This window comes from Mauremys mutica, chromosome 4 (assembly GCF_020497125.1).
Source record: "Mauremys mutica isolate MM-2020 ecotype Southern chromosome 4, ASM2049712v1, whole genome shotgun sequence".
Lineage (NCBI taxonomy): Eukaryota > Metazoa > Chordata > Testudines > Geoemydidae > Mauremys > Mauremys mutica.
This window is the reverse complement of record NC_059075.1, coordinates 10539289-10827646: the sequence shown is the minus strand read 5'-3', so window position 1 is coordinate 10827646 and position 288358 is coordinate 10539289. Positions and strand designations below refer to the sequence as shown.

The following is a 288358-nucleotide window of genomic DNA, read 5'->3' as shown; positions in this document are numbered from 1 at the left end:
GTGACATAGTTGAGGGTGTGGGGCATTACTGGGGGGTGGCTGGCCACTAGAGCGGTAACAAAGCATTGGGAAAAGGTGGAAAAAGGGAAACTTGTCATGGGAAATAGTTACTTTTTTTCTAAATGTTTTGGGACTTTTGTTTTTCAATATTTTGGGGGTTTCAAAGCCAAAAAATTGCCAGATTTTCCAATTGCAGAACCAGAACGTTTCATTTCAGGGGGTGGGAAGACCATTTTTTAAACAACGGAAAATGTTGACCAGCTCTACAAAGCATGATGCCACGTGGGTAGGTCATTCGGGAGAGAAACTGATGCCAGCCAAATACACTATAACACAGAGGTGGTGATGTACGGATTCTTAAGCAGGGCAGCGTGGGACAAAATTGTCCTTTAGTAGCATCGTTTCTTTACTCCTTTTCCCCACCTCTCCCCAGCCCGTCCCACCCTCCCCTCACAGTTTGGCCTTCAGAAAAACATTGGCAGATGTCTCTGAGCTGGGCTGGGTGCCAGTCTTTCGCCCAGAGGAGCGATGCTACAGCTGTGTTGGCAGGGATGGCTGGGAGTGGGAGAAGCCAGGATAGATGCAGTTAAGTCTTGGGTCTTGGAGGCATGGACCTCACACAGTTACAGGACACTTAGTGTGCGGGGGCAACGACCAGATGGAACAGCCAGTGCTGGCACGGAGACAGACAACCTGCAGCTGACAGCCAGATGAAACTGGGATGGGAAGATAAAAGGAATAAAACTATAGCCAATAAAATACTTTAAAAATGTGGTTTGGGTCAGAACAAAATCTTTTCACAGAGAGATTCATGAATGAACCACTAATAAGGGGAAAACCCCCTGCGGTATTAAAAGCAAGCAACCAGCATGTTCTCATGATAGATGCAATAATGATACGTAGCACCCAGAGATTACATAATCCCCACAGCATCCGTATGAAGTAAGAAAGCATTATCCCCATTGGACAGGTCGGAAAACTGAGGCAGATGGGTGATGTGACATGCTCGAGGCCACTCAATGAGTCAGTGTTACACCCAGGTTTACATCATCACCTCCCAGTGCTCTGCTCAAACCACTAAACCTTAGCTCCAGCTAGTATGACACAATGCAATTTCTTCTCCCCCAACTAAAAGGCTGTAAGGACTTTCATTTTCTTCCCTATTCCTCCATTAGTCTCACCGATCTCCCTTCTTACTTCCATCTACTCTACAGTCCAATGACGTGGTATTCACAAATGTTACAGATACCCCATTCAATGCATCCTTCAGGTTGATTAACTCTCAGCCAAACAGTAGGAAGGAGTCGAGTTTTTCATGTAAAGAGCAGAACTAAACCTGAGCTTTTTTCTGAGGAGGACCAACAAAAACAGGACAGGCTATAAAAGCAAGACGGGCCCGGCAGAGCCCTCACAGGAATCCTGACATCAGCCCCCTTGCTTTACCAGACGCCAACGGAGAGCCAGGGAGCAGGATTGAAGATGTGAGCAGCCCTGCCCCATTCAGTTTAGAGAAGAGGGACGGAGGCGAACAAACCGAAATTGACACCTGATAGAACAAACACACAGAAGAACCCATGTCCCTCAACGAGACAGGATCGCCCTCAAGCCAGAGATGTTCCTAATCCCAACCCGGCAATATGGAGTTCAATTCCTATTGGCATATGCATTTAAAACGCTTGCACATAAATCATTCCCACTGATATATCTGCTAAAGCCAAAAACCTCGCAGCACAAACATCCCTAAGCTTTGGGGTGCGGAAAGCCTCACACAGAGCCACGTGTTGCAGGCAGCCTTTACCTCGCCAGTGCTGATCCCAGTGAAAGCCCAGAGATGAACATGCCCGAACTGTGGGACCTAGTTTGGTTGCTCGGGTCCTAATCTAGTTCTAAACAAAACACAAAGCCATGGGCGGCGTGTAGAATAGCCCTGCCTGGCCACGCCCAGGCTCCACCCTGAGGCCCCCTCCTGCTGCTGCTAGCTGGCCCCAGCCCAGGCAGACGGCTCCTCTGCCGGGAAGCCTGCTGGGGCTGAGGCTGGGGTGGCAGGGACAGGGGGTGGCTGGGGGGCCCCCCAGTACCGGGGCCCTGCCTCCCGGCACTCTGGGACTGGGAGTGGGAAGGGTGGGCCAGACACCCACCGCCCACGCACAAAGCCTTGAACATTGTTCAACAATTCTAAGATTTCTCTACGTCGGTGCTCTGGCCAAAATTGCAACTTTCCCTGAGGATTATTGGAACAGATCCTTACTTGTAGGTAGACATGTGCCCTGGCTGAGAAAATCAGACGCCCTTAGAACACTAACAATCGGAGCCACATACATGTTCCCTCACAGGGCCGTGGTTTGATGCAACATGTTATGAAGAGCTACAGCCCTGAGACAATCTTCAGGTCTTTTCCACTACGAAATCAATGAGACAAAACTCCCCATCCTTCTGCCAGCTGCCCTTAATATTAAGGCTACATCACTCACATGAACAGCTGTTTACTTGTTCTCGAATGGGTCCTCACAGTTAGGCCTGCACTGTTTTGTCAGTTGCAGGTTGTGTAGGTGCCCAGGGCTTCAGAGACAGCAGGACGTCAGCTTCATCTAGCGCCTGTCTTTCACTGGCAAGCCGTCAGTCACCAGGCCACACCCCCAGTACCTGAGAGAAAGTCATTTGCAAGGGAGGTGCTTGATTGGTTCCAGTTTCATAAGGACCAGGGATCGCCTCTCTGGTCCCGCCGCCGGGGAAGAATGAGGCTATGCAGCTAAGTCAGCACTTCCTTACCCCAAGTCAAAGTCCAGATGCATGAAAACCTGGGATCTGGAGGGACTAAGAATCCGAAAAGAGCAAAGAACCATTTATTTCCCCCTGGGCACTAGGAAATGGGGGTAGTCACCACCATTCTCCCCTCCCTCCATTCCTACCTTGGCTCCAAGTAAGACTCTCAGAGGCTCGGGTCCAAGAGGGAGGCCGCTCCGACAGGACTCTTGGAAGTGGGAGAGGCAGGTGCAAGTGAACCTTCAGGGCTGAACCCTTTGTGATGACTTAGCCAGCTCTTTGGTAGGAGTTGCATTTTTGGACACAGGTGCCAGAACAAATCTCACGTCGAGCTCTGGGTGTGCTGACCGGAGCCACCAGGGTCCCTTTTCAACTGGGCATTACAGTCAAAAACTGGATGCCTGGCAAATCTACCCCACACCATATTTCATAAGAACATAAGAATGGGCCATCACTGGTTTGATCCAGTGGTCCATCTAGCCCAGTATCTTTTCTTCTGACAGTGGCCCACACCAGATGCTTCAGAGGGAATGATGCTTCAGGTGATCCGTCCCTGGGTGGTCGCCCATTCCCAGCTTCTGGCAAACAGAGGCTAGAGATACTGACTTCAGAGCGTGGTTTTAAGAACATAAGAAAGGCCATACTGGGTCAGACCAAAGGTCCATCCAGCCCAGTATCCTGTTTACTGACAATGGCCAATGCCAGGTGCCCCAGAGGGTGTGAACCTAATAGGTAATGATCTAGTGATCTCTCTCCTGCCATCCATCACCACCCTCTGACAAACAGAGGCTAGGGACACCATTCCTTACCCATCCTGGCTAATAGCCATTCATGGACTTAACCTCCATGAATTTATCCAGTTCTCTTTTAAACCCTGTTACAGTCCTAGCCTTCCCAACCTCCTCAGGCAAGGAGTTCCACAAGTTGACTATGCACTGCATGAAGAAGAACTTCCTTTTATTTGTTTTAAACCTGCTGCCCATTAATTTCATTTGGTGGCCCCTAGTTCTTATATTATGGGAACAAGTAAATAACTTTTCCTTGTTCACTTTCTCCACACCACTCATGATTTTGTAGACCTCTGTCATATCCTCCCTTAGTCTCCTTTTTTCCAAGCAGAAAAGTCCTAGCCTAGTTAATCTCTCCTCACATGGGACCCCTTCCAAACCCCTAATCATTTTAGCTGCTCTTCTCTGAAACTTTTCTAACGCCAGTATCTCTTTTTTGAGATGAGGACACCACATCAGTATTCAAGATGTGGGCGTACCATGGATTTATATAAGGGCAATAAGATATTCTCTGTCTTATTCTCTATCCCCTTTTTAATGATTCCTAACATTCTGTTTGCTTTTTTAACTGTCACTGCACACTGTGTGGACGTCTTCAGAGAACTATCCACGATGATTCCAAGATCTTTTTCCTGACTTCTTGTAGCTAAATTAGCCCCCATCATATTGTATGTATAGTTGGGGTTATTTTTCCCAATGTGCATTACTTTACATTCATCCACATTACATTTCATTTGCCATTTTGTTGCCCCATCACTTAGTTTTGTGAGATCTTTTTGAAGTTCTTCGCAGTCTGCTTTGGTCTTAACTATCTTGAGCAGTTTAGTATCATCTGCAAACTTTGCCACCTCACTGTTTACCCCTTTCTCCAGATCATTTATGAGTGAGTTGAATAGGATTGGCCCTGACCCTTGGGGAACACCACTAGTTACCCCTCTCCATTCTGAAAATTTACCATTATTGCTCCCTGTCTTTTAACCACTTCTCAATCCATGAAAGGATGTTCCCTCTTATCCCATGACAGCTTAATTTACGTAAGAGCCTTTGGTGAGGGACCTTGTCAAAGGCTTTCTGGATATCTAAGTACATGTGTCCACTGGATCCCCCTTGTCCACATGTTTGTTGACCCCTTCAAAGAACTCTAATAGATTAGTAAGACACGATTCCCCTTTACAGAAACCATGTTGACTTTTGCCCAACAATTTATGTTCTTCTAGGTGTCTGACGATTTTACTTCCTTTTGTTTGTTTTAAACCTGCTGTCTGTTAATTTCATTTGGTGACCCCTAGTTCTTGTGTTATTTCACATTTGCAAACCCCAAGCCAAAACCACAGGGCATTTTCCACTGAACAGGAGTCAGTTCCTTGAACAATACTAGATGTAAACATCTTGGTTGTTAACATGGGCCTCTTGTCTTGTCTTGCACGAGCAGGGCTACATATGGTATAAAACATCTAAATATATAAGCTGCACATCTCAAATGGATTATTCCCAGGCTATGTTGATTTATAGCAGCTAGGAATCTGGCCCCAAATCTCTGTTGTTAATGAACATTGGAAAAAAAACCAGCCTTCTATATATAGGAGACAAATTGTCCATAAATTGTGTGAGCCACAGAGGTTGTTTCAGTTACTAAATGATTAAAGCATCTAATCTCTAGAGCAGCAAGGAAGAACACGGTAAAAGGGATTTTTGATGTGGGGGTGGGGGAAGGGCATTTCTCTGGGGACTGTGCCATAGAAAGCCCTATAAAAGAGGCACAGATAAGTAAGACATCATTAATAAATCAATGACAGGAAAATGAAAATGGAAGTAGACGAATCAGCTAGCTGATCAGGTCACAGATGAAAAATAGCACATCTGCTGCTGCTTTCAGTGCATTAACAAATAGGCCGCTGGATCAGACACTCTAATGCTTGGAATAATGAAGCTTCGAGACCGATTAAAGCATAAAATAATTTTTAAAATGCATCTGGTCCCACCCAAAACACAAGGAGACGTATTTGCTTTATTCCGCATCCTTGCCAGCAGCTGCAGCGGGTAAAACAGCCCCACTTTTTATTTTGTTATTTTATTGCTCTAAGGAGAACACCACAAACACAGCTAATTTCATGTTTAGCCCAGTGCTTTGATTCCTACCAGCTAAATGCACTGAACTGTGCTTAATCGATATGTTAAATCCAAGCCAATGAATATCTGCCTGAGCTGTAGCAACCAGCTCCCCTGCTGGAGAGAATCCAAGTCTTTCCCCATTTCCCTCTAATATTCAAATTGCTGTTGCTGTTTTGTTTTGATTGAAGAGCACCGCAGAATTAACAGTCGCAAAAATGCTTCATTTCCCCAGTGTCCCGTTTGCTTGCTTGGCTACAAAAGATTAGATGTTGGCTAGTGTTAGAGCTTTAGGTGCCCGTCAGGCAAACGGAAGAGTAGCCTCCGAAAAGCGTGCTCCCTGTGGGTCTCCCAAGCACTCTGCAATACGAGACAGAAGCCCAGATAACCTCTGGCCCTGGAAAGCGGGCATCTGCTCATATTCTGTAGCTACAGATGCTGTTCTCCACTCCCATCCAAGAGCCAAAATGAAGCATGCGTTTATTAGCGCAAACCCCATATAGTTCCTTGTCTGGCAGGCTTTTCTGCATAAGCCTCTCTTCTTAGGGACTTCTGTTATTATTATTTGAATGACAGGAACTTTTAGAGGCCCCAACTGAGAACAGCCCTATTGCACTGGGTGCTGTACATATATCTAGGGAGAGACAGCCCTGGGCTTGGAGATCTTACAGTGAAAACAGTCAAGGCAGAAAAGGGGTGCGAGAGAAAACAGAGGCACTGAAAGGGGAAGCAAGTTGCCTGAGGGCACGCAGACAGAATCCAGGTTTCTTGCCTCCTTGCCTGATATCCCAGCACTGACAATGTCAGCCCGTGAGAGTTCTGCCCTGGGTTTCAATGAGGCTGAAATCCTCGTCCCAGCCCAGTAAGCCAGGCTGCCTCCCAGGCCTTTGCAAGAAGCACGCGGAGTGGAGTCTGTGCTGATTTGTCGCCTCAAGTGATAAGGATATTAACCACAGACACCCCACCGCCCAAACCCAACTGTGCTTCACGGGCAGCTGTTCGTGCGTTGACGCTCCCATGACTCGGACACGGCGGCGTGTTCCACACGGACATTTTACAGCTACAACACAGACTACGGCGCTGTCTTAAAAAAAAAATAATTCTCACAATCAGTCATCTCCCCGCTAGGGCCCAGGCCCAGCATGACACAGGAGTGTGGGTGGCCCCCCTCTACTCCATCCGTTCCTTGGTCAGTCTCTCCGTCACCTCCATGCAGGGTTTGATCTCTCTACAATCCCCTGCAGAGCCCCTACCCATTTGCCTTTAAAGGGCTCTTTAAACCCTACTTCTGCCAGGCTGCCTGTACACTATCCCTTTCGTTGTTTGTTGCCTTCCCCCAACGTCTGGCTACCCGTCTGTCCATCCTGACGCCACCCGCACCAAGGATGAGGGATTATCTCAGCGTGTATGTCTGGAGAGCACGTAGCACATCAGAGGCATTGCTACAGATGCGGCATGAACGACAGTTGCCTCCTCAAAACCCACTGAAGTAAAGACTTATGGGACAGAGCACTAGTATGAGGACTGCAAATGGTACTGCTTAAGTGCTGCTACGTTTGGTCGCAGTGGGGCGATCTAGGGACAGATTCTGAGTCCGACCTCTGAATTTCATTTATGCTGTGAGTTAAAATTGGACCCCTTGACGTATTATTTTAGTGGCAAACTGCTGCCAGGTGCTTTTGCAGCGGGTGCTGCTGTGAACCAACGGCTGAATTGGGACATCGCAGCACCCCAAATTCAGAACTTGAACTGCAGCATCTGCTGCTTTACGTCAAACATAGACAGCACCACCTCCCAGCCCCCTCACTGCCTGGCTAACGTCAGCACCCGGGTGAAGAGCGGCTGCTACAGCCGAACAGAGGCTAGGCTCCTCCGGCAATGCTGCTAGGAAGAGGGAAGTGCTTCTAAAGACTTGCCTTCCTCTCAACATCCCCTTACTGAGGGCACGTGCCATCCGAGGGCTAGGCTGGTCTGCAGCTGTCAGAGACTGGGAGGTAGGCAGTCATGCCCAATGGGTGGAGCAGGAGTCAGGCCTAGTGGTTGGAGCAAGCGTCGGACCTGAGGGTCAGAACCAGAGTCAGAGGCCAGATGCCAGAGCAAAGGTCAGAGCTGAAGTCAGGCATCGGAGCCAAGGGTCAGAACCAGATTACCTGGAGTGAAGCAAGGCAGAACCCAGGCAGGAGCAAGTCCCAGGAGCTATCAGGCCGTGGGTAAATGCTTTGAACAGCCCCCTGACTTGCTGCTGGGCTTAAGGGCTGGCCTGCTGACACTTCCCACCAATCAGGCAGCTGCTCCGGGCCAGCTGTGCTCGTTCGGTTGCTAGATGACTAGCTCTGCTGCAGACCCTGCTTCCTGACAGCGATCTCGGGGCACCATTAGAGTCCCGAATGCTACTGGATGCCCAAATACCCATTGCTGAACTCCAGCCTGATTGGACAGACCGTGGCCTCCTTCTTTTACCAGGCTGTGGTGAGCCACATGCATCAATGATCTTGGCTTGATGCGTGAGACTCACGATATATAGCAATGGAGCCGCATGCCCTGATAAAACACCAGACAGTACAAAGCACAGCTGCCCCTCTGCTTAGCTCCCCAGGTCACTGTGAACACCCCCCCGGTGAGTCTGTGCTCTGCACTGGCCTCCCATTGTGCACAGCATCCAATCCAGGTCTCTGCCCTGATACACAAAGCCCTCCATTGAACTGTTCCTTGCTGCCCGAGAGATCACCTCTTCGTTCCTGAGCAGGACAGCTACCTTCCACTGGGAACAGGAAGCTGTCAGCCAGCAGGGGATGCTTGTGAGCACGGAAAGAACTTTCACATGAACTGGATCTATGGAACTCCCTGCCACAAGAAAGAAGGATGGCCACAGGCCTCTTTTTCAGAACTAAATGCATTGCTTCAGCTTGGTTGTCCCACAGTAATTTCTTCATAGACGCAACACAGCCTCCTGCCCCTCCCCACACAACACAGCCACTCACACACAAACAAGATCCATAAACTAATCAAACTATTTCCCTGCCAGGCTAGGAAGAGAAAGAGAGAGAGACACACACACTGTTATTATTTCTATTTTTGAATACTTGGGAAGCGCTCAGAAAGCATGGTGATGGGGCTCTCTAAGAACCTCGCTCGATAAAACACCATGCACTGACAAGATAATTTCTGTGGTTAGTAAAAAATGTGCAATATATGTATAAAAATTCAGCCTACTAAAGATATTCATATGAAGAGCCTGATTTTTGGTAAATGCATGTGCATGATTAAGTCATCAAATATGCATGCACAAGGGTGCACCTGATTTGTGTATGCAATCACCATGATTGCACATGTAAATTGGGTATTTGCATATAGATAATTAGATGTCTGCTTGCCCTTGTAAATATCTGATTTGCACACACACTTGTGGTAATTGCACAGGCAAGTTAGGCACTCAACTGCTCTGCACTGGTGTTTTCCACTTGGAAAAACAGGCCCTACTTGTCCATGTTTAGAAATACCCAAGAGTCAGAGTTCTTGTAAGGCGAAGAAATGATATTTCATCACATGAGATCCTTTTCCTCTGATCTCATTGTAACTAACTCCACAGGAGCAGAAACAAAATTGGATCACACAGTCTGTGATGGACCGGTCCCCTCCCTGGCATTATCTTTGGGGAGCTGAGGGGCATAGGTAGGTAGGGTGGGTTCATAGAGAAAGTATGTCCAGCTCAGGGACTGCGACTCTGCGGGGCCTGACACAGAAGGGAAGCCTGATTGCACCCTCTGCTGCATCTGTGCAACACAGATAATGGGCACTTACTGATGTTATTTAAACAGGGAGCCCAATCCATGGGAGAAAATGAAGGCCTGAACGATATCTCCCATAAGGCAATGCTCCACAATAGGGAAATGCAGTTTAATGGCGAACTGACTTGAAACAAAGTGTTTTGGGTTAGTTCAACAAACTAAAACATTTTTATTTGACCTGAAATGAAATATTTTGTTTCAATTTTCTGTTAGACAAAACCCACAGAAAATTTCGATTTTGCAGAAACTGCATGTTCCCTCGGAAAGCCATTCCAATGGAAAAATTCCTGACCAGCTCTACTCTTTACGACTTGAGCAACAGGAGCAACTCCATCAGCTAGTAGCAGTAGTAGGCTGTTATCTATTGCAGACTAGCCACACAAGAGAACATGGACTGCAAACATGTTACAGAAACAGCAAGGCTAAGAGGATTTGCGGGGGGGGGGGAAATGGTCCCTCACTTTATGTTTTGACTTCAGTGATGGACTGTTGTACTGGAGCTAATTGGAAAAGCCATTCCCTGCTTGTTAGAGCCGGGAGCAGCCGTAGAACTGTAGGAATAAGGCTTGGGCCCTCCAAAGATGAGAAGGCTCATTCAGCATCTCTCTTAATGACTCACCAGGCTCAAAGAGCTTCTGGGCTAAGCAGGTTTTTCCAGGTTATCACAGCTTTGCATAAAATACCACGTAATTAGGCTACACTCAACCATGTTGAACATCAGGAGCAAAGAGCAGCAGGCAGGGCTGTCTACACACTGGAGATGAGGGGAGACACACAAGGCACAGCGTGCACACCCATTGAAACCAAACTCTTAGTCTGCGCATTCAGGGCTTCATGAATATAGAATGCTAGATCTATTGATGTGTGTATGTATGTGTCTGTAATAATTAGGCATTAATAGCTACTGTAGTCTGATCTGTAGATTGAGTATTAATTCTATTGATAACCTAAGAATTCCCAGTGATCACTGTGAGGGTTGACAGGTTCTTGTCCCAAGATCAGGCCCCGTATTGTTAAAGTTACTATATTGTTGGGAACCCCGATGTGCACAGTCACAACACTCAGACTATAGGAACTCTTCTATATTTCCAAACATCGTTTATTAATACATTTAGCACAGTCACAAACACCCTAGCTCAGTAAGCTAAAGAGACGACATCATGCACAGCTGCACATCCACCAGCTCCCACCAGCCCTTGCAGGACGACCTGAAATGTTAGCCATCACCTTCCCCATCACCACCAGTGGCCATTACTCTTGCCCCTTTCAAGGGCTACATCTCTGTCTCCTCTACTGCCCACAGCCTGCGATGCAACTTTTATAATACGACACGCTGGCACCACTATAACTAATGCATATTCAGTGGGGGGGGGTTCCCCTGTCCCTCTTTGTATTTCCTCATCTTACTAATGTTGAGGTGCCCTTCTCCTACTGGTTAGCATATTGATATGTGTAACAACCAGTTCAGCTCATGAGCATATCCGTCACCCCTTGCTTAAGCGGATTTGCGGTTATTACTTCCATGTTCCTTGCAGTGGTACTGCCTGGACTATTCTAACTCCTACTACAGAGCAAACTCTCCTTAGTTTCTAAAATCTAAAGGGAACCATTGATCTATGCCAAGGGTTACGGTCTATTTAACCACACGTATGCTAGCTTATGCTCCAGCTAATGTCTTACAGGACACTGTAGGTTTCGTGCGTTACAACTGGATGCAATGAAAGCAGCTACAGCTAATTAAAAGCAAGGCAGTGACGATAGCGAAGGCAAGCCTATGGGCTGCACTGCTGGAGTTAATAATTGCTCCCATTGCTGCACAAGGAGAGAATCACTTTTTATTGACTCTGTCTAAGGCATGTCTATGGCCCCTCACAATCTTTAAGGTATTTGCCGTCAACACCCCTGAGCTGGGACGTGCTGGTGTCCCATTGTACAGATGGGGAATTGAGGCATCCAGGTCACACAGGGCGTCGGTGGCAGATTAAGGTCTTGAACTCAGGTCGCCTCATGCCCTTGCCCTGGGACCAGACTTCCTCTTTAACAAGTGTTGCTCCTTCACTGTCGCTACCTGTCCTCTCTTCTGTCCTCCATCGTGACACCCTCTTCCCTCGCATTGTCTTTCCCCTCCTAGCCAGCAATGACTACGCTTCCCTCCCCCACATCACCATCGCCACCCTTCTCCAGCTACAGATCATTTATAAACCAAACAACTCATTTATATATTTTAAGAGTGGGGCACTGTCCTGATGTTTGCCCCTCACCACTGACACATACCAGGGTACAGTCCAGACGAATGAGCAGCCGGGTCACCCCTGCCCTGCAATCCCAGGTGCCTTACAATGCCTCGCTGTGGTAGCTCCCCCATGGATTGCTCCCAGACAGCCTTCCAGCCTGCAAGCTGCACCGTGAGTGTGTGTGTGTGTGTAACTGCAGCCTGCCAGCCACGTCTGGGTTACGTGTTGGATCTCACCAGCCTGGGTTATACTGCAGGGTGAAATGTGTGTCCTGTACTGCCAAGCCCTCTCCTAGACAGTACAAACATTTTAAGTCCATTAAGGGAATAACATGGCAGCTGATTACCTCAAATAGTTATTTCAGACATTTCAATTTACACACATTGGATTAGATAAAACCGTCAAACAAGTTTATTAACTACAAAGAGAAAGATTTGAAGTGATACAAGTAATGAGGCATAAAAGTCAGAAATGGTTACAAGGTAATAAAGATAAAACATTTACTAACTTAAACTATGTTAGATTCAAGCAAAGTGTCTCACCACACGCTCCAGCAGATTACAGACCAAACTCTCAGGTGTCTCCCTTCCTCCAGAATCCAACACTTGCTCCCTTTTTCTCTTCAGATGCAGTGAATGCAATAGGTGGAGAGCCGGGGGGGGGGGGGGCGGAGGAATCCATTGTGGGTATTTGTCCCTCCTTTTTATAGTTTCAATCCCCCTCTTGAAAAACATTTCCAGATGGGTATTAGGAGACAAAGAGTCTACACGGAAGGATGTTCCCTGCTGGTTTTCTCACCTGTTTGAATTTCCTTTGTCTTCCCTTCCTGCTTGATGACTGTTTACTGCTCAAATGCTAATTAAGCAGAGCACCCATTCCTTTGTCAGATCTGTTTGCCAACTTCTATTTGGGCAGGGTTATGGAACATGTGTTAATAACACCATGAAGAGAAATCTTAGAACTTCACATACATTGTTGCCACACATATTTTAGCGGGACAATACTGATCAGCAAATTATGAGTTTTCAAATGATACCTTACCAGGCATACTTCATACAAAGATTCTTACAATAGTGTGTAGGTGTGAATACAGGGGTGTATTCTGTCACAATCACCCTGATGGCTGCTTGAATGTTATATCTGTTTTCGCCTGACCGTTGGTCCAGCTTGTCTATTTAGATTGTAAGGTCTTTGGAGCAGGGACAGTTTTGTGTGGATGTTCAGCACCTGGTATAATGGTCTCCAATCTTGACTGGGTTCTTTAGGCATTACTAGACATTACAAATAGCTCAGTAATAATATTGAGGTTTAATGAAGTGGACAGAATTGTATCTCATTCACATACTGATATAAAAAACTTCTTAACTGTCAGGGTGGTTAAGCACTGGAATAAATTGCCCAGGGAGGTTGTGAACTCTCCATCATGGGAGATTTTTAAGAACAAGTCAAACACCTGTCAGGGATGGTTTAGATAATAAGTGCTTCTGCCTTGAGTGCAGAAGACTGGACTAGATGACCTCTCGAGGTCCCTTCCAGTCCTACAATTCTATGATTCTATAACACTGTCCAACCCACCTCTCTCCTCCAGTGGTCTCATACCTACAGCTCAAGAAGGATGACCAGATAGACCTCAGCAGGAGATGTTGGAGAAGATCAGCGATCAGCCAAGCTGCTTCTTTAGGATCCTTCTGAGAGGAAGGACCAGACCCACTTAAATGCAATCTACACTATCCCTACTAGAGTCTGCCGTAAATCAACAAGGCCTTGGGGCAGCATCAATGGCATTAAAAGCCAATTTAGAAAAGAAAAAGCGTATTTCATTATATGCAGCCCAGGTAGCACAACGTATAGGTTAAAGTTGCCCAGCACTTTCCATTATAAGACCTTGTTTTCAGTTGCTGATTACTTTGCCAAACTTTAATGGTTGGGGGGTGAAGTTTTCCATGCCTGGTGCCTGCCCAAGGCTCAATTTTTTGCGGGGTGGGGAGGGTGGGGATGAACTTTCAGCTAAAATGGCTCATTCATTTCCAAGAATGAGATAAGGGGAAATAACCTCTGTGTTGTTTCCACAGTTTGTAAGTCCATTAATGGCTATTAGCCAGGATGGGTAAGGAATGGTGTCCCTAGCCTCTGTTTGTCAGAGGGTGGAGATGGATGGCAGGAGAGTGATCACTTGATCAGTACCTGTTAGGAGCCCCAGAGGGAGTGAACCTGGCATTGGTCACTGTTGGTAGACAGGATACTGGGCTGGATGGACCTTTGCTCTGACCCAGTACAGCCATTCTTAATCTGCGCTCATGTAATCAAATACAGCATCACACTGTATATGCACAAGGGACTGAATTAAGGTTGCATGGGCAGCCTTAACTCTGGCATTGCCCAACTTTGAGCACTTTACTTTGCAACAGTAACGTTCTTTTAACATATTTCCTTTTGGGTAATAGGATATAAAATCCCACTACGTGACACACTGCTCAGAATTGTCCGGTCATTACCTTCTGTTTCCCTCTCGCGCCATGTGCTGCATCCCCCTTTTGTCCAATCTGTCCTCAAATGGTAACGGCTCCAGGGCAGGTTCTGTCTTTGTGTTGTGTACGTATGTACAGCACCTTGCACAGTGACGCCCCTCTAGGCACTACCTCAATACAAATGAATAATCACCTGTTCTAAGGGAGAAAGCATATCGTTTTCTCTTAAATGTGATTGGTGTGAGATAATGGCAAGGTTCTGTCTGGAATACAGGGACAGCAGCAGTTCACAAGCATGCCAAGGATTATTGTATGTCAAGATTACAGACCCATTAAGATTTCATATTCACATGTGATCCGATTACTTAACTATGAATGTCTCTCTTGCTTGCCATGGTGGATAGAAAGCCAATAAAATTCCTCAAGCTTATTGCCGAGTGCTGAAAGCAAATTGGACGGCTCCGTTGGTGAAGAAAGCAAGAAGGGCCGGGGTTACCCCGGCGTGTCAGAGGCAGCAGGCGATAGTTGGGCTGTATCTTTGTAAACATACTGGAATTACCAGGACAGGGTTTAAGATCATGCGACATCGAACAGCTCCCAGCAGCATCACAGCGTTTCAGCTCCCCAAACCGAGAGGCGTTCTTTCCACGCAAGGGGCCTCATTTATCCCAGAGGCAGCGGTGAACATTTATATTAATATTAAAAGGGAACGAGCCGCCTGCCACATTCATTCCTTAGACGTGCGGCAAAGAAGCCTGTTCCGGCAGAGATTACCTGTTTGTGAGTTATATTAATCACTGAACCAAAAACTAATTATGTGGTTGACTTGCTGTGTCTTTCCCAGAGACAATTACGCCCTGAAATCCAAGGACCCAACGTACGCAGAGAGAGAGGCTTGTTCCGCTGCAGCGACAGTGTTAAATGCTTCTGAAGAGCCTGCTGTTCCCTTCCTTTTTATAGCCAGCAGATTAAAGGAGAACCTGAAGCCGCAAAAGCAGTGGCAGGAGGTTGCTGCTGCAAATCCATTGTATTCGATGCAATAGTGGAATGGATAAACTTGTGTGATAAGTAATGGCAAGCCCTGAGTCCAATAAAGAAGCGTCCCTATGTACAGTACTAGGGCGTAGGAGAACTGGAACAAGTTTTCATAAGCAGATGGCGAAAATTAAGCTCCTACATCCATATTCAGACATTGAGCAGAAGGGTGGTCCAGTGGTTAAGAGCGATTGCCGATGACTTGAGAAAGCTGGGGTCAAGTCCCTGCTCGACCACAGGCTTCCTGGGCAAGTCATTTGGCCTCCTCTGATAATAGAACTGGGGAGATTAAAACTTCACTCCCTCGCAGGGGGGCTGAGGATAAATACATTGAAGCTTGTAAGGGGTTTAGGTACTACGGGAATGGGAGCCCGAGAAGTATTGTAGAGAGATAAACAAGTGGCCTGATTTGCAAAAGCTTTTGGGGCTCCCCACCTGTGAAAACAAACCAACCAGCCTTATTTAGGATGAAATCCCGGCGTGAAAACGACAATGGAAGTTACAGAGAGAGATGATTGTATGTGGTGCCTTCTGCGATCCCAGGGATGGAAGGCAAGCCACGTGAGCAAAGGCTGAAGGACCTGGTATGTTTAGTTTGGAAAAGAGGAGATTAAGGGGGGGTATGATAGCGATCTTCAGATACTTGAAAGGCTGCCATAAAAAGATGGAGAAAAGTTGTTTTCTTTTGCCACAGACAGCAGGACAAGAGGCAATGGGTTCAAACTACACTACAGCATAGCAGGTTTAGATTAAATCTCAGGAAAAACTTCCTAGCTGTAAGAACAGTAGGACAATGGCACAGACGCCTCAGGAAGTTGTGGAATCTCCTTCACTGGGGGTTTTCAAAAGGAGGCTGGAGCCGCGTGTCTTGGATGGTTTAGACAACAAATTCTGCATTGTGGCAGGGGGTTAGAGTAGATAACCCCTGCGGTCCCTTCTAGCCCTGCGGTTCTGCGCTTCCAGAGAAGAATGTGGTGCAAATATGCAAGGCCCTCAGAATGAGAAACTAGCTGATCTGAACCAGCAGATTACTTGTCAAAGAAAATCAAAGGAAGAACATGACATCTGATCACGGTATCTCGGCTATTATTACCGAGGGCGGAGAATACCAGCCAGGCTAGAGGCAGTGTGGACCAGGGGCTAGGACAGTGGACTGGGAGCCAGAAGATCTGTCTGACCTTGGAGTTCTGTTCTCTGCATCAGTTCACCCTCCCAGCCTTAGTCTGGCTCGTGCATTTGGACTGTAAGCAGCAGGTTTGTTTGGTACAGGGCAAGGGCAGCAGGTTTTTCTTGTGTCTAGATGCTCCATTATGTCTCCCACTGTTGGCCCCCTCCAGGTTACGCAGGATATAATACAATCACATACAATAGCTCTATCTGCCGACACGACGTTGCTCCCTCCTCCCCCCGATGTTTCTGAAAAGGTTGCCTTGACCATAAGCTCTTCCAAGCAAGGAGCGTCTCTCACTCAGTGCCCAGGACAATGGGGTTCTAATGTCAGCTGGGCTCTCAGGGAGATATTAGGAAAAAATGAGGAAAAAAAAGGTGGTTTCGTAAAGAAAAAGTGGGGGAAAAAAAGGGAAACGGACGGATGGAAGAGACAAAAATCATCACTGCCAGCTGTCAGCTTGGCTCGAATGGATGCAACTGTACTGAGCTGGCAGAGCCAATCAAACTGAAAGCATCACTAGAGCAGCCAATAGCTGCAAAAATGTCAGCGTGGGGAGATTCCCCTGAGCTCGAAGAGCCTGGGAGGCCAGCCAGCGAGCTCGAGAAGGTGCTGGAGTTAAAAACCTCAGAGAGTTAAAGGCCTTGGAAGTTGTTAGGATGCCGCTCAGCAAAGAGTCTCCACCAACAATTGGGGAAACTCAATGCCTAGACTTTTGAAGCAACGACCCCCGTGGCAGTCAGTCAATCCAGGCCATTGATTATCATCATTATCCCACTTGGAAGACAAACACGAAGAGGCATCAGTGCTCAAATGGACGAGAATCATGGAGGAGAGCCCTGATGCTGCAACGCAGGGCTGTGTTGCGAAGCTGAGCCCTCAGGGCTGTCGTACAAAGTAGGTGCACTCATTGTAGATTACGGCTGCCCAGAACCATGAACTCCTCTTTGCTTCCTGCTCCTTGTTCACAAGCTTCTCCTCACTCAAGTTTCATTTTGTTTTTTATATCAAGGTTTCAGTTTCCTGCTCTGGCATTTACATGGGCAGAAGAAATGCTGCTATTTGACACTGTACGGTTATCAAGTCGACAGATCAAAAGGCTGAGGGACATTTTTCTACCCCCGTTTCACCCAGTAGGGGTCACATTAAATCAAGCCTGGTGCTCACTTCTGGGATTACCAAACCAATGAAAGGGGAACAAGAGGTAAAGTCTATCAATCATAACTCGTGTTTGGCGTTGACCTTTGAACACCCTGCATCTGAACCAGTGTCTGTCCCCGACCCTCTGTTCTGATTGCTTTTTTGAAATATGAGCTGCCACTAATGAATGAATTCAGGTGATAAAATGAAATGAAAGGACCAGGACAAAAATAAAAGCCAGGAGACTGGTTGCTGATTTCTGGGCTGCTCAGCGAGGATAGCGTGTGTTGCTTTCAGGAAAGTGTGCTAGAATGTAAATGCTGGAATACGTCCACTGGATAAACAGACTTCCAATTCTCCTGCGCTGTGTGCTCACTTATTAGGCATTTTGCAGATCTAGCTGTCATGGTATGATAGTTATTCGGTTTTAAAGCTGCCTAGCAGTACCATTAACTATTGATCTGCTAATTTACTGGGGTGTACAACAAGACTTTGATGGACGCTGCAACAGCCTTGCCCAGAAAGTCAATAATTTATCAGATAATCTGATCAACGAGACTAGAGTCTCATCATTTGCAAGTTCACATCCACTGCCTTTCAAATTCATGCCTGACTATGCCCTGTGCACCTTTTATTAAGGGCAGTCAATTTCCCCTTCCAAATTATTTAGTTCATTATTTTCCCTCAGTACCGTTGACTACTTAGCTTTGATTATCCAGATATGCCAATAAAATGAGGAGTTGAATCACTACACAGCTGCCTGTTTCTGGGGATGATTCAGAGGCTGCTGGCTTTGTTCAAACCCAGCACCCATACCTTGTTCCTACTACCAGCTGTTAAATTGCACAGTGCTTTGTTAAGGGGAAACATGGAAACGTTCAAGCAAGCTGGAAAAGTCACAAGGTTTAAAACCTCTGACTCATCCAGACAGAGCCATGGAACTGAAGATAAAGTTTCCTCCAAGCTATTTTTGTAGTGCTGTTAAAAGGAGCAAAGTTTTTTGGGGAAAAAACTATCCCCTTCCCCAACTCCCACCCCGCCGCTTCCTGCATGATCAAGACATTTGAAGACACTCCCACAAATCCATTATCTTCTTAAGCTTGATTCCTAGGGAAATGGCTGATATTCCTCCCTCTCAAAAGATACAGTGTTATTCATCTGTATTACAGGGGCATGGTACGAGTCCAATGGCTGTGCAAGGACTGCATTGATCCAACTGCATCACTTGGACCTATGTTCGTTTGATGCATCTGTTTTGGCCAATCTATTTTATTTTTCCGTGTCAGAGTAAAATTAGAGATGGTTGAATAGATTGGGCAAAGTTCAAGTAGCCAAAATCATGGTGCAACTTGCCTAGCTACATACTGGCATCTAGCCGGAGGGTTACTAAATACACATCAGCTAAGGTATTGATCCTACACGTCTTACTCACATGCTTAACTCAAGGCTACTCACATAATCAAAGTTAAGCACATGCTTAAGTCTTTGCAGGATCGGAGCCTAAATCTATTTAAAGATCGCCAAAAGTGTCATTCTAGAGGACCGTTTTGTGGAGAGGCAATCACGCTTCTAAATACTTTTCACTGCTCCAGCTGAATTTCTTTTTACTTCCCCCGGTAAAGAGTTCATTATGGAGATTTTGAATTTAAAAAGGGGCAGAGGTCAGACTTCTCAACTGCACTGTGTTCTCAAGGATGTCACTCATTCTAGTCCCAAAGTTACCTACAGCCCACTCAAATCTCTCCCTCCCCCGACTTTCAGCCGTGAAGACTATTTACATCAGCAACCAACATTTATAAAAGGTACAGAAAGTTATTGGCACTGCAGGAATGAAGGCCACTGCTTTGGAGTTTCCTGCATGAATTATTGTTGGGTCTTTGCCATGGACGACATCATCATCATCATCCTTAGCTCTTATATAATGTTTTTCATCAGTGGATCTCAAAGTGCTGCACAAATTTTAATGTATTCATCTGCCTGAGAGGCACCGAGAGAGAGACCACAAAATCAAACAGCAGGAGAAATGGGTTTGGGAAATTTCATTTCTGAAATTTGAGTGAAAAGCCGTTTTGAACCTAAACATTTTCCTTGCACTGCTGGGAACAAGGCCCAGCACTAGTGCAAGCTGAAGGGGCACGGGAGTGAATGTGAACAAACACGTCACGGTCTGAGCTGAGCGAAATGCGAGAAGCAAAAGGAGAGAATCAGTCGTGAAGGGAATGATGCTGGCTACAGTAACAGTTGGAGGCGCCCGTCAAAGCTCAGAATCCTATTGCACTGGGCAGTCTAGAAACAGCCCCTCCCCTACAGAATTTACACTCTTGGTTGAATTCAAGAGTTCATTATCTTTCACTATTCAGTTCTCTAAGGTGCTGCTAGTGACACATATAAGGTTCTCGCTTTGCTCCAGTCCATTATTTTGACGCTGATGGCGATGTTTAGAAATAAGAAAGATACCCAGTGTTGCTGGCTTCTCAGCCTCAGAACAACAATCTGGCCTGTTCATATAGGAAATACGTTTCAAGAGGCGCTATTCAGCATTGTGCCATACGGCTGCGTTTTTATGGCTGCTCAGGCAAAACCCCAGAGTTTTCTCCATGCCTCAACTGCTTATTTGGAGTGTGGATTGATTTTTCTTCCCCCCCGCAGATGCCACTAAGGAAATCCTGCTGAAGGTTTAATTGATATAACACAGGGCCAACTTTGCTTTGTTTCTTTTAACAGTTGCGCTGATACATTACAAAGCAATTGGCAATGAGCTGTATTGTCCCATCCATTTGTAAGCCGAGGTGCCCATTAAATCCAACGGGGCCGTCTGCTTTAAACATAAAAATCAATGGCATGATAGGGCCTAATATTAGATGCCTTATTACTTACAGCATCATGGGAGCAGAGGGATTGTTTGTGTGCGTTACTACAGGATTGAGCCAGGCTCGGGGGTTGAAATCGATAGTGGAGTCCTGCTGAGGCACCAGCTCTGTTAGGATGTGCGTGTCATTGTTTAACTATTGGGGTAACAGACGTCCGATTGGCTTGCTGCACCCGTTGCAGGGGAAGCTGTCCTCCCCTCGGCGCGCCGTGGCACGTTTTAAACATGCAGTTACGCCGCTGGATGATCCCGTGATCGTTGCCCAGTAAGGAACAGAGGTCAGGACCCAGCCGCTGAAGTTCTGCTGGAGATGGTTATGATCTGCCGCCACGGCCGGGAAAAACAAATGGGCCTTATTGACCCCCAGGGCTACTTCAGATCAGGACCGGGAGGGGAAGCGCGATCCAAAGCCAAGCAGCCCCTGTGGAGAACGCCCTGCCAGCTGCTCTCTACAGTCTCAGGTGGGCACCGCGGAGGTTTCATTGCAGTCCCCGAAGCAAAGTCATTACTCACCCTACACGTCCTTGCGGGGCCGTGACGGGCTGCACCCTTACTCCCGACCTGCAGCGCTGGCCTGGCAGCAGACCCCATAGCGTCGCTACGCCCTTCCCAGGGCAGGGATGGGAAATTAGCAGAGTCTTGTCTCCACCCCCCGCAACACCCCACCCTGGGCAACTGAACTAGCACCAGGGGGACAGCATCTGCTACTGGGGCAGGCCTACATCAGGCTGGTTCTGCCCTTGCTCAGGGAGGAGGGGAAGTGGGTTGAAATCTCTTCCCCTTGCTAGAAGGTAAGGCCCAGCCCAGTTCCCGTGGCGGGAGATCAGTGACTAGCCCAGAGCGACTAATGCACCTCAGCAGGCTGGCAAGCTCCTGACAGACAGGCTGAAAGAGTTACCTGGCGGGGTGGGGAGGTGGAGGACAACCATCTTGTGGGCTGGGCCTCTGGGAGCCAGGAAAACGGCACAGTGAAAGAGACCTGTTTTCCCTGCCACGGCCCAACCCAGCGCCTGCTGAAGTCAGTGGCAGCTTAGCCGTCGACGTCGGTGGAAGAGGGGTCAGAGTCTTGGCTTCGTTCTGGGAGGAGGGTTTTTTTGCTCCAAGGGTTAGGTCTCTCTGAAGTGCTCCCTGATGTGTCAGGCAGAGAAGAGAGACTCACTCCGTCCAGGGGCAAAGGGGTTCGGGTGGGTATACCCGTCCGTGGGAAGGGATTCCTTTGGTCAGTGCCCACCGGGGCAGAGGGAAGGATGTAATAATAGCACCTAGGAGGGCAGTAACAGGGCTGAGGAGAGAACTCAGGTCTCCTTAGCCCCAGCCCAGTGCTCTGTCCACTAGGCCATACTACCTCTCAGAGAAGGTCTCTAAATTTGGAGATACTCACCACAAGCACTATTCAAACAAGCTTCCCTCACGCTTCCTGCTGAAATGTGCTCTCTGGGGGCTAGATTAAGCTGCATCACCCCAAGAACACCCCAGGGAACCATGGCGACTCTGAGCCAGTCAGCCGAGTCCCCGATCTCCCCAGCAGAGCAAATATGCATAAGTGCTACATACAGCCAGCGCAAGGCCTCAGCGTGAATTAAGTCCTCAAAACTCAGCTTTAAGTGGAACTTAGGCAGTGCAGGTGTGACTGGGTGGGTCACACAGAGAATGCAACACTCAGGGCAGACTGCAAGGAATCGGGCAGATGACTCCCAACACTGGTGGGTTATTCTATAATTAGATTCACCAAGCCATAACAAACCAGCTTCTGTAATACCACACCGGTCACCAAGGAGGCAAATACGGTCCCCTTTAAGCATTCCAGCTCTTGCCTCCCATCTAGCCAGCCAAGTCGAATATAGCGAGGGGTTACTGAAAACCAGGCTCATCATAACGTGAGGTTCGCCAAACCCAAAGGACCAGACACTGACCGCCAGGTTAACGAGAGTCTCGAATCTTACCCAATAATCAGGCAGATGCCAATCCTTTAGTCGCTACAAGGTTTCAGAGGAAAAGGAAACAGAAAAAAAGAGAGGTGCGAGAGTTAAAAGATCAATATACATACCAATGTGTGTAAAGTCCTGAGGTCAGTTTCACAGCAGACGTGGCGAGGCTGCTGATCTGTAAGAGTCTTTCCAGAATCAGTTTAAAAGGTTATAGTCCAATAGGCAGCCCAGGCGTAGAGTTTGTTCAAGTTCTTCTGTGAGAATTCCAGGGCACACCTGGAGACCTCAGTCTTCTGGCTTAGACCTCCCCAGTCGACGTTTAAGCAGATCTGAGATGAAAAGGATCAGGCCCAAAGCTTTCTTTGTTGTTCTCTAGCAAGCTGATACGCCTCCTCACAGCAATCGTCACAGCAGGGCCTTCCCACAATGAACAGGCGCGGCAGATTTTTGCTTTGAAGCTAATCTTCTATTTCCGAAGCATACACAGGTAAACTATCAGAGGGGTAGCCGTGTTAGTCTGGTTCTGTAGAAGCAGCAAAGAATCCTGTGGCACCTTATAGACTAACAGACGTTTTGCAGCATGAGCTTTCGTGGGTGAATACCCACTTCTTCAGATGCAAGTCGCTTGCATCTGAAGAAGTGGGTATTCACCCACGAAAGCTCATGCTGCAAAACGTCTGTTAGTCTACAGGTAAACTAGCTGCATTCGTTCACATAAGGCAATTAGCCGGTAGTTCGTTCTAGCACAGCTAGTTTAGCGGAAGACAATATAAATAATATTAATTTCCTGCATTATCTTACATCTTTGATCTTAAGGTTAAGTGAACCATTCACATGCATAATATAATGCAATTAAGACATGAAAGGGGACTTAGCCGCTACAAGCTAATGAGAGCACATTGTTAAACTTCTAACGAGATACACGTAAACACAGACAAATACACTTAGCATCTTCCCTTGATTTCTATTACTAGAAATAAGTGGGTTAATGATTGCTGGTCCTGTACATCTCTCTGAGTTTCCCATACAAGTAGCGTGTCTTGGTTACATTTCAGTGTCTCGTTAAGTTGTCCTGGGTCACATACAAACTGGCCCGTCTGTCAGTGTCACTGCAGGCCTGGCATATCACATCACCCTAGTTCAGCCAATGGACTTCAGGCATCCAAATCCAGCACCTAAACGAAGGGGTCTGAGCCATTTTGCATCTTTATCCTTTGTCCCAACCTAGACTAAGCTGCCGTCTCTTAGAACAAGTAGAAGATCCACCTTCGGAGTTGGATGGGACTGCGAGTCCCTGCACTAGGCTATTCCAGCAACGGTTCTGAGTAAAGCCAGAGGCAGCAGCTATCCACGAGCGAACCTATTTGTCTTGTTTGCCTTCCCGGGGGCTTCTTGTGAAATTCGTAGGACCAGAGTGTCTCCTTTGTGCAGCCAGGGAGGCAGCGTGCTGCCCCACTGCCCTTGAAGGAGCTCAGAGAGCTGCCTCCGTAGACACCGTCCCTCCCTTCCCAGCTGCCTCCCATAGCTTAGCTCCTGCTCCCAGTAGGGCACGAGGGAGGAGCAGCCCCAGGCCTGCAGAGGAGCACTCGCTGCAATGCTCTTCACCATGGACATGACCACAAGAAGCGCTGGAGAGCGCGAGGCCCACTCCCAGGGAGGGAGGGGAAGGAATCTTTCCCCTCCAAGTAGATACACACAGGAGGGAAATGCAGCAGATCAGAAAAGCGGTGTAGACCTCCACCACCACAGCCTGAGCTAGCCGGGTACGTACACCGGAGGCCCCTCAGCTCTCACTAACAGATGGAGTATTATACCCATTCCGTGGAGGAGGAAGTAAGGCTCCAGAGAGTTTAAGTGACATGCCCATGGGCTGTGGTCGCACCAGGAACTGAAGCCAGGACTCTCAAAACCCAGTGCAGTGTCTTCTCCCCTCGACCATCTTCACTACCCCGCACTGGGGCTTAGCCATGTCTGCGGCCAGCACAGCAGTCATCCTGGTGCCCAGCAGGGCCCAGTATGTTTTATAACAGTTGCAAAAGCCCAGACATCCAGGCTTTCCACAGCAAACCAACCCCAGGCCGATCGAGTATGTGTTAGGTGCTACCTGGAGAAAGCTGCTCCTGCCCAGAAGAACGTTCATCTTGTTTTCATCCTTTTGATTTACGGAGCTGATAGGCTAAGCCATGTTCTCCTCTGGATTGAGGGGATACGGACAGCTCCACCGATCACACAGGGACCCAGAGCTTCAAACGAGCGATTCAACCAAGATCTAGCTGGTTAACAGTCCTAACACATGAGAAACTCCCGCTGTGCTGCTCTTGTGCATCTTCTTAAGAGCCTCCTGCTGTATTGCGTCTGGCATTGTAGGCGGCCCAGCAGTCCTGGCCGTCGACTGGCTTGATGCGCAGCACACTCCGCTGCCGGATGCGGGGCGGCATGTTTGGGAGACCGTTAGACTTTAACAGCAATGACGAAGATGGATTCAAGCTGCAGCATGACTGTACAGGGATGATTATTTCCAAACGATACTTAGAACAGCTCCAGGATCAGAGTGATCTTTCCCTCCACTTCCAACCCACTGAAGGGAAATTCATGTCACTGGACACTGAGGTCAGGAAACTCGGATTTTACCCAATTATGATAGTGGCGCGGCAGATGATTGTCCAGAAATGCATTTAAGGATTGGGAGGGACACCCACAAGGTCTGGCTGGACTGACATGCTCACGCACTGGATTTTTAGAGCAGTCAGATTTTATTCCTTGCTTAGGGTGATCAGATGTCCCTATTTTATAGGGACAGTCCCGATATTTGGGACTTTTTCTTCTATAGGCACCTATTACCCCCCACCCCCATCCCGATTTTTCACACTTGCTGTCTGGTCACCCTACCCTTGCTCCCACTAAGCCAGTATGTTCAGTCACTTTGCTTATATTTTTCTGATGCTAATGCCGCATACGCACCCCGACCTCACTTCATCGGCTGGTTATGCACGTACCTCATTGTTGGGACGTACAATCCATCAATCACCTTCCAACTCCACCCCCCCCCCAACACACTGGGCTCTTCCACCTTCAATAGATTTGTAATGAAAACATTTCACTTTATAAGTGATGTTATTTATGAAGGGCTTTACTCTGAGTTCAGTTACGTGAGACGCTCCAGCAATTCATCGTGGGATATTGACGGCTGCATTTGCACAGTTGGTATAATTGACTTGTGTGCAGAGGATCAGCACGAACCCTACGGACCACATATGTCTCATTTCATTGAAGCCCTCAGAATGGGGTGCAGGCCTTGTGCCAGTGGGAAATTTCTTCCCGTCAGAGCCCAGTCAATGAAACACACTCGTGGGCGTTGCTCTCAATCCATAAGGCAATTTCAGCTGCATCGAGTATCCTGCATCACTGCACTGCACCCTCACCTCATCCTGAGAAACCTCCATCATGTTTAAACAGCGACTGACACAGGCGACAGTGAGGCGTGTTCGTCCGCATTTCGCCCTGCTCTGAACTCCCCTGAGGAAGCCGCGGCAGCATGTAACACTTCATGTAATGCTCTCAGCTTGGTGTCCTTGTCATCTTTTCCCTTTCGATTTTCACTAGCCGTTTTGCCCATCCCAAGTTGGTCATCCATCTCTTCCACCCTTTTCTTTAATCCAATTTCACTGCTTAGGTCACACGTCATCTCGTCTCGTGTTGATGTCTTTCGAACAGCAGACATTGCACGGTGGGCATGTGAAATGTATCTAGTTTCTTTTCCTACCTATCAAACATTCAGGGTGCCAAGAAATTGCTCAGATTTGATCTTGCAGCATGTCAATGACACAATGTGTTTCTGTGGATGGCCCCCGTCTGTTCAGCTGAAATAGCCGCCTTTGCCCTGCCCTGGAATTCAATAAACTTGAGTGGGACTAAGAGCTTTGGAATTAATGGCATCAGGGCTTGTACAGAATTGTTTGCCTTATGGAGGTTGTTGAATGATATTTCACTGGGGCTCTGGACTAGTCTCATGAAACAAACCAGGCCCGGTGAAGAGGATAAAAATGGGTCAACAAATGGAGCTATGATCATAATTTAAACCAGGTGCTGTACTATGGGTATTACTAATTTGTTGCCAACCCTCCCGATTTTGCCAGGAGTCTCCTGGAATTGGGCTCTATCTCCCGGAGGCGACTGAAGCCAAACGGGGAGATTTTAGGCCACTAAAAGGCACCTGCAGGCACCGCTCCTGCAGTTCCTGGCCAATGGGAGCTGCAGTCAGTGCTCGGGGCGGGGCAATACGTGGAGAACCTCCCCCCCAGGATGCGCTGGCCACTTCTGGGAGCAGCACGAGGCCAGGGCGGGCAGGGAGCCTGCCTTAGCCCCGCTGCTCCGATGACCAGGAGCCGCCCGAGGTAAGCGTTGCCTGGCTGGAGCCTGCATCCCTCACCCCTCCCACGCCACAACCCACTGCCCCAGTCCTGAGCCGCCTCCTGCACCCAAACCCCCTCCCAGAGCTTGCACCCTGCACCCCCTTCTGAACCCCAACCCCCTGCCCCAGACTCAGCCCCTCGCCCCCTTCCACACCCCAACCCCCTATCCCAGTGCTGAGCCTCCTCCCAGAGCCCACACCCTAACCCCGTGCCCGTCCTGAGCCTCCTCCAGCACCCAAACTCCCTCCCAGAGCTTGCACCCTGCACCCCCTCCTGTACCCCAACCCCGTGCCCTAGCCTGTTGAAAGTGAGCGAGGGCGGGGGAGAGCGAGTGAAGGATGGGGGCGATGGAGTGAGCAGAGGGGGACTCGGAGAAGGGGTGGGGCCTCAGGGAAGGGGCGGGGCAAAGGTGTTTGGGGTTGTGTGATTAGACAGTTGGCAACCCTACTAATTTGTGCCTCTAGAGCGCCTGTACCTCCGAATTCTGATCCCTTGTGCAGAAAATAACAGAGGGGCTGCTGGGTGTCTGGAAAACAATTCCGTTTGGCAAGGTTTCGAACGTTGTGTTTGTTCAGATGTGGAATGGCAACAAGACACTTCAAAAGCGGTCATGGAAAAGCACGCAAGGGAGACACCCCTGAATAGCCAGGTGGCCTAGGATAGGAGACCCCCATTCAGATCCCTTCTCCACCTGATTCAGAGTAGGAACTTGAACCTGACTCCCCCAGCTGAGTGCCCTAATCCCCAGGCTATTGGGATCGCTCTCCTATCACAAACCTTCCCAACGAAATGTTCATCAGAACTGATGCATCTCCGCACAGCTCGTCCCATAGTGAGCACTATGCCAGTGAAGCAGATGGCACCGATTCACCACCTCCTTGGCACCTTGTGTTGGCCATTCTGATCTGGTACCAGTTTGCACACGTGTAAGTGATTGCTCAAGGTAGCGATGACAAGTCATTGCAGTAGCACTTGGGGGTAGGGTCAACGGGAGGCTTTCTGGGGGCCTGGGATTAGCCAGGAGAGAAGTGTTTGCAGGATCTATGGAGGTATTGGCACAGCCCCTGTGGCCAGAGTATCTGAGCATCTCACAGTCCGAAGGGTGTCCATCCCCACAACAAGGAAGTACGATGACTGTTACGTCAGAGACAGGAAGGCAAGGCACAGAGCCGCTTGCTCCAGGTGGCAGAGGAAGGCTGTGTGTGGCGGAGCAAAAATTCAAAACTGGATCTCCCAAGCCCCAGCACAGCCTCCTAACTATCAGACCATCCTTCCTCCCTTCTCTTGTCTTTATATCACACCACAGAAATAACTGGCTCATGATCCTCTGAACCCATAGCCCGCACCTTCCGGTAGGTATCCTGCATGGTAAGAAATGCCCTGCCTGCTTGCCCGCCCTTGGGGCTACACGTGAGGGAGGCAACCCTTCTCCTGAAGCTGATTTAGTAGTTTCTGAACATCCCACGACCGTGGAAGCAGAGCACAGAACAATTTATTATGCTCCAAAGTGGTTATTTTAGGAAACCTATTCCAAAGCTGCATTATCTTCCGGTCCCCACATTTGCATTGTCATTATGATGCATCCGCCCGCCTGCGGTTTTTCAATTCGCGTACGCTGCTTAACGGGCTGGAACAACAAAGGGGCCATAACGGTGACACATCAGAACAGTGACAGGAAAAGCCTTTGAAAGGACACACCGAAGGCTGTGGGGACAGGCTGTTTTCTGGGTGCTCTTTTTCTGCCTGCAGTGTTTGCCACTGCGCTGTTTGAGGCAAGAAGGGCCAAATGGAATAAAATGATTAAAAACATGTCGAGATTTTATAAAACCCATCTGTGAACCCCCTGTAACTCCGAGCTCCAGTCTGCTCTAGGGGTGGGATTTCCAAATGTTGGCCTAACTCTGATGATAGTGCCTAGCTCTTTTCATCAGTCGATCTCAAACCACTTTACAAAGGGGATCATTTTACTCCCCCATCGGCCTGTATCTATCTTCTGTCTCTTGTCTCATACATGGATTGTAAGCTCATTGGGGCAGCGGCCGTCTGTTGGTTCTGTGTTCGTACAGCACCAAGCACAACAGGGTCCTAGTCTTGACTAGGGCTCCTAGGCCCAACGGGAATACAAATAATGATTTTATAGATGGGGAAACTGAGGCACAGAGAGATGAAGTAATTTGTCCAAGGTCACCCATGAGGCCGGGGCAGAACCAGGAACAGGCACCTGCTCTCCTGAGTCTCACTCCCATGCTTTATCCACTAGTCCACACTGCCTTCCCATTTGGAAATTTTACCATTGACTTCAGGGGGAGCACAATTAGTCCAGCTCTGAGCACTTTTGAAATTCCCACCCGTAATAACATTTGCTATCTGACCAGTAGCCATTTACATTTTTAACAAAAGAGTGATAAAAAAATAATCCCTTCTTGATAGTTTATGCAGCACCTAGCCAGGATCAGCCTGGGAGTTAGGGCTACAGAAATCCCTGTCATATATACAAGGTGAAATATAATAATCCACATCAAAAAACTTTTTAAAAAAGAGAGAGAAAGCTAGATTAAAGAGAACACTAAAGCTGTGCAGTGAAGAACATATATTAGGAAATGGCCACACTAAGGTTGGCTGGATAACCTTAACTGTGCCCTTTTAACATGCATTCTGATACAAATCATACCGACACTAATGTAAAGACTGCCTCTGACTAAAATGTGCTTTGGATCAAGCTGTTAGTGTTTTATTAATCAGTCACGTTTCTCAAAATGAGACAAAGTAATATCATTCATTTAAAAAAAATAAAAAACAACCTTATAAACACACATTTGGACATCTTGTAGTGATGGATAGTGTTGTGCATATGAGACCACATGCTACTCAAACTAGGGAATTTAGTATCAGACCCTTTCATTTGCAAAGCCAGGCAGCCATTTTGTGTTAATTACAATGCAGGCTATTATGTGCTCTTCCGAGACTTTATTTTTGTTCCTTCTTGCTTTGCTGTTTTCCAAAGCTAAAATAAAGGCCATTCTGATGACAAAGCATAGGGAAAAGCACTACCAGGAGTAGACAGACTGGCTAGCTGCTGTAGCCAACCAGAGGAGAAGCTGGATTTGAAGATGATTAATGGGCAGTGCAATAACAAGATAGTAATATATATTCTAGAATTCCAGAATATCAGCATTGGAAGGGACCTCAGGAGGTCATCTAGTCCAACCCCCTGCTCCAAGCAGGACCAATCCCCAGATAGATCCTCGATATATATTATCCTCGATCACTTATGGCAGAAGAACATTAATAATACAAATCAATATTAATAATCAATATTTATTCATTGGAGATTTCATCCATTTTTAGCAATTTGCTGGAGCAGAGTAGATTGGCTTCCTATGGGGCGTTTCTTGCCACTATAGGCAAGATATGATCAGATCTGAGCCCCTGTGTCTACACTGCAATAGACTGGCACACCTTTATTGGCCTTTCAGAAATCCAATTTTACGGTGTCCGATGTGGGGAGTTGATTAAACCTGATTTGAATCGACAAGTGTCCAGGAAGAAAGTCTACTGGGGAGGAAAAAAGAGTGAGAGTTTAATAAACAGACCTGAGAGATAAATATCTACTTTCACTCCAATAAAGTTCACGTGTCAAAAAGCTGACAGTAGTGCTAAGGGTAAAAGAGAGCAATATCTCCAATGTAGTAACAGTTTCAAATAAATAGGCCAAGCCACTAACTACAATAGAAAAGCAAACCTGAAGCCAGCGTCCAAGCACTGCTCACCTAAGCAATATTTTATTACGTCTACGTGAAGAGCAGGACATTAATACTTGAGGAAAAGTTTGACCCTGTTAAAAAGCCACAGTGCACCCTGGTGCTGCTTCAGAGCCAGGCGAAAGCAGCTCTTCCTGAACACCAGGCAAGTCTAACCCTCTGTTCTCTTTGAAAATCGCATTTGACCATCTCCATTTAGGGGACTTGTGATTTTCAGTTGTGCTGTAAAACTGGCTGCACTGCGGGTTCACTTCCTGGGTCGTTGCACTCAGTACGCTGAGGCCAAAAGGCAGGAGACCCAGACCACGGGATAAAGGAAGCAGCAGTGTAAGTACCGGGAACCTGCATGGGACTCATTCCTTTTGGATCCATAGAGCCGAAGCGGGGCTATGAAGCCAGCAGCGCTGCCAGGGGGCAGTGGGAGGCACCCTGCCGGGTGAAGGCACGGAGCAGGGGGGCAAGGACCATGCTTCTGGCGGGGCAGCCGATGTTCTACCCTTTGAAAGGCTGCCCCACCGGGTGCCAGGTCTGCCGGCTGGTGCCAGGAGAAGGGGGCATGGTCCAGCCATTCCCTGCGCAGTGGACTCATGAGACCTGTTACCCTGGGGCTGGGTGCTCTCTGGCCAACAGCATTTTCCATGGCCCTGTCCTAGGGTTCAGGTTTGTGGGAAATACCATGGTGCGGGTTGGGCGGATCCACACAGGGGCCTGGGAGAGGTCTGCCCCCCTTCCTGGGCCAGAGGATGATATCTCATCCCCTGCACTCGTGTGATGCTCCAGTCCTGCTTCTCCGCTGCCCCGCCCAGAAAGCTACAGTTCAGACACCATTCTGCTCCTCTAGGCAGGCATCCCTCCTGGGCTCCCTGGATGGTATCCCTGTCCCTATTCGCTCTCCCAGACGCCACTTACCTGCCAGGCGCCTGGCTCAAACCCCCACCCTGCCCCACCTGCTGCTGCCCTTCTGGCCCCAGAGAACCATGATCTCCTCCACCCTGCTGGCACGACCCAGCATAAACCCCTGGAGGATCAGATCCTGGCCTGGAAAAGCTTCCTCCCACCAATGCGGTTCCAGAGGAGCCAAGAAATCCTTCAGCTCTTGGCGTCTCTCTTGCATATTCATTGGGAACAGCATGAGAGCAGGCATGCACTATAAATTCCCCCCATCTTTCTCCCGCGCAGCAGTTCTGCAGTGTCAGAGCCATACATAAAACATTTCCCTATCTCCCACATTACCAGCCGCGAAGATTTATCCCCAGGCGCCATGTTAAATACAAACAGAAGCACTCGGGAATATAGCCCACTTCAATCCCTGTCTGAAAGCTGCAGGGTCCACACACAAACCTTGGTCATTAATCAGGCACTTCTCGAACACTCCCTGCCTATCAGGCACTGTGATGAAACAAATAATAATAATAAAGGAATAACCTACCCAGAGAGGAATTTTCTTCCTCCCCTGTCAGTTAGCAGTTGCTTAATATCCTGAAGTATGAGGGGTTTATATCCCTTTAAAATATACATCTCAGCTAATGTACCAGTGGATATCCTTATTATCCAATGTCACATCCGTGTTGATGACAATTCTTCCAAGTCAGATAAAGGTCATGACAGTCACAGGACAATCGCAGATGGAGGCTGGCTCCACCCCTCCAGCTGGCCACATGCGTGAGCTAGTATTTGGGTTGGAACTGGCGGAGGGGCACTTAGATATTTTACTCGTGTGTGATATTGTTCTGTGTAAGTTGAGAAATGGTACGTGACTAAGTCTTCCCTATGTACAGTAGTAGCCTTTAGTACAGGATGCCACAAATATCTGTCCAAGGCTCTATTGTTCAAAACGTTTGACTAAGAGAGAGTATGTCACCATGTTAGAATATTCACCACTTCCCCATGGCTGGGCTCTTCACTTTGCAACATCAGCATTCTTTTCATGTAAAGCATTCTTTTCATGCTGGCTGCTGAATGTCTTCGGACTCGACTTTAATTTACCTTATCCTGCTGACAAACCTAACTCTTATGTCATTGTTGTAATAGACAAACTGACTTCAGGGCCCTAAGATGTGCACAGGGCCATAATGTCTAGGAGCTGATCTGTGTGTGCACAAGTGCATGCTTATTTTGCATTTGCACAAACATGCATGCATGCAACTGTCCAGTTTGCATGTGCCCGTGAGTAAACAGACATGTATGCAAGCCAATTCAGGACGTGTGCACATGCTTAAGGTTTTGCATACACAAAATAGATGTGGCCTCAGTGGGGCACTGAAAATTGGATTCTGGAAATGCTTAAGATGTACTGTACAGAACCACACACTAAACTCCTCGGGCTCTGCTCTCCTGTGACATACACAGAACTCCTACGAATGATACCAGGAGTTCTGTAGCAAGGGACCAGAAGCCAGCAGTGCTGACTGGAATTTATTAGAAGATGTCGTCCTCAAAGACCACGCAGTCAGTACAGAGCAGTACATATAGGACAGCTCAGACATGTGCCGGTGCTGCGTAAGATATGGTGGCTGAGGATCACTGGCGAATGTAGAGTTTGACTGTAAGAAGCTGGGTAACTTCTGGGAAAAGGGGTTGTAATACGGCAGGCTGTCCTGTGCAACAATGGGGATTGTTTACACAAGCAGAGCGGGGTGAGATTCTCTCAACAATATTTGTATTTGTACAATATCTGTATTTTCATTGAAAAACGGAACCCCCCCCCCAAACAGAACATTTTTCAATTTAAAATCTGAACGTTTTCAGTTGCCAAAAACGGGACGTTTCTCGTGGAAAATTTTAGACAAAAACTTTTTGGTTTGTTGGGAATGGGGGTGAGGGCTGGAGGGGAGGGGGAAGGGGCAATATAAAATGTTTTAACTAGCTTTAATCCCAAGATTTTTGTTATTAGTTTTATTTTTTATGGCCACACATGGCCTCAGGTTTACATCTCATCTGGAAGACAGCACATCCCCAGACATGCAGATTTCTCCTGGGAAAACTGTATGTTGTTAGACATTGGAAAGTCAATCTGACAAGTTACAAACCCAGATTCCCACTGTCCCGTTTCACTCACACACTCTCTTTAAATTAATCTACAATGCTACTAAAACCGACCATTTCTATTTATAATGTTCACTGCTGCATCATCACAGAGGACTGATAAGAAACTGTCTATACCCAAAAGAAAAAAAAACAAGGAAACCACACAACTAGTAAGTCTTCCAGACAGTCCAGACACCATAAACACAAATATTTAAGAAATGAAAACAGGGGCTATGAAGCACCAACGGCTCAACAAATAAACCAACCATGGCCCATAATAAATATGTTCATATTTAGGTACCATTGAACCAGCTATTGAGCCAGTCTGAGCCACTAGAGATTTCACAAATCAGATTATCCAGTTCATCTAGTATATGATTCCTTTGTCCCATTTTCCTATCCAAAAACCCCATAGCAGCTTCATAAACAACTCACACACGTTTTTTTAAAAAAAATCAGCATTAGTCACGCGAATCTCGTCAGGGAAACCCACAGAAACAGTCATTCTCTCACAGGCAGGAATTTCAGCTACGAATTTCCTCTTGGACCTTGAGTCCCAAATATGTCCGAAAAAATGTGTAATCTCTTTAACAGATCAAATACTTCCTTGAGAATTCCAAGCAGACAGAACCCTCTCACCGACCCATGGGAACTCAAACACAGTAAGACGTCTATAAACTCTTTAAGCTGTGCTGTGCTGTTTTAATTTCCAGGTTTCTTCCACTGTCACGAAACTCATGGAGATCAACCTTCATTCTTCCCCAAAAGTCACAGGGAAAAAACCCCTCCCTCCAGCCTGTTTTTACTGTATTGATTTGTAGGAGACAGTAGCAGCTTTTCCAATACCAGCACTGGAAAGTACTTAGTACCAGCAGAGTAGCGGTTGAAAGCTCATCCATTCTGGCTTTGGTTCCCTCTTTCCAATTGCCTCAGTAGCTTTGCAAACACAGAGTGGCAATCTTTGGGAGAGCAAAGTGGGCTTGGTTATAGAAGGAAAGCATGACATATACAATGAAAATGCCTGACACAGACTTGACACTTCTCAGCTGTCAGAGTTGACACTTACTCATGCCATGATTCAAGCTAGCTTTATTGGGACCTTCCAACCTTTCAGGTGACTTCAGCACTTATGAGAGACGCCTGCTTGCCTGCCTGTGGGGGCGTCTATGCTGAGATAAAAGGCCCACGGCACAGCCATGGCTGGCCCGGGTCAGCTGACTCAGGTTCACAGAACATGGGCTGTTGGGCTGAAAATTGCAGCGTAGATGTTCAAGCTCTGAAACTCTGCAAGGTGGGAGGATTTCAGAGCTCCAGAGCCCAAACGTCTACATTGCGTTTTAGCCCTGTGAGCCCAAGTTAGCTGGTCATAATTGCAGTGTAGATGTACCCTTAGGAACTGGTCTCACCTGTGCACAGAAATGGTGCCAGGGCAGCAGCTGTGCAAGCTTCCCATGGTGCTCCACTATGGCCAACACTTCCCTGGGAGCACCACATCACGCTACAGGCCTTATCAGTGGCAGATTACCACACAAGCTAACAGGGCCCATACCAGGGGTCCTGGCCAATTTGGGGCCCCTGAAAAAATCTCCCCCATTTGCAGCCTCAGGGCTGGAGGAGCTTTCGATCCCTGCCTTGGCCCCAGGCCAAGGCTGGGGGCACAGAGCTTTTCCGGTCTCGGTGCTGCAGCGGGCAGGGAGCCTGGCAAGGAGTGAACAGGGGGCAGGGCTGCAGGGGAAGGGGCAGAACAGGGTGGGGACAAAGGCAGAAGGGGTGGGGCAGGGCCCACCTCACTTGCAATAAAGAGCCATGCTCTATTCTGGGCCTTGTCTACACATACAACCCGTTTAGTTAAAGCAGAACAACCTCCCGCCCAAGTGTGGACACAACTGTATTGGAATAAATGTGCTTATGGCAATACAGGATAGGGGAAATAGGGGGAACAGACTATACCAGTATAAGGCACCTCCAGACGAGTATAACTGCATCTACCCGGGGGGTGGGGAGGTTGTACTGCTCTACCTATTTCAGTTAAAAATCACACTCCAAACTGACCTGCTGCTATTGGTAAAATCAGTGTAACGTCTTGGGGAAAGTCACCATTAATACAGCGCGTGTGGGCTAAGGGTGTGTGTATAGAGCTGGGAGCCAGGCATGGGCAGCATGTGACTCCTGCATTTGGGGAGGCTGGGCCTGAGTGCCAGAAGCTCCCTAGAAGTGGGGGTGCCACCAGAGCCCAGACCATGGTCCCCCGCCCCGAGGCCTGCCCCTGCTCGGCCTCCTCCCCTTGAGGGGTTTTTACCAACAATCGCAAGATTTGTGATACAACTGCAAGAGTTGGCAATGCCTGCTTGTAGTGGTAGGTATTGTATCCTCTACCCCTAGGTCTGGGGGGTAACATCACTCCCTCAAACACACAAAGCCGCTACATAAACCCCTGCCTTCTGCTCGCTTTGCGTCGATTTTGTTCTATGGCTTATTGCGTCACATCCTCTTTTCCTGCTCCACTTGCGAAAGGCATTTCTTCACCTCCTCATGCTGGGACTCGGCCAGCCAGGCCATTTCCCCCTTCTTTGAGATAAAGAACTGAATGTGTGTGCGCACAACTGAAGAGGAGCTGTATCTGCACCAGACAACCGGCATAGCCAGTGAAACTGCAGCCCGCTAGCGAGAGATGTGAACAGCAGAGCAGGAAGGAAACGAATTACCCCATCTAAACCTGCCTCAGAGTTCACCAGTCAGTAAGGGATTTCATCAGCTGAGGGCATCACAGATTCCTCTCTCTTACCCAGGGGCTGGCACTCCGCTCTCATTTCTTAGGAGCTGGCTCTTCTTATAGAGAACTGGCCAGTCAGGGTACGTCTACACTGCAATTAAAAACCCACGGCTGCCCCATGCCAGCTGACTCAAGCTCGCGGGGCTAAGGGGCTGTTTAATCGCAGTCTAGACATTCAGGCTTCAGCCTGAGCTCTGGGACTCTGCCACCTCACAGGGTCTTAGAGTCCAGGCTCCGGCCCAAACCCACCCCAGATGTCTAGACTGCAATTAAACAGACCCTTAGCCCAAGCCCCACACGGGCCAGCTGCAGGTTTTTAATCACAGTGTAGACATACCCCGATTACCCCTCAGTGCTGCCCTAACCCTGCTCCCACTGAAGTCAACAGTGAGCACTCTTGTGAATCTTATCCCGGCTATCTAAACCGGTTTGTACAATCAGTAAGGGAAGCTGCAGTAGAGCTGAGCAACGTATCAGTGGCAAACCATCGTCCTGATGGATTTCGTCTCTCTTCCCGTTTGGCTTTAACTAAAATCATTCACCAGGTCATTTCTCCATGCAGTCCCTGCACTGTAGATGGTTCTATCACAATTCCTTCTGAACCTTTCACACGCAAAACACTGAGCGAGGGGGGTGGGTTTGCGCTGTACACCCAGCTAATGCGGCATTGTCTCCATCGCAGGAATAGAAAACAGTAACTTTTCGAATCAGGTTTCTGGTGACACTAAATTATCTGCTGGTCCCTTCTGGCCTTAAACTCTCTGAGTCTAGGAGAAACCTCAAGTTCAGACTTCACATTCCATCGCCATCTCTAATAACTCACAGGGCGTGCTCTATCCCCTGTAGCAACTCGGCTGCACAAAGGTACAATCTGCTGCAGCCTTTGAGCTAACAGAGCAGGGTATTTTAGCTCAGGCAGGAGAGTTTCAGATGTAGATGCAGAGGTCGCATGTTTCCTCTCAGCTCCTGAGAACCCACTCAGGGCACTGCATTACAGGGGCTTAAAAACGGGCTTCCGTGACTATGGAAGTGAACTGAAATCAGAGTCAAGCCCAGTGAAAGAATTCAGGCTTTTATTCAAATGAGGATTCATGGGACTATTGCTGAGGTATTTTCCCAACTACAGTAGTGTCAACATATAGACTAGAGTTGGGCAGAAAATAAGGGTTTTTTCCCTGAGTAAAATTTTGCTGGTGAAAAACCAAAGTTCTCCAAGAGAAATTTTGATGTTTCATCAAAAACAAAAGCAAACAACCCCTCTCCCCCTAAAACGCTACCATTTTATGGCCAAAATTTTTCAGTATCCAGGCAAAAAGTTTTCAAACTAAAACCTTTTTTTTTTCTCCTGCTGAAAGCAAGCATTTTTTGTGAAAAAAATAGTTTTTGTCAAAAACAACTTTTTATCTGAAGATAGTTTGGATGGCAAATGTTTGAGGAGCTCGGATAAGACGGTTACTCACCGTAGTAACTGTTGTTCTTCGAGATGTGTTGCTCCTATCCATTCCAGTTAGGTTAGGTGTGCGCGCCGCGCGTACACGGCTCTTCGGAACATTTTTACCCTAGCAACTCCGGCGGGCCGGCTGGGCGCCCCCTGGGGTGGCGCCGCTATGGTGCCGAATATATACCCCAGCCGGCCCGTCCGCTCCTCAGTTCCTTCTTGCCGGCTACTCCGACAGTGGGGAAGGAGGGCGGGTCTGGAATGGATAGGAGCAACACATCTCAAAGAACAACAGTTACTACGGTGAGTAACCATCTTTTCTTCTTTGAGTGATTGCTCCTACGCATTCCAGTTAGGTGATTCCCAAGCCTTACCTAGGCGGTGGGGTCGGAGTGAGACGTGGCAGAGTGCAAGACTGCGGAGCCGAAGGCTGCATCGTCTCTGGATTGCTGCACTAACGCGTAGTGGGAAGCGAAGGTGTGGACAGAAGACCAGGTGGCCGCTCTACAGATGTCCTGGACGGGGACATGGGCCAGGAAGGCGGCCGACGAGGCTTGCGCCCTCATCGAGTGAGCGGTGAGGCGGCATGGTGGCACGCGAGCAAGCTTGTAGCATGTCCGGATACACGCCGTTACCCAGGAGGAAATCCACTGCGAGGAGACCGGCTCGCCTCTCATGCGATCGGCAACCGCTACAAACAGCTGGGTCGAATGCCGGAAGGGCTTCGTCCGCTCGATATAAAAAGCGAGGGCCCTGTGGACGTCCAGGGTGTGAAGCTGTTGCTCCCGAGGTGAGGCGTGCGGTTTCGGGCAGAAGACCGGGAGGAAGATCTCTTGATTGACATGGAAGGCCGAGACTACTTTTGGGAGGAAGGCCGGGTGCGGGCGAAGCTGTACCTTGTCTGCATGGAAGACGGTGTAAGGTGGACCAACCGTTAGGGCACGAAGCTCGGACACTCGTCTCGCTGAAGTTATAGCAACGAGGAAGGCCGTCTTCCATGACAGGTAGAGGAGGGAGCACGTGGCCAAAGGTTTGAAGGGGGCTCCCATAAGCTTGGCCAGAACCAGGTTTAAATCCCAGGCCGGGGTAGGACGCCATATGGGCGGGTACAACCGGTCCAGGCCCTTCAGGAAGCGCGAAACAATCTGGCTGGAGAAGATGGATCGGCCGTCTATTGATGGGAGAAAGGCGGATATGGCCGCCAGGTGTACCTTTAAGGAGGAGACCGCGAGACCCTGCTCCTTAAGGTACCAGAGGTAGTCCAGGATTGTAGAAAGAGGGACTACAAAGGGATTGAGGCCTCGTTGATCACACCAGAGGGCAAAGCGCTTCCACTTCGCGAGGTAAGTGGAGCGGGTGGAAGGCTTTCTGCTTTCAAGCAGGACTCGCTGTACTGCCGCGGAACAGCCTCTCTCCGCCTGGATCAGCCACGTAGGTACCAAGCTGTGAGATGGAGGGACTGCAGGTCCGGGTGGCGGAGTCTGCCGAAGTCCTGTGTGATGAGGTCCGGCCACACTGGGAGGGGAATGGGCTCCCGAACGGAGAGCTCAAGCAGCAGGGTGTACCAATGCTGCCTCGGCCAGGCCGGAGCGACGAGTATTAGGCGGGCTTGGTCCCTCCGAAGTTTGAGCAGCACTCAGTGGACGAGCGGGAACGGAGGGAAGGCGTAAAGGAGGTGATCTGTCCAGGAGTACAGGAAGGCGTCCGACAGGGAGCCCGGAGAGCGACCCTGGTAGGAACAGAACTGGTGGCACTTCCTGTTCTCCTTGGAGGCAAACAGGTCGACCTGGGGAAAGCCCCACTGTTGGAAAATCGTGTGTACCACGTCCGGTCGAAGGGACCACTCGTGGGCGAGGAAAGACCTGCTGAGGTGGTCCGCGAGCGTGTTCTGCACTCCTGGGAGAAAGGACGCTTCTAGGTGAATCGAGTGGGTCACGCAGAAGTCCCACAGGAGCATCGCTTCCTTGCAGAGGAGGGAGGAGCGGACTCCGCCCTGCTTGTTCATGTAGAACAGTGCCGTCATGTTGTCCGTGAACACCGCGACGCAGCGGCCTTGCAGGCGGGTGCGGAAGGTTTGACATGCCAGACGGATCGCTCTTAGCTCCCGGATGTTGATGTGAAGAGCGAGCTCTTGGGGTGACCAAAGACCTTGGGTGTGAAGGTCGCCCAGATGAGCCCCCCACCCCAGCGCTGAGGCATCTGTGGTCAGCGTGACAGATGGGCGAGGAGGGTGGAACGGGACTCCTGCACACACCACCTCTGGGTCCAGCCACCAGCTGAGTGACTCGAGGGTGGGCTTCGTGACCATGACCACCATGTCGATGGGGTCGCGATGTGGGCGGTACACCGACGCCAGCCAGGACTGGAACGGGCGAAGGTGGAGTCTCGCGTACGCGGTGACAAACGTACAGGACGCCATATGGCCCAGGAGGCGGAGGCAGGACCGAACCGTTGTCATGGGAAAGGGAGGAGGTCTCGGATGATGGAGACCATCGTCTGGTGCCGCGATCGCGGGAGGCAGGCCCTGGCCAAATTGGAGTCGAAAACTGCTCCAATGAACTCCACCCGCTGAGACGGAGTTAAGGTGGACTTCTCGGCGTTGATGAGAAGACCGAGGTGTCGAAATAGAGACAGGATTACTGTCATCTGGTCCGTTACCAGCCGCTGGGACGTTCCGCGAACCAGCCAATCGTCGAGATACGGATAAACATGTATATGACAACGGCGGAGGGCTGCGGCAACCACTGCCATGCACTTGGTAAAATCTCTCGGCGCGGTAGATAGGCTGAATGGCAGCACTGCAAACTGGTAGTGCGCGTTGTTGACTACAAAACGCAGGTAGCGTCGATGGGGAGGATAAATCGCGACGTGGAAGTACGCGTCCTTCATGTCGAGGGCGGCAAACCAGTCTCCCGGATCCAGGGAGGGAATAATGGTCCCCAGGGTGACCATGCGAAACTTGAGCTTGAGCAGGTACTTGTTGAGCTCGCGGAGGTCCAGTATTGGACGTAGACCTCCTTTCGCTTTGGGGATGAGAAAGTATCGGGAATAAAATCTCCTGCCCCGCATGTCGTGAGGCACCTCCTCTATGGCACCCAAGCTCAACAGAGTCTCGACCTCTTGTAAGAGGAATTGCTCGTGAGAGGGGTCCCTGAAGAGGGACAGGGAAGGCGGGTGGGAAGGAGGGGGCGAAACAAATTGAAGGCGGTAACCAGACTGGATTGTTTGAAGCACCCAGTTGTCCATTGTTATTCAGGACCACGCCGAAAAGAAATGGGAAAGGCAGTTGTAAAATAAAAGGGGAGGATCCGGTACAGAGACTGATGGGCCGTCCTCGGGCATCCCATCAAAACGCCTGCTTGGGGCCCTGGGGGGCCTTGGAAGACGGATGGGTTTGGTTGCGCCGGTTGCCCGATGGTCTACGGCGATTCAGGCCTGGCCGTCGGCTGTTATAGGGACGGGACCTGGGCTGATTAAACCGGTAGGGTTGCTGCCTGAACGACCTGCGCTTGGTTGCAGGTGTATGCATCCCCAGAGTGCGGATGGCTATGCGATCGTCCTTCAGGGTCTGGATTCTGGAATCAGTCTTTTCAGAAAACAGACCCTGGGTATCGAAGGGCAGGTCCTGCAGGGTGTACTGCACCTCGGGCGGCAGTGTGGAAGATTGTAACCAGGAGATGCGCCTCATGGTCACTCCTGAGGCCAGGGTTCTTGCACCCGAGTCCGCCGAGTCGAGAGCGGCCTGGATGGAGGACCTGGAAGACTTTTTCCCTTCTTCCAACAGCACCGAGAACTCCTGGCGGGAGGCTGTTGGTACCAGCTCTGCGAATTTCGCCAGGGACACCATGATGTCAAAGGTGAACCTGGCGAGGAGGGCCATCTGGTTGGCGATCCGGAGCTGGAGACCGCCTGCAGAATAGACCTTGCGGCCCAACAAATCCATATGCCTCGCCTCCCTGGACTTTGGCGCTGGGGCGGGCTGGGCATGCCTCTCCCTGTCGTTGACCGACTGGACAACCAACGAGTCTGGGGCAGGATGAGTATACAAGTACTCATACCCCATGGGGGGGACGGAGTACTTCCTCTCGACCCCGCGGGCGGTGGGAGGAACGGACGCCGGTGACTGCCAGATGGTAGCGGCGTTTTTCTGAATGGTGCGGATGAACGGCAAGGCCACCCGCACTGGAGCCTCCGCTCCAATCACATTTGTCACCGGGTCTTCGTTTTCCGTGACCTCCGCCACGGGGAGGTCGATAGCCTTCGCCACTCGGCGAAGAAGGTCCTGATGGGCCCGCAAGTCAATTGGTGGAGGGTCTGTTGTAGCAGCCCCGGCCACCGCCTCGTCCGGTGAAGACGACGAGGATAGGCCTTGAACCACTGCCTCCGCGGGTGGTTCTTCTAAGGCGTGGGCGGCTGACTCGGGCCGAGGATGTCTCTGGGGATCAGGTGGCAACTGAGCCGAACCTGGTGGAGAAGGGGGTGGTCTGCTTATCGTGGCCTCCGGTACCCTGTGTTTGGAGGCGGGGGCCCTCGGAGGGAAAGACATCCCTTGAGTTTCGTTTTGGGCCCAGGGGACCCAGAAGCCCCACTGCTGTGCACCCTGGGCTTGACCTTGCGGGGCAGCCGGAAGATGAGCATCGCTGCCAGTCCCCGAAGCGACCGACGAGTGTCGAGATGGCCACGGGGGTGCGGAGGCGCTGATGGACTGCGCCGTCGAGGTCAGCCATTTGTCTCCGGACGGTGCCGAGGATTGGTGCCGGTCGTCGCGGTGCCGAGATGGCGAACGAGACCATTGACCGCCACGGTGCCGGGCGCTCGACCGGGATCTCGACCGGCGGTGCCAGGAGCGGCTGCGGGAGTCACGGTGCCAGGAACGGTGCCGGGAATCGGACCTTCATTGGTGCCGACGGGAAGGCGATCGGGACCGGGAGCATCTCCGGGAGCGCGACCGGTACCGCGATGTTGAGCGGTACCGGGACTGCGACCGGCGTCGAGAAGGCGACCGGTACCGCGATGGTGAGCGGTGCCGGGATCTCGAGCGGTGCGACGGTGACCGGCGTCGGGACCGGGAGCGAGACCGGGACCTGGAGCGCTGTCTACTTCGTCCGTCCAGTGCAGGGGGCCGCATCATAGCCGGCTTACCCGCTGACACGACAGCCCGCACCGGCGGTGCCGGGGGCCGGAGGCTCGGTGCCTCTGTGAGCTCGATGAGCTCCCTCGCCGTCGAGAAAGTCTCGGGCGTGGATGGCAGCTGCAGCTCAACCGCGGTCGGTGCCGGGAAGCAGGGTGGTACCGGACTCGACGGCCCTTGCGGTGCCGGAGTCAACGGCACGGTGCACGGCCTGTGCACGGCCACAGCCGATACCGGAAGTGGTGGAGGTGGCTGGGCGATAGGACCCTCAGCATCCTCGATGGTGAGAGGGAGCGGTGCCGGGTCGTCGGTGCCGCTTGCGGAGGACGAGGAGCCTCGGTGCCGGAGCGGCTCGGGGCTGCCGGTGCGCTGCGCGCCGATGAAGACTTCGGCGCCGGCGCGGTCGGTGCCGGGGGCTGGAGCGTTGCCTCCATGAGGAGCTGTTTTAGGCGACCGTCCCGCTCCTTTCGTGTCCTGGGCTTAAAGGCTGCACAGATAGGGCACTTATCCGTACGGTGAGTCTCCCCGAGGCAGCGCAGGCAGGAGTCGTGCGGATCCCCGACAGGCATGTGCCGCTGGCAAGACGCGCAGGGCTTAAAGCCCGGTGCCTTGGGCATGAGCCCGCACCGGTTGCGGAAAAAGGGGGGTAAACCCTCCTTATTCCCTTATACCTAAACTATACTAACTAACTAGATCAACTATCTAACAGTAACTACTGAAACAACTATATACAGACAAAAGTAGCGAATGCTAGGGTTGTGGAGGACAGAGAGCACTCCACTGTTCCAACTGGCCGTCATGGGCGGTAAGAAGGAACTGAGGAGCGGACGGGCCGGTTGGGGTATATATTCGGCGCCATAGCGGCGCCACTCCAGGTGGCGCCCAGCCGGCCCGCCGGAGTTGCTAGGGTAAAAATGTTCCGAAGAGCCGTGCACGCACGGCGCGCACACCTAACCTAATTGGAATGCATAGGAGCAATCACTCGAAGAAGAACCAGACAATTCTCAAATATACTGTAGCTCAACCAGCAGCTGTTGGGCCTAAGGCATTTTTGAAAATGGGATTTAGGCACTGAAGTCTCTTAGGTGCATTGGAAAAGTTTACCTGGGATGATCACAATGCTCTCTTCATGCCTTAAGAGCCATCTCTACAGCTAGAACATATTCCCTGACTGTCAAAGTTGTGTTAACCCTGAAACAACCTTTTTAGCAGCTCTGAAAAGCTGCCCCCCCCCCATTTAGTTTGTTTGTTAAATTCATTTTGGAACATCTTGAAAAATACCGAGAAGGATTCCAGCCAACTGCTGCTGCTTCAGTCGTTCTTTGATGGGGCTTCTGAAATTAAAATTACTATGAAAATAATTATATCATCTCTGGCCGATTTCTGTTTGATCTCTTTGTAGCATATTAAATGCTTTGCGTAATCTGATTAATAAAATTGATATGGAACTTGAAACAGCGAGAGGTCACTAGCATCAAGAATCTAGGATCGGTATTTAAATCTCAACCCTTCATTGAGATTCATGGGGGCAATTCACACCTCTGAGAGCTGTAGCTGTGTCTGAAGACTTGAGAACACCCCAATTGTGTTTGGAAGAATATCTTTGCAAACACAAGGGCTAGAAACTGTTGTTTCTGTGATGGGATGTTAGATGGGGTGGGATCTGAGTTACTACAGAGAATTCTTTCCTGGGTGCTGGCTGGTGAGTCTTGCCCACATGCTCAGGGTTTAACTGATCACCATATTTGGGGTCGGGAAGGAATTTTCCTCCAGGGCAGATTGGCAGAGGCCCTGGAGGTTTTTCGCTTTTCTCTGCAGCATGGGGCACGGGTCACTTGCTGGAGGATTCTCTGCAGCTTGAGGTCTTCAAACCACGATTTGAGGACTTCAGTAACTCAAACATAGGTTAGGGGTTTGTTACAGGAGTGAGTGGGTGAGATTCTGTGGCCTGCATTGTGCAGGAGGTCAGACTAGATGATCATAATGGTTCCTTCTGACCTTAAAGTCTATGAGTCAAAATGCCACTGGACAGTCTGCAGGAACTGGGGACTACCAGAGAAGTGTGGTAGTAGAAGCACTGACCAGTACTGCCTCACTTGGTCCAGGACTATGGCATCAATCCATTCTCTTCATTTTCAGCTCAATTTGTTTGCTTTAGAGCAGTGGTTCTAAAACTTATTTGATTGCGCGCCCACCTTCTCTGTGTCCGTAATAGGTTACCCCCCCACACCATACAAGTACATATACGATATGTGGTGGCGGTCCTTCACTTGAATCAGTTTCGGCTTCTTTGCTTTTCACTTGAGTTGTTTTTTTCCCTGTTGCATGAATGAACCAACGATCCACTGTCATAAAAGCAAAAGCAAAACTGAAATTGTGGTCCATGCTTACAGTTAAATGTGCACACCGTGTTGTAGCAAACAGATTAAGGTATAGATGGCAAGGACTTTGTATCATGCTATGGAAGATGACCAGAAATCCATCAAAATGCACAGCACTATCGAGAGTCAAATGCACAGCGCCATCGTAGCACCTGATATGTTGGGATGCAGGGCCCGGGACATATGCCCAAAGTTTCTATCTGCCGGGGGTGCTCCCGCCGGCTCCCCCCAGGCCCCACCCCCTCTCCACTCCTTCCCCAGAGGCCCCGCCTCTTCCCTGCCCAGTTCTGCAAGCACACTGCACCCTCGCGCCTCCCTCCTCCCCCCCAGTGCTTCCAGATGAAACAGCTGATTGGTGGTAGGGTGAGGCGTGGATCGGCGGGGCCCGCCGGCGGGCAGGAGGCACTGAGGGGAGGCGTTGGTAGGAGGATTCCTCCTCACTCCCCCTCCTCACCACCCCACCTGCCAATTCCAGAAGCGTGGGGCCCCCCAAAGCCTGGGGACCCCCAAAGCCTGGGACACCTCTGACAGCACTTAACACAATAGGGTCCTAGCCAATGACTCTTGGAGGTGCTACTGCAGTACAAATAATAATTAAAACACTAATTTCTCATTCTCCTCATTTAAAGATCTTTGTGTTTCACAGCAGTTTTGTCGGAATTCTAGGAGTTGTTTCTTAACACTAAACATAGCTGGCGTAATTGCATTGAATTCAACAGAGCTGCATTGATGTGCACCAGCTGAAAATCTGTCCCTTGAACCATTTGATCACTTGTGTTCTTCATTTAATAAATGCATACACATCATCATCTATATTCAGTTCCTAGCTGGTTTCCATTTGCCATCATTAAGCTTTTGTCAATAACACGAGCCCTTAGTAGAAATTCCCAGCATGATTTGCTGGTGACAAACACAGTATCTCCATAGGTCAGTTCAAGCTCTTTGAAACTGATGACGCTATCATGGAATCACATTACTTGAACCTTTGACAATTCTACAGTTGGTTGGAAAACAGAAATTCTGATATTTTTCTCCCAGCCTGGGACAAAAACGTTGAAATATCAAAAGCATTCATGGAATGGGACGTTCCAAACATTTTTGCTTTGGAAATGTCAAAACAAAAATGTCACCAAGTCGAAATGTTCATTCAAAAGAAAAACGTTTTGGATTTTCCCCACAGGAGTTTATCAAAATTGGACACTTCCCCACAAAAATGTTGAATTCCATGACACTGTATTTTGTCAGAGGAAAAAAAAAAGGTGGTTCAAAAATTTCAACCAGCTCTACACTGTACAACATGTGGATAAGCAGCACAAATGCAGCCTGTCTACAGAGCTTGGACGTTTTACCCTCTGCAACCTGCCTAAGCTCAACAGCTTTCTCCAATGACAAGTGTCCTCCTTAAGATTTCATCTTTTCGCCAGTTCATGAATCTGTAAAGCTACTGGCAAGACACCAAAATAAAGAGGGTCCATTCAAATGCAATGGAGGACTAAGAAGTTATGACAGTCTTAGGCCTGTATGCATCAAAGCATGAAGTACATGCTCAAATTCCACTGAAGTCAGCTAAGCTGCACTGGGAAATTGCCTAACGCTCATTGATTTTTTTTTTTTTACAGTAGCAATATTTCTAATAAAATATAAAGTTGAAGCGAACACAAGAAGATAAAAGCCATGCCGCTCACTCAGATACCATGGCGAGGGGCACAACATAAAAACCCAGATAGAGATCCAGCCATACGCACTTCAGAGTAGCAGCCGGGTTAGTCTGTATCCGCAAAAAGAACAGGAGCACTTGTGGCACCTTAGAGACTAACACATTTATTTCAGCATAAGTTTTCGTGGGCTACAGCCCACTTCTTCGGATGCACAGAGTGGAACACACAGACAGGAGATATTTATACATACAGAGAACATGAAAAGGTGGAAGCACCCATACCAACTGTAAGAGTCCAATCAGCTGAGATGAGCTATCATAAGCAGGAGAAAAAAAAAAACCTTTGATGTGATAATCGAGATGACCCATAGAAGGTGTGAGGAGAACTTAAGATAGGGAAATAGATTCAATTAGTGTATTGAATTAATTAATTGTATAGTTCAATTGTATCTAATTTGCATATTAATTCGAGTTCAGCAGTCTCTCTTTGGAGTCTGTTTTTGAAGTTTTTTTGTTGCAAAATTGCCACCTTCAAGTCTGTCACTGAGTGGTTAGAGAGGTTGAAGTGTTCTCCCACTGGTTTTTGAATGTTATGATTCCTGATGTCAGATGGTATTTCTAGAGCGCCAAACCCTGTAATATCAAGGTGCTGTCTCTTGGCAGCTAGAGGTGGACACACCAGAGACCTTCAGCTAATGAGGACGGGTAGAGTCATTGCACACGGGGATTTGTTAAATGAAGATAACCCTTCACTGGACATTTCTTTTCTTAGGGTTTGTCTACACTGGTACGTCGTTGGCAAAACTTTTGTCGTTCAAGGGTGTCTCTAAAAGCCTCGTAGTGTAGCCATTGCCTTAGTTACCTTCCTGAATCCTGAAGTCCAACAGCAGCGACTGTTTTACCTCAATTAATATTTGGTCACACACTGCTCTGCCTGCATGTTTGATGGAGAAGTGCACAGGTGAGCTGTTGAGCAGATAAAGCTTATTTCTCCCCTAGGACTAATCATGCACCCAACATTTTTAATGCGAGTTTTGCCACTGGCTTCCCTGGATGCAGGATCAGACCCTTCTGGAGATTAAAGGAAGCAGGTCTGCCTACTTGTCTGGAAAACGTGGTGTTTCCAACCTTGCTCTGAAATTGCTCCCTGCCCATGCAGACTGTGGATCATGCAGAGAGGCACAATCAGAATGAAGGCAGAGATAGAACATCTGGATTACACTTGTCTGGAGGTGGAAGGATGTTTTTCCAAGTGCAGAAGGCAATTCCTGTAAATTTTGCAATTCTTGCCCTCTGGAGGCTCCTGGATCCCTTCAGATCCATGTACTCAAAACCCCAGCTGCTACTAATCCAACACCTAATGCCCTTCCTCCCGCTTCCCTTTCAATGGACAGCACAACTCCTATCCACTCTACAATGATCTTCCTCAACCAAGGAGCACTAGACCAGGAATGCTGCTCCTAACCTGGTCAAAGGATAGCGAGTGACAGCACCAAGCATTGCCTCCTTCCACAATGCTCCCGGTCTCTGCTGGCCCGAGTGAGCCATCAAACCCAAGTCACCACACAGTGTGCTAGCCTGCAGCCCGGCCTGTTAGCCATTGGTGAAAATTGGCAGAGCAAAGCAGCGATCAGAGCCAGAGCACCATGCATATGGAATAAACAACCTACCGAACAATGAGGGGGCCCTGGAATTTAACCCTTTGCACTCCATATGATCCAAGCACCATGTTGTACAGTCATTGACAAACCTCAAAACATTCCAGGGAGAGACAGGTGTTAATATATAGCTAATTGGAAAATGGGTTCCCCCTCAGAACATTTCAATGAAAATAGGGGGGGGGGGGAAGGTTTTTTTTTTTGTCAAAACATGGAAAGCCCACACTTGGTGTGAAAGTGTTAGTTGAAAAGCTGATTTCCCATCAAACAGTTTCAACAGAAAGTTTCTGCCAGTCATAGGTAAATATTATCCCCATTACACAGATGAGGAAACAGACAGAAAGGGTAAGTACTTGCCTAACGCTAGGTCAGCAGCAGAGCAGCATTCGAACTCAGGTCCTCTTGCCTCTCATGCTTGTGGCACTTTCCTTCAGACTTCTCTCTCGTTTAGCTTTATGGCTTATATTGCGCTTACCTCATAGGGCGGATGTATCATTTCAATACAAAGCCACGAGCTACATCACATTCTTACTATTACTCTTTTCCGTACTGGGGGCTGTGAGCTCCAACGGAGATCAAGGTCCTATGGTGCTAGGCACCATAAGAGACAGTGCCTGCTCCGAAGAGCTTACCACCCGAAGTGTAGGAGGGGACAGAGGAGTGAGTTGCCCAGGATCACACAGCAGGGGAGTGGAGGAGCAGGGAACAGAACTCGGGTCTGCACTTGTCAGAGAGATGAGATTCAGAAGCAGGTTGGGATCCTGGCAGATTTAATTAAATAGTCACTCACAAAGCACCAGATTTCAGTTTGCCTTTACCAAGGATTCGATTAACCCAGCCCAGCACCCCACCCTCTGGACTCTCTCATAAGAAAAAAACGTAACCATTTAATCCTTTCCCTTTCTGCATAGTGGGGGTGTGGCTGGGGGGGATAAGGGAAAGGAGGGGGGACTCGAGCTACAGAGCTAGCTCAGAGGTGACAGATGTTCTCCGTAGCTTTGACCAGCCAGCTGAGCTGAATCTGTAACTTTAGTTTTGCAATTTGGCCCACATCCTTCTCCAGTCTCAGAGCCTGAACCCTTCCCACTGCCCCGCCATGCACACGCCTCGCTGGGCTGCTGCTCGGCAGCCCTTACACCTCAGGACCTGAGTAATCTCTGTGCTGCTCATGTCACACCCTGGTGGGCTGAGGATGATAAGGAGCAGCAGCAGCACATGAGGGGATCCCAGGCCTGCAATTCCCCCAGCGATCCCGGTTGGGAGTCGCTCCATTAGCAGAGCTGGGCTCCCTGTTCAACTCTTCACATCCCCTCGCACAGAGACTCTTACTGGCACGAGGGACCTTCACCGTTCTGCAGCAGAGGCCTGGGTTTGGCCTTCAGTGCCAAGTGCTCTGGTGAAAGGCCAGCCATGGCCAGCCCACGTGCTCGGGTTTCCAGCTGCCTGCTCCTGTCAACCTGCTGCACCCCACGATAAGAGTGGAGACTAATACAAGGGGCACTTTAAACAACTTGCCTTTAGAAGAAAGGTGGGTGCTGCCCCCATCTCATTACAAGAATAACTATTAGCCCTGGCACCCTAGTGAAATGCCCAGTGGATAACTGCATCCTACCGATCTCCCCCCCAGGCTCGCAATCCGACCCAGCATTCACTCTTAGCTCTTACACAGCTGCTAAGGTCTACCCCGGCGGCAGCTGCGTGTCTCTAGAGGGCAAGTTTTGCCTGGAGGTTGGGGAGGGGGGGAAGAGAGAGGGCAAGAGGGGAAGATGCATGTGCTGTCAGAGGACTGAGGGCATAATCTGGGTCGGTCTATGGGCACTTCTCCCACAGTGAGGGATCCCAGGGCTATACCCATGACATGGAAGACCATGGTAAAAATAGATAGCAACATGCTGTAGAGGCGACTTCCCATCCCCACCCTGGGTTCCAACCAGCACTGTGCTGCTGTCCAGATCACACTTTGGGTGCGTCTGCACTCAGCGTTTTCCCCAGAGGAAGGGGCCGCTCGTGCTCCAAACAACATTTGTTCACCCAACCTCCACTTTTGAAGTTTCCTCTCTTCCCTTTAAAGGGCTGCAGATTCACAGCCACTGGGGGATTTCATGCTGTGAAGCAAAGACAACTAGAAAAGTGCCACTGTCAAAAGGGCAATTTCACACCAAATGAGGTGATCGTTGGTCAGCTGGAGGGCATGGCTGGGGGACACCAGCTGTTTGCTGCACCATTGTTGAACAGCTGCATTCCTGCTACCCGAAGAAAGAGTTGCCCTTAGTTTCACCCCAAGGAGTAAGGGCAACATGCTTCTATAGATTATCTGCTCTCGGTGTTGAGCAGTACATAGTAGCAACCCCACCTACCACTGGTATCCAGGCCACTCATTAGTCAAAGAGCACCCTAGGCAAGCCAGAGTTTGCACCGTCCCAAGGTAAGGAGGTGGGAACACACACTTATCGCATAATGCTCGCGTGACTCACTTTTTCTGGAAGCTTGAAGAGTTGTCCAGTTGCCCATCCATGTACAAAATGCATATTCTCAGCTTGACCAATGAGACACCTCACACACAGGTACCTCAATGCTGTCGCACTGGCACAGCCAGTCTCATCACTGCAGGCCTGCTTACTAGGCTTACTTCTGTCGTCTGCTTCCCCACCTTGGACCTCACCTTGCCATCGGGGGCATCTGGCATGGGTGAGGAATGCAGGATTAGAGCCTCATTTTATCTACCATGGAAACCTCTTCATAACATCGCTCTAAAATACTTTGCATGCAGGGGATTGTCTCTCCTCATAAAGAACTTCAGCCCTCTTCAAGATTACAATGCCACAAAAACATGACACAAAGGGCACATAAATAAGAGAGAACCGGAACTGTGGGGATTGAGAACAAAAGCAGTGTGGTGATAGCTGCCAAATCAGTTTTCCTTCCACCAGAGCACCAGGGAGAGCTGTGGTTTAGCACCACTTAACTCTGAAGAGCGGGGTTCAATGGTGGGACTTCAGTTTGAGAGGAAGCACCATCTTATATTAGCATAGTGATACCCTTAGGGAACATCAAGTAACTGTTGGTCTCAACACACTGTAGAAACTATGTGCAGAGAAATAATTTCATCACTGTTGAAATGCAGCCACCTACCAGGTGAAATGCTACAGCTATATAACTCAATGGCAGGAATGACAGTTTATGATTGGAATTGAAGGATACTATTTGCAAATCAAAACGAGGAATGTAAGGAGCAGGAAGACTATAACTGCCCACACCGAGATTTGGGCAGGCCAGCGCTAAGCCTAAAATAACAGTCTCTATCCCTCTAAATGCGTTAGGTAGCAAGATGGATGCGGCAATACCTTTTATTGGACCAACTTCTGCTGGTGAAACAAGCTTTTGAGCTCCACAGAGCTGTTCTTCAGGTCAGTATTTTTAATCACATTCCATTATACAGCCGAGAGTGAATTCACATTGCTTTTGCAAATAAGTTCCTTTTCCATCTGAAATTACTCATGTGTGATCTCTAGCCAGAAAGGAACTTTGTGTAAGTGTGAGATTAATTGGAGGGTTTTTTGAAATATTCAGTTTTGGAAAAAAGTGTGTTCTCTTATAAAGTCCCTCTCAAAACTTTAAGTCTTGACTGGAAGACTTTTAGAAACAGTCACAGTCAGCAACCCAGTGTATGCAACTTCCTGCACCTAAATATAACAGTCTCCTCTATACTGCAATCAACAGCTGTGGTGCTTTGTTTTATACCAAATGAAACTTGAGCGTAAAGCATTCACCTCTGCACCAGTACCTCTTTGATTCTATAAAAAACATCAAACAACCCTACAATGCCTCAGAATCTGAATTAAGATCCATATAATTTGCACCCCCCTCAACGTTACCCACATGGCAAAGTATGCTTCCATCAGAGGCTGTCAGTGTGGTCCTAAAAATGCACAGCAGGATCTGCAAGACAACTAAGTATCCAATTCACATGCAACTCTTCAGAGGCCTGCAGTAGCAGATGTTTTCTGTTCATTCTGATTTGCCCTAGAGCTTCCCTTTTTTCCTTCCCCACTTCAGTCCTGGCTCCTAGCATCACCTCCCCCCGCCTCCTCCCCCATAGCACAGAACCACCACCAAAAAATTCCTCCTCACCCAGTACCAGACTGACACCACCACTACTCCTTAATCAATCAGGCCCAGCACAGCTATTTTTCACCTCTGGTGGATTCCTTCCTCCTGCAATTTTAAGGCAAGTAGTGCTACTATCGGTACATTGAGCTACTGCCTGATCAGGCTTGGGTTGCTAATGTTTAATGTGTGTTGCACAGTTATCGTTTTCAAGACACTTTATGGATAGACAGACGTCCCAATTCAGGAAAATATCATTATTTTGACCAGAAATTAAGCATGTACTTAACTTTAGGCCTGTGTTTAAATTCCACTGATGTCAATGAGACTTACACACATGTAACTTTAAACATATACTTATGTGTTATCCTGAAAACGACTAAACCTAAGCATGTCCTTAAGTGCTTTCCTGAATCCTGGCCTAAAAATGCCTCAAATTTTTGAAGGCCACAATCCTTCCTATTCTTATACACATAAGTAACTTTAAGCACCCAAGTATGTGACTGTGCATGCACTTAAGGTTACTCACATGCATAAACATCTGCAAGATCAGGGCTTAAGAAGAAGAAACAAGACACAGGGCAGATCAGGCATGGCTGTGGAGAAGGAAGATGGCTAGGAGTGGGGTTTTAAGGAAGCATTCGAAAGAGAAAAGTACAAATGAAACAGCTACCTACACATGACTAGTTTAAAGGCAGAAGACTGAGAAAGCTATTTTCCCATGTGTACTGGTGTTAGCCATAAGTTACAGATAGAACCATTTATATACAGATAATTCAAACTTCTGGTTTTCCTAAAGGATCAGACCTCCTGGAAAATTATTTAAAATAATTCCCCATTAAAAAAAGCCTGGTAGAAAACATCGTACTGCCATGCTGAGAAAAAGTTGCAGGTTTTCTTGTTTCCCCTTTCCATGCTTGTGCCAATATTGTCTTTAACACTCTCACTCCCCCTCAAACAAAAACAAACACACACAGACAACCATTCTTAGGTCATTTTAAAAAAATGAAGCTTATGTATTCTGTGTGTGCGTACAAAAAAGAGACAAATACAGAGATGCAAACAAAATATCAAAATTGCCATTAAGGGAATTAATTTTAAAAGTCACAAAGCATGTTATTCCTGGAAATTGCTTTTATTTAGCAATGATGTTAACACCACAAGAAGGCAGCTGGCATTGAAAGCACAAGAAAAGTTCAATTTAAACAAGGGACAAAACGTAGATTAACTGAAATTTTAGAGCATTCACACTGAATACACCCCATTAACTTGTCTGCACAGAAGTTCTCAGCCAGGGTGTTTTGGTTTCTTATGTTGACTTTGGGTAACTTTTTTTGGAACTGAAAGTTACATTTCACTGACAACCTGGAGGAAAAAAAATAATTAAAGGACTCAAAGTCAATATTGAGATAACATTTTAATATTTTTGAAGTTTTCCCTGTAAAATGGCTTGTACTTCCACAGGTACAACAGTGAAGAAATAATTTTTGAATCCATTTCACATGGCATATAAAAGATTGGTTTTACAAATATATCCTGAAAATTAACAACTGGTAACACTGTATAAGGTAAACATAGCCACTTCCCCTTGATACTGGGCTTGCTGTTCAAATGAGAGACTTTTCCTACAGCTGTGTTAGGACGCCTATTTAGCAATATGTCTGATGAAAGTGAAACACAATGCACATCTTTATCCATCAGTTACCCATGATGCAAAGGAACACAAGGTACTTGGTGAAGGTTAACTGCCCATCTGGAAAGTATAAATATGCCCCATTAAAAATAAAGTGATTTGAGAGCTACTGCTTTCTTCAAAGTAACTTCTGTTTGGTGTCCCAGCAATTTATACTTTTGCTCTGCTGCTAACAAAAACAAAGATGGCTTGTCTTTCTCTAACTAGCGCTGAAAGTAATATTATACACCCCAGCCCCCATCTATAAGAACAAAAGGCCAGATACTGTGGTCTTTTCAAGAACAAAAGTAATGCTGAAATCAATGCAAATTTGCTTGCATAAGGGCCACAGAATCTGGGTACGAGTTTTGTTTGTGTAAGGAAGTCAGAAATCGATCCTGAGACGTTACCCTTCACTTTTCCTAGTACCAGCTTTGGGGACTACTTACAATGCAAACCATTATAAATGGGAATTAAAGATAATTGCCAAAAGAGAGAAGTCTGTGCCCCTCTTTGCTTCTTTGTGATCAAGCAATCCGGAAAGGGTTTTTTTTTTTTTTTAAAACATCACCCCTCCACAAAACACACTGGTTTTCTTGCACTGTCTACCCTATAACTATCTGAATGGAGAACAAGAGGAATTAAAATACCACAAGAAGCTGTAAACTGAGCATCAGAGAGAGGAACAGATTTTAGCCAGAATATTTCAAACTATTTGGCTTTTTTAATATCTCAAACTCAAGTGCTTAAAGACAACTTTCTTTCCCTTACGTGTTTTAGGTTCAACACTTCTGTACTTCAATTAATGGGTGAGAGCACCCACCTGGCATCTGAGTCATCCACAAAATTGGGGAAGACCAGACTTGACATTGCTCATATGGAGTAAATCCTCTCAATCTTTTGTAACGATCAGAGAGCATCAAAAAGGAGCACAAATCTTGTTTTAAAATGCCATTTGCAGCTCTCACCTTTAATATAAGTTGGAGACGTGGCAAAGCTGTTCTGTATCAGAGACAGCTTTGTTACCAAGCTGGAATGCATTTCAGTGCCTTCCATTAGCAATGATGATGGCCAGATGATGAATTCTTTTTGGCTGGTCTTCTGCACTAGAATTTAATGTCAAGGCTTATCAACATCGGAGGTAAAAGTGGATTTCTCTTTTAGGGCTCTATTTTGAAGACGTTCCATTTCCCGTAGTATGCTGAAGCCTTTACAAAATTGTGGGCAAGGAAGTAACTTAGCTGCTGCAGCAGCCCCAAACAAAGAGCTATCAAAGCTCAAACCAACAGTCATGTTTTGGCTATTTTAGTATGTTTGTGTGTGTAAATATATAAAATAATTATATAAAGACTTTGTAGTCTCTCAAAAATAGTGAGTTATTTAAGTACGAAGATTAGGCAGCATCCCACTCCCACCCCCTCTGCTTTCTGGCCATATTCTAAAACAGGATTCTCAAATTCCAGAGTCAGAAACAAAGAGTACAAAAAAATCCCTCCCCCAACCCATAAAGCAGCAACAAGAGTGTCAAGGTTTTTTTCTTAATGAAGTGAAGACGAACCTTTGTTGGACTTATCTACAAAAAGGATTCTCTTCAATTTTTGACTATGTAATAAGTTAAACAAGTTTGGAAAATCAACCAAGAGATGCATGAAAATCAAAATGGCTATAAACATGTTTATGTCCTGTTTTGCGTCAGAATCGGTTTGATGCTCTTAAGAGAGCCAGTCTATTCTTAATGGCTTTCTCCTTCTTTCCACCCATGTCCCAAAGAATTTCTCCTCTAACCATCTATGCCAGGCTACTCTGAGGCACAAAGGTACCATACTTCATAATTAAATACTGAGGCATGATTAATATGAATTACTGTACTAAAAGATTTTGCTTAATTTGGACCACAATTCAAGAACAGACAACTTAATACTGAGTCTTCAGTGTAGACTTTAGCCCTCCTTCCAAAAAACTGCCTGAAAAAAGGAGAATGGGAGAGCTGCAGCATACAAGAACTGAGAAGCAGAGACTAAAAAAAAAAAAAATACTTTAAGTAGAGCTGTGCTTCAAACAGCTTTGACTCATTCAAATGAAACTGATGGAGTAACTGGTAAACTATTACTTATGGAATACTATTATTATTGCTGACTTTTGTTGAGGGATATGCAAAAGCACTGACAGGTCTGATGGGATGGTCATTTAAATCATGAAATAAAAGAACATTTGTTTTCTGTCTAAAGATGAACTTTCTGCAGATTCCTTTGTATGTATGTATCAGAGATACAGAACAATTTCATTAATTCAGAAAACCTGATTTCCCCTCTCCCCCAATTTAATTCCAAAGCAATGAAAGGGGATGGGGAGGGGCGGAAGGGGGGGAGAGAGAGAGAGAAGAGAAAGAGACTCCCTCTGATTCCAACTACTGGTCAGTGGGAGAGTACCTGGATTTATACAAATGAACTTCTAGAAGTTGGTATCACTGGTAAGACACTAGTTCCCTTCTTGCAGCATTTCTTGCGCTAATCCAAGCCTGATGGGAATAAGAGTTTGGACATATTCTTTCAAGTGATACCTCCACAGCTGAAAATCACAGGCCTGAAACTCCACAGTCCTGCACCCTAAGAAGTCATTTACACCACGGCAAGGTGAGTGTGCAAAACTGTAGCATTTTACACTCACTTTGTACAGGTGTACGTGATTGGGCAAGGTGTGGGGACATCAGCTCCAATATCTAGATTATAATGGCGAAGGAGGAACGTAAAGAGTCTTGGTATGGAGGTGCCTGGGAACTTTTATGACTACATGGGGAGACTACACTTGCCACTTGCCAAAACAGTTACTATCTCAGGGATGCGAAGCATATTGTAGTCCTGTGAGTGCAAAAGGTCTCAAAATCTAGGGCTCTGACTACCACTGTTAATCTCTACTGCCAAGCGTTAAATCTTGTGACCTTGAGACAACAATGTACATTTCCTGAAAGTTTGATTTCGTGGCCTCTCTCATGACAAAAGCTCTCTAGCTAACAGACAGTTCAACATAACAGGGTGTAGTCTGCTTCTCACAGATGAGGTATATGCTAAGTAGAACAAATGCTGCAGAATGCAAGTGGAACCTGAGGAATTTATACTGAAGACAGCTAGGGAAGGGAAGAGACAGTTATAGCCTTATGTTTATGCCACAAACCATGGCAGAGAAATGAAGGCTAATGGCATTTTTTTTCTGTCTGGTTGGGCTGTCCTTCTTGGTGGAACATTAACCACAAGGCTGCCTTGTGGAAGGCCTTGGAACACAGAATCACAAAAGGATCTCACTGAAAAGGCACTAGGAAGAAGTATATAGTTCTATACTAACAAGTTTTGTCCCCTTTCCAACCAGTGAGTGAGACAAGCAAACTGTACAATTTGGGATTTGTACAGGGAATGCTGCAGAATGAACACTACCTTTTACGGCAAAACGAAAATAAAGTTTAAAAATAGAAGTAAAGCTATTTTCAAATTATTAAAATGCCAAACTTTTTTACACAGCAAAATTATATTAAACAGCAGCAGACAAAATAATATGTCCCACCACCATAGGCAAGGGACATTTTAAATGTTTATAAGGTTAACTATAAAACAATTTGACAACCAAAATATGAACAGGCCAATTCAAGTATATACACAATATATTAAAATCATATAAATTATCTATTTATACAAAGGGCACAAATATAGCAAATTTCAAGTGATATAGCAATCACTTTAACAGAACTGAGTTTTGAATAATCAGTTTCACCTTTTGACGATTATCTCCCAAAGTTTTTCAACTTGGATAGACTGATACCTCAGATACCTAGATTACAGAGAGCAAGGATCAAGAATTATTATTATTCTCAACCAAATGAAGCTGGCAGAGTAGGATGGTAGATCTCTCATGAAATTCTGATTTAATTATTTCCCTAGTAAACACCTATTTCTTCTCTTAACAATCAGGAATTTCAGATTATCTACTGCAAATGAACAACCTATTCTATTGTGTGTATTTAATGATTACATTTGAATTCTGTTTGATTTGCAAACATTTTAAATAAAAATAGATTCCAGCACTTCTCAAAAATGCAAGAAAAGATGGTAATAAGTCAAACAAAAACTACAGTTAAGTTATGGAAGGATGCTCTCCTCATAGCATTTTGGCTAGTATCATGTAAGTGATCTTAAAAAAACCAGTAGCTTATTTTTAATCACTTTTTGATTTCTAAAGAAGACAGCATGGCCCCAATCCGGTCAAGCACTTAAGCCCCACTGAAGTCAAAAGGGCTAATGATGTGCTTAAAGTTAAGCATGTGCTTAGAATGCCTTGCTGGATTTAGGTTTATGTGCATAAATTCTGTATAACAGCACCTAAACCTATTTTCTATTGCTGCAGTGCTACCCCTTCATTAATGCAATTCTTAAAGGGTTGCTACATCTTAATTAACCCAGTAGTTCCAGGCATGCAAGGTGAGCAGCAAGGGCAAGCCACATTAAGCAGAAAGAAAGCAAAGGCAGGACTACAAACATACAGAAACTCTCTCTTTAAAAGGTATAAACAACTTTACATGTGTAAAAGTAATTCAATTTCACAAAATGCAGGTTAAAAAAAATCAACCATATACTGTATTTCATGAACACTGGATATATTCTACACTGAAAGGAAATCAAAGCAAACAGGAATTCCCCAGTTTCAAGTAATCCTTGATGCCTTTTTGGCCAACTGTATTATACCATAACAGGTCATTTAATAGCATTTATATGCTACAATTTATGCAGCTAACCTTTCATGTATGATCCAAATTGACAGTTGTGTCTAGTTAACATTCACCTATGTTTGCCCACACATTCCATATTAGCTCTTTGAGAAACTATTCAAGTTAATTATATTGCAAATTAAAGACAAATTACATTCTGTATGTTCCTTCTAGATTTGAAAAAATAGGTTTTTAAAGGCTTGTCAAAGTTTAGAAGAAAAAAATTTCCATTAAAAAATCCAAGATTAAAAAAAAATTGACTTTTTTTTCTGATCGAGGGTACTAATAGAAAGATTATTACAAACATACTACAATTTGATCAAGACGACTTCATGAATATGCCGCTGATGAGCATGCAACACCACTGATATCTGTCAAGTTCCAGGTATCAATGTATCCCCATTTCATCCCCCATCAGGCCTCTTACCCCCCGACACACCTCCCCAGTAATAACAGTATTATAAAAAGGTAAAATCTAGAGTTAGTGGCAAAATCTTCACAGTAAATTGTTAAAGAAAATGTTATTGTGGTCATTTGTAAAATGGCATCAGTCAATTGGACCCTGAAAAATTAGTTTGACGCAGTTGTGCTCCCCGGTCAGCTGCGCTGCACAAAAAGGGCAGGAAGCATGAAATGCATGAGTACCATGAGGCAGTGGGATTTGAGACCAGTATTTTGCAGATTTCTCAGAGCACACATGTCCACAAGGGGTGAAAGCATAAGTTGGTGGACCAGCATCCACATAAAACCCTGCCTCGCAACCAAGCCAAAGAGGCACATAGGGACCAACGGTTCTGCACATAGGACACTCCCGCTCATTGGCTTCTGTGTCACTGCGATGTCCCCAGTTGTGATAGCCATGAACGTGACCACAGCTAAGGTAAGCCCAAGGCTGTTTCTCTTCTACCACATCTTTACGGTTAATGCTGGGAAATGCTAAAGTATTCAGCCCAACAGGACACTGTGGCCTAGCGGCATTTATCTCCTGTCGCAAAGCTTCAATGTGTTTCTGAGTCGGTGTGTGAAACAGACCATCTGCTGTTCTCCACAGAAGAGTGGCTCCACACAGGTCAATGAGAGAGCCATCTTGTAGGATGTTGGTCTCATTTTCTACCTAGAGGTACAACACAGACATAAATTTGAGACGGATCTTTTACAGACAATTTAGCTAATTCTGTGAATGACTCCTTTTCCTCAACATATACTATTCACTACCACAATTCTCTGGTAAAATTCTCAGACTGTTTACAAATAACCTCTCTGGAAATTATCCTCCCCTCCCCCAGTACCCCTTTGATGTGGGGGTCTCTTTCCTACCTACCATGTCTCTTTCTTTCTCATCTTCTAGTATGGATCTTCCCTGGGTCTCTCTAGCATGGATTTTCTCTGTGGTTGTCTCTGTTTTACTTACAGACAGTTCTGACAGGATTTAGAGAAAGTTCCCACTCCTTCATTCTAAGTTGTGTGCCAGATAGTCAGCTGTATCACTCCTTTAGAGCTTGCTGTTGCATTTTGCTTCCTTTGTTTGGGTGGGCAAGTGACATTTTATATTGCAGATATCAATGCTAACCAAATTCACAAATACTTTTGTAAGTTTAATACTAGGGCATAAAAGTAACTGACAGCTAAATCTTGTCCCCAATTTTCAGAAGTGAGGAGCACCTATTACTCATTTTGAAGTCTATGGAAGCTGAAGGCACTCCACTCTTCTGAAAAATCAGGGTCTTAGTGTATAAACAGTCATTGTGTACAAACCACAGCATAAGATTTACTGTCTAAAAATTCTCATTTTCTCTTCTGAATGAAAGCAGGTGATTATGCAACATTTTGAGAGAATATACTAAACAAAACAGCTTTGGTGCAGCTTTCTTTAATTTGTTTTAATGTCAGAAACACATAGGCAACGTGCGCTGTTGGTACCACCCTTGAAATGCAGAATGCACATTAAAATGTGTGTGACACATTAACTGAGAACAGACTGCTTCTCAGGAGCGAGAAGTGTATAATTTACCAGCATCAGCTTTACATATTGCTAAGGGGTGGAACATCCAGTACTGTCATATCAAATAAATATCCTGGATATTAAACAGAACACTTCAATAAGTGTGGCTGGCAGGAGGAGTGACCACACTTGATATATTAATTTAGCCCAAATTTGTAGATTAAGAACAGTAAATCATCCCTATAAAAACCCTAGATAATGATACAATAATCTATTGATAAAAGGTAATTTACAGCAAGCGCTACAGGTATGAAGTTCAGTGATCAGAACAGAAGCTCATCAAATGAGGAGTCAGAGAATTCTTTACAAACAGAAAAGGGAAAGGTTTCTTGGTATCATGGACTGAACACATTGCAAACTTGGTGGATTCATTTTTACGAAGCCACTCAAAGCATATTGCTCACAGCAGTCCTAACCAGTATGCCATGTAATTTTATTTACAATAAGAAGGCAAATTGTCTTATCTGTGCAAGAGGAGACGTATTTATTCTAGAGCCGCTTTTCCTCAGCAGCACTAAAAGGTGTTTTGCTAACAGTGTACAATTCTATTCTGTCATTGTATTTTTTAATATAGCAAAGGCACCTATAGCCCAGGATATGGTGCTCTCCCTTTTTATATCAGTTACAACCAAACTAGAATTAATAAGTCAATGCATCATTGCAAGAGGTAGGAATACTGGGGGGAACAACAAGTGCCTACTCAGAAGGGGGGGACTTCTGCTTCTAAGAACTGCAGTCCTAAGCAACCCAGACAGGGAGCATCAGTCGTCTCCCCCAGATATCTGTAACAGTCAGGGATGGAGGGAGGGGAGGGAAAGGGTGCAAAAAAAGAATCTCTTGAGCCCCAGAGTTGGAAGACGCAGTACGAGTGTGGCCATACAGTGGGGAGGAGGGGAAGAATGGGTTGCCCAGTAAGAAAAAATGTAAGGCTGAAAATGGATGAGTGGGGGATGGAAAATTATTACCGTATTTTTCCGTGTATAAGACGCCACCATGTATAAGACGCCCCCCACTTTTCTAACCAAAATTCAGAAATCAATATTTTAAACATAAAACAGAACACATTTTTATTTAGTAATTAGGCAACATTTACGTACCAGTACTATGATATTATGCATCACACTTAGCTTGATTGGAAGAAGCCTGTTTGCAGAGACAAGATATGGGAAGTTTCGCAACCGCGCACAGGGCCGGCTCCAGGGACCAGCCGAGCAAGCTGGTGCTTGGGGTGGCAGATTCCAAGGGGCGGCATCCCACCCAATCCTTTTATTTTATTTATTTTATTTTTTTTGCGCTTCGCCGCTTCCGCTGCCCCTGCAGGTTTTTTTTCTTTTTGGTTTGCTGCTCCTGCTGCCCTGTAGGGGGCGGCAGCGCGGAGGAGGGGAGCTGCTGGGAGTGGTGCCAGGTCTGCAGCAAGCCCGGCACGGCAGCCCACATCCCTCCCTGCCCGCCCACCTGAGCTGCACGGAGCCCTCCCAGCAGGCGGCGCGGTGGGAGGGGCCGCAGGGCGAACACCCCCTTAAGGAAGCCCTGGCCGGCCCCCTTCTGTCTCCCCCCCCCGCCCCAGTAGCCGGGATGCACACTCCGCTGCCCGGGGTCTGCAGGGCTGGGAGTCCCCCTGCACCCGCTGCCCTGCAGGTATTTTTTTTCTTTTTTGTTTTTTCTTCCCTTCGCTGCTCCGGCCGGCCGGGCGGTTTGTTTCACACGCCCCACCCGTCGCTCCGACCGACCAGCAGGTTTCACGGCCCCCCCTTCACTGCTCCAGCTGGCAGGTTTGTTTCACGCCCTCCTCTCCTTCGCTGCTCCAGCCAGCAGGTTTGTTCCCCCTCGCCCCTTCCCTGCTCCGGCCAAGCGGCAGGTTTGTTTCCCCCGCCTCTTTGCTGCTCTGGCCTCCGCGCAGGTTTTTTGTTTTTTTTTTGCTTGGGGCGGCAAAAAAGCCAGAGCCGGCCCTGACCGCGTGGTTCTCTCCTCGGCTTACTTCCGTGTATAAGACGACCCTCAATTTTTAGTCTAACGTTTTAGGAAAAAGTAGTGTCTTATACACGGAAAAATACAGTACCTACACTTCCCCCAATCCTCAGAGTCTAACAGCTTGATGGCTGAATAGTTACATCTGGCCCCTCCTTAGAAAAAAGGAAGGAAGAGACAGATGAGGAGCTGGGAAGGAGAGCACAGTAGCAAAAAAAACCAGAATAGACATTGAGATGTGCAAACCCCTCCCCTCAAAGGCCTGGTGGTAGTATGGGGACCCTGCTTTCTTTCCCTCTCCCTGCTAGTGGCAGATCAAAGGGCAGCCAGGCCTCTTGGGGGTCTTTCGGAAGCTGGAGGAGGAGCAGTAGAGCTGAGCTTCTCAGGAGATATATATAGGGGGGTGTGTGTGTGTGTGTGTGTGTGTGTGTGTGTGTGTGTGTGTGTGTGTGTGTGTGTTCTTTCAGTGATCCCCTGCCCTAGTGCTAGGTGTGACAATGCTCAGACACAATACTGTACTTCATGTACCTCACACCTCTACTATCACAGTTCTCAGTACCAGAAAACAGAGGTTTTCCTATGTTAGTAGTACTTTGGTTTTGAATAACTGTGCACTTTCAACTTACTAGCTTCCCCCTTTGTTGAGCAGATCTGGTTTCTCGCAGAGTATATACATCACCACAGACAGAGATTTCCCGCCACACTCCAGGTTTAGACTCTTCGGTAAACCCTCCTTTTGGATGCATGACCAGAACACCATTGGTTGTTAATCCATCCATGTGCCCATCAGGATTTTTCCATTTTGCTGCTTTTTCCTAGATGTAACACCACAACAATGGGAAAGAAAGCAGCCTTTTACTTTCAAAGCCTCAAGAGGATCAGCACTCAAGAGTATTTCACCAGCACAGTTAGTGTTTATAAGGGTGAAAAACACTCTTGGTGAATTCTAAGGCTGGTGGGGGATATTTTCAAAGCAGCAAGAGATTTAGCTGCACATTTTAAACCAGTATTTAAACTTTTGCAGAAAATTGTTACTTCTAACTCAATAAACCAAATGTCATACATGAGATGCTTGTGCAATCACTATGTTGGCTTTACAGACATATCAGCTAACACTTAAATCATGAAGATGCTGTTAACCACTATAGTTTATATAAATAACAGGGTTCACTGTGGCTTGTACTGGGTGGCTGTTATATCTTTTCTTGGTAGCTAGCACTCATATAGCCAAAACAATCCCACTGTAAGTCTAATTAATGGTGAATACCGGGTACCTCATCAGAACTCATGTTGCGCCCTGAAGAGCTGTTGCGAGTCTTTTCAACAAACAAACAAAAAAAAGAGGCCACTTAATTTAAACTCTGATATTAAAGATAGGTAGAAGCCACCGTGAAGAGTTCACAGAGTGGCGATAAATTTGGCTAATAAATTTGAAGTTTCCATACATTTTTCAAATAGAATTACTGAGGTTTTAATAAACCTTGGCACCAAAGTCAATGGCAATATACACAATTTGTAATAAGCAAATTCTTGTGCTTTGTTTTTTTTTTAAATCAGTCATACGGCATGGTGGCTATTTTTGCTCATAGATAACATAGCAATCAGTAGTACTTACTCCAAGAAATATGTTTTTAGAAGAATCAAATCCTGCTGCAAAAATCCTCGCTGTATACGGTGCATTCCTATCGCAGACAATCCTGCATGCAAACCTGGATATGGTGCTTTGTGTGATCTGAGTTTCATCATTGTTTTGACTGCCAGAAATTGTATCTGTTACTACAAAGTCTATAGGGCTTTCTGTTGATCTCCCAACCTGCAAAAATTCAAAATGTACTTGATATACAGCTCTCTAAATATACCTCACAGAAACATCAATGCTACCATTTTCACAAAGTTAATTTTGATCACATCAATTATCCACACTCTGCCAACCTCCTGTCTGGAAGGTGAAACTCCTCCTCTGGACTGTCATATTTTACATATTTGCCCCTTGGCAAAAATTCACCATTTTCATAGCAAGACAGCTTTTCATTTGATAAAACTGCTGTGGCTGTATATGTACTGGCAAATCTGAAACATAAAACTTTTGGATAGGGGAGATTTTGTCTAACAGTGTGAAAATGTTGGTTACTGCTGTATTTCATACCCCCCCCCCCCGCAAATAAATACTATACTCCTACATTCAGATAAATAAAAAGTTAAAGAACTTTCTACTGTCATTTTAAAATTGCCATGAAATTAAAACATGTTTTTAGACCAAAACAGCAGTTTAAAAATATATCTTCACAGAAAATGAGAGTCTAATTCATAATTTAGATATCATTGCATTTTGTAAGTCTTATACATAAGATTCTCAAGACAGGATACTCATTTGGCCAGATGTATTAGACTAGGGGTCGGTAACCTTTCAGAAGTGGTGTGCCGAGTCTTCATTTATTCACTCTCATTTAAGGTTTCGCGTGCCAGTAATACATTTTAACGTTTTTAGAAGGTCTCTTTCTATAAGTCTATAATATATAACTAAACTATTGTTGTATGTAAAGCAAATAAGGTTTTTAAAATGTTTAAAAAGCTTCATTTAAAATTAAATTAAAATGCAGAGCCCCCTGGACCAGTGGCCAGGACCCGGGCAGTGTGAGTGCCACTGAAAATCAGCTCACGTGCTGTCTTTGGCACGCGTGCCATAGCTTGCCTACACCTGTACTAGAGCCACCCATGTATTTATGCAAGACATTTTAAACAACACTTTCTGTATTAAACACTTACTCTGAGAAAAATAAAGCAGCTGAGATAAAGAAGGAATCTCTCATAAGTAGTCCTAAGCATTTAAACCTTTCTCCCCACGTCTATAAAACAATTATAAAACAAGGAACAACTGTGCATTTGGAATTGCAAATTATAAAATGAACAAAGGGATCTGACTATCGAACAAAGGTGCAGACACAACACTGAGCTGGGACTAGTACTTCTATATGCAAGTAATGTTACACCACTCAGGACAGTAATCAGGTAGTTACAGGTTAGAAACAAAAAAAGGAATTTAAAATACTTCTGAACAGATGCCTTGTGACCTGCTGCTAAGCAGAAGAAAATTATAAATATTTTGTATGCCAATGTTTCAGAGTAGTAGCCGTTTTAGTCTGTATCCGTAAAAAGAACAGGAATACTTGTGGTACCTTAGAGACTAAGATTTATTTGAGCATAAGCTTTCGTGGGCTGCAGCTCACTTCATCAGATGCACAGAATGTAACATATAGTAACATAGTTAATTAATTCTCATTTAATTTGAAGCTTTTCTGAAGCTTCAAAAACAGACTAACGAGAAACTGCTGAACTAGAATTAATTTGCAAACTAGATGCCATTAACTTGGGCTTGAATAGAGACTGGGAATGGCTGGGTCATTACACATATTGAATATATTTCCCCATGTTAAGTAGCCTCACACCTTGTCAATTGTCTGGAATGGGCCATCTTGATTATCACTACAAAAGTTTTTTTTTCCTCCTGCTGATAATAGCTCATCTTAATTAATTAGCTTCTAAGAGTTGGTATGGCAACTTCCACTTTTTCATGTTCTCTGTATGTGTATATATATCTTCTTACTATATGTTCCAGTCTATGCATCTGATGAAGTGGGCTGTAGCCCATGAAAGCTTATGCTCAAATAAATTTATTAGTCTCTAAGGTGCCACAGTACTCCTCCTTATTTATATGTAAGCTAATAACTTCTCAATGAAGATCTTTAAAAAGTTTTGTGAGGAGGTTACAATCTGTGTAGCTTACTTGCCCTTCAAAGGCAAGCAATGGGAACAGATATATGGATCCATCATGTGCATAAACATCTCTGCGGGTAAAAAAGCCAATCTCTAAAACATCCCCCCTATAAATCCACTTTGTCTATACAAATAGAGAAGAAAAGCTCTCCAAGAATTAAGCAAATATATGACACTGTTAATATTCACCCTATCAAATGAACCTGTAGCAACATCAAACTATGCAGCAAACCCACCAATACATGCTGAGCCTGACATTTGAACATATTAATATAAAAGCAAGCGAGGATATTCCCCTGCCCCAGCTCCAGATTGCTTTTAGAATTTAGTAAATCTGCTAAAGCAAAACCACATAGAAATAATGAAAGTACTAATCGGTCTAACCAAAACTATTCACTTCAACTTTTCAGAGAAAGTAAGATTTGTAATAGAATATACAAAACAGATCAGTAAAAATTAGGTACACAAAGTTGGATGTGTCACAGTTTGTGCTGCTTAAAAAAAAGTCAAACTAAAAGTATTATAGAATGCTCCATTAACTGTACCTCCCTTGAAATCCTATTTCCAATGGACTTGTATTTGCCTCCCTATGGAATTCCTGTTAAAAAGGTACCATTGTTGCACAGTAGCAACAGATTGGTCAAATTCCCACCTGACTTCAGAAAGTGTTACAGACTTAGAATCTGTTCCACCTTAATTCAAACCATAACAATATGAGGGTCACCTCAGCCATGCTGAAGCTAATTAGCTTCATTTTGCTTTAATATGAAAAAAATTCAGCTGTCTCAGTAACCTGCATATAAAGGTTAAACTTGGTCCTGATTCGGTGATAGCCTTTGACAGATTTCCCAATAAACTTTTAGCACATGTTGAAGGCTCAGAAGTTATCTTAGGGCTTGGCTACACTGGAGAGTTGCAGTGCTGGTGGAGGCTTTCCAGCGCTGCAACTTAGTAACTGTCCACATCTGCAAGGCACATCCAGCGCTGCAACTCCCTGGCTGCAGCGCTGGCTGTACACCTGGTCTGCTTGGGGTATAACGAGTGCAGCGCTGGTGATGCAGCGCTGCTCATCAAGTGTGGCCACACACCAGCACTGTTATTGGCCTCCAAGGTACTAGGAGATATCCCAGAATGCTTTTAACTAAATTACTCTCTTTGTTTTGTTATGATGCCTCTCTGTTTTGTTGTGAACTCGGGGCTCCGGGAGCTGCTTATCTAAAAACAAACACAGCTCTTGTTTGCTGTGAATGAGGCAGGCAGGGGGATGAATGTCTACAGCTAGTGTTTGCTTGAGGAGAGAAACAGCAGGGGGGAGAAGGGGGAGAAAGGGAGTCCATTGGAGCAGCTGCTTATCTGGTCTGCAGGCTATTTGCAGTTAATAGTGAATGAGGGGTCGAGGAAATAGTCAAATTTTGCAAGGCAGGGAGCTGACACAGAATTTGCAAGGCAGGTTTGCAAGGCAGGGAGCTGACACACATCTTCGGCTCCAAAAATCCACTCTCTCTCTCTCTCTCTGTCACACTCCACCCCACCCCCCTCTTTTGAAAAGCATGTTGCTGCCACTTGAACGCTGGGATAGCTGCCCATAATGCACCACTCCCAACAGCGCTGCAAATGCTGCAAATGTGGCCACACTGCAGCGCTGGTAGCTGTGAGTGTGGCCACACACCAGCGCTTTCCCTACTCAGCTGTTCGAACACAGCTGTAACTCCCAGCGCTGCACGTCTGCAAGTGTAGCCATGGCCTTAGATTGTGCCTTTTCTTATCCATTGCACATGAATATTGAAGTCATCAAGACACTCTAGTCTATGATTTTGCATAGTGATGCAGAGATCAGTCAAATGCTATAAAATGTAAAAACACACTTATAGATCTACTAAAAGGGACATCAGACACTACTATGTAAGTTGTTTGCTTACTACAAGTGTTTCCCACTGTATTTCTTCCAGCTGTTAAACCTCTAACTCTGGATTGCTATTAGAGCTTTCAAGGTAGTTACAACAACAGAAGAATGGTCCTATTGGCCTTGAAAGCATGACATCAATCCAAGTGTTAACTCTTGGCTTTCTGCATAGCCATATCAAATCACCTGGCAACAGGGAATCTCAACTGTTTTAGACACTAGCAGTAAGACCTATAGGCTTGAAGCTTTTATTTCTTGTATCAATCGGGCTTAGTGGCACAGGATAAAGATAATCCTGAGATTAACACATTTGTGTTGATAAACATATTTGTACTACATTTATATTCTGATATTCCATTCTCTTTGTAAAATGACATGCAGTGTTCTGTTACACAGAAGTAATTCTACATATTAAATGCAGTAAAGCCATTTAAAAAAATCTCTCAACATTTTAAAAAGTAAATTCAGCATTTGCTAGAGGCACTAAATTCACTCAGGACTATGATACTTTAAAACAGCAGTATACTGTCCTTATGGATGTGGCAGGAACTACCTTCACTATCCAGTCTCCATGCCAATTCAAATCTTTTGCCTTTGAGACTATCAAAAAAAAAAAGTTAATTGTAATGATTTTGGCCACATGGGCAATTATCCATTAGGAGATAAGTTGACCATTAAGTCATTTGACAGAGTCAGAGGACAATTATTCTGTATCTACACTAGATTTGATCTACCAATTTAGAGGTGAAAGGTTCTGGATTTCATTACCATTTCTCTGAAAGATTTAGTTCCCCCACCCAGTGTCTTTCTTTTGGAAGGTCATGCTACTAAGTATCAGTTTGCAGATTAAAAAAACCAGGAGTACTTGTGGCACCTTAAAGACTAACAAATTTATTTTAGCATGAGCTTTCGTGAGCTAAAGCTCACTTCTTCGGATGCATAGAATGGAACACACAGACAGGAGATATTTATACATACAGAGAACATGAAAAGGTGGAAGTATGCATACCAACAGGCAGAGTCTAATCAATTGAGATGAGCTATCGTTAGCAGGAGGCAAAAAAACTTTTTGAAGTGATAATTAAGATGGCAACCTATCCTTAAAGATGATCCCTCACTCTCACAGATCTTGGGAGACAAGCCAGTCCTCGCTTATAGACAGCCTCCCAACCTGAAGCAAATACTCACCAGCAACCGCACACCATACAACATAGAACCTATCCTTGCAATAAAGCCCGATGCCAGCTCTGTCCACATATCCATTCAAGTGACACCATCACAGGACCTAATCACATCAGACACACCATCAGGGGCTTGTACACCTGCACATCTACCAACGTGATATATGCCATCATGTGCCAGCAATGCCCCTCTGCCATGTACATTGGCCAAACCGGACAGTCTCTACGCAAAAGAATAAATGGACACAAATCTGACATCAGGAATCATAACATTCAAAAACCAGTGGGAGAACACTTCAACCTTTCTAACCACTCAGTGACAGACTTGAAGGTGGCAATTTTGCAACAAAAAAACTTCAAAAACAGACTCCAAAGAGAGACTGCTGAACTTGAATTAATATGCAAACTAGATACCATTAACTGTGGTCTAAATAAAGACTGGGAATGGTTGGGTCATTACACCAATTGAATCTATTTCCCTATGTTAAGTTCTCCTCACACCTTCTATGGGCCATCTTAATTATCACTTCAAAAAGTTTTTTTGCCTCCTGCTAACGATAGCTCATCTCAATTGATTAGACTCTGCCTGTTGGTATGCATACTTCCACCTTTTCATGTTCTCTGTATGTATAAATATCTCCTGTCTGTGTGTTCCATTCTATGCATCCGAAGAAGTGAGCTTTAGCTCACGAAAGCTCATGCTAAAATAAATTTGTTAGTCTTTAAGGTGCCACAAGTACTCCTGGTTTTTTTTGCGGATACAGACTAACACGGCTGCTACTCTGAAGTTTGCAGATTGTTGCTTCCATTTTGTTTTAATACTTTATGAGCTCTGATTTAGAGAGCTATAGGATATAGTTTGGGACACATACATGAAACATGCTAGTGGCTACAAACACTGCTGTACTGTAATGCTGAAGTACTCCTGAAAGTCAATCATAACTTTTCCTGCTGATAACCTGTCAGACAGCCTCACTGCCCACGATTTGTTATTAAAAGCTATAAGTCACCCATTCATTGATCCACTAGTGTCTACTTAAGATCACTTTGAAGATTCAAAAAGCTTCAAAAACAGACTCCAACAAGAAACAGATGAACTTGAATTAATATGCAAACTAGATACCATTAATTTAGAATTGAGAGACTGGGAATGGCTGAGTCATTACACAGATTGAATCTATTTCCCCATGCTAAGTATTCTCACACCTCTTGTCAACTGTCTGAAATGGGCCATCTCGATTATCACTACAAAAGTTTTTTTTTCTCCTGCTGATAAATTGCTCATCTTAATTAAATTAGTCTCTTAAGAGTTGATATGGCTACTTCCACCTTTTCATGTTCTGTATGTATATATCTCTCCTTACTATATGTTCCATTCTATGCATCTGAAGAAGTGGGCTGTAGCCCACGAAAGCTTATGCTCAAATAAATTTGTTAGTCTCTAAGGTGCCACAAGTACTCCTGTTCTTTTTGCAGATACAGACTAACACGGCTGCTACTCTGAAACCTGTCTTTAAAGATGGTGGGCCAAATTCTCTGATGATGTAAACAAGCGTAGACCCATTGACTTTAATGGAATTTTACTCAATGACAACGGAAGAGAATTTGACCCTACTACTTTAAACAGAACATCGGAAGTTCTGCTCTACTCTGAAAAATAAAGCCTTCATACTCAATAAATACATTCAGGGTCATCATTGCTTTATAGTACGTGTGACGTTATTGACATGAACTATGACCATATAGATCATTGTTGCAACCAGGGTCCTATGTTTGCACCAGGTCTTTTATAGAGGAGGTCAAATGGGTTGTCTATGGAAAGGTTGTAATTTGCTGGTTATGATTATGCTGTCTGTATGTGTGTATCATTTTTGTATTTGAAGTTATGAATATTGGCTATGTACTTGTATCTCAATGTGTTTGATTCTAAGTAGCCTCAGTGAAGCATTTGGTCAGCTTCTTGAGAAAGGACTATTCTCAGTAAGTGCCCAGTCAAGAAACTGACAATGGACTTTGGGAGACGCCAATCTACATCTGAGATTTTCTAGGAACGTTTAAACACTAATGTAAACAATGGCGTCGGCCTGCAAGAAGCTGAATCATTCAAGGGCATGAGACTTGCCCAGGTGGCTACAAACTCCATCTTGTTGCTGTGACTTTGCACAGAAGAACAAAGAGGTTTCTGCCCATAAGAAAGAATATAAAAGGCCCTGGGAGCCTCTCCATTTTGTCTTCAGCTGGCTCAAGAGATGGCCTCTCCACCCAAAGAGATGCCTGAAAGAAACTGGAACAAAGGACAGTAACTACGGGGGTATGAGTGATTGCTGGACCCAGACTAGGAAGGAGTCCAGTCTGTGAAAGAAGCTTATTGGAACATCTCTGGGGGTGAGATTTCATCTGTAATCAGTTTCTTAATGTACTAGGCTTAGACTTGCATGTTTTGTTTTGTTTTGCTTGGTAACTTACTTTGTTCTGTCTGTTATTACTTGGAACCACTTAAATCCTACTTTTTATATTTAATACAATCACTTTTTGCTTATTAATTAACCCAGAGTAAGTAATTAATACCTGGGCAAGCAAAGAGCTGTGCATCTCTCTCTATCAGTGTTATAGAGGGCGGACAATTTATGAATTTACCCTTTATAAGCTTTATACAGAATAAAATGGATTTATTTGGGGTTTGGATCCCATTGGGAGTTGGGTGTCTGGATGCTGGAGACAGGAGCACTTCTTAAGCTGTTTTCAGTTAAGCCTGCAGCTTTGGGGCATGTGGTTCAGACCCTGGGTCTGTGTTGGGGCAGACTGGTGTGTCTGGCTCAACAAGGCAGGGTTCTGGAGGCCCAAACTGGCAGAGAAAACAGGCTCAGAGGTAGTCTCAGCACATCAGGTGACAGTCCCAAGGGGATCTCTGTGACTGAACTCGTCACAGAGGGGACAGCAGGCTCTGCAAGATTGCCACTGTGAGGGAAATCCTCAGCCAAAGTAGGGCTGTGTGCTCAGCTGCCTCTCCAATGGATCAGGACCTCAACATTGGGCCCCTGCCCCACGAGCCTCCCCAGCTGCACCTTCCACACCAGCTGAGTCGGCTGCGTAACCTGCAGCCGGTCTGCCTCTGAACTGTGCCTAGGAAACAGCTGTACATGCTCATGCTCCATACCCTTCACTTCAGAACCCTCGTGTCCTGCTCCGACACCAAGTAGCAGGACCTCTTACCACCCGTGGAGAGTGATAAAAACAAACCTACTTAATGATGATACCCCATTTACAATTACATTTTGAGACTGATCAGTTATCCAGCATTTAATCCATTTAATGAATTCCAGGTTAATTTTTTCTCTCTCTAGTGTTTTGATCAAAATGTTGTGTGGTACCAAGTCAAATGCCCTACAGAAGACTAAGTATATTACGTCAACACTATTACATTTATCAACCAAACTTGTAATCTCATCCAAAAAAAGATACCAGGTTCGTTTGACAGGATCTATTTTCCATAAATCCATATTGATGGCATTAACTGTATGAAACTCCTTTAGAGAGACAAGGTGGGTGAGGTAATATCTTTTATTGACCAACTTTTGTTTGTGAGAGAGACAAGCTTGTTCAAGCACTCTGTGTAAGATCAAAAACGTGTCTCTTTCACCAACAGAAAACCTTTTCTTGGATATTAGGAAAAACTTTTTCACTAGAAGGGTGGTGAAGCACTGGAATGGGTTACCTAGGGAGGTGGTGGAATCTCCTTCCTTAGAGGTTATTAAGGTCAGGCTTGACAAAGCCCTGGCTGGGATGATTTAGTTGGGGATTGGTCCTGCTTTGAGCAGAGGATTGGACTAGATGACTCCTGAGGTCCCTTGCAACCCTGATATTCTATGAAAAGATATTACCTCACCTAGCTTCTCTCTCAAATATCCTGGGACCAACACAGCTACAGCTTAACCTCCTTTAATTCTTTATTAATCAAGTCCCATATAAGCAGCTCCATTATCTTGCCCAGGGTCAACATCAGGCTTACAGGCCTGTAATTACCCAGGTCATCCCGTTTACCCTTTCATTAGCTTTCTTCCAGTCTTCTGGTTCTGCAACTTCCGCAGTGTTCCAAGACTTTGGCCATGTCTACACTTACGGTGCAGTATGGGGTATGTGTAGCTACACAATGCAGTGAAACACAGCCTGTGTCCACACTTGTCACTGCAGTGTTTAGCTACATGCAGCAGTGAAAGGCTTCGGCAGCTCCCCACTGTGGCAACGAAAGGTTCCAGCAGTGGGGAGTAAATGGGGAAAGGCTTCCGCAGTGGGGAAGCAGCAGAACACTACACTGCTATAAACAGAAGGGTAGATGTGGGAGGTGTATAGAAAGGGTAGATGTGCTTGGGTGTATAGAAAGCTGTGTAGGGCATACAGTCAAGAATTCAGGCACACAGGGCATTCTTTTCTACGCTATTCGCCCAAGCTGTCTCTCACCATCCACACTGCTATTTATACCTATGCTAGCTGGGTGCACAGTGTCTGCACTCTACACACTGCCTTAGTGCAGATGTACTCTTTACTGAAAATCAACATTAACAGTCCAATGCACACTTGAGCTAGATCTTGGAAAACTCCTGGATGTAAGTTATTCTGACCTGCTGATTTTAAAAGGTCTAACTTTAGGAGCTGCTGTTTAACATCCTACTGTGATCCTAGTACAGTGGAAAGAGTGGTATATGATATGTTTTTTCCAAACATAGAACAGAAATATTGAACATTTCTGCCTTTTCTGCATTATTATTGAAAGTGGGGAAATTCCAGCTCCAGCTGTCAAGAAAGGCCTGATTTTGTTTATAAAAAAATTCACTGTTGAGATTCACCAAAGTGAGAGAAAATAAAAATGGAAAAACTTGTATGGCACTGTAACTTATAGCTGGATCTGTGGACAAAAACCCAGAACAGTACATCTCCTTAATATTTTCCTGTTTTATTAGTTTTCGTGGAAAAGCCCATTCTTCCATTTCAATTTATTCATAATGGGCAGTGCTAATTTGCTATGGCACAAAAGTACATTAATAGCAAAAACTACACTTCTCGTTAATCACTAAATGGAAGTAATAAGAATTCATGCATCACTAGATTCCCCTGGGAGAACTTTAGATGGAGCAAGAATAGAAAATGATTGGAGCAGAGGGTATTTACATTTGGATAGTTAGGCCATTTCCTCTCCTCATTGTGTCAACAGAAAGAAAACCAAGTGCTGAACACTTTTAAGTGCTACAGACTGAACAAAGGCATTTAATAACTCAAAGTAGGATGATTTAATTACTGTTAAGATAAACGTGCGTGGCCTTGACAAGAAAAGATTGTGCAAGTTTTTTTTCCTCAGCCTAGTGACCCTATGTACAGAAATTCTTTATTTTTTATATAATTACTAGGGCTGTCAAGCGATTAAAAAAAGTAATTAATCACACTGTTAATAATAGAATACTATTTATATAAGTATTTTTGGATGTTTTCCACATTTTCAAATATGTTGATTTCAATTATAACACAGAATACAAAGTGTACAGTGCTAACTGTATATTTTTATCATAAATATTTGCACTGTAAAAACAAAAGAAATAGTATTTTTAAATTCACCTCATACAAGTACTGTAGTGCAATCTCTATCATGAAAGTTGAACTTACAAATATAGAATTATGTACAAAAAATAACTGCATTCAAAAATAAAACAAAGCCCACTCATCCCTACTTGTTGGTTCAGCCAATCGCTCAGATAAACAAGTTTGTTTACATTTGCAGGAGATAATGCTGCCTGCTTCTTGTTTACAATGTCACCTGAAAGCGACAACAGGCGTCCGCATGGCACTGTTGTAGCCAGCATTGCAAGATATTTTCATGCCAGACGCATTAAAGATTCATATGTCCCTTCATGCTTCAACCACCATTCTGGAGGACATGTGTCCATGCTGATGATGGGTTCTGCTTGATAACGATGCAAAGTAGTGCAGACCAATGGATGTTCATTTTCGGCATCTGACTCAGATGCCACCAGCAGAAGGTTGATTTTCTTTTTTGGTGATTCGGGTTCTGTAGTTTCTGCATCGGAGTGTTGCTCTTTAAGACTTCTGAAAGCATGCCCCAAACCCCGTCCTGATCAGATTTTGGAAGGCACTTCAGATACTTAAATCTTCGGTCGAGTGCTGTAGCTATGTTTAGAAAGCTCACATTTGACAAAACGCAAAGTAGGTACCAATCTGCAGTGAAAGTGTTCTTAAAACGAACAACATGCTGGGTCATCATCCGAGACCGCTATAACATGAAATATATGGCAGAATGCAGGTAAAACACAGAGCAGGAGACGTACAATTCTCCCACAAGAAGTTCAGTCACAAATTTAATAAACACATTTTTTTACTGAGCGTCATCAGCATGGAAGAATATCCTCTGGAATGGTGGCTGAAGCATGAAGGGGCATACAAATGTTTAGCAGATATGGCATGTAAATACCTTGCAATGCTGGCTACTAAAGTGTCATGTGAATATCTGTTCTCACTTTCAGGTGACACTGTAAATAAGAAGCGGACAGCATTATCTCCCGTAAATGTAAACAAACTTGTTTGTCTGAGCAATTGGCTGAACAAGAAGTAGGGCTGAGTGGACTTGTAGGCTCTAAAGCTTTACATTGTTTTGTTTTTGAGTGTAGTTATGTAACAAAACAAAAAAATCTATGTTTGTAAATTGCACTTTCACGATAAAGAGATTGCACTACAGTACTTGCATGAGGCAAACTGAAAAATACTATTTCTTTTGTTTATCATTTTTACAGTGCAAATATTTGTAATAAAAATAATATAAAGTGAGCAGTGTACACTCTGTATTCTGTGATGTAACTGAAATCAATATATTTGAAAATTTAGAAAAACATCCAAAATATTTAATAAATTTCAATTGGCATTCTATTATTTAACAGTGTGATTAAATCTGCGATTAAAAAAACTTAATTGTGATTAATTTTTGAGTTAATCACATGAGTTAACTGCGATTAGTCGACAGCCCTAAAAATGACATTAAAAAATAACCTACGTTAAGAGAATGTTACTGTTGCAAAGTCAAGCACTCAAAAGTTAGACAATGCCAGAAATAAGGCTGCCTGTGCATCCTCAATTCAGCATCCTTGTTTTATGATGAAGTCTTTAATTACAAGATCAAATATTATTTTTTCCATAGGACCCCTGCCTCCTTGAAGGCACAGTTCTCATCCCTGGCTCTCACCCATGTTCCTATTCCTTGCCCCACCGTCTTCTGCCCCCGTTTTGCTCCTGCCTCTCCCTTCCTTCTCCCATCTCCTGCTACCAAGTACTCCCTTTCTACTCCAACCCCTTTAACTCTAGTTGTATTCTGGGCCTTAGTGTTTCTTAATGCTCCCAAATACATTGCATGTGCCATTTTTACAGCTGCTATGGTATCTGTATGGAAAATAAACAGTGGCAGAAGGGTAAGGATGTTTAACAGATACTGGCTCTGGTTAAAAAAGATAGCCTGTTCAATAGGAAGAGCAACTCTAAATATGGTCATAAGAATTCTATAGCACAAAGGTAACACTTAACAAAAAGAGTAGAAGTGGGGTTGCTTGCAGAGGCTGCATAACAAGTATACTATTTTAATAAGCTGAGTCTTACCTGAAACATATCTGTATCTTTATCATGTGTATACTCCACAACAACTGTCTGGTTTCTGGATAACGTATAAGAGATACTGTGCTGACCTTTACAGCTGATGGCCTGTTGAATAAGAGAACAAAAAGATATTTCCATTGCACATAAGCTTACTGTTAAACATTATATTCAGACTAATTTCACTATATAAACACCTGACAATAATCAGGAAAAAGAACAGTGTACTACAAACATTCTATTACAAAGCTGAGTAAATCAACACACAAACAAAACCCCTTAGTTCTTACAATGGCTTTTCTGATTCAAGAACTGTATCTGTTTGCTCCCTGTGCATTTTAGGACTATAAGTGTAACTAATATTTGAGAAATTTAGATTCCCCAATCTATCAAATTTGTTTTTGAAATTTCATCATGAGCCTAAAATTACTACTCCTCAGAACCCCGCCACCCCATCTTCCTTTGCACACACAAAAAACAGAAAAAGTAGACATTTTTTTTTATTAAAAAATTGATTTTATTCCATTTTTAGCAAGAATTATCTAAAGCTTAAATAGCATCAGCGATTCACTGTTTATATACAAGTTTAAAGTAGTAACTCATTTGAAACAAAATGATTTTTAAGCTTTCTGATTTTGCCAGAATAGCATTACATTGAATATACAACATAACCATTACAAAAAAAAATATGAAAAAACCAAGTCCAGCAGATAACGGGATAATACATTAACTGCATATATGTTCATAAGAGTTTCTAAGGAATATCCAATGCAAATAATACTTAATTTTCATAACACTTTTCCGCCTCATATATCAAAGCACAAAGTACTAAGAAGTTAATTTCTCTCTAACTTTCAGAAGGGGGTACTAAGGCAAGTGAAATACCAACTAAACTATCATCAGTGACACAAGACCATTAGAATCTAATAATTACATCTTCAAAAACAAAACAACCAACCAGCCAACATTAACTCATTCCAGATGAATTTTAGTTTTTAAAGATAGAACAGTTTGGTTCAAGTTATTGAGATCCGCATAGTCTGCAGAATTAATATTCAGCACGCAGATGCATCTATATAAATAGAATTTCTGCAGCACAGAGTACATGTAAAAATATAATGGAAATTTAAGTGTGTTAAAAATGCCAAGTTCAACATTGTCACAACACTACAAGATGATGCATAATTAATTATATCAACCGATGTTTAAAGAGATAGTCTATCACACTAATGATTTATTCATATTTCTCTTGATCTACAAAATGACAAGTATCCAATATGGAAAGGGATAGTTAAATTGAGCAGCTTGGTATACTTTTCTTTATTGCTTCAGATAAAACAATTTTCAGAGACTTTATTTCACTGAGACATTCTAACTGATCCCAAAGCAATACAGTTCATTTCTTAAATGAATCCCAAAAAGCTTTTTGGAGTACCATTAAAGGCCTGAGAAAGCCACAAAAAACAAGGAAACAGCAAAGTAACATTTCAGACTGACAAACCTTTAAAAAAAAAAACACTATTGTAAGAAAGAAGAAATGTTTCCCATTGTTCCAGGTGAAGATGTTTAGCCGTATTTCAGTTTCCTGGAATATAATTTACAACATTAAAGATGTTACAAGATTTCAGGCTATGATGTTTTGTTTTATGAATTTAGCTTCAATGGACAAAAACTGGACCATTTTTAATTATGAATGTATACATGCACAGTGATCACTGACAAGCTAATTCCTCCATAGATTTATGCAATCTATCTCACATAATTATAACTGCTATAGTGTATAAATAAATGACAGAAGTTCCATGCATTTATAACTTTACATTGATCAGAACTGTCTCACCATTTGTTGCAGTCACCTGTTATCTATTTAGGTCCCATCTTGCCACTGAAGTCAATGGGGCTCTATACAAGTCAGCAGTCTGCCAGCATATCAGAAAATGCAGGACTGGGCCTTAGATTGTAAACTGTATAGGGCAGGGACAATCTTTTACGTTTTGTACATATAACACTTAGCACAATAGGGTCCTGAGCCCTGACTATGGTCTGTGGGTGCTATTGTAGTAGAAATAATATAGTGAAACCAGCATATGTAATATAAATCATACAATTTTTAAACATAGAAAGCAGCAAAGCTTAATATACATAACCACATTTACAAACATTAAGACAATTTAGTATATAAACACACAGCAAACATTAATGGGGATGGAAAGATTAATTATCAACTCTGAAACCAATTCTGGAAACACAAGTTCTATCCGTCTCAGAGCTAATGGGCACTTTATATAGTGCTGTCTATAACTGAAAGAGAAAATCAAGTGAACTTTTAGCCTACACCATTAAACCAGTGTGATCTTGGTTTTTGCAGCATACCATTCTATTGCTGTCGACGTAAATAATGTTTTCTACGTCTGTAACATACTATGGATCTTTACAGGTATTAATTATGTGGCACAGATTGCATAAATCTAATTAAAAATTTTGGCTCCCTTAACATGTCTAATCGTTATTAGACTGACCTGGACCAATACTTTCTCCGAAAAAAAAACTAGGCCAGGACATGCCTATAAATTATTTTTATCTCCATTTCTCCAGCCATTAGATTAGATTACAGCCCTCACTAGTCAGTAAGCAGTCTAATGCAACCAGAAAAACAAATCTTTTTGATGTATGAGCTGTAATATTAGGCCCTTCATAAATGTCACCATATTCCAATGAATCCTATACCACACGCTTACTAATGCATTACAGCTTTAACTCCAGTACTCTCAGTTGATTCCCGATAGCAATTTACTAGGTGACCTAAACTGTAGATGCCTTATTTTAAACCCATATACTAGCTATTTTAGAAGCTGGTTTACCTGAAATGACTTTTAGATTAACTCCTCATAACCTATGCTTTAGAAACATTCATTAATATTGCCAAAGGCTGTCATTTAAGAAATGAAAATCACATTTGAAGTAATGTATCTAGCAATGGATGCACCTTTTGCAATCTGTTATGTCAGCAGGGTTTTTCTCCCCCTTCCATTGAAAAACTGGGTTTAAATAACATGAATTTAGCAGTGTATTTCCTGGTACTGCATAACTGCTTTTCAAAATGCTAAGAAATTGTTCAAAAGTGTACAAGACGACATACTTCGCTCCAGTTCAAAGAAATTTCATATGCATTTTTATTACTTGCCTTGGAAAGCAATTGGCCACTAAATAAAACTGTAAAGTCAAAGAATTAAATATCTGTCATTTGTTTCTAGCAGCACCCAGTGTATCGGGCACTGTATAAGCACAGAAAGGTACAGACCCTACCTAACAACTTGCACTAAGAAACAAAAGACAGAGAAACAGTGAGGGTGGGGAAAAGACAGGAAACAATCAAGTAAGATGGTCAGGTGACAATCTTTCACTGCCAGATTATGAAAAGTTTTAACATCACCATTAAATAAAAAGTTACACAATCCCAAATTACTCCTACAATCATGTCACAGTATTGCCAAATCCCAAAGCCTTCCAAAAGACCCTACAAAAAGTCATGAGACTGTTTTAAATCTTGTTATTTTAAAGCCAAACGTACTTCAATTTGATTAGTTTTATTTGCCTTTGGGTTTTTTTGAGCCTTTGAGGTTTGTGCTTTCAAACCACGAAAGATGGTTTATTTCATTTTAAAAAATAAACACAGTTGAGATTGTGACGTAATTGTACTGCTCCAGGAGCTGGCGTTTTGAGAAAACACACTAAATATCACAAGTTCTGTGATAAAATTGCAAAAGTTGGCATCTGATTTAATTCATTACCCAAAAACTTCATTAATGCAGCACCTCAACACCTCCTGGAACATCAACCACACCTATAGTTAAACCTCTGAACACCAGGAAATAGAGAGACTTAGAGGTGCACATGAGCCCTGCAACCTTAATTCTGCCCCTGGGAGCTGGCAAGAGTTACTTGAGGGGGTGTAGGCTAAGTTTGTTTCTGCCAGGGCTGCCCTACAATAAGCAGACATCAGGAGTAATTAAGTAATGTGCCATTTTACGTGCTGTGGTGTGTCCCACAATTGTATTCTCTCATTTGTCTGCATGCCCTCCAACTGCCCTACATTGTGTTAGGGACAGCTGTATTGACTGGTGCAGGGATTACTTGCAGCAGGTTGCCATAGCGCATGCTGAAACATGAAGAAAGGTGCATCTGCCCCCAAAGAGATCATGGACGGCTCATTTCTGTGGGGAAATACGTTGGTTGTGGAAGTAGAACACAGCAGCCTGTTTGCCATGGAGATTTGCAGCAGTTCGTGCACTATAGCTCAGAGGCAAGGGCACGTGCTGTTCCAGAGGGAATCCTTAGGACAAGAGGTGCTAACATTGGGCAATTCTGGTTTGTGAAAAGTAGGTGAAGTGGTTGAGCACAGACTCGGTGTAGCCCTTGGGGTACGTCTACACTGCAGCTGGAAGCAAGCTTCCCAACCTGAGCAGACAGACTTGTGTTAGCAGGGCTCACGCTAGCAAACTAACAATAGCTGTGTAGACATTACAGCTTGGGCACTGCAGCTTATGTGGCTGGGTGGGCTTCAGCCTCTGAGCCACAACATCTACACAGCTATTTTTAGCATGCTAGAGTGAGCCAGGCAAGCACAAGTTTACCTATCCAGGCTGCAGGGCTTGCTCTCAGCTACAGTGTAAACATGCCATGCAGTGTTCACGGAGCCTGCCCTAAATAGAACGTTTGCTTTAGTGAGGACGCAGTTTGAAAGGTTTTTCCTACTCAGCTGTGCAAGTAGGCCAGTACGCTCTAGTACACCGTGCCAGCAAGCTATTTATAGCCGGTACGGCATCCCGGAAAGACAGCAGCAGAACGCCAGCAGTTGCTCTGGCGGCCGTACCGCCCCCAGCTTTGCCTCCCCCAGCCCTGTCTCTGGCAGAGCCACTGCTGTAGTACAAGGACAGAGACATAGCTCTGTGCCTGGAAGGGCAGCGGGGAAAGGAGCAGAATGCCAACAGCTCCTCTGGTGGCTGTACCGCCGGCCTCCAGCCTCATTCCCCCCCCACCCCCCACCCCGTCTCCAGCACAGCAGGACTCAGGCGGAGGACAGAGCCCCCCCACCCCGGGTAACATGGGATAGATGTGGGATGGGGACGGGGAGAGCATGGGGACCCCAGGCTGGGCGGTGAGGAGTCACATGGAGGGTCACCTGCCCTCCTTGGCTGGTGCCCACCTCCCCATACTGATGAGACATGGGTTTTACTTGCATCCCCTGTTCCTACTATACCGTGTGCTGCATCCTGGAGTGCTCTATATTGTCTGGAAGGGCAGAGTGCTGTGTTGTCTATCAGGGCAAGATGGGACATCTCTCAGAGGGAAGAATTCAGGTTGTGGGGTGGAGCTGATGTATACCTTCTGGAGAGGTACAAGGCAGTGCCGGTCAATCTTAACTTTAATGCTGAGTTCTGAGGTAGGGAATTTCCTCCTTTTGATGAAATGGTGGTAGTGCAGGAGGTACAACTGGTACATACCTTTGGGTACGGGGGCTAAAGGAACACATCACTGCTACTCAGCTACCAACTCTGCCCTCTTTCTGGTGCCTCCATGACTCCCATACTGCTCTCAGGGGCAAGTGGAGGAAAGAAGTGGAAACCAACAGGCTCTGAGGAGCACATCTACCAAATAGATGCAGCAAGGGGGAGTGGAGTGGAGCCCCAGATGCTGTATTCCACTTTGAGGATTAGAGGGAAGGGGTTCTGCAAAACCTTCCAGATCATGGGAGAACTGAAGAGATATGAACGAATCCAGTCATCCCTATGGGTTCTCTTCCCCTACAGTCTTCGCCCCTATTATGGAATACCCATTTTCAAGACAATCTAGCTATGCATGTTTTTTTAAAGCAATTTGACTATGGGCTCCTTGTTGGGAGGCGGTCCTATATCTGAGGAATTCCTTGACTAAATGACCCAAAGTTTACACCCAAGTAGTATTCCCCTACCCCTACTCCTCCTGTGACATACAAATATTTATAAGAATCTCACTATCCATGCATGTGGATTTTAGAATAAATTTATTAAAGTCAGCCCCTTATTAAGAGTGTGTTAGTCAAGGGGTACTCAGTTAAATAACCCCACCAACACCACTGACTATCCTGGCCCCCAACCTTGGTAGCACAACCACTAGTATGGTTGCATCAGCATTTCCATTTTGGACACAGGTGAAAAAAAGATGTACAAAAATTCTGTTTTGGGATAGATTATTATTTTGAAATGTATATTATTCTCTGTATTAGTGCACAGGGGAGCAGTATCAATTGAAGTTTGATACGACTTTTAAAGAGGGGCACATGACTAAAGTTTTATTTCTTTCGGACCCTTTTTTCTAGGCACTACACCAACTTGAAGGATGAAATTGATAAGTGTGAATCCTTTGTTTGCATAGTGTTAAAGAGAAATAGGGAAAGGAGATTTTAGCTAGTGAACGAGGGATGGTGAAAAAGGTAAGATTAACATATTCCCAATGGCCATGAATCCAAAATTCAGAGCTAGTGGAGATTTTGATACTGGAAAAGGAAATTACAGCAAACGAAATGTTGTCCAAATCAGAACAGAATCTCCTGACCTTTAAAACTAGGAATTTCACTACCAATTATGAGATGGTTTCATATAAAATTCCTTTCAATTCACATAGTCCTACTATTTGTACCTAAAGACTGATGGTTTTCAGTTTTTTATTCCATAGTAATGTAAAAACTAAACATCAATTAGCCAGAATTATTGCTTCTATAGTACTAGACTTCAATAAAGCTGGAAATATATACTGACTTATGATAGCCGACACAAAAAAATTATACTTAATAGCTGTAACCTTTGGCAAGAGAACATTGTCATGGAAACTTCATGGGCTTTGTATGCATGGAGAGGGAGGGGGAAAGTACCCATATCAACCAGAATCTGAGTCTCAGCTGTTTAAAAAAAGTCTCTCCATCTGCTTCCTATTCAGCCACATACCAGCTCTTCTTTTCACCTTATTGCTTTCCTTATAAACAGAACAAGTGAGCGTTTATATTAGCATTATAGCAAGGTCTTTAAGCTTACGGAATTTCAGCCTACTGTGCACGTTATCTGAGTATCCACACTAACACCTCCCGAGCATTTAACCTCTCAGCTGTCAACATTTTCCCACCAACAGCTAAATGAATATCCTGGAACACTCATGAGATTGCCCTCAGTCAAAGGGTTAGCAAATCCAGACAGAAAAAGGAAAGGAAAGGAGATGCCACTAACGCAAATGTAAACAAAACCCAGGTTTTTTTAAAAGTTGCATTTATTGAACATTTTCATGACAAGAAATATTTGCAGAACTAGGCAAATTTGTGTTAAAATTAAATGGGCAAAAAAAACCTGTGCACAAATTTGTTAACTCCAACCGTTACTGAAGAGATTTCAATGTAGCTCATGGTCATTTTTTAAAAGCAAATGATAAATCAGCCTAATAGTTAACATCATTCAACAAATCCCCAATTTGAAACACTGTAAAAGGAAGATATTTTTGCCGTTTCCGGGCCATGTACAGTCTGGGTGTAACTTGCACCAGGGCTACATTTGACTTCCTGTCAATATGGTACAAACGATGCATGGAAACCTATTTTCAAAGAGACAAATGTGGCTAAAAGGGACTTTGAACTACTTTTGTATGAATGTAATTCTGGCAAGGTTGTATTTCCTTAAAGAACAGTATTCAGTATGTACATTGGCCAAACCGGACAGTCTCTACGCAAAAGAATAAATGGACACAAATCTGACATCAGGAATCATAACATTCAAAAACCAGTGGGAGAACACTTCAACCTCTCTAACCACTCAGTGACAGACTTGAAGGTGGCAGTTTTGCAACAAAAAAACTTCAAAAACAGACTCCAAAGAGAGACTGCTGAACTCGAATTAATATGCAAATTAGATACAATTAACTCAGGCCTAAACAGAGACTGGGAATGGTTGGGTCATTACACTAATTGAATCTATTTCCCTATGTTAAGTTCTCCTCACACCTTCTATGGGTCATCTTAATTATCACTTCAAAAGTTTTTCTTCTCCTCCTGATGACAGCTCATCTCAATGGATTAGACTCTTCCTGTTGGTATGCATACTTCCACCTTTTCATGTTCTCTGTATGTATAAATATCTCATGTCTGTATGTTCCATTCTATGCATCTGAAAAAGTGAGCTGTAGCTCACGAAAGCTCATGCTGAAATAAATTGGTTAGTCCCTAAGGTGCCACAAGTACTCCTGTTCTTTTTGCGGATACAGACTAACATGGCTGCTACTCTGAAAAGTATTCAGACTGAATGTACAGATACTACTGTTATAGGGTACTACACAAAGCTGCTGAACTAAATATTCCTTTGGAGTCATCATCAGGTGGTTTCTCATGTAATAGATTCCACTTAAGAAGAACAGCGATAAACTCCATACGATTCAATGGGGCAAGCTCACCACTTCAGGTACCTGGCAATGTATTGCAGTGATTAAGTAATGGATTCTCAGTTCCTTCAAATGTCATGCCTGATATAGCTACTGTGACTGAGTTTGCACGCAAACGGATTTATAGCCCTACAGACCATCTCAGTCTGGTGACTGCAAAACAAGCCTTCAGTGAAACCTCTGGTACGTGGAAGCAATTGGTATTAGCTAGAATTAGGGTTGCCAGAAATCCAGTTTTCGACCGGACCGCCCATCAAAAAGGGCCACTGGAGGCTCTGGTCAGCACTGCTGTCCAGACTGCTAAAAGTCAAGTCGGTGGCACAGCGGGACTAAGGCAGGCTCCCTGCCTGCCCTGGCTCCACACGGTTCCTGGAAGAACTCAGACTGACTTTTCTCTAAATACACAGCTCTCTTCATGATTGGTGTGACATCACCAACAGAATGAATTATGAGCTATCACACCAAAGAAGAGCATATGATCCACAGTGGAACTAGTTGGAATGCTCATAGAGGGAGGAGAGAATTCACTACAAACTGAGTGTACAAGAGATAGGAGGAGATGAGGGTTTAAGACCTGCAGGTCACTGCTGAAGTTTACAAAATCACTGAATAAAAATGAATGACCACCAGCATAACACACTAGGGTTAACTGTGTCAGGAGATCTGTCCTCTGTCTCTCCAAGTATTTCAAATAGAGAAAGAAAATTTTAAGGGCATTAGTCTCTTCCCCCTTTTCCCACTACCAAACCATTTTTTCCTCTCCTTCCATCCTATCAAATGACCTTCTCTCTCCTGTGATGCTGGCAGATCAATTGCCAGCTCATGCCAAGCCCCCTAGACCTCATTGAACACTGACAGATGCGTAAGTGGAAACCAATCTGGTTCACCATGTGTTAGTATTGTTGAGAGATATTAGATTTATAAAAATGCGTCCAGTGTTTAAACTTTATGAAATGCTTATAAGTGGCCGTATACATTAATCTTTCTTATAATATCTGTATCCCAAGTTATAAGGTAATAAAGTGCTCAGTAACTATATAAATAATTTGCTCTGAAACTGTAAACCCAGGTGCCATCTCTTCTCCAACAAAAGAAGGCTCAAACACCAGACAAGCCATTGTGGAACGTCAGTGGGCAAAAGGCTTTGTTGATCGTTCGCCCCACAAACATGAAGAGGAGACATGCACAAATCCTCGTCCTATCAGCTTGAACTCTATGGGGAGGGGAAAAAAATCTTTGTCAAGAAGAAATTATCTCTATGTTGCTTGAACTCAGAGGAGCAAAGATTCCTAGGCATAAGCAAGAGATCCCCAGCTGTTTAGCCTGGTTAGCCCTAAAGGATATATAGAGCTTGCACATTACAGCAACTTCTATTATTGTCTGGAACATAAGACTAACTCATTTGTATATGTTTACCTGCTTTTAATCTTGTAAACAATCCATTTCTTTTTCTCAATTAATAAATCTGCAGTTAGTTTATGATAGGATTGGCTGCCAGCATTGTCTTTGGTGAGAGACCTAGGGTGCACTTGACCTCAGGTAAGTGACTGGTCCTTTGGGATTGGGAGTAACCAGAGCACTGTTGTGATATTTGGTGCAAGGGACCATCTATCACAAAGGCAAGCTTGCCTGAGTGGCAAGATAGATTGGAGTCGTCTGTGACTGCATGTTAAAGCTGTTAAAGTGCTGAGTTCACATTTGATACTTGGCTGGTGAAATCTAAGTATAGAGCTCATAACCGATTTGTGGTTTCTGCCCTGCTTCATCACAGTCTGCCCTCAGGTTGGTACTCCCACTCCCGCAGCCCTCCAGACAGCTTGACATCTCCCGTCTATGTCTACCCAATATCTGGATTATCTTTTCTCCCATTATCCCCTTTTCATTTTTCTCCCCCACACAGGAATATTTATCCAGGCTTGAGACTGGCAACCACATCAAAGTGCAGCAGGCAGAGAATCTTGATTCAAGTAATCAATTTTAATTACGTTTTGCATTTGTACTTTTGAGTTATTTTCCTAACGAAAGGTTAATTTTCATCGGTTGATAACTATTACACCACACTGATCTGAAACTAAATACAGACTTTACACTAAATTGGTGCTTCTTTTTGCTATCCAGGAGGATGCGCTATATCTATACTCATTTATTTAAGCAATTATGGAGCCTTACATTTACTCAGATTCTTAATGTTGATGTATTTTATTTTGTTACAGAATGGTGAAGGATGCATTACTTATTTACTAGATATTAAATATTTTATTTGTGATTTATGTTTAGCTCTATTAGCATATAAATTCAAATTCAATTAAAATGCACAAAACAGATTGTTTTGATAAGCTTTTTTTCTTCTGTATCCAGCACATTTGAGGTAGTTTTGTCAAAGAGTTTATCAAAACATTTACATTTAAAACTGATTTATTAAAAGGAAAAATCTGTAGTTAGTGAATTGAACTGATTGTTTCTGGTCACCAGGTCCTTTGGGATTTTAGAACTAATAGATCTCATCCTCGCTCATGTAGTTTTTCTTCATAGATTGGCAAAGAAAAAGAAGCCTTCTTGCTTTTTCAACTTCCAATTAGTTTCTTAACCTTGAATGAACAAATTATTGTACTGAACTAGTTAAATAAACTAAAATGAGCAGAATACTCTCTGCACCTGCAGAAGAGGCTACTGTTATCAAAAGCTGGTTTAGCATTTCAATGATCTCTAGTTCCACGTGCTTAGCCAGTGACTTCCACCCATTCAGTAGTATGACTTTCTTTAAAACTTGGCAGCAAACATACTGCTTAAGTATTGTTTCATCTTTAAATGACGTTAATAGATTATGGCTTTAATACTGACAACCTATTTTAAAATAAACCCTCTAGTTTAAAGTAAAAAAAAATCAAATTTAAATAAAATCAATTTATTTAATACTTTTTTTTTTATCCTCCCTACCTTCCTTTGGCCTCCGACTTTCTCAGCCTCTCACTCCCTGAAGACTGCAGGGGCACAAGCTACTGCAAATGCCTCAGAAAATGAAGCAGAGCTGAGGGCATGAGCTCCCCCAAAATCAAATTCAGACTGGGGCACAGCTAGGAATTACACATTATTTAACTGAATTGTTAGTCCAAAAGTTTGGAGTTTTCCCTCAGTGAAGCTCTGCACCAAGGAGTGGAGGAGGAGCTGCTTGCTGATGAGGAGGCAAATAAAACCAACCCCCTCCCCCGACAAAAAAAAAAACAACAAAAAGTGAACGATATACAGTAACTCCTCACTTAACGTCGTCCCGGTTAATGTTGTTTCATTGCTGATCAATTAGAGAACATGCTCATTTAAAGTTGTGCAATGCTCCCTTATAACGTTGTTTGGCAGCTGCCTGCTTTGTCCACTGTTTGCAGGAAGAGCAGCCCGTTGGAGCTAGCTGGTGGGGGCTTGGAACCAGGGTGGACTGGCAGCCCTTCCCCCATCAGGGTGTCCCCCTCCTGCTCCTTATTGTTGTGTGTCTCTTCAGAGCGGGGAGAGACACGCAACAGGGCTAATGACGGAGGGAGCTTGCTGGCAGCAGCTGCTATCTCAACTTGCTGATCTACTTAAAAAGGCAGTGTACTTAGAGGGGCAATGCGCGTCTCTCTCTCATACACAGGGTGTAACGTGTCTGTCTCTTTGCCATACTGTCTCCCCTCCCTCCATCCGTGCTGCCCTGTACAGTGAGAGGCTACATTAACAACAATGTGTTAACCGGTGAAGGCTCAGCCGAGTGCTAGTTCATCATTTAGCAGTAAGGCATTCCTTGGGAAATATCCCACCTTCTGACTCTACCACCTCAACCAAGCTTCACAATCATCATTGCTGTGTACAGTATTAAATTGTTTGTTTAAAACGTATACGGTGTATATGTGTGTGTGAATGTGTATATATATATATAAAATATAGTCTTGTCTGGCGAAAAAATTTTCCCAGGAACCTAAGCCCCACCCGCCCATTCACTTAACATAACATTGTAGTTACGTTCCTGAAAAATGCTAAGCGAGGAGTTACTGTACAGGAATCTTCTGGCAGAAGGGAAATCTTGCTACTCTATTGGCATGTCTGGTTCTGCCCCGAATTTGCAAGCAGGCTGAAGTAGCCACCGTAATGGATCTGTGGACCTTAGCACAAAGAAACAGGCAATTTGACTACAGCTACTTTGCATCACTTTGATCAGCACAGGAACTCAGCATTATCATAGCTGGGCTTGGCACAGCAGTCAGTTGTAGCATGGATTATTCACCAAGCTTGTACAAAGACCAAATTCTCCTACACATGCAAAAAAGGAGCAGTTGGTTGGAATGACTAACAGTGGTTCTTCAAGATGTGATGTAAACGTGTATAGCACTTAGGTATATCCACGCCCAGTGCACTGAAGCCTTTGGCCTAGCAGTACCTGTATAGGCGCCTCATAACTGAGTAACTCATTGTCCTAAAAAGCATCTCCTAAAGGAACATTTGTTTTTTCCCTTTTCTCCAAGTAAGCGAGAAGGCCACAGATAGCCACAGGACTTAAGAGGCAACAAAGCAGTTTTTTTGGAGTACTCTTTTACACAGCGATTCCCTAACATTATATGGTAAAGGTTTGCTGGACAAATACTGCCTTATCTGTGGTCTCCTAAAGGGACAGTGTTGTCCTTAGAATAATCCTGTCTCTCCTCCAGGAGGGGCAGGATTTTTCCCTTTAAGGATACACACCTACAAACTCAATACCGTGGCATACACAGCTGTAGTTTGACGATATGGCCCAAAGCTTTGCACCACTACAAGAGTTACTACAATAAGTGCAGTATAGGTAGGGTATACTAACCATACTAACCTGTAGAGAAGACTGATAGCTATTAATGCATAGTATACATCAAGAACAAAGCAGTGAGTGCATCATGAGGGCATGACTGTCCTTAAGAAACATGGATGGCCTCCTCTCAGCATGTGCCAGGCACACACTCACATTAAGTCACCAGTCAGAATCCTCAAAAAAGGGAAGAAAAAATGAAGTGACAATATAAGTTCCTCAGATGACTTCTATTGCCAGAGTACATTGGAGGTTTTGTACAAACTGTGCATGAGCAATGTGTGTTCCAGTGAATCAGCAACATCTATGAGCACTGATAAACCCACCACTACTGGCAGGCAGTCTCAGTATACTAATGAGATGAGAAGTTTCAGATCATTCTGCAGTTTTCAGACACTATAAATTGAATCTGACAGAGTGATTTTATATTAAGACAGCCAAAGACTCTAGTTACCTTAACACTGAGGCCTGTTAAGCAGCTGCCCAAAAAAATCTCTCATGAGAAATAAAAATAGGTATGAACCTACCCTTAACAAAAATAATGATTGTTTACAGAAATAGTTTAATAAAACAGAACTGTTATATATCAAGTGTGAAGGAACTTTTCCTCACACACTCCCAGCAACTCAACTAGATTGTTAAGGCTTTTATCTTAGGAATAAGGCATTCTATGTTGTTACCTACTACTGAAGAAAATTATCTTCATAAAACAAGAAGTCAGCTTCAACAGATTCATCAATTAAACTTAAATCCTATTGAAACTGGTCCTGTCATTAAATAACTGCCAAATTTGACAGTATTTCTTAGTTTATATTTAGATTTGCAAGGATTAATTCTTATTTGTAAAAGTCCATAAATGTTGATTTCACCGTAGGTACACAAACTGACAACTGAAATCTACAAATAGGCAAGATAAAAAATGCTGCTTGAGAAGTTCTGATTTGAGTTTGATTTAAGGATATTTATTTTGTGTATTTTGACATGTGATGTTGACAATTTATACTTTAATGGTTATAAAGCTTTAACTTTTCGAATGCCAATATCTGTCATTAAATACACTGTCTGCCCCAACAATTGTGAACATTTAAAACAAATCAAAAAAATTTCAAAATGCTTAACAAATATCAATGCTATCTGTCAAAATTAGAGGGGAAAAATAAAGCTCAGACTTTGCCAAGCCTATTCATATTACACACTGGGTTAAAAGAGAACTCTCTCAAAAACAGACCAGACTGATACAACAGTTGTTGAATTAAACTGGCGGGTGAAAAATTCAGAGATGATGTAACATGCATCAGTACAGCTAAGCAAGACTTGTGTGGGGCTTTTCAGTTTTCTTACAGAAAGAACCAAAAAAGTTGTCTATTAATTTTAAGGGCCAGAGATAATGAGACAATCAAAAGAAGAAACTGTTACTGTTCTATTTTTCTCTGGGCAAGAAGAGCATCCCCATCCATATTTTAGCTGCCCTCCTCCTTCACTCTGTATTGCAGTGATTCTTTCCCTGAAACACAAATAAGTTGGATCTTCTATACCCAGTCAATAGCACTTTACATATAAGCAAAAGGGCAAGGAGATCACTACTGCATCGCTTAGGGCGGGAAGAAATTAACTGGGGCAGATTCTGGAGCAAACTCTTTATACAAGACCACAATGGCTTCAAAGTGAATTCCTTGCAAGACAGTATCACACTGCCAGCCAGCTACTATACTTCTAGGTATCTCCCTGCTCCCTCACAGGATAGTACCTTCTGATCTTTCTGAAAAAGTCACCCCAAATCATACCCCTAGAGGCATTTAACCAATTTTAAAAAGTCATTGGAAAAATAGTGTAAAACCAATGCTAGAGAATCAGGCTCACAATCTCAGTATCTCTATACAGAAGACAAAGCACATGAATACACCAACCGATTACTCAAAATTTTAATATCTTATCAAAGAACTTCTGCTACACATTTAACTTTGACCAATCATACAAGTATCCAGGATGTGCACATATACATTTTCACATGAACTCATGTTACACAAAACTGATCGACACGATGGTTGCGTATTACAGTGTTATTTTCCACTGTGTTTAGTATGGTAGTACTGTTTCAATGAAAGTGAGTGTATTAGGAGTTGGTGTGAATAATTATTGCTACGGTAGAATGGATTAATGGTTGGAAACTGGTAAAAAAAACTGGGGGGGGATTGCACTTGTCCTTGCTTTTTAGAGATTTTTTTTTTCAATAATACAAAGAATTAAGGTAGCTCATGAATGTAGAAAGGCCCAAGGTCCTCATCTCAATTTTTTTTTCTAAGTTGTTAACCACCAGTTTCATAATAAGAGAGACAAAGGTGGGTAAGGTAATATCTTTTACTGGACCAACTTTTGTTGGTGAAAGAGACAAGCTTTCAACACACACAGCTCTTCTTCAGGCCTGGGAAAGGAACTCCCAGTATCACAGCTAAATGCAAGACGGAACAGATTGTTTCACACAAGTAGCTAGCACATATTCAAGGTACAGTGGCCTGTTAAAACCTCTGCAATCTTAGGACAAAAAGAGGCTATTAGTGCACTACAGATTGTTGGAATAAGCCATAAATCCAGTGTCTCTGTTCAGTCCATGATTTTTGGTGTCTAGCAGAGTAATTACATTTAAGCTCCCAGATTCGTCTTTTGAAAGCTTGTCTCTCTCGCCAACAGAAGTTGGTCTAATACAAGATATTACTTCACCCACCTTGTCACTCTAATATTCTGGGACTGACATGGCTACAACCACACTGCATATAGCTTCATAAGATATTAAAATATTATGATACTAGCACAAGACTCAATAACATTAAGTCTAGGAATTTAACATGCATAAAATACCGAAATTAAAGTGAAGTCTTATTCAAAAGTGGTATGTTAACATTTAGAGCAAAAAAAGAAATAAATCTTATTTCCTTAAAAATCCAGTTTCTTAAAAACTCTAGCTTAAATATATATTCAACTCATGCAGATTTGATGTAAACTAAAATTCTAGGTTTTCACTTTCTACCATGCTACGCTAGATGTAGCATATCCAAAAGCCATCACACTGCTTATCTCTACTATACCATTAGAGCTCTGAATATAGTTTAAAAAAAAATCAGTTCATCTTTAGACATCATTTAAAGTGGGATTTCCAAGCATCTTCCACTCTAAGTAAGAGATTAACAAACTACTATCAACATTCTACATTTCACATAAATATATGAAATAAAATACAAAATAAAATACTAGTCAGTTTAGCCCTTTCTTGGGTCAGCAGAAAGCACAAAGGGGAATCTGCTGCAGGAAAGTAATCTGATATTTGCTTCAAAATCTCCTTTTAGCACAGAGCTCAAGTTCTTCTATATTCTAGACCAGTAAAATAAACTCCTAAACTTGGAAGCCCAGTTACAAAAAACCTTACAGCACAGGCCAAAAATAATCAGAATGCAAAATGGTTTAGTGATTATTTTTAGATGTCTTCTACTTTCTCCTAAAACCAGGTATCCATTAGGTTTTAGCTTTAATGTTGCACCAAACATCAGCAGTTAACAAAGAAGAATATTAACACTCTAAGGACAGAGTGTGCTTTTGCAGAACACAAAGAAACTGTTCTAAATAAGATCATTTACAAGCACAGGGTACCTATTATTTATAATTATGAAGTAAAGGCAATCTTGATCTTTGTAGGAGGAAGAATGATTTTTTTTTTTAAACAAAGACCCAGCAAAATGTAATTTGAACAACAGAATACATTTATTCAGAACTGCTGCTTCCATGTGCAAGTCCCTTCGGCAGGCACTGGCCAGTAGAGTCTGCAGAGTTTGGTCATGTTCCCCAGGTTTAAGTGATTTAAATCCCTGAATTAAATCATGCTTTAAGTCACTTGATATTTCTAAAGCATCAATCTAAGGGCTTGGCTACACTTACAAATTTGGAGCGCTGCAGCAGGGTGTGAAAACACACCCTCTCCAGGGCTGCAAATTGCGGCGCTGCAAAGCGCCAGTGTGCTCAAAGCCCCAGCGCTGGGAGCGCGGCTCCCAGCGCTGTACGTTATTCCCCACAGGGAGGTGGAGTATGGACAGCGCTGGGAGAGCTTTCTCCCAGCGCTGGCGCTTTGACTACACTTAGCGCTTCAAAGCGCTGCTGCGACAGCGCTTTGAAGTGTAAGTGTAGCCAAAGCCTAAGTCAGGTTGAGGTTTTGTAATTTAAAAATTTGTACTATTACAACTTTACACCTTAATTTGTTATCAATTTTAAACTACTTTTTTAAAATGCTTCTAGTGCAGGGGTCTCAAACACACGGCCCGTGGAGTTATTTCCTGCGGCCTGCCATAGGCACCGACTCCACCGGCAGCTAATCTCCCTTCATGACCCACCCCCTTCCCGCTCCTCCACCTACCTCCCAACGCTTCCTGCCAAACAGCACTTAGGACTTTCCACCAGGAGGGAGGAACAGGGACAGGGCACGCTGAGGGAAGGAGGCAGAGAAGAGGTGGGGCCGGGGCAGGGATTTGGGGAAGGGATTCGAATGGGGGCGGGGCCTCATGGACTAGATGATCAGTCTGAGGAATGAAGTTCAGCATGTATGATTCTGAACTGATTTTGAGCAGGGGGTTGGACTAGATGACCTCCTGAGGTCCCTTCCAACCCTGAGATTCTATGATTCTTCGCTGTGAGTAGTTGGGAAGAATGTTTGTTAAAAGCGGCAATGTATTTTGTATGAAGTTACTTTAAAATGTTCCTGCCATTACAGCGATGTTGATAGACTGTTAGTGTAGGTCATCATCAATATTACTGATCACATAAGGAATAGTTACAGGTGTTTATATTTTATTAAAACCCCTCTTTGCATTACAGTTTTTAAAAAGTTAATACATTGACTTTTAATAGCATACTATATTACTCTTTTTTTTTTTCATTTTTGACTATACTTTGTATTGTTGTATGAAAAGGTTTCAGTGATGCGGCCCTCGGGCCAATATACTAGTCCTCATGTGGTGATTTGAGTTTGAGAGCCCTGCTCTAGCGGGTCTTTTGATTTTTACAAAATTGCTATAGCTAACCGCTCCCCACAAAGTACTGAATATCAAGACCCTGATCCTGCAAATGCTCTAACAGGTACTTAACCTTATTCACACAAATAGCCCCACTGAAGTCAAGTACTCATGTGCTTAAAATTAACCATGTGCGTAAGTTTGATACATCGGCAACAAAGTATTATATTAAAAAATTTTAAACAAAATCTTTGCAATTGCAGAACAAAAATTGTTTCACTGTTAACAATAGCTAACATACTGAAAGTATAAATTTCAGAACTATTGTGAACTTTTTAATGCACAGGCTAAAATTTTAAAAAAATAGCTACCTACAGTAAAGGCTCCAAAATCCATATTTAGGCACTTAAAGGTGGAATTCAAGAGCATCAAAGGCCCATCCATGTCAAACTACAAACCGCAATGGCAGAGTATAGGCTGATCAAAGAATTTCAGCTTTCTTGACTCGTGCAAGTTAAATATTTATTAAATGGTGATGTTGGGCAACTAGAGCATAGGTGTTATTTGCTTATCAATTTTGCACTGGATTTGTCTTTCAACATTGAAAAATATTTTAAGCAATAAACATCCCATCAGGAAAAAAAGGCTGTAAAAACAGAAGTTTTACTACCCATTAAAAAATAGATTGTCAACTTTGGAGGCAAGAACTGCCTTTTGTCCTGTGTTCACACCGTGACTAGCACAGTTGGTCCTGGTCCATGACTGGGGCCCCTAGGTGCTAATGTAATACAAATAACAGAACTCCTAAACATTCACTTTAGTAATTTAAGTATACAGGATGGGAAGAATAGAAATGTCAGATTTTATTTGCACATTAAAAGGGATTTTTAGTTAAAAACAAACCAAAACAAAAAAACGGATTGTCTACCCTGAGGTCCCCACCTCCTTAATTCAATTTCACAGATTCAAAATGGATTACTCCACTTCATCTGAGCAAACAAAGTACAAATATTTGTACCAGTTTTCCATCACAGGCACGAGCAGCAGTATGGGGACTAATGTATACTGAGCGCAAGTATTTTCAGCACCATGTCATGCAGCCTAAAGTGTAATTAGAACTTACACCATTGCAAGCAACTGTGCTGCTGCACCAACATATCTTAATGTAAGCAAAAGATGGGAGTTTCCATGTAGCCAAGCTGAGCCACAAGCTTCCCACCCACCACACCCCAAATTAAAGCCAAGACCCTAACTCAGGCGATGCACTATTGGTAGCTCTGCTGATTATTTACTGACACACATTGGGCAAGTTACTTAGAGCTTGTCTACAGAACGAGTTAGCATGCAGCAAGTCATGGTGCAAATCTATAGAGCACTAGCCTGCCATGCATTAGCTGGCCATGTGGATCCTGCTACCATGCACTAAAAAAATCAGGTAGTGCACCTTGAAGTACTCCCACTTCAAACGCAGAGATTCATACCCTGACTTGCCACACACTAACTCTCCATATACAAGCCTTTAGTTCAGGGGTCGGCAACCTTTCAGCAGTGCTGTGCCGAGTCTTCATTTATTCACTCTAATTTAAGGTTTCGCGTGCCGGTCATACATTTTAATGTTTTTTAGAAGGTCTCTCTCTACAAGTCTATATATAATATAACAAACTAGTGTTGTATTGTAAAATAAACAACATTTTCAAAATGTTTAAGAAGCTTCATTTAAAATTAAATTAAAATGTTGATCTTACGCCACCGGCCCGCTCAGCCTACTGCTGATCTGGGGTTCTGTTCACCTAGGCCGGCAGTGGGCTGAGTGGGACCAGCGGCCGGGACCCCAGCTGGGAAGGGTCTGGCAGCCAGAACCCCAGACCGGCAGCGGGCTGTGCGGGGCCGGCAGCAGGGACCCCAGACCGGCTGTGGGTTGAGTGGCTCAGCCCACTGGCGCTCAGGGGTTCCATCCTCCGGCTCCTGCCAGCCGGGATCCTGGCTACTGGACCCGCTCAGCCCGCTGCCGGTCTGGGGTCCCGGCCCTGCTCATATACAGTGGGTACCTACCTTCTCCCTGGTTCTGGCCCATTCTCTTCCTCTCTCTGCACTGAGCTGAGGGTGGGAGTGCACTGAGCACAGGGCTGGGGGTGAAGGGTCTGGCCAGGAGCTAGAATGAAGGAGGGGGCTCAGGGTTGGGGCAGGAGGTTTGGGTGTGGGAACACTTACCTGGGCAGCTCCCATTTGGTGTGAGGGGTGCAGGTGGGAATGTGACTCCCGTTTGGTGTTCAGGGTGGGGGTGGGGATGTGAGGGGTGCAGGGGATGTGAGGGGTGCAGGGGATGTGCGGGATGTGGAGGGTGTAAGAGTCAGGGCAGAGGGCTGGGGGCATGTGAGGGGGTGCAGGTATCAGGGGAGGGGGGCTGGGTATGGGTGGGGGTGCCAGAGTCAGGGCTGGGGTCATGGGGGGGGGGTGAAGGAGTCAGAGGGCTGGGGGGTACAGGGCTCAAGGCAGAGGCCTGGGTGGGGGTGTGGGAGGGGCGGGACTCAGGGCAGGGGCCTGGGTGGGGGTGTCGGGGGGTCAGGGCAGGGGACTGGGTGCCTGCCCCCCCCAGAACCCCCAACCCCCACCGCTCCTTGTCCCGACTACCCCCTCCTGGGACCCCACCCCCTATCTAAGCCTCCCTGCCCCTTGTCCCCTGACTGCCCCCCTAGGGCCCTACCCCCTACCTGTCCCCTGACTGCCCCAACCCTTATCCACACCCCTGCACCCAGAGAGACCCCCTGGACTCCCCATGCCTATCTAACCGCTCCCCACCCCCTGACAGGACCCCCAGAACTCTGGACCCATACAACCCCCGCCCTGCTCCCTGCTTGCCCCAACCCCTCTCCACACCCCTGCCTCCTGACAGCTCCCCTAGAACTCCCGACTCATCCAACTCCCCCAGCTCCTTGTCCCCTGACCACCCCCTCCAGAGACCCCTCCCCACCCTAACTGCTCCCCCAGGACCCTCCTTGCTCCCTGACCCCTGACTGCCCTGACCCCTATCCACCCCCCAAACAGACCCCGGGGACTCCCATGCCCCATCCAACCTCCCCCTGCTCCCTGACTGCCCCCTCCAGAGACCCCCACCCCTAACCACCCCCCTGGGATCCCACCCACCCATCCAACCCAGTCTGCTCCCTGTCCCTTGATTGCCCCCCCCGGCTCCCTTACCATGAGGCTCCCCGCTCGTCCAGAGCCCTGCCGCCGCCACGCACGCAGCCCAGCCCCGTCCCTCAGAGTGACGTGCGCGCAACAGCAGGGCTCTGGATGAGCGAGGAGCATCTTTACCTCTCCATGGAGCCAAACGCTGCCCCGCGGGAGCGTGCAGCCCCAGCCCCCAGAGCGCTGAGCGCGCGGCAGCAGGGCTCTGGGGGAAGGCGGGGGGGGGGGCCGGCGGCTTGCTGCGCTCGGCCGGCGCTCCGGCCCGGGACTGCGGACCCCGCGGCTTGCCGCGTCGGCAGGATTTTTAATGGCACGCGGAGTCCCAGCAGGCAGCCGTGTGCCATTAAAAATTGGCACGCGTGCCATAGGTTGCCGACCCCTGCTTTAGTTGTTTATGCCAGTTTAACTGTACAATGAATTTACTACTGTCATAAATAAACAGATCAGGGTTAAGGTCCCTTTTTACCTGTAAAGGGTTAACATGTAGTACCTGGTGACCACCTGACCAGAGGACCAATCAGAGACGAGATAATTTCAAATCTCTGTGGAGGGAAGCCTGTGTCTGTGTTCTTTGTGAGAGCTCTCTTTGGATCTAAGAGAGGTCAGTCATGTCTCCAAGTTCTCCTGGAGTAGTTTCTACTATTTAATAGTGAGTATTAATTAGAAAGGCGAATTAGTCTTATAATTTGATTTCTACATTTGCAATTTTGTGTTTTGCTAAAGGAAATTCTTTATTCCTGTTTGCTGTTACTTTGCTTTTACTGAAAAAGAAAGGAGGGGGGATTCTCTCCAGAGATTGATAAGTTTAGACCCTGTATGGTTCTATCTTGGATTACAGAGACAAGTTACTTTCTTTTTATTCTTTAATAAATTTTTTTCTTTTCTATTAAGAACTTGTTTGGTCTTTCCTTGGGTGGATTCTCAGGGAAAAAGAAGGGGGAGGTATCCCTCTGTAGTTAGATCCCGGTATCTCTCCTAGGAAAAGGGAGGGGGGAGGAAGCAGGGGGAATGGTTTATTTCTCCTAGGTGTAAGAACTCCATGGATTTGGGGCTCTTGGAATCCCCTAGGATTTTGGGGAAGGACTGTGTCTCAATCCACATATCTGATTGAGTGGTGGCAGCTTACTAGATCTAAACTAGGATTTTAGTTTAGAGGGAAACCAAGTCAGGTCCCCACATTGGAGCCCAACAGTTCCAAGTGGGGGTGAGACCTATGACATGGTGGGCAGCGGTGAGGATTTTTTCTGAACCAGAGAGCCATTGCTATTCTCTTCTCCTAAAGCAGGACTGCAGGTTAGGAGGGAGAGATACCCTGAAGGCAAACAGACAAGGTTTTCTAACTGGCTTTGTTAGAAGGAGTTTTTTTCAGCTGGGCTAAGCTGAAGGGAGCTATTCTCTTCTTCTAGAGCAGGAAAGCAACCTGAGAGAAGAGGGAGTTTACAAGTATTCAGTTTCTAACTGGTATTGTTAGAAGGAATCTTCAGCCAGGTTGGCTGGAGGGAATTAAGTTTTCCAGCAGGCTTTGTTGGAAGCAGTTTTTCTTTCGGGTTGCTTGGACAGGCAGCTTGAGGAAAAGGGAGTTTTAAAGCAGTTTTTCAGGGTTAGAAGGAATCTTCAGCAAGTTTGGCTGGAGGGAATTAGTTTTTCTAACCAGGCTTTTGTTACAAGAAACACCCTGCTGAGAGGGTACTTAGCAATTGCAAAAGAGAGTTGCAAAACCGGTTTTCTACCTTCTTGGAAGCCAGGAGGGGGGATTTTTAGTTGTTTTTTTTTGGAAACAAATTTTCAGCTGGGTTTAGCTGAGGAAGATAAGGTTTTCTAACGGGCTGTGTTAGAAAGGAATTTTTTTTCCTTCTTTTCTTTTTTCTCCTTTTTCTTTCTGTCCGCTTAAAAACAGCTAGGGAAGAGGTGTAAGTTTTTCTAACAGGCTTTGTTAGAAGGACCCCTACTGTGAGGTACTTAAAAATTGCTAAAGGCAAGTTACCAAACCAGATTTTCTAGTTTCTTGTAAGCCAGCAAACAAGCAAACACCAATTGCAAATCAAAAGCTTTTGTTTCTTTCTATTCAATCGCGAGTAGACAGGGTAGGAATTGGGAAGCAAGCAACCCAATTCCCTGAAGGCAGAGGGGTGTGGCCAGCACCAGAAAGCACAAAGACATGAGTACCAATCAAACAGCTAACCACAAGAGAGAGCTGGAGAAGCAACAAGCCACAAAAGCTGACCACAGGAGGGCGTTGGAGCTCCAGAGGGAGGCCCACCAGCAGGCCCTGGGACTAGCAAGAGCTAACCCACATGTTCCAGCCAACCCTAACAGTCCTTCTCCAGGCACTGTTCCCCATCCCAAGAAATTTCCCACCTACATGGCAGGTGAGGACACTGAGGCCTTCTTGAAAAAATTTAAAAGGACCTGGCATGGGTACAGCATCCCTGAAGACCAGTACAAGGACTGGTCAGGAAAGTGGACTTTTGCTGTCTATAACAATTATTCCATCCCCATGCTACTGGGGGAAGACTTGGCCAACCATGTGCAGCTGGCCAAGAGGGGGGGAGTGGTCACCCGCAGCCAGGCCGAACAAGCAGGCACTCCCATCCCTGTTCCTGAGCCATCCACCAAGACCCGGTCTGTGTTACCAGACACCCAGACAGAGGTGGTAGAACCGGATCCCATGCCAACAACTACAGCAGCCATAGTACATCCAGTCCCAGGACCGGAACTGGAAGAGCAACCAGCGGCAGAACAAGCGCCAGCACTGACGCCAGCGCTTGCAACTCCACCGCCAGGGGGCGCCAACGGGCCTGAACTGGCACAAGCAGCAGACAACTCTACCCAAGAGGCTCAGCCAGAGCCTGAAATATCACCTTGTGCACCAGCGGAGAGCGGTCCACAGTCAATGGAAACAACCTCATCACCTACATCGCTTCCAGAGGGACCAAGTCCACAGTCTACGGAGGAACTGGTGTCTCCAGCCTCAAGAAAACAGTTCCAGACTGAGCAGGAAGCCGATGACAGCCTTAAAAAAGCTTGGGCGGCGGCACGGAGCAACCCACCGCCTCTCAGCTCTTCTAATCAATCCCAGTTTGTTGTAAAACAAGGACTTTTATATAACAAGATTCTTTCTGGTGGATACCACAAAGGCCAAAATCCTCAAAAACAGTTGGTAGTTCCAACTAAGTACCGGTACAAGCTCTTAAGCTTGGGCCATGACATCCCAGTGGTCATTCTAGGGTAAACATAACCAAGGACAGGTTGTGGAAGTCCTTCCACTGGGAAGGGATGGGCAAGGACGTTGCCAAGTATGTCCGGTCAAATGCATAAAAAGTGTTCTTCAATGTCAAATACCTTGTTGTTTACATACTTAGTAGTATATGTAATAGTGCATGTGTTTTGCAAATCTGTTTATTTTAAAGTTCTAGAAGGAAATCACCGCCAGTGTGGTTCCCCCACTGTCTGCGATTTGGGGGGGCGTGTCATAAATAAACAGATCAGGGTTAAGGTCCCTTTTTACCTGTAAGGGGTTAACATGTAGTACCTGGTGACCACCTGACCAGAGGACCAATCAGAGACGAGAATTTCAAATCTCTGTGGAGGGAAGCCTTTGTCTGTGTTCTTTGTGAGAGCTCTCTTTGGATCTAAGAGAGGTCAGTCATGTCTCCAAGTTCTCCTGGAGTAGTTTCTACTATTTAATAGTGAGTATTAATTAGAAAGGCGAATTAGTCTTATAATTTGATTTCTACATTTGCAATTGTGTGTTTTGCTAAAGGAAATTCTTTATTCCTGTTTGCTGTTACTTTGCTTTTACTGAAAAAGAAAGGAGGGGGGATTCTCTCCAGAGATTGATAAGTTTAGACCCTGTATGGTTCTATCTTGGATTACAGAGACAAGTTACTTTCTTTTTATTCTTTAATAAATTCTTTTCTTTTCTATTAAGGACTTGTTTGGTCTTTCCTTGGGTGGATTCTCAGGGAAAAAGAAGGGGGAGGTATCCCTCTGTAGTTAGATCCCGGTATCTCTCCTAGGAAAAGGGAGGGGGGAGGAAGCAGGGGGAATGGTTTATTTCTCCTGGGTGTAAGAACTCCATGGATTTGGGGCTCTTGGAATCCCCTAGGATTTTGGGGAAGGACTGTGTCTCAATCCACATATCTGATTGAGTGGTGGCAGCTTACTAGATCTAAACTAGGATTTTAGTTTAGAGGGAAACCAAGTCAGGTCCCCACATTGGAGCCCAACAGTTCCAAGTGGGGGTGAGACCTATGACAACTACTACTTACCTATGTCTCGGGAGTGATACAGGTTATTCTTATTTATATTATAAATCAGTGGCTCTCAAACTTTTGTACTGGTGACCCCCTTCACATAGCAAACCTCTGAGTGTGACCCCCTCCTTATAAATTGAAAACACTTTTAAATATATTTAACACCATTATAAATGCAGGAGGCAAAGTGAGGTTTGGGATGGAGGCTGACAGCTTGCAACCCCCAATGTAATAACCTCGTGACCCCCTGAGGGGTCCCAACCCCCAGTTTGACAACCCCTGTTATAAATAGTAGTGCACAGGAGCCCCAATCAGTGCTCTCAGCAGGCAATGCTTAGGGATGACTGATTAAACCAGATGGAGCAGCTAAAAAAGAAAGGATGGTGCACAGAATATATACAATGCATCGACTTCAAGTTACTTAACAGCCTATTCAACATTGTTTAATTTCTGATTTCATTAATTTACTCTAAAACTTAATTTAGGGTTTCCACCTTTCCAAATACTGGTAACCAGACCCCTGAGGCCCCCCCCTTCTCCCCAACGGCCCTGCCACTGCTCCACCTCTTTCCCCAGGCCCCACCCCCTTCTCCATCTTTCCCCCAAGGCTCTGTCCCCATCACTTGCTCTTCTCCCTCCCAGCGTTACTCACTGTATCGTCTCAAGGAGCCTGCCTGATGAGACACTGCCAGATTGCCTTTTCTACTAGGCTTTCAAGTCGAAAACTGGGCACATGGCAACCCTGACCTAATCAGATATCTTGAAAATGGTATTTCAAAAGTCCTCTCTACAAGGAGATAATTTACAACAGCTTTTATAAACAAAGGTTTCATCCTGATCTCTCTGCTTCTGTGTAAGACAATTGGTTTAAACTTATTTTCACTCAAGACGTCCCACAGTGATTGTTAAATTAGGCCAGCAAATACAGATAACACCTGAATTTAAAGTGATGACAGCTGGTATAACCATGTTTGCAATAGAGTATTAGCCATAATTTTACATAAAGTAACTTTCCAACTTTTATTTTGTCTGCCTATGAATTTTTAAACTTCAACTGTCTTGGTTTTTTGGTGGGGAAGGGAACAGTTCAGGATTTTGTTAATTTTGCTTCAAGGGGGAGCATTTAAATCAACTTCTCCAACCTCCTTACTATCAAAAAGATAGACAAGAATTCAAAGGACCAGAAACAACATGGTCCAGTTGCAGTCATTTCAAACCCATAAACAGATATATTTTTACTTTCTTGCTCTGAACACGATACCTCTGCAAATGCAACCTAGAATGGTCAAATTGCATAGCAAATGTCTAACTTAGCCCTGGTCTACACTGTGTGTGTGGGGGGGGGGGGGGAGAAAGAGGGCGGTCTCTCATCGATCTAAGTTACGCAACTTCAGCTACGTGAATAACTTAGCTGAAGTCGACGTTCTTAGACTGACTTACAGTGGTGACTTCACCATGATGAGTCAACTGCTGCCGCTCTCCTGTCAACTCTGCTCGATTTATCGCATCTAGACTAGACGCGATAAATCGATTCCTGCTGGATCAATCGCTACCCACCAATTCGGTGGGCAGTGAAGACATACCCTTAACTGTCCTGTCTCCCTTAGATCTCTCTTTTGGTACTACTGTGTCCCAGATTTCTCATTTATACTTAGAACATGGGCGTATTGGATTACTTTCTCCATAGATATTAGCTTGCAGTTTCTCTGGTATGTATGGCACACATACCTCACCTTTAATATTCCTCCAAGAATATCCATTTTTCATTCTGTACTAGTCCTCTAGTTTCATTTCTTCCCAATCTCAAGTCTCACATGTATGCACTAGACACTGTAATGGTGAAAATCAAGGATTGTCTCAAGATGATATTGAATTAACATGCTAATATTGCTCCCCCTGCTGACCCCTCCACTCCCAGCAACTTTCGGCAGTAACAAGTTACCCAACTTTGTTTCACCAAAAGTAGAATTAAGACAGGTAAAGATATTTGGTAAGTCTGTGAACTGAAATAGTGTATTAGAGTTTAAGGCCAGAAGGGACTATTGGATCACCTAGTCCAGTGGTTTTCAAACTTTTTTTCTGGGGACCCAGTTGAAGAAAATTGTTGATGCCCACGACCCAACGGAACTGGGGATGAGGGGTTTGGGGTGTGGGAGGGGCTCAGGGCTGGGGCAGAGGGTTGGGGTGCGGGGGTGAGGGCGGCGCAGTGGGGCTGGGAATGAGGGGTTCAGGATGTGGGAGGGGGCTCTGGGCTGGGGATGAGGGGTTTGAGGTACAGGAGAGGCACAGGGTTTGGGGGGCTCGGGGCTGGGGCAAGGGGTTTGAGTGTGGGAAGGGGTCAGGGCTCTTGGCTGGGGGTGTAGGCTCTGGGGTAGGGCCAGAGATGAGGGGTTTGGGATGCAGGTTTGGGGGGGCTCAGGGCTGGGGCAGGGGATTGAGGCGCAGGGTTACCGCCCGTGGCTCTTGGTCAGCGGCACAGCCGGGGTGCAGAGGCAGGCTTCCCGCCTGTCCTGGCATCGCAGACCGTGCTGCGCCTGAAGCAGCCAGCAGCAGGTCAGGCTCCTAGGTGGAGATGCGCAAGCCAATGGGAGTGCGGAGCTGGTGCTGGGAGAGGGGGCAACATGTGGAGCCCTGTGGCCCCCTGCCTGGAAGCCAGATCTGCTGCTGGCTGTTTCCAGGGCGCAGCGTGGTGTTGGAACAGGCAGGTACTCACCTGCCTTAGCTGGGCAGCACTGTCGACGGGACTTTTAACGTCCCAGTTGGCGGTGCTGACCAGAGCGACCCAGTGCCTTACATGCTGCGACCCAGTATTGGGTCACGACCCGAACTTTGAAAAACGCTGATCTAGTCTGAGCTGCTGTATATCACAGGCCATTAAATTAAGCCTGGTCTACACTGGGGGGGGAGGTGTCGATCTAAGGTACGCAACTTCAGCTACGTGAATAGCGTAGCTGAAGTCGAAGTACCTTAGCTCGAATTACTTACCCGTCCTCACGGCACGGGATCGACGTCCACGGCTCCCCCGTCGACTCCGCTACCACCACTCGCTCCGGTGGAGTTCCGGAGTCGACGGGAGCACGTTCGGGGTTTGATATATCGCGTCTAGATGAGACGCGATATATCGAACTCCGAGAAATCGATTGCTACCCGCCGATCCGGCGGGTAGTGAAGACGTACCCTTACACTCAGTTACTCCTGTATTGAGCCCGATACTTGGTCTCTGACTAACGCACGACTTCCTTAAAAGGCATCCAACCTAGATCTGAAGAGAGATTGAGAATCCACCCCTTCCCCTTGGCAGTTTGTTTCAGTGGTTAAATCACCTTCACTGTTAAAATTTTTTGCCTAATTTCTAATTTGAACATGTCTGGCTTCAGCTTTCAGCGATCAGTTCTTGTTGTATCTTTTGCTGCTGAACTGAAGAGCTCTTTAGTATTTGGTATTTTCTTCCTATGAAGTAGGAAGTAGTTACTTCTCAGTCTTCTTTCTGATGGATTAAACTCATTCAGTCTCTCACTGTAAGGCATTTTCTCTAGCCCTCAAGTCATTTTTTGGGGCCCTTTCCCGCACCCCCTCCAATTTGTTGACATATTTTTCAAAATGTTGACACAAGAATGATGTGTCATATTCCAGCATTTTTTTCACCAATGCCAGGCACAAAGGCAAAAAAATCACCTCTCCACTTTTATTCTGTGTATATAACCAAGGATTCCATCAGCCCTTTTTGCCACAGCATTGCACTGGGAACTCATGTTGAGTTGTTTATCCACTATATAACCATTAAATCCTTTAATCCCTTTCAGAATCACTGCTTTCCAGGATACAGTACCCCTTTCTGTAGGCATAGCCTGCCTTCCTAGTTCCTAAATGTATAAAACTTTGCATTTGCCTGTATAAAAACAAACTTTTTAAAAAATGGGCTCAGGTTACTACGTGATGCAAATCACTTTCTATGACTGCAGCCATTATTAAGCACTCCACCCATCTTTGTGTCATCTGCAAATTATAACAGCGACGGCTGATATTCACTTCCACATCACTGATGAATGTTGAATAGTAGCATGACTAGGTCCAACCCCTGTGGAGCTCCACTAAAACACCTCCACTCAATAATGATTTGAGATCAGTTAACCAATTCTTAATCCATTTAACGTGTGCTGTCATTTTAATTTTTCAAAATCAGAATGATGTGTGGTATTCAAACACCTAACAGTCTAAGTGTATTATATCTACCCAGTTACCTTTTTCAACAAAACTTGCAATCTCAAATAATGAAAATCAGGTTTGTTTGGCAAGACCCATTTTCCATAAAACCATGTTGACTAATTACATTGCTATCCTTTATTAATTGAATCCCATAGCAGTTTTTCCATACGAATGATGTCAGGCTAACTAGCCTATTGTTACGCCAGTCATCTCATTTGCCTTTTTTGTACATTGGCACAACACGAGCACTCTTCCAGTCTTGTGGAATTTCCGTTATTTCAAGATTCATTTAAACACCAGTGGGCAAAAGATCTATAGGTATAGCCATCCCACCACATCTCAATAATGCCGACTGTATAAAATTTCTTGAGAATGAGAATTCCTTTTTCTTCTAGCCAGCACTGGTGGCTTTCTCCTAGCATTGGTATATAGGCAACTGAAAAATTTTTCTTCTTCACATTGGTTCAATTTGCTTATGACATGCTGAGTTTGAGCTTGTACGTCATTTGCCTTCTCAGCATCCTCCTCGTGTTAACTGATTGCACTGCCTGGCTTCTCCAGCTAGTCTCCAACAGAGAAGACAGCTCCCCTGATCTGTGAGATCAGTCTGTCCTGTTCATACAGCCCTCCTCCCCCACACTACAACGTCACCTACTGAAGGAAAGCCTCCAGTAGTTTTTGCCTCCTCCCGGGACCAGAAGGATCTCCGAGATAATAATCTGGATTTCCTCTTCTTCAGATCCCTTCAAAGGTCCCTGAAGTCTGCTATAATGTGTAGTTCCACCTAATACCAAATCCACGTGACTATTATATCCACACTACGTACTGATGATATCTTTCCCCTTTCTTGTATGTAGTTCTACAAAATGAGAAAAATTGTGGAAAACCACCCATCCAATCACCCTAATTTACATAAATAAATTGCAATGTTAATGAATATAGATGTGTGTGAATGAATAGAGAGAATGAGCATAAAACGTCCCAGTGCTTTGGTACACCAAAGATAGCTATTTTGATAATTTACTATAACATGTTGGTTACCATTTCTTCACCACTTCTTCAAGAAGCTACTGGGTTACACATAACAGGTACAAGTGCCAATCCGAATACAATCATCGGATGAGAACTAACCCTCATTACTTTCTGCCAACACACATTAAACAGTCCATAAAGAAGTCTGTAATATAAGCTTGACATTGTAAATACTTTATGGTCTTCATGAGTCATGTGTACTACCTGGTTATAAACACTGATGTGTGTTCTTGTACAGTAGATACGTTTGTGTGTGTGTACACACATACGTACCTTCAATAAGGGTTTTTGGCTAATCACAACAAACCTGTAGTGCTGACTTGACAACTAGTGATTCAGTCAAACAAAGAAAAGAAAATGGCCTTGATACAAAAACCAAAGTTCTAAAGCATAATATGTGGCCTGGGAAGGATAGAATTCTACACACACAAAAATTACTTGTTAAAATGCTTTGAAGTATGAAAAAAATTCCTAGTTACCTTCTAGAGTAGTTGCAGATTAGGAAGTCTAAAAATACAAAGAAACCTGCTTAAAAAGAGCACACAAGAGTAATCCCATGAACAGAATACACTTATACTTTGTGTAAAATTGCAACATACTGTACAGTATTATTAACTGCCTTCAATAAAACCACCAGCTGAATGATTGGGTAGTAATAATAAATAAGAACATAAGAACATAAGAATGGCCGTACCGGGTCAGACCAAAGGTCCATCTAGCCCAGTATCTGTCTACCGACAGTGGCCAACGCCAGGTGCCCCAGAGAGAGTGAAACTAAGAGGCAATAATCAAGTGATCCCTCTCCTGCCATCCATCTCCATCCTCTGACGAACAGAGGCTAGGGACACCATTCTTACCCATCCTAGCTAATAGCCATTTATGGACTTAGCCACCATGAATTTATCCAGTCCCCTTTTAAACATTGTTATAGTCCTAGACTTCACAACCTCCTCAGGTAAGGAGTTCCACAAGTTGACTGTGCGCTGCGTGAAGAAGAACTTCCTTTTAATTGTTTTAAACCTGCTGCCTATTAATTTCATTTGGTGACGCCTAGTTCTTGTATTATGGGAATAAGTAAATAACTTTTCCCTATCCACTTTCTCCACATCACTCATGATTTTATATACCTCTATCATATCCCCCCTTAGTCTTCTCTTTTCCAAGCTGAAGAGTCCTAGCCTCTAATCTTTCCTCATATGGGACCCTCTCCAAACCCCTAATCATTTTAGTTGCCCTTTTCTGAACCTTTTCTAGTGCTAGAATATCTTTTTTGAGGTGAGGAGACCACATCTGTACACAGTATTCGAGATGTGGGCATAACATGGATTTATATAAGGGCAATAATATATTCTCAGTCTTATTCTCTATCCCCTTTTTAATGATTCCTAACATCCTGTTTGCTTTTTTGACTGCCTCTGCACACTGCGTGGACATCTTCAGAGAACTATCCACGATGACGCCAAGATCTTTTTCCTGACTCGTTGTAGCTAAATTAGCCCCCATCATGTTGTATGTATAGTTGGGGTTATTTTTTCCAGTGTGCATTACTTTACATTTATCCACATAAATTTCATTTGCCATTTTGTTGCCCAATCACTTAGTTTTGTGAGATCTTTTTGAAGTTCTTCACAATCTGCTTTGGTCTTAACTATCTTGAGAAGTTTAGTATCATCTGCAAACTTTGCCACCTCACTGTTTACCCCTTTCTCCAGATCATTTATGAATAAATTGAATAGAATTGGTCCTAGGACTGACCCTTGGGGAACACCACTAGTTACCCCTCTCCATTCTGAGAATTTACCGTTAATTCCTACCCTTTGTTCCCTGTCCTTTAACCAGTTCTCAATCCATGAAAGGACCTTCCCAAAAATAATAATAATAATAATAGTGCGTTGCTCAGTTAGAATGTTGGTATGGTTCCATGGTATGGTTTTGTTCCATGTTGAATATCTTTAAAGACTACAAAATGTAGTTACAGTAAATGAGACATCTGTCAATTGAATAAAAAAGCCAGTTGTTTAAAACGTAACGGTCGATTTCATCCATTCTTTGCAATTCTGTTGTAAGAATCAACCACTTATAACTGGCCAGATTGTGAACACCAGGAACGTGGACCCCCCCTCATTTAAAAGGGGACAGCCATCCTGGGACAGCTCCCCATTGTTGCTACCACTGGTAGAGCAGCACCAGCAGGTGCACCAGTGGAAAATTAAGAAACGTCTAGCATAGCTATATAATCACACTATTAATGGTTATACTAGGATAGCACAGAGCTATCCAGAACAGCATAGACATTACTAAAGCATGTTACTTGGACTATTTTCTATTGTCCTATGCAGTATCTTATGATGGCAAATTAGTCACAGACTGATCCTGTACTTTACTGTGTGGGGAAATCACAGAAAATCAGGGTTGGAAGGGACCTCAGGAGGTCATCTAGACCAACCCCCAACAGAAATGGAAATATATCTGGGAGGAGCAACACTGACTTCAGTGGGGCTGTGAGGGTGCAGTGTCTGGCTCACATGCAAATGCATTGCAGGACTGGGGCCAGCTGTAACTGGGTGTTGAAGAAAAGTACAATTTTGCAATTCAACGCAAGAGAATTTCCTTTTATATACACTGTGCTTTCCAGGGAATGTTCATAGAGTGGCTTCTTATTTTTATCCTCTGAAGACGTACCCTAAGAATAAAAGAAGCTCTAAGGCTATGTCTACACTGCAATTAAACAGAGATGGCTGGCTCCTGTCAGCTGACTCAGGCTCACAGGTCTCAGGCTCCAGGACTGTTTAGCTGCAGTGTAGATTTCAGGCTGAAACTGAAGCCCAGGTTCTGGAACCCCGGGAAGGGGGAAGGTTCCAGAGCCCAGGTTCCAAGCCCGAACATCTACACTGCAATTAAACTGCTCTGGAGCCTGAGCCCAAGTCAACTGACATGGGCCAACCAATGGTGTTTAACTGTCGCGTAGACATATCCTAAAGGATCAGCTAGGCTGAAGTAGTGACAGTTTGTAGTTCCAGTGCAAGAGAAACATGCAGTCAACATGAATGATCATTTAAATTCTGTCCTGCTCTAGAAACAGATTAATTTTATCGGTGGCAGTGTGGATCAGCAGAGGGGTATTCTGCCATTTGATGCACAGATGACTGACTATCTGGCTGGAAGCTAGTATTAGGAGAAATATGACAAATAAAATGATAGTTTTGAGAAATAGTAGCTATAAGGCACAGCATGCATCCTACACTTTTCTCCTTAATGGAAGAAAAGTCAATGCCCCAGAAACTTGGAAAAATATATAGAATAGTTCACAAATTGTCAGAAATCCCCTCCTATATGTAATTTCTATTTTGTTAGTAATGTACATATATACCCAGCGTGTGTGTAAACTGTCAATTTTCTTCATTTTATTGATTCACAAATAGGTGTTAAAAAGAGTTTCAAATTTGTGAATTACAGTTTTATCAGAAGTGTCTAAAAATGGTTAAAAAGCCAACATATTCCCCAAAACAATGTTGAAGACAGTTTTCTTTTAAAATACACCTTTAACTCTACAACCCACTTGCAACTTGAACTAGGGTTAAAACTAAAAGCCAGATGGAGATTAAAGTATTGCCAGTATTTGCACAAATTACAAAGTGGTAATCGTGTCACAGATGTTTGAGAATGGATTGAGAAGTACCAACAAAGCAAAATCTGTAGTTTAAAATAAATTTTTGTTTTGTGAAATAATGTGTCCTTGTTGTCCAAAAAAATGTTAACTCATCCTTTTCATACCTGAATCATTGCTGTTATACCCAGAGCGATCCATACACTCACTGATCCAAGGTTCCCATAAAAAAAAAAAGACAACTTTCCACTGCCAGGGGTTCTGCATTAGGTTCTACATTAGCTAGAAACCAAAGTCAACTGCACCTATAACTCTGCCAATTACAGCGCATGGCAAATTTAATCAAACTGCAAGAATTCACAACACAAGCCTGGTCTACACTACACAGTGAAGTTGACATAAGCTGCCTTTCATCGACCTAGCAATGAAAGCGTCTTCACTTAAATTTGGCTCCCGCCAATGTAAATGTCTCTGTACACTTACAGTGATGAGGGAAGGTCCAGAACTGGACTCTATGGAGCCTGCATATGAGATGGAGTCAAGGGTGCTGCACTTGGAGCGGAGGCAAAGGAGTGGCCAAAATCAGGGCGTACTCCACTGCGCTTCCCAAGCTTGGCTCTCTTTAATGTCCTGTCTCAGCCAGCTGCTTCTTATGGGGTTTTTATCCCGGTACCAGTGAAGGAGAACAGTGCTGAGAGACTCTCACGGTGGAAGGAGCACCAACGCGGAGGTACTGGGAGCTGAGTTAGACCGGCTCGGCTCCAGTGAGGGACGGCATGCCACCTCCATCAGGAGGGACTTGAACCTGACCTCCCTGTTCTTCCTACGGGGCTTGAAGTCCCAACAGATCTGGCAGTGGTCCCTGATATGAGTCTCTCCAAAGGCACTTCAGACAACTGGAGTGTGGGTCACTCACAGGCATGGGCTTGCTGCAGGAGGCACAGGGCTTGAAACCCAGGGACCAAGGCATGTCCTGGCATTGGGAGCAGACAAAACTCCAATAACAGAGCAAGAAGTGCCAACTAACTACATACAGCTAATCTACAACAGTCCAAGTTAAGAAAAATAAAGTGCTGGGTACAGAGAAACAAGGGGAAAGAACTAAGATCATGGAGTAGGAATATGCCAAAACAAGAGGAGCTCTTCCAGTGACAATCACAGGCAGCAAGGAGGAACTGACAGGGCACAGAGCTAGCTGGGCCCTTATACCAGTGCATGAGCGCACATGAGCAGACTGAAGGTACACTGGCATTGCTTACTCACAAGATTGGATTTCAGTGGAAAAAAAACCAACAACATCCCAATGGTTATAGCTGCCTGATGTATCCTGCATAATATCTGTGACGCAAACAGGGAAAAGTTGCCACCAAGATGGAGGTGGAAGAGGAGCATCTGTCTGCTGAGTTTGAGCAGCCAGACACAAGGGCTAGTAGAGGTGCTCAGCATGGAGCTATGCAGCTCAGGGAGGCTTTAAAACAGTAGTTTAACAGTGAGCCACAGTAAATGCATTGTGTACTGTACTCCACCTGACCCTGCTGTTTTGGGGCCTGTTAGGAATTGTGCAGTGCTTGGTGTACATCTATAAACACAGCACCGTCAATTAACCCATTAGTTATGTGGCACTTGTACATTTGATTATTACACTTTTTTCCCCCACTGATCCTATTAGTTGTGTCACACTGTACAACAAGAAGTGAGTGGGTATATTCTGCACTCCTAGGCATTCTGCAGCAAATGTTGGGAATTAATCAATATGAAATATTTTCCAAATCAATAGAAATTTGAGTAACAAAATCTTTGCAGAAAAAATTCCATGCAAGTTAAAATCAAATACATTAAAAGCTTAATAAATTTTTGGAACAGTTTATGAAAGGGAAAACATTCATGTCCATTTTAGCTACACATACAGCAACTGTGGCTCTTACATATCAGTGTACTTGACGCTATGGCTGTCCTTAATGTCCTCCTGTGTGGAATGGTAGGGATGCAGCCCCAGATGCCAAGTGGAATTGGGGGGTGGGGGAGCAGGGAGGTGTTATAATGGCATTTTCCATGAACTGCAAAGAGAGGTGAGCTTGTGATTGTTGAACCTCTGGGTCCACAAGAGTCTGCAGCAACTGTGTTTGCTGCCAGAAGCCATTATGTTCTGGTGCATCTCCCTCTCCTTTTTCTGCTGGGACTCCTGAGCCTGTCTAACACTAAAACAGAATGGAAAGATCAGGTAACTTAAATATAGGTGCTGCTACTCGTTCACCTATAATTTTAGAGGCACAATAAAATGGGGGGCCAGTCTGATTCAGAAGACCTGGGTTCTATTCCCAACCCTGCCACTGACCTACTCCGACACTGAGAAATTCAGTTCACCTTGTGGTGGTTGTTTCCCCTGCCACCTTTGTCTATTTAGATTGTCAACAGGGCAGAAACAGTGTATCTGTACAGTGTCTGGTTGAGGTCCAATCCTGGTTGATGTCTTTAGGAACTGCTGTAAGACTTATTAATAAAGTCAACCAATTGCTGAATTTGGTTTAGCTAAACGTTTACCAGCGTACACAATTGTGCTCACGTAAAGTTCCCATTTCTATTTTTAGAAGTATGCTGTAGTTAAGCCTGTACATTTTACGCACACCTTTACATCCCTTCCAAGCAGCCTTTCCTTAAAGACATGCAACATGAAACAAGTCAGATCCCTCTCAACATTGCAAAAACATTCGACAACAATCTGTTTTTCTCATCAGATCTCATTATCTATATTACAAAGAAAGGCTACTGCACAAAAACAATCTGTGAGTAATTGAATCCAAGTATAAATTATACTAATATTTTGAAGCCAAGGGCAGAAGACCAAGAAAATCCATTTCTGATGCTGGCATTAGATTCATGTTTTGCTTACCCTATTAATAAAGCCAAACATTCAGAAACGCAATAAGTTAATAGTGTAGCAGTTAGCAATACGCCATTCAATTTGACCAAATTTTAAGCAAATAAATTAGCTGTTTGAGGACTTTAAAAAGCCTTAAGGAAAAAAAGGCAGAAAAATAGTGTGTTTCTAGAACTATAAAAGGTCTATATAATCATGACTGGGGAATAAGGAAGTGTTATGAAAAGGAATAAATAACACAAGAACTAGGGGTCACCAAATAAAATGAATAGGCAGCAGGTTTAAAACTAACAAAAGGCAGTATTTCTTCACACAACGCACAGTTAACAGGTGGAACTCTTTGCCAGAGGATGTTGTGAAGACAAAGACTAACAGGGTTCAAAAAAGAACTAGATAAATTCATGGAGGTTAGGTTCATCAATGGCTATTAGCCAGGATGGGGAGTGATGGTGTCCCTAGCCTCTGTTTGCCAGAAGCTGGGAATGGGTGACAAGATGGATCACTTGATAATTACCTGTTCTGTTCATGCCCTCTGAAGCACCTGGCATTGGCCACTGTCGGAAGACAGGATACTGGGCTGGATGGACCCAGTATGGCCGTTCTTATGTTATGTTTTATGTTGTTCTTAACTGTGCAAAAAGTGAACTCCAGGGTCATCCTGACTCTTGAGGCAAAGACAATGAACTTTGGGAAATAGAAGGAGAACCAAAACGGCATCTTGTTATCCATTATTAAGGGAACAAAGAGGTCCGTGCTCTTTGTATTCCATGAACAGTGGATCCCCAACCATGTGGGGCGGGTAACACCAAGAAGTGGCTGTAGGTGAGAAAACTGCTGTAGACAAGGATTGTAACCTGTTCAGTTTCAATCACTAGAAAGTGTGATTATATTTTTGTTTTATTGGTAACCATTTTCTGTTCCTAGTATCTCTGCTTGGTATCACTTTAATCTCAGTTCTTTACTAATAAAATTATTCTTGTTTTATCATAAATTCATCCCAGTGCTGTTATATTAAAGTGAGGTGTGCATCCTCAACTGAGCCAACCGGTTGGTGTTTATGCTGTCTCTTTAGAGAAAGCAGACTTGGTATTTCTGTGGGCATCCAGTGACATGGGCTGCAAGCAGATGCTGCTGGAGAGCTTGGGAACTGAAGTACACCAATGGTTAACCTGCAAGGCAAAGTTAGGAATGGCAGAGTTTTGAGGAGTTTGTTGGGCTGGCTAACAGAGTGGAGTGTCATGGAGCTGACGCACAATTTAGCAGCAGGAAATCTCTCTCTTCCTGATGCAAAGGGGTATCATGGTGTCTCTCAGTTCTGGCCACACCTAGAAAGCATCACAGCCTATACTGAGAAGGTTTCAGAAAGAAGACCTAGAGATTAACAGTCTAGCCCAAGTAAAACTCAGACACTGCTCTTAGTAGAAAATTTGGATACAGTGCAGGACAACTTTAACAGCTGATTCTCCTATCACCTCATTCCACAGGAGTGAAGTCTGCAATTCACCTTTTCTTGAAGATACAGCAAAAATTATGAATGGTATTAGCAACAGGTAGAAGGCAGTGTGCTCCCCAGAATTTCATTCTTTAACTTTGTTAGCACTAAGCAGAGATTCCATATCAAGACAGTTAAAAAGACACTACCCAGCCCTTTGAGGAATCTTATGACATTGGCACAACTGAAGCTTTTGCCCTTATCAGTACAACAGTTGCCTCTAGAGAGGAGCATCTTGACTCATGGACTAGGCAAGAGGCAGAGACACTTTAGATATAATAAAATAGCGCAAAATATATTAAATGGGGTAGAACAGACAGTTTGTCATCTACTGCCTATAGCAAAAAAACTTTCATATTTCTGACATTTCAATGTGGAAAGTTTCTTGGACTTCAGCAAAATACTTCACACCCTTGCTAAAAGTCAGACAGTGTCATGAGAGATGAAGTAACTAAAAGTTGTGAAGCAGAACAAGTGTGCTCCTGAGACAGGAGATCTGGAAACACTGGTAGATTACCTGGAGTCTCCCTTGAGAGATCCATTGAGAGATCCAGGAGATCTATCTGTTCATACTGGTTGGCCTCAAGTTGGAGTCATCTCAGTGACCAGGTCCCATTTGATCTTCCTGATTGCCAGCAGAAATAATGGAATTCCTAGGATCGCGCAGAGATCTCTGCACCAGTCCAACAAGAACGCATCTGTTACTGCATTTGTGCTCTAGGACAAGGAAGCTCAATTGAGGACATTTTGCATTGCTGCTTAAGGCAGAGACCTAGAGAAGATCAGCACCATCTTCTGAGGCGCAGTCCACTTCTGACTGCTTCAGAGACCATTCATGCTCATCTTGTAGTCTGCAACTCAAATTCAGGTGCATGTGTTATAGTCTAATACCATGTGTTCTTTAAGAGTGCTTAAAACGCAGTCCAACCTTTTTGCCTGGGGGAAAGGCTTTGTATACTTTTGCTTTTAGCATTAGTCTAAATAGCAAAGGGGGAGGTGCACAGTTTGTTACGTTCTAATGTTACATGTTATATTCATATGCACCTGGATGCAAAAGTAGAACATTACTGATCTAAAATGGTAGATGTTCACGCTGATCTGGTACAATCTTTTATATTTATACTAGTACTGAACTACTATAGAGTCTATGGGCACTTTACACAGAATTCCACAACAGATTCTCAATTCAAGAGCCATGCAGTAACAGAAAACCAGAGACTAATTTTATAGCTTGTTAAGCACATCTTGATTCAGAACAGGCAAAGTGATTTCAGGAAGGGGAAATCCTTACTTAAAATGATGGAATCCTCAGACGACATCAATGCCAGTTGCAGCAGCCACTGTTATGCAATCTTAGATTTTACAAAGCATTTGAAAAGTTCCACATCAAAAGGTTAATGTCTAGGGTGCAGAGCCATGAAATGAGAGGAAAATTGGCATGAAACTGATAACAGGAAAAACAGCAGGAAACATATAGATATAAATGGAAAATCTTCAAAGAGAGAGAGATAAACTAGGGATTAGCAATGTATTCCAGCTCTCTCTTTTTTATAATACATTTGAGAGGGCAGCCTTCTCTAAATTTGCAAAGAAATGTGAATCAAGAGCAGGAACAAAGGCAATCTGATATAAAATGTTTTCCATCAAAGGAACTGTACTAGCCTAGCCTCTGTTTGTCAGAGGATGGAGATGGATGGCAGGAGAGAGATCACTTGATCATTGCCTGTTAGGTTCATTCCCTCTGGGGCACCTGGCACTGGCCACTGTCGGTAGACAGGATACTGGGCTAGATGGACCTTTGGTCTGACCCGGTACGGCCGTTCGTATGTACTACTAGATGGCAATGGGGAAATTCTTGTCTGTTTCCTTCAGCAGATTTTCTATTCCAGCATATACATTACTTATTGGTATATTTTTGCTCAGGTCAGACTGGCTTGCTGCTGCTGGTGCATTAGTTATACTACAAAGGATTCTGTAGCCAAGCTCCACAACAGCAATTTTTGATCTGGGCATAAAAGGTTACAGATCCTCTCTCAAAGTGCCACCAATAACTGTTTTTAGATCCCATTTTGCCCCAAACCCAAGAGAATCATCAGAGTAACTACAAAAATATACTTTAACAAAAATGTTAAGTAATCTAAAGACATTCATTTCCATCACTTGATATTCAAGTCAAGCAAGCACTTGCTGAGACATAATATGCATCTGAAAGAATGGTATTATGGTTAAAGCACTGGAGTAGGGTTTGGGATATATGGGTTCAAATTCTCAGCTCCGCCACGGACTACCTGAGGGCCTGGTCTACATTTACAAACTTAGGTCGACATAAGCCGCATTAAGTCAATGTGGGGGCACTACCGAGTCCCTTTTACCGACTTAAGAGGCCTGTGAAGTCTACTTCTGTACTCCACCTCCACGAGAGGCGTAGTGCTTGATTAGACATCCACAGGTCGACATGGGGATAGTGTAGACATTGCATTGTGTTATTTGAATGAACTGGCCTCCAGGAGGTGTCCCACAGTGTTCCACTGTCACCACTCTGAAGACCACTTTCAACTCCACAGCACGTCAATCAGGTACACAGCAAACAGTTGCTCCCCTGTTAAAGCCCCAGGAACTTTAAAATTTTCATTTCCTGTTTGATCAGTGTGGAGAGTTCGCCAGCACAGCTGATCATGGAGACTCAAGGTGGCAAATACACTCCAGCATGGAATACGCAGGGAGGTGGTGGATCTTATTGCTGTGTGGGAGAAGAGTCTCCGATCCAGCAGAAGAAATCTGACATCTATGCCAAGATCACACGGAGCATGAGGGAGAAGGGCTACACCAGGGACATGTAGCATTGCTGCATGAAAATAAAAGGAGCTTCGGCAAGCATACCAGAAGACAAGGGATACGAACAGTCGTTCTGGCTCTGCCCCACAGACATGCCGCTTTTATGAGGAGCGGCATGCAATTCTCGGTGGCAACTCCACCATTACCCCAAAATGCTCCATGGATACCTCCCAGGAGCCCCAGGCAACATGGAGCAACAACAAAGAGGACATTGTTGACGAGGAGGGGGAGAATGTGTACAGGGAGGGCCTGGAAATCCTCCATTGATATCTCTAGGAAACTTTCAAGGAGGTACTCTGCAATCCTTTACAGAAAGTTTCTGGGAAAGGCTACCTTATTTCATCCACCACAGTAGGACACTTTCCCACGCCACTCCACTATTAACTCTGCTGGCATCATTGCAGCACACAGTATTGCAGCATAAGGACCAGGTCTGTACCCAGATACTTGCAGCATCTGCTCCCTTGCCGCCTCTGTTACCCTCAGGATAGTGATATCGCATAGGGTCACCTAAGGGGAAACAGGGGGAGTTTTCAATGCTAGCCCTTAAACTGCAAACAATTCAACAAGTAATCCACCACCCATTTGGTGAAATCTGAATCACACAACCATGCTTTCCCAAACATGCCATGGTTTTGATTGGAAGGGATCACCGTGTGTTGCAAGCAGCACTGAAAAAAGGGGGTGGCAGCTTCCTGTTTGTCTCCCTTCCCCCTGAACCCAGTGCCACTTCTGTTAAAAAAAAACCAAACTATTTGGGGGGCTTTACACTGGTGCCTGTCCTCAAGCACCATTCAGGCTGCTAAGGGAAAGGGGGCTTTTCTTAAGTTCCAACCTATCATCTCAAGAATGTCTTCACAAAAGCAGCAGCACAAGATCTCATGCCTCATGGCCTTACTCACCGTGGCTGAAGCAGCAAACCAACTCTTGCAATAGCCAGCAGTTGCGATTACATTGTAGCTTGCAGTGAAGTGTATTGAGAGGGGTTTTTTTTTTATTATTATTTATTTAAAAAAATTAACCTTGTATCAGAAACAATGTATGCACGGTCAATGCTACCCTTGTGCTTTGCATTACTTGCCGCTGAAACCTTGTCCGTTGGTGCATTCTCCGCACTGGGACAGAGACTTTCCCAGATTAAATGGAAAAAAGATGACTCGAGAGGATATGTTTACTGAGTTAATGCATGCTTCAGAGTGACACGATGGAGCTCAGAGCATGGAGGATTACACTGTCCAGAACCTGGACATGGATAGGGAGGACAGGAGAGCATGCAGGGAACAAGAGCATGCCACACAGGGAAGAGATGCTGCAGATTATCTTACTTTTCTGAGCTGTCTGTGTAAAACTTACAACATAGAACTTAATGCTTTGAGGAGAAAAGGCTCTTTATTTATTTCAACACAGTGGTTGGTGGGGGTGGAGTTTACAGAGGAGAAAATGCAATAGAGGGGACAGTTTGGTAAGGAACAACACAGATAAGTGTCACATTACTGTGGATCATTGCTGAAACTGGTTTTCAAAGCCTCATGGAGACACAGACCCCCTCAATGTGCTCTTCTTATTACCCTGGTGTCTGGCAGCTCAAAACTGGCTGCCAGGCAATCTGCCTCAACCCCCCACCCCGGCAGAAGCTTTTCTCCCTTTCACAGATATTACGGAGCACACAGCAGGCAGCAATAACAATGGGGATATTGCTTTAACTGAGGTCTAACCTAGTGAGCAAACAATGCCAGCAACCTTTTAAACATCCAAAGGCACATTCCACCACCCTTCTGAACTTGCTCAGAACTGCTGAACCAGTCCTTACTGCTGTCCAGTGTGCCTGTGTACAGCTTCATGAGCCATGGGAGCAGGGGGTAGGTGGGCCTCCCAGGATCATGATTGGCATTTCAACATCACTAATGGTTATTTTACTGTCTGGAAAGGAAGTCCCTGCTAGCAGCTTTCTGAACAGACCTGTGTTCCTAAAGATGCGTATGTCATGCACCTTTCCCAACCATCCCATGTTGATGCCGGTGAAACGGCCCTGTGATCCACCAGTGCATGCAACGCCATTGAGAAGCATCCCTTTCAATTTATATACTCTTTGGCAAGGTGGTCTGGTGCCAAGATAGGGATATGCATTCTGTCTTTTGCCCCACCGCAGACAGGGAACCCATCACAGCAAAACCATCCACCACGTCCTGCACATTGCCCAGAGTCACTACCCTTCTTAGCAGACATCTGCTAATGACCCTGCAAACTTGGATCATAACAGATCCCACAATAGATCTACCCACTTCAAATTGATGCCCCACTGACCGGTAGCAGTCTAGTGTTGCAAGCTTCCACAGAGCTATTGCCACTCGCTTCTCCACTATCAGAGCAGCTCTCATTTTAGTATTGATGCACTTCAGGGCTGGAGAAAACTCTTCACACAGTTTCTGGAAAGTGGCCTTAGATATTCAAAAGTTCTGCAGCCACTGGTCGTCATCCCATAGCTGCATAACAATGTGGTCCCACCAGTCAGTGCTTGTTTCCCAGGCCCAGAAATGGCGCTCAACTGTGTCAAGGTGATGTGTGACTGTCGCCAGCAACTGCAAATTTCTCCGCTCTATGTGTCTTCCAGCAGGGCTGCTTGCGTGGCATCACATTGTTCCGCACAGCGGCTCCTGTATCAGCTGTGTAAATACTGTAGGATAAGGCGCAAGGTGTCTGTAATGTTCACAACAGTGTACAGCTAAGTGGGGTATGTTTTTCATGCTATGGCGTCTGCATGGGTAACCCAGGCTTGTGAAAAAGGCTTGGTTTGTTTGCCCTTGAGTTCAGGGAGGGAAGGAGGTAAGTCCATCATGGGAGGTTAACGCCATGTTCCCATAACCACCCACACCAATGTTTTTGATCCCATAAGGCACTGCAAGCCCAACCCAAAATTCCACTCGGTTACGTGCACTGTGGGATACACACAGTGCAGTGCTCCGTGCGTTGATGCAAGCCCTGCTATTGAGGATGCACTCCACTGACACAATGAGTGTAGTGTGGAGATGCAAAATTGACTTGCTTAAATCAATCAGAGGCTCGATGTCAATTTACATAAAGTCAACTTAATTTTGTAGTGTAGGCATGGCCTGAGTAACCCGAGACAATTCACTGAATCCCTCTGCGCCAATCAAGATATGACTTCTTCCTTTTCCTCACCATTTGGCAGTCTTATCTAGACAGATATTAAGCTCTTTTAGGCAAGGACTGTCTATGTTTGTATGGTACCAAGTACAACAGGGCATTCATCTCAATACAAAGTGATATGGTACTAAAACTCGAGAGCCAAGGAAATTTTAAACAAAATCACAGTAACCAATTATTATAATTGGACTTCCCTGATAACACCAGAGCACACAATTGTTATAAATAAAGCTGCAAGTTAGAGAAATTCTAACTACTCAAGAAACATTATATTTGCTTTTTATGATAAAGCCCCTGAGAACAAAATGTTCCTTCAGAATACTTGCTTGTAAAGTACTGAATGTTCAAAAATTTAGCCTTCCGAGGCCAAAATTTTTCATTTGAAACAAAATAGGGGAAAATGTCAATGCCTGAGGTTGGGTCAGCTTTGTGCCTGTCCGCCTCCCATCTGGACCACCAAGATACTTCCTTATTACTCTGACCTCCAGTGCTGGAAGATCGCTAGGTGGGTTCAGGCATGCAAAGGAGGCAAGAGCTTGCAAATGTCTTTTTAAACAAAACCAAACAATACGGTAGCCTGAGGAACAGGACAGGGAGGGGCAGATTTTCTATAGTACTGACAAACATACCTTGGACTGTAATAAGCAGACTGTAGCAGAGACTTTTAAAAGAGTTCTTAATTTATCCCACAGAGGAGACACACACCATGAAATCTAGTCAATTATTAAAAACTTGCCTCCTCAACCCCCTTGCCAATTTCCATGCCACTGTCCTATTTAATGTCTATCTCCTCTTGCTATGTAGAAGACTCACAAACAAAAGGAGGGAGAGGGACTTACCACTGAGTAGTCAGTGGGGGAAAATACAGGGAAAGTGACATGGACACCCATCTTCCACCCACGGCCCCACCCACACTCCACCCCTGCTCCGCTCCAGCCCTACTCCCACTTGTCTCATTCCTTCTCTCCTCTCCCCCTCCCCCCCCCATGAGGCTCCCACCACTCATGCTCTCAGTGTCTCTCCTCCACTCCCCCTCCCCAGCGAGGCCCCTGCTGCTCGCTCTCCACTTCTCTCCTCTCCTCCACTCCCTCTCCCGCAGCAAGTGCCTCATGAGGGAGAGAGGATGGAGGAGAGGAGGAACATGGCTGGTGGAGGGGGCTTTGCAGGGGAGGGGTGGAGAGGAGGGACGTGGCAAGCAGCAGGGACCTCCAGAGCAGGAGGGTGGAGTGGAGAAGAGAAGGGACTCAGCCAGGTAGCAGCGAGAGGTGGGTGCCTCGGGGAAGGGTTAGGGCCTATTATACCCACCGCCTATGGAAACTCACCATACACAGCTATTTTCTCTGATCTTTGTTATAGTAACTTTAATTCGTGTTATAATTAACACCTAAAGTCATGGGGGGCCATAAGTGTCACTTTTTAAAGGTATCCTTTTAATGAAGTATTCATAAACATTTACTCAGCTACCCATGGTAAACATTACCACCACAGACATTAGTTTGCCTGAATAGCCCCCCACCCCCTGCCTTCATTTTTTTTTAGTTGACTCTACAGTTCTAAGGCCTGAGCCTGCAACAAGATCCAAGCAGGCAGATTGTTAAGTCTGCCCACATGTACAGATCTCATTGTGCCACTGGAGCTCCAGTACATTTCTGGAGGTTATAAAGCATCTTCCAGGGGTCCACCAGAGCTTTCATTGCAGGATGGGGGCTACAAAACACCATTTTAATATTCCCAACTTGAGACAAGATATACCTTGCAACTACTGTAGCTGCCGTTCTGTCACCACTTTCCAGATACTACAAAGGGGTATTTGTATAAACTGTCAGGAAAATATTACTTCAATTTGTTTACTTTCTATTTAAAGTGCTATCAAATATAGTCATTTTAACTGTTGACCTGTACAGGCAGTTTCTCCCTTGCGGAAAACATCCCTATAGCTATCAACAGGTGAGCAGAAAAATCCTTGCCCCTCCACTCCTCCCAGAAAATGCTTCAACAAAATTCAGACTATAATACTTCAAGAGCTCTACTGGACACTCAATTTTTAAAACCGTCAATTAAAAAAATATAAAAACTTCAAGTTGACCATCTCCCTTTAATTCTAGTCACACAATATGGCTTTAACCACCAAGGTCACTACATTTAGGATTCCTTAACGTTTTTAGACATTTCCTTTCTACAAATAGTGAAGATTAGGAAAATCCACTAATTCTCACTTTCAAGGTTTTGTTCCAACCCTTAAAATTTAAATTCATGTATTTCACTCAGTAGATTTTTAACAAAACTGGAACTATGAACATGTTGAGTCTCTACATGTTTAACCGTGTAGCTATCTCACCCTAATAAATGCCTGTCGTGTTCCAACATATGAGCCCTCCAAAGCACAAGATTCTGATTACTGTATTGCCTCTCTGCCTTCTATACCACTGGTTTTCAAACTGCGGGTCAAGATCCAGTACTGTTAAAAGTCCTGTCGGCGGTGCTGCCTGGCTAAGGAAGACTAGTCCTTACCTGTGCTGACACTGCGCTGCGCCCCGGAAGCGGCCAGTGGGTCCAGCTCCCAGGCATGGAGGGGAGGGCGGGGGAGGCAGCAAGAGCTGCTTTCGCACCTCCGCCTAGGAGCCAGACTGGCTGCTGGCCGCTTTCAGGGCACAGTGTGGTCCACGGTGCCAGGACAGGAAGGAAGCCTGCCTTAGCACCCCTGCTGCACCGCTGACCAGGAGCCGCCCAAGGAAAGCCTGTGCCCCAATCCCCTGCCCAGCCCAGAGCCCCCCCCCAACCCAGAGCCCCTTCCTGCACCCAAAACCCTTATCCTTGACCCCACCCCAGAGTCCAGCCCAGAGCCCTGACCCCCTCCATCACCTCAACCCCCTGCCCCAGCCCAGAGCCCCCCACATACTCAGAACCCCTCATTCCCAGCCCCACCCTACAGCCCTCACCCCAACCCTCTGCCTCAGCCCTGAGCCCCTCCCACATCCCAAACCCCTCATCCCCAGCTCTGTTGAGTCATGGGCACCAACAATTTTCTTCAACTGGGTCACCAGAAAAGAAGCTTGAAAACCACTGCTCTATACTTACTACAATTGCAACCAGATTTTACTACTGCTATCTCAAGAGCTACTATACCTAAAAGCAGATGGATTTTTATCTTTCAAATGGCCTACAGCATTAATATGTAACTCTGGAGGTCTATGATATTGACTTACAAAATGATGCTATAATTTGAGGGTGGGGGAGAAGCAAGGTGAGGTGATTCTAATCATTTGTACAGTGCAAAGTACTTCAGTACTTTTGATAACCGCAATAAGTTACCTGATTTTATAGAATGATTACTGCCTGATTTGTTGTTACTGAAGGCACAAGAAAACTTCAGAAGAAACTGCTACTAAAACGTTCCACTGGTTCAAACTGTAGCAGTGGTACATTCCAAGAGTGGAAATATGCAGAAGCCAATCAAAGAGTGAATTAATTTTCAAGAAGCACAGCATTCTACTTCCTATACAAGACATATCTCGTAATGCTAACCACAGTGCTGACTACACCTTCACTGCCAAGTTTCAGTGACAGAAAAGTGGGAAGTCAGTTATCTGTAAACAGAATTTGCCTAAGACTATTCACCTTCTATAAACCATACTTGAGCCGAGTGTAGAGGGAAAGATACTTTTTCTTCCTGAAACCTGAATACAAGCTTGTCACAAGAGTGTGATTAGTATGGACAGAATCAAGTCTGGTAAAGACATGAACAAATGGCTCAACATCTACATGCTTAGCAAGTACTTATATATATATATATGAGTGCGTTCCCTCACTAATCATATGGTCTGTTAGAAAAGACTGCAGAATTAAGGTCTTTAAGAGATGCACTGTTCAGTGAGTTCCACAGGCTTGTAAAGGAAGGAGTCTCATTCAAACTGGACAACAGTCATGTTCTCCTCTTCTACTTAGCCATGCCTTTTTAGTTGCAAGGGAAAAGGAGAGACTAGCTGGGCTTGCTGATAGTGGGTAAGGGCAGTTGACTCAGCAGTGTTACTGAGCATGCTCAGTCAAAGCCAAGCAACAAATTTATGGGGGCACGTGACCCTACATCTCCCCCACACACATCGCCTCTGGGCAGAAGAGTAATGTATTGAATCACTGTGCCTCTTAAACAACCACTATCTTAGTAAGAGGTGATGCCACATGGAGGCAACCCTGCTATCTAATGGACCCAACCTGATAAGCCAAAAGCCCCTGCCTCAGCACAAAACTTTGAAGATTTGAGATACAAATTTGACTAGTAAGACAAAGGCTTCAGAACAGATGAGTACTCATAAGAATCCTGTTCACAGCACCAAGAAGTCCAATGGGAACAAGGCAAATGACTGAAGATACAGCACCATCTGATGGCAAGTGAATTCTACAGCACTAGCCAACGTCTAGACTAAACACTGGTCCAGCTAGTGAAGGCAGGGGGCTGGACTAGATGACCTTTCAAGGTCCCTTCCAGTTCTAGGAGATTGGTATATCTCCAATTATTACCTATTTTTTTTTATTACCACTGAAGCTGAAACTTCCAACAAGAACTTCTTTGGCAACCTTTGGGGAGGTGGGGAGGGAACACTAGCCTCATTACTTTATCTAGCACTGCTCTTGCGTGCATATAAGGGGTGGTTCCATTACACTGGATTACATGGCAGCAGCTCCACTGCATTTCAGACTTCCTGTGCCTATGGGATAGGTCAAGGAGCGGGATATGGCCAAAGGCAGAGATTAACTAACTAACCACCAGCTGAAGAGGAAACTGATTGTGGCAATGTTTCTTCACTCTGTTGCTACAACAGTAAACTTTCCTCAGATTTCAGAAATCCATTTTGAGGTCATTATGAAGTAATTGTCACAGCTCTTATGGTGGGGCCACATATTCTGTTAAACAATCCTCATGATCATGAGGTGAATGAGGGAAATTTCTTATTTTGACAAGGTTACTGGCCTAGTGAAGAGGTGATATAGCCTTTAGTAAGGTTTTTGACAGTCCCACACAACATTCTGATATGCAAATTAGGGAAATGTGGTCTAGATGAAATTACTATAAGGTGGGTGCATAACTGAATGAAAAACCATACTCAAAGACTCATGCAGTCAAACCAGGAGGACACTGAGACACAAAAACCTCTTAATATTAATTGAGAATGGGATGCAGAGAGGTCTGGTATGTACATTCTAGTTCACCAAAGAATGTCATGTGAAATCTCAAAATCCAGTGTCACATTGGTCATCAATATCATCACAAAACACACATATGGATATTATTTAGGGAGGTATGTGTATTCACTGAAAACTATGTTCCCATGGTCTGTGTCTAGGGACTGGCCACCAGCAAAAATGAAAAACTTGTGTATTTGTACTGTAACTATTCTTCAAGATGCAGCTGCAGATATGTATTCCACTCAATTGTGTGCATGCCCAGTGCACAAAAACTAGAGAACTTGCTTAGCAGTACCTGTCGGGGCAGCACTCGAGCCCTCAGGTCCTTCCACGGCTATTTAAGGGAAACTATTACCTGATCTCACTCAGTTCCTTCGCACCAAAAGTCAGAACTGGAGACTCCCAATGCAGAGGGGATGGAGGGTGGCTCGTGAAATAAATGTCTACACCCAAATCTTGAAGAAGAGTTACAGTACAGGTAAGTTTCCAATTTTTCTTCGAGTGGTTACAGACAGGCACTCTACTCAGGTGACAAGTGGAAATGGAAAGAGGTGGGCTCAGAGTCTATTTAAAGGAATGATTTCAGGACTGCTTTTCCAAAGTTTGCATCTGATCTGGATGCAGCTGCAATAGAATAGCATTTGGTGAAAGTATGCACTGAAGACCAGGTAGCAGCACAGCAAGTGTTCAATACAGAAACAATCACCAGCAAATACAACAGAAGCCACTTTTAGGCCCTCATCGTGCAAGCCACCAGCCTCTGTGGAGATGCAGTCTGCACTACCCCACATACTGTCATAATTCAATAAGCAATCCCTCTGGAAAAATGGACGTGCAGAGACCACCTGACCTTTCATCCTATCTGCACAGGAGATAAAAAGGCAACATAATGAACAAAATTATTTCTAGAGAGAACACTAAGTATTGTCTCACATTGAATGTAGGAAGATGCTATTCATCTGCACTTGAGCGTGGCTTAGGAAAGAATACAGATGAGTATATTGTTTGATTAAGGTGAAACTGTGAAATGACTACTTTTGCCTTTTGATAAAGGAGGGACAGAGAGCAAGTTACTTAGGGGCTCAAACAGAGCCTCCACGAGCTATTTCTTTCCAGGTGGAAACAAATGGACAACATCTTTTAGAAATTTGACTACTGTGGAGTTAGTGACTTCTCTTGGGTCAGAAGATGGTTGCCAAGACTGCCACTAAATGGACCCTCAATGAGCTGAGAGACCTGAGAGCTTAGTTGTCCAGAATTCCTCAGCTGAATTCCCCAACCTACAGCCCAAACTGAAAAATGCTTCCACTTGGTCAAATAAGAAGCCTAGTAGAGGGTTTTCTGCTATGAAGCAGAACTCGAATTTGTCCTGAACATTGTTCTTCCTTCTCATCTAGCCATGCATGTGAGGTACAGACTGCTCAATGTTGGATTCCAAATTTGATGATGTTGAATCCATAGGTTAGGGAAAAGACTGGGCAAGTCAAACAGACAGACTGAGAAGATCAGAAAACCAACAGTGTCTTGGCCAAGCTGGCCAATACTAATGAGTATTAGTTTGGCATGATCCAACTTCAATCACAAGAATAACCTGACAAATGAGGGATCGGGGGAAGGCGTACATCAGCATTGATCCTAAGATCAAAAGAAGAAGGCATCGGTTAAAGAGCCTGGATGAGACCCACCTCAAGAGTCCTTTCTTGCAAAGAGGTTGATCATCAAAATACACCATTCTCTGGAAATGGAGCTCAGAACACTGCTCTTCATAGGCTACTCGTGATTCTGGGAGAAATTCCTGCTGAGGTGATCAGCCAACTGATTCTGAGCACTTAGTAAATGCTCAGTTGTGGGAATATCTTCCTTGATGCAAGTTTAAAAAAAAAAAAGAAAAAATCTGAGGACAGGCCAAAGGGGAGCACTTCGTTGATAATTCTAAACTGCCACTACAATCTCAAACTTTCTGTGTCTTGGGAAGACCACCATTGGAAATAGGCATCTTGAAGATCGAGAGCAGCAAACCAGTCACCGTGATCCAAAGCAAATCGTAGGTAGGGTTACCATGTGGAATCTCATGTATTTGATATATTTACTGAGACTGTGGGGATGGAGATTAGATCCCAACCTTCCTTGGACTTGGGGATCAGGAAGTACCATGAGAAGAATCCCTTTCCCGGATGTTGAAGGAGAAACCTCCTCTATGGCTCCAGAAGCATGCAGTCTGGATCTGCTCTAAGAGCAGTGACTCACAAGGGTGGTCCCTGAGAAATGGACAATGTAACCTGATCCTACAGTGCTTAGGATCAATTTGTCTATGGTTATCGACTCCCAAACACTGTAGAAGTGAGAGAGCCTGTCCCCAATGGAAGGGATTATTGTTGGGAAATTATTGGAATGTTGCTCTCAACAAGAGTTAAATTGGCTGCTTGCCCAAAGCTGATGGAGGATGGGCTGGCTGAATGAAATTGGAACCGGAAGGCCTTCTTCTCTGTGATGTGTATCCCTTCCTGTAGAAATCTTTCTGCCTAGCAGGATAAGTCGAATGCTGGAAATACCACAGTGAGGAGTATTGCTGCTGCTGTTGTGGACTTCCATAATAACAACTCACTGAAGTACAAACCCACAATGAACATAAAATAGCGTGAGAGTCCTTCAAAGAATGTAATATCTTGTTTTTTTCAGAAAACAAAAACAAAACAACCATCAAAGGTAAGTCCTCTATGCTTTGTTGGACTTCAGGAATTATAATAGAGTTCTGTAACCACAAAGCTGTTCTCATTGTTACAGCTGAGGCCAAAATCCTGGACGAAGCATCTGCATGTCCAATGTTGACTGTAGTGATGTCTTTGCCACAAGATGACCTTTCACAATTAAAGTGTTAAACTCTTCCCTGGAAGATTCTGGAAATTTATCCATAAATTTGCACATAGCTTCCCAATTTACAAGTCATTCAGATAATAGTACCTGCTCATTAGCAACATACCTCTGCAAAGACAAAGTCGAATAATTTTTCCTTACTGTTAAATCTAATCTTTTAGGCTCTCTCGCTGTGGGGACTGAACCCTGCCGAGCCCAAATGGTCCCCACACCTCGCTCCAAAGACCAATATGCCCTGCCCCACCGTGCCCCAATTGGACAGGTGGGCAGGCTCCACATCAGCTCTTTCCAGCCCCGCTCTGCAGGGTATAGGTGAGTCACGGGACAGGAGCAATGGGGGGTGGGATCTGGAGGAAGAGACGGGGCAATGGGGTCCGGTTTTAAGCAATTAAGGTTGGCAACCCTAGAACAGCGTGAGGCAAAAATACCACACAGAATTCTCCGACTCCAGCTGCAGTTAGTGAGAAGGAACTGTGGGGGGTAGGGTCGGGTGGCACTGCCCTTTAATAGCCATAGGAAGGGAGTCAGAGGGGCTTGAAGGTTCAAGTAACACCCTGACAAGTACTGCTAAGCAAAGTTCTCCAGCTTTGGGGTGCAGAGCATGCGCACACGGCTGCAACCACTCAAAGAAAAACAGGGTTTCAGTCAGACAAGAAATGTCTTCTGGCTGTTTACATTTAAATGTAGGGGCATGGCTACACTTGCAGATGTAGAGCACTGTAAGTAAAACCCGCCTCTGTAGAGCACAGTAGGGAAAGTGCTGCAGTCTGTCCACACTGACAGCTTCAAGCACATTGGCATGGCCACATTTGCGGCACTTGCAGTGGCATTGGGAGCGGTGCATTATGGGCAGCTATCCCAGCATGCAAGTGACTGCAACATTCTTTTAAAATGGGGGGGGGTGAGGAGTGAGTGACTATGTTATGTGTATGTGGGGGGAGAGAGAGTGCAGTTTTGGGGGGCTGAGAGTGTGTCAGCATGCTGTCTTGTAAGTTCAGACACCCTTCCTCCCTCCCTCCCCACCCCCTGCCCCTCTCTCTCATACTCACTCAAAGCAAACAGTAAATGTTTGCTTCTTCTCGGAGCTGACAAGCAGCCGGCTTTTCCGAAACAGAGCTTTGAAAGGGCTTTTCCACATTCCTGCAGCCAATTTCACAACAATGACAAGAGTGGCCACTTGACTTAAGGGGATTATTGGACGTTTCCAGGAGGTTTATCACTGCACAATAATGCAACACCTTGTTCACACTGGCGCCGTGGAGCTCCAGCGGGGGCGCAGCAAACATTATTCCTCTTGCCAAGGTGGAGTACCAGCAGTGCTGTAGCTGCAGAGTAGGAGCGCTCTATGTGCGCCTTGCCAGTGTGGACGGGGAGTGAGCTAGGGCGCCCGGGGCTGCTTTACTGTGCTGTAACTCACAAGTGTAGCCAATGCCTAGGTGTTGTACAGTTCGCAGCGGGTCTCCTCTCACCAGTCTGAACTAAATGCTAATGAAGACCTGTGAAAACTTCAGAGAGAAAAGTAACAAGCAGCAGCAAACAGCTGGGGAGGAGGGGAACTCTATCTCAAGGTGCACAGAGGTTTGCTCTAGTATATTTGGGGAACAGAGAGGACACCCGGTCATCCTTCCCTTACGTAGCAAACCAACAGCCAATTTTCTTCTTGAAAGAGGGGTCTCAGCCAGGCTTGGTTGAAAATGGTAGAGAGAACTTTGGGTGAGATAAGTTTCTTTAGGCAAAGGATAACTTATTAGTTAAGTTTAGGTTCCAGAAAGTGGCTATGATTTTATTTTGTATCTAACCATTTGTTTCTAATATTCTTTCTCACTAATCATTTGAATCTCTGTTCCTTAATAATGAACTTATTCTTTTGTATCACTATAAATATATTTAAGTGCTGTGGTGTTAAGCAAAGTGGTGATGCTAAGTTGAAACTTCCAAGCTGGCATGTGCTGCTCCTTTAGGAACAGCAGACCTGGTAATTCTGTGAATGTTCAGTGGACTGCAAGGAATGTTCCAAGGACTCGGGGGTTGATGTGTGCCTTTTACTAACCAATACGAGAAAGCAAGGCTTGTGGAGGCCAGGAAGTCAATGCCTGTATTGCCGCAGGCTAGTAGTTTTAGGGAGCTGACCCACAGCGGGCACTGACAAGGGTTCCTTATGCTAAGGGAGGTAGTGAGGAGGTGTCTCGTGACCCTTGGTACCCCTGGAAAGTATCACAGGCATATCTAGCAGGGTTGCAGAGGGGTCTGCCCTTGGTCCAGTACTATTCAATATTTTCATTAATGACTTGGATAATGGAGTGAATACTGTGCATATAAAATTGCAGAGGCCACATAGCTGGAAGGGGTTGCAAGCATTTTGGAGAACAGGATTAGAATTCAAAATGACCTTGACAAATTGGAGAATTGGTCAGAATTGAACAAGATGAAATTCAATAAAGACAAATACAAAGTACTACACTTCAGAAGGAAAAAATCCAATACAAAACTACAAAATGGGGAATAACTGGGTAGGCAGTAGTATTGCTGAAAAAGGTCTGGGGATTATAGTGGATCATAAACTGAATGAGTCAATGTGATACAGTTGCAAAAAAGGCTAATATTCTGGGGAGTATTAACAGGAACATCTTATTTAAGACAGACCATCCCACTACTCAGTGCTGGTGAGGGCTCAGCTGGAGTACTGTGGCCAGTTCTTAGCACCATGTGTTAAGGCAGATATGATCGAACTGGAGGGAATCCAGAGGACAGCCATAAAAATGGTAACAGATTTGGAAAACCTGAACTAGGAGGAAAGAAAAAATAAAAAAACTAGGCATGTTTAATCTTGAGAAAAGATGACTGAGGAGGAACCTGATAACAAGGGCTGTTATAAAGAGGACAGTGATCAATTGTTCTCCATGCCCACTGATGGAAGGATAAGAAGTAATGGGTTAAATCTGCAGCAAGGGAGATTTACGTTTAGATATTAGGAAAAGCTTTCTAACTTTAAGGGTAGTTAAACTCTGGACTAGGCTTCCAAGGGAGGTTGTGGAACCCCCTCACTGGAGATTTTTAACAGGTTAGACAAAACACTTTTAAGAGATGATCTAGATATACTTTGCCCTACCTCAGCATAGGGTGGGGGGATTAAATGACCTCTTAAGGTCCCTTCCAGCCCTACATTCAATACTAAACAGACAGACCTAGGCCACAAGCTGCAATATAGGCAGGATACATTTTAACAACAAGGATGTTTTGGGGTGTGACCTGCAAATGATTACGCCCCACTCCTTTCCATAATTCAACTTTAACCCTGTGTGCATGCATGGCACAAGTTGCTAATAGAGGCATTCAAAATGTTAGCTTAAAACTTGAGATACAACATACGGAGTTTTACAATATGCAGAAGTTGAGACAGTTCAGTTTATTTGCCACTGTTAAAGCCACACCCAAAAACCACATTCAGGATAGAACAGCACCGTATGTAATCACTGAAACTTTCACCTCTGTCTCAAAATGATCCAAAGAGATTTAGTTAAGAGAAACTATCCCCATCTGAAAGAACGGATTGGAGAGGGAATCCCAAGACAGCTTCTTTCATCTCCTCATAATCCTCCAATTGGACTGTGGTATGCTCCCTTCCCTGAAACGCTCTCTACCTCAAAATGTCTAACAAAATGAGCCAGAGGACTTCTAGCTAATCCTAGAAAGGAGGGTAGCCAAAGAGATTACATGACAGGGAGAGCCTCAAAATTCAACTAGAGTAGATAAATGTTCAAACTTTATGAAGATCCATCCTTTATGGATTCAGCTATACAAAGGGACAAACAGATGACTAGCACTAACTATAGGTATAATGACAAAACGTAAGAGATCGCAATCTGGCTCCCTACTTGAAAGATCAGTTATTGCATAAGCTTTACATCCAATTCCCAATGAGTATGCATGTAACTGTGGGGATGTCTATCATTAATTGGGCACGAGTTAAAGCCTGCCTGGGTAGCTTCATAAGACTATGAAAGTGCTGATGGCGCACAATTCTGGCCAAACAGCCTGGATCTAAAAAAACATTTGCAATGGCATTCTTTTTAAAGGCACTTTAGTTTTGCCTTTCTACCCCATAAACAATATTTTCCATTTTGTTCACTCACACCACATATGTAGAGGAAACTGCCTGCTAACAATCTCTCCTCTTGATCTACACAGACACAATGGTTTTGAACTGTGCAAGTCAACATGGGGAATCCCACATTTGTGCGGTTTCCCTAGTCATTGACAGAAAGGGTCTCACAAAAACAGCAATTATATCTATGCGTCTGCACTTTGTACTTTTCTGGTAGCAGCATGAAACTTGATTAGAACTGCAGGAACCTAGTCAGTAATGGTACATGCTGCTGTTGTGATGGCAAGAGGCAGAGAGAATGACTGCAGGTAATTGAACAAGCAATCAGAAAGACCCTTTGCACGCAGCTTGAAAAAGTAGTCTGGAAGAGGAGGAGAATGTTCTCTTCTCCACCCACCACAAACCAGTAAAAATGAAACTGAAGTGCCTAGAAAACCAGATCACATACCTGTAAGGAGGTATTTACTATTTCTCTTTTCTTCTCCCAAAATTAAAAAAAAAAGGAAGAAGTTCAGAGTAATTTGCCTTTTTCTACAAGCCAAACGTTAATGCCCAATTTCTGACAGAATACTCAGCTATTTGCTAGTGCAATGTCAGAACACAAAATTTCGTCTGTAAAGAATGGGCCAGCCATACTTGCTGTTAGGAGTAGCTCCTTCCCATTAATTCACAGTATACTTTTGGCTCAAATTAGCCTACTTTGCAAGTGATTTGGTTGTGCAGTATCCGGCTCCAACACAGAACTCGTGCATGCTTCAAGAATGGCCCAGGAGATTAGTACTAATACTGCCAATCCTTTGATTTTAAGTCTTATATAATTTAGCGTTTTTCTCCAAGTCCCAGCTCTTTGAGTCAGGCAAATATATCCGGGGGGGAGGGGGAGGAGAGGGGAGGAAGAGACGGACACGGACCTGACTCATGGTTTTTGAGTGTTTGGAAGTGGAAATAATATAGCTGCTGGCCACATGTTTTCATCCCCCATCATATGCAAACCCCTCTTTAGAAGATTCTGTGGAGTAAAGGGCACTCCAGGCCCAAATCCCAATGTACCCTTCTTTCATTCAGAGTAGACAATAAAGGTTACAAGCAGCACCAACAGTACCAAGTATGAGAACAATCATAATGACTGAAGACTCAAAGTGGACATTTGTGCACATGAGAATGTGCAAGCCAAATGTGTTAGTGTAAGCCTGCCAAAGCAGCATGTGTGGGAGTTCTGTGCTACATGCAGGTAAAACTGTTACTAGACTGTGGTAAACAGCTCATTGTCACATGATGTCCCATGTAGATCCCTAAAATTAAACATCTGAAAATACTTTGTGTGCACAAAAGATGCCCCTTTACAGTTAGATTTTAAGTATTACTTAAGAATATATTTTTGCTTACAAAGTTATCTATATAAAATCTATTGAGCAAGATAGATTTGGGGGAGGGTGCAAATAGTGTCACCTAGACCACAAAAATCGCAGAGCTCCATTTCACGGTCCCATCACTCTCAGGCAATGCTTTTGAATAGCCACTGAATGCCAATGTACCGTTCAAGTAAAATATTTAAACTATAAACACTTCAGGAAAATTTCTGTGTAAGTAATTTTTGACTGTTCCAGATAGAACCAAGTTTTGGATCTACAGTGAAGATGTGTATGCATAGTCAATACACAGCAAAAACTCACTGTATGTAGGTTTAAATTTAGTAACTAATTTTAGTACTAATTAAAATAAGAGCCTGTAGGTCACTAGTTCAAATCCAGCCAAAGACAATAATGGCCAGAATTCAGTTTGGTGGTTTCAGTCCCATTTACAGTAGGAAGGTTTCCATACACCAGAATTGTCACCTTTGCAGTCTCCTGGGCCTCCCTGCAAAGATTGCCAAAATCACCCTCCCTCACCACCTTCCCCTGAAAACAGAAACAGTCCCCACAAACCATGCTTGAGGTTCACTATTAGAGCAATGTAAAGAAAGCATGTGCAGCTTTTTCACAAGCCACACAACAGGCCAGAGAAGTTTGGGCTCAGTAGCTGCCGATCCAGTATTTTTAAGGAGCACCGAAAATCACAAGCAGCTGATTTCTATGCTGAAGAGTAGAGTCCAGCACGGATACAAAACGTATATCCATGGATGCGAGTATCCAGAGCTGCAGGGCTCTACCGGGAACCACAGCGGTGAAAGCAGCGGCCTGGCAGGCTGCCACCCCCAGGAGCCAGTGCCCTATGCTGGCGGTGCCTCCAGCATGCCTGTACCACCGCCCCCAGTCCCTGGTCACACTAGTGCAGTGGGCAGTGTGGGGTCAGTACAGCCACACCAGAGGAGCTGCTGGCACACAGCACTGGCTCCTGGGGGCGGCAGCCTGCCAGGCTGCTGCTTTTGCTCCTGCGATACCCGGTAGAGCACTACAGCTCCATGGATACCCATTTATATCTGCAGATATAAATTTTATATCCACGCAGGGCTTTACAGAACAGCCTGAAACAACCAACGGTCAGCATAATTTGAAACTTTTCTTGGATCATCATGCAATATTGCCAGCTCAATCCACTTGTAGCACAATAGTGTTCAGAACAGCATTACTACATCTGAATATAAAAAGACCTGGAAAAGTGACCCCAGCACAGAAATGACTGATGCCATTCGACTTGTGCTTTACGCACCTGATGGTGCAGGAAGAATAAGTCCCTGTAAGAAAAGTCTCTCTCAAATATACCCTGAGCTCTGTAAAATGCCAAGGTGTAGTAGCAAATTGCCCAGTGGCTCCTTGGCCTCAGGCCCCGATTCAGCAACACATGCATTTAACTTTGTAACTTACGCACATGTTTAAGTGCTTTGCCAGACTGGGGCTTACAAGACCATGAGTCAGTCTATGCAGAGCCCAGGCTCCATTAGGCCTGTTACCTTTAGCTCTGGTATTAGTGAAATGAACCACCTCTCCTATATGCAGAGTGGCCAGAAACGAGTGTTTCAGCAAAAAAGATGTTTGATTTAAATTACTAGCAGAAAGAGCAAGAGTAAAATGCATCTTCTCCTCACATGGAAGGAGAGCGACAGTTCATAACATTCCTATGGGTGGGCAAACAAAGCAGGAATACACATTTCATATCCAGGAAATGAAAAGGAAGAAGAAGGCTGCTCATTAATATTCTGTGCAGTGAAAATTTCCATTAGTCTCTCACAAATGAAAAATGCAAATACCAATGCTGAAGAGCTCGAGCAGAACAAAAATTTTAGTGTAAAGTTATAAGTTATCAGGAACAAAAAGGGTTTATCTGCTCTTTATTCGCTCTGAGTTTCTGGAACCACCCACAATGGGATACGCAGAAGCTATTGCTAGCGTACCTGATTTAGTCTCAGGTTTCTTAGATGCCAGAAAAGCCTGTCATCAAAAGGGTTTAAAACAAAAACAAAAAAACCGGTGTCCTTTTCACATCAGAAGGATCACCAGCTGCAATCCATTGCATCACTGGCACACATCCATAGGCCCTGCCTCACACAGCACTATAAATACACAAAAGCTCTTTTATAAGGGTTCGAAAAAAGTGCAAATGAATAAGTTCAACCTGATGTATCTACCTGAATCTAAGTACTCAGAACAGTAAAAGGTTTTAATTACCAACTCCCACTGGCTTTTTACAAAGACAATAAAAGGTAATAACTGGTACATTGTACACCTATTGTAGTGCATATAAAATGTAATATGGATGAGAGCTATTCTATTAGCTAACTAGATGCCTTAGGCATACAGAAGAGGGAGCTTGGCAGGTGGTTAACTATTGTGATACCCAGATGTTTGAATATACTGTATATGAGGTCTAGGCTTTAAGATTATCATGAAAACTTTTGAAAAGTGACTTCACTAGCCAGTCTGAACTCAGAAGTGGTTTTAATAAAGAAGAAAACACAGTTTAAGAATTTTTGCACACTAAAACTCCTATGTTAACTTAAAATATCCTATTAATAGGATGTATCACAGTACAATATGCCTCTTAAATTCTGTGCTATATAACCACTATAAAGGACAAATTATAATCAATTCAATCACAGCAGAAAGATGTGTGATGGTATATACTTGGATAGTTAGTATGTGAATCTCTCTGATCACTCAATAACAGACCTAAAAGCAGCAATTCTTCAACCAAAAACCTCAGAAACAGACTCCAACTTGAAGCTGCAGAACTGGAATTAATTTGCAAACTGGATACCATCAGATTAGGCCTGAATAAAGACTGGGAGTAGCTGGGTCATTACAAAACCTAAACTTAATTTCCCCAATACTAATTTCTCCCTACTGTTACTCACACCACCTTGTCAACTCTCTGCAATGGGCCACTCTCTTACCACTGCAAAAGTTATTTTTCTTCCCTTGGTATCCTGCTGTTAATTGATTTATTTCATTAGACTGACCTCACACTTTGTAAAGCAACTCCCATCCTTTCATGTATTTATACCTGCTCCTGTATTTTTCACTTCATGCATCTGATGAAGTTGGTTCTAGCCCACAAAAGCTTATGCCCAAATAAATGTGGATGAACTTAAACCTCAGAGCCATGAATCAGAATTAAGGTCATGAGTCTATATGGCAGAACCTCAGAGTTACAAACCAACCGGTCAACCACACACCTCATTTGGAACCGGGAAGTACGCAATCAGGCAGCAGCAGAGACAACAAAAAAGCAAACACAGCACAGTACAGTGTTAAACAAACTAAGAGGAAAGTTTAAAAAAAAGATTTGACGTGGTAAGGAAACTGTTTCTGTGCTTGTTCCATTTAAATTAAGATGGTTAAAAGCAGCGGTTTTCTTCTGCAAAGTAAAGTTTCAAAGCTATATTAAGTCAATGTTCAGTTGCAAGCTTTTTAAAGAACCATAATGTTTTGTTCAGAGTTACAAACATTTCAGAGCTACAAACAACCTCCTCCATTCCTGAGGTGTTCATAACTATGAGATTCTCCTGTACATATACACCCCTCAAATCTGTATTCACTACAGCCCCTTCACAGTTCAGAGGACTATCCAACCTGAACATGTGTTTTGGTCCTATGCATAATTTCAAGGGTTGGAGTTTAAGTTGGGGATAAACAGTTATGTAAGTTTAGTCACCCTCTATCTCCTGGAAGGGCATGAGCAGTAGCATAGCTTGGGGTGGAGGGTGCGGTTGCTCCCCTGAGCACTCACTTGGCGCTTCCCAGCACGTCCGGGTCTTTGGCAGCACTCACTTCGGGCTCTGCTGCATGTATCTTGCAGCAGCAGCTTCTGCTTCCCCGCCCTCGCTTTGTGGCGGCCAGGTGACGCTCCTCCCTGTTCCCGCTGGGGGGCGCCTGCTACCTTGCAGCTCCAGCGTGGGTTTCCCACAGGCAGCTCCAGGTCTTCGGCGGCAGGTAATTCGGTGCGGTGGGTTCTTTGCAAGACTTGGGTTTTTCTTTTCTTTTTCTTCGCTGCTTCGCAGCGGGTGGTGCCTTTTTTTCCCCCGTGTTCACTCCCCCTGCTCTTAGAACCTGGGTATGCCACTGGGCAGGAGACAGAGCTAGGCAAACATAGTTTTCATTAATATAGCGTTGACAATGCATCTCCCCCGCTTGAGGAAATAGTAGTAGAGACACTGAGGGGCATACCCCTCTGAGCACCAATCTCCCCCTGGAGCTTTTATGTCCTTGTTAAGCTTGGAAGGGCCCTGGGGAGTGGGAAATGTGGGACGGCTACAAGGACATGCACCAGCTGGACATACAAAGGGAGAAGAAACAGTGGTGCTTGAGTCTCCTACCCCAAATCTGGGGTTCTGCCCACATTTCTGCAGTATGAGGTGGCCCATTCATCGCAATAAGATGTTCTCAGTTGGATGAAAATGAATGTCTTCCTTCCCCAGTAGCCCCACATCAACATACCAGCTTCAGATTCCAGATACAAAACTGCAATGGATACATTGGACTGTCCCGGGGGACTTGGGCAGATGGTATTAGGGGCAGGACTTGTTCCTTTAAGTCAACACAAGTATGTTTTTCAGTTTGTGTTACTCAAAGGACTTCCTGAGGAAACAGCTTGTAGAGATGTGAACTGTCTGTTTAAAAAAAAAAAAGCTACTAAAGATTTTATAGTATAATTTGAAATATTTCTGAAGTGGTCCTTGGTAAAGCTGAATAGCTGAGCTCAGGGACAGTGCCACTAAGTTTTATGAGGGTCACAGCCTTAGTTTTGTCCTAGCTTTGCACCAAAAGTTCTAAGAATCTGAAAACATTAAAAAGGAGCATACTTTGTGGGGACTGTATCTTGGAAATCACCTGACCAAATGACTACAAATTTACAAAACTTTCCAAAGGACCTGCCATTAAAAGCAGAAAGCAAGCAGAGAGTAGTAGTGTGCACAGTAGACATTCTGAGGACAAAATTTAAACTCACTCCTTGGGTGATGATCAGGTTCAATGGCTATATGTTGCACTGATCTACCCAGTGACTAACGTCAAGCATGGCTCTATACACTCTTGCTTGCAACACAGCACCAATCTTGCAGCACATGCACAAGTCACACTCCCTCTGGTGTGGAACGTCACTGTCAGCAGCCTACAGAACCAGAGAAAACCCCTACTATTTTAAAACAGGGTTTGCCCAGTGCCTCAGTAGGTGCTGTACAAAAGCCAAGTTCAAATCCATTTGGGTGATCACTTTTCAATCGTGATAGTGTCCATGCAATAATGGGAGCCACAATGCAAGAATTAGAAAGTTTACGGACAGGACTTTTAACCCTCTGTGACACACTGTACCTCGGGGGAACACCCTGCACCCCCATGTTCATCCTTATAATATAATTGTGTGGTATCCAATGCAAAGTGTGTCATGTGGGCTGTCTTCAGAAGGCTCATGATGCACTAAGCATTGTTGTTACAGTAATGTTATAGGTTGTAATTTCACGTACATAGTTATGAGGCTGAAAATGTGTCCTCATGGCTTAAAACAAGTCCAGGCAAAACTCTCCAGGAGCAGAGGGGCAGGTCACACCTCATCAGGCCATGTATGGGACAAAGCCAGCCTACAGGAACAAAGGACACTGGCCTAGGCAGCAACAAAGGATCTGTTGGACTCTCAAGTGAGTCACCCCACTTCCCTTGCTCAGTTTGGGACTACAATGAGGTAGTGCTCACCTGACTCTGAAGGGGGAGCAAAGCCAAGAGGGAAGAAAGAACATGATAAAAGCGAGAGACGTTTGCCATGCTCTTCCTCTCCCTTCCACCTTCATCTACAGACATCACCACCAAGCGACTGAAGCGCTGATCAAAGGGGAGAGCCTGGCTGAAGGGCAACCGGCCAGCCTGTGGTGAGAAGCATCAAAGTTGGTAAGGGCACTGAAAGTGTTAAGATCAGCTTAGAATGCGTTTTGCTTTTATTTCATTTGACCAAATCTGACTTCTTGTGCTTTGACTTATAACCACTTAAAATCTATCTTTTGTAGTTAATAAATGTGTTTGTTTATTCTACCTGAAGCAGTGCGTTTGGTTTGAAGCGCGTCAGGGACTCCCCTTGGGATAACAAGCCTGGAACATAATTTCTTTGTTAAATTGACGAACTCATAAGCTTGCAACATCCAGCGGACATTACTGGACACTGCAAGACGGAGATTCTTAGGGCTGTGTCTGGGACTGGAGATATTGGGTAGTGTCATTCAGTTGCATAATCCAAGCAGCAGCTGGCCAGAAGTGCTCACTCACGTAGCTGGGAGCAGCTTACATGTTGGAGCAGCAGTGGGCAAACTATGGCCTGGGGGCCGCATCTAGCCCTTCAAACATTTTAATCTGGCCCTCGAGCTCCCGCCGGGGAGCAGGGTCGGGGGCTTGCCCCGCTCCAGTGCTCCCGCCGGGAAGCAGGGTCAGGGGCTTGCCCCGCTCCACATGTGCTGTGGCTCTGCACGACTCCTGGAAGCAGCGGCATGTCCTCCCTCTGCCTCCTACATGTAGGGGCAGCCACAGGGCTCCGCATGCTGCCCCCGCCCCAGGCACCACCTCTGCAGCTCCCATAGGCCAGAACCGCAACCAATGGGAACTGCAGGGGCGGCACCTGCAGATGGAGCAGCGCACAGAGCTGCTGGCCGTGCCACCGCATAAGAGCCAGAGGGGGGACATGCCACTGCTTGAGGTAAGTGCCACCCGGAGCCTGCACCCCTAAACCTCCTTCTGTGCTCCAATCCCCTACCCCAGCCCTGATTCCCCTCCTGCCCTCCAAACCCCTCAGTCCCTGCCCAGAGCCCCTTCCTGCACCCTGAACTCTTCATTTCTGGCCCCACCCCAGAGCCTGCATGCCCAGCCAGAGCTCTCACCCCCTCCCACACCCCAACCCCCAAATTCATGAGCATTCATGGCCCGCCACACAATTTCCATACCCAGATGTGGCCCTTGGGCCAAAAAGTTTGCCCACCCCTGTGCTAGAGGCTGTTCATGAACAGCCCTGGAGTGGGGGTTCTCACAGCAGAGCAGAGTAGGGCTAGCTCCCAGAGTCGAGGATTGGAGTGACCTAGCGGATCACTGGTCCAGATAACCCCAGGGAAATGTCACACCCTCCATCTCTGCACATATTCATGTAAGAACCTTGTCCCTAAATTTGCACTATTAACCCTACTACAAGCCATGGGAATCCACAAGAAGTTTCAAGAAAAATCTTTGTATGCTTGTGAATTTTAAAGCATTCTGAGAAAAAAATGGATCCTTAAAAAACACTCATCTCAGCTTTATGAGGCAGCAAGAGTTGCCCCTGCTGGACCCTCAATTTCTACATCCACCCTGTCCGTTAGTATCATGAAGACCAATCAGCAAATGGGAAAGGGAAAGGAATGGTTCTGAGAACAAGGACACCCTTTGTTTTTTTCACCACTTGTGTTGCTGGCTGGGTGGCAGCAGTGATCACATGCAGCTGGAACTGCTGCATCCCTTCTCAGGGAGATTTTGCTTCTCTGCTGAATGGAAGGCCACTCTGACGGTTGAGAGCTACCAGGTTAGATGACTTCATCCATTTCTTAAATTCAGCCCAATCTCACAAGAGCAGTATTGCCATAAAAGCTGCAAGAATTAGCAAGTTTTGGTATTTTTCTTAAAGCCCCAGCTCCTAGTGTCCCATGAATATGTGGGCGTGAAGAACATGGGAGATATCTGTATAATATTCATAAAATTAATGTGTACCTCTGTCTATTTGATTACGATCATTGCTGTCTGCCACAAGGCTACAAAGAGTTAACTCAGTCCTAGGTGGTTTTTGCATATCTGCAGGAACCAGACTTAATGGCTATAGATATTTAAGCACTTCTTAAGCTGACAGTAACAGGTTCTGCTGTTTCATCTGTACACATAGCGGACAACCACCTCCTAGCTTGGGACAGAGCCTTCAGGCATGAAAATCTTAAACAAAGTATTTAGAAAATGTTACAAAAGCAGCCAAGAAAGGTCTGCAGAAAGGCAGATCTCCAGCTGTGGGAGAGTGCATGGCATAAGCTGAGCAACTCCCAATCCCAAAATATTTAAAGCATGCTTTGTTATTTTAACCCTTGTCACCAATTTCTATGTTCCTCTAGATAAACAAATAATACTTGGTTTTCAAGAAGCTGTTCTCCTACTGATCACAGCCCCCTAAGGGAAATCACTGGCAATCACCAAATCCAGTTGGGCCTTCTAAGCAGACATGGTTGGCGCAACGCTATCTGATTAAAATATGGCCATGTAGAGTATTTTTGCTACCACTGTTATATAATTGCAACAAATCTTGTACAAAGTGTGGTATTTAAGATGTCTATGGAGGAATTATGATTTGCTGAATATGATTGTGCTATTTGTATACATGTATCATTTCTGTATTTGAAGTTATGAAAATTAACTATGTACCTATATTTCAAATATTTGCTCCAGTTGGCAGAAGCTATAAAAGGCCCTGGAAACATCTCCATAGTCCAGAGGTTTGAACAGGAAAGAGGCAAAACGAACTTATACTAATGGGAACATTCTAAGGTTGTGGCTACACTTAGCACTTCAAAGCGCTGCCGCGGTAGCGCTTTGAAGCGCTAAGTGTAGTCAAAGCGCCAGCGCTGGGAGAGAGCTCTCCCAGCGCTGTCCGTACTCCACCTCCACCTCCACCTTTGACCACACTGGCGCTTTGCAGCACCGCAATTTGCAGCGCTGGAGAGGGTGTGTTTTCACACCCTGCTGCAGCGCTGCAAATTTGTAAGTGTAGCCAAGCCCTAAGCAAAGGACTGAAGACTTTCCAAGGATTTGGAAGCAACCAGAGACTAACAAACCACCAGTTTATTCCATCACTGCTACAAGCCTGATCCCAGAATTTTGGAATTACTGTATGTATTTGATTCCTTTAGCCAATTTTAACTCTCATTTTTCTTTCTTTTTATAAATAAACCTTTAGATATTAGATACTAAAAGATTAGCAATCGTGTGATTATTGGGCAAAATCTGAGTTATATATTGACCTGGGTATGTGGCTGTTCCTTTGGGATCAGAAGAACCCTTTTGTTCGATGAAATTTGCATTTCTGACTTCTTGTTAGCCAGTGTGGTCAAACAGAAGTTTACTTTTGTTGCTGGTTTGGTATCTCTCAAAGAAGAATAACCACCAGTTTTCGGGTGTGTCTGTCCTTTTTCCCCAGCAGGTTGTCCTGAATTTGGTATGGTCAGTTGTGACCCACAGAGGCACGGTGACACTTGGTAAACAGGGGTACTATAACTTGGAGATCCAGTTCAAAAGTGGGTTGAATCATGGGATTTCACTCAGAAGTGCAGGTGTTGGACCTGTACAAGGTTCTACTTGTAAAAGGGCTCCAACAGGGCAGGAGGAGAGAGCAGAGAGGCAGGTCAAAGGTACAGTCCATCCTGAACCATGACAGAGAGAAATGAAAGCCAAGATTCTTTCTTTCTAATACTCATAGTTGTGAAACATAGGTTGTGACCCCAAGTATATGCTAAAGGCTTAAAAACCAAGAAGGCAGGTAAAAGGCACTCAGGTTTTTTCTTCTTAAATCTCAATTCTGTTCATCTACTGACTAAACCAAATATGAACACTTAAGACTTTTTAAACATACTGAATATATTTTAGATAACTGGACAGCTCATCTTCAACATGTTCTTCCACATGCTAGAAGCCTTTTCTGCATTGATTCTTTTTCTTAACACAAGTCCACTTCAGCCCTGTAAGACTGATTGTTCACTATTCAAGTTTACCTGTCCCCATCAAGTTCCCCTACTTCTATTAATCATCTCTTCAGGTGTGTTTGTAGTGCACATTAAGCGCATTGGCAAGTTTTGTCCTGTTCTCTGGAATTTGGTCTACCAATGTTCTCTTCACATTTCCTCATCATAAACGGATTCCTGTTCTGCCTCTCCAACTTTTAAATCAGGATAGCTTCTAAGTCCCCTCTAAAGCCTCATCATAGACGCCGACTGTGTGGGTGCTCTGTGGCTGTAGCACCCATGGGGAAAAATTGGTGGGTGCTCTGCACCCACTGGCAGCACCTCACCCCCCACCCCCCGGACCCAGTTCACCTCCGCCTCCTCCCTTGAACATGCTGCGTCTCCGCTTTTCCCCCTGGCTCCCAGCGCTTGCACCGCAAAACAGCTGTTTTGTACAGCAAGAGCTGGGAGGGAGAGGGGATGACGGGGAATGCAGCGTGCTCGAAGAAGGGGGGAGGGAGGGGCTCGAGCACCCACCGGGGCCAGGAAAAGTTGGCGCATATGTGTCTCATTATTTTGATGTTACTAAAATTGATAACTCCCTTAAACCAAATAACTGCATTTTCCAGCTTAGTCTCCTTACATCTAGCAAAAAACGAGAACAAAAAAACAAAACACAAAAATATCACTATTTGCAATATCTTCACCTTTGCAACAAAGTTTATTTTGTGTGGCCACAGATCATCCCCTTGATTAGCAAGAGTTCTGATCATCCTTCATCTCTCCGTTCAAATCTGTTGTCTTTTCCAGATAGGCTTCTTGTATGGCCACCAATACATCTACCCAGTTTCTTTTCAGGATGGAGACTTTTGTACTTTGTGTATGTTCTTATAATATACTTCTTCACTGCTTGACTTTATCATTTAGCCTCAATTTGTTCAAGAAAGCTGGGGAAGCTTCCATATTTTCTTCCAACGTGCTTAAACAGAAATTACACATTCAAAATCCATCACGATTGCCATAGATGACCTCTGAACAAAGGGTAATAAGCAGCTGAATGTCTACAGTATTGAATTTTCCTGAATTAAACAAGTCCAAGTTTAAAATTCATGGAGCACAGACATCAAGATTTGTCACTTTGAATAAAATTTATATAGTCTACCATTCATTACAAAGAACAAAAACTAGTCATAGTTCACTGTGGGATGTACCTTTCTCATGTTTTAGGATTTCTCAACCATTGTTAGAAATAGTGCAAGAAAAGAGGCTCTTTAAAAAATAAATCTTACCCATATTATCCAAGAAATTATATCTTCCTAACTAGTACAAAACTTTCCACCAAGGAGAGTCAATTTTGTTTGACCAGGAGGCTCATGCTACCTATGCTTCCCTCCCATAACCTATGATGGACTTGAAGAAAAAAATCCCACATCACTGGATGCACATGCACACATATGCAGAGCCATTAATATGTCAAGAGTGATTAGAGACCTAGAAAGAACAATTTCTGCATAATAAAATGGCAACTCTCTTTCGGAAGAGGTGTCAGTCAAACTGTTTTTTTACATCCTAGTGTTAATTATTATATTACAGGTTACTAAGAGAAGGGAAATATTTGTATGCATCACAGGTAGTTACAGTCTTTCTTATTCTGTGCTTCATATAGCAAAAATGGAGATTTATCACTGATAAATTACACCATTTGTATGGAAGCAACAGGGTCAGATATGAATTAATCTGTTGTGAAAACAACTACTCAGCTCAAAATTAGGGTTCACGTTTAAAATACAACGAAGAGTATCACTAGAAAGAGAAGACACTGTAGGACTTTTAATCAGGCTAGTTCATTTCAAGTCTAAACACTAACCTAACCGAAATGATGGCAGCAAGACAAAAAAAGAAAACAAGCACACCACCACCCAAAAAAGTAAGTTTTATCTTCAGCCAAGATTATCAGGAAGCAGAGACTCTCTCTCCAATTGCCACATACCTTGGATGCTTGGGGCGTTGATATCACATGAACAGTGCTGGGTTTGACTCCATTAGCCTTAGGTCGTTTATAGAGAGCAAACCTGCTTTTCCTACGTCCTCTGTCACCATTAGGGAGGGAGCCATTGTACCTAAGAACAAACAAGAAGTTCATGTTTATTCCATACTCTTTGGCATGCAGCAGGGAAGGGAAGCAGAACTAGAAATGAAACTATCAGATCATGCGACATAAAGATTACAAAGCAGGGGGCAGCACACCCTGGAGCAAGAAAGTTTACTTATGAGATAGAACCAATAAGTACAGCTTTCAATTTTCTAAAGAGTGTGAACAAGTTGGTGAATCTGAACTTAACACTTTCACTTATCTTAACAGGTTTTGTGACATGCTAAGAAAGGCTGACAGTTGAGTGCATCAAACTTTGGGCTTGTCTACACTGGCAATTTACAGCACTGCAACTTTCTCGCTCAGGGGTGTGAAAAAACACCCCCTAGTGCAGCAAGTTTCAGCGATGTAAAGTACCAGTGTAAACAGTGCACCAGCACTGGGGTAGCTACGCCTCTCATGGAGGTGATTTTTTTAAGAGCACTGGGAGAGCTCTCCCCCAGCGCTCTGCCGCGACCACACAAGCCACATTAAAATGCTGCCGCAGCAGCGCTGTAGCATTGCCAGTGTAGACTAGCCCTTTGACAATGCTGGTTTTACAAGCTACGGAACCATTTCTGCACCTCTATATTGGAACACCAGTCTAGCCTTATGACTCCCAACATTTCTGTACTTTAAAAAGTGCAGAAAAGTTAGAATTGCATTCAGAGTATTGGAAGTTTTTGCAACATTTGTTTTTCCCTTCCCTTCTCCAGAAACCACTGGGGGAAGGGGAAATGGTTTCCCGAAGTTCTTAAGTCTTAGAAGTACATCCCACTGAAAGAATTGGATTTATGCTCCTAAATCACTTAGGCACTTCAAAACCTACCAGAGGTCTAATGAGGTTTGATTTATTCTGGAAATTTAAAACCTCACCTCATCAGTGAAACGAGACACTTGAATGAAATCATTTATGAGCAGCCCCAAAGTACTAGTTAATCCAGAGGAAGGTGATCCAACGTCAGCAAGAATACAGCTTCCTCCAAGGAACGGATTCTTTGGGGGTGCACAAGCCTCAAAATGCTTAGCTTTCCCAAATCCTTTGGTGAGGAAGATTCTTATTGCAGTCCTTGTGCACAATGCAATGTACTGTTAGCTCTCTGAACAGACTAGGATCAGCTTTATAAATATGTCCCCCAGGTTTCTCTTTCCTCAGTGCAATTAACAGAGATGCCTCTCCATAAATCAGTTCCTGCCCATTAAAAGAGAAAAGGGTCCTGTAGGAAAAAAAAGCTATCGTGTAATTAAACTATACCATAATGCATATGTACAAGGTGCCAAATAAAAGGTTGTACGGGCAACCATATTTCTGGCATTTCCTAACTTGAGTGCTCACTTTTGCAGTCTAAATGTTCTTTTAGCATTAATATATATAACTGCACATATAAAATGTCATCATCTACACAAGGCAGCAATACCTGTGAAATATGCTGGCGGGTTTTAGCTTGCCTCAGGACAATACTCTTTCTACTCAAGTTTTCAAACAGGAAATAGCTACCCTTGTAGCAGTAATAACTCCTTAAGAGATCACACAAAGAATAATTAGCATCATTTTATGTTCTCTTGTATTTTTAAGTTAAAGTTTTGTTATGTAAACAACTGAATGTTTTAGTACCAGATCGTAGTAGGGCTACTTGATAACAGAGAAAGATATGGAACACTGCAGTTTCCATGTAAGAACCATCTCAGTGTTTTAAGTACACTACAGGGTTATGCTGGAAAAGGTTATTTTGTCTGAGCTTCCTATCTTGTGCGACTTTTCTGCATTAGTTAAATAACTTCTACCTCTGAATGATTGAGAGGTTTTAATGGAGATTTTTTAGCTAGCATTTTCCATCCATGAAGCTGCAGACACACCTCTTTTGCTCTTGTAATTCACTTGGATTCTCCTGATCACAGATGACATGTTTTCACAAAGATCCAAATCATGTCTTTTTTTTAAATACACAAAAATTAAATTAGTGGCAAGATACAAGGTATATCTATAAAGATGTTGTCTTATGACAGTGAACTATTTTATAATGATTCCCTTCCAAAATGCAACAGCAGCTTACAAGGTATGCGTTGTAGAGTCTTATAAATATATTGAGGTGTACAAGACGTAGAAAAATCTATTATTTAAACTTTGACATTTATAGTGAAGCCAAAGGGCTAGAAAAATGTTTCCATTTAGCACCTAAAAGCAGAGAGTTGCACTAGGAATAAGGACAAATATTTATGTTAGGCTTCAAATTTTAGTGCAGCTGCTTTTATTTTGCCTCCAGGACTGGCAATCTAGAATATCAAATACAGTTACTAAGTGTGCGTGAATGTTAAATCAGTGCTTAATGTCAGGGAATCTCCCTCACTCCTCACCACAAGTAACAGTTTACATATAATGTGTATATCATTTATCTAGGCACATTAACACTTAAATGTGAAAGATACAAACACATTATTAAACTCCATGAAAAGCCAACCTACAAAGTCTAAATCCTCTCAACTCCACCAAAAGCCTGCAGCAGGTGTGATTTGCAGCAAACCTAGTCTTTGGAACTTGGAAGAAACAAATTCCAGAGTTAAAGGACCTTTAATGAGAACACCCTGCTCATGTGCATGTCGCCTGGAGTATGCTAGATAAGTGGTTTTCAAAAAAAAAAAAAAAAAAAAATCCTGGGGACCCAGTTGAAAAAATATTGTTGATGCCTGTCATAAACAGATAGTTAAGGGTTAAGGTCTCTTTTACCTGTAAAGGGTTAACATGCAGTACCTGATGACCACCTGACCAGAGGAACAATCAGAGACAAGATAATTTCAAATCTCTGTAGAGGGAAGCCTTTGTCTGTGTTCTTTGTTAGTGTTCTCTTTTTGGATCTAAGAGAGGTCAGTCATGTCTCCAAGTTCTCCTGGAGTAGTTCCTACTATTCAATAGTGAGTATTAATTAGAAAGGCGGATTAGTCTTATAATTTGATTTCTACATTTGCAATTGTGTGTTTGCTGAAGGAAATTCTTTATTCCTGTTTGCTGTTACTTTGCTTTTACTGAGAAAGAAAGGAGGGGGAATTCTCTCCAGAGATTGATAAGTTTAGACCCTGTGTATTGTTCCATCTTGGATTACAGAGACAAGTTACTTTCTTTTTATTTTTTAATAAATCTTTTCTGTAAAGGACTTGGTTGATCTTCCTTGGGTGGATTCTCAGGGAAAGGGGAGGAGGGAAGCATCCCTCTATAGTGGATCCCGGTATCTCTCCTAGGAAAAGGGAGGGGGGAGGAAGCAGGGGGGAATGGTTTATTTCTCCTGGGTGTAAGAACTCCATGGATTTGGGGCTCTTGGGATCCCCAAGGATTTTGGGGAAGGACTGTGTCCCAATACACGTACCTTATTGGGTGGTGGCAGCTTTTACCAGATCTAAACTAGGATTTTAGTTTAGAGGGAAACCAAGGCAGGTCCCCATTTTGGAACCCAACAGCTCCAAGTGAGGGTGAGACCTATGACAATGCCTGTGACCCAACGGAGCTGGGGATGAGGGGTTTGGGATGTGGGGGTGAGGGCTGCAGGGTGTGGGAGAGGGCTCTGGGCTGGGACAGGGGGGCAGGCTCTAGGATGGAGCTGGGACTTAAGGGTTTTGGGTGCAGGAGGGGGCTTTAGGCTGGGGCAGGGGGTTACCTCCAGAGGCTCCTAGTCAGCAGTATAGCCAGGGTACAGAGACAGGCTTTCCACCTGCTTTGGCACCATGCTGCGCCTGAAGCAGCCAACCGGAGGTACAGCTCCTAGGCAGAGGTGCACAAGCAGCCCCGCATGGTTCTTGTCCGAAGGCACTTCCCCCCCCCCCCCCCCAGCTCCCACTGGCTGGTTCCTGGCCAATGGGAGTGTGAAGCTGGTGCTCGGGACGGGAGCAGCACATGGAGCACCGTGGGCCCCCCTGCTGGCTGCTTCCGGGGCGTAGTGCAGTGTCGGAACAGGTAGCCACTAGCCTGCCTTAGCTGGCAGCACCGCCGATGAGACACTTAACATGCCTTACATGCCGCAACCCAGTACTGGGTCGCGACCCGAATTTTGAAAAACGCTGTCCTAGATGTCCTAAAGTGTCGGGTAAAGCATGCAGAAAAGATGGCCTCGGGGGGGGGGGGGGGGGAGGAGTGTGCATCCACACTATTTTTCCACTTAAAAGTTTCTTGGTGGTAATAATGGTGGGAAAGCTGATTCAGACCTGCCACTGGCTTTTTAAACAGCATCATCTAACCCTATGGGCTAAGAACTCTGCTGGCAGCCTGTCTGTCAACACTCACACCATTGTAAACACAAGTAGAAACAAGCTTCAGAAGGAGAAAATGTAGACAAGGCCACAGATGTACAGGACCAAACACAAAGGCTTTAGAGACCTTGAACTGTACCTAGAAACCAACTGAAAGTCTTTGGAGCTCCTAGCTCTGGCTGTGTGCACTTGGGCGTATCACTTGTATCTCCTTTCCATTCTATGTAGTTACCCCTCACAAGGGCACTGTGATAGTCAATACTTGTATAATATTCTGAAAATGCAGAGTGCCATGGCAGTGTTACATAGTCATGTAATAGTAGTAATGCTATGCAATTTAGGGCCTCAAAAGGCATTTTAGAAAGATAGGCCAGCTGGTAATTAGTTTCCCGGATAGATTTTCCATTGAGAAACAGCAGCAGTTTTGCTTTCCGTCATTTGCATCAATCTAGTGACACAAACTTCACCTTGACAGTCTGGACCTATACACTGAATGCTTCCGCCGACGTGCACAGGCAGAAATTGTGGAAAAACAACATTGCTTGCCTCACAACCTAAATCGTGCAGAACGCAATGCCATCCACAGCCTCAGAAACCATCCTGACATTATAATCAAAGAGGCTGATAAAGGAGGTGCTGTTGTCATCATGAACAGGTCTGACTACCAAAAGGAGGCCGCCAGACAACTCTCCAATACCAAATTTTACAGGCTTCTTCCCTCAGATCCCACTGAGGAATACACTAAGAAACTGCACCATCTACTCAGGACACTCCCTACACTAACACCGGAACAAATCAACATACCCTTAGAACCCCGACCAGGGTTATTCTATCTACTACCCAAGATCCACAAACCCGGAAATCCTGGACGCCCCATCATCTCTGGCATTGGAACTCTCACTGAAGGACTGTCTGGATATGTGGACTCTCTACTCAGACCCTATGTTACCAGCACTCCCAGCTATCTCCATGACACCACTGATTTCCTGAGGAAACTACAATGCATTGGTGACCTTCCAGAAAACACCATCCTAGCCACCATGGATGTAGAAGCAGCAAAGAATCCTGTGGCACCTTATAGACTAACATGGATGTTAGAGGCTCTCTACACAAACATCCCACACACTGATGGAATACAAGCTGCCAGGAACAGTATCCCCGATGATGCCACAGCACAACTGGTTGCTGAGCTCTGTGCCTTTATCCTCACACACAACTATTTCAAATTTAATGACGATATATATCTCCAGATCAGTGGCACCGCTATGGGCACCCGCATGGCCCCACAATATGCCAATATTTTTATGGCCGACCTGGAACAACGCTTCCTCAGCTCCCGTCCACTCACGCCCCTTCTCTACCTACGCTACATTGATGACATCTTCATCATCTGGACCCATGGGAAGGAGACTCTGGAAAAATTCCACCATGATTTCAACAGCTTCCACCCCTCCATCAACCTCAGCCTGGACCTATCTACACGGGAGGTCCACTTCCTAGACACCACGGTGCAAATAAGTGGTGGTCACATTAACACCACCCTATACCGAAAACCTACCGACCGCTATACCTACCTTCATGCCTCCAGCTTCCATCCCGGGCACACCACAAGATCCATTGTCTACAGCCAAGCACTGAGGTACAACCGTATCTGCTCTAACCCCGCAGACAGAGACCAACACCTAGAAAATCTCCACCAAGCATTCTCAAGACTACAGTACCCACATGAGGAAATAAGGAAACAGATCAACAGAGCCAGATGTGTACCCAGAAGCCTCCTACTGCAAGACAAACCCAAGAAAGAAACCAACAGGACTCCACTGGCCATCACATACAGTCCCCAGCTCAAACCCCTCCAACGCATCATCAGGGATCTACAACCCATCCTGGACAATGATCCCACACTTTCACAGGTCTTGGGTGGCAGGCCAGTCCTCGCCCACAGACAACCTGCCAACCTGAAGCATATTCTCACCAACAACTGCACACCGCACCATAGTAACTCTAGCTCAGGAACCAACCCATGCAACAAACCTCGATGCCAACTCTGCCCACATATCTACACCAGCAACACCATCACAGGACCTAACCAGATCAGCCACACCATCACCGGTTCATTCACCTGCACGTCCACCAATGTAATATATGCCATCATATGCCAGCAATGCCCCTCTGCTATGTACATCGGCCATACTGGACAGTCTCTAAGGAAAAGGATAAATGGACACAAATCAGACATTAGGAATGGCAATATACAAAAACCTGTAGGAGAACACTTCAACCTCCCTGGCCACACAATAGCAGATTTTAAGGTGGCCATCCTACAGCAAAAAAACTTTAGGACCAGACTTCAAAGAGAAACTGCTGAGCTCCAGTTCATCTGCAAATTTAACACCATCAGTTTAGGACTAAACAAAGACTGTGAATGGCTTGCCAATTACAGAACCAGTTTCTCCTCCCTTGGTTTTCACACCTCAGCTGCTGGAACAGGGCCTCATCCTCCCTGATTGATCTAACCTCGTTATCTCCAGCTTGCTTCTTGCTTGCTTATATATACACACCTGCCCCTGGACATTTCCACTGCTTGCATCCGAAGAAGTGGGTATTCACCCACGAAAGCTCATGCTGCAAAACATCTGTTAGTCTATAAGGTGCCACAGGATTCTTTGCTGCTTCTACAGAACCAGACTAACATGGCTACCCCTCTGAAACTTCACCTTGTACAGAGACATTTCTTAGTACAAGCCTCGCTCTGTCACTCCACAAACTTAAATCAAAATGCCTTACCCAGTTTAATTTGGAAAGGACTATAGATGGATGATAGACCAAGAAGTTACAGTAGGTCACAACAACTAGCATGACAGATGTATTGTTTCTCCCTACCTCAAAGAATGATCTGAAATCTCTATAGTGAGGAAGTACTTGACATAGCTTTCAAAGTCAAGTCAGAGGCAAAAAGACAGGACTTTAGTGTCAGTGGTGACCCTCTTCAACATGACAACTTATTCCATTTCCACTTCATATATTACTGTCTGGACACAATAATTAGCATTCAGAGTTAGAGACTTGCTTGAGATCTGCTACACAGCATGATGGTTAACTTCCTTGCTTTGTACAGGTGTGGCTGAAAGAAGCCCTTTGAGTTCTGGTTGATTGGGAGGCACTCTTACTACAGCACCTCTATTTGCTTTTTTGGGAATGGATTAATAAAATACTCCCACAAGTACCACCTTACTTGGTGGTTATATTAATAAATACCAGAACTTCCGATTTACATTTTAAAATACCGACAAGGAAATATTTTAACTTCATTATACAAGACTGAGGATTTTCCCCCCATTTTGGATTACACTGAATGATATTTACCTTTGTAGCTAGGGAAGCCAAGGCTCATCTCAATTGATTAGACTTTTCCTGTTGTTATGCATACTTCCCCACCTTTTCATGTTCTCTGTATGTATAAATATCTCCTGTCTGTGTGTTCCATTCTATGCATCCGAAGAAGTGAGCTGTAGCTCACGAAAGCTCATGCTAAAATAAATTTGTTAGTCTTTAAGGTGCCACAAGTACTCCTGTTCTTGTTTCAGAAAACTTAACCTCAACATTGTTTCAGCACTGCATTTCTTACCTATCACTCCCTCTGAAATAGATTTTACTGTATCATACATTTATTGACCATGTCTTATTTCATTGATATTTTGAGGTAAGTAGCAGACAGAAGAATATTTCGGGGTTTTTTTAAGTGTATGAAAACAAATTAGTCTAATTTGAGAGCGTTGTCAAATAGTGGAACACGGGTAATTCAGTCCTTCTGTATTCTATTAGCAGGATGGCATCCAAATGAATGTATATTGTCAGTAAGGATACTACCCTAAATCCCCAGGAAAGCCCACTTGAACTGAGGATAAATCTGAATCCTGCCTTATCTTCAGCCATTTGTACCAGTGAAAGCTACTAAAAATGCCAGTTTCAGAAGTCACCTGGGTCACCAGCAGGAGTATTGCTATAGAACAATTTGGAAATAATCTTAAAAGAAAACAAATGACAACAAAACACTCATTAATCCTGAGCCTGTAGTGAGTCAGTCAGTCAATCCATTCTAGAACGCTATTTGAATGCTCCTCCAACTAAGAGCTCTGCTTGGTGAAATTCCAGTCAATGCTTTATAGCAAACTGCAGAGGGCTGCACAAAAGACACTAGCATAGATAGTTTTTAGGGATGGAAGAGGAGGGGTTTTTGTTTGAGGTGTTAATAGAACTAGCCTTTTAAAAACAAACAGCTGCCTTGCAAGCCTGAATAGAGCACACAAGCTTTCCCTTTCATCCTAAAGGGAAAGTTTATCCCATGATACTGCACATGCTTTTTGCAATCTACAACGTTGGTCACTAATGAAAGAATCCATTTAAGAGATATTACAGCAGAGAACAGATTTAAAATTTTTATTAAAGTTAAATTTTAAAAAATTATATAATACATAGGTTGAGAAAAGAGTGTCTGTACATGTGGGTATAGTGCTTAGATTATCCACAAATACAAAAAAGTTTGTTTTTAAAGTCATAAGATGCATATAGTGCATAATCAGCAATAACCCAAATTTAGGTGAATAGATTTAACAATACAGTTTAGATATTAGAATCCGTACTATAGTTAGAAGCAAAAGTACAGCTTAAATCTATTTTTAAAAGGAAATTTGACACCTTAAAATTGTGAAATTCCCAGGATGTACAGAATAGCCCCTGAACTTAGAGTAAAATCCCATAAGGATTTTTAAGACCCAGAATCTTTCACAGCAACTTGAAGGTTACTTGAGAATAAAGAATGAAATCTTTGCTACATTTTTTCAAGCAGTTATTCTGATGATACAGGCAAGTGAAGCAGGCATTTTCTGATCGTTCAGAAGTTCAAGCTGTACTTTGAACTGTCAAGAGCAACCAACTGTAATACGAGGAAAGAGTCCAGTACATATATGCACTGCAGCATCCTTCTTCCTAGACAAGAGACAGGTCTGTGTTACCTTGACTGAATTCTTTGGGGTCAATCTTTGTTCTGTATTTGTACTGCACTAGCACAATAGGTTCCTGGTCCGTGACTAAGACTCTGGGGTGCTACAGTAATACTTCAGTGAACACAAAAGGTAATTAATTCATTGACATCCCCCTTCTACCCAATAAATCACTACCAGCCAAAAACAAAAAATCTAAAAACCCTACCTTAAAAAAGGCCAGAAACCCCATTAATCCACTGGGGACTTTGCTACTGCCAAGAAGGGGAAGGTGCTCTAGATACTATGGTGATGAGCAGCTGTATAAAATAAAGATTAGACACAAGCAGACCCTGCAGTTCATTTCATGGCAGATAATCAGCAGAACATGAATTTCCAGAGCAAAGCTGGGGCCACAAGGGCTAATGCAATCCTTGGATGCATAAACAAGGGAATCTCAAGTAGGAGCAGAGAGGTTATTTTTCTTCTGGCACTGGTGCAACCACTGCAAGCAGACTGTGTCCAGTTCTGGTGTTCACAATTCAAGAAAGATGTTGACAAATTGGACATGGTTCAGAGAAGAACCATGAGAATGATAAAAGTATTAGAAAACATAGCTTACAGGGATAGACAAAGCGTTCAATCTATTTAGCTTAACAAAAAGACGGTTAAGGGGTGACTTGATTGAAGTCTATGCATACCTACCTGGGGAATAAATACTTGATAATGAGCTCTTCAGTCTAGCAGAGAAGGGTATGATGATCCAGTGGTGAGACAAAGTCAGACTGGAAATAGGCATACTTAGCCACTGGAATAAATTACCAAGGGTTGTGGTGGATTTGCCATCACTGGCAATTTTTAAATCAAGATTGGATGTTCTTTCAAAAAAGATATGTTCTAGATAAAAAGGAATTATTTTGGGGAAGTTCCCTGGCCTATGTTATATAGGAGGTCAGACTAGATGATCACAATGGTACCTTCTGGCCTTGGAATCTATGAAACCTCCGGGTCCATCGAAATCCTTGATTGGCCTAAGAAGTCATGGAAGGTACTGCTGACTACACTGTTCTCCCTAGGTAACATTTTTCAGTCACACCTTTGCTGCTATTGTTCTAGTAGCTTCACTGCAGTTTCAATAACCATCACCGGTTCATTCATCTGCACGTCCACCAACGTAATATACGCCATCATATGCCAGCAATGCCACTCTGCTATGTACATCGGCCAAACTGGACAGTCCCTACGAAAAGGATAAATAGACACAAATCAGATATTAGGAATGGCAATATACAAAAACCTGTAGGAGAACACTTCAATCTCCCTGGACACACAATAGCAGATTTAAAGGTAGCCATCCTGCAGCAAAAAAACTTCAGGACCAGACTTCAAAGAGAAACTGCTGAGCTTCAGTACATCTGCAAATTTGACACCGTCAGCTCAGGATTAAACAAAGACTGTGAATGGCTAGCCAACTACAAAAGCAGTTTCTCCTCCCTTGGTGTTCACACCTCAGCTGCTAGAAGAGGGCCTCATCCTCCCTGATTGAACTAACCTTGTTATCTCCAGCCTGATTCTTGCTTGCATATTTATATCTGCCTCTGGAAATTTCCACTACATGCATCCGACGAAGTGAGTATTCACCCATGAAAGCTCATGCTCCAATATATCTGTTAGTCTATAAAGTGCCACAGGACTCTTGCTGCTTTTACAAATCCAGACCAACACGGCTACCCCTCTGATACTTGTCATGTTTCACTGTTTCTGATGTCAAAGTCACTTCAACCCAAGTTACTCATAAAGCTCTCCTACAAAGTCAATTATATTGTGTATGGCACATATTGTGCCTATCTTTTTAAAAGCAGTTGATGATAAATATAGATTCTTAAATCCAAAGCAAATTAAAAACTCCACAAGACAGAAAAAGACTCAATGTTTGTAGTGTAAAAACAAGCAGAGGACTTAAAGGCCAGGAAGAGTTTTGCTCTCTCTCAAACACATACAAAAGCAAAAATATATGTAATCTTTTCCCCACTGTGGCTCATCTTTAATGCTAATGGCTATGTACGCAATAGTGGAAATGGATATTGGCTAATAGAGAAATTGCTCAAATGGGGGGGTGCGGTTCGCGTGTGTGTACACATGTAGATATATTTATGTACGTGTAGAGATATATATGTACGTGCGTCGTACATAGCCTTGTGTTCCAGGCAAGGTTATATGAGGCCATGCAGGTCAACGCCCCTTCAGTGACCCTCTTACTGCTGAGAAGTGCCGTCCGCACCAGAGGGGACGGAGGGCGAGTATTGGAATACAAATAGGAACCACACATCTCGAAGAACCTCCAGTTACAGGTAAGTAACCTCCTCCTCTTCTTCGAGTAGTGATCCCTATATATATTCCAAATGTGGGTGAGTAGGAAGTAGTTATCAGCATGGAGGTGGGAGTGAGGATGCAAGAGATGGCAGCATCTTCTGACACCCCCTGGGTGATGGCATAATGGGTGGCGAAAGAATGTACGGAACACCCCGTCACTGGTTGGCAAATTTTGTACCAGAAGATGTCCACCAGGGAGGTAGAGGTTGCTGCCTGTGCCTGCGTCAAATACACCATAATCCTGTCAGGCGGTGGGGGCATTAGAGAGCACATAGCATGTTCAAATGCATCCAGATGCCGTGGGGTCTGAAGACTGACAGGAGCCACAGCTGGAGGCATAGGCAATGACGCAAGGAGGCATAGGCCAAGGAGGCATAGGAATGACGCACAGTGGGCTGAACATACACTGGCACATCGGCTGCAGTGGATGTCCATCACTAGAGTTGTCAACGTTCCGAAGCAGTCCACCAGGAGGAAGGCATTTGCCACCACAGGTCAACTTCATAGGAGTGTGCCTCAATTCTGTGTCCGTACAAGCACCGATTTCTCCTCGTTGATACAGATGCTGAAAATTGCGAGGAGAGCATGAATGGCAAACATAAGCTCAGTGTGTGAAGGAGTGACCAGAAGCCAGTCATCCAGGTAAGGGTACACAGAGTAACCTCGACACCGCATTTATGCCGCCACAACTGCAAAGACTTTCGTGAAGACCCTTGGGGCTCTTGTGATGCTTAAGGGGAAAACTCTGAATTGGCGGTGGCTGCTGCCCACACAAAAGCAGAGAAATTTGCAGGGGGCCGGGTGAATGTAAATGTGAAAGTATGAATATCTTTCATGTCAACAGCTGCAAACCAGGTTCCCTAGAGGAGGGAGGGAATAGATGCATGCATCACCATATGGAATTCGGATTTTCTGATGAAGGTATTTAGGCAGCGGAGACCGAGTATAGGACAGTACCCCCCCCCCCGCACACACACACCCTTTTTGGGGATGAGAAAGTATTGAATAAAACCCTGTCCATGAAATGGCAGGGCACCAGTTCTATGGCACCCTTCACGGGAAGTGCATCCGCCTCTAGTCATAGGAGGGTATGATTGGAGAGATGCCCAAAGGGGCCCCCAGTGCGGGGGGAAAAATGAGAAAAAAAAATCTAGAGAGTAACCACGGCATATGATATTCAATACCCAATGATCCACGGTAATCTTGTGAGCAAATAGGGCAAGATGGCCCCAAAGGTGACCGGGAGGCAGGACTGCCCAGAGGATTCAGGGGGCCTGAGGCAAAGTGGGGGAGCTGCAGCGTTTGTACTCACCCGGCGGTTGTCTGGGTCTTCGGCATTTCGGCGGCAGGGGGCCCTTCAGTCGCTCCGCGTCTTTGGCAGCACTGAAGGGCCCCCCCGCCAAAATGCCACCGAAGATCCAGACTGCCGCTGGGCCAGGGGGCACGGGGCAAATTGCCCCACTTGCCCCCCCCCTCTGGGCAGCCCTGTCGGGAAGAGGCTCACAGTTATAATCATAGAATACCAGGGTCGGAAGGGACCTCAGTAGGTCATCTAATCCAACCCCCTGCTCAAAGCAGGACCAATCCCCAGACAGATTTTTGCCCCAGATCCCTAAATGGCCCCCTCAAGGATTGAACTCACAACCCTGGGTTTAGCTGGCCAATGCTCAAACCACTGAGCTATCCCTCCCCCTGTTTTGACTTGCGTGTAAAACTGGGTCTTGGGTTGTTGATGGATCAAGGTGGAGGAGGTACCCGTGGTGGAGGCTGTGAGTCAGAGGCTCTGGGAACGGTAACATTTTCTCTAGCATTCTCGGTAGCGTTGATAGGGGTCTGATATGGTCCATACGACCAGGGACAGAAGGATTGTCACTGCTGTCTACAATTGGGCACCACAGCATATGGTCCAAGGGATCAAAGTGTCCATCCTCGCGTCCTTCAGGGAGCAAAGAGACCCATCCATCTGTGCCAAGAGCAGCTGGTCTTGATCGAAGAGGAGGTCTGAACCCCTCATGGGAAGCCAGAGGACTGCAGCCACAACTTTCAGCACATGACTATGCCCATGGCAAGGGACCAGAAGAACATATCCACAGCATCAATGGTCATTTGGAGGCTCATCGTGGCTGCCAGGTGGCCTTCCTCCACATGGGCTTGGAAACATTGCTTTTTGTCCTCTGACAGGTCATCCAGGAACTTTGTACGGCTGGCATAGTTACTGAAGTCATACTTTGCTAGCAGAGCCTGGTAGTTGGCAATACCAAAATGCAATGCTGCTGAGGAGTAGACCTTTCAGCCCAAAAGGTTGAGGAGTTTGGCTGCCCGGTCCAGAGGGATAGATCTGTGTGTGTGCTGTTGTGCCTGCTCAGTCAATGGGTGCACCACCAAAGAAGTGGGGGGCAGGTGAGAAAAAGAGGAAGTCTGCCCCCACTCAGAGGGGACCAAGTACCTGTGTTCCGCTGGTTTGGGCATTGTGGCACAGGAAGCCAGTGTGTGTCAGACTGCCCGCACAGACTGCAGGATACCATCGTTAATGGGCTGCGTGACACATGATGGCCTTCGGGTTTGGAGAATATCCAACAGTTGGTGTTGGTCCCGTACCTCCTCCCTGGGTATGCCCAGGTCAAGAGAAACTCTGCGCAGATCCTGGTATTACTTGTGATCATCAGGAGACAAGAGGACAGGGGGAATAAGGGTTTCATCTGGAGAGGAGGAAGCGGCCGTAGGGACCTGCGGTACAGTCTCCAGTTCCGCTTCTGCCTCTGAGCCCGACAGTTCTGCTGCAGGAGCCTGGGCAGAGGGGTAATGAGGCCTGAGAAGGCAGGTAATGTCGGTGGTAAGGGTCCCAGTGTGTCCAAAGGGTCGGGGGTATGGCCTCAAGGGTATTGGTACCAATCTGGTGGTGCTGGGTCATACCCTGGTGGATGCATTGGCCATGCACAGGAGTCCGGGCTTCTCCTGGAAACAGGGGGAAAGGATGGTTCCACCTCAGAGAAGGTGTCAGAGTCTGACAAAATGTTCAGTAGTGGAGAAGATGGTGATATGAGCAGTCCGCTGATAGGTCTGAGGCCTTTTTCTTTAGTAAGCAGCAGCAACCACATTAGGACAGCAGCAGCCATGAGCTAAGAAGCAGAAAGTCACATCCGCACATTCCATCTAAATTGCATCAAAACAGCGTAATATCAGGCTGTTAAGAAGGTGCTCCTGTCCTAACAGTATCCATGATCACCAGATAAAGAAACTGATCTTAAGAAGTTTAAAGAAAACTTAGTTTGACAGCATCCTGTCTGGCAAGGAATCACTTAACAGTTGTGCTTGTGAAATCTATACTACTTTATTGTTTTGTCTTTATGGTCCCTACTTCTCTATTGTTTACCTGTATGGTTTCTGTCTGATTCTTAGATTGTTTCTGACTGTTGCGTAACTAATTTTGCAAGATCTGAATTAACTAAAGTGGTGGGGTATAATTGATTAAAGAATTGTTTTGAAATGGGCTGTGATTGGTGAAACATACTGTTTTGTAGTATTTTAGTTTCAAATGATTGGTTAAGGTAGAGCTAAGCAGGACTCAACTTTGACTATATAAACTGGGGCCCAAAAGGAAGTTCTTTGGAACCTAACTACAGGGCACAGCCCAAGATCAGAGCTGCCAGACCTCAACACCCTGCCAACCACATCGTGCAGGAAGCTGGATCTGATCCTGACTGGCCACCAGGAAAAGTTTGTCTGCCTCGCTGGGAGCGGTGAGCGTTCTATGCTTAGCGTATGTATAAAATTATGGTGACTGTTAATAGAGGCCCCCTAAACCTGCAGAAAATTATGCCCTGAGCCCTAGGAACTGGATAAGGGTGGCCGTGAGCCCTGTGAACTGGGTAAGGGTGGCCAAATTAACCAGGTTATGCCTTGAGCCCACGGAAGGATAAAGGCAGGGTGCCCTAGGGTGCACGGGTAACAGCATGACCTAGGGCTGGGTAGGGCCCGCACAGGAGGAGCGGGCAAGGGAAATCCAGGTGGGCTGTCGGAAGAAAGGGTTACAAATGTTCAGGAGCCACAGTGCCAATAGGACTGGCGGGCACAGACGCTGGCTGCATGGGTAGCATGTGCCCTGGAGACTGGTCTGGGTGGGGAGCCGGTGCGTCAGGCAGCAGTACCGGCGTCTCTCTCTTTGCCTTCTCCTCAGAATGGGGAATCTTAGGCGGTGGTGCAGCATGGTCCACACGCAACTTCTCGTGCAACCTGACACAGCTCAAGGAGGGAATGATGTGGCAGGTTGGAGGCAGTCCACAAGGGGGACTTGCTCCGATGCTCACGCGCATGTTTGCAACTCTAATGCTTGGGCTTCTCCTGCACCGGCTGTACTGCTGCATCCAGGGCACGGGACATGCTAGGCAGAGCACTCACTGCCAGTGAAGGGCACTGTACTGCTGGGTCTGCCAGTCTCGGATTGTGCTGTGCACACGGCTGAAGAGCCACGTCCATGGGGATCTTACTGAGGCAGAGCAGACAAGCCTCTCAGGTCCACAGTGGGATGGATCTATAGATCTCGCAGCAAGATGGGTTTCCCTGACATGGTAAAGGCAGCATTGGTGCTCCTGGCTCATGAAAAATGAGCAAAGGCATGAAGCACAGTTTTTGAACCCCGAAATGCAGGGCATAGTCCCCTGGGTAAGCGGGGAGGGGGTAAATGGGCAGCAACTGGGGCAACAGAAGACTAACTATGCTACCAATCTAGCTATACAAGAAAAACTACATACAACGGACAAGAATTCTCTTGCAGTCCAAACCAGAATCACGGAGGGACAGGAATACCGACTCCAACCATGCATCAGAACTGAAGGGGCATTGACCTGCACAACCTCATATAACCTTGCCTGGAACACAAAGCTACGAACAACGCACGTGCGGCTCAACGGACACTGCTACAACAATCATACGGCCCTGCTGCATGTCGCGCATGCATTCCCACATTTGGAACACATATAGGGGCCATCACTTGAAGAAGAATTCATGTTTTTTAAGAATTTGTTTTGGTGCTTCACAGAAGACTATTTTACATTTACAGGACTGTTGAGATGGGACTCAGGTAATTGAGTATCCCTCTTTTATATATGGGGATACCTAGAAACAGAGAGGTCAAGTCAATTGTCCAAAGTCACACAGATTAAGACATTAAGACATTCATTGCTTTGGCATAAAAGAAACCCAGGTACAGAAGACATCCTCTCCCCTCACTCCATCTTCTTTTTGAGGACAAAAGCAAACCTAGGAACAAGATAAGCATGTGATAAAAATGAAAGCCATTCTACATTATACATTGTTCTGCCAAATCTAAAAGTTAATTATTGATCCTTTAAGCAAAGAAACTTTACAAAATGTTAAAACCCTAGTACTTTAAACCCTGAAATGTCTGCTGTTCACTGACTACTGCACAAGCTGTTGAGGCTGAACCTTACTGTGCAGCCAACCTTAGTAATTGGAGATTATGCAGTGTTAGCACAAAGAAGTCACCTTGCTTGAAAACTCACAACTCTTCTCTTTCCTTGAAAGTCAGTTCTCTACAGTTTATGAGCCTGTCTTTGCTAATCTTTTCCTTCCTCCTCCTGTAGTCTTGGAGATCGAAAGGTGGCTGTCTACAGCATAGTCCTATAAGAGGCTATGGGTGTGCAAATAGCTCAACATAAATCAACATACTAATCCTGAGTTATATCTTTTAAAAGGTTAATTTATATAGAAACACAGAATGAGTTACTGGAGAAAGATAGAATAGGAGCGGGAGTTTCTTTGATATTAAAGAGTAACACATTTGTTCATTCCCATATACAACTACTTTTAATCATAATGCTGATGATTGAGTGACACTGCCCATTTCAAATAGTTATGCTAGTATAAATCCAGAGAAACTCAAGTAGTAAATTTGGCTTTAAATAACTTCATGAAATAAGTATCAGACGGGTAGCCGTGTTAGTCTGGATCTGTAAAAGTGGCACGTTATAGACTAACAGACGTATTGGAGCATGAGCTTTCTTGGGTGAATACCCACTTCGTCGGATCACATGTAGTGGAAATTTCCAGAGGCAGGTATAAATATGCAAGCAAGAATCAGGCTACAGATAACAAGGTTAGTTCAATCAAGGAGGATGAGGCCCTCTTCTAGCAGCTGAGGTGTGAACACCAAGGGAGGAGAAACTGCTTTTGTAGTTGGCTAGCCTTTCACAGTCTTTGTTTAATCCTGAGCTGACGGTGTCAAATTTGCAGATGTACTGAAGCTCAGCAGTTTCTCTTTGAAGTCTGGCCCTGAAGTTTTTTTGCTGCAGGATGGCTACCTTTAAATCTGCTATTGTGTGTCCAGGGAGATTGAAGCGTTCTCCTACAGGTTTTTGTATACTGCAATTCCTAATATTTGATTTGTGTCCATTTATCCTTTTACGTAGGGACTGTCCAGTTTGGCCGATGGACATAGCAGAGGGGCATTTCTGGCATATGATGGTGTATATTACATTCATGAAATAACAGTAGGAATGCCTAATAAAAGCAGCAGACTCAGGCGTATTTCTCCTTTTGAGCTCATTTCGTCCTCTTCAGACAGATCCAGAATTTGAGATCTGATGTCTACAAGTGAGTCAGCAGAGAAGGAATAACACCCCAGCTTGCTCTTGAATTGTGGGTGGGAAACACTCATCCTTTTCCTTAGACCTCTTCAGGTCTCTGAGATAACAGACAGGAGATGGACTGTGCCCCTCACCCCACAACTTGATTTCAAGAGAGAAGAGGAACTACACCTCTACCCTGATAGAATGCTGTCCTCAGGAGCAAAAAAAAAAAAAAAAAAATCTTACTGCATTATAGGTGAAACCGCATTATAGCTAACTTGCTTTGATTCGCCGTAGTGCGCAGCCCCACCCCCCCGGAGCACTGCTTTATCGCATTATATCCAGATTCGTGTTATATCGGGTTGCGTTATATCAGGGTAGAGGTGCATTAGAGATCAAGAACCAAGGCACATCAGCCCCTTCAACAAAGATGAATCCGTCCTGTTAGATAACTTATGTTGGCAAGAGAAGAGGAATAGATGGATAAGACCCTAAAGAATATGCTGCAAGGGGAAGAATGCTCAGAGAAAAGGTTCACTCTAGCACATCTTTAGATCAGTTTCTTAAAGTATATCCGTGTGTGATTGTGGGATCCCCATGTTCTCTAAAGAACTTGTAATAGCTAATCTTTGCTCCACTGCTGTTTCAACAGATCCAAGGTCCTGACTTTAAGAATCATATTTAATAATTGAGAGATTTTTATGACAAAATGTTGATTACACTACGCTAATTCTTAGTTTCTAGGCTACATTTATGAAAATACTACCAACTGTTATGAGCACACACCAATAAAATCTGACTGGCCCCTTCAACAGTATTCCCCCTCTCATAACAATGGAAGATCAGGTATGTAATGCCTTACCGTTTAGAGTTTCTGACAAGAACTCTGCTGCTTATCCAATAAATCCATATCCACCCAGCTGTCTCTGCAACTGTGCTTCACTTACTCTGGAAATCTGAACAGCTCGCTGTACACCAGACTAGCTTGAACTGTATATAATCCCCAGGGGCGGCTCTAGGATTTGCGCCGCCCCAGGCAGGGCGGCACGCCGCAGGGGGCACTCTGGCAGTCGCCGGTCCTGCGGCTCCGGTGGACCTCCTGCAGACGTGCCTGCGGAGGGTCTGCTGGTCCCGCGGCTCCACCGGAGCCGCGGGACCAGCAGACCGTCCGCAGGCATGCCTGCGGGAGGTCCACCGGAGCCGCCTGCCGCCCTCCCGCAGGTTGCCGCCCCAAGCGCGCGCTTGGCGCGCTGGGGTCGGCCCTGGTAATCCCCTTTCTTTCCCACTGCCTCTCCACATGTTCATCAACTTTATTGTCAGCAGGATTGAGCTGAAAGCCAGACTAGGAAAGACACCAGAGAAAACAAAAAACAACAAGGGAAGAAAGACTGAGTCAGTCCCTAAGTGTATTCTCCCAACTATATGCAGTTATATATGCTGTTTATTGGACAAAACACTGAATCTGTATTTTCTGAACAGAGTTGTGCCAAAAAAGTTAGGGATAATACAGATGACAATCCCTACTGCAAGACTACACACTTCCATGGGATAAAACTGACTCAAGTCATTTATGAATTCTCTTAAATACACATTTATGAAGATCAAGTCTGAAAAGAATTAAAGGAGGCAGTCAACTTGTAATCTAAAAGATTAAAGAAGAATCCGTTTAAATTTAAAAATAGTTTCAGATCCTATGCGGGCCCCACCAAGTCACCCTACCACTTTTTATTGCTTCCATCCACCCCAATATTACTTTTGTGGGTGTTTTTTCTCCTCCATTGCTGGAAGACTATATAGGCAGGGAAACTATACAATCAAAATGGTGAAACTGACTATTCAAAGTGCTGTCAACTGCACAAAAACAAAACTAAAAAAATTCTCAGTTATAGTATTAGATGTTATTTTTAACATTAGAAAATGAAAAGTACTGACAGGAGTGAAATTTTGAAGTTCACCTCTAAGGGATACAATTAACTTTGCTCTAAAAAAAGTGAACCATATTATACAGGCAAACTATACATCTTTCGTTCCCTGAGCTTTTAGTTTTGCTTATCAATTGCATTGCCACAGTTTATCTGCTCAAGACTTCAATTTTCTGTATGCTAATTTGTCACTTTTGCTCTTGTGAAACCAAAGAACAAAAACTTTGCTGAATCTTTTGCACAATTAAGATAAAATCAATTCTGGAACTATTTCATCTGGACCTGCATTACTGTACTATTACAAGAGCAATGAAGATGCACAATTGCCCATACAAAGAGGAATATAAAAATATTTACTTCAAGAGGCAGTAATTAAGAGATACTCTTGCGGAAAATATTTTATACAAAAAAATACTGCAATTCTATGAGAAAGCAATTTTCTTAACACGGTAATGCTAGAGAGTCTAGAAAACGCAAAAAGGATGCTGCTTTATGTGGAGAGCTACAGCAGTAGGATCTTCTCCAATGGAAGCATAGTCATGTGATCTGGCTGTTCCAAACCATTATGAAAACATGCAATGCAAGGTCACCAAGCCTGTATATCACTGCAGCTAGAGGAGACAAGAACAGGACAGCCAACTCCATCATATGCGTTTCAAAGGCTGTGGCTACACTTAGCACTTCAAAGCGCTGCCGTACTCCACCTCCCTGTGGGGAATAACGGACAGCGCTGGGAGCCGTGCTCCCAGCGCTGGGGCTTTGACTACACTGGCGCTTTGCAGCGCCGCAATTTGCACACCCTGTTTTCACACCCTGCTGCAGCGCTGCAAATTTGTAAGTGTAGCCAAGCCCTTAGAGACCATCCATGGCCACAGGATGGGAGGAATAAGAAAGATTACCTTCAGTAGAAAACAGCCCCTGGAATCAGTGTCTATTACACCCACTGATTAAAAATAACTGCTCTTGTTTGTAGAATACTCTAAAGCCATGAAATCTTTGTAGTTTCTTGTACTTCATCTCTTTTCAATTGCAAATGTGGGATCTGAGAGGATACAATGAAGCATTCTGTTCAAGCAATGTGTGACAACCACCTTCTCTCCTCCCACCGAGAACAAAAAAAAACAAAAAACCTAAGGGTAATATGAAGCTAGTTTTATTCACTGTTTTCAGTCAACCACCAATTAATACACTCACCGCAGTGTACACCCCCGTTTCAGCAGCCAGCAATGTTAGTGGATGGTGATGTGTGTATTAAGGCAAGCCCTTTGTTCTACCTGGGACAGCTGGCTGGCCAGCCATTCCCTGTGTTGGAGTGGTGTGCCTAGAGAATTCATCCCTTCCCTTTTTCTCTCTCTCACACACACCCATCTTGCTATAGGAGAAAGGCTATTCATCTGAGAACTAGACACCAAGTACCTATTTAAATACAACTAAAATTGTTGTCCAAAATGCTGGATCAAACAAGTACTGATACAGCTTAGGGGAAAAAAATGAGGATATGTAGTTTTTGCCATTACTGATCATTCAAAACAGCAGATAAAGCAAAATACCTCTAAAAATGAAAGTACAAAAAATACACCCGTAGGAAGGACAAGAGAAGATTAGTTTGCCCAAGGCAATAGATTTTGAATCTGCATGCTTTTAATTAATGATTGTATGCAGCGTAGTTGTAGCCCAATTGGTCCCACAATATTGTAAAGACAAGGTGGGTGCAGTAGTATCTTTTATTGGAAAAACTTCTGTTGATGAGAGAGACCAGCTTTTGAGCCACACAGAGCTCTTTTGTGGCTCGAAAGCTGGTCTCTCTCACCAACAGAAGTTGGTCACAACACTTCTTACAGTTTTTTCCCCCCCACTTGCCTTACATAATCCTTGCTTTTACAAATTTCGCGTTTAGGGTTACAGCTAGCTAGCCTAACTCTTGCTCACAAAAAAAACCTGTTTGCATTAAAATCCCCTTCCAATCCCTGTTAGTTTTTGCTCTACTTCCACAGTATGAAAACAGATTCTGCATTTAAAAACAACCAATATATTAAACAAGGAAATATTATTTATAATTAGTGAAGTAAACTGATTATTTCTGGTTACCATGTCCTTCATCATCAGAACTCAGTAGATCTGATACTCAGACTTAGTTTTCATTCAGAGAACAAGCTTTCCTGCTTTTCAATTCACAATCAGTTTCTTAGCCTTGAATGACCCATTCCACTCCTCTTTATATGGGGGGTGGGGGTGGCAAAAAATTACCACACGCCCCCCCCCCATTCCCCATAAAAAGATTGTGTACAAGTTCTACCAAATAAACAGGTCTGGAGACCTATCTATCCATCCACAAACAAGGCCCAGCATCAAGAGTTTTCCCAGGATGCCCTGTCTGATAGTACAAACGTAGAACCATCATGCCCCTTGCCTAGTGGAGCCATATCAGACTAAACAGGTCTACTGCAGTTGCCTCTTATCTAAAGAGACTGAGACTGTTCATCTTAATCTCTCCTCATATGGAACATGTTTCATACCCATAATAATTTTTGTTGCCCTTCTCTGCAGCTTTTCCAATTTTAATACACCTTTTCTGAGTTGGAGCAACCAGAACCGCATGCAGTATTCAAGGTGCGGGTGCACCATGGATTTATATAGTGGCATTATGATATTTTTTGTTATATTACTTATCCCTTTCCTAATGGTTCCTAACATTCCTTTTGCTTTTTTGACTACCAATACACGTTGAGCAGATGTTTTCAGTGAACTATCCATGATGATTCCAAGATCTTTGTCCTGAGTGGTAACAGCTACTTTAGACCTTTATCATATGTATAGTTAGGATTATTCTCCGCCCTCCCCCACCCCCCAACATGCATTACTTTGAAATTCAATGTTAAGAAATGCACCTGCCCCATTTGTTGCCCCAGTCACCCAGTTTAGTGAGATCCCTTTGTAACTCTTTACATTCAGCTCTGGACTTAACTATCTTGAGTAACTGTGTCGTCTGCAAATTTTGCCATCTCACTGTTCATTCTCTTTTCCAGATCATTTATGAATATGTTGAACAGCACAGGTCCCATACAGTTCCTTGGAGGACCCCACTATTTACCTCCTCTTCACTGAGACCATTTATTCCTACTCTTTATTTCCTTTTTTTTTTTTAAAACAGTTACAGACCCATGAGAGGACTTTCCTTCTTATCCGATGACTGTTTACTTTGCTTAAGTTTACTTTTGGTGAGGGATATGGTCAAATATTTTGGAAGTCCAAGTACACTGGATCACCCTTGTCCACATGCTCATTGACTTCCTCAAAGAATTCTAAGATTTGAAAAGAGAACTCAAGCCTCAGCAAAGGCAAACTTATGCAAAGTAAACAGTCATGGGATAACATGTTGTGTTTATCTAGGTGTTTATTAATTTTGTTCTTTACTAGAGTTTCGGTCAACTTTCCTGTTACTGAAGTCAGGCTTACCAGCCTGTAATTCCTAAGATTGCCTCTGAAGTCTTTTTTTAAAATCAGTGTTACATTAGCTATCCTCCAGTCATCTTGTACAAAGGGTGATTTAAGTGATAGGTTACATCCCACAGGTGAGTTCCTTCAGAACTTGGATGAATACCATCTGGTTCTGGTGACTTACTACTGTTTAATTTAACAATTTGTTCGAACTCCACCTCCTCTCCTGACACCTCAATCTGGGGCAGATCCTCATATTTGTCACCTAAAAAGAACAGGTAGTGTGGGGGGAAGATCTCCTCTATATCCTCTGCAATGAAGACCAACACAAAGAGTTCATTTAGTTTCTCCACAATGGCCTTGTCTTTCCTGAATGCTCCTTTAGCACTTTGATCATGCAGTGGCCCCTCCAACTGTTTGGTAGGTATCCTGCTTCTGATGTACTTAAAACAAAATTTGCTGTTAGTTTGTGTCTTGCTAGTTGCTCTTCAAATTTATTCTTGTCCTACTTTTACACTTGACTTGTAAAAACTTAATATAGTGAAAACCATCAAAAGTTTAAGAATTTTTTTGACAATCCGTAGTGAGTATATGCTTTTTCTGTCGTGGCCCACAGCCAATACCAAGTGACTGTCTCACAAAATACCTTGCCCTCCATTCATAGTTTAATGCCCTAAGACAACCGTAGCAAATGCTTCCATATGAAAAAGTAATATTTTTACCACTCTTTATGACAGTAAGTAGAGAGTTACACTGATTCTATACTGAGCTTGTTCTTTACATTCCCATCACTGCACTATCACTGGTGGGAGCTTGGGTATGTATAAGCCCCCAGCAGTCAGAGTCAATTTACTCTCCATGTCAAATTCTGCTCAGCGCTAGAAAGACACCATAGGTGGTTAAAAAAAGAGTGGCAGCCACTCCAGCTTATCTAAAGCAGAGCTCCCACCATTGCTACAAGCAGCAGAGCTAACAGATGGCAACAACAGAAAACGCTAAGAAAAAAAGCTTAGTGTAGACACTGCCATAGAAGCAGCTGAAAATGAAAGATAGCACCATGTGAACTGCCAACTTTCAACAGATTACCAAGTGCTGTGCAGACTACAATTTGAGAATGACAGTCCTCAGTGTTTTTCTAATAAACTTAGTCTGTCCAGATAATGCTTCAAGATCCTTTTGACATCAAGACCACACAGCCTAACTTCCCCAAGGAAACAGGAGGTGGGGAAGCAGAAAAAGGAGATTATATTGTTTTCTTTGGGTGGAAGTCTGACACCACTTTGACCAAGGAAAAAAAATGGAGACACAGCACAACCTTATCTTTACAAAGCAAAGTACAGGGGGATATGCCCCATGCTTGCCACCATCTTGGCAAAGATTATTCGTCAAAGTTAGTTTGAGAGAATGAACAGTTGAAGTTTGCAACCTGAGAGGCTCAATAAGCCTAGTTAGAACATCACAGAGTGACAGATTGATAAATATTCTGTGTAGGATATATAGCCCCTTCAAGTAGCAATTCATACCCGGGGGATAAAGAAAGCAGAATCCTCAGAAGGACAGTAGGTCCAAAATGGCAACCAAGTTTGAATAAGGACCACATCTTTCTAGTCCAAGAAATAAAAGCATGACCTGTTTATGATTTGATGCTACATCCTGACGTGTTCCTGAACCTCCATACTTTTAGAAAGATTAACAGAAGAGCCATATTCAAATGGCAGAACTGAAGTCTACCTATACTGTTCACCCCTAACATCTGCTATCTCATATAGCCAGAATAGAAAAGTTGGATTGTTAATCAACACACACTCCTCCAAATACATACTCTTCAAATGGTTCTAAAACCCCCAAGCAGGTTATATGAATCTTAAAGTAGGGACCTCCAGAGCAATTTCACTGAGACCTCCACAAGCCTTTTCTGCACCTAAAACATGCTTATTATATTTCAAGAAAAATAAATCAGAAAGACAATATAAATTTCTACAAAAGAGATGTGTTGGTTTAACAGCTTCATCTTAAGTGCCCCACCACAAGAGATAGCAAAATGGTAGAACTCACTAATTGCCTCTCTTGTATTAATTGGCTGGGGTTTGGAGAGTGGTCCAGAGAGGGGAAATAAGCTAGTCCTGCAGTTATACTGACTCAAACTGAACTTTTAGCATACTTAGAATCTAGACAGATCTCTGGAGCAAATTAAAGGAGGAAACCAAAGATAAAGGACAACTTCAGTTTTACACTATTCAAGCAAAGCATGTTATGCCACAAGGTATACTTATGTCCAACAGCTGTGACCAGGGAGACAGTTGCTCCTTAGTTTATTTGTAGGCTCTACCACCATATTTTAGTAAGGTTCCATGAAAAAGGGTCTGCAAGAACAGAACACTGCATAAAAACCCATGGGGCAAGAGGGGATATGATGACTGGAGAGGGCATTAAATCTAATATTACACTGAAGTGGTACAGCAACAAACATTTAAGAAGGAGGGGAGACTGCATTTAAAAAAAAATCTACATAAGGCATGCTTATAATCGCTTAGGTTTTGTTTAGCACAGTGTGTTAGGCGTTATTGCAGGTGTAGAGGGAAAGAGAAAGGGCTGTCGGACAACGATCACTTCATTAATACACAGAACTCCGAGTCCTATGGAAAGGAAGACATGAGAAAGGCAAAACAAGGACACTGGACTTCAGAAACTTGGAATTCAACAAACTCAGAAAAATAGTAGGCAAGGTCTCATGGAAAGACCAATTAGGAAGAAAAGGAGTCGAAAGGGGCTGGCAGTTCTTAAAAGATGAAATACTAGAGGCTCTGAAGCAGAGGAAAGATAAGAAGAGCCACAGGAGGCCAATGTAGCTGAACAAGGAGCTTTTTAGCTACCTAAAAACCAAAGGGGATACATACAGGAAATGGAAGGAGGGGCATGTCGCCAAGGAGTATACATGGGAATAGTGCAAGTCTATAGGGACAAAATCTGAAAAGCCAAGGCAAAGAATGAGTTAATATGTCAGACAAACAAAAAAGACCAAAGACAGTGTGGGTCCACTGCTCAATAGAGAAGGTGAGCTAGTAATGGAAGGCGATAGGAAGGCAGAGCTGCTCAATGCCTACTTTGCTTCAGTCTTCTCACAAAAAACAACATGTGACCGGACGACTAGCAAAGTTACCATAGACAAAGGGGGAGGTGTACAAATCAGGATAAGTAAAGAACATGTTAGAGATCTTCTGACCAACCTGAATAAATTCAAATAAGTGGGGCCGGATGCTATTCACCCGAAGGTACTGAAGGAATTAGCTGGAAAAAAATCTCGATGCCACTGGCAAGATTATTGACAAACTCATGAATGACAGGAGAAGGGCTAATGTAGTGACATCTTAAAAAGGGGGGGGAAAAGGAGGGGCCACAAAACTATAGACCAATCAGCCTGACTTCAATTCCTGGAAGCTACTAGAGCAATATATAAAACATTCAATTTGCGAATACCTGGAGGATGATGGGGTACTCACTAGCAGCCAGCATGTATTTACCATGAACAAATCATGCCAAACCAGCTTGATTTCCTTCTTTGACAGGACAACTGATTTGGTGAATGGGAGAATGCAGTGGACATAATATACCTGGACCTTAGCAAGGCTTCTGACACAGTCCCACATGACATTCTGATAAGCCAGCTGGAGAAATGCGGGCTCGACAGAAGTACTATTAAATGGATACATCATTGGTTAAACAGCTGCAAACAAAGAATAACTATTAATGGAATGATGTCAGATTGGAGGGAGGACTCCAGTGGGGTTCCATAGGGATTGGGTCAGGTGTGGTTTAATATCTTTATTAATAACCTGGATATAGATATAGAGAGCATACTGATCAAGTATGCAGATGACAAAGCTGTGGAGGTTGCAAATACTTTTGAGGATAGAGCTAAAATGTAGAGGGATCTCAAATTGGAAAACTGGGCTATAGACTACAAAATGAAATTCAACAAAAGACAAATGTAAGGTGCTACACTTCAGGAAGAAACCCCAAATGCACAAATACAGAGTGGGGGGGAAACTGGCCTGGCAGCAGCACTGCTGAGAAGGATCTGGGAGTTGTGGTGGATCACAACCTCAAGATTAGTCAGTAATGTGATGCTGTTGCCAAAAAATTTAAAAAAAAATGCAAATGTAATTTCAGGTTGCATTAACAGAGACATAGCATGCAAAGTAACAGGAAGTAATAGTACCGCTCTACTCAGCACTGGTTAAGCCTCAGCTGGAGTACTGCGCCCAATTTTGGTCACCAATGTATAGAAAGGATGTAGAGAAACTGGAAAGATCCAGAGGTGAGCATCAAGGATGATCAAAGGGATAGAATGCAAGACATATGAGCAAAGGCTGAAGGACCTGTGTATGTTTAGTTTGGAAAAGAGATTAAGGGGGAGGGGGAATATGATGGTTGTCTATGAAAGGCTGCCATAAAAAAAGATGGAGAAAAGTTGTTCTCTTTTGCCACAGAATACAAGTGGCAATAGGTTCAAACTACACTACAGCATAGAAGATTTAGATTAAATCTCAGTAAAAACTTCCTAACTGTAAGAACAGTAGGACAATGGCACAGATTGCCTCAGGAAGTTTTGGAAGCTTCTTCCCTGGAAGTTTTCAAAAGGAGGCTGAATAGCCACGTATCTTGGATGGTTCAGACACAACAAATCCAGCATGTTGGCAGGGTGGGTAGACTAAATGATTCTTGTGGTCCCTTCTAATTCTATGATTGAGCTCAGGCTTTCCAATGGATGAATGGCTATTGCCACCATTATATTTCACGTCTAAGAGTTAACACAACACAGGATTATATGCAAGTATCCTCCAAATGATTATTAGTTTGTAACAACTACATTAATTTTTTTACTACTAACTTGACCCAAATGGAATTTCACAAAATACAGTTCTGCATATATATTATTTCACCACTGGGTGCCATGTTCACTGTCTCAGCTACATTCATACCAGACATGCTCAGTTTACAAGTAACAGCCTTTTTTGCAACTGCCAACCCTGCAAACTCTGCCTGAAACTTGGAAGCTGGGCTATGTTCTTTCTGGCCTGGGGCTGAATAAAGATTCTGCAAATGGAATTTGGCTAACACTAGAATCCAGCTTCCTTCTTGCTGCCTGTGTTCACTCTGCAATGCCAACAAGAGTAGTGAAAGCTTATTTTTGCCATGACTCCCTGAATACATACATGTAAAAATAACACTCTGTTAAAGCAAACCAGTCACTTCTGACCATGATGGTTTTAAATAATTTCTAGTACAGTAAGGCTGTGTATAATCCTCCTCCTGCCCTAAAAGAAGTTTTATATTCTAAATAGCAATACACTGATGGAGATCCATTACACAACTTTAATTCTATGGAGGAGAGTTCTGATGTATAAGCTACTCAAGCTTTGGCCTCCTACTTTACGTAGTCAGAAACCTGATTCTATTACACCCCTGCAATGGTTTACAGCCTGTGTTTTCTTATGGAGGAGTGCTGTTTGACCTTTTGTGATTTTCCTGGTATGTGCCTTGAGATCCTTGCATGGAAAGACATTTAAAACATTACACTGGGCCCTATGTGCTGCCAGTTCACAAAACTGGTAGGAGAGTAGATACATGCTTGAGTGCCTAAGCAGCTGGAGGTTTGATTATGCAACTGTAGATGGAGATAAGGCAGGACTGAGTCAGCAGTCTAATGGCAGCATTTTGTGCTAGCATATTAGAGGTGGTGCAGGAAGCAGAATCAGAAGTTAAGTCCCTTTTTCTCCCATAACCAATAAGGGATGAAAATGCTTCCAAGATAGCATATTCAGCCCCTGAGAGTAAGGGAAAGGAGTGTATCACATCTTTCAAGTGCTTCTAAGAAAGGTGTGCTTAGTCCTCCTTAGATCATAGAATTAACTACTATGTATGCCAAGTGAGGAAGATTTCAGAATTTCAATGGCAGTTAGGCCTGGCTGACATCAATGGGAGCTGTTCCCCTAAAAAAGCCAATCAGGCCAAGGGTATAGAACTTTTAAGTTGTCCAACAAGACCGTGAAAACAGACTTTAGATTTGCCTGTGAGAAGAGAACATTGCATCCACAGTCAGAGTATCAGTGGAAGCTGAAGATCAAAAACCTGTAATTTTTTCTTCTTAAATTTTTGGTATTCTCTAAATGCAAGGTCACAGTTCCAAAATAACTGGCTTGTTAGTGATGTTTAAGGCCCCTTTCAAGTTTCAGATTTACTGTTCTCATTAACCCAGACAGGATTAAGGATAAAAGCTGTACATTCTTCTTAAAAGCAGGAGGGAAAAAACAAAGCAAAGACTAACCTGGGAATATTCCCAGATACTGAAAACCAACTGCCTTATACTTCAAACACACACACACACGTTAAGAGAAAGTAGGAGAAAAGCTAGAGTTAGAGCTCTCACTTCATAGTGACCAGAGAAACCGTTCTACCTTCCTATTCAGAACAGCAAGTTTTAGATGTGGGAACTAGCAGGGGAATGAAGATGTAATTGACGCAAGGATTCCCAAATCCTGCCTGAAAGATTCCCTCACATTCTGTCTTCTCAAGAAGAGTAGGAGAGCACCTTTTTTTATAGTACCCTGAAACACTGAACGCTGCAGCTACTTTCTGTTGGAGGTAGAACAAACTGGAAAGGAGGACAATGTGGTTTGAGGCACTGCAGCACTTTATTGGCCAATCTGCCCATCAGGTTTAAACATAAAAATATCCATCTATTCCAAAGTGATGGATTCATGGTATAAAACATGCAAAGAGGAAAGAATTATTCAGCTGCTAACATCATTTTCAATAATACAATCTCATCTATGAAAGGGGAATTCCCATTGAGGCAGGAGATTAATTACTGTATATTTATTATTCCAATAAGAGTCAATGCTTCATTTAGTGAGTCAAAATAAAGTCAAGCTGCTCTATGTGAAAAAGTGCAGCTGTGCTTAAATGAAAGTTTCAGCCCATTAACTTCTGTGCCCAAACTAAACAAAGCATATAGAAAAGAATCTGCACATTTGGTCTCTAGTTTATTTATAATATGCAACAAGAGATTTCAACCTTTATTAATGCACTTCAGTTTGTTTAGTTTCTTACAGTAACTAATGGTCTTCTCAGTCAGTACCATTTTGTCATCTGTGGTGACATTTATATGCCCTAAAGGGAAGTAATTCATCTGTTAAAAATCTACCTGCTCATTAGCCAGCACTGAAAGTACGCCCTGTTGAAAGAATGTTATTTCATGACAGAATGTACAAAACTTACTAGATTTTGAAATAAACTGGACTATAAGCCTATCAGACTGGAAGTTAAATTTCAAGCCTCCTAAACACACATCACTGCAATTTTAATATGAACAAGAGTCTTGCAAAACGGTCATGAAGTTTACCAACTAAGGGCTAGTCTACACTTACCAGCCGGGTCGACGCGGTGAGTTCGACTTCTCGGAGTTCGAACTATTGCGTCTAATCTGGACGCGATAGTTCGAACTCCGAAAGCACTGCGGTCGACTCCGGTACTCCACCACTGCAAACGGCGGTGGCGGAGTCGACCTTGGAGCCGCGGACTTCGATTCCGCGGCGTCTGGACGGGTGAGTAGTACGAACTAGGATACTTCGAATTCAGCTACGCTATTCACGTAGCTGAATTTGCGTACCCTAGTTCGACCCCGCTTCTTAGTGTGGACCAGCCCTAAGTTTACCAACTACTTAATTCTTTGTTTCACTGGGGTGGGGGGAAAGAGAAAGGATGGATATGATGGCAAAACATTTCCTGCCTTTAGCAACTAGAATTTTGCAAGAGTGGTTTAATACAACAGTGATTAAACAGTTGAAATCACAGCACTAAGGTACCAGACCACACTATTTCTTGGCCTTCTTCCCTCTAACACATACTGTAGATTGGTCACTACTTAACTTCTCATTTGCCTTTTCATTTGCCTCGCCCACATTCGGTGCACCATATTTCAGCTTCATACTGGTCTCATGGTAATATGAGGACACTGAAGCAGACAGTTGTATAGATAGATGACTGCTACAGCGGAGGTATAGCTGTTGTACAGAATGCTGCACATAGGGTGATCAGATGTCCTGATTTTATAGGGACAGTCCTGATTTTTGGGTCTTTTTCTTATATAGGCTCCTATTACGCCCCACCTCGTCCCGATTTTTCACATTTGCTGACTAGTTAACCTAGCTGCACATAACAGAAGACCATTCCTACTGCAATGCCAAGTACTGTATAGGAGCACGTTGCCCTCAGGCCATGCATTGGCCATCTCCAGTGTAATGTAACAGAACCTTTCCCATGCCAAATGAATACATGTGACCAGTTCACTCTTCATAAAGCATATTAATCGTTATCTCGAGTCAGTCAAGACATGTGATGTGCCCAAGTGCCACAACAGTCAGGGCTGTGAAAACAGAAGTCAGCACCTGAAATAAACCACTTCTATAAGTACAAATAAAAAGGAGGATTTCCTCACTGCTTTCCTCGAGGAAAAAAAAAATGTACCCATTGCTACCAAGAAACAGTCACATTTACAAAAGTGTGACCTGATTAGTTCATGCCTAACCAAGAGCCAACTTACCTCAAACAGCCATTTTGTTAACATAAATCCCTCAGTGCTGCTGAGGTACTTCAACATCCATTTTTATTGTGAAATGGATTTCCAAAAAGGTGATACTGAGTCTGCACTGGGCAATTTAAAAAAAATTCTTTTAGCTGAATGATACGCATCTCCCACCATAGTCTAACAATTGTGGATCATTTAGTAGAAGTTGCAAGTATGCTTCCATGACAGAAATAGCAGAAGTCCAGATCCCCCCACCCCATCCAGATTATCAAGAAACAACCTAAAAGCCTGGGTCAACAGACTTGGGGTTAGCTGGGCTCACACTAGTGACCTAATATAGCTGAGTAGCCAGTCCTTTGAAGTTACAGCTAAGGCCCAAGCTTGGGCTCTGGAGCTAGGAGGGTGAGGAGGGCTTCAGAGCCGGAGCCTTAACTTCAAAGTGCTGTCTACACAGTTTCTGTATGCATTAGCTAAAGTGTTAACTAACAAAGTGTTAAAATCCTAGTGTAGATAAGGTAAACTACAGGTTTAACTCATTAGCTGGTGAAGGTAGAGCTAACAACCCTTAGGATTTATCAGCTAATGTTTTAAACCTACAACTTTCCTTGTCTACACCAAAAAAAAAATTGTTTAAAACCTGTTAAAATCCTAGCAGAGCCATAGCTATAGAGAATGTGTCATTGTGTCAAAACATTTAAATAAGTCTTTCTATAATATCTTAGACACCACAGCCAAAAACTGGTCCTCAATTGCCATTAAGGCTCCAGAAGAGGGGTGTTTATTCCGAAGAGGTCAGCACAGATGAGAGATGGATTTGCTTGCCTCTCACCCATCTGACAAATATCAGTCATTGTATACTAGTCTACTATTTGGGGAGGTTTGCTCCTAATTAAGGGCACAATGCTTTTGATCTAGTTTTGTTTGAGGGAGGGAGGGAGCGAGCAAGGAAGAGAGCATGGCCAGTGTTTGACCACATGTACATACCGGTAAGACCACTCTGATCCCCACATTAAGGCTTTCTGAATCCCTGCTGCAGCCTTCTTGTAACAGGCCATTGTAGGGATGACCAGGTCAACAAACTTGAGCTCTCTCTACAACACAAGAGACATTTGCATCCCTTCTCCCAACCAATCAAGATTTCCTACAAGACAAGACCTCCAAGAGAAGCCTCTGCCTCTCTCCACTAGGCCTACCACATGGCAGTCTCCAGGCAAGAAATAGGAAGCTGGGCCTTTCCAAAATAATGAACTCTGCACAAGCCTGCCAGTGGGAAGACATCAAAATGCACCTTCTCCACTATCTTAGCTATGTATCACTTCCATAATATTCCCTATGCTCATAGGAATTGGGAGTAAAGGATCACTGGGACATCAAAAGTTTTGTGCTTTGCTTCAAGACTTAATGGAGGCTAGGATTCTGACAGTATGCCTGCTGTCATCACTTTTCAGTGGAGCTCAGTGGATTCCTACAGTATCCATACGTTTATGAAATCCAGTAGAACGCAGAAGGCTGTGCACCACTGATCTTACTGGCACTGGCAGAAAGATAAGCACTTTGGCCCTTTACCTAGAGTGCAGTAAATAGGAAGGCAAGGAACCCAGAAAATAAGTTTGTCAGACTTGTTTTCTTCTGAGTAAATGCAGACTATGTCTTCCTTTTTCTTTCCAAATATGGAACTTATTCCACTTCCCTATGTGTGATGGGCTTGCTGGCTGTACATTCCCTGGCTGGGGGGGGGGCAAGGGGGGGGAGAGAGGGGGTGTCAGAATTACAATTTACTTTTGGAGTGCATCCAACTTCATTTTCTAGCAAGTATTAAACATGCAAGGTGTTTGACATTTTGCTGGAAGTTAAAATCCACATATATTCTTGTAAGAAGTAAATCAGTCTGAAGTGACTGATGTTATTTTATGTCACTAGCTGGGATTTTATATTGATGTAGCAATGCACTGAATAAGGTCAGCTGTTAGGCACAGACCAAGGTTCTAAGAGCCATAAACAAGGTATATAGCAAAATTCTATCCCATTCCTATGACATCTACAAGAACCAAGTTAAAACTGTATTTTGTTTATACTAAGTTAAAAAATAAACTTTTGTTCTATCATGCTGAGTGCCAGCTTTTGCTAAATAACCATGTAATCTTATTGCTGCAACTGTCATCCTTCCTTTAACCACTCCCTACTGTTTTACTACACACTTTGTTGCATCATGTCTACAATTCTATTTAGGTATCATGCCCACCGGTATGGTGGTAATTTCACTGAAAGCTCTTGAGAAGACAAGGACCATGTCTTCTTAACCGGTCTAGTTCATGGAACATGATACCACATAATAAACTATTTCCATGACGTGCCCACCCACAAAGATCTCAATGACCCTACTGCTAGTAATAAATAAAAGAAAATCAGTTTCTGCAGAACTGAGTCCTTCCAGCGGTGACTTTTGAACAAACCAACCATGTACGCTCTTCTCTTCACCAATACAGTAAGCAGTGCCCTAAAATATGTTGAAGCAATTGACCACCATGACATTTGCCAGAGAATGATTCTTATGTGAAACCTAGGGTGATCTATTAAATAAGACCTGATAGCAAAACCTGAGCTGCTTGAATACTAAGTTTCAGACAAGGCATCTATGCCATATACTCTGTTCTACAGAGGTGAAAAGTGTATATAAAAAGACTCAATCTATGAAGCAAAAAAGCATCACACAACACAATGAGGCTGACGTTCTAATTAATAACAAGGTCCCACACAATCCGTGGTTACATTTGCTGCAGAATCCACCCCTTGTCACAGAATTATGCTCCAAAACCATTTTTTAAAGTACCCAGTCCTCCTGGTTGTAAAGAAGGCTGTGTAGTCTAGTGGACAGAGTGTTCACTGGGACTCAGGAAACCTGGGTTCTATTCCTGAACATAACATAAGAACAGCCATACTTGGTCAAACCAATGGTCCATCTAACCCAGTATCCTGTCTTCCAACAGTAGCCAATGCCAGGTGCTTTGGAGGGAATGAACAGAACAGGCAATCATCAAGTGATCCATTCCCTGTTGTTCATTCTTAGCTTCTGGCAAGCAGAGGCTAGGGACATCTAGAACAGTGGTTCTCAACCTTTCCAGACTACTGTACCCCTTTCAGAAGTCAGATTTGTCCTGCATTCCCCAAGTTTCATCTTACAAAATCAGACATAAAAATACAAAAGTGTCACAGCACACTATTACTGTAAAATTGCTTACTTTCTCATTTTTACCATATAATTATAAAATAAATCCATTGGAATATTGTACTTGCATTCCAATGTGATACTTGAACCTGTTTTTCCACTTCTGAACCTTGTCTGAAGCCCAAGCCCTGCCACCCAGGGCTGAAACATGCAACTTAGCTTCGCGAGGCCCCCTGTGGCATGGGACCCCGGACAACTGCCCTACTTCCTACCCCCTAACGCCACCCTGCACTTGCGGCACCCCCTAAACCTATCCCACAACTCCCAGGCTGATAAACACTGTTCTAAATGATTTGAGTACCCTCAGGTACATGGTTGAGAACCACTGACCTAGAGCTAGGGATGTAAAAGGTTAACCGGTAAACATTAGCCTTACTGGTTAACCCACTTTAACTGTTAACCCCCGTGACACCCAGAGCAGCCCCAGCCGGCCCTGCACCACCCAGAGAGGCCCCAGCCGTCGGAGCAGCACCGCCCCAGCCGCACCACCGAGGGACCGGCCCTTTAATCGGTTTAAAAATATTTCATTTAAATGGTAATCGATTAAACAGTTAACTTTTTAAATTATCTTTACATCCCTACCTAGAGCATGGGGTTGCAGACCTGATCATCCTGGCTAATAATCATTCATGGACCTATCCTCCACGAACTTATTAGCTCTTTTTTGAACCCTGCTAGAGTTTTGACCTTCAAAAAACGCCCTGGTAACGAGTTCCATAGGTTGACTGTGCATTGTGTGAAGAAGTACTTCCCTTTGTTTGTTTTAAACCTGCTGTCTATTCCTGGTTTTGCCAGTCGCCTACGGGGTAACCTGGAACAAGTCAAGTCTTCTCTCTGCCTCAGTTTCCACAACTGTAAAATGGGGATGATACTTAGCTTCTTTATAAAGTCCTTTGAGAACTACTGATGGAAAGCACTATTAAAACATGAAAGAAGTGTAAGCCAGTGCCTGAAACAACAGCTCTAATGAGTCATATATCTGTAAAGAGTTAACTTAGGTCTATGAACAAAGAACACAGGCCCTACTTACACGATTGGGGGGGCGCTCTATCCTGGGAAGCAGTGACTCTGAACAAAGACATGGGGATCATGGTGCATAATCAGTCGAACATGAGCTCCCAGTGCGATGCTGTGGACAAAGGGGGCTAATGTGAATCTCAGATATATATACAGGAGAATATCAAGTAGGAGTTGGGAGATTATATTACTTCTGTCTAGCACTGGTTCTGGCATCCACAATTCAACAAGGATGTTAATAAATTGGAGAGTTCAGAGAAGAGCGATGGGAATGATTAAAGGATTGCAAAACATGCCTTATAGTGCAAGACTCCAGGAGCTCAATCTATTTAGTTTACCAAAGAGAAGGGTAAAGGGTGACTTGATCAGTGCTTTACGCTTACCCCATGAGCACATTAACAGGTTGACAAGGAATCACAGATATAGCTAGGTACATTCTCTCAGATAACATGTTCAACTTTTGGCATTACGTATAGTTTTCCCAGTGGAATATTTTTCTTTGATTGTTAGTTTAATTCATATGTAGAATGCAACCTAGGTCATAACACTATTACATGTAAGGTGAGCAGAGGTGGGGGCAGGGGGAAATTTATTTTCTTAATAAGAATTATTTGCAATGGTTTGCAGAGCAAGTTAGCTTCACTACACAACATCAGTTTACGGTTATCTAATTTAAACCAGTCTTAGAGCACTTATGAATGAAGAAAGCCTGTGGAACTCGTTGCCAGGTGATGTTGTGAAGGCCAAAAATATAACTGAGTTCAAAAAAGCATTAGATAAGTTCATGGAGGATAGGTCCATCAATGGCTACTAGCCAAGATGGTCAGGGACGTGCAACCCCATGCTCTGTCTGTCCCTAAACCTCAAACTGCAACTGGACAACAACTGATGGATCACATGAAATTACTCTGTTTTTTTCATTCCCTCTGAAGCCTCTAGCACTGACCACTGTCAGATACATGATACTTGGCTAGATGGACCATTGGTCTGACCCAGCATGACCATTCTTCCATCCTTGTCCAATGCATAACATTAATTTTTTCTATTTAAACTGTTTAAATAGCATTGTAACCATTAAAATCGAATGAATATTTCAGATTCTATCTGTTAAACAGGTCATCTTATTACCGGTACTCTTAATTAAGCAATTGCCACAAGGAGAGTTACACTTCTGGTACTTGACTTTTTTTTGTCATTTAGAGGTGTTAATGTAAACCTAATCCTCCAAAAATTAGATTATCTCATTCAAAAACCTTGTTACCTGGAATTCTTTGGTTTCATACAAAGGTAATAGGCAGAATAACCTTTGAATTTTCCTATTTTTTTCAGAATGATGAACAGATGCTCAAACTGTTCTGAGAGTTCCCAGCAGTGATTCAGCACTGTGATTAGAAAAAAGAAAATAAGCTTTATGCTATTTATGGCACTACTTATAGCAAGCAAGTGTTCTCAATTTGAGGTGGGGTGGGGTGGGGCGGGATGGGCATGCAGAAGATTATATATTTATCATTTAGTGCCTTAAACTCTAATTCTGACAAAATGGAAGATGTACACAATGGAGTAATTTAGTTTTTTGACTTTGTCCTATCCCCATACCATTAGTCTACTAAATAACACTAATGTGTTTTAACATGGTTTGATGTAGTCAACAAAGGCAAAGCTAAACATGCCAAGACACAGTTGAGGCACTACCACATTAGAAGAGTTACCCGCCTGAGTAAATTCTGCTGTGTGGACAGGCCCTAATGTAACAAGGGTTACATTAGAATCAATGTTGTGCATAGATGTTAGCATCTTGCAAAAAAGGCATAAGAATGTTCAGTTTGTATAAAAATACCTCAGTACATTTGGAAAGCAAAAAATAGGATGTGTCTTAACCTATTCAAACCAATTTGATGTTTACTGAAAATCTCATTATTATAAGTTTCATATTAAATAGAAATGCATGGCACTAAAGAATGAGACATTTGTTTATATCAATCAATAAGATTACCGACATTCTGTTATTTAAAAAGCAGAACAGAATCTACCGAATTAAGTTCAGAGCCAAACGTTTTACACTTATGCACTTTCAAATACTGCTAAATATAGCAAGGCAGCAGAAAGGGAAATGTGTTTCTAGCTGAACACAAAAGCATCTGCAGCACATCAGTTCATACAATATAATTAAATTAAGGATTTAACATTGCACTATGGTTCTACAGTGAGAGACACAAACTGTTTCACAGCTAAAGTTATCCTCCATTCTCACCACATCACCACTAACAATACACCTTTTCCTGCTCTGAACAGCTTGACATGGATTTTTCCAATTGAAAATGCTGAAATAAACAGCTTTTCTACAATTTACACTTTTCAAAGATTACTAGTTGCATTTACAGCAGTAGTTGAACTCTATTCCATAGTAACTATGTCTAAATATATTATTTTTGTCACCATACACACATTTTGTGTCACTTCTAAAACCACCCCATAGGACATAGAGACTGCTTACAAGAGCAAAATTAAAAGGCTTTTCCTTTCTGTTGGATTTTAAAATCCAATTAATTGCTTTGCAGAAGAGAACATCTTTTCATAAGAGATTGTTAGTCTAAAAATAATTACGGCTTTCTACTTCATTCTAGTAAGCATTTAACATATTTGTAGTTGGGGAGGCAAGTTATTAATACAGTAATTCTTTACTTGTTCAGGAACTCTGCTTCATGGTCGGTTTTAAAGCTTTATGTATTTATTTGCTAAAAATGTTCCCCATTTGCTGAACATGCATTTAATTTTGATAACTGTAAACTTATGCATCTTACAGGGTTCTCTGGGGCACTCAGTGAATAAGGCTTACATGCCTTATGTTCATCAGTAGCTTCTATGATGTTCAGCAGAAAAGCTTCAAGCTCTAACAGCAGGGCAGGAACATTAATACCAAGCGGATTACTTTAAGATCCATATCAAGCTGAAAAAACAAACATTTCCACTGGAATCTGAATGTAAGTAAATGCCTCTTCCTCCTCCCCTAATTTCATCATCTCCCCTGCAATGTGGAAGATAGGGACAATGTCTATCATATGAACAAAGATGCCACTAGAAAATGTAAGCTGATGAAGGGAAGCTTTTAATTGTTGAAGTGTAATGATTACAGGCAATTGCCACCTACAAACTGCAGATTGCACAGAGAAAGGTAAGCAGGATCTCTTCGCACACTTCATAATCAGTGTTTAGGAACTTTGGTGTGTGTGTTTGTACTCGTCCTGCTGCATGCTCAGGAACTCGGCGTGTTTGCTGAGGGAGAGCTAGCCCTTGCTAGGGTGCCATCTACTGCAGCTCCAGTGCCACAGGGACACAAACATGCCGATACCTGCCCGGCAGAGAGGCCCCAAAGCTCAGCACGCCGTGGCCAGCTCCCCCGAGAAACAGGGTCCATGGAACCAGCACAGTCATTATCCCTAGCCATCCACAGCAGGCCCTTGCCTGAGCCAAGCTGGGAGCGTAAATCCGTCCCACAGACCCGCATTAGGCTAATGGGAGACAGACACGAGAGCGAGAGGCTGCCAGCTCCTGGGGAACTGCATGTGCTTTAGTTACGCGGGGGCACGGCTCGCTTGCACACACGCTCCCCAGTAGAAGTTGTGCCTTAGACCTGGAGCAGGAAGAGGGCAATGCACCAGCCCGGCAGCACCACCAGGGCAACACGAGAGCCAGCCCTGCCCCCCCGCCCCCGTAGAGAACGTCCCCCAGGCAGGCGAGGAAGCAGGGAACTCTCCCCACCACCACGGCCAGGGGACGAGGGATGCTCCCCCCGCGCCGGACCCTCCACGAGCAGCCCAGAGCTGGGGCGCGGAGCGGGGGGGGGGCTTCCTGCCCCCTAGAGTTTCACCTTCACAGCCCAACAGGAGACAAAGATCCCTGCGCCATCCCGGGGGGGGCGAAGGGGGAACCCCCCCCCCCCGCTGCTCCTTCCCCTCAGGGACCCTCAGTCACTCCCCCCTCAGCGTCCTCACAGGGACCTGAGCCTCATCCCCCCCCCCGAGATTCCCTCCCCCTCAGGAGTCTGACATCCCCCCCCCGACTCCAACGCACTAAATCGCACCCCCCCGCGCGCGCGCTCAGGACCCCGCTTCCCCCCCCCCCGACTCCCCCCTCAGCTCGCCCACCGACCCCCCGCCTCAGCCACTCTCCCCCCCCGCTCACTGCCCCGCCCCCTCGGACATCCCCCCCCCCCCGGCCCCGCGCGCTCACTCACCCCAGCACCACCAGCTCCCCGTACTTGACGGGCTCCTTGTTGGGGGCGCAGTGCTCCTCCTGGCTGGGGGAAAACATGGGGCCGCCGCTGCTCGCCCGCCCGCCGCTACAATCCCATCGGGGGGGGGGGAGTCCGGAGCGGGCTCCGCGCTGCGCCCCGCACTGAGCCCGCGAGCGCCCGACAACAGACACTAATGCCGGGGGGGGGGAGGAGGGGGAGAGACCAACTCGCGTCAGGAGGCGGGGGGAGGTGCAGAGTTAGGGCTGGCCCAGCTCCCCGTCGCCTCCTCCCCCCTCACGCGCTGCCCGCGGGCGGGGGGAGGGAGGGAGTCGCCGCGTAGCCGCCCCGCTCTGCTTTCCCCCCCCCTCCGGGGACGGTAATGGTACAGCCCGCTCTGTTATGTAAACATAGAGTAAGGAGACGGGGCAGCTCTTAAAGGGGCCGCTGGCTTCAACCCAGCCTCCTCCCCCGCGGCCTCCAGAGCATGGGGTTCTAGATCGGCCCCGGGTACCCGCGAGGTTCTAGAGCATCGGCAGCCACGGAGAGAGGCAGGCTGGCAGAGCTCTAGATCTGCTCTGTATAGGCGGTGGGTTCTAGGTCGGCAGTCTGTCCGCCTTACCCTGGAGTTGTGTTCTAGGTCACCCCACACCAGGGCAGGGGTTTGAGACTCGCAGGCGCTTCGCTCCACACCAGAGTGATCTAGAGCATTATGCCCCTCCCCCTTCATGTGCCAGCGCAAGGGCTCTAGACTGGCATCTCTCCCACGTCCCAACCTGTCAGAGCAGGGGTTCTAGCTCCGCATTCTAGTCACAACACACTACAGCAGGTGTTCTAGATCAGTGTATTCTTCACCCGCACCAGAACAGCTGTTCTAGATCTGCATTCCCTTCCCACCGCACACCACAGCGGGAGTTTGAGGTCAGCGTCCCCCTACACCTGAGCTGAGGTTCTAGGTCCCCAGCAACTACATCACAACTAGCAATGGGTTATAAATCACTGACACCTACCTGTCCAGTCAGAGCACTGCTTCCAGATCACCAGCACAACCAATCTGGGCAGGATTCCATGTGAGCAACAGCCCATCCATGTGTTGTAGATTGATGGTGCAAATATCCAGAGCAAGTGATCTATATTGCGAGCACAACTACACAGAACAGGGAACTCTACATTTCAGGTGCAAAAGTGATCTGGAGCAGGAATTCTGATTGCTGGCATAGCCAACAAGAGCAAGAGGTTTTAGACTATTCTTTCAAAGCCGTGATTCCAGTTTACCATCATCACAACCCCGAGTGGGGAATTCAGGTGACCAGCACAGCCACCAAGCTAGATCACTAGCTGCATGCTATATGCAAGTGTTGGAGAACAGAAGAGCGCTCCTCTTCTGAAACTAGACAGCCAGCATTAGGGCTAGGGGCTATAACTAGTTCTGTCCATTTTTTATTTATTCCTGTTTTCTGAGCCACTACATTCAGATTCTGAATCTCAGACCCTCCCACCCCTGCAAGCACAGCCTGGAGCTGTTTAAAAGCGGGAGCTCTCAGCTAGGTGCAAACATGTCTCTAATATATTTTTCAAATAAATCTATCATGTTCTATGTGACCTAGCAAGATGTTGTTTGTAAGCAAAGATAGAAGTGGTGACAGATAATCCTAAAATGAGCCACCTTTGAAACACACTACCCCGAGGAGACACCAAAAGCAAATGTTGATGGTAGCATTCAAGACTAACAATGGAATCCTCCAAAATTGTCAAGGACAAATCCATTACATGAGGGGGCCATCCATGAACAGAAGCACATTCAACATTTTCATCTTGTTTCATGAGTAGTAAAACTTTCTTTTAAAACTTCCCTCTTTACCAACACCTCCCACTTCTTCCCAAGAAGTGTGCAAATTAAGGACAGCAGTAATGATGATATTATGGCAGGGAGACATGGTCATGCTAACCATATTCACTGCACTGCCAGGACATTACTCAGTAGCAGGCAATTGGCTGAACACTCAACGGGTGGATAAATTCATGAATAAGCCAATGTTCATTGTCTTTAATTTTCTAAATTTTAGCACTGGCACCTATGAGTTTTTCCCCAAAGAGTCTTTTTATTGTTGTGTTTGGTGGTGGGATGAAGGAAACACTATTCAGGATTTTATTTATCAGCAACTTTAAAGTCCATATTTCCAGCCACTTGTGCTTGGTTTCATCTTCTAAAGGCTTGAAAAGCATCCCATGCTTTTGTTCTTCAAGCAGCTCTTGTTTTATGCTTAAAAAAAAATTAAAGGGCAATTTAAAGAAAAACTGTTTAAAAGTCCATGTTTCCACTTTGCAGACACTTATGCTCCATTGATCTGTGCAGACGTTACAATGATCCTGAGCTTCTGAGCTTTTTCTCTTTAGGGAGTTGGGTTTGGTTTTGTTTTTTTTTAAATACCTTCAAACTTTCCTTTTTTTAAAAAAATGTCTTGCATAAAAGCCAGTGATCAGATTATAAATGAGTCCCATTGCAGGCAATAGGAATGAATGCTGTCCGTTTCTTCTGCCTTTCCGGGAAAGGAGCATTGCAACTATTCTGTAGTCTGCAGGAGGCCTCTCCGAAGACAATGGTGAAATCCTGGGGAGGGAACTTAAGGTTGGATGGTGGGGAACTTTGAAAATTAGGGTTAAAGAGTAGCCACATTACTAAAAACTAGAGGGGTTATAGCACAGTAGGTCATTAGTATAAATAAGTGAAACTTACTACACCAGATCATGGCTCCTGCTATGACTCTTTTGCATATCTCCAGTGGTGCAAAAGGAATGCCAAGCTGCCTAAACAACCCACTGAGGTTCCCACCGTGTAGGGAGCGCCAGGGCAGAAGAGGGCATTGCTAAAGCAATCCCTGGCTGCTGTAATAAGCCATTAAGGAGCCACAACCAACCAGTGGACGTTAGACCAACTCAGAGGCTGCTCTGACTAGTGCTGGGTGGCCTAGTCAGCTGCAGGATCTGGGGAGCATAAAGGTCATATTTGTCCCATCTCCCCACCTTGGGTCCTGCACCAGAGCTTGGCCACCCTTGAGAATCAAGCCCAGTGAGTCAGATTTTTCAGCCAGTCTCAAGATGGGTTCCATTTTATTTTATTTTACTCACTCACAAAGGCTGTGCACCTATAGTTTTGGGTGAGCAGCTATCTGATGTGCATGACCAAACTGAGGTTGTGTGTGCGCAAAATGAGTTCCTAGCTAATATCATAGGCAATTAGCTGCACTCACACAAAAATGGAAACCGAGGCAGAAAAATGAGCCAATACTTTTTACAATTATTTCTAAAGACTTTTATTTCCTGCTGCATAAGTACACAGTACCTTAGTCTGTTACAGTATGGAGTTTGCCTGACAAATCCAATTAGATTTCAGCTTAATTTTATTTTCTCATTATTTGATGCCTATCAAAAGCACAAAATCAACCAAGGCTAGATAGAAATCAATTCAATTGAGTTGGAAAGTCTCATGTACACAATATTTGGCTCCTACACCACTGTGAACATAGTAAGATTATGAAGTCACTGTAACCATCCATGTTTCTGATTGTGATGGCCTTGATTCCACAATGAGCTTCACGGGGGCCTGCAAATAGCTCATTCCAGCATCCAGCCTCAGAATGGCTTAAACTCCATTGAAATAGTTGTTAATTAAGTTCTGGTTCTCTTACTGAAAGACCTGGTTTTCCTTCACTGAAATTGTCCCTAGCTATTAATTTCCCCGGCAATGATATTCTTCTGTCACTGCTGGTGATAAGGTTAAAATGGAAATTCAGCCAATTGGAATTTTCTTAGAGGCTTTGAGCAAATGACAAGATTTTATTAAAGACAGAGAGCTGAATTATTACAGATATATTTATCTTCTTTATCGCTTGACACAAACAGCAAGGAAAGCTGGGCACTAAGTCACTGTCAGAGAAAACAAATCCAAATCAAAAACCAATGTGAAGAATTCCAACATACTAGCCGCATCCTCTTCAAGCTTTCCTACATTTCCCCTCTTTACCTCCTGTGTGAACAGGAGTTTGCATTAACTCCTCCTCTTTTATATAATCTAAACAAAATTAGCTTAACTCTCAAGAACTGATGCAAAACAATTCAACCTAGTCCTACTCCCACTAGGACAATAGCAAAACTCCTCTGCACTTCACTGGGAACAGGATAGTCTTTCAAAGAAAGAGTTCTCCCACTACAGCCCCTTTTAGAGCATGTAATCGAGTGCTGATCTAGGGATGAGAGGATGGGTAGACGAGCAAGGAGAAATACACTTCCCTTATGAGATTTCTGATAAAGTTTCAGAGAGTTTAGGTACCTGTGAGGTCTCTACAACTGTGGCCTCTAGAGAGCTGGTTAGTGGAAAGAAGGAAACCTCTTGACATCTTGCATCTGCTGGGGTCAAATATGGGTGTTGTAAGTCAGGCTAGTGGCCCGCCTGCCTCTCACAGCTTCATCTTATAGGCTAGATGCCTCCATGGGAGTACTCAGGCACATTGGGAGTTAGGGGTGCAGGGAGCTGATCAGACAACAACAATTCCCTTTCATGGCCACTTTCAAGGTGTTGCCATTTTGTTTTCATTTTGCATTGCAACAAGTGTTTTTGCAAAACGTAGTTGTGTCGAAATGGCCAGTTTCACATAGAAAACCCAAAGCTTTCGATTCATGTTTCCAGCTCGTCAGAAGTGACCAGAAAGCTTCAGGAGCAAAGAATTCTTCCTGATGAAAACTTCGTGGCACCCGGTACATCTCCACAAAATGCTTTGGCTCCCATAAAACAGCAGATCTTGTCAAAACTGTTCCAGCCTGCTCTAAGAGTGCAGGAGGGTTGTCCAGCAGCCAGAGACCCAAGGAGGAATTCTGGCAGATTTGAGCTAGAATCCCCCCATGAACCTCCAGGCAGCATACACTGGTGTGCTCACTGCATCATAGGTGCTGGTGCTGGGGGTGCAGCAGCACCCCGTGGCTTGATGTGGTTTCCATCATATAGGCAGTTCACAGTTTGATTCAGTGGCACCCCCACTATGCAAATTGTTCTAGAACCCCTGCACTGCACAGCTGTTGAAGAGGATACAGCATACTCTGTCCATGCCCTGCCAGATCTGCTGGCTGACAAAGGGCCCTGCCCCTTCCCCTCCCCACCCCATTTCAGGCACCTTCATCCCAGAACCTGTAGCGTTTCTTCCCCATGGTTTGGAAGCTTTGTTTGAGGATGCCAGTAAAACAGTTTGGAAAGACAGACTCTTCCAAGTGCACTGGAGCAGCCTGCTTACCTGTCGTGTAAGTGGATGGTACTGACAGACTTTTCAAGCATTCTCCAGCCAAGCCCTCTTATCAACAGCCAAGACCACTGCTTTGTTGGCTCAGCTTATATGCAGGAGAGGCTGTTTGTGCATGGGGTACTGGACTGGGAGTCAGGAGACCTGGCTTGGCTGCTGAACTACTGTGCGACCTTGGATAAATCACTCCATTACTTAAGCCTCTGTTTACCCTCCCTCCTTTTGTATGTCTTATCTGGTAGGGTTGGAAACTGTTTGGGAAGGTCTCTGTCTGTTTGTATAATGCCTAGCACCCAGAGATTTTGGTCGGGGCTTCTAGATACTATTGTAATACAATTAATAAATAATATATAGTGGCCTACATAGCCGTGTTAAATTATGGCCCTGGAAAGAGTCCAAATGGAAGCATGGGGCAGTCTTTGGGATTGAAGCATTAGCAACAGAAGAGGAACATATTTGCAGGGTTCTGAGCTAAATTAGCCAAAAAGAGGAGCTAAAGGCATCCACTTTCATACCTGTGGTAGAAGACTATGAGCTAACCTGAGGTGCATGTGTGCTCAGAATGGGATTGATGCTTTTTTTTTTCTTTTTAAATGTGTTTGTCTGTTGTTTTGACAGTGACTTATGTGATGCTGTCTCTGCTACTGGGCTGGAGCTAGGAAAGAGGGTGAGCAGGAATAATAGTCTTTTAATCTTGAAATTCCATTTTCTCTCTCTCTCTCAGGCTAGGAAGCAGTGAGGGAGGGAGAGGTGTGTGTGTGTGTGTGTGTGGCAGCTCATTCCTACAACCACAAGTAGTTTCTGGGGATGATGGGCCTTTTCTCTAAGGAAATTCTACTTCCAACATTTTTAATCTTATTTTTTGTGGTGAAGCTGTGTTGTTATGTACTCCATGTCTAAATGGCCTACGTGGGTTCCAGCATCAAATCACAGTACAATTATTTTCTACAGCTATAGAAATTCCTCCTTGTAACTGGAGCAAGCAACACGTCTCTGGTGTTTCTATGCAACTCCACTGTTGAAATAATGTAGTAATGGTCTCACAGCTGCATTCAATTATTGTTAAGAACTTTAAATATCTCCTGGTCTCAAGTTCAGGATTGTGAGGGACTTTTCAAAGTAGGGAAGAGAATCTGTTGAAGAGTGTTCCTTGTTACTGAAAATTACAAATCATCTTGGCAGTGGTCCTTTGCTGTCAGTATTGCTGGTACGATGGAGAGTTTGCTTCTAGATTTATAACAAGCAGCTGTTTATGCAAACAATGCAGATCAGAAAGAAGGGATGGAGATACCAACCATATTCAGAAAAGTGTTAAAAAAAATCAATGTTCCTAAATAAAAAACCCCACACCCTCAAATAAAGTACATTTACTTTTAAATCCTGATAAGAAGTTATTTTAAATTGAGGATGATCAATAGGGCTGTGTTTCAGTAAAGAACGTAAGCATGTGCTTAACTTTAATCACATACTTAGGTGGTTGCATGAATCAGGCCCTCAAACTGATTAAAATGGAAAGACTACTGAGCAACTCAAGTGCCATCCATGGTCTAACACCCTAAGAATAAAGAGAAATGGTCAACTGATTCATTATATATCTTTATGTGTATATAAAATGCGGTATAATAGTCACCGCACACATATAAAAGAGCTGCCACCATGTTATTTGCTTCAACCAGTAACTTCCTTGAAGGATGACTAGAAATTACTTAGGAGTTTGCGTTCATCAACTATAAAAGCTAGCAGTTGATCACTTTATCCTCACTTACCCATTAGAGGAGAGAGTACAAAGCAGCACTGGGTCTTATTTGAATACTTTGCAATCTGCATTTGGCCTTCAAAGGACACTTGGCACAAAACTGACAAGCCCTGACTGTTAAGTTACATTAGTTCTAGTTATCTGTATTGCCATAGCACCTAGGAGCCCCGATCAGGGACCAGAACCCCCTTGTGCTATGCGCTGCACAAACACAGAACAAAAAAGCCTGGCAGCTCTTTAGGGCAGTGATTAAGTGTAAGACAAGAGATGTCAGATGGCTACAGACAAATGGGCAGGGGAGTACCAAGAAACAAAACATTTACTCCAGCAGGTGAATGGATGCCTGCAATTCCCATAACAGTGACCACGCTGACTTGTCACTACTTATCTCAGTATCCTTTAGGGCTGGGAGCTTTTGGAATTATATATGGTCAGTTTCACTATACATAGTCTGTTTGGGCAAGTATTAAAACATTAGTCTGGTAAACAGATAGGAGTGCTCATATCAATCTCGACTCCTGCTAAGTTTTCATTATTTCACTGTCTAGCAGATGTATGGCCAAAACTGTATTTCATAGCAATAAGATAATGACTTGAGGCCCCAATTCCGGTTAACTCTGACATGCAGCATGCTCTCAGCTTCCACTGAAATAATTAGGAGGCGCAGGTGCTCAGTACCTCATTGGATCACACCCCTAATTAGCAAAAAAACAATGGAGTTCTACTGCAAGAGATAGCGAAACCCTTATCTTCGGATAGAAAAAAAGTTACATAAAATTAATTTGAGAATTACTAGTTACATTAACTTAATGAGGGTTCTATATGAAAATAGTAGATGCTATGGAAAGATTATGAGGCAAAATTTTATAAAGGAGAATGTGTACATCTCTGTTACTACCATGATGAGAGATAAGATGGATGAAAAGCCTTCCATGCTTCAAGAAAACTATGGGTTCATTGCAAAGGGAAGGTTTAATGACCATATATAGCACCCATGCAACTGAAAAATAGAGAGCCCCTTTCCTGGGTTATGGAGAGGAAGGAAAAATCACTTGTTAATGAAAATAACCAGCTGCTTTTTAGCATTAAAAACAACCCCAGCACAAATCCTGATGCCAAACCAGAGCTTCTGGTAATTTTCCATGAAAGCTAAACAACCTTATAAATCCACATTTGGACCATAAGGATCTGAGCCCGTGCCAATTAAAGTCAGAGACAAAACTCCCATAGACTTCCATGGTGCAGGCTAGGGTCCTAAGTAATGATTAATAGTGAAGACTCCTCAAAAGCAGAACAAATGAGAGAAAGCCCATGCATCTAGCTGAAGTTACATTCACCTGCAAATTTTATTATAGGCTAAAATTATTTTCAGTTAATTGTGTGTTACGTGCTATGTACAAAAAAATGTTCAGAGTCAGAGTGACACGCAATAGTTAGCCTTAGTCTCTAACATTCCCTGCTTACAATTGTTACCATGAGAAAAATACAGAACCACCACTGTTTTTTTGTGTATTCTTTTAAACACACTTATTCCCAGGCACACAATATAGTTAGTGATAAGGATGTGCTGAAACCTTTCCTAGGAAGTACAGGATGTGACGGTCCAGTGTAAGAAATGAGTTATTTTATATCTGGTTAGCATTATTTTTGGAACAGATGGGGACAAAGCCTCTGCAAGCTTCCTCATTCAAACTGGCCAAACTTGCTACTAATTAGCAATGCACAGCAGTTCAACCGCTTTCTTATTCCATCTGCAGCCAGCCAAAACCTTGATGACCTGCCCCACCACCACCACCTGGGACCTCTGCCAAGCAATTGCTGCTTATAAATCTTCACATTTGAAATATGCATCCAATCAATAATTTGGGGGAGTAAGCATACAAAAAACAAGACATCCGCCAGGGGTAATTTTCACCATACAGAAACAGTCTCCAATTATGACTAAGAATGGAGCTGTAGTTAAATATTTGTGTGTGTTTTTGTCTTGCTCCTCTCCACCAGAAATATATATGTATAACATTCTTCCTTGAGTATCAGCAGTGCTTCTGGTAAGATAAGGAAACTGGGAACAGGTTCTTATATCTTTGTTTCACACTGCATAAAAACTTTAAAGCAGACTGAAGTGTTTGTTTTTTAGTAATTTATTCATATTTTAACTCCAGGTTTCTCTGCACAGTTTGCAGCAGAGGACTTCAGATAAATCCTTCCCCCTGGCAAAATTCATGTCCACTCTTTGCAGCAGCTGTCAGTGCATTCCCCCTGTGTCTCCTGCTGCTCGAGTTGATGAATGGATCAATAGGAACTTGGTGCTTAAGGGTTTCATCTCCGTCACAGTTGCCCCTGTCCCCTCCTTTTTGCCCACAGGACATGACTGGCACTGTCAAGGCCACTCAGACAAAGCTTTTTCTTTTCCCCTCTTGTTTTCAAATGCGCTACTGTTAGAAGGAACATTGTCAGCAAGTTGGTGGAAGTACAATGCGACAGCTGTACTAGACTCCAAATGACAAGTCAGCTCCATTCACATTTTTTCCCCAAGGATTTTGGTGTTTACACACTTATATCTTTGTCACCTCCAAAACACTGGCTGCTGTGAATTTAACCAATCAGACAATAGTCTATCCTGAGAGAATTGTGAAGTGAGCACAGCAAGCCACACACAAACCATACTCAAGATAGGCTTGGGATATGTGTCCATCCAGCCTTTCACATAGCGTCCTCCTTTTCCTTCCCACTTCTGATTTTTTCCTTCCATTCTTTTACTTTAAAAATCAAGTGTGGGATTTTCAAAATCATTCACTGTTGGCCTCTCTCTGCTCCCATTGCAGTCAGTGGGAGTTTTGACTTAACAAGAGCAGAATGAGACCATCACTGACAGCTTATGAAAATGCCACTCCAAAGACCCCCCCCCCAATTTTTAGAAATGGTGACTGTCCAGAACTTCCATGGAACTCAGTTTGAGCTGCAGGCATTCAACATGTCTGAAAATCAAGCCCTTTCAGACTTCAAACTTTTTTCTTCATTTATATGAAGATGGTAAATGGTGGAATTCTGGCTATTCAAGAATCTTATTGTAGCTTTGTAATTTGAGGACCATCGTTAGATCAATTCCACTGAACCAGTGAGATCCCTGGTTGGAATCTGCTATGTATTGTTAGCACTGGCCAAGATTTTCAAAAGTGTTTAATGATTTTGGTTGCCTGACTGCAGAGGCCTTTAAAGGGGCCTGATTTTCAGAGAGTGGATGCTCAGCCCTTTGTGAAACCTGGGCCCCTTAGAGTAACTCAAGCAGGGCACAAAAATAAGGTTATGCAAAACACACTAGTCACTTCGGAAAAGCTTGGGCTTTATGCTAATTTAGGCATTTCGTATAACTGATGTAGATAAAGATTCTAAAAGTGGGAGAATTAAATATTAGCTTCACTGGGAATGGCCTATTTCGGCCTAGGAATGGAAATAAAATGGACAGTTTAAAAACGGACAAACCAACCTTCAGGCACAAGCGTGCTTGGGACTAGGATTGTGAACTGAACTTATTTTCTCTCTCACCTGTCTCCTTCATCAAGACACTTTTGGGCTAGTCAGTCATCATTAGCATCAGCTGCAGCCAACCGTGAGAGCAGTAAAGAGGAAGATGACTAGATGCAACCTTTCCCTGAAGTCAGAGCCCTCCCTGGCCGAGTCCCCAGTGCTATTAGCAGTGGGGAAACCCATAACTTGACTAATGCTAGCTAAGTTGTTTAAACAGATGTGATTTTTCTATGAGAAACACAAGGGTGAAATTTTCCTATTGCATCTCTTCTACAAATTCTCTTTGGTTATTTTTCTGACCCACAATCCCTGCTAGCCAGTGTGGGGGAAATCTTTCCTAAATTTAGCACTCCAAATCTCTTCTCTTTTGCTTTGCTATTTTCAGCCTTTTCACTCATGCATTTAAATGCCAGGCTCAGTACAGGTATAGACAAATTTTAAGGAACCATCCGTTCAACAACCTGACAGCTTAAACAAATCTCCTCAAAGCAAAGCTTCCATTATGAGAATCAGTACCCATCAGTCTCGCAAGGGAATTCATATTCATGGGAGAGCATAATCTCATGTGAAAACCTGTCAAGTTGGCTGTTCATCCTCCACATTTAAACTGTTTAAAGGGGAAGGAGTAGGTTCCTGCCCAAAATGAGTAGTTCCAAATTACCATATTTATGCAGCATCAGCCCAGCCTATTCATCTAAAAAAAATCTAGAGTTTTAACGATATGCAGGAGCAATCGCTCATACAAATTCTACTAGTAAATACGGACCATTTAATGGCTATGTTTTTAATTTGCCACAAGCAGAAGTAAGGCCAGAGAACTCCTGCCTGCCAAAAAACTGGAGAGTAATCCTGTCATGAACTATTAATACAGAGCGCAGTATTGGCACTTGGCAGCAAACCACCAAACCCACAAAGTTGTGTTTAATTTGCTATTAGACGATAGACTGAGTCGTCTTCCCTCAATTGTTCTGAGGTGATATTTCAGCACTGAGCCCTGGAGAACAGCCACTGCTAAGATTGCAACAAGTATCGAGTTTTCCCACAGAGTTCACCAGCTTTCCTAATCCTCTGGCAATGGGGGAGCGCCAACCAGAGCAATATGAATCTTCCTCTTGGACCAACTGTGAGTTGTCTTGCAGATTTCATTCTATTCTGTGTTCCAAAGGAATTTCAAGAGATTCTTTTTGCAGAGCCAGCCCCTGTGCTGTAAATCAGTGCACCTCTGTCTTGTTTGCTACGCAGTCAGTCACACGCACTAGGGCTCCAGTTGAAACCAACAGGCGTTTTGCCACTGACTTCAGCAGGCTTTGCATCAGTACTGCACACAGCAGTTGCAAAGGGGCCCAGAGGGCCCTGGCCTTTTTTAGTAGAGTATTAACTTTGAATCTTTTTAAGCATCCTGTAAAAGAATCCCCGTCAGTTTTTCTCCCAGACTCTGGGAGTCCCTGGCCACACCCAATTATTTCCACTGGGTGGCATATACACACACCCCAATTTCTTATTTCTTTCCAGGGGGACGCTGCCTTTTCCAGGTTTTCTTAAGTCTCTTCTGAGGGATCAAAAGGAAAGTTAAATGTCCCAGTGCACCCAAAATATAACTTCTTCCTGAAGACAGCTCAGATGGAAAAAGGCCATGTAGATGTGCAGACTCACCCCTGCGGCGCCTCCTGCAGGTGCCTTCTGGGAATTAGCTCTTTTTCCAGCCAGGAACGCCCTCTGCAGGCCAGTGATCCGCCTGCCTCTTGGCCCCCGTGTCCCTCCCTGGACCCCAGTGCCCTTTTAACTGGGGTGCTGCCCCCTGGCAGTACCCCACCAATCTGGGTCTCCCCTCCCTGGGGAACCCGCAACCCACTATCCCCACTTTGCCTCAGTTTTGGCTACTGCCCAGTCTCCATCTAGCCCCCGCTCACTGGGGCAGACTGCAATATCAGCCACTCATCATAGGCAAAGGGGTTTGGACCAGCTGCCTTTGCCTACCCCTGGGCTGCCCCTGCAACCCCCAGTACCTGTTGGCCTTATGCTAGGCCACAGCCTGGGGCTTTCCAGGCTGGAGCTCCCCAGCTCCTCTGCCTTTCCCCAGCCCTGCTCCACTCAGGTACCCGGTCTCTAGTGCCCTGAAGCCAGGACCTTCTTTCTCTACAGGCAGAGGGAGACTGTTTGGGCTCCTGGCTCACAGCCTTTTTATACAGGCCAGCTGTGGCCTGATTAGGGTGTGGCCCAGCTGCGGCCGCTTCCCCAATCAGCCCAGCTTTTAGAGCTGCCGCTTTCAAGCCCTCCCAGGCTGCTTTTTAAACCCCTCAGGGCAGGAGCAGGTAACCACCCCGGGACGTCCTCGGCCCGGACCTGGTCGCCGTCTGGGCCGAGTCCTTGCGGAGTGGGGTCCTCCCTCTCTTGTGCAGGCGAGCCGTGCTCGCCTCACTGCCGAAGAAGGGGGACCTCCGTGACTTACGGAATTGGCGTCCCGTCTCGCTCCTCAGCACGGACTATAAGATTGTAGCCAAGGCCATCTCGCTGCGGCTGGGGGCCGTGCTGGAGGACGTGATCCACCGAGACCAGACCTACACCGTCCCGGGCCGTAGCATCTTCGATAACCTGTATCTGGTCCGGGATCTCTTGGAGCTTGGGTGCAGGGATGGTCTGTCGTTCGCTCTCCTGTCCCTGGATCAGGAGAAGGTGTTCAACAGGGTGGACCACGGGTATCTCCTGGGCACTCTGCGAGCGTTAGGCTTCGGGTCCCAGTTTGTGGGTTTTCTCCAGGTGCTGTACGCTTCCGCAGAGTGTCTGGTGAGGCTCAACTGGACCCTGACCGAGCCAGTCAGCTTCGGGCGGGGAGTGCGGCAGGGGTGCCCCCTCTCGGGCCAGCTGTACGCCCTGGCGATCGAGCCCTTCCTCTGTCTCCTCCGCAGGAGGTTGACGGGGTTGGTGCTTCAGGAGCCAGAGCTGCAGCTGGTGCTCCTCGTGGTCCAGGACCCGGGCGACTTGGCGCGGGTGGAGGCCTGCCAGGCCGTGTACTCGGCGGCCTCCTCCGCCCGGGTCAACTGGGCCAAGAGCTCTGGTCTGGTGGTCGGGGACGGGTGGCAGGCGAGCTCCCTCCCACCCGCGCTTCAGGCCATCCGGTGGAGCGCAGGTCCGCTGCTCTATCTCGGCGTTTACCTTTCTGCCACGCATCCCTCTCCGCCGGAGAACTGGCAAGGTTTGCAGGGCAGGGTGGCGGAGCGGCTCCGGAAATGGACAGGACTCCTCCGGTGCCTTTCCCTCCGAGGGAGGGCACTGGTGCTCAATCAACTAGTCCTGTCCATGCTCTGGTACCGGCTCAACACCCTGGTCCCGGCCCCGGTGTTCCTGACCGACCTCCGGAGGGTGGTTCTGGAGTTCTTTTGGCCAGGACTGCACTGGGTCCCTGCAGGGGTGCTCCACCTGCCCCTGGAGGAGGGAGGGCAGAGCCTGAAGTGCCTGCGCACTCAGGTCCACGTCTTCCGCCTCCAGGCACTGCAGAGGCTCCTTTATGGTGCGGGTAGTCCGGCGTGGAGAGCCCTGGTGCACGCCTTCCTGCACCGCTTCCGAGGGCTCCGATACGACCGGCAGCTCCTTTATCTCGATCCGAGGGGCCTTCCGCGAGACCTCTCCGGGCTGCCGGTCTTCTACCAGGACCTCCTCCGGACCTGGAAGCTGTTCTCTGCGACCAGGTCCGTGGCGGCCACCGAGGGGGCAGATCTCCTCGCGGAGCCCCTGCTACACAACCCCCAGCTCCGTGTGCAGGTGGCGGAGTCCCCCGCGGTGCGCCAGAGGTTGGTCCTGGCAGAAGCTACCAGGGTCGGAGACCTCCTGGACTATGACCGGGGAGACTGGCTGGATCCCCTGACGCTCGCTCGGCGTATGGGGCTCTCCAGGCCTTGTACTCCCCGGCTCGTACTACAGGAGGTGAAGGCCGCTTTGCCGCCCGCTGCTCGGGCCTACCTCGACCGGGTCCTGCATGAGGGCATGCCCCCCCCCCCACCCCGAGCCCTCCGGACCTCTTCATCGGGCCCCTGCCCCGTGGACCCGACCGGCCCCCCCGCCCCTTCTCCGCCAGCCGGCTGCATGATCTGCAGCCGGTCCGTTTCCAAACCGCGCCAAGGAAGCAGCTCTACGCGCTCGTGCTCCACACCCTTCACTTCCTTACCCTCGTGTCCCGCCCCGACACCAAGTGGCGGGACCTCCTGCCACCTCTGGAGGGTGAGGAGCCCCGGTGGGCCAGCCTGTACTCCACCCTGGTCCCAAGGCCCGTCAGGGATATCGGTTGGCGGCTCCTCCATGGGGCCGTGAGCACGGGCGTGTACTTGGCGCGGTTTACCCCTGTCCCAGACACCTGCCCCTTCTGCGGCGTGAGGGAGACCCTGGCGCACGTTTACGTAGAGTGCGCCAGGCTGCAGCCCCTATACCGACTCCTCACCAACATCCTGTTGCGTTTCTGGCTGCACTTTTCCCCTCACCTCCTTCTCCACGCACTCCCTATCCGTGGCCCCACAAAGTCGCGGGACCTCCTGGTCAACCTCCTCCTCGCCCTGGCTAAAATGGCCATCTACGCGACCAGGGAGAGGCGGTTGGCCAATGGAGACTCCTGCGACTGTGGAGCTTGTTTCCGATCCTTAGTCCGTTCACGTCTCCGGGTGGAGTTCCTCTGGGCGGCGTCCGCTGGCTCCCTTGACACCTTCGAGGAGCAGTGGGCGCTGTCCGGGGTTCTCTGCTCAGTGTCCCCGTCAGGCTCCCTTCTTATGACCCTTTGACCGCACTCCTGTCCCTGTTCTTTTATTAGTGTCCCCCGCAATTAGTGGGTTTCTGAGGCCCTGTGGAACCTCCCCTTAGGCTGGGGCGGGGGGGAGAATCCGTTAGCATGGGGCGGGCTTTGACCGCCCCGTTTCCCGGAAACCCAATAGATACAGGCCAACGGTACCTTCTTGCTTAAGGGCCAGCTGCACAGCAGTTTTCAAGGAAACCTTCTGGCTGGGCTGCTGAATCGGGCTCCCTCTGTCTGGCTTACTTTGAGGGTTCCCGGCACTCAGTGTAGGGTCTGGGTGGAGATTTCCTGGATGGGAGTTCCCCATGTGGCTTCAGGAGTCACTCCAGCAGTTCCCCGCTCAGGGCGATCACCTCCCCAATCTGACTGCAGTTTTCTCCTTTTTAAAGGCTTCCTTCCTACCATACATGATTGAAAGGGCTGGAGGAGCAGAGCTCGCCCTGCACACAGGATGTCTCTGGCACCTTGCTCATCAGTGTGGGGTGTATACACCCCATCCTACACCCCATTGGCATACACTCTGTGTTGGTGTCCAAGCCCTGTCCTCCGCAGCACCTGCTGCTAGCAGAGCCTTCCTTTGTCTCTCTGCCTCATTGACTTCCCATCTTTCCCAGATTTCAGTGGACAGCAAATCCTTCCTCCTTTTCCTGGATGAAAGTCCGCTCTCTGCCACTGTTACTTAACACTCTTTAACTCCTTTAAGTTTTCAGGGCTGTAGTTTGTATGAAATGTGTTGTATTAAAGATTGTTTCATGCTGTAATATTCTATGGAAGAAAAATTCAAATTAGGGCTGTCGATTAATCACAGTTAACTCACGCAATTAACTCAAAAATTAATCGCAGTTTTAATCGCACTGTTAAACAGTAGAATACCAATTGACATTTATTAAATATTTTGGATTTTTTCTACATTTTCATATATATTGCATTCTGTGTTGTAATTTAAATCAAAGTGTATATTATTTTTTATTACAAATATTTGCATTGTAAAAATGATAAAATAATTAGTATTTTTCAGTTCACCTCATACAAGTACTGTAGTGCAATCTCTTTGTTGTGAAAGCGCAACTTACAAAATGTAGATTTTTTGTTACATAACTGCACTTAAAAACAAAACAATGTAAAACTTCAGCGCCTACAAATCCACTCAGTCCTACTTCTTGTTCAGCCAATTGCTCAGACAAACAAGTTTGTTTACATTTGCAGGAGATAATGCTGCCTTCATCTTATTTACAATGTCACCAGAAAGTGAGAACAGGCATTTGTATGGCTCTTTTTTAGACAGCATTGCAAGGTATTTACATGCCAGATATGCTAAACATTCGTATGCCCCTTCAAGCTTCAGCCACCATTCCAGAGAACATGCTTCCATTCTGATGATGCTTGTTAAAAAAATAATGCGTTAATTAAATTTGTGACTGAACTCCTTGGAGGAGAATTGTATGTCCCCTGCTCTGTTTTACCTGCATTCCGCCATATATTTCATATTATAGCAGTCTCGGATGATGACCCAGCACATGTTGTTCATTTTAAGAACATTTTCACTGCAGATTTGACAAAAAGCAAAGAAGGTACCAATGTGAGCTTTCTAAAGACAACTACAGCACTCAACCCAAGGTTTAAGAATCTGAAGTGCCTTCCAAAATCTGAGAGGGACGAGGTGTGAAGCATGTTTTCAGAAGTCTTAAAAGAGCAACACTCCAAAGCGGAAACTACAGAACCTGAACCACCAAAAAAGAAAATCAACCTTCTACTTGTGGCATCTGATTCAGATAATGAAAATGAACATGTGTTGGTCTGCACTGCTTTGGATTGTTTTTGAGCAGAACCTATCATCAACATGGACACATGTCCCCTGGAATGGTGGTTGCCGCATAAAGGGACATAAGAATCTTTAGTGCATCTGGCACGTAAATATCTTGCGATTCTACAGTTCTACATTTGTAAGTTCAACTTTCATGGTATAGAGATTGCACTGCAGTACTTGTATTGTATTGAATTGAAAAATATTATTTTTTGTTTTTTTACAGTGCAAATACTTGTAAACAACAATAAATATAAAGTAAGCACTGTACACTTCGTATTTTGTGTTGTAATTGAAATGAATATATTTGAAAATGTAGAAAACATCCACAAATATTTAAATAAATGGTATTCTATTATTAACAGTGCGATTAATCGCGATTCATTTTTTAATGGCGTGATTAATCACAATTAATTTTTTAATCACATTACAGCCCTAATTAAAATACAACATACTTTTTCAGGTCTCAGAAACCCCCAGCCATTCTACTGGATTTTATTAAATTAATGGACAAAGGAGAAAATATTTTCCACGTCCTTCTGCTAAGTAAAACTTCGGTTAATCATTTCCCTGAGGGACTAAGGAGTAAAGTGGATAACATGACCCCTCTTGGGCTAACATACTGCATATGTTTTAATATAGAGGAGTTTGGCCAGACGTGTCCTTTTCTCTGATTTTATTGGAAACACCTTTGCCTGCTTCAATCACATTAGAGCTAGGAAACAGGTTACACATTCCTACAAATGGGCTGCACTACAAAGCAGCTATAAAAGCAAGACATGTGACGGCACAGGCTTGTGTACAAATTACAGCGCGTGGAACAAGGGCTGTGCTGCTGGCATTCATTTTGTGCTCCACCAGCTCCGAAGACTATAGGTTTGATATTTCCTGCTATTTGTTCTTCCTCTTACGGGGCGAAATCCTGAGTTCCACGTTCCGCCAACAAAAAAGTCTCCTGTTGATTTCAGGATCAGGCTTTTCCTTTGTTTCAAACACATGGGTGGGTGCAGAACTAATATCGTTTGGGGAGTTTTTTTAATTGCAGCAATAAGAAAGGCTCCGTAACTAACTCATGGGAGAATGCTTCCACGTTCTTGAGATTCCTCTGGGAATGCTCCGTGGACAGATTTAGAATTTTTATTTCCCAAACCTGGGAAAGCTTCCAAATTCAAGCTTGTAAAAACTTTCCATGTAAAAAAAAAAGTTGTTTTTTTTTCCACAAGAGAGCCTCCTAATAAACAGAACCTCTGCAGACACATTCCTATATAACACGACACAATGCTAGTGTTCCCTGCTAAAACACCACTTCCCAGTAAGAGTAAGATGTCAGTTTATAATCATGGGTAAGGACGGTCTCTCTAATAGAAATGTGCTCTTCCTATGCAGGGCAATTGAAGAGCGGCACAAATTGGGTCCTGTGCTGAGTCAGGCCCAGAGCCAAGGATAGAATAACCCAGGTCTCCCAAGTTCCAGCCCAGTGGCCTATCTGCTGGACTCTGCTGTCTCCCTGTATAAGCAATACGTTTGAGTGCAGAGAGGTCAAGAAGAGCATGTTTTGCTGGTGCTGCGTAACTGATGCACCAGCCTATTTTGTGGCAGAGGTGTGGCATCCGCTACAGAAGGAAGAAAAACTATTCCACTCCATTCGCTGGGGCCATGGAAGGGGCAGAGATTATCTATTACTATGATTGTCCAAGGTTTCAAACAGCCTCTCTGTGCAGGGCACCAAAGCCTACGCTGTTAGCTAGAGTGACACTAAACCTTTCAATCCATTTATCAATGTGCCTCCGGTCCTGTTTTGAAGCAAATGAGAAAACAGTGAATGTTAGCAGTGGACTGCGGAGGCAGGGGATAGCCCTGGTTTAGGATGGTGGTTAGCCTTCATTTTGGCCTCAAACTCTCAACCGCACCAAACTCTTAAGAGGTGTTTCTGAGAAATTTCAGCCCCAAATGGTGAAAACTTGAAAAGATCACTTGATTAATGATTTTCTGCTAACTCAGATGCTGAAGACAAATTTTGCAATGGACTAAGTCAATTTCTAGGATCCAAGTAACCTCTCCCCCTTCTGCAAACCCCAAACTCTTGCATCTAAGGCTCATGTCTGCTAAGAACTGAAATGCTACCCTCACCTGTTGGCTATGACCATTGTTTGTTCTAAGTGTATAGGATGGAGAAGATCTTTAGAGACCCCGGGCAGGTGGGTACCCAAATCCCACCGAAAGTTCTTTGTGCCTTTGAAAAATCTCTTCCTACATGTGCATCTTACATTTCATCTGACTTGGGCTGGATGAAGAATAACTCACTGTGCTTCCTCCCATACCTGCAGTATGAAATCTTTGCTGGTTTGCTTGCACGTTGCATTGAAATCCTACTGTTGATGTTACTAGGGAAAGAGAATTACCTGTTACTGGAGAATGTATTCCTGTCTTGCAGCTACTGTATTGCACAAATATGTAAAAAGTTGTTGATAACTCACTGGGGGAAGTTTAAAAAAAAAAAGATTCTGCAGAGAGATATTTTTGCATCTAGAGCATGTGTTCTTGTGTATTTCTGTTCCCCGCTTCTGTTCCCCCTGCTCTTCCCAGTTGCAAAAACCTGGAACTTTGTTTCTCTGCAGTCAACATTTGTTATTGCTCGTTCCTCAGTTCACGCTTCCCACCCTGTTTGTAACAGAACAATTTCTAAAGCTATTAGATACAGGCCTGAGCAAATCTCCAGCCCTAGCTGTGCCCTGGGGCTTAATCCCCATCAGTGGGGCAAGAGAGAAAAACCTAATTAGGGATGCTCTGCGTCTGGGAGTTGATTAACTAATTGCCTCCTGGCCAGAGGCAGCAGGGCTAGGTGGTATATGGTTCTGAGAGAGAGAGAGAGAACAAGCTCAGTTGAGGAGGAAACAGGAACTAGGGAGAGTTCTCTTCTCCTGGGAAAGGGCCCGGTGGAAGAGTTGACAGTTTGGGACTGGCTGTGGCTAGGGGTAGCCACAGGAGTAGGGTTAACTCCGGTGGTGATCCTAGAGTCAGGAGGAGCTTTGAGCTAGGGGTTGTGAAACCCAGGGAATGAGGTAGAAGTCTTTGGGGATGGTGGAAAGTTGGGGTAGAGAGTTCTTAGACTCCCAGCAGGGAAAAAGCTGACTGGCCAGCACCATGATAAAGGGGGAAGAACTGGAATCAAGCTGAGGAGGGGTAAAGGAGTTATTGTTTGGAGGTGAGCCCAGGAGGAGCAAAGGACTTTTGGGGTTAGGTCTCAATCCCAGAAGGGGACTGAATCATGTGTGACTTGGCCAGAGGGCTGAGCCACAGAAGATCCAGAGAATGGATCAGCTGGGGTTTATCTTTGAGGCGGAGGAAGCAGTTGCCAGAGGGAGTGTGAGAGGCAGTGTCCTCTGCAATGCTGTGTCTGGGAACAAGAGGTGCCCCCAGAGGTAAGGGTGAGCATTTACAAGGTGCATTTGGCCTTTGAGGCTATTTAAATTCCAAACGGGGAGCTGAATTTTGCAGAAGGCTCCTATCTTTATAAGGAGTGGAACCAAAATGCCATATCTAAAGCATCCAGCACCAGCACTCTACATTCAAATGTGCAGGATAGTTAGGGGTGTGGATTGAATTTTGAAAACTTAGCCCATGTCTAATAGTAATCTGTGAGAATACGTGGACTCTCCGGGCTTGTCTATGCTTACAGCGCTGGAGTGCTTAGTGAAGGTGCTACCTACAATGACGGGAATGCTTCTTCCATCAGCATAGATACTCCACCTCCCCAAGAAGTGGTAGCTATGTTGACAGGAGAAGCCCTCCCATTGAGGGAACTGTCTACACTGGGGAGAAGGTTGGTATAACCATGTTGCGTGGGGTGCAGATTTTTCACACCCTGCAGTGAGTCAACTGCTGCCGCTCCCCCATCAACTCTGCTTGCCCCTCTCGTGGCACTGGAGTACAGGAGTCGACAGGAGAGTGCTTGGGGATCGATTTATCACGTCTAGACTAGATGTGATAAATCGATCCCCGCTGGATCGATCGCTGCCCATCGATCCGGCAGGGTAGTGAAGACATACCCTAAGTTAATATGTAAATGCTTACATTCGGTACAACACCCCACAAACCCTTATTGAGTAATAGAAACACCTATGCAATTAGTATACCCACCCTTCTCTAGTGTTCACAACATTACACATGTTAGACAGGAATTTTTACCTTGAAAAGACATTTCTTTGCAATAATTTGTTGCTACAAACTTCCTTAATCAGCACTTCTCAGGGGGATGGAGGAAGGGGCCATGACCCAGGGCTCGTTTGTGTCGCTGGGAAAGAAGGGAGGGGGAGATAACACTTCTTTTATACAAAGGGTATTTTTTCAGACAACTACATTTCTTATGCAGCTGCAACACGTATTTATTCCCAACCAGCTGAAGGGGAGGGCGAGGGATGACACTTATCTATTAAGCGAAGAAACGGTGCCTGCTTGTGACTCTACTCCCTAATACCATACCAGCACACCAGCGGCTTCCCAGGTCTCTACTTAACCCTTACATATCCCAACAGATAAGGCTTCATGCAGAGTCTCCATGCACTACCTGAGTTTACCTCCCATTCAGATGTGCTCACTTTAACCAGCAGCAAAGCTGCTCTGAAGCCTCCTCCTGGGATCACAGAATCAGCCCCCAAGCTAGTTAGTTATCAGAGCAGGCACAGCTGAGTAGGATGCACTAGGTTGGCTATAAGAGCCAGGACCCACATCTTAGTGATTGTGTGTTACTGTAGCACCTAGGAGCCCAGTCACGGACCAGAACCCCGTAGTGCCAGACGCTGTACAAAACAGAGCAAACAGACGGACCCTGCCCCGCAAAAGCTCACAATCTAAGAACAGGACAAGAGACCCCTCTATATTGGGGGTGAGGGAGGTTACAAGGAAACAATACGGGTCTGCTGATTGGCAGTGGTCTCAGCATACGAGTGGCCGAACTAGGGTCACAGTTTTGTGTAGGCAACAGAGAGGAGAGTTTTGAGGAGGGATTTGATGGAGGAGTTAATTTTGCAGCAGAGTGAGGGATAAAGCACGAAGGGGCTTGTTTGAAAATGTAACGAGCACGTGGAGGAGGTTGACATCCTGGGCCAGTCAAAGGCATTTCTGTCATGACGGGGGGAGGGGGGAGGGGGTAAACAGGGCAGGGACAGGCCTTGAAAAGGATGTCAAGTAGGTTATGCTTGCGATAAAGAGGGGGGAGCCAGTGGAGGGATTCAGAGAGAAGGGTGATGTGGTCAAAGCGACGCCCTAGGGAAACGATCACAGTGGCAGCATTCTGAATGGAGAGAAGTGGGGCAAGACTGCTTTGTGTCAAGGCCAGACCAAACGAGGTGCCAGTAATCGAGATGACGAGAGCCTGGACCGGAGTTTGAAGAGTTGGATGGATAGGGAAGGCCGCATCTGAGAGATGTTCTGCTGTAGGAATTGGCATGATTTAGACATTGCCTGGATGTGAGGACCGAGAGTGGTCTGAGTCAAAGAGGATGCCCAGATTAGGGGCCTGAGTGAGAGGCAGGATGGTGGTGGCATTCCTTTCTCAATCTTTGGGAGCGGTGGGAGGGAGGGGTGCGAGGGAGAGATTAGGAGCTCAGTGTTAGCCATGTTTAGCTTGAACTGACAGCTAGACAGGAGATGTCAGAGAGACAGGCTGCGATTTTAGTTTGGATGGAAAGAGACAGGTCAGGAGCAGGGGCGGCTCTAGGTATTTTGGGGGATCTAGGGATCCCTGGTCCCACGGATTCGGAGGCACGCCTGGGAGAGGTCCCCCAAAGACGAGGGACCAGCGGACTATCCGCAGGCATGCTGCCGAAGGCAACCTGCCTGCCACCCTCGCGGCGACTGGCAGAGCGCCCCCGTGGCTTGCCGCCCCAGGCATGCGCTTGGTGTGCTGGTGCCTGGAGCCGCCCCTGGTCAGGAGGAGAGAGAGAGATTGAGAGAGAGAGAGAGAGAGATCTGTAAATCATCCACATGGAGATGCTAGTTTAATTTGTGTTAGCTAATGAGATTACCCTGAAATAACATGGGGGGGGGGGAGAAGGGAATCAAGGATGGAGCCCTGTGTAACTCCCACAGAAAGTTGGAGGGCAGATGAAGAAGAAGATCCTCTGAAGGACACGCTGAAGGAGCAATTAGAGAGGTGGGAGGAGAAACAGGAAAGGAAAGAGTCACGGAAGCTACAGGAGGACAAGATTTCAAGAAAAGCACAGTCAACTGTGTTGAAGGAAGCTGACTGTTTCCTGCAGAGGTCAAAAACCTCTGAGTCAGAATTGTGTTTTGGTTTTTCCTCCTGCATCTGAATTCAGTCATTTCCCCTAGGCAAGAGTTCCACTGTGCCTGTGGAGTCAGTTTCAACGGAGCTCAGGGTTAGATTTTCTTGTGTTCGGCACCTGCAACCAGACCCAGACTGTCAGAAAAGCTCAGCTCCCATTTAAGCACCTACCAAAAGCACCAGATTCTCAAATGTGCTTAACACCCAACATGCCAAGCACCTGGTTGTGGGTACCACACCCTTCTGAAAATTCAGGCCGAGGTCTGATTGGATGGGGGGTTGGGGGAGGGGTGCAGAGTCACACTGCCCTAGCAGAGTCCCAGTAGACTATGTACAACATGCCAGCTGCTACACCCCTTAATGCTAGACCATGGCTGGCCAGGTTTTCCCTATACCATCTGGTGTTTTCCCTATACCATCACTAGAGGCACTAACCAGGAGCAGTCCTTGCACAGAATGTAGGACGAGAAACAGCTCCTTCAAAATGAGACGTGTCTTCATTTGGTGGCCTTGTCTGTAACTAATGGAGGATAGGTCTATCAATGGCTATTAGCCAGGATGGGCAGGAAGACAACCCCATCCTCTGAGAGTCCCTAGCCTCTGACTGCCAGAAGCTGGGAGTGGACAACAGGGGATGGATCTGTTCATTCCCTCCGGGGCACCTGGCATTGGCCACTGTTGGAAGACAGGATACTGGGCTAGATGGACCATTGGTCTGATCCAGTATGGCCGTTATGTTCTTGTGTTCTTTTGAACAATCAGTCAAAAGCTGAGATCCTTCGATGGTGCAGACCAGTGTAGATCCATTGACCTCCATAGAGCATGCCGAGGATTTGGCCCTATATATTTTTTTAAAATTCTGGCTAGGATAACTTGAATCTAATTAAACACAATCTAAAACCATTAGGTAGGTGCTTAGCTCTGAAGACCTTCAATCTCCTAAGTCTCCTAGCACAGAGGGGTCGATCTTGCAGCAGGCTTCAATGTCAGACTTCTGCCTGCTGTTTTGAAAAACACCCGGAGATTGAATTATATAACAATATTGTTTAAGCGCTACCAAATGCACAGTTTGATTAATCCCATCAATGCATGGATGTGAGATCTAAAAAGACAGCTGTGCGCATTTTAACAAAGTTAAGACCCAATGCTTTTCATTCCACCCTAATGGATAGCAAAGGTCACTCTTGCTTTATTTGACAAATGACAACACCACAGCTACATCTGTCTTCTAGCTGGCAGGGCTGGGTTCCTCTCAAGTTAGTGTTAATGAGATTCCTCCTACCGCATAAACAAAATACTCCAGTGAGACTGTAGAAGGATCTCTCCCTGAAAGACCTATTACACATGTGCACACTGGAAGTGTAACACAACTTCCTAACTCACTGGCTAGGTGCCACAGCAGAGTACTGATGTAATGATGTTCCCAGGAACATCAATCCCAGAGTGATGGTAACAAACATGCAACTTGCAATATTTCTTTCTTTTCCCTGACTCAACTGAGCAACACTTTTCACAAGGACCACGTATCAGCAAAGAATTAAACAACATGTCCCACAGTTTTTCCCCTGGGTGGGGAAAAATGCTTCAAATAAAGCTCTGTGTAGGAATCCAGGCGATGTGATGCTTGACATGCTTGCAAAACCACTTAGCATCCAGAAACCATGGAGCTTCCAAGCTGGTATTTAAATAAGCACAGATGCATGCACTTGGTTAACAGTGTTCTGGTGCCATTCATGGAGAGGGCTGTATAAATTAATATCCCCAGGGATGTAGAACACTTTTTGCAAGAGCGAGATGAGAGCCACGGGAGAAGAGAGAGAACTAGGTGGGAGTATGGAGGATGAGAGGAAAAGTTTATGGCAGGAAACTCCAGGAGAATATAAAATACATGCAACCACAGGCCTTGTAACACAGCCTCAAGGTAAAAGTAGCCAAGTAACCATTGTGCAGGAAATAGCTGGTGCATATAGATAAAGAACAAACTGGATATGGAACATGTACTGTGAAAGTTGTATGTTAGCAACAAAAGAATAATACTTTGCATTGGTGAATTCCAAGAATTTCAAATGCTTTAAATATGTTAATTCATTACATAGAACATAGAAAGACCGTTGAGCTGACCCAGTGTGGTCAATCTAACCCAGTATCCTGTCTTGTGGCCAGTGCCAGATGTTTCAGAGGGAATGAACAGAACATGGCAGTTTATCGAGTGATCCATTCCCTGTCATTCAGTCCCAGATTCTGGCAGTCAGAGGTTTAGGGACACCCAGAGCATGGGGCTGCATCCCTGAATATCATAGCTAATAGCCATTGATGGACGTATCCTCCATGAACTTACCTAATTCTTTTTTGAACCCACAACCCACACAGCATGCACCTGAGGTTACATTCAGTGATCTCCATTTTAACTGCTGTGTAAACTGAGGCAGAAGGAAATGAAGACAATCCTTAATAGTCAGCCTGGAGGGGCAATAGGCAGATTCTTTCTTTCTTTCTTTCTTTCTGACGATGACATTTGGATTTCAGGGTCCTAACTTGCAGATAAATCCTCTGAATCCAGTACTGCCAGACCAAAGTGTTCCAAAAGCACAAGCCAGGCTCTCCAAAAACATGAAATTGACTTTTAAATGGTAAGAAAGTCCTTTTATTTACCTTCTGGTTTCTGAGCCTGTAGGGTTCATGTTTTCACACTGCCCAGCAGCCATGAGTAAAAATGTACTTTAAAAAAAATAGAAAAGGAACGAGCCTCTCACTTGATTCCAGGAGTATCAGGAGGGCGGGCTGCACTCTGCATCTGAATTCTATCCCAGTCCAAGTACCAGCTGCTTTCCTCTGACTTAGTCCTCTCCTGAAAAGGGTTAGGCCAGCCCAGGCCCTTCCCCATCACCTTAGGATTTCTTCTGGTTGTGATGACTCAGTGTTTTAACCCCTCGGCCCACATTCCTAACCTGCTCCCTGGTTCCTCTGTACCAACCAGAGAGCTGCCTGGAGCAGAACGAATGTGTTCTTAGCTCAGCGCTGCCGCGGTTAGATGCAGCTGAGACAAATGAGTACTGCCGGGCATTCAGACAATGTTTGGCTGGCCAAATACCACTGGGCTGCTCTGCAAAGGCACTAGCCATAGTATGCAAGACAAAGGCACCACCAGAGTTAGTGGCTGGATGCTGAAGTTAGATTCAGACTAGAAATAAGGCTCCTGTTTTTTACAGCGAGGGCAATTAGCCATTGGAACAACTTTCCCGGGGATGTGGTGAATTCACCATTGCTTGACGTCGTCAAACCAAGATTCCTAATGGTCTAGCATAACCAGAAATTACGGTCTGGATGCAGGAACCCCGTGGGGTTACACAGGCTGCCAGACAAAATGATCTAACGGTCCCTGGCCTTGAAATCTCTGAGTCTAGTATCTAATGTCTGGCAAAGGCAGAAGAAATAAGAACTGGCCCCAAACCTTCGAGACAGCTGGAACTAAACCCAATCTCTTTGTTGGGTTACGAGTGACTAAGTGTCCCCTCCCACTCCCCAAACCACACAGGCAGTCCTGCTCTCCCTGTTGGCCGGCACACAGAGGGATTTCATACCACAGTGAGCTCTGTGCTGTACGCTCCAGAGAGCCTGTTACATCTTAAAGTGGCAGATGGCGGCTGCTTTAAGGTCTCTGGGAGGGGTAGTGAGAAGACTTCTTGCTCAGTGTAATCCCAAATGACTCATGACTCGTTTTGAGGGCCGTATCCTGCCATCAGTGCAAGTGGTCCCAATGGAACCAGCAGGGTTAACTGAGAAGTTAGGCACTATTCAATATGAGGGAGTCCAGCAGGCCCAGGTGCTTGGTGCTGCACAGACACAGTCCCTGTCCACCCCCGCCCCCCAAGAGCTTACAATCCAAACAGATGAGAGACAAAGGGTGGGAAGGGAAACAGGGGTCTAGAGATGTCAAGTGACTTGCACACGGTCACATAACAGGTCAGTGGCCAAGCCGGGAACAGAATCCAGCACTCCTGATTCCCAGTGTAGTGCCCTATATACTAGTATATATAGTCCCAGTCCTGCAGGCGCTTTAGCACATGTTTTTTACTGCAATGAGCAGTTCCATTGATTTGCAATGGGACTACTCACCTGAGCAAAGCTGCCCACATGCTTACATTTCTGTAGGATCAGGGCTTGTGTCAAATTCCCTCTCTGGGCAGCTGCCACTCTACTGGTCTCGTCACACATCCTATTCAATCAGTTTGTAACACCGCCCTTTTTAAAGCCATCCTTAGGGGTCTCTTTCACACTTAGTCCCAGGTACTCCATCCCCAACTGGGCTGGACAGCGGACCACAGTGGATGGTTTGCACTGATCGTAGGAGCACTGGGACTGTTGAGAACATAGATGAATTAAAAAAAAAAGGATATAAAGCAGCACTTTGTGTCTAAATAAGTGTCAATGGAAAGATGAGCATTAACCTAGAGAGTCAAAGCACCGTGTCATTTCAGCCCCAAGGATCAGAGCATGTGATTAAAGTGGACACTTCATGGTGTTAAGCTCTGCTAACCACTGAGTCTAGAATAGCGCTACACACTTCTCTCCAATGACTGTGCTTCCCTTCATCCTGAACTACAAGGACAAGGCGGCGCTGCGGTTTGACCATACACCCAGCCCTCAATCTAACCCTGCCACATGACTTAGCTAATTGCTTTTGTCTTTGGATGGCAAAGAGAAACATCAAATTGCCCAGAATTCAGTCATCGCCACAATACGTTTAAAGAGCTAACTGCGTCTAAGGTTTCTACTTATTTAGACACTCATAATTCTTTAATGACAATTCAGCAGATTGTAATTGGGGGGGGCAATATCATTGGTCCATAAATTATTTTTCTTCACGATTCATCTGCCTCCCCTAGCCTCCATGCAATTATGGAACATCAGTTATGGAGAGATTTTACATGCCGGGTATAAGTTTGCTCTGCCTATTCTGGAGGATGGAATTTGTGTTTCCTTAGATGGATATTAGAATTCTCTACTGATTCAGCATTGTCTTGCTTTGTCTTACCATAGCACCAAAGAACCCCAGTGATAGACCAAGACCCCATTGTACCAACACAGAACAAAATGATGGTACCTGCTCCAAAAAGATTATGGTCTAAATAGATCTAGAGACGTAGCTTGTATGTGCGAGAGTGCATTTTGGTGCAGACTACATGAATGAAATCTCCTGGGCAATACGCATATGTCCAGTTTGCATGGGGCGGGGGGGGGGGTGGAATTGCTGCTGCAGCCAAAGTTCCAGTTCAAGGGAATACTCTTAAGGCATCTTGAGACACCCGAAGACAGGATAGTGAACTAGATGGACCACCAGGATGGTCAAGTCTGGCAATTCCTATCTGCCAGTCCACAAATGCATGAAAACAGCAAATGCTTGTGCTTATGCAGATGTGCCACAATCTAAGGGGTCTGCACGGGTGTGTGAATTTTAGTAGGTGTTTGCAAAGTTCAGTCATGTGCTCACGCCCAAGTGGAGGTTGAGAGCTGAAAATTCACCCCAAAGGTTCGTTTATAAGCTGGAACTTGTGTGGGAGGGAAGCCAGTCTTCTCTGTGGGATAATTTGTGGCAATGAGGTGGGTGATGTGGGTGCAGCTGGACTGCGAAGAGAGAGACTCTCATGGAAACTGGTTGGAATAAGGTCAGTGTCTGAGACCTGCCGTGGGAGGCTTTTTCCGTAGGATGAGCAAATCGGATCAGACCCAGAGTTTCTCCCAGAGACTAATCCAAAGCAAATGTTTTCTAAGGTTGAGTCAGAATTTCCTCCCTGATCCCACCCCCTCGTTCCAGGGAAAGTAATTTAGTGTAGGCCATTACAACATGCCACTGACATCTTCTCTCACATCTCTGCCGGATGGAGTGTAAAGGGGTGGGAACCAACACTGTGCCCAACGGCATGATGGGAGAAGGGAGTGGCTGCCAAGAACTGCCTCTCGGTAGTCAGGTCTAGTGGGTGGAGCAGAGGTCCAAGCCGGACATAGTGTTGGGACTGGACCAAGAATGATGCTGGACTCGAGACCTGGGAACAGGCCGGGGTCAGAGACCAGAGTCCGTACACAAGCCAGAATCAACACTGTAGCCGGAGTCCAGGTGCAAGCCAGGGATTGGAGCCGGGTGGTCAGAAACCAGGGACAAGCCACATCAGTACCATCGGCAGGGCCTGGATACAGGCCAAAGATCAAAGCTGGGTAGTCGGAGTCTGAGGGTCCAGGGAGGGTCAGGAAGCAGAAGCCGGCGGGAGTGGGCCAGTACCGGGCCAGAGCAAGATCGAGTAGGGCAAGGACAAAACTGGAACATGGCTCGGGCAAAGCTGCGGCAGACCTAGGAACAGGATCGAGAGCAGGCTGGGAGTCTCGAGAGTCTGATGTGCTGCAAGGCAGCAGGTGGGTTCTCAGCTGGGTAGGGCTGTTGCACAGACTGAGCTGCAGCTGTGGTAGGGGTGGGGGAAATATCTGAGCCTAGGGGTCTGACCCAGGCTCAGCTCAGGTACAGGCTGCTGCTGCCTGCCCAAGGGCTGAGTCACTGCAGGCCTGTCGGAAGGGTAAGTCAGTGCAGCTGGGTTGTTACCGCATGCCTGAATGGCGATTCGCCTCAGCTCCATGGGAGGGGCACCTATTGAGTCTCTGGGGGATGGGTGGGCACAAGCCCACCCACATCTAAAGGCCCCTCCCCACAGCCTAAGGGGCAGAGCTACTGGACCCAGGTCTCAAGAAATTTCAGGAGACAACAAATGAGAAAAAACAAGGAAAGCAGTGAGGGTCAACAGCAGGCAGCCAGAGCGGGATACCGGACAGAGAACCCTGCACAGGGCCCACTGCTCCTCGAAGGCATCCAGGGAATCAGTGGACGTGGTCCAGAGGAACTCTGCCAAGAAATGTGACTTCAGGGAGGAGCAGAAATAGTCCCCACAGTTGCAGAGCACCTCCTCGTCCCGCATCCACCTCCTGCTATAGAGGACAGCTACCTTGGCCAGCGCCAGGAGGTCTCGTGACTTCATGGGGCCATGGATGGGGTGTGTGTAGATCAGGTGGTTGTGGGGAGAAGTGCTGCCAGAACCTGAGGAGGAAGTTCTGGAGGAGCCAGAAGAAGGGTTTCAGTCTGGTGCACTTGAGGTAGATGTGTGCCATGGTCTCCCTCATGCCACAGAAAGGGCGAGTGTTGGGGAGGGGGATGAACCATGCCAGGTACATGCCCATGCTCACGGCTCCATGAAGGAGCCACCAACTAATATCCCCAGGGGACCAGGGTGGAATACAGGTTGGCCCACTGGGGCTTATCACCCTCCACGGGTGGTAAGAGGGCCTGCTACTTGGTGTCGGGGCAGGACACGGGGGTGAGGAAACAAAGGGTATGAGCATGAGCAGGTACAGCTGTTTCCTAGGCACAGTTCGGAGGCAGGCCGGCTGCAGGTCATGCAGTAGACTCAGGTGGTGTGGAGGGGGCAGCCATGGAGGCTCCCAGGGCAGGGGCCCAATGTTGAGGTCCGGATCCATTGGACAGGCAGCTGAGGACGCAGCCCTGCTTTGGCTGAGGATTTCCCCTCACAGCGGCAACCTTGCAGAGCCTGCTGTCCCCTCCATGCCCAGACTCGCCATCCAGGGAGGCGACACAGTAGGTGCTTACAGAGGCAGGCAGCTATTCTGTAAAAATTCTGTGCAGCTAGTCAGCATTCATTTCAAACTCGTTAAAACACAAACAGGGATTTCCTGTAACTCATTCTGAGCTCAGCGAGGCAGAATGAATAAACACCTCACAGGGATTTGCATAACACTGGCCACCTTCTATATGAATACAGATGTTGTTACATGGATTTTTTGGGTCTCATTCCATTTCCCATCTGAACCCTACAAATTTATCTCCTCTTGGTCTGTGGTAATAAAACCGGGTGTTTAAATGTGAAGTTATGGTTGAATCACTAGCCTTGGAAGAGAAAAAACTGCAATGGTAACCTGGTCTGGTAGATAGGGCACTAGGCTGGGAATCAGGAGACCTGGGTTCTATTTCCTTGTTCTACCATTGATATGCTGTGTGACAAGTCACTTCACCTCTCTCTCTCTTTTTAGCCTCACGCCATTTGTCGGTCTTGTCTATTTAGACTATAAGGTCTTCCAGACAATGACTGTCTCTCACTGTGTTTGTACAGAGCCTGGCAAAATGGCACCCTGTTCTTAGATGGGACTTATAGGTAGTGCTGTAATACAAATAATAAATGAAGGGGGGGAAGGGGTTACTAAGAGCCAGATCCTGCTACTCGTACTCACAGTGAGTAACACTTCGCTCTGGAAGTAGTCCCACTGAAGAAATGGAGACTACTCGAAGGCTAACGTACTTAACATGAATAAGAGAAGCTGGATCTGGCCCAGCTGATATCACAGCCACAGCTTCAATTGGAATTTTTGGTAGTAATCCACCTCTCACAGACAGATGCAAGATGCACACAATTTGCTTGTTGAAGACTAGCTGCCTTTACAAAGACATTTGGGTAAAGAGAGGAGAGCATCCACTTGCGTCAATGTTTTTGTTAAAAATATCCATTGCCTGCAGTAACTGAGCTATTTGGGACATCTCTGTTTTTAAATAGGTTATGTTGACATCAGCTGTGGATATCATGGCAGAATTCTTCGTTCACGTTACCTCCTGCAAAATATATGGATTAAAGGCCTGTTCCAAAGTCCATAGAAGCCAATAGAAAGACTCCACCTTAACCGGGTTTTTCAATCAAGAACAAAGTAACCAATTAGGTAGGGCGCACGATAGGTTTATGAATCCAGAGGATGTCAGACTGAACAAAAGTGATTTTACTGTCTGCAAGAGATTTCACAGTTAAATGGTATTTAGCTAAAAGGCCCCTTCTACATCTGTATATAGGCCTGTCCCCATGCTAGAACAAATGACGTTCATCACACGAGACTATAAATAGACCCAAAGCACATATTTGTAACAGGAGCTGAACTCCACGTTTAGATGTGGGACTTTGGTTCCTAAGCAGGAAGTATCATTTTGGTCTATCTTTGTACAGTGCCTGTGTAACACTGACAGACCCTGGTTGTTAGCATGTAGGATCAAACCAGGGACCTTTGGAGCTTAGTGCATGAGTCTCTACTGCACCTCATTGTAGCTCGCTCTCTCAGTGGCCTTGGTGCCACTAGAGTGGACAGAACACCACACCCAGAAGGTGCGTGGGTTACACCTAGCACAAAATGGGGCCTGACTGAGGACACAAGGCACTACGGCAACATAAATGAATAATAAATAATCCCCTTATACAGATGGATCTAGCCATGAAACTCAGCTCTAAAACCAGATGTGAACTTCTCCAAAGCTGTAAGGTCCTTGGATCTGAGGTTGGGGCTAGATTCATCGCTACAGGAAAAAGAGGAACTGCCATACTGGTTCAGAGTAGAAGAACCTTGAGTGCAGTCTCAACAAGGGCTAGTATTAGCACCTTTAGAAGAAGAAACCCTGCAGCAGGCAATTGGAGGAAACTTCCTGAGCGGATGTTTCCTAAGGAGAGGGAGGGATAGCTCAGTGGTTTGAGCATGAGCCTGCTAAACCCAGCCTTGTCAGTTCAATCCTTGAGGGGGACATTTAGGGATCTAGGGCAAAAATCTGTCTGGGAATTGGTCTCCCTTTGAGGAGGGGGTTGGACAAGATGGTCCCTTCCAACCCTGATATTCTATGAGTGGATGAGTTATTCCTAAAGCCCTACTAGTTAAACATGGGTTTATACCCCAAAGACAGAAGGGAAGACGCAACATAAGAGGAAGAATCAACAAATTCTCTTAGGAGCATTCTGCAAAGGCAGAAGTATATGAAGTACACAATTTGGGAAAGTACTGAAAGCAAAGTTTGTTTATTAGATCAAAGCCACAATTAGAACATTATTTTCATACAGCGGTAACTGCATAGATTATATAGCTGGCTGCTCAGACGGAAGGTGAAGTAAAACAAGGATCCAATTAAAGCAATATGGTGATGTGGCAGCAAAGTAACAAAAGCCATTTATTTCCCCACCCTTAAGATAGGGCACAGAACAGAACCTCTTTGTATTGTTATCTAGAAATCCAATCCTCTGTTCACAGCCACGCCATTCAGAGAATTTTACAAAAACAACATTTATACAAATTACATCCTGCAAATAGTCCGTTTGGTGCCTCACTACAATATTTCCCCTGCTTACTGACAATGCTTACTTGTTTGTATTTACTATAGGACATTTTCAAACCTGCAAATATTTTGCAGGGACTCTAGCATCCTGTTTGCAGGGAGGACCTGCCCTCATCAATGAATCAGGCCTTTCTTTTTGCTTCTAAAAGTCATTTTTTTTCATGCTAACGTAATCACATAGTAAGAGTCTGGAGGCTAACCACAAGGAGCGCAAAAATATTTAAGCAAGATGGTTTAAATCAGGGCTTTGACTTGCTTTTGTAATAGTCTCTTTGGTCAAAACTTTGAAAATGTCGTTGTCTTTAAATCAAGTGGAAGGGCTGAGGAGTGATTTCTTGCCTTCGCTTCTTGTGTGATCTGATTGGCTGTGATACAAGCTGCAGTCTCTTTGGTCCCTACAACATACCAGGAACCTGAAGTCTCCTTTCAATCCATTTTTTAAAAAAAGCATTGAGGGGAAATAATCCCCAAGAAAGTAGTTTGTTTCTGCTAAATCAACAACACTGCCACGCGCACACAAAAATCAGAGCCTCTTCTTAGTGAGGGCACAACATTAATTTCTGCAAAATTCTGCATTGTGCAGTGGTGCAGAATTCCCCCAGGAGTAGCTGGTGTGTCTCAGTGCAGTTCCTAGTGGACAGGTGTCCACCTCATAAAACAAGCAATGCATCCACCACAAACTGATCTCCCTGTTGGCAGAAGAGGCAAAGCCAGGGTGGACTGTGGAGACTGAACTACCCCGCCTCAGCAGAGAGTTGTCAAGGGCAGAGTTAAGGCACGTAAGGGTAGAGTGACAGGGGTGGAGGGAGAAATTAGCCCTGCTGCAACCCATGAAGCACCTTTTCTATAGCTATACAGAGTGCCTAAGGGTACGTCTACACAGGAGGAAAAGACCTGCTGCAGCAAGTCTCCAGAGTCTGGATCAACTTACCTGGGCTTGCACTATGGGGTTTAAAGTAGCAGTGTAAATGTTCAGCCTCAGGCTGGAGCTCTGGCTCTGAGACCCAGCAAAGAGGGAAGGTCTTGGAGCCCGGGCTCCAGCCTGAGCCTGACTGTCTGCTCTGCTATTTTTAGTCCCTCAGTGCAAGCCCTGTGAGTCTGAATCAATTGACCTGGGCTCTGAGACTCACTGCTTGCAGGGGGTTTGTTTGTTTTCAGTGTAGACACACCCTGAGTCTAATGATGTCCATCAGCACAATTCAGTGGCAAAAGCACAAGCCCCACCTTCATCCATTGGCACCAGCACAAAGCCGACCGTCAATAAGAGAAATAATGCATTTCACTTGACATCACACTAGGGTGGTGGCTAAAGCAAACACCAAGCAAGAAATTCAGAGTCCCTCAGTCACCCACCCCAAAATGTCGCAGCTGGCATCATCTCATTGACTGCTTGGCATCATCTCATTGACCTCTGGGTAACAGCTAAGCATAATGGTGTGGATTACAGACAGACTCAGCATTCCGGTTGAAATGCCCCCAGCGTAGGGGTCTAGCACAAGGCTTATGCATCACTTAAAATCCTCATGAAGGTAATTATAAACGAATGATAAATACTTCAGGGCTTTCTCGGGGCTTAAGTGGGACTTAAATGATGCATCAGCCTCTTGATTGCCTTCTCTACAAGGGATGTTTTCATGAATGTTAAGACCAGGCTGGACCATCATGCTCAATTAGTCTGACTTCCCATATAACACAGGCTACAGAACCTCACCAGTAATACCTGCACCAAGCCCATAGCTTGTGGCTGAGCTAGAGTATCTTTTAGAAAGACATTTAATCTTTAAATAAAGACCGCGAATGATAGAGAATCCACCACATCCCCAGGTAAGTTGTTCCAATGGTTAATTATTCTCTCTTAATGTGCACCTTATTTCTAGGCTGATTTGTCTATCTTCAATTTCCAACCATTGGATCTTAATATGCCTACTTTATGAGAGGAGACTCAAAGAGCTTGGCTTGTTTAGCCTAATCAAAAGAAGGCTGTGGGGAAGATACGATTGCTCTCTCTAAATACATCAGAGGGATAAATACCAGGGAGGGAGAGGCATTATTTCAGTTAAGCGCCAATGTGGACACAAGAACAAATGGATCTAAACTGACCATCAACAAATTTAGGCTTGAAATTAGATGACGGTTTCTAACCATCAAAGGAGTGAAGTTCTGGAACAGCCTTCCAAGGGGAGCAGTGGGGACAAAATAACGTAACTGGCTTAAGGACTGAGTGTAACTGTGCCTTAGTGAGTCACAACTGAGGATGCCAAATTCAGGGCGAACTGCTGAGAAATAGGGCAAACGCGACCCAAAACTGGTGGTTATTGTTTTATAAGATAGACCAACCAGCCACAAAAGTAAATTCCTGTTTCACCACACTGGCTAACAAGAAAACATAAAGACAGTTCTCAGGCATTCCAGTTCTTATATCACCACCAAAAACGCTGGATTCAGAGGTGAGTGGTTCTTTACCACCAGTCTCATCAAATAGGTTCTTCTGATCCCAAAGGACCAGCCACACACCCTGGTCAATATGGTCAATATATAACTTAGATCTTACCCAAAAATCATGCTGATGCCAATCACTTAGTATCTAAAAATCTAAAGGTTTATTATAAAAAGAAAGAAAGGAAGGTGAGAGTTAAAATTGGTTAAAGGAGTCAATTCCATCCAGTAATGGCAAAGTTCTTGGTTCAGGCTTGTAGCAGTGATGGCATAAACTGCTGGCTTAAGTCAAGTCTCTAGAGTACATCCACAGCTTGGATGGGTCATTCAGTCCTTTGTTCAGAGCTTCAGTTTGTAGCAAGGTTCCTCCAGAGGTAAGAGGCAGGATTGAAGACAAAATGGAGGTGTTTCCACCATGACCTTTTATAGCCTTTGCCATGTGGAGGGCAGCCCATTGTTCTTACTGTGGAAAATCACAGCAACAAGATGGTGTTTGGAGTCACATGGGCAAGTCACATGTCCATGCCAAATTTCCTTCAGTCTTTGCAGGAAGCTATTACTTACACTCCAGACAGTCTACTCAATGTAGATGGGCATCTCCCATGGTCCACTGTCAACCAAGTGTTTCTTGATAAGCCATTTAATTTCAATAGTCCGTCCAAGATGTGGTGGGTGTTACCTTGTGGGCATTTCCCAGGAGCAAATGTTTGAAATCCAAGTATAGAGCCAATACTTATAATTTCACATACAAAATTGATATATGCATACAGATAGCACAATCATAACCAGCAAATCATAGATACCTCACTCGACAACCTTTGTACAATAGTTGCTGCAAATATACAACAGTGGTTGCAACAATGATCTATATGGTTATATTTTAATCAGATAAGTCACACTGAGCTTAATGAGTTTATGGAGGAGGGGATGATATGATGGCACTGCCTACAGTGGCATGTAGCTGATCTGTGACTGCTAAGAGCAAATATCTCCAATGGCTGGTGATGGGACATTAACTGGAAAGGACTGAGTTTCTATAGAGAATTCTTTCCCAGGTGTCTGGCTGCTGGGTCTTGCCCACATGCTCAGGGTCTAACTCAGTGGTCCCCAACCTTTTTGTGGCCAGTAGCACATTCATGTTTTCAGAAGAGTGTGGCGGGCGCCAACAATTTTTCAAGGCTTATTTTGTATTTGTACATTAAATAATACGAAAAACATCATATTTAATATAACATAATATATGAATCCAGAGAGAAGAGAGAAGCCAGAGAGAAGCCGCGAGGACAGAGAACACCGGTGCCCACAGCCTGCAGCCCCAGAGTTCTCCGTCCCCGGCAGGCACGGGGCAGCGGCTTGTCTCCCCAGCTGGGCACTAGGCGGGCCCCGCGCCTGCTGGGAACAGAGAACACCGTGCTCGCAGCCTGAGTTCTACGTCCCCGTCAGGTGCGGGGCCGCGGCTTCTCTCCCTTGCTGGGCACTAGGCGGGCGCACATAAATGCCCCAGCGGGCACCACATTGGGGACCACTGGTCTAACTGATCACCATATTTGGGATCAGGAAAGAATTTCCCCCCAGTTCAGCTAAGCAGAGAGACTGGGTTTTGTTTTGTTTTTTGCCTTCCTCTGCACCCTGAGGCACGGATCACTTGCAGGTTTAAACTAGTGTAAATGGTGGATGCTCTGTAACTTGAAGTCTTTAAACTATGAGTTGAGGACTTCAGTAACTCAGCCAGAGGTTATAGGTCTATTACAGGAGTGGGTGGGTGAGGTTCTGTGGCCTGCAATATGCAGGAGGTCAGACTAGATGACCATGATGCTCTCTTCTGACCTTAAAGTCTATCAGCTAGATTGAGGAGCCCTCTGCTATCAGAAATATTATCCTCATTGTTGCGGAGTGGGCGCACCCCATCACAGGGTGTCAGGTCACGTAGGGTCAAAATAAAGGGAAAGGCTGTACCACAGCTGGTTAGGCCCTAAGCTGGTGACCCTGACTATAAAGTGTGGCAATAAGACCTAGTGGTCAGCGTCAATAAACTCACCCTTCCTCACAGGACTGCAGGGCCCAATGGCTGGAGTCAGTAAAGCTGCCCAGCTCCATGGGATCTATCGGCTCATTGGGACAAGGGGCATCATCACCTAGAGGTGTATGGCACCTGGGGAAGGGGGACTCGGGCCCTCCCTGCTCCTCCGAGTCCTAGCCCAGGGCCCTGGAAGTGGCAAGGGTGCTCGCCACTGAGTCAGTGGGGATTTTCCCAAAACACGCTGAATTGTTCCCCAGTTCTCCAACCGGAGAAATGTCTAAGTCCCCTGGGCTGCTTCCTACCCTGTCTTCCTTGATGGTGGTCTCTGGTTCCCCAGGGTCACTGGGGTCCTCGGCTGGTGCAGCTCCTGACAGCCCAGTCCCCTCTCTGGGTTCCACAGGCAGCCTGGAATCCCCCATCTGGGGCTTGGTGCACTTTGGCTCCGTGGTCAGGGCTTGTAGCAGCTCCTGGGAGAGAGCCTGCAATCTGTGTCCTTCCCCTTCAGCCGCCTGCCCAGATTGAGCTGGGCGGCTTCCTTTTATACCTTGCTTCCAGGCTGAGCATGCCCAGCAGAGGCGGAGGGGCATGGCTTCCTCAGCCTGCAATGCACAGTTAACCCTTGCGGGGCCAGTGTGGGGTACATAAGAAGAACATAAGAATGGCCATACTGGGTCAGCTTAAAGGTCCATCCAGCCCAGTATCCTGTCTGCCAACAGTGGCCAATGCCAGGTGCTCCAGAGGGAATGAACCTAACAGGTAATGATCAAGTGATCTCTCTCCTGCCATCCATCTCCACCCTCTGACAAACAGAGGCTAGGGACACAATTCCTTACCCATCCTGGTTAATAGCCATTAATGGACTTAACCTCCATGAATTTATCCAGTTCTCCTTTAAACTCTGTTATAGTTCTAGCCTTCACAACCTCCTGAGGCAAGGAGTTCCACAAGTTTACTGTGCTGTGTGAAGAAGAACTTCCTTTTATTTGTTTTAAACCTGCTGCCCATTAATTTCATTTGGTGGTTCCTAGTTCTTATATTATGGGAACACGTAAATAACTTCCTTATTCACTTTCTCCACATCACTCATGATGTGTAGGTACACCCTGTCACACTCATATAGGATTATGATCATGCTACCTCTTCACCTTCTCATCAATAAACTAAAAAAAGATTGAGCTTCTTAAATCTCTCGCTGTAAGGCAGATTATCCAGAACTCAAATCATTCCTGTACCTCCTCTCTGAACCCTTTGTAATTTGTTAACATCCTTTTTGAAATATGGACAGCAGAACTAGGACCAATATTCCAGCATTGGTCTCTCTAATGCTGAATATGCCTCACTCCTCCTTGATATTTCTCAGTTTATATATCCAGGGATTGCATTAGCCCTCCTTGCCACTGAATTGCACTGGAAGATCATGTTCAGCTGATTATTCACCAGGACCCTTAAGCTGTTATAAGAATCTCTTCTTCCCAGGATTCAGTCCTCCATCCTGTAAGTTTGACCTGCACATTGTTTGTTCTTCATTTTGTGACCTGGCTTTGGCTTCATTGAAACACATGCTGTTCCAGTGAGGCCAGTTTACCAAGCAATCCAGATAACTGACCTATTTGTCATTCAGTTTTGGTATTATCTGCAAACGCTACCAGTAGCAACTATTTTTTCCCCCAGATCATTGATAATGCTAATGAATGACACTGGACCATGAACAGATCCCCCCTCCAAGACCCAACTAGAAATACCATCAATGGATGATGATCCCCCAATAACAACAACTTTTTGAGATACATCAGTGAGCCAATTTTGGATCCATTTAATATGGACTATGCTGGTTTTGTACAGTGCTTGGTTTTTAAATCAGTGCTTGGTTTTTAAATCAGAAGGTCAGGCTTGACAAAGCCCTGGCTGGGATGATTTAGTTGGGGATTGGTCCTGCTTTGAGCAGGGGTTTGGACTAGATGACCTCCTGAGGTCCCTTCCAACCCTCATATTCTATTCTAAATATTATGTCAATCCAGTTACCTTTATCAACCAATAATTTCACCCTCCATTTTGGGGAAGTGAAGCTACACTTTTGACCCAGTTGGAACATGATGCATTTGAAGGGAAGGTTTTCAAGGGCACAGTGGGCTGTTTCAAAAAGACATTCAATTAAAACTCACTGGGAGTTGGGTGCATACCTATCCTTTGTGCCTTTGAAAAACTATTCCTAAAAGGCTTGGGATTTTTTTGCTTTGCACTGATACCAAAAAGGAAAAAAAAAATATATAGTCCCAGTGCTAAATTCTACTCTTTATTACACCAGTCTGAACCCAAAGCAACTCAGCTGAACTCAAGGCAGTAGATCAAGGTATCTGAGGGCACAATATGACTCTTTATGCGCTAATGAGTTGGAGGTTTTTCCTGAACCTGAAGCTAGGTTAGAATTTCATTCTGGAGAAGAGAACACAGCCTGGGTAAACTGGCCGTGCCCTCAGCCAGATGAGGAACAGATCTGCAGTGGCGGGTTCACAGCCACTTTGCATCTTTTCTTACCAGAATGTACGGGCAAGAACAGGGTCTTTGTGGACCAGGAGAGCAATGCAATTTGCAAACCACTAGTCACACTCCTGCCCAGCAATACATCCTCCCCACTCCGTGGGCTGCTGTAAGCCCGCCCCATGGCTTGCAGAAGAAACCCACCACATTTCCTTCCTCTCTGTTTTTTTTAGAACCTGCCAGTCACCACAGTGCCCAAGTGCAGTACCAAGTTCAGGGGCATAGAAACCCAGAAAAAAAAGGCCTGTTGAGCGAGCTAAGGCAGCATTACATCCTCGGTCCCTGTGCAGCAGAACCGTGGTAATGGGTTTTCTGTAGCCCCCAGGGACTTCACCTTTAATGAGTAGATCAGTTTATCCACCTTCTCTTTGAACTCCAGAATCTAGTGAAAAGCAGCAGCAACAAAAGTGCTGCTAATTGAAGAGTGACTGAAAAGCCATGACTCCCCATTTTCTAAGGTAAATAATTACTTTAATTAGGGAGCTGCAAGCACGTATAATTAACTACATGGAGCTGATGACTCAGCTGATTGTTTAAAAAACCCACCTCCATGCCTTTTTGGTCTGTTATCTTGTTTTTAAACTCTTGCCCAGTTTCTTCTACCTTATATGTATTAATAAAAATGTACAGATATGGAGAGATAAAGGTTTTCCAAGGAAGGATTATGCCAAACCCTTAAAGTATTCCCTGAAGCCGTTACATCCTTTTGAGAGAGCTGGGGAGAAATCCTCATATGGTGTAAGAATCCCAGTCTCCCGGAAATTAGCTCAGTGTTGTCCTTGTTTGAATTTTAGAAAGCAAACAAGCTCTGTTGATTCAGACATTACATTTAAACTCAGAGTTGTAAATAATGCAGGGTTTGCTCACCAGAAAAATCAATTGGGGAATTCTAAAAATGTATCCTCATCATAAACTAATGGATCCACTAATACCCACTGTTTGCTTTTGTGTTTTAATCAAATGCAAAACAAATACATCGAATTGGCATTCTCTCAGAAAGTATGTACCAGTGTGAGACGGGCAAGGGCTCCTTCCGCTTTTTTAATTTGCCTGGAACAAAGAGAAAGAGAAAAATAAACCGGACAGACTGCAGTACCTCACTGAAGAGGACTCTGGCCTAGGGCCCTTTATTATTGTCACCTCAAGCTTTCTGATGCATTTCCTGTGTAGGAAGGAAGTCTAGCAACAGGACATTCTATCAGAGACTAAGAATTCCATTCATTTCAAAGTGTCTTGTGGGGGGGAAGGGAGAGTATAGCTCGTTCAGTGTCATCTCACTAGTCTTCTCTGGTGCCTTTCACCTCTAGGTTGCTCGTTCAAGTACACACCAGGTCAGGAACTACCTAGAGCCATTACCAGTGGAGGGATGCTCAGAGGCCTATGTAGTTTATGCCCAATTCACATTATTTGATTGGAAAGAGGGTGGCACTCACTCTGTTCTATGTTTTAGAAGCCACCAGAAACCATGTTTCTGTATCTTTTTTATATTAAGCCAACATGGTTATTTGGGACCCAGCTGTGCCCCTGTGGTTTCTTCATATCATTTTCAATTTGTGAAGAGCAAAAGACAACACACCATCACTGAGACCTTCACTCACTTTGAGTAGCATGTTTGCAAATAGTCGCATTGACGTCAAAAAGAATATTCATGGAGTAAGATACTATGCAGTGTAAACAAGACTCTCATCAACCCATCCTCACCCCAATTAACACTCACTGGCATTCTTGTGGCATTCTCAGGAGAGGGGCCAAGGAAGCAGTGAACATGGAGACTCATTTTCTCATCTGGAGAGGTGATTCCTCCAGCTCAGGGGAGGAGAACGTTGCTGGATAGCATAGGGAATCTGGTACTCCCACTGCCTGTGCTTTGGATAAATAGAGGCTTTCATTCTCCAGGAACGTTCATCTGGCACCTTTCAAATCAGGGCCGGCTCCCACTTTTTTGCCGCCCCAAGCAGCGAAACCAAAAAAAAGATAAAGCTGTGATCGGCGGCACTTCGGTGGCAATTCGGCGGCAGGTCCTTCCCTCCGAGAGGGAGTGAGGGATCCGCCACCGAATTGCCACCAAAGATCAGGACATGCCGCCCCTTTCCATTGGCCGTCCCAAGCACCTGCTTCCTTTGCTGGTGCCTGGAACTGGCCCTGTTTCAGACGCACGGAATTCATTTAAAAACATTTATTAGAAAAACTGAGCAGCTTTTTGTCTGGTTTCTATTACATGATTTGGCATCTGGCACATACATGAGGCTCTTTATCATACAAAATGCAAGACTACCCCATGTAGCAGTGGGTTGTGTTCATAAATGGCTCGACAAAACCAGATTGGAAGAGTACATGGACACTGCAAACACTCCCATTTTGCCCACTGGAGTGAGGATAACCTACGGTACCACCAAGTGCCATCAAGCCAAAGCAGCCCTGATCATATGATCAGTGATGACATTTATAGAGATCTCCATTCAATCAATTGTTAAAAACCACTTTCCCCCCTTTGTCGGGACCATCAGCCAGTGAAATAAATAAATGGAGCCACTTTTGAAAACCATTAGACCCCGCTGACTCTTCATGCACAATACTCCTTGCCCTATAGCTAAGTATTTTTTCCTTTAATGTTATGTAATGCTGAAACTGCCATGAAAGCTGCACACAAAGTTGTCAATGCAGTGACTGCAACCAAAATCAGGCCCCATCACACTAGGAGCTGTACAAACACATAGTAAGAGACAGTCCCTGCCCCTGAAAACTTGCAATCTAAATAGATGAGGCAGACGAAGTGTGAGAGGAAGGAAGTTCACACATTCAAGGTTTTCTTTGCAACGGTGAGGGTCAGAAACATTTTTTTAAATGAAAGCTGAGGTTGTGACATCGTCACATGACTCTGGGATCTGCTATCCTAATCATGTGCCTATTCCTACTCCAGCCCTGCTCAAGGGTGTATCTGAACCCCACTGGGAGCCCGGCAAAGCTCGTGTGATTGTAATTTGAACAGTGACACAATCCACTGTGAATGGTGCCACAGTTTGGCAGCACAGTGGGCAGAGCTTGATTGGTGGGTGGAGCTTAAGAGTGCCACCATTTTTTTCTTGTTCAAACTATGGAATAAACTGAAGGAGGGAGGTGTGGGAGGAGGCAGGGACCCTGGAGGTCCAGAGAGCAGAAGGTTGCAGAAGCCCAGGTGAAAGACAGCAGTCAAGAAATGGGATTTTGGAGATGTTGGAGGAGGAGGAATTGGCAGGATTTAGTGACAGCACAGTCCAGAAGGGAGAAGGACAGAGGCATCAAAGGAGATACCAAAGTTGAGATTTTAGAGAACACGGAGTCTGGTAAAATAGGTGATAAAGAAGAAGGAAGAGGGGAGGGTTTGGGAAGAAAGAAATGGGGGCACATCACTCATCTATCCAGAAACACATTCATATTGTTGCTTCATCACCCCCTCTCACTTCTGTTTGTTGCACCCACCTGTCATGATGCCTTAAACTAAGATGATACATTTATTGAGACAGGAATATTTTCCTTTATATATCTGTACAGCATCCAGTGCCACATTTCAGGGCCTACAGGATTACTGCAACAGAAATAATAAAACAGTAAAGATGAGGAGCTTTGAGCCATCTACCGTTGGCAAGTTTAGAGAACCTCATTCAACGTCACCTAAGAGGAGTTTGAACAATCACAGTGGAGACGTTTAAGTTGTCCCAACCCACAGGATTATGGCATCAGGTGTGGGGAAGAAAGCTGTGAGAACAGGTGAACTCTTGAGAAACAAAGATCCTATTGGCATGCAAATACCCATAGTAGCACAGAAAGGGGAATCCTGAATATGTACTGCATAGAGCCGGGACTGTGTTTATAAAGTATTCCTTTAATAAGACAGAAATAGGTCTTTATGCAAGCTCCACAGTGTCTGTCATACCCCTGTTATCTCCAAGACTGAAGCCAACTGAAAATCCATCTGACTAGAGTCCCAAAGTGGCAGAAAGATTCTACAGCATCAGTCCACATAAAATACCCGACTCCGTGTATGGCATTATTGGGGATTCAGGAAACATTTTACATAGTGCTTTCACTTTCAGCTGAGCAAGATTCTTAGGACACATAGTTTCCACCCACCACTTACTCTGCAGTAGAAGTTATACCCTTAGGACGTCATCTTGGGTCAAAGTCATCCAGTGACCCAATTGAAATCAACTGAGTTATCCTAGGGATTAATCTGGTCCCTTATGGTGTCTGCCTCCAACTAAGGCTCCATCGGGGGGTGGGAAGGAAGAAATCACTCAGTGATCCAGAACATTCATCTCTAAATATTTACAAAGCACAATTTATCAGAATGAAAGAGCCTTTTTCCACTCATCAAGCTAGGCATATGGTAGCAGTGTGAAATAGGAGATGAATTGTGTGGAGTAATTCCAAACAGATTCAATGCCAGCAATAATTATTTTTAATCAGACAGAAAGTTCCCTTGGTGATACCAGAACATCTAGCATTTTAAAGTAATTGCATCGGCTCTCATTGTTTGATACTATTTGCTCAAATAAGCTTGTTGTGCCTTTTGATATTTAACTCCAACTCTCCACCTTCCCCACTGTGCTCTCTCCCCACTGGAATCCTCCCTCCCCCCGCACCCACACACCCCTCTATCACTTATTTGAAGCGTGTCTTTTAATTACGGTGCTGCAATTCGAGTAGTGTACAAAACATTCAGGGCTGCACGGCTACTTAGCAGATTCCCAGTTTGCTGCTTCAAGCCACTCAGTAGAACACTGAATCATTATAAAATCTCCCACTTCAGTATGCACCAAGAGAAATGAGGAACAAAATGTACTGACAGGAAACATTTAAGATAATGACACAGGGGGAGGGGATTGGCTTTAGTTTGATGGATGCTACGATGAGCTCAAGCAGTTCCCCCCACAACAGTGCAGGGTTGTGCTATTTTGTATAACCTACCTGTCCTGGCAGTGGAAATGCTAACATTTTGTTCCTACCAAAAATGCCCTTTAAAAAGCTGAGCGTCCAGGTTTTGCATAACAATGGGAGAACACAACCAGATGAACTATTTAAGCCTTTGCCAAACCTTCCTGGGGTTCTAAGAAATGCAGTTAATTTTTTTTAAATGATAATTTTCATGCACCTTTCTCATCACTTCCTGATTTCGCCTGTAAGAGGAAAGCAACAAAATACTGATTCCATGTGACACAGAGTCCTGTGGCACCTTATGCTCCAATACTTCTGTTAGTCTCTAAGATGCCACAGGCTCCAGATCCAGACTAACACGGCTACCCCGCTGACATCTGATTCCATGATAGACGATCTGCAGTTCTGTGCAGATGAGATAGAAAATAAACGGTGTCACCTAATCCATATCTCCCTGTCGATGCAGAATTCTTTCCTATTCTACATTTACTAGCACTCTGTCCCCTCCACTGTTAAGTCCCAAAGTAATGGGGCTTTCACCACTTCCCTTAGGAGACCAGGGCCGCCCAGAGGATTCCGGGTGCCTGGGGTCTTCGGCGGCAGGGGGCCCTTCCGTTCCTGGACCCGCCGCCGAAGTGCCCCGAAGACCCGCGGCGGGGGCCCCCCCGCTGCAGAATTACCACCAAAGCGGGACCCGCCGCCGAAGTGCAGCCCGGTCTTCGGCGGTAATTCGGCGGAGGGGGGCCCCCGCCGCGGGTCTTCGGGGCACTTCGGCGGCGGGTCCCGGAAGGGAAGGGCCCCCCACCGCTGAATTACCACCGAAGACCGAGCTGAACTCGGCGGCGGGTCCCGCTCCATCTTCGGCGGTAATTCGCCAACGGGGGGTCCTTCCGCCCCGGAGCGGAAGGACCCCCAGCCGGCGAAGACCGGGAGCGGCAGAAGCTCCTGCGCCGGGCCCCGCACAAGAGTTTGCCGGGCACCCCGGAGCGAGTGAGGGACCCCGCTCCAGGGGCCCCGAAAAACTCTGGTGGGGGCCCCCGTGGGGCTTGGGGCCTGGGGCAAATTGCCCCTCTTGCCCCCCCCTCTGGGCGGCCCTGTAGGAGACAGTCCTAGCCTGGCTTCTAGGTCAGATGGCTGTGGATAGCTTAGCCAAACCTATGAACTATTCCAGCAGCATCTGAACAGGACTGTGAACGATCAGATGTTTTGTCCAATCACTGGTGCCACTATGCAGTCCAGTGGACCAGCTATGGTGAAAAATGGAGGACTATTTTGGTTATTGACAGCTCTGTAAGATACAGTCATTTAAAGACGAGGAAGTATTCCTAGTGGGATAGGGCACGGGACTCCTGAGTTTTACTCCAGGCTTTCCCCACTGAATCACAGGGTACGTCCATACTACCCGCCCGGGTCGGCGGGTAGCGATCGACTTCTCGGAGTTCGATATATCGCGTCTCATCTAGACGCGATATATCGAACTCCGAACGCGCTCCCGTCGACTCCGGAACTCCACCACCGCGAACGGCGGTGGCGGAGTCGACGGGGGAGCCGCGGACGTCGATCCCATGCCGTGAGGACGGGTAAGTAACTCGAACTAAGGTACTTCGAGTTCAGCTACGCTATTCGCATAGCTGAACTTGCGTACCTTAGTTCGACCCCCCCCCCAGTGTAGACCAGGCCACAGTGTTACTGTGGGACAGTCACTTAGCCTCTCTGCTCCTTGGTTTATTGATCAGTAAATGTACAGTGGCTGTAAACTTACCTAGACCTGGAGTAACAGAATGTATTGTTACACGATGGTGGGGAAATGCCCTTTTTCTGTAGGGACTCATAGTAATTCCTGCTATAAACTGGTCATCCCAAAATGGAGAGGTAAGATTTCATGTGACTGCTATCGAATCTCTGTTGTAAGGCATGAGAAGGAGGATGATTTTGTGGTTAAGGCACTGGACTGGAACTCAGGAGACCTAGGTTCAAATTCCTGGCCCTGCCACAAACTTCCTGTGTGTCACGGGGCAAGTCACTTGGGCCAGTTCCTGTTTCAGTAGAAATCAACAGCAACACTTCTGATGAGCTCAGGGGGGTAAGTGCTGGTAATCTCACTGTGCTTCTGTTCCATAGCAATAAGATGGGGTTAATACTTCCTTTCTCCCATTCTTTGACTCATTGATTTTGATTGCAAGCTCTTCAGGACAGGAATTGTCTCTCATTGTGAATGCATACAGCCCCTTGCACAGCAGGTCTCTGGGGACTACTGTGATGCTAAATAATGTTTGTGAAGCACTTTGAGGTCCTTAGATGAAAATATTGTTTATCGTACATCAGGTACAAATGTCCAGCCTTCCTCTCAATGACTGTGTAGATTCAGCATTGCATGTGAGCATGCGTGCTTTGCAGTTGATAAGCAATAGCTAAGAAATTGTTTAGATAGAGGGGTCTATACTTTTGCAATTTATTTCTGTTTGATGAGGTCAGGGGTCATGACAGTGAATTGCAATAGCAAGGGGGAGTTAGGAACATGATAGTCACCTGGAGTGGGAGGGGGACAGGATCTGGGGAGGTAGATATGGGACACAAATGAGGCTAATGGAGTATTAATGAAAAATTAGAGCGGCCATGAATGGTTTATCCATCTGGTGAATAAGCCCCTTTAACGAGCTGACATTCATAGTGCATGCTACTCTTCGCCTGGTCAGCTCACACTTGGTTGCATGCACAGATGAACCCAGGAGGCATAGTAGCTTCTGGACTTTCACTGCCAGAGATCTGAATTCAATTCCAGTTCCCAGCCACCTCCGGGAGTTCAAAAACCACGAGTCAGCCTCCCCAACCATCATGGTTTAAAAACAAAGGTTAAATTATGTGTGTGGTCTGTCTTGTGATGTTCAAACTGCCCCAGCTCACCCTCCAGTATGCGGGTGACAACTGTAGCGTGGCCAACCCTTCCACGTGTATTGCGAGGAGAGCAATTTTGGTCCTGCTGCAGAAGCTCTTGCTAGAGAATCTGACTTGGGTCGGGGCCATATTGTGCTAGGTGCTGTACAAACACATGGTAAGAGACAGTCTCTGCCCTGACAAGCTCATAAGCTCATAGACTTTAGACTTTAAGATCAGAAGGGACCATTATGATCATCTAGTCTGACCTCCATCTAACTGAGAGAGATGGGGAACAATGGCACAAAGGTTAGCAAGGGCAGATTTTTCACACTCCCTTCATGGGAGGTAAAGTTGGGTCTTAAAAGAAGGGCCATGGGATCTTAAATACTCACTACGGCCAGGACACCAGTGGCAGCTCCAGCAGGACCATGCCCCTTTCCATCATGCTGTGATATTTGTCCAGTACTGATCCCGGGGACTGAGTGCCACCTACTGAACCACCAAGACCACTTTCTGTCAAACTCTCCCACCCAACAAGTGCCCCGGCCAAGCTTGCGAGATCTGACAGCATCACAACACAAAGTGGTAATGGATTAACACACACTGTTTGTCTCAGGCTTTGAAACTTAAATCCAACACATCGGAGGGTATTAACATCAACAGCAGGGTTTGGGAAGACGAGATACTTTTCATTTTCATTTCTGAATAGGAATGACGCTGGCACGGGCCAAATTGATATTAACAAATTCTGTTCTCTGGGTATTAGATGCCATAACCAGCTTCTAAAGGTGACAAATGTTGCAGATCATTTTTAAACACACATTTCTACAATGGGGGGAATAATGATAGACAGGCTCTGGCTTGCAACTCATCGCACCATTGCATTCAGCTGGTCTGCAGCACCCTAGACAGCACATACATTGCTAGCTGAAGCACAGCATGTTCCAACATGTACCTAATCAAAGGAGGTTTCATTTTGTGTCTATGCAGTGATCTCATCAGGATGAGAAGGACTTAATTAACATGGTAACTTAGCCAAAGAAAACAGCACTGTTTCATATGTGTGACTTAATACAGACCCTCAGGTTGGGCAAAGATTGACACTTAGGGTCCTTTAAAACCCTTAGGGAGCTTTCTAGAATTCATTTCAAGCTTGGACTCTGCCTCAAATACACACGTGGATATACACACACTGGTCAGCAATGGCTTCAAATCTGGTCTCAATCTCACAAGCTGCTGACCTTACTGAACATCTCCGAGTGTGCCGAGCACCCGCAGCTAACTGTTGGCTCCACATTTGCAGGTAGGACCCAGGGTAGAGGACTTTGAGAGTCATCCTCTGGAGACTCCTGATTTGTAGGAAACACTCAAACATTTGAAAATAATAGACTAATACCCAGCCCAACTCCATGTTGCCAAACATTTTATGTTCAGAGGGGTCCCACTTCTTTCTTTATACCAGCAATAACACCAACATCCACCATACATGGGATATTGACTAGCTCCTAGGTATGCCCATCTCTTCTACCAAAGGATTGGGGGGTGTCGGTTTAGCCATTCCTTTTGTCTCATTATCTGGATGCTGATTATGACAAAGGTCCACAGTTTACACATCCTATGCAAGATTCAATATTTCGCTCACACACCATACTAAGACCTCAAAAGGCTACAGGATCACAGCTGGGCAAGTCGGGGCCCATGATGATCCCACCTACCTTGGTGTCCCAGCTGACAACTCATTTGGAATGCCATCCCAGGTGTCTGTGCTCCTGAGACCCAGTCAAGCTGCATGCGGTGACAGCACTACCATTATTATTAGCTATTTATCATCACCGCAGTACCCAGAGCCCGTCCAGCCAGAATGAGTGGACCATTGCGACAGGCACTGTACAAATCCAAATAGCCATGATCCCTGCTCTGTTTAGCAGCGTCCCACATGGATAATCACCCCTGAAAATGTCAGCAGCCGCAAATCTGTATTCCCGTTTCTTACACCTCACAAAACTTCAAATGAGATTTTAATGGCTTCAGCTGGATGGGGCTGTTACAGGGAGTTTTCAGCGAAGCTCAGTTCCCTCTGCCCTTGGTCTGACAAATCCTAAATTTGTTAGGAGCATATTGCAAAACTCACGTGCTTTCCCTTGAAGGGCAGGGATTTGGGTGGAGGAAGGGAAAAGGTGCGACGTTCTCGTGCACTGGGAGGGTTTTAGTTCAGGAGCTGATCCTATTTGATTTTTGCAAATGGCATCAGACAGGCATGGAAGAAACCCAAAGGTCATGTGATCCCATTAATAGGAAGGCAATGATGTTGCCACCTTAAGCCCCTGCACAGTGCAAACAAGAATCATGACTTCAAAGACTGAGTGTTTAGCTACACAGCAACCCTAAACATTTGATCTGAACACAGCAGGAAGAAATACTCACACCATTGCTGGTTATTATCTCTACAGAATACTGAGTAGTATCTAGGAATCTCTAGCCAAGCTGCAGTCCTATTCAAGCGAGCACAGACTGCTCACCACACACAGAAAACACTCCGCGCTCTCTTCACTGTTAATAATATCCCATGCACCCATTGTGGAAAAGCATTGACAAATACCAACCCATTAGAGAAACAGGAGCACACAAGCCAGTGGTTAAAAGACAGTTCTCCAAAAGCAGCGGCTTTGAGGCTGCAGGAAAATGGCCAATGACATGGGTTTCAATGGCTGAAGAGAGACTTTCACCCATTCCAGCGGGTTTTTGTGTGCAGCTTCACACATACACAGTAAAGAGAGAGGCATCGAGGTCAAGTGAGAGGGCAAGTGGCCTGATTACAGAACCAGAGATGATGATCCACTTCTTTAAAGGTTTATTTAGGACAGTTTTACATTTACATTGGCACAAACCGTACCCATTTAATCCTTTCATGGATTGAGAAGTGGTTAAAAGACAGGGAACAAAGGGTAGGAATAAATGGTAAATTTTCAGAATGGAGAGGGGTAACTAGTGGTGTTCCCCAAGGGTCAGTCCTAGGACCAATCCTGTTCAACTTATTCATAAATGATCTGGAGAAAGGGGTAAAAAGTGAGGTGGCAAAGTTTGCAGATGATACTAAACTGCTCAAGACAGTTAAGACCAAAGCAGACTGTGAAGAACTTCAAAAAGATCTCACAAAACTAAGGGATTGGGCAACAAAATGGCAAATGAAATTTAAAGTGGATGAATGTAAAGTAATGCACATTGGGAAAAATAACCCCAATGATACATACAATATGATGGGGGCTAATTTAGCTACAACGAGTCAGGAAAGTCATCGTGGATAGTTCTCTGAGGACGTCCACGCAGTGTGCAGCGACCGTTAAAAAAGCAAACAGAATGTTAGGAATCATTCAAAAAGGGATAGAGAATAAGATGGAGAATATCTTATTGCCCTTATATAAATCCATGGTACGCCCACATCTTGAATACTGCGTAAAGATGTGGTCTCCTCATCTCAAAAAAGATATACTGGCACTAGAAAAGGTTCAGAGAAGGGCAACTAAAATGATTAGGGGTCTGGAGAGGGTCCCATATGAGGAGAGATTAAAGAGGGTAGGACTTTTCAGCTTGGAAAAGAGACTAAGGAGGGATATGATAGAGGTATATAAAATCATGAGTGGTGTGGAGAAAGTGAATAAGGAAAAGTTATTTACTTGTTCCCATAATATAAGAACTAGGGGCCACCCTCCACCATTTCCTCCTCCACCCCCCACTGTTGTTTCAAGTTAAGCGATATTAGCATTGATCTTTTCCAAAGGCTTGAAGACATTTTCCTGGAGATATGTTGCTTATGCTTTGGACTGGGTTCAGCCTGCAGTCACCAAGGTTTTGGGGCTAAAAAAGTTCCACTTAGCAGCCTTTGATTTGTCCAGAGGATGTTCTAATTTGATTTGTCCAGCCTCACATTCTCACAGGCCAGAAGATGCTTCGGAGAAGGGTGGGCAACGATATTTTAAGTCTGAACTCCCAGATGTGCAGTACATGAGCCGCTTAAAGAGGGTAGCTGGTACCCATGTGGCACCAGCTACCCTTGCCAACCACTGTTCAGTTGTGGCATGCCACTAGAGGTGAACAGCATTAATTAGATCCTTATAGCAGCTTCTTTCTACAGAAAACACACCAGAACATCGTGTCTTCCTGGCCAGTGCAGAGCTAAAACAAAATGGCCTGAAATGCCAAGCTCTGTCTCCAGGAGGGGTAGCCCCAGGGAAAGGTGGGGCAAAGATGGATTTAAGTTGTCTTGACACCCTTGAGATTCTGGACTGCTCTGCATAAGTTAGAGAAGTCGAGGGAGAGCTGGTCAGGAATTTTTCTGACTAAACTTTTTTTTGGTCGAAAAAAGCCAATTCATTAAAACTAAAGGGTTTTGCAGGGGAGGGTCAGTTTTGACCACATTTCCATCTGGAAGGTTTCTTAGGTCCAGGATGACATTTCCGGTAAATCACAGGGGAGGGGGGAGATATCTGTATCTATAGATATAGATATCAAGCCAACCTAGAATAGGCAATAGCGTAGTGGTTAGGGAACTCACCTAGGCTGCAAGAGACCTATGCCCTCAGCTCTACCATGACATACACCTGAACTGAGGCTTGCGGGTGGATGTCTGTGTAGGTGAGTTTACAGTCTCTATATGCCACTACTGAGACCAGAGAGGAATCCCTGCCCAGGGAATTTTTAAAGTTAGCTCAGTTGCCTGCGCAGAGGAAGGCAGCATTCTTTGGAAGTGTGCAAAGGGGTATGTCTACTTTGCAATTAAATATGCACACCTGGCCCATGTCAGCTGACTTGGGCTATGGGGCTGTTTAATTGTAGTGTAGATGTTTGGGCTCAGGCTGGAGTCTGGGCTCTGAGACCCAACCCGTCGCAGGATCCAGCCTGAACCCGAACGTCTATACTGCCATTAAACAGCCCGTAGCCCGAGCCCCGCGAACCTAGGTCAGCTGGCCCAGGCTAGCCACTGGTGTTTAAGTGCAGTGTAGACATACCCCTAGTGTCTAAGAGAGATGGGCCTGAACAGAGCCCTCACAATCAAACACTACTGGGTAGAGCTGACCGGAGGATGAACATTCTATTTTGTGGCAACTTTTGAGGTGTCAAAATTCATCTTCATTCTGTGTTGGAATGAAGACAAAAAATGGAATTGTGTCAAAATCTCACCTGTGTATGTGATTGGGGCACCGGCTTGGGATGTGCGAGACCCGGCCGCAAGTCCCTGCTCTGCCTGATTCAAACAGAAATTTTCATCCCTGCTCACTCTGGTTCAGGCAAAGTAGGGACTTGCATCTGGGTCTCTTCATCCAAACTGAACGTCTCCATAAAACGTTTCGGCTTCGACGACACAGCATGTTTCTGATGAAATTTCATTGTGTCCAAAATACTCCAACCAGCTCTACTCCTGAGCTCGACAGAACTTGAGATCCATATCTGGAGGCGGGAGGCTGGATCTCTGGCTAGTCTGTTATATGAAACTATACCTTCTTGTAGGTCCCCTATAGTGACAGGCGTAAGATAAGCTCCCAAGAGTGTGAGTGCCCATTGGACGCAGGACAGGCCTGGGAATCTTGAGAGTACAGGCTCCCTCCCTAGATTTCTGGCATCTTGTGATCCCAGCTTTTCTCATGTTCCCTCCATGTCTGACGGTCTAAGCGGTGGGGCATTTTGCTGGCAAGCGTGTTGCTAGACCATGTGATTACCTGCTCCAGTGTGGATTGAACCTACCTGCAGCTGGCATGGGGCACCGCTGGCCTGTTTCCCTCTCTCCACACCCCAGTTATCAGTGGTGCACCCCGCTCTGTGCAAAACATATTGCAGGGAGCGTGAGCACAGAGCATGCCACTACTCCTCAGTTCCTCTCTTGGTTCTCCAGCCAGGAGTTCTGACACCATGTTCCGTCTCTTAGGGTCCAATGCATTACCATGCAGCTCCTTTGGCCCTTCTTCTTTCCGCAGGGGTCTCCAGTTCACCCTCGCTTCAGACACTGCCTCTGTCTGTACTCGCCACTTCCTCCCGAGCAGGGGAACTCTGCAAGACCCACTCTGGAGAGACCTTCCCAGTTTCCCAGACCCAGTCTCTGGACTCAAACGCCTTCTTCCCTTGAGGCAGCCTCCACCGCTCTTCTTCTTGCAGATGTGCTTGAATCCTGGCAGGCTTCCCACAAGAGACCCTCCCTACAGCTCTTTCCTAACTCTAGATTCATAAACTTTAAAGCCATCTACTCTGACCTCTCGTATATCACAGCTCCTTATATTGTACACAGGTACTCCTGTATTGAGCCCAATAACTTGTCTTTGACTAACGCATATTTCCAGAAAGGCAGCTGGTCTTGGTTTGAAGACATCAAGACATGGAAGAATCTATCACTTCCCTTGGTAGCTTGTTCCAGTGCTTAGTCTAAGTCTAATAGCCTCCCTGTTAAACGTTTGTGCCTCAATTCTGCGTTGAGTTTGTCTGGCTCCAGCTTCCAGCCACTGGTTCTTTTTATGCCTTTCCCCACTTGGTTGAAGAGCCCTTTAGCACCCAATATTTTCTCCCCGGGAACATAGATAAACACTGTAATCTAATCACTGCTCAATTGTCTTTTTGATAAACTTAACACAAAGAGCTCTGGAAGTCTCTCACTGTCAAGGCATTTTCTCCAGCCCTTCGGTCACTTTTGTGGCTCTTTGCTGCACCCTCTCCGATTTTCAAACATTCTTTTAAAAATGCCGACCTCAGAACTGTACAGAGCATCCCAGTATCAATCTCACACATACAGAGATAAAATCACCTCCCACGCATCACTCCCCATTTACACACCAAGCGTTGTATTAGCCCCCGTCGGCACTGCACTGCTCTGGGAGCTCATGTTGAGCAGCTTGTCCACCATGACCCCTAAATCCTTTTGTCACCGCTCGCCAGGATCCCCATTCTGTACCTATAGAACATTCTTTGTACCTGGATGTCTAACTTTGCACTTAGCTGTATTAAAAACAAGTTTTGCTTGAATGGGCCCAGCTTACGACGTGATCCAGATCACTCCATATGACTGCCCTGTCCTCATCGTTATATACCACAACGCCAATCTGTGTGTCGGTCGCAAGTTTTATCAGCCAGGATTTTATATTTACTTCTCGTCATTGATGGAAAGGTTGACAGCATCAGGCTGCTGTAGGGACCCAGGCATGGGTGGTCAGGCCTAATGGTTAGAGCCCGGAGCTTGGAACCAGGGTCAGTGCTGGAGTCAGAGCCAGGAGCCAAGCCATAGGTCAGAGTCAAAGCTGGAGTCAGCATGAGGAGTAGTGCATAGGAGTAGGGACCTGGATCAAGGCAGAAAAGCAGGAACCGGGAGCAGACAAGGGTCTGAGATGACAGAGGCAAGAACAGATTGGGAGGCAGGAATCAGGCAAGTAGGCAGGGTCCATAGTCGCAACCAGCCAGGAATTCACCTAGTTGGTCAGACAACTTTCCCGTGCCTCTTCCTGGTTTACATAGCGCATGCCAGCCAATCGGTGGGGTTGGACATCTCCCCCAATCAGGGGCTTCATGGGTGCGTCTCTTTGTGAGCTATTGCTTCACTAGCCCCCTTCTCCAGGGGTTGGCATGAGCTGCTGGGTGGGTGCCATGGTCTGCACACTGCCTGGGGACCAACAGGCCCGGGTTGGAGGCCTGTGATCTCTCACGGCCACGTGCCAATCCCTTGCCTGAGCTAAGAGCACTCCTTTATAACCTCAGCAGTCAGTCAGTCACATGAGTCAAGCACCTGGACCCCATTCCCAGCTGGGTCTAGTGATCCTTCCCAGAACTACCTGTTCTTAAAGGGACCATGCCTTGGAACAAGGCTGGCCGGCTTCCTTAAAGGGGACAGACAACCCTCTAACAGGCCACAATAGGAAGCTAATCTCCAATCAAAGGAACCTGTTTCCCTTTTATTTCGCCCCAGTTCTTTACTGGATTCTTACATACATCAAAAAATAAATGGCTTCCAGGGGAAAAAAGCTGAGGAAATACTTCTCCAGGCACACAATGCAAAGAAACAATGCTTAGCCCAGCGTGAGCAAAGCACAGAACACTGATAAAGGCTACAAAGCACGTCCTCCACTTTTGTGGGGGAGGACAGACAATTAGGTCAGTTTATTATCGCTGCGTTCCTCTTCCAATGCAAAAGTTAGTTTCCTGCCAATTACGACAGTGACAAATAAGCAACAAAAAATAAAGCCCAAGCACATGAAACTCCCCCCTAGACAATATAGTGGCTATTAACAAGCAAAGGAGCTGTGTGGGCTGAGAGAGGGACCTGGGATCCAGAGGAAAAGGAAACGAAGCAGTCCCTGCTTTGTCTTTTTAGCTGTAGAAAAATATGCAGGAAAGACTGATAATAGAAAAAGTTTCCTCTGAAGGAAGAAAAGCCTTGTTAGTCCTTGGGTGATAGGGACCTATAGTGGCATAAACAAACACCATTAATGCAAACAACCAAAACGGTATAATAATCACCTACATACAGTGAAGAATGAAACAGGGGAGCTGGAACAATTTTTATACTGGGGGTGCTAAGAGCCGGTGAACCAAACTGTAAATGCAGCATATACTGGAATGCACTTCAAGCCAGGTGATACCTCTGGACCCCAAGCACCCCTAGTTCCAGCACCTATGGAGTGAAAGGAAAAGCAAAACTACTGTAAAGAAAAATGACAGAGTGCAGTAAAAAGAGGCTTTGTAATAGTTACTTTCAAACTAGTAAATAGTTACTTTCTGTGAACTGGGAACACTTCAGCCACCCCACGTCAAAGGTGACATTTTCTTTCATCAGATGCGCTGCCCATCATATTTTGAAGGCAGTTCCTCCACTGCCATGTGCTCCAAGTGAAATGTGCTCTCCCCTTGGTGTTTACTGGGATGAAGTGACAAGGGCTCTACACCTTGTCTATTCTACAAAGCCTCGGCAAACTCCCATCTCTGATGTGCCATGCTGCTGCTGATTAGTATATTGCAAAAGGGCTTGGGGATTTATATGGATAATAATAATATCCAGAGTTGGAATAGTTCATGGTAACAAAAATCCTGGATGGGATATTAAACCTCATGCTTCATGACTTGAGCCAACCTCTAACCAGCATGGGGAAGGGGCAAATCATGGGGGAAAATTAGCCCACATCTGCCTATGCCTTGGGTTCTTGCACCTTCCTCTTAAGCAGATCTAACCCTGTCTGTCAACTGCTATGTTACTAGGCAGATGGCCAGGGACACAGACTCTTATGTCATTAATTAAAGGACATTGCTTGCTGTTTTCTGTCTGTCCTTGTCTCAAATGTCAGGTAATGGAAAGAATAAAGTTCTACAGTTTGTTTGTTAGTTAAGTTGCTCTTTTCTGTGAGAACAGGAATCACCTTTCAACATAACCTAGGCCACCCACCTCCACAGTTAGAATTATTTCCACAGAGCCCCTTTTTCATTATTAATTGTTTCAAAGACAAAGCTTCATCTCCCTGGGAGCACCATTAACTCCAGAGGAGCCGGGGAGAAAAGCAGCGTGATGGGACAGGAGTAAAGGGGAGAGATAAAGGGGAAAAAAAATGATGGATCAAGGGAGGGAGAAGCAGGAGTGACAACAAAACAGGACTGTGAAAGGGGAGAAAGGACTGAGGAGGGAGAGAGGGGCAGACAAAAGTGAATGCATGAAGGGATGGGGGGAATAGCGAAGGGACAAAGGAAGGAGAAGGAAGTTGCCTCTGAGAAGAAAAGGGAAAGGAGGTTTTTAAAAAAAAAAAACAGAGAGAGAGAGAATGTAAGAAACAAGTAAGGAGAAAAGGAACTGAAAATGGAGAGTATGAAGGTGATAGAAGATGCCTGAAATATTTCTGTGACTGTGAATGTTATATGTTATATGTCAGAACTCCAGTATGAAACTGGAGAAAAGCCTGTTGAAAGTCTTTGGGGTAAGTTTAGAGGCAAGAGCAACAAGGATGATGTCATGGTGGGCATCTGTTATAGACCACCAGACTAAGGGGATGAGGTAGGCGAGGCTTGCTTCGGACAACAGAAGTTTCCAGATCACAGGCCCTGGTTCCCATGGGGGATTTCAATCACCCTGACAGCTGCTGGGAGAGCAATACAGCCGTGCACAGACAATCCAGGAAGTTTTTGGAGCGTGTTGGGGACAACTTCCTGGTGCAAGTGCTGGAGGAACCAACTAGGGGCCATGCTCCTCTTGACTTGCTGCTCACAAACAGGGAAGAATTGGTAAGGAAAGTAGAAATGAGTGGCAACCTGGGTAACAGTGACCGTGAGATGGTCGAGTTCAGGATCCTGACAAAAGGAAGAAAGGAGAGCAGCAGAATATGGACCTTGGACTTCAGAAAAGCAGACTTTGACTCCCTCAGGGAACTGATGGGCCGGATCCCCTGGGAGGCTAATATGAAGGGGAAAGGAGTCCAGGAGAGCTGACTGTATTTTAAAGAAGCCTTATTGAGGGCACAGGAACAAACCATCCCGACGTGCAGAAAAATAGCAAATATGGCAGGTGACCAGCTTGGCTTAACAGAGAAATCTTCCCTGAGCTTAAACACAAAAAGGAAGCTTACAAGAAGTGGACACTTGGACAGATGACTAGGGAGGGGTATAAAAATGTTGCTCGAGCATGCAGGGGTGTAATCAGGAAGGCCAAAACACAATTGGAGTTGCGAAGGGTAACAAGAAGGGTTTCTACAGGTATATTAGCAACAACAAGGTGGTCAGGGAACATGTGGGACCCTTACTGAATGGGGGAGGCAATCTAGTGACAGGTGATGTGGAAAAAGCTGAAGTACTCAATGCTTTTTTTGCCTCGGTCTTCACAGACAAGGTGAGCTCCCAAACTGCTGCGCTGGGCATCACAGTATGGGGAGGAGGTGAGCAGCCCTCAGTGGTGATAGAACAGGTTAAGGACTATTTAGAAAAGCTGGACATGCACAAGTCCATGGGTCCAGCTCTAATGCAACTGAGGGTGCTGAGGGAGTTGGCGGATGTGATTGCAGAGCCATTGGCCATTATCTTTGAAAACTCGTGGCAATCAGGGTCGGTCCCGGACAATTGGAAAAAGGCAAATATAGTGCCCATCTTTTAAAAAGGGAAGAAGGAGAATCCGGGGAACTACAGACTTGTCAGTCTCTCCTCAGTCCCTGGAAAAATCATGGAGCAGGTGCTCAAGGAGTCCATTTTGAAGCTTTTGGAGGAGAGGAAGGTGATCAGGAACAGTCAACATGGATTCACCAAGGGCAAGTCATGTCTGACCAACATGATTGCCTTCTATGATGAGATAACTGGCTCTGTGGATATGGGGAAAGCAGTGGATGTGATATATCTTGACTTTAGCAAAGCTTTTGATATGGTCTCCCACAGTATTCTTGCCAGCAAGTTAAAAAAGTATGGATTGGATGAATGGACTATAAGGTGGATAGAAATCTGGCTAGATTGTTGGGCTCAATGGGTAGTGATCAATGCCTCAATGTCTAACGGGCAGCAAGTATCAAGTGGAGTGCCCCAAGGGTTGGTCCTGGGGCCGGTTTTGTTCAACATCTTCATTAATGATCTGGATGATGGGATAGATTGCACCCTCAGCAAGTTCGCAGATGACACTAAGCTGGGGGGAGAGGTAGATAGGCTGGAGGTGCAGAGTGACCTAGACAAATTGGAGGATTGCACCAAAAGAAATCTGATGAGGTTCAACAAGAACAAGTGCAGAGTCCTGCACTTAGGACGGAAGAGTCTCATGCATTGCTACAGGCTGGGGACCAGGGCCGGCTCCAGACCCCAGCGCGCCAAGCGCGTGCTTGGGGCGGCATTTTGCCGGCAGGGCGGCAGCCGGCTCCGGCGGACCTTCCGCAGGCATGACTGCGGACAGATCACTGGTCCTGCGGACCAGCGAACCCTCCGCAGCTGCGGGAGGTCCACTGGAGCCGCGGGACCAGCGGACCCTCCGCAGTCATGCGTACGGGAGATCCGCTGGTCCCGCGGCTCCGGTGCACCTCCCGCAGGCATGACTGCTTGGGGCGGCCAAATTCCTAGAGCCGCCCCTGCTGGGGACTGACTGGCTAAGTGGCAGTTCTGCAGAAAAGGACCTAGGGGTGACAGTGGACGAGAAGCTGGATATGAGTCAACAGTGTGCCTTTGTTGCCAAGAAGGCTAACAGCATTTTGGGCTGCATTAGTTGGAGCATTGCCAGCAGATTGAGGGAAGTGATTGTTCCCCTCTATTTGGCACTGGTGAGGTCATATCTGGAGTATTGCATCCAGTTTTGGGCCTCCCACTACAGAAAGGATGTGGACAAATTGGAGGGAGTCCAGTGGAAGGCTACAAAAATAATTAGGGGGCTGGGGCAATGACTTATGAGGAGAGGGTGAGGGAACTGGGCTTATTAGTCTGCAGAAGAGAAGAGTGAGGCGGGATTTGATAGCAGCCTTTTACTACCTGAAGGTGGGTTCCAAAGAGGATGGAGCTCAGGTGTTCTCAGTGGTGGCAGATGACAGAACAAGGAGCAATGGTCTTAAATTGCAGTGGGGGAGGTCTAGGTTGGATATTAGGAAACACTATTTCACTAGAAGGGTGGTGAAGCACTGGAATGGGTTCCCTAGGGAGGTGGTGGAATCTCCATCCTTCGAGGTTTTTAAGGCCCGGCTTGACAAAGCCCTGGCTGGGATGATTAATTGGGGTTGGTCCTGCTTTGAGCAGGGGATTGGACTAGATGACCTTCTGAGGTCTCTTCCAATCCTAATCTTCTAGGTTCTATGATTCCATGTTCATCTGTTTGCTATTGTATTACTTACTATATGATTTCAAGGGGTTAATTCAATAGTGAGAAAACTGCCCAGGAAGATGGACAATAGCCCATACAGAGACCTGAAGAAGAGTTCTGTGCAGCTTGAAAGCTGGTCTCTCTCACCAACAGAAGTTGGTCCAATAAAAGATATTACCTCACCCACTTGTCTCTCTAATATCCTGGGACCAACATGGCTACAACAACACTGCATAAAACCCACGTAAGAGTTCATCAGCAAACACTCCCAGGATTATTAACTGTGATATGTTACCTCTGCCCTCCTCACCCCCACATGGCCTGAATAAATCAGTTTGACCAGGTTCAAGTGATACACCGAAAGGAAGAATTTAGGTGTGGATAAAAGCTGAGCCCTGAAGCACAGGAAAGCCAGACAGGGACAGGAACTGTGGGGAAGTAGACTGAACCCCCATGGGGTGAATAGGATAAACTAGATGTACCTATGTTTTAGGTAAGAGATATATGTGTAGACCCTCTATTGGGTTAAAACTCTATTTCTCTGGCAATTCTTTGCTCCTACTGTTGAGATTAAGCAATGCTTTGTTTTGGAAAGGCTGTTTTCACTAGCTGTATTCACTCATTGGTCACAGTTCCTGAAGGTAAGAAGAACAGGTACCAAGTCCAGTCGGACCTGCTGACAATCACAGTTGGTACACACGGGGCTGTATCCCAGCACCAGATTTGAGAATGGGAAAATCAGAAAATTCCACCCGAGACAGGTGAAGGCTCAGGCCTAAACTCAGAAGAGGAGTGCACTCAGAAACAGCCCTAAATCATGATAGAGAGCATTTAATATGGAGGTGGGAGGAGAGAATGGAAACAGCATCATAGGAGTTGCCAGATTGGGTCAGATCTGAGGTCCATCTACTCCAGTCTCTTGTCGCTGACAGGACCAGCACCAGCTCCTTCAGAAGAAGGTGAAGGAACCCCTAGTAGCAGATGTAGTATAATCTGCACTCATGAAGGTCAAGAATTGTTAGGCTTAAGCCTTAAAGCATGAGGTGTAATGTCCCTTCCAGAATTTTTATCATCACTATTATAACGCTGGATATTGCAAGCTATATTAATGTTCAATGTCTTTTTGAATCTTACTGAGGTTGTGGCCTCAATGACTTCTAGTGACAATGAGTTCCACTGTCTAACTCCAATGCAATTACATATTGCATGAAACAGTATTTTCTTTTATCTATCTCTATTACCTGTTTAGCCTCAAACGTACCTTAAAAAGGAAGCAACCCCCCCATGCAACATGCCTGGACAATATTAAATTTGAAAAATAGCTTGCTCCCCATTAGGATCTTCCTATAAGGTACAGAAGTTTTAGAGGCTAAACAAGCCATGAGTGTCCCTTTCTATTAATAATACTGGCTTTATAATCTGAACACAGTGATTAAATTATTCTAGACTCTGTAGTGAAATAATTAGTGCCGCCTTGGTTGCGAGCTATTTCTTTTGATAATAAAGGCCTCTGTTTCAGTCCAATTAAAATGATATTCTAAAGAGGGAGAGAATAGGGCTATTATGCTCTGAAAATAAGGGATAGTAGTTACTGGATTGGAAAAAAAACTGGTCACACATACAGCATAGCCTTATGGCAGGCCTCACACTCATACACTCATATGCCAGAAATACACTGTTTCAGCCAACAGTTAAACTGCACCAAGGAATATCAAGACTAATGCAACCTGGTCAAGACCCCCATGTTGATGCCAAATGTTACAGAAAAAGTCCATTTGTACACTATGAAAAAAATCTAGTGCCGCTATAAAAATACATAGTCAAAATATCTTGCTTCTTATCAGTAAATGGGGGGTTGCATGTCTCAAAACTCTGTTGTTTAGACCAATCACCATAGGGAAGGTGCCTTAACTGGAGTGACCACAAGGACCTGTAATCTTTATTCCATCAAAACACCTATTGAAGTCACTAGGAGCAAATGTACAAAGGACACTGTACGGATCCCTAGTGGTGCTTTCTGACACTTTTCTACAGGTGCGGCAGGGGGTATATTGTATGCATGCCTAGTGAGGCTGAGCACAGGGCCAGAACACAGTGCAGTCACTTTCATGGATTTTCTCAGCATACACAGCACTGGGATTTGATAAACAGGCTAATGAGTGCCGCACATCTGTACTGCACCCTCCCCATCCACTCCAACAGCTCCAGCTCAGGGAGGCACCTCCTTTTTTACACCTGCTGTAAGAAATGGAGCCTGGCCAACTCACCAGTGGCACGAATGGAGGAAGCCAGGTGGCGATTAAAGACAGCCTGCACCACCCGCATGCCAAACGCTGCATGAAACATGCAGGAGAGAAGCAGCCTGGTTGGGCTGATTCCTTACAATGAACTGATTTTCTCCAAGGTCTTTCAGTTTCCCAGTCCAATTCCTGGACTTGACTCCAGCCATGCAGCACAGCAGGAATGGGAGTGCCACGAAATATGGTGAATGTGTTGGTATCAGGCTTTTTGAAAACCCCGCAACTAGGACATGGCGTATTCAAGGTGAGGAGAAGGGAGGATAAGGAGAGAGCAAGGCTTTAGACAGGATGTCTGGTCAACCACAGGCAAACCATCGAAGCAGTTCTCGGAATAGACTAGACGTCACTGAGTTGAGCACTGCACCCCAAACCCACAAACTCTGGTACGAGTGGTCAGTGGAGGCTGAAGTTAATGGGAATCGTTCCATTGACTGTCATGCGAGTTGGATTGAGCCCACTGTGGCTATCTTTGAGGAGCTGATTGTGTAGTTACTTCTCTGTCCCCAGGACAGGCAATTGGAAGGAGATGAGAGAGAAGATACGCTTTTGGACTAGATGGCATGATCATGGCCCCTATTGTCATGGCAACTGGTAGGCCTCACTGAGCATCAATAGAAACTGAGTGCCCCTGGTGCTAGATGCCTGCTTCTTAGGAATAAAGAGATTCAGCATTGTGCACTGGTCCAAAAATCTTATTTTAAACTTTTCCTTCCTTTAGGTAGAAGAGACCTGTGGGGGGGGGGGTCAGCATCGCCTGTCATTCAGAGAGCTCCCCTGGCTTGCATAGATGCATGTGTTTTTCTGAGCAGAGCACCATTAGTAATTCTCATTCTCAGATTGTTTCAGCTGCCCGGAGTAGCCCATGATGAAAGATTGTTACTAGGGCTTGGTCTACACTAGGACTTTAATTCGAATTTAGAAGCGTTAATTCGAACTAACCGCTCAACCGTCCACACCAGGAAGCCATTTAATTCGAACTAGAGGGCTCTTTAGTTCGAATTCGGTACTCCACCCCGACAGGTGGAGTAACACTAAATTCGACATGCCTAGCTCGAATTAGGCTAGGTGTGGATGCAAATCGAACTTAGTAGCTCCGGGAGCTATCCCACAGTGCACCACTCTGTTGACACTCTGGGCAGCAGTCGGAGCTTGGATTCTCTGACCAGCCACACAGGAAATGACCCGGGAAAATTTGAATTCATTTTCCTGTCTGGGCACTTTGAATCTGACGTCCTGGCTGGACATCGGGGCGAGCTCCGCAGCACCTGCAACGATGCAGAGCTCTCCAGCAGAGGAGTTCATGTTATCTGTGAATAGAAAGAGGGACCCAGCATAGACTGACTGGGAACTCTTCGATCTGATCGGTGTGTGGGGCGAGGAGTCTGTGCTTTCGGAGCTGCGCTCCAAAACACGGAATGCAAAGACCTACGAGAAGGTCTCCAAAGCCATGAGAGACAGAGGATACAGGCGGGATGCAACGCAGCGCCGCGTGAAAATCAAGGACCCCAGACAAGGCTACCAAAAAATCAAAGCGGCAAACGGACGCTACGGAGCCTGCCACCACTGCCCCACCAGTGACCGTGGACTCTGACGATGGGACAGTGTCGACGGCCAGTTCCTCGGTGATGTTCGCGGACGAGGAAGATGAGGAAGGGTTTGTGGAGGACGAGGCAGGCGAGAGCGCTTACAACGCTGGTTTCCCCAACAGCCAGGATCTATTCATCACCGTCACGGAGATCCCCCAACAACCCTCCACGGCCATTAACCCAGACCCTGAATCAGGGGAAGGAGCAGTCGGTAAGTGCTTTAACCATGTTAACTTTTATTCTTAATATAACAGGAATCTTAACTGTGTGAAAAGGAGGTCTGTCTAGATATGGGGATAGAACAGAAATCATCCTTGGAGATCTCCACGAAGCTCTCCTTGCGTTAATCGAAAAGCATCAGCAGGAGGTTCCTGGGGAGAGCTGCCTTATTGGGTGCTCCGTGGTACCACAGTTTTCCGCGCAAGGCTTTCATGAGGTACTCAGGGAGCACTGCCTCCCCGAGCATGGCTGCATCGGGCCCTGGTTCGTGCTAGCTTTCACGCAGCATGCGCTCTCTATCTCCTTCAGTGACCCTCCTCAGGGTGATCTCACTCGGAGACTCCTGCATCTAATTAGGGTAATTACTGTAATTTTACGCCTGGTCCAAAGTATTTTTAAAAAATCTACGGACAGACGGCATAGCACAGACTCAGCACGCAGCTGCGTGACGAGCGTAACGGAAAGCCAAAGAATATAATGGACGCTCATGGAGGGAGGGGGGAATGAGGACGCAAGGTATCCCACAGTTCCTGCTGTCTCCGAAAAGTATTTGCATTCTTGGATGAGCTCCAAATGCTTCTAGGGTCAAACACAGTGTCTGCGGTGGGTCAGGGCATAGTTCGGCAATTTGCGCACACACCCCACCCACCACCAGAAGTGAAAACAATCCTCTGTTGACTCTTTTACATGTCACCCTATCTTTACTGAATGCTGCAGATAGACGCGATGGTGCAGCACTCAACACCAACATCCTTGCTCCCCCCACGCTATGGATGGCTGATGGTACAAAAAGATGGGTATCCGTCCTCATCATCAGCCTATTGGCACATGGGGCAGTGCAAAAGGACTGGTAACCATGCGTACTAGCATCTGTGAGGTTGATCAAGGGCGCCTGGCCCTAATTTTTCATGGTAGATGGTGCAGTATGGCTGTTAACCGTCCTCATCATTGCAACAGGGGGCTGAGCTCCATCAGCCCCCACCCTTCCTGTGTAAAGAAAAGATTGAATTGCCCCTGGACTAGCAGAGGGATGATGGGCTCCTTCATCCACAGTAATTAATGTCCTGCCTGGACTATCATTGCAGCTGGAGGCTTCCTTCCACTCATTTCTCACAAACAAGTCACTGTGTCTTATTCCTGCATTCTTTATTACTTCATCACACAAGTGGTGGGACAATGGTATGGTAGCCCAGGAAGGCTGGGGTAAGAACGGAATGAACAGGTGGTGTTGTTGCAGGAGCACCCCCTTGTGAATAGCATACAGCTCATAATTTATGCAGGATCGGACACAGAGCAGCTGTGCTCTCTGGTTCTATGATACAGTGGTTCTCTAGTACACTTGCCCATAATCTAGGCAGGACTGATTCTATTTTTAGATACCAAAAAGGAGGGATTGACTCAGGGAGTCGTTCCCAATTTTGGCTTTTGCGCCCCTGGCTGCTCGGCCAGGGGCACTTATGACAGCACCAAATGGTGCAGTGCAAAAGGACAGGTAACCATGCCCATCTTATTACCATCTTATTACCAATTTATGGTATGGTAGATGGTACAATATGGCTGGTAACCATCTCAGCTGTCATGCAAAAGCAAAAGCATGCTGCTGTGTAGCGCTGCTGGCCCGCCTCTGTCAGCGGCATCTAGTACACATACGGTGACATACACAAAAGGCAAAACAGTGTCCATGGTTGCCACGCTATGGCGTATGCCAGGGCAATTCTGGGAAAACGGGCTTGAAATGATTGTCTGCCGTTGCTTTCCCGGAGGAAGTAATGACTGGCGACATTTACCCAGAATCCACCGCGAAAATGATTTGTGCCCCAGCAGGCACAGGGGTCTCAACCCAGAATTCACAGACACAGGCTAGACTCAGTTAATTGTTCGCAAAAATGTATCTTTGCAAGGAATTCACTCCCTGTTTCCCATCTCACAGCTTCCACTGTCTCCAGACCTGACACAGCATCCCCCTCGCAGAGGCTGGCAAAGATTAGGCGGCGAAAGAAAAAGACAAGGGACAAGATGTTCGAGGAACGTATGGGCTGCTACCTAGCAGAGGCGGACCAGCAGAGCCAGTGGAGGGAGACCGTCTCTCTGTGGCAGCGCTCACACAGCGAACGGGAGGAGAGGTGGCGTGAGGAAGAGAAGCAGGCAACTGAAACGCTGCTTGGACTAGTGAGGGAGCAAACGGACACGCTCAGGCGCCTTGTGGATGTTCTGCAGAACCGCAGGAGGACAGAGCCCCCCTGCAGTGTATCTGCAACCGCCCTCCCCCGCCACAAAGTCCCATACCCCCCTCACCGAAAATAATCAGGAGGAGGGGCGGCCGGGGACGTGAATACTGTCACTGCACCACAGCACAGTGCTCAAGTACCCAAAAGCTCTCATACCGTACATTTGCCGAAGTCCTTCACTTCCAGACTCACAGTAGTCCCAATCCCAGTCCCATCCCCTAACTGTCTACTTAATTAATAAAAATGCTTTGCTGTTAATTACTGTTTCTGTTATGTTTTTTCAAAGAAGACTGTGTTTGAATGGGGGGCGTGGGGAAGGGGGTGGTTAATTGCATAGGACAGTCACCTTTCCCAGGGTACAGACACGGGGGCAGGATCAGCAGCGGGTCACACACACGGTGCAGTCAGTAGGCACCCTGGTCGGTATGGGAGGTGGTTTCCAGGATCTGTGTGGGCGGGGGAGATGTGACTTTGCAGCGGGGGAGGGCGGTTACAGATTTTATACAGCGGTCCTTGTCCTGGACCGCTGAGTCACGGAGCTGAGGAATCTGTATCCGTCCTCCTCCACCACAAGGTCACATATCCGCCCGCACACAGAATTCCATAAAAAGGGATGGCAGGCTCCGTTGAAAGAAGCATTCCGGCACTGCGGACCGCTCTAGGAGCAGGAGCCTGTCATTCCTTGAGTTTAGAGGCGGTCTTTACATCACCGCACACCCTACCCAGCACAGTCTGCGTCCCAGTTTCAACCGTTTCACGAAAAGTCATGAATAAAGAAACCTTTGTTAAGTAACAATGGGACATGTATTTTATTTTTACACGTGTGCTGGAAGTGGGGGTAACGGGGTGAACGGGGTATGTAACCGAAGAGGAGAGTCAACAGTAACTGGGTAAAGAAACAGGGGCAGGTTCAGCTTCTCTGTAAAGAAACTGAACAGTCACAGGTCACACTGCTCGCTGCTCGCTGGTATTTGAAGAGTTCCTTGTCGCTGTCCCAGGCGCCTGTATAGGGCTTCATGAGCAAGTGCATTAGCGGGCAGGCTGGGTCCCCGAGGATGACTATAGGCATCTGCACATCCACAACAGTTATTTCGTGGTCCGGGAAGAAACTACCTTCCTGCAGGCGTCTGAGCAGCCCACAGTTCCTGAAAACACACGCATCATGAACCTTGCCCGGCCACCCGACGTTGATGTTTGTAAAACGTCCCCTATGGTCCCCCAGTGCTTGCAGCACCATTGAAAAGTAGCCCAATTTCTCAGCAGCTGACTGTGGAAGAGGTGGACGATAAAGTGCGAGGAGGAGAAAACGGCGATGATCGCAGCGGGCTCCATGCTTGCAGTGCTGTGGCGTCCGCGCTGTCACTGACCAGAAAAGTGCACGAACAGATTGCCCGCAGGCGCTTTCAAGGAGGGAGGGAGGGAGGTTGTGATTGACGGTTCAATGACGACACTTACCCAAAACCACCCTCGACACATTTCTCCCCCCAGCAGGCATTGGGGGCTCTACCCAGCATTCCAATGGGCAGCGGGGACTGCGGGAACTGTGGGATAGCTTCCCACAGTGCACCGCTTCCAAAGTCGACGCTGGCCCCGTGAATGTGGACTCAGAAATTCGAATTAGTGTATTTAGTATGGATACACAAATTCGACTTCATAAGGTCGAATCCACAAATTCGAACTAAGTAGATTCGAAATAGTCTTGTAGTGTAGACAAGGCCTAGGACCTCCTCCCCTACAACAGCAGGGAAAATTTTCTTGGCACTGTAGCTAACCAGCAGGTTTATGGGGTGAGAAGATTTCCACATCATGTTCCCAGGGTGCCCTAGAGGGGGTATGGATGTGAGTAATTCGACCATGGATAAATGGGATTTTTACCAGAGCACAAACATTCTGGGCTGTGGAAGAAACATCCCCAGGGGCAGGTTAAGAGGAACTTACCTCTCTGACATCACACGTGTAGTCACTGCCTCAGTTTCCCACTGATCTGCAAGCTCCCTCTTGTTGTCTGGATGTGCTATGCCTCAGCTCCCCCTCATTCTTAGGTAGCTTGGGATAAGTGAAAAAACAGCCTTCACCTCTTGATGCGAGGCATCCAAGAATCGCCCTTTGCTTTCTCCCAGGCTCTCGCTGGGTCTGTGTGGCCTCAACCGTCTCCCCTTTGACACCAGGGCTCCCAATAGTCCATTGAGTCTGCAGGATCAGGCTGCCTGAGTTAATGGGTGGGAAGCAGCAACTTTTAAATAATTATGTCTTTCTCCTCAGGAGATAGTGAGTAATTCTGCCTCTGTGGGTGTTTAGCCATGCAGACTCAGGAGCTTTGAAAGATAATAATGTGCATGACAACTAGCTATAATAAAATGTTTCTTTAGATTAGTAACTAGCACTCAAGGGCTGCTAAAGCCTGTTTTGGCTTTGTGAAGCTTTCTTGCGTACATGGAGTTTATCGTACTGTAATCCACAATGCATTGGGTAGTAGGCTGCAATCCATTAGCATCCATACAATACTAATACATTGTGACTGAGAGCCCAACATGGGCGTTACATTATTTTCCTCAATAAAAGAAATTGTACATTTCTGGGAAGTCTTTTCTAAATTAGGAATTTTAATGTTCAGGGACCTGCTTTAATAAAATAGGCCCGTCTTTGCTGATTAAACAAATAAATAATATCACGCAGCAATTATTGTATACATATCTATTTGGAATACAGATGCACTGGACAATGGATATGACATTCCTATGGCTACAAAAATGGAATCTTGTAAGGAAGTAGTATGAAAGCAGGGCGGTTAGAGGAGAACTGATCACTAGAACAAATCATGATCAGGCTCATACAGGGAATACAAGGCAGAGATAAATTAAAGCAGCCGAGAGCAGTCAGTGTTATTAGAAAATTCCACAAGGAAATAAAACTGCCTAGACAATATTCATAATATTTCAAATGACTAGTGCATATGTATTTTCATCAGATTTGCAGCCAGGTTAGAAACAGAGAGAGAGAGAAAATTTGTGGCAAGAAGGAAGACTCAGAAACATAGTAACATTACAATCTACCTGTAAACCTTCCAATCTGTCAACATGCAACATAAGCCATCAAAGTGGGTGACAAACAGCCAAAATGTGAAATGCCACTGTTTTCTTGTGCATCGCACTATACGCAACAGCATATAATTATATTTAAGCATCACATCTGTTTTAAAGGATATTTTCCCTCCCTGATTAAGGCCAGAAGGGACCATTAATCATCTAGTCTGACCTCCTGGAAAACACAGGCCATAACATTCACCTCTTTGACCCCTGTGGTGAGCCCATTTGTTGGTGGGGGAGGGATAGCTCAGTGGTTTGATCATTAGCTTGCTAAACCCAGCATTGTGAGCTCAATCCTTGAGGGGGCCACTTAGGGATCTGGGGCAAAAATCAGTACTTGGTCCTGCTAGTGAAGGCAGGGGGCTGGACTCGATGAGCTTTCAGGGTCCCTTCCAGTTCTATGAGATAGGTATAGTTCCATCTATTAAGCATACCTGTGTGAATCAAAGAAACCAGCTGGGCAGCCAGTTGCCATCTTTCTACCATTTTTTTCCACCCCAAAATGCAGTTTCATCAACATTTAAATGTTCCATAAAGACAATGAAATTTTGATGAAATTCTCCATGTTTATTTCATCTCCTTTTGATTTGAATTTTTGGTTTTGATTTGGAAACCAAAACAAAAATTTCAGAATGAAATGAAAATTTTCCAGTTTGTTTAGACTCTTTTCTATTCACATTTTTCAGCAAAATTTCTTGAACGAGATAATTTCATTTGACATTTTGTCCACGGAAGTCAAACTGTATTTTTTTCACCAGCTCTGTTAACAGAGTATGTGGGGAGAGGCAGCAGGTTGTTTTTTATCTATTACAATCTTTTGGCACCTGTCAGAAGCACTTTACTACAATAGGTTCATAATACAGTAAAAGAAGTAAAGTAGTAGAGATCTCTACTGGATAAGAGAGATCTACAATGTAGGTCTGAGATTAATCTAGAGTCCTCATTCTGCATCACACTGAACAGCTGACAGGATTGTGCATGCATGTGTCTCTGTTACCCCTTCCTTTTGTTCTGTCATGATGAATAATAAACTGTAAAATACTGCATACAAGAGAACAATGCTGGCTAACCTAGAAATAAAGTAGGATTAACTTTGCATGAAAACCCACAGGGGTTTACTTATTCCTTGATCAGAACCACAACGTTTCTGACATTAAAATCTGCTGTCCAACTCTCAGATATACATCAGGATATATGACAGCTGTCTACATCTGGAGTTATTACTGAATAGCTATGTGTGGACAATTTTATGTTGGAATAAAGTGCCTTTGTTCCTGTTTAGCTTAATCCACTTAATCCACAAAGCAGATTAAACTAAAGAGGAACAAGTCCTCTTATTCCAGAATAAGTGTGTCTACACATGGAGTTACTCAGGAATTCACACCCTACCTTAATCCAAATTAACTTTCAATTGCAGACAAGCCCTAAAGCCACCTACTACCTAACTGGTCTCCCCTCCACTCACATCTTTCAACGCTGCTATGCCATCATGAGAGACAGCATGGTGGAGTGGAGAGGACATCCAGCTGGGTTCTGTTCCCAGCTCTAACTAGCTGTGTGACCTTGGACTAGCCACTTCACCTTTCTGTGCCTCCGTCTGTCCGTCATTAAAATGGGGACAATAGTGCTAGCCCACCTTTGGACAATGCTTTGAGTGCTGGGGAAGAAATGTGCTATTTTATTATTATTACTATTAGAATGTCTTAGATCTGTCCATGGACTTCCCATTGATAACAATGGGAATGGGAGCTTTTGGGTATAGGAAACTATGTCAGTGATTCAGATAATGGCATAGAGCAGGGGTAGGCAACCTATGGCATGCGTGCTGAAGGCGGCATGTGAGCTGATTTTCAGTGGCACTCACACTGCCCGGGTCCTGGACACCAGTCCAGGGACCTCTGCATTTTAATTTAATTCTAAATGAAGCTTCTTAAACATTTTAAAAACCTTCTGTACTTTACATATAACAATAGTTTAGTTATATATTATAGACTTCTAAAAAGAGACCTTTTAAAAATGTTAAAATGTGTTACTGGAATGCAAAACCTTAAATAAGAGAGAATAAATGAAGACTCGGCAGAGCACTTCTGAAAGGTTGCCGACCCCTGGCATAGAGAGTACACTTATAAAGTTTGCAGACAATACCAAGCTGGGAGGGGTTGCAAGTGCTTAGGAGGATAGGATTATAATTCAAAATGATCTGGACAAACTGGAGAAATGGTCTGAAGTAAAGAGGATGAAATTCAATAAGGACAAATGCAAAGTGCTTAGGAAGGAACAATCAGTTGCACACATACAAAATGGGAAATGCTGCCTAGGAAGGAGTACTGCGGAAAGGGATCTGGGGGTCATAGTGGATCAAAGCTAAATATGAGTCAACATTGTTGCAAAAAAAGCAAACATCATTCTGGGATGTATTAGCAGGAGTGTTGTAAGCAAGACACAAGAAGTAATTCTTCCGCTCTACTCTGTGCTGATTAGATCTCAACTGGAGTATTGTGTCCAGTTCTGGGTGCCACATTTCAGGAAACATGTGGACAAATTGGAGAGAGTCCAGAGAAGAGCAACAAAAATGATTAAAGGTCTAGAAAACATGAGCTATGAGGGAAGATTGAAAAAATTGGGTTTGTTTAGTCTGGAAAAGAGAAGCCTGAGAGGGGACATGATAACAGTTTTCAAGTACATAAAACGTTGTTACAAGGAGGAGGGAAAAAATTGTTCTTCTTAACCTCTGAGGCTAGGACAAGATGCAATGGGCTTAAATTGCATCAAGGGAGGTTTAGGTTGGACATTAGGAAAAACTTCCTCACTGTCAGAGTGGTTCAGCACTGAAATAAATTGCCAAGGGAGGTTGGGCAATCTCCACATTGGGGATTTTTAAGAGCAGGTTGGACAAACACCTGTCAGGGACGGACTAGATAATACTTAGTCCTGCCATGAGTGCAGAGGACTCAACTTAGATGATCCCTGGAGGTCCTTTCTTGTCCTATGATTCTATGTTTGTAGTAATATTGCCTGTATCGGCAATGAATGAAATGTCTCAAATAAATAGTCTGAAGGGTCTGGCCAAGGGGAAATGGACAAAAAAGAGTCCCAATTCAACAAAGCATTTAAAAGCGTGCCCAACCTTAAGCATATGCTCTAAGTCTATCTCTGTTCAGCACAGCACTTAAGCACTGAAGTCAATGGGACTTAAGGGTGTGCTTAAAGTTAAGCACAGGATCTAGTGCCTTCCTGATCTGGGGCCTACACTATTATGTTGCCTGAAGAGAAGACTGTCAGCTCACTAAAAAGGCCAACACTTTTCTTCCCCTTGTGCTGTGGAACCTGAATGTTTTGAAATGATGGAAAACGAGCAGCAACAGCTTATCTGTATTGCAGGCAAACACGTAAAAAAGCGGGAGGATAATATCTTTTGCCGAAGCAGGGAGAACTCTTCTTCCTTGCATTTCCCTCCTCCCACCTGCTCCCTTCCCAATTCCAGGTGCCAGGAGATTCCAATACCACTGGAGAACTTTGTTGCTCCAAAACTCTATCTTTTTAGTAGGTCTCTGCTGTTTACTGAAAGATAATTTGGTTTGAAACTGCGGGCCAGATCCTCAGGTGAAATAGCTCCAACAGAGCTCTGCTCATTTACAGCAGCTGAGAGAATGGCCCAGTATGCTCTCTCTGAACAGATCTGTTCAGGGTGTATTGCACTTTGCAATGTGGTGAGTTTGTTTTTAATAAGTTTCATACATTTAAAGGGGCTTTACTGGGCGGCTGTGTATCTTTTGGTTTGAGGAACAAAAACGTTATTCTGTCAACAGCTCAGTTCCTTTAACATTCAATTAAACAGACTCTTATGTTTTAAAAGCCCTGAAATCCTTTGTTCTGTTTCCTATAAGTTCAACTCTCTGCAAACAGGACAGTGTTCACCAGCTTTGTATCATTAGGACACATCATCAAACTCTGCCTGTAGCCAAAAGCTTACCCTACTGCATTGAAGCATGCCAAGATCAGAACTCAAGCGTAGGGCACCTATCCAAATGGCAGGTGATGAATAACTAGCTGCATCTTGAAGGTAACATAACCTGATAACGGCATCCAACGGCATAACCTGATAACAGCATTTAGCTTCTTCTCTCCCAGCTCCCCTGGTTCAAACAGAAGATCAGGCTAGAAAAACACAATTTTAAAAGCAATTTACAAAATTATCTTTTTAAAAATAAGGGCTTGCTTAAAATTCCTGAGGATTTTGCATCATGTCAGTTAACATAGGGTATGTCTACACTGCAATGTAAGCCCAGGGTTCAAACTCAGGCTCAAGCCTAACCCCCCTTCTATCTACACATAAATCACACTAACCCAGGGCTCAGACCCAGGGTCCCCGGATCTCACAGGGATGCAGGGTCTGAGCCTGAGTCAAGCCAGGACCCAAGGTTCAAGCCCTATTGCTCTGCAGTGTAGACACAGCCTCCGTGGACTCATGCTCTGGGAGTCTACTAAAAGTATCCCTCAGTCCCATGGGCCAATTTTCTTTGTCCTCTGGACAGTCAAGTTTGGTGGACAGTCAGATTTTCCCACATTGCACCATGAACAAGGCTAGAAAGGCCACGTTTTGGGAGGGGTGCTAGGAAGTCTGGGGTGTGGGTGGCTGGATTCAGGCCCTTATAATGCAGTGTAGACGCTAGAGACCCAGATTGGGACCCAGGGTTCAACAATTCCTAACCAGGGCCGCCCAGAGAGGGGGGCAAGTGGGGCAATTTGCCCCGGGCCCTGCAGGGGCCCCCACAAGAGTTTTTCAGGGGCCCTGGAGTGGGGTCCTTCACTTGCTCCGGAGGCCCTGGAAAACTCTCAAGGGGCCCGAGCCCCGGAGCTTCTTCTGCTCTGGGTCTTCGGCGGCAATTCAGCGGCGCGGGGTCCTTCCGCCCCTGGACCCGCCGCCGAAGTGCCTGGTCTTCAGCAGCAATTCGGCGGCAGGAGCCCCCTGCCACCGAAGACCCCAGGCCCCCTGAATCCTCTGGGCGGCCCTGTTCCTAACATGGGGTTGCAAATGAGTATAGATACTCATGCCCTTGGTAATAAACTCAGGGTTTGCTAACTCGAGTGCTACAAACCCTGGGCTTACATCGCAGTGTAGACACGTCCATCATGTCCTACCTTCTCACATTCCACCCTCAACTGTTTTCTAATTGGACAAAGGAGATGAAGAACTCCAGCATACACCCAGAGAGTATCTGACCAAAGCCATGACTATTTTAATTTAATTTTATTTGTTTAAAGTCTTTTTCCTGGTCCATTGGTCTCACACACACACAAATCAGGCATATTTCTTGAGACTGTTTAGCAGCACAGTCAGTAAATTATCTTTCCTTGGCTAGCAGTGACTGTTTTTTCTGCCCAAATTTATTCCAAGCTGGCATCTCTAACCACAATTCCTTGAGTTGTTTAGCTTCTGTTGCTCAAAATACAGGGGATTCTTTTGAACATAAACTTACTGTGCAAAATGTAACTTTATTAGCAGGGCAGTTTTCTGCTGTATTTTTTTTTTTGCTGCAACCAGCTGTTCTGTTTAACTCTTGAATTACCTCATCAGACACTACGGGTCACTGAAGTCAATGGTAAGGTAGCCAGGGACTTCAGTGGGGCCAGGATTTCATCCCATGCTCCTTTATGTTTCATTTTGTTTCTGAATTCTGCGTAGTTTGGTTTGGTTCATGGAAATGGGATTCTTTTAACCATCCTAACTCCTCTAAGTTATATACTTTTGGTGCCTGTTGATCCTGTATTAATATGGGGCAGATTTTCAAAGGCTCAGCACCCACACTTGGGACCAGATTTTCCAAAGAACTCACCTCCCATTTAGGCATTTAAATAAAAGCCAGATTTTCGAGAGTGCTTAGCACCCAGCAGCTCTCATTGTGATACTGAGGCCTTGTCTACACTACAGAGTTTTGTTGACAAAAGGCAGCTTTTGTCAACAAAACAGTGGATGTTTTCACACTACAATGTGACTTTTGGTGGCAAAAATGCCCTCTTTTGCTGGCAAAATAAAACCACCTCAGTGAGAGATGTAGGGTTTTTTGCGCAAAAGTTTTGTTGACAAAGTGCCAGTGTAGACATCGTGCTTGATTTTATCCTTTTAATCGGCCTCCAGAAGGTGTCCCACAATGCCCATCCTGACCGCTCTGGTCAGCAGTTTGAACTCCACTGCCCTGCAGCCAGGCAAACAACCATTCGCTCCTCCCCCTTCAAAGCTCCAGGAATTTTTGAAATTCCATTTCCTGTTTGCTCAGTGTGGAGAGGTCTCATCACATCTTCCCAGGTGACCATGGCGGGTTATCACACCAAACGCTGTCCTGCTTGGACCACTGCGGAGCTGCTGGGTCTGCTCAGTATATGGGGAGAGGAGACTGTGCAGTCCCAGCTGTGTTTCAGCCGTAGGAATTGGGATACCTACGGGCAGATTTCTCGAGGCTTGTGTGAAAAGGGCTATGATTGGGACATGCTGCAGTGCAGAGTGAAGATAAAGGAGCTGAGGCAGGCGTACCATAAGCAGGGGCGGCTCTAGGTTTTTGGCCGCCCCAAGCAGTCATGCCCGGGAGGCACCCACGAGCCGTGGGAGCAGCGGACCTCCCGCGGGCATGACTGCAGAGGGTCCACTGGTCGCGCGGCTTGGCTGGACCTCCCGCAGCTGCGGGCGGTTCGCTGGTCCGGCGGCTCCGGTTGAGCTGCCGCAGGCATGCCTGCGGGAGGTCCAGCCGAGCCGCGGGACCAGCGAACCGTCCGCAGTCATGCCTGCGGGAGGTCCACTGGAGCCGCGGGACGAGCGCCCCCTCCGCAGTCATGCCTGCGGCAGGTCCGCTGCTCCCGGGGCTCCGGTGGACCTCCCGCAGGCATGACTGCGGCAGGTCCGCCGGCCCAGCCTGCCGCCCCCCCGGGAAAGGGCCGCCCCAGGCAGGTGCTTGCCCCGCTGGGCTCTGGAGCCGGCCCTGACCATAAGGCAGAGAGGCAGACCGTCGCTCAGGTGCTGCCGGTTCTATAAGGAGCTGGACGCCATCCTCGGCAGCGATCTCACCTCCATCGCCAAGAGCCCTGGGGTTTCTTCGGAGAGCCTAGAGGCAGTGAAAGGGGACCGAACCTGAAGGATGAAGTCATTGATGAAGAGGTAGAGTTAGACAACTCTCAGCGGTGTCGCCCGGTGGGGCAGGCAGCCAGGAACTCTTTTCCACTCCAGAGGGCTCTAGCCAGTCTCCGCAGTTGCTCTCCGGTGAGCAAGAAGCAGAAGAGGAGATTCCTGGTAAGTGGCTGTGGTTTGTGTAGTGCGGAGGTGGGTTCAGGGTATAGAAATGTACAAGGCTGGCTGTGTTTCTGTGAGCGGGACGTTGCCCTGTGCAGTTAATAATATGGCAGAACAGGGTGATGCATGCGAAGATTTCACAGGAATCCTCCACAGAGATCTCTCGGAAACTTTCCTGCAGGTATGTGGCAATCCTCTGCTGCAGGTTCCTTGGTGGAGCTGCTTTGTTCTTTCCCCCACGGGAGGAAGCTTTTCCATGCCAGTCAGCAGCCACTTGTGCAGGAACCAAAGTGGCAAACAGGCGAGCAGCATAGGGACCGGGTGCAGTTTTACCCTCAGGAGGGAGATATCTGCTACAATGACCCCCACCTGTGGAAAAGTGTGGGAGAATTTAGACTTGTTTTCCCTTAGTCCTCTGCACCGCAACCCTTCCAGAGTGCTCTTTTCCCCATGTCGAGAACCCTCCCCCCCCCACGCCAACACTCACCATGCTTTGGGTGTTCGCCGAGATGTGCACTTGCCAAGGGTCCGTGAGAAAGTGATTGGAATGTTCCCAGAGGTGTATGTTACTGAAATGTTTCAATGCTGCACGTGAACTGAACAATCCTGCTTCTGTGCATTGTTTCTTGGGCTTCTGCAGATGCGCTTTGAGGGACACCCCCACGCACACTGGCAGAGCATCTCCGCCAGATAAGAAAGCGCCCCAGATGGAGCAAAAAAAGACATGCTCCGGGAGGTACTGCAGTGCTCCAATGCAGAGAAAAGGGAACGCAGGGAGTGGAGGGAAGCCAAAAAGCAGGACAAAAAAGAAAATCAGGACTTCATGAAGGATGCTAGTGTGCAGATGATTAAAGTCATAGAGGAGCAAACGCAGATGCTGAAGTCCTTAATAATGCTGCAGACTGAGCAGACGCATGCCCGCATAGGTGCCGACTCTGTGGGTGCTCTGGGGCTGGAGCACCCACGGGGAAAAATTGGTGGGTGCTCTGCACCTACCGGCAGCTCCCCGCCCCCCCCGTTCACCTAACCCTCTGCTCCGCCTCCTTCTCCTCCCCTGAGCGCGCTGCTGTGTCCTGCCCCTCCCCCTGGCTCTGGGAAGGAGGTGGGCCGGGGTGGGGGTTTGGGGAGGGGTCCGATAGGGGCATGGAGGGGGCGGAGTTGGGGCGGGGACTTGGGGGAAGGGGTTGGGATGGGGGTGGGGCAGGGGTGGAATCAGGGCAGGGCTGGGGGCAGGGGGGCACGAGCACCCACCGGCGCCAAGAAAAGTTGGCCCCTGTGTGTGCCCGCCTCCCCATGCAGCACATTCAGAACTCTTTTCCATGTCCTCCCAAAACTCCGCCCCCACAGTCCTTTCCACCTGCCGGAACTTCTCAGTTTCCCATCCACTCCACCCCCTCGGACAACTTTCAGCATGATAGCTGGACCTACACACAGCTCTGAAAGTGGAATTTAAGGCCCCAAATTTCACAAGTGCTTCCTAGGAAAACTAGATGTAATGTAACATTGCAGTACCAATCACAGATATGTATGTTACTGGCTCTCATTTTCAAAGTGTTACCTCAAAGCCTCCCTGATTTGAATTGCCTCCCTCTGATCGCCCTGGTATCTGGCTGCTCAAAATCAGCTGCCAGGTGGTCTGCCTCAGCAATCCACCCCTGAGTAAACCTTTCACCCTTAGCTTCACAAATATTATGCAACATACAACAGGCGGCTGTGACCATGGGAACATTATCCTCACTGAGGTCTAACCTGCCATAAAGGGATCACCAGCATATCTTTAATCTGCCAAAGGCACATTCCATGGTCATCTGGCACCCACTCGGCCTGTTGTTGAACTGCTGCTCACATCTATCCAGGTTTCCTGCGTAAGGTTTCATGAGCCATGGCTGTAAGGGGTATGCCAGGTCTCCCAGAATCACTATGGGCATTTCAACATCCTCCACTGTAATCTTCTGGTCTGGAAAGAAAGTCCCTGCTTGGAGCTTTCTATACAGCCCTATGTTCCTGAAGATGCCTGCATTGTGCACCTTCCCTGACCACCCCATGTTGATGTCAGTGAAACTCCCACGGTGATCCATGAGCACCTGCAACACCCTGGAGGAGTATCCCTTCCTATTGATGTACTCCATTGCAAGGTGGTCCAGTGCCAAAATTGAAATATGTGTGCCAACTATCGCCCCTCCACAGTTAGGGAAACCCATTTCTGCAAAGCTGTCCACTATTTCATGCACATTTCCTAGAGTCACGGTCCTTCGTAGCAGGATGCAATTAATTGCCCTGCACACTTGCATTAACGCAGCCCCAACAGTCAACTTCCTGACTCCAAGCTGATTTGTGACTGACCGGTAGCAGTCTGGAGGCGCCAGCTTCCACACTGCGATTGCCATGCACTTCCCTATGGATAGGGCAGCTCTCATTCTGGTGTCCTTGCACCGCAGGTCTGCGGTGAGCACCGCGCACAGTTCCAAGAAGGTGGCTTTCTACATCCAAAAGTTCTGTAGCCACTGCTCATCATCCCACACCTGCATGACTATATGATCCCACCATTCAGTGCTTGTTTTCTGAGCCCAAAAGTGATGGCCCACCATGTGCAGCTGTTCTGTGAATGCCAAAAGAAATCTAAAGTTGCTCCTATCCACATCACACACAATGTCAGGCAACTGGGAGTCTTGTTCAGTTAGGAACGTCATGATGAACTGCTCTGCCATTTGCGATGTGTTAATGACAGTTATCAGAGCATAGGAGAGCAGTGCGGGATCCATCCCTTCTCAAAGACGCCGGGGTGCACAGCAAACAAGAGACATTGAAAAATGCCGTGAAAGAAAGCCACAAGCCCATGGAATGCTGGGACGGAAAACAATGCATCATGGGACATTGAGCCCAGTCCCAAGATGCGCTGCGATCCACTCTGCCTTCCCACAAGACCTAGCGGCAGAAGGTGTCAAGCTGCGCTGTGAAATAGGTACCCAGAGTGCATTGCTCACACTGTCGATGATAGTGCCCCAACTGTGGACGCGCTCTGCCGACAGAGGAAGTGATTGTGAATATGCAATACTGATTTTTATTTTATTGCTTTTTGAGTGTCAACATAACTTTTGTCGACAAAACTCTGTAGTGTAGACAAGGCCTTAGCTCAGAACCCAGTCTTTTGGGTTAGCTACTTCTTTTGGGAGTTAAAAAAAAAAATCTGTTCCTAGTTGTGAGGTCCCAGCTCTTTTGAAAAATCTGGCCCCCAGTTTGAGAAAACCCGCTGGCTCGCCATACAAGTTGCTTTGAGTAGAAAGACTTAACTGACCCTCCAGCCCCCACATCCGCCCCCCAAACCCGGACATTTTGTAAGATGGAGCCATGTAGAGGTCGTGAGCCTTGGGTCTGACTCACGGGGCTCTGAACATTACAGAGCAGCGGTTTTTCTGCCACGCAGCCACCTTGCCAATGGAGGAAATGGACAGTGATTCACAGTAATTGAATGAAATAAAGTACTGCACAGCAATTTTAAATATTTTCATTCACAGATAAATTAGGCTTTAATTAAATGGTGTCAGCTAATATACTGGCCATAGATACACTAATTGCTTTCTTTGAGAGGCAGCACAGGAATATCTCCACTTTAGTAAAGTGATAATCATGCTCATTTAACCCAGCGGATGTATAAACAGCCAGGCTGCTTGGGTCAGCCCTGGTAAGGGCAAAATAAAAGTTTGCTTTTCTCCCCTGAGAGCTGCATGTTTTTTCCCCATCACTTTGGGCCCAATCCCCACTGGCAGGATTGGGCTTTCCTCCTTTTCTGGACCACACTAAGGGCACTCTCCTTGCCATGCAGAGGATCAGGCCCTAAGGACCATCCTGGGTAAACTCTAGCTACATTAAGGATCCTTGGTCTTTGCTCAGGGCATGCAAGGGAAAGGTGGGCTCCCTGCACCCTCCTCTCCAAGCCCCTGAACATCTGTGCAAGGGTAAGGCCCTTCGTGGTGGCTTTAGTGCCTGCAGCCCTTCTTAAAAGGGTGAAGGCTCAATCCAACACTCACTGAAGTCAATGGGGTTAGTGGTGTAGCCCACTCACTTCCCCAGCAAACCAGGGAGCTTGGGAGGGACTGCATCTCTTCAATCCTCCTCCCTCCAAGTCTCCCCAGCTCTGCACAGTGCCTCTATGATACAGTCTAGTCCTAAAGAGGCACCCCACCCCCCGCAATTTACTTATAGTCACTCAACTCCCATTAAGTGAATGTTGATTTCAGCTGGAAAGCTGAGCCCCCTCTGCCTTCAGGAAAATAAAAACCGTCACTGCTCTGCAACCCTGTGACATGTTGTTGAAGGCCCAGCACATCTGAATTCAGACATCTTCCTTGCCCCATCCCTCCCAGGTGGAGATCTCCAAGCTGTGAGTCCTCCTCTCCTTTCTTTGGTGAGCAGGGAAATGCTGACTTTTAAAACAATATTACTGGAATCTGAGCTAGCACCCATTGAAGGACATGGGAAAGTTCAAACTTCAGAGCTATTGTTTCAGGCTCTCTTCAAACTCAGGTCAAGGCTACACTACAAACTTTTTCTTGCATGGCTGCGTGAGTCAGGGGTGTGCCAAGATGTAACTTGTGACCACCATAGCTGGTGACCATCACATATGATCCTGGAGTATGCCACTATGGAGGGCTTTTGCCAGAATGAGCTGCGGCCACACTAGGAGCGCTTTGCTGGGACAGTACACCCGTGTAGCAATACCAGCATAGCCTTCCAAGTGTGACCTTTACCATCGCCTTTCAGTGTGAGCCACATGAAGGCCATTCCCCTCTTACCTCTCTCCTTGCCACCCAGACATGCTGTAGCCAGTAGGATCCCAGCACAGTTGAATTACAAAAAAAAAAAGATACACGGCTCAGTGGACACCAGCTTGTAACAAGCTTTCTGCATTGTAAGCTGGGAAGAAGCCCAGATCAGCCATCAAGAGTGGGAACCCCCTAGGTGACTGACCATCTGCACACCTCCACGCAGCTGTTCCATTTGCACTGACCTAAGGAGATCAGCAGAGTATTAGGGAAATTAACAAGAAAGAAAAAGCGTTGGCCCAACAATCCTAATCAATTGCAAAGCCACCTGATTGTGGAATGCTAGTTCTGTGATCCAGGGTGTGATTAGGGTGACCAGACAGCAAATGTAAAAAATCAGGACGGGGGTGGCGGGTAATAGGAGCCTATATAAGAGAAAGACCCCAAATCAGGACTGTCTCTATAAAATCGGGACATCTGGTCACCCTAGGTGTGATCCACCTACATTGTCTGAACGAATGACATTGAAACGCCCTAGTAGCCAAGCCAGGGAGCTGCAGGAGGGTCATGTGGTTTACCTCAGAGAAGCAGGCAACCAACACGGTACCCTGAGAAGCGCTAGTACAGGAGGGCAACTTCATGTATGTTTGCAGGCCTTAGTTAACACCAGCCCAAATCTAACGCACACAGGGATAAACGAAGCTTGTTCTAATCTAATCAAAGAGCTGTTTTACAGGACTTAATTTGGCTGAATTCTCAGCATTCCCCTGCCTACTCTCTCAGACACCCACCAAGAAACAACAGCAGCCGCAGTCCAGCCCTGAAAACCCACTGGGATTACAGCCATTCCCTGCCACTAAGCAAACAAATCCTCTGAAACTGACATACATTTCACATTAAACACAGTGTATCAAATTAAAAACTCCATCATTAAGTTAATGGTTTTCCCAGGCTCGCAGTTGAGACCGGAGCACAGATCCATCTCTTTAAGCATATCAGCTGGTGTCTGCTGTTTATTGGAGAGCTCGTTTAGCTATTACGCAGCACATGAGATACTTTGGCTTACTCTTTAAACATAAGTGACCAATTAAGAAGGGAGGCGGTGACTAATGAAATAATTTAACTAGAGCCAAATACAGGGACATATTTATAATCTCAGTGTTGTGGAGTAACCTTTGCTTTTATCTTATATTAGTTTGGTAAATTTGATATAAAACCAGGGCCGGCGAGGGGGGGGTCGCAAGTGGGGCAATTTGCCCCGGGCCCTGCAGGGGCCCCCACGAGAGTTTTTTGAGGCCTCTGGAGGGGGTCCTTCACTCTCTCCGGGGGCCCCAGATAACTCTCGTGGGGCCTGGGCCCCCAGAGCGTCTTCTGCTCCTTGTCTTCGGCGGCAATTCGGTGGCAGGGGGGTCCTTCCGCTTCAGGACCCACCGCCAAAGTGCCCCAAAGACACGCGGCAGGGAGTCCTTCTGCCCTGGGACCCGCCACCGAAGTGCCGGGTCTTCGGCAGCAATTTAGCAGCGGAGGGCCCCCACTGCCAAAGACCCCAGGTCCCCTGAATCCTCTGGGCAGCCCTGTATAAAACTACATTTACCCAAATAGTCCAGCTGTGTAATACTGTTGGCTCTGACTTTCGAGGAGTGGATGCCTGGTAAAGAATTCTTTCATTATGGAAATAAGACACCCATTTTGAGGACAATGATTTAACCATTGGAGAAATCTACCTACGACATTAAAAGGAACAAAAGGAAAACAAATCTATTTGTTTAAAAAGTGTGGGTGGCAAAAGTTTCCTTGAAGCAGGATTTAAAGCGGATACCATTAGTAGCGTATTGTTCTTTCAGATCTTTATCCATGACATGAGAACAAAATGACTGGATCTAGGCAAAACTTCTGAGTGTCATAGCAACAAAGAATATATATTTTTTCAGAAATATAAGGCAAATCAGCCCTTGAGTGCATCACTTGTGACTTTTTTGTGTCATGTATGTTGCTGAACTACCTCTGAAAAGATGCTACTTTAAAAGATATTTGTAATTCATTACAGCAGTCCAAAAATGTCAAAGGGCTGCTTTGGTTAAATTATTATTATTAATACATAAAATAATAATAATACCCAGCTTTCATATTGAACATCTCGTCAGGAGACCTCAAAGCACTTTACAAAGAAGGGCAGTATCATGATCCCCATTTTACAGATGGGGAGACTGAGGCACAGAGACTTGCCAAAGGCACTCAGTGGCCAAGCCAGGAACAGAACACTGGTCTCCTGAGTCAGAGGCCAGTACTCTTTCCACTTGACAGATAAACCGGCAAGAACACCTAAGGAAAAAAATTCAAAAGTGCTCAGGTGACTTAGGAGCCCAGGTGCTATTTTCAAAGTGACTCAGGCACTTATCAGTCTAAGCTCCACTGAAAGTCAAGCTCTTACGTGTTTACATTAGTAAATATACTATAACTTCATTGCCACGGTTCCATAACAACATTCTAGGGCAGGTGCCTTGACTTGAGAAATTAATCCTTTTCTACCTTTCGGTCCATAGCATCCACAAAAAGACGACTCTGATCTGTCACAGATCATTTCCTAGAAGACAATCTCTCACCATCACCAGAAATCTTTGCAATCAACAGAGTATTTGGATCTTGTTTATTTCATTTCTCCACCATCCCTCCCCCCACACCCTCCCTATGGCCATTTTACAATAGCAAACCAACAGCAAGAGAGTGCTGCACAAAACATCTTACATATGTAAGACTAGACCGGTGCTAGCTCTAGAATAGAAAGGGACCAGGGCGTGGGTGGTCTGGCCTAGCAGTCACAGCTGCATAGGCATCCACAAGTCAAGGGCAGCCACGAGGCAGTAGTCAGCAAGCAGGGATCAGCACAATTGCTAGAGCCGGGATCAATATGCAAGTGTCAGGGCAGGGGTTGGAGACCAGAGCTAGTTACAGGCTGGCATCAGGAGGCCAGGGGCAGGCTGGGGTCAGAGCCAGAGATCAGAAAGCAAGGTGAGGTCTGGAGTCACAGCAAGCCAGAAGTCTGCCTGGCTGCCAAGATAACTTCCTGAGTCACCAGCCAGAGTTAAATAGTGAGCATGGGCCAGTCAAAAGGCTGCAGGGTGCTGTAGGTCTAGACCCTTTGGCCTGGTCTTCCTGTGGCCCCTAAGCTCCTCAGTGCTCCTTGGGGGGCTTTGTCTGGCCTCCTGGTGGTAGCTCAGCTGGCTCTATGGACCTGGGTTCTAGACCCCTGGCTCCCTATGAGACCATGTCACATAGGGAACATATCTGCAGTCTGAGGAGAATGGACTCAGGGATTAATCAGGCTCTTCATACGGTACTAGATGGGTACCTGGAGTCAGTGCTCTGCCTCAGACTCCCTGTGGCACCATGAACAAGTCACCAAATCTTATTCCATAGTAGTAAAACCAGGATAACAGTACCCCTGACCAGCCAATTCAATGGGTCTTCAGATGCTTCTACAAGGAAAGCCCTTAGACTGTAGGCAATCCCCTTCAACTGGCCGCCCTGTCTCCTTTTCCCCCCTCCTGGGGAAGGGCAGCCAGTCAGAGGTACTGCATGTGCGCTGGGACAGACAGCCTGCTTGCTCTGCAGAGATGGCAGGCAGAGCTCTCCCCCACGCCGTAGGAGCTGGCACATTTTTCACTGGAGGAGGAGGGGTGCACAGTTACTGCAGCAGCTCGGCTCTGTGAAAGGGAGGGCGGGAATGCAGCAACTGAGCCAGTTTTCCAAGGGGGAGGTTGGAGAAGTGACCATCAGGCTGAAGCTCACCCTGCTGCAGGGCACTTGCATTGGACCTTATGCACTCCTAAGGGACATGCTGCCTGCTGGCTGGCACACAGGGCGGGCGCTGGCAGAAGAACAGGTTTGGTTCCACCACACAAGGAGTCAGGACAGATTTTAGGAGAGCTTCCACAGAGATGTGCAGCCCCTGTGCAGCATGAAGCTCAGTCCCTGAGTGGGTCACTACATGCCAGCAAACCAGGGATCATTCCCCACCCCCCCATGCAGCATTTCTTCCTCAGGCATCGCCCCACCGCTCACCCCAGCTATGCAGGCTATATGCTCGAGTTCACAGGACTTAAGGCCTACATGGGCTCTCTTCTGGGCACTTCAACCGGCATGAATACAGAATCCACACAATGTTTCTGTAGGGAAGTCCTATCTGCCTGTAACGATGCTGGTTCTGGCAGGACCCAACTGAGAGTGCCAATTCGGAACAAATTGCTTAAAGCAGGGCAGTTACAGCCCAAGGCTGGGGTTTTTCCACCTCTAAGGCAAACCAAACCAGCCAAACAGAGAAGATTTTGGTTTTACCCCACTGGCTAACCACAAGTCACACAAGCAATTCCCTTAGACACTCCAGTTTCCCAGTATCACCACCAGTGCCACTCATTATGGGGACAAATGGTTATGAAAACCAATGCCCCAGTAAAAGAAAAAAGGTTCTCTCGATCCCAAAGGACCAAGCCCCAGACCCAGGTCAACATATAAATCAGATCTTACCCACAAATCACGCTGTTGCCAATCCTTTAGAATCTAAAGTCTAAAGGTTTATTCATAAAAGGAAAAAGATCTAGATGAGAGCTAGAATTGGTTAAATGGAATCAATTACATACAGTAACGGCAAAGTTCTTGGTTCAGGCTTGTAGCAATGATGAAATAAACTGCAGGTTCAAATCAAGTCTCTGGAGTACATCCCCTGCTGGGATGGGTCATCAGTCCTTTGTGTAGAGCTTCAGTTTGTAGCAAAGTCTCTCCAGAGGTATGAAGCAGGATTGAAGACAAGATGGAGATGAGGCATCAGCTTTTTATAATCTTTTCCAGGTGTAAGAACACCTCTTTGTTCTTACTGGAGAAAATTACAGCAAAATGGAGTTTGGAGTCACATGGGCAAGTCCCTGCATACTTTGCTGAGTCACAAAGCGTATCTGCCTTCTCTCAATGGGCCATCAAGCAGGCTAGGCAGAGCTGACACCAACTTGTCTGGGTGTCACCCAGAAGCAGAGCAGAAGTTTGAAATACAGATAGTATAGAGCCAATATTCATAACTTCAATCACAAAAATGATACACACATACAGACAGCATAACCATAACCAGCAAACCATAACCCTGTCTTAGACACTTATTTGACCCCCTTTATAAAAGATTTGGTGCCATTACAGGACCTTGGTTGCAACAATGATCTATACGGTCCAAGTTCATGTCAATAACGTCACACTGCCCATCTAGGTTCTTACCTGTCTCTCGTCATTACGCTGGAGGTGCTCAATACTGACCACACCCAAGTGCCATGTTCCCATTGTACAGGAAACGTGATGATTTCCTTGCTGCTTGGCCAGATCTGCGATGAAGTCTCTGTGGGAAACGCGACAAGATGTCAAATGGAAAAGACAAAATGTGGCTGTATAATTAGGTGGCAGCACATGTCCTGACAGATGATGACAGTGATAAAGCAGGCCATATGCTTGGCTTTCTATGTAAATCGTCCTAGGCCAGCATCACTACAGAGTATTTTATAACATACGCTAGTCCCTTATGTTGCTCCATTACTACCGTTCGTTGCCAAGTTCCAAATGTTTAACACAATTAACCTCTGACCTTTCACTGAAAAGCTTCAGTATGTTCAAAATAAAGCCAGCACCAGTGGCCCTTCCCCCAGAAGATACGCCTCCTGGGTCTGGTCCAGGGCACAGAGACCCTCCAGATGAGCCGCATTAAATCTCAAGCTGCTCAGACACAAGCAGCCGTCCAGTGTAATCATCCCAGCCTTTCTTTTCAGGCCCTGAGGGCGCTAAGAGCAGGTGCAGCTACATGCGTCAAACAAACAAAGTTCAGCTCAGATCCCTGCTGTGCTGTCCCATAATGTCCTCTGCCCTTGCCCCACTTCTCTAGCTGTTGCAGTGGGCGGGAGAGGAGCCCGAATGCCCCAGCACACAGCCCAGGCCTTCCGGGACTAGGAAGCCCATGATTTTTCCTGTGTTCGTGGTGCAGACTGTGACTGGCTCCTGCATGCTGCGGAGAAGAGGGGGCTGGTAGGGAGCAAAGAGCCTCCCCTGACCTGTGCACTGACCACGGACAAGCGCAGGTCCTGGGCTTGGGGGAAGTGCAGGAACTGCTCTCTCTGTGTGGCCCCCACCCTGAGCACAGATCATTACCAAGTGGGTGGGGAGAGGCCGAGAGGAGGCGCAGTCCCAGCCCTGCTGTATGACCCCTCCACACTGACCCGGCCAGGAATGGAGTGGAGATGGGCTGGCTGTTCCCGATCCTGCAGCGCGCACACGCCCCCGGAGCTCCCTAAAGACCTGCCTGGAGCACCCCCCTTGGGCAGAGGAAACCCCTCCCTAGAGAGAGGAAGGGTCTCCTGGGTGCAGGCATTGGACTGGGACTCAGGAGATGTGGGTTCAGTTCCCAGCTGGGGCACAGAGGCTGTGTGACCTGAAGGGAGTCACATCATCTGTCTGGGCTCAGTTCTCCACCTGCCAAACACTTATGTACAGTCTGTACTGACGTGGCCCTGGAACCGCAGTGTCATGAAATCGTCTCCTCCCAGCACCCCTGTGAGTCAGAGAAGGGCTGGGCAGATGGCTGACCAAGGCACCAAGCGAGTAAGGGTGGGGCTACACGCTGGGAGGAGTCACTCCCAGCTAAGTAGACATACAAACACTAGCACCTGAGAATAGCCATGGGGGTGGCAAGGTGCATACCTGGGGAGGGGGTGGGGATTGTGTTCTGGCTGCTAGCCCAAGCCATCACTATGTCCTTGCACCCACACACAGTCATTGCCAGGTGCTACCTTGGGACGAGCTAGTGTGTGTACGTCTACCGGCACTGGGAGTCACCCTTCCCAGCTGCAGTGCAGATGTGGACCCTAAGTCAGCATTTCTCAAGCTTTTCGATACCGGCCTGCTGCCTTCCTAAACTGTGCCAGGGAGATCTCAGGGACGGGCACCTGTCCGGTCATCGAGAAACGCTGCCCTGAGTGACTTGCCCATGATCTCATAGGAAGCATGTAACAGAGCAGGGAATAGAACCTGGGTCTAACAAATTGCAGGCTAGTGCCCTGGCCACTGGGCCAACTTTCCACCCACCCTTTGGGCCATCTTGTCTTTTTACAATGCAAGCTCTTTGGGGCAGGGACTATATATTTCTGTGTGGATGTGCAATACCGGCGCAACGGGACCCTGATCTCAGCTGGGTGAGGTGGGGCAGGTTTACTGTAATACAAATTATAAATAGATAATACCACCAGCAGGATCAGGGAGGTGCCGTCCTGCACTGTGCCCCATACAGGGCTGTGGTTAAATAACCCAGGATACGACCCGCAGAAGAGCTCCGTGTGGCTCAAAAGCTGGTCTCTCTCACCAACAGAAGTTGGTCCAATAAAAGACATTACCTCACCCACCTCGTCTCTCACTTTCTAGCCCTGCGTTTTAAATTCTTCCCTCCTCTTTAAATACAGTGTAGCCGCCTTGGGGAACTTGCTTCTCAACCTGTTTCAAATTAAGACCCCCGACGCTCAGAGAGATTTTCTGAACTGTTGTCCTCCAGGGCGTTCCTTTTCGTCCAGGGACATGGCGCGACCCGTCTTCCCCCTCAGCAAGTGCTAAAAGAAAAAGAACACGAGACTCCTGTGAACATGGAGAACGAGAGCAGGGTTTTGAGCAACTCCTTTTTGACGAGATTGAGTAAAAGAGCAGCCATACAAGACCCCAAAGGGAATCTATATATTTATGCAGCCGCTGCCTGCAGCACTACAATAGCCCCAAGCCAAGTAACATACAACAAGCCTATGGCTGAACCAATTGTCACGTGCACAGCTCCGCTCTCATTCCCAGCTCCGGCTCACAAACTTCGCCTCCCCTTTGACCGGTTGCTGTCATTCCCCCATATCCAGTCGCCTGCTACGTCCTGTCACATCTTTCTCTCTTGCCCAGGTCTTGGTCGTTATACACTCCTCCTCTCCCCTCCTTCAGTCTGCCCAGGATGTACGGCCCAGCCACCTTTGGGTAGGTCGACGCTGTGGTAAAAAAGTCCCACAGCACTGAGTCTCAGAGCCCAGGTCAGCTGACTGGGGCTTGCAGGACTAAAAACTGCAGTACACACACTTGGGCGTGGGCCCGGGCTCTGAGACTCACCCCATCACGCGGTCTCAGAGCCTGGGCTCCAGCCCAAGCCTGAATGTCCTCACTGCAATTTTATCGCCCCGCAGCCCGAGCCCAAGTCAGCTGACCCCGGCCAGCTGCAGCCATATCACGGCTCTTTTATCGCAGCATAGACATACCCTTCTTCCGCCATTACACCACCTGTCTCCTGAATCCCGGCATTAGCTTAGTGCATCGCATTCAAGCCTCCCACTCTGCCCTTCATGGGGCCTACATAACCTCGCTGCTCTTTGAAAGACAAGCGGCGAAGAGGAGATCGTGTACAATTCAGAACAGCAGCAAGAACGAGAGCAAACCTGCCCCGTCCGAACTCCAGTGCTGCAATCCGAGGAGGGACTGCAGCTCGAGGAGACATATTGATGCTAGTTTTACCCATGCTAGCACAGCTAGAAATAGCAGTGTAGACGCAGCAGTGTAGATGCAGATGTAGATGCACACAGGGTGGCCTGGGTGCATATTCGCATCGCTAGCCCATGCTGAACCCCGTGTTGCCACATTGTCCCTGCTATTTTTAGCTATGCAAGCACAAGTAAAGCTAGCGCGGGTATGTCTACTCACACCACAGACTGCAGTTTAGACACACCGTCGGAGGGCTGGAAGAGCAGAAGGCCTGTCTTGTGGAGAATAGGAGAGGCTTGTAGGAGGACGAAGCTAACATATACTTACTCCTACCTTGAGTGCAGGGGACTAGACTAGATGACCTCTCGAGGTCCCTTCCAGTTCCATGATTCTATGAACATCCAGAGTGGAGCTGGGTGACTAACAGGTTCCTCAGTTCACTGGCAATTCTGGGGGGGAAAAAAAACAGGGAAAAAATTGTTTCAGGTTTAACCAAAAAAAATTTTGATGAATCAAAAAGTACAACCCACACACACACATCAAAAAAGCCCACATTTTTGGGTCAGTTGAAATGTTTCATTTAGATGTTCAGCATTTTTTAACATTGCTGATTTTTTTACATGAAATTGAAGAAAACCATGAATCACACCGAATTTTTGAACCAAAACACTTGAAACATTTTGTTTCAAAAATGTGAAAATGAAATGTTTGGGATTTTTTCAGGATGTTTTTTTTTTAAGATTTTTTTTTTCTCACCGAAACAATTTGGGGAAATGGACACAAACTCGCAGAATATTTCAGTGAAACCAAATCAGCATTTTTCACTGAAAAAAGTTGTGTGTGAAAAATGTCACCCAGCAATAATCTAGAACTCCACTCTGATGTGATTTAGGAATTCTTCCCCCTCCGTGCACAGTTCCGAACTCCATGTCCCCCAGGAAGGGGTCAGCAGAAGCAATGCAGGAGTGGTCTGCATTGCTACAGGACAAACAGACTGGGTATTTTCACGATGTGGTACCTTTTTAGAATAAAATTAATATTGCCACATAATTCTCTGTGCACTGCAGACATTAGTACAGTTGTGCCTCAGAAACTGGAGAGCCTGGCTGCATAATTTAGGTCTGAAGTGGCACATCTGGTAGTAAACAGGACTTAGGTTTAGTGATCTGGATCCTCAGATGGTGTCAACTGGGGTAGCTCCATTGGTCTGAGTAAATCTATGCCTGTTTATACCAGCTGAGGATCTGGCCCAGTATCTAGTATCTTAGGGTTTTGTTCTGGGATCTACCAGTGTATATCTGAACATTTTCCAGGTTAAACGATTGCCATGGCAAGGTCCTTTGTGGACTTCATGAACTTAATAATGATAGTGGCGTGTTAGTCTTTACTAAGCCATCGAGCATCCATTTTTCCTCCCATTTGTTCTAACAAAACAACTGCAACCCTCCTCCCCTTTAACAAATTTCAAGGAGAAAAATATATTGTTGTGCTAAACCCAGGCACGCCAAATTTCTCCCTGAAGCTGCTTCAAAATGACAGAGTGAAACAATGCAGCCAAAAGTGACTCTTAACTAGAGCGCTGTGAAAGTGACACTACCATTTATCATGTATCTACAGAGGAGATCAAGAGAAGACTAATCTGTATGCTTGGTGTTTTGTCTTCTTCTAGTGCCTCCCCCACCCCCTCGAAATCAAACAACAAAACATGTTGTTTACTTACAATTAATTGGCATCTTTTAGCCGTCTGTCGTCCTCGCATCCCTTAATGCTCGCCAAGAGTCTAACTGGGTCCTGGAGGGAGCTGTAACCTTTTGTGGTTCAAACGGATACGGCTGTATCTTATTCAAAGAAAGCAATATCTAAATCCTCCAATGCAGCCTTGAAGTCACATGCATAAGGAACATAAGCCAGAACTGATTTGTCATGCTCCTCACTGAGCAATAAGGGACGGATTATTTCACTAACATGCTAATTCTCACAGAACGCGCCGAGCAAAACAGGATGTTAAGATCCAGGATGAGCGCTTGAAAGAGGAAACATGGATAGCTCATGGGATTGGTTATTGGATGCTTTGCCTTTCATCTCTAGCTCAACCAGCTCAAACTCCAGAGTGAACAAATTTATCAGCTGCCCCTTATTTTAGAACCAAATATATCTTTGAGCACACACAAGAATGTTCCTTGCACGATAGTAGACACGGCACATGCTGACAATTCTCTTGTGTACCCTCTGTTTGCATCATTGTCCTGCCTCTGGGTCCCAGAGGGTTGACAAGTACGTTGCTAACCAAATATTACAAGTTCAGTGGCTAGAAGAAGAGAGCTGATGGTTTCAGTTTGATTCCACATCACAAAAACCACCGTCACAGTCAGTATCCGTGTTGATAGTCACAGCAAAGAAACGAAGGATACAGTGAACTTGGAGCAGCAATCACCCGCTCATCACCAGAGATTATCCTTCCTCATCAGGGTTGACCTTGTTGCTGGGGCAATATGTTGCTGCTAACTGACCATTCTAAAACCTGCATGGTAAGGGAGACGGGGCTTGAGCCAACATGCGGATTCAGAGAGTGGATCCATTGTGTCCTGGACCACACAGAATCAGAGGAATGTAGGACTGGAAGGAACTTTGATAGGCCATCTAGTCCAGTCCCCTGCACACAAGGCAGGACTAAGTATTTCTAGACCGTCCCTGACTTGAAATTAGACGAAGGTTTCTAACCATCCAAGGAGTGAAGTTCTGGAACAGCCTTACAAGGGGACCAGTGGAGGCAAAAGACATATCTGTCTTCAAGACCAAACTTAATAAGTATATGGAAGGGATGATATGATGGGATAGCCTAATATTGGCAATTAATTGATCTTTGACTATTAGCAGTAAATATGCCCAATGACCTGTGATGGGATGTTAGATGGGGTGGGATCTGAGTTACTACAGAGAATTCTTTCCTGGCTGTCTGGCTGGTGAGTCTTGCCACATGCTCAAGGTTTAGCTGATCACCATATTTGGGGTCGGGAAGGAATTTTCCTCCAGTGCAGATTGGCACAGGCCCTGGGTTTTTTTTTGCCTCCCTCTGCAGCGTGGGGCACAGGTCACTTGCTGGAGGAGTCTCTGCACCGTGAAGTCTTTAAACCACGATTTGAGGACTTCAGTAGCTCAGATATAGGTCAGGGGTTTGTTACAGGAGTGGGTGGGTGAGATTCTGTGGCCTGCGTTGTGCAGAAGGTCAGACTAGACGATCATAATGGTCCCTTCTGACCTTAAAGTCTATGAGTCTATGAGGTGTTTGTCTAACCTGCTCTTAAAAACCTCCAATGATGGAGATTCCACAACCTCCCCAGGCAATTTGTGCCAGTGCTTAACCACCCTGACAGTTAAGAAGTTTTTCCTAATGTCCAACCCAAACCGCCGTTGCTGCAAATTAAGCCCATTGCTTCTTGTCCTATCCTCAGAGGTTAAGGAGAACAATTTTTCTTCCTCCTCCTTGTAACAACCCTTTACATACTTGAAAACTGTTATCATGTCCCCTCTCAGTCTTCTTTTCTCCAGACTAAACAAACCCTATTTTTCAATCTTCCCTCATAGGTCCTGTTTTCTAGACCTTTAATCATTTTTGTTGCTACCTCTGGAATTTCTCTAATTTGTCCAAATCTTTCCCAAATTGTGGTGCCCAGAACTGGACACAGTACTCCAGCGGAGGCCTTATCAGTGCTGAGTAAAGTAGAAAAATTGTTTCTCGTGTCTTGCTTACAACACTCCTACTAATACACCCCAGAATGATGTTTGCTTTTTTGCAACTATTGACTCATATTTAGTTTGTGATCCACTATGCCCCCCAGATCCCTTTCTGCAGTATTCCTTCCTAGGCAGTCATGTCCCATTTTGTATGTGTGCAACTGATTGCTTCTTCTTAAGTGGAGCACTTTGCATTTGTCCTTATTGAATTTCATCCTCTTTACTTCAGACCATTTCTCCAGTTTGTCCAGATCATTTTGAATTATAATCCTATCCTCCAAAGCCCTTGCAACTCCTCCCAGCTTGGGATCATCCACACATTTTATAAGTGTCTTCTCCATGCCATTATCCAAATCATTTATTTAGATATTGAACAGAACTCTTCCAGCTTGATTGTGACCCATTGATAATTACTCTGAGTACCATTTGCCAACCAGTTGTGCAATCACCCAGTAATAGATTTGTTCATCCCCTTGCACTGAGGACAAAGCCACAGGATTCCACTTATAAATCTACTATTGGCATTCCCTCTCCTACTCTGGCTCTACCACTCCTTGGGCTCAGCAATCGTTTCCCTACTGCTGAGTATTCATCTGTTTATCTTGGGTGCTAGTGAAAAACCCATTGCCACAGTACTAAGCACAGATATTGTTCCAATTAGGAATTTACATGGATAGTAACATTCAGAAGAAAATCATCTCCCACACTCCTGAGCAATGGGCAGGACTGATATCACCCTGCTGAGTTAGTCTGTTCTGTTACTGTTTTTCCCAGTTTGTGGTTCAGACATAAAGTTACTTGCTACAAGTTATCTAAATATTTGAACCAAGGAGAAGGGGGGTTCTGCAGGTCTTATCCTTAGCTGCTTGGGCTGGCGTTGGTGCGTGCAGGAGGGAAGCCGCACACCACTGGAGAAGGAAACACATGACAAGAATATTTTTGTTGCAATAGCTTTGTCTCAAGTTTCTATAGCTACCAGAGGCTGGTTAGTGTCAGGAAATGCTGCTGAGACACAACACACCATTTTTAGGTGGAAATGCAACTCGTCAGAGAGGCTATTTATCGATTTATGTCTAGCATCAAGTGTTTCTCTCCCGTCTCCTCTATTGAGTTGCCCATTTCCTGGCTGGACATGCACAAGTTATGGTTGTGCTATTGTAACACATACCAACACTGTGCATTCAGATCACAAGGCTGGATCCAGCCTGGCTTTCACTCTGTTTTGTATTTGAATGGCTAATAATCCCAACATCCACCACACAGGCTGGTTTCAGATACGAGCAATGCCACTGATTGGAGCCCTGCACTTCTGGGGCCTCACAATCTAGTGCTATCTTGAGAACTCGCCCTCAAGTAGGTGACCAGATGCCCCGATTTTATAGGGACAGTCCTGATTTTTGGGTCTTTTTCTTATATAGGCTCCGATTACCCCCCACCCCCAGCCCGATTTTTCACATTTGCTGTCTGGTCACCCTACCCTCAAGCCTCCTGGCAGCAGAAATGGCAGAGGAGGCAACTTGCTGTCCAATGATTCTCTCTCTTGTCATGGTCTCTTCAGCGGTTTGGGGAGCTGGTCTTGGTTGTGGCCCCACAAATCCGATGTGGAATATGGGAGTGTTTCTCCCTGCAGCCTGGAAGAAGAATTGCACCAAGGCTAGGCAAGTAAATAGCTAAATATTTGTGCTCAGCTTCCCTGTTCATTTTTGAGAGCCAACTTCTGTTGTGCCTTTTGCTTGCAGCTCATCGGTGATTCGTTCAATGGGAAAACTCCGGGGATGGGGGTGTTCAAAAGCACACCGTGCTGGCCTGCCCTTGGCTCCCTTAGAAGTTAAGGATGACTCTGCCCTCGGCGTCCCTGGGAGCAGACTTAGGCCAATGCAGAGAGCTCTTGAAAACCCCACCCAGAGGCTGACTTTAAGTACCCAGTCCTGCTCCTGTGGGTTTGCAGCGATGGTTCTTGATGATCTAAGATACAAGAAGAGAGTGCATCCCTTTCTTACGTGTCCGCTGACTACCTGAGGTTTTGATGGACTAATAGCTCACACCATCTGAACCTTCTGAAAACAGCAAGTATTTAAATATTCTGACCTAGGCCTGGTTAAATTAAATTTATCCAAGTCTGGTTGATTCACCCTAATGCTGGCCAGTCCAGCTCTCATCTCCACGATGTTTTCTAAGCCACCCATCCCCTACACACAGCGTTGTGGGTAAAACCAGGTCCAGCTATTTATGGGAGGGGAGATGGAAGGTGGAAGCCTGTCTAGTTAGCAGTTTTGCTGAATTTAGACTCTTGCATACTTTTAAAAAGATTGTATCATCTCAGGGGCTAGGAGGTTCCAAGGGTAAAACTCATGTAAATAACCTGGTCCAGAGCTAAGCAAGAGCTCTTGAGCATCTCACCAGCTCTCTAAGAATTGATCCAAGCAAGATAGTGCTGCTTCATGCTAATGTTCAGCTGCTGCTGTAGAGATCCTGTGCGGGTAGCAGCTAGCGTCATTCACATCTGAGATCCCAGAAGAGAGAAGAACTCAGGCAGAAACAGGAATTCATGCAGTGAGATCACTCCACCACCACATTTTCACACCTGCTCAGCTGATGATCTCCCGTGGAATGTGGTAAATGCCTTCAGTTATATTGCAGCAGTGGATCATATTGTAAGAAGTTCATTATTATTAATCTGTATTAGGGTAGCACTTGGAAACTTCCATTGGCATTATGCCAGGTGCTGTACATGTACAAGAGTGCCTATCCTGAAGAGCTCACCATCCGAGTAGTCATATAAAGGGTGAGGGGAAAGAGAACACACAGGCAGAAGATGGGGAACTGAGGCACAACGTGACTTGGCCAAGGTCCCATAGGAAGCCCATTTCTGAGCTGAGCATTGAACCTAGATCTACTGATCCCAACACACTGTTTGCACCGTAAGACCATCCTTGCTCCAATTTCTGCCTGTTTCCAGAAGACCAGCATACACTCTGTTACTTTTATAATCCTATAACAATGCTATCATTCACCAGCTGCCACTCTTCTACATTTTTTTAAGAAAATCGTATAAATGGTTGTGTATCAAGATCTAAAACAATTACGAAGAAATACGAGGTGCTCAGATACCAGACATTCTTAACACACAGGAGCGTGGCTACAGTCTAGGATGTACCACATTAATGTAAGGCAATTCCTTTCCTGTCACTGGTCTCCTGCTGGGTCACCACAGTAATGTACAGCATTGCTACATTATCTTGTGAGGCCAATACCAATTGGGCCCTGTCTCCACAATATCTATACTGGACTCGGTCTCTTATTGGCTGTGAAACACTGAAGTGTGAGTCGGTTCACACAAACATTCTGAAGTTCACATGTTTTCCCAAAGCATAGCTGAACTTTCTTTGAACCTCTTTGGTCTGGAAATTAGGCTGGAAATGTGAGAGACGCAGATGCTCTCATGCGATTCCTGGCTCCTCACGAAGCCAGCGAGGTCTGTTGCAAAGAGAGAGAGTTTTCTTCTGGTGCTTTGGTTCCTTCAGCTTCAACTACTGCCCCAAACCACGAAGGCCTTTGAGTTGTGTCCAACTTTCAGAGGATGCTTTGTTCTTGTTCTAGGTGGACTCTCACAGGCTGAGCACAGGAGCCAAGACACCTTGAGTCCTAATCACAGCTCCAGTACTGATTCCCTATCGCCCCTGGCCAAGTCCCTTAGGACCTGATCCAAATCCACAGCAGCCAATGGAAAGGATCCCATTGACCTTGATGGGCTTTGGCTCAGTTCCCTAATCTCGGTATCTCAGTTTATACCAAAGGCTTTAATGATCACTGGGATGTCGCAAGGATTAATGTTTGGAAAATACTTTGAAGAAGACAAATGCAAATGATATTGTTTAACGTGAATATTGTGATAGCACCTAGAGGTCTCAGCCAGATCAGGCCCCCATTGCGCTAGGTGCTGTCCACACATCCAGTAAACAACAGCCATATTTTTATTGATCAGAAATAGTTCAGCTTGCCCCGCCTCCCTAAAAAGTCTCTTTCTTCTACACCAGGGTTCAGAGTCAGGTACTGTAAACTTAGATGCAAAATTTTGCAGGTATTTCCAATCTGTGGAACCGCCCACAAACAGGAGGGATTTTCTTTGTTCCAATGGGTGTTTTACTATCTTGAGACTAGAAGGCATTTTCTGAAATTAAAATCTGTGCTTTCATATATTCCCAGCAATAGCCACAACCGCCCTCCGGTCAGCGTTTAGTTGTTAGGCACTTAGTAGACTGCACTATTTCTGCTGTTCTTTCTAACAAGCAGCGTTCTACCTTTGTTGTCCCCTGAAATGCCAAGAGATTAAACGTCCTTTCTCTTGGGTCTGCAAAATCTCCCTTTGCCACTGTCACTAATTACACTGTTAACCACTGATGCTGCACAAGACCTAATGAGTTGCTACAGAGTGGGCTTTTTATCTCAGAACAGATACAGGATGCAACAATACCAACAGAAAACAGCCCAGCATGGCTATTATTTGCAGCAGTCTGCCTCACACAGCGCTTAAAATACCAGCGTGCCTGTTTACAGATGCCTGTCCCTATGCCGCTTGCATCTGTTGCTCAGAATAGAGAGAGTGGAGATGGATGGAAATGAAGGGACATCCCATCAGCATCTACCTCCCAGGGGCATTGCAAGGCTTAATGGCTTAATATTGTTAAACCCCCTGAGATCCTTAGCTGGACGGTGCTACACAAAGGAGCGATTATCTGACACTGCCCTCCCAAGAAACTAGGTTTGTATATTTCTATGGCCTACAGATTTCTGCTGGCTGTGTATCCCCATGACGTGTCCCTCCTGACCCTTGCAGTGCATCTTACATTATTGTTTGCATTATCGTAGCACCTAGGAGCCCTTCTCATAGACCAGGACCGCATTGTGCTAGGGGCTGTACAAACATGTTATCAGACCTTTTCTGACGGGGAAACTGAGACACAGAGAGGG

General features: G+C 45.3%; 1 protein-coding gene and 1 long non-coding RNA gene across 7 annotated transcripts in view; one reads left to right on the top strand and one right to left on the bottom strand.

Annotated features, from left to right (window-relative positions):
- Positions 1–4167, top strand: part of LOC123369828 — a 20927-nt gene extending 16760 nt beyond the window's left edge. The window contains exon 3 of the long non-coding RNA XR_006579149.1: positions 4151–4167. This is a non-coding gene — a long non-coding RNA (uncharacterized LOC123369828). The remainder of the gene's footprint in view (positions 1–4150) is intronic.
- A 49587-nt stretch (positions 4168–53754) lies between these two features.
- On the bottom strand, positions 53755–189356 carry PELI2 (pellino E3 ubiquitin protein ligase family member 2). 6 transcript variants are annotated; one of them, XM_045015662.1, is made up of 8 exons: positions 188484–188533; positions 187051–187196; positions 185511–185631; positions 147738–147867; positions 77539–77640; positions 64646–64843; positions 63657–63845; positions 53755–60174 (listed from the first exon to the last, which is right to left on the bottom strand). In XM_045015662.1, exons 3-8 carry the CDS (start codon positions 185528–185530, stop codon positions 59608–59610), a joined length of 1206 nt encoding a protein of 401 aa, XP_044871597.1. In that variant the 5' UTR covers positions 185531–185631; positions 187051–187196; positions 188484–188533; the 3' UTR covers positions 53755–59607. The 6 variants fall into 6 exon arrangements, with proteins under 6 accessions (XP_044871597.1, XP_044871599.1, XP_044871598.1 ...); XM_045015664.1 differs by lacking the exons at positions 187051–187196; positions 188484–188533 and adding an exon at positions 189342–189356; XM_045015663.1 differs by lacking the exons at positions 187051–187196; positions 188484–188533 and adding an exon at positions 189103–189117.
- Between the last annotated feature and the right edge of the window lie 99002 nt (positions 189357–288358).

Bases quoted from the DNA above. Each gene is read 5' to 3' on its own strand.
- PELI2 (XM_045015659.1), bottom strand. From the start codon at position 188,560: ATGTTTTCCCCCAGCCAGGAGGAGCACTGCGCCCCCAACAAGGAGCCC. The intron at 77,641-147,737 runs GTATGTGGCAAT...CTTATTCAACAG, and splicing joins CAACGCCCCAAGCATCCAAG to GCCATCAGCTGTAAAGGTCA. The intron at 60,175-63,656 runs GTAAGTTGAAAG...TTGTACCTCTAG, and splicing joins CTCAACAAAGGGGGAAGCTA to GTAGAAAATGAGACCAACAT.